Source organism: Scyliorhinus torazame, chromosome 1 (assembly GCF_047496885.1).
Source record: "Scyliorhinus torazame isolate Kashiwa2021f chromosome 1, sScyTor2.1, whole genome shotgun sequence".
Lineage (NCBI taxonomy): Eukaryota > Metazoa > Chordata > Chondrichthyes > Carcharhiniformes > Scyliorhinidae > Scyliorhinus > Scyliorhinus torazame.
This window is the reverse complement of record NC_092707.1, coordinates 281,954,519-282,242,876: the sequence shown is the minus strand read 5'-3', so window position 1 is coordinate 282,242,876 and position 288,358 is coordinate 281,954,519. Positions and strand designations below refer to the sequence as shown.

The following is a 288,358-nucleotide window of genomic DNA, read 5'->3' as shown; positions in this document are numbered from 1 at the left end:
TTTATAATTCTGAATTCACCAAATGATCAAGAGATAGTCTTTTGATGGCAGAGAGAACAGCAGTACACCTGCTTGGTCTGGCTTCAGCTCCAACACCGAAAACGAAACTAAAACACACCCTGCAGCAAACAGCCTAAAACAAAAGTAAAAAGCTGACAGACAGCCCAGCTCCACCCACTCTCTGACATCACTGCAGTAATAAACACCCATTTCTTAAAGGTACTCTCACTACAGATACTTATATACACACCCATTTATATACACCCATTTCTTAAAGGTACTCTCACATGACACTGGCCAACGGTAATCCCCAGGAATATTGAGACTGGGGAATTCAGCAATGGTAATTCCATTGAATGCCAAGCAGAAGTGGTTAGATTCTCTTGTTGCAGACAATCATTGTCTGACATTAGTGTGGTGAAAATGTGAATGTTACTTCTCAGCTCAAGCCTGGATATTGTCCAGGCCTTGTTGCATTTGGACATGGACTGCTTCAGTATCTGAGGAGTCGTGAATGGTGCTGAACATTGTGCAGTCATCAGCAAACATCTCCACTTCTGACCTTATGATTGAAGGGAGGTCATTGAAGAAGCAGTGGAAGGTGGTTGGGCCTAGGACACTACCCTGAGGATCTCCTGCAGTGATGTCCTAGATGACTGACCTCCAACAACCACAACCATCTTCCTTTGTGCAGTCTAATCATGGCGTTTGTGTGTGGGGTGGGGGGGGGGGGGTGGGGTGGGGGGGGGGGGGGAATAAGAACCCGAGAATCCCCAAACAGACACTGCAAAGAAGGAAAATCAAAAGGGGCTTGGCCTTACCAAACCTACAATACTACCACTGGGCAGCAACGGCAGAAAGAGTGAGGGGATGGGTACAAGAACCTGACACAGATTGGGTACAAATGGAGGAGGTATCCTGTAAAGGAATGACCCTCCGGGCCCTGGCTACAGCAGCACTCCCATCCCCCTCAACAAGATACACAAGAAGCCCAGTGGTAGCGGCCACGCTGAGAACATGGACCCAGCTCAGACAATACTTTGGGATAACTAAAATGGCTGAGAACATGGCCCCCATCTGCGGCAATCACAGATTCCCCCCAGCCATGCTAGATACCACCTTTAAAAGATGGAGGCGGGACGGGGGTACATTGACGGTCGGGGACTTCTCCGTAGGGCACAGACTGGCGACACTGGACGAACTGACGAGGAAGTGGAGGCTAGCAAAAGGACAGGAAATGAGACACCTCCAAATAAAACACTTCCTCCGCAAAGAGACAGTGGGTATTCTGGGGCCCCAGAAACCACACGACTAGAGGACCTGATAGGCACAAGCAACGAGAAGAGGGGGCTATGTGGGAAAATATACGGACAGCTACTGGACAGAGCCCGGACTCCACTGGACGAGATCAGACAAAAATGGGAGGACGAACTGGGGACAAAGGTAGGATGGGGACTCTGGAGCGAAGCACTGAGCAGGGTGAGCTCCACCTCCTCCTGCGCAAGGCTCAGCCTAATGCAGCTCAAAGTGGTGCACAGAGCGCACCTGACCAGAACCCGAATGAGCAGGTTCTTCCCGGAGGTGGAGGACAAATGTGAGCGTCGTCAGAGGGGCCCGGCCAACCACACCCACATGTTTTGGGCTTGCCCCAAGCTTGCTGGGTTCTGGACAGCCTTCTCCGAGACAATGTCCAAAGTTGTGGGGGTGAGGGTGAAGCCATGCCCAATTGTGGCAATCTTCGGGGTATCGGAGCAGCCAGAGCTACACATGGGGAAGGGGGCCAACGCCCTTGCTTTCGCTTTCCTAATCGCACGCCGGAAAATCCTGCTCGGCTGGCGATCGGCAGCACCACCCACAGCTGCAGACTGGCTCGCTGACCTCTCGGAATTTCTCCACCTGGAGAAGATCAAGTACGCCATCCGAGGGTCAGAGGAAGGCTTCCTGGATACTTGGGAGCAGTTTGCCGGTCTGTTCCAAAACCTGTTCGAGGCCAACAACGAGGAGTAACCTAATAAGAATTTAAATTAAAAAAAAAAAAAAAATTAAAACCCCAAGATGGATGAGTTACCAAAAGACTGCGCAACCCGGGGGGGAGGGGGAGACGGGGACGGGGACGGGGGAGACGGGGACGGGGACGGGGGAGACGGGGACGGGGACGGGGGAGACGGGGGTGGGGGGGGAGATGGGGACGGGGGGGAAGGTGGGGGGGGGAGACGGGGACGGGGGACGGGGGGGGAGACGGGGGACGGGGGACGGGGGGGGAGACGGGGGACGGGGGGGGAGACGGGGGGGGGGGAGACGGGAACGGGGGGGGAGATAGGGACGGGGGGGGCGGGGGAGACGGGGGGGGAGGTGGGGGGGGAGACGGGGACGGGGGACGGGGGGAGACAGGGGGGGAGACGGGGGGGGAGACGGGGACGGGAGGGGGGGGAGATGGGGATGGGAGGGGACGGACGGGGGGTCGGGTGGGGGGACGGGGGGGAGGAGGGGGGACGGGTGGGGGACGGGTGGGGGACGGGCGGGGGGACGGGTGGGGGACGGGCGAGGGGACGGGGGGGACGGGGGGAGGTGGGGGCGGGACGGGGGGGACGGGGACGGGGGGGGTGAGAGTTGATTCCACTCTGTCCGGAAAATAAAAGAAAAGCACAGCCGAAGCCGGGGGGGCGGGGGGGGGGGGAACCATAGACCGATCCAGAGTTAAACAAAGGACAAACTAAACCTCTGTATAATAAAGGAAATTAGCGCAGGCGAGAAACATGTGATGTGGATGTACAACTGTTTATAAAAATGAAAAATGCCAATAAAAAGATTTTTTTAAAAAAAGTATGACACCATGCAGCAGAAAGCTTCCCCCTGATTCTCACTGACTCCAATAGAATAGAATCATAGAATGGTTACAGCACAGAAAGAGGCCATTCAGATGAAGTTTCCATGCCAGCTCTTTGCAAGAGAAGCTCACCGCAAGAGAAGCTCACCTGGTTCCATTCTGCCTCCTTTTCGCTGCAGCCCTGCACATTTGGCCTCTTCAATTGCATGTCCACTTGCCTTTTGAAGCCATGAACAAATGTGTCTTTACCACTCTCAGACACTGTGTTCCAGATCCTAACCATTCACTGCATGAAGACATTTTGCCTCATATTACTGTTGGTTCTTTTGACAAATACCTTAAGTTGGTGCCCTCTGATTCTCAATACTTCTGTCAATGATCACAGTAAGAAGTTTTACAACACCAGGTTAAAGTCCAACATGTTTGTTTCGGAAGGAGCAGCGCTCCGAAAGCTAGTGACGTCGAAACAAACCTGTTGGACTTTAACCTGGTGTTGTAAGACTTCTTACTGTGCTCACCCCAGTCCAACGCCGGCATCTTCACATGTCTGTCAATGATAACAGTTTTTCTCTATCTACTCTGTCTAGTCAGCTCATGATTTTGAATACCTCTATTAAAACTCCTCTTAACCTTCTCTGCAAAATAGTCCCAGCTTCTCCAATCTGTCCAGGGACTGAGTTCCTCACCCCTGGAACCATTCTCAGTAAATGTCAGCTACTTTTCTAAAGCCTTTACCTACTTCCTGGCATGTGCTGCACAGAATTGGACACAATACTCTAGTTGCGACCAAATTATTGTTTTATAAAATTTCACCACAATTTCCTAGCTTCAGTACTCAAATTTCACCACAAATTTCTTGCTTTAGTACTCAGGTTCACCAGAGTTTTCTTGCTCTAGTACCCTTTGTCTGTATTTATAAATCCCAGGATTATGTATGCCTTTTTACCCACTCTAGCCACTTGCCCTGTCACCTTCAATGATTTGTTCACATACACCCACAAATCTCTCTGAACCTGAACTTCTTTTAGATGTGCACCCTGTATTTTATATTCCCTCTCCTTGTTCTTCCGACCAAAATGCCACACTTCACACTTCACATTTCTGCCTATTCCGCCAGCCTATTTATGTCTGCTTGAAGTTAATCATTGTTCTCCTCACAGTTCATAGTATTTCTCTGTAACCGTTTTGAAATTGTGCCACACTTTGTATCCAAGCTGCCACTGAATCTTTCATTCCATGGCCTTCAACTTTGCTGACAAGTATCAAGGCATCAAACACCTTTGAAAGTCTATGTACACAACATCAACTGCATTAATCTCATCAATCCTTCCTGCCACCTCATCAATTTCAATTTTCCTTGATGCCGTGCCCCGTCAAATTCTGCTTTGATGTCAAGGGCAGTCACTCTCACCTTAACCCTGGAATTCAACTCTTTTTTCCATGTTTGGACCAAGACTGTACTGAGGTCTGTAGTTTTCCTGACGGAACCCAATCAATGAGCAGGCAGTTGCTGTGTAAGTGCTGCTTAATAGCCCTATCAATGTCACCTTCCATCACTTTTCTGATGATCGAGAATAGGCTAATAAGATAGTAATTAGCCAGATTGGATTTGTCCTCCTTCCAGCCTCCCCGAACAGGCGCCGGAATGTGGCGACTCGGGGCTTTTCACAGTAACTTCATTGAAGCCTACTTGTGACAATAAGCGATAAAGTAAAGTAAAGTAAAGTTGTGAATAGGACATACCTGGTAATATTCCACTTTATCAGGTAAATGCTATGCTGTAACTGTCATGACATATTGGCTAGGGACACAGCTAATTCTGGAGAACAAGTCTTCAGCACTATGTTGCCAGGGTCCATAGCCTTCAACAGTAACCAGTGTCTTCAGCCATTTCTTGATATTACATGGACAGAATCGAATTGGCTGAAGACTGTGATATGTGATCCATAGAATCCCTACTATGCAGAAGGAGGCCATTTGGCCCATGTTGCACTAACATCCTACCTAGACCCACTCCCTGGCTCCATCCCCCTAACCCCACCTAACCTACACACTTCGGACACTGATGGGCAATGTAGCATGGACAATCCACCTAACCTGCACACCTTTGGATGGTGGAAGAAAACCAGAGCACCCAGAGGAAACCCATGGGGGCGCGGGGAGAATGTGCAAGCTCCACACAGACAATTACCCTAGGCCAGAATTGAACTCGGACCGCTGACACTGTGAGGCAGCAGTGCTAACCATTGTGCCACTCTTCCATCCTGGAGACATCAGGAATAGGTTGAGATGGATTATTAATTCGGCACTTCGGCTGTAGACTTGCAAATGGTTGAGCCTCATCTTTTGCACTGATGTACTGCACTCCCCAGGATGGGGATATTTGTGGAGCTTCCTCCTCCCGTTAATTGTTTAATTGTCCACAACTATTCATAATTGGATGGAGCAGGATGCAGAGTTTGGGTCAGATCTATAGCTGTGGGATCGCTTAGCTTTGTCTGTCGCGTGCAGCTTCTGCTGTTTAGCATGCAGGCATTCCTATGTTATTGCTTTGACAGGTTTGCACTTCATTTCTAGGTATTCCTGGTGCTGTTCCTGGCGTGCCCTCCTGTGCTCTTCACTGAACCAGGTTTGGTCCCTGACTTGATGATAATGGTAGAGTGAGGGATATGCTGGGTGATGAGATTACAGATTGCTGTGGAATATAATCCTGCAAAGCTACGAACGACCCACTTGTCTGAATGTGCTTCTATTGAGCCATGTAGTTTGTCCAATTTTATTCTTATTCAACTTTATCATAGAGGTTGATATGACTGAGTGACTTGTTCAGGCAATTAAGATACATTACTGGGGTCTGGAGCCAGACTAGGTATGGACGGCAGATTTCCTTGCCTGAAGGATATTAGTGAACCAGCTGAGTTTTACAACAATCTGGTAGCTTCATCCTCACTGTTACCGATTGTTACAGACAGGTAAGTGAGGCAAACTGAACGTCTTTATTCTCTCACCATCTGTCTGTAAGCAGCGGTGTTTTAGTTGTTTTAAACTAGGCAATGGCATGTTCCCCCAAACCCTCAGCTTGTGTGATCCAATTTTATAAGTAACTCCCAACAAACTCTCTTCATGATTAACTCAGAAGGAACATCTGATGGCGGCTATGCTGTGAGTTGTTGCACACAGAGCAGCTCCTACTTGAAGGTGTAGAAAAAAGCTTGTTTTACCCAAAATCAGATATAACTTTGACGGAAAAGTGTAACGAAAGGTCGGATGAGAAGATCCCCGCCGGGAGTGCTATGTCTGCTGGCTACCAAACCCAGCAGAAGAAGGTGAAAGATCTGGCCAAGGAGCTGGAAGTGACCCATGGCACAGCAGCTAGTGGAAAGATGGCGGAGGGGGAAGGATCACTGCAAGTAGCAAAGCCCCAGATGGAACAGTTGATGGCCTTCATCAAGGAAGAGTTCCGCCAGCAGAGGAAGGAGATGCAGGAGGATTGATCGAAGGCCACCGAAGGGGCTGTGGCACCCCTGAAGGGCTTGATGTAGAGGGTGAGAAATGTTTGGAGGCTCAGGGGTTGCAGATCCGAGAGATCGAGAGGGTGATGTTGGACAACAGCGAGCGGGTGGTGGCATTGGAGGCGGGGGTGGGGCTCTTAGGAGACCTTTGAAAGTCATTGAGAGCAAAGCTGGAGGAGCAGGAAAACAGGTCGAGGAGGCAGAATCTGCAAATAGTGGACCTACCTAAAGGAACTGTGAATGGGAGGGGAACAAGGTCGGATATCCCAGGTCATTAGAGCTGAACTGGCAAAACAGTTGTAGCCATCTAAGATGGCCACCTGCAAAGGACCATGGGAATTATGGCCAACCCAGGACTCAGACAGATACACAGCCTATGTGTATCTAAAACACAGGTAACCAGACCGGACCGAAACCCCCGCTCGTTTACATTTTAATGGCCCATTTTCTCAGGACAATAGAACTCCAAAGAAGCAACCGGTACAGTCACAGACTGATCAGCACCACTCCCATTACTCAGAAAGCCCAACTGCCAAGGTCAATGACCGCTAAGGACCCGCCCAGCTACCATGGCACCCACCCCTTTATTGACCAAAATCGAAGAGAGTGATCAGAGCCCTGTCGAACTATTGGATCCAAGGTTAAGGACTGCCCCAAAGAAGGCGAAATCCCAGAGGGATAAAAGGTAGCGCAGCCACCTCTTGCATCCGGCCTGTGCCACCCAACTGTAACAGGAACAGCCAGTTAAGTTCAAGACCAACGATCGCTACCTGACGGATGAGCCCAGCAGCGACAGAGCCACTTTCTTCGAACCAGCCAAGTGAAATCCAGATAAAGGCCTTTATCTATTTGCACAGTGCCAATCACCCTGAAGTTAAGTATAGGTTACTGTAGCTGATAGGTGTAGTTTAACTCATAGTAGATATTGTGTTTGTATGTTGAGATAACTCTTGTGTATGTAAATAAACCATATTTTGAACCAACTAACTGGTTGTGTGGTCATTTGATCGATATAAGGGAAAGGCTTGTGGTTCACCGAGATAAATAAATAGAGCAACATTATTAGCGACTCTGGTGGGATTCGATTAGAAGTGACTTTGTCACTCTGAGAGAACCCACAAATTTTGAAACCAATTGCGAGAAAGAGAAAGAACCACAAGTGCAAGTCCCATATTGACCAAATAACTGAATTTCGGAAGTGTGTACTAACCCGCATGCGTACCTAACAGGAAGAGTAAGGTAAACTTGGAAATTGTGTACAACTATCGAGGGATTGTGAGCTGGAAAATAGCTTAAGCCATACCCGCTGTTCAAATCGCCGCCTTATTCCCCTGCGGCAAATTAAAAGTAGAGAAAGAGATAAGAGAAGTAATGGCCACTAAAGCAATGGAAAGATTGATAAATCCACAGGAACTTGAGGTTGCAGCGACCAACAGAGCAGAGCAATGCCCCATATGGGAGGAAGAGTGAAGGAAATACTGAAAGGGGAAAGGATGGCCCCCTTTGGTCAAATTTTTGCGCTAATGATGAGTCAGGTCCAGGAAAGATAGGACAGACTTGGTAGGAGGACTTAAGCGAGGTCCACAAGAAAAATGTAGGGAACGTCAGAAAGCCGATGGCAATAGTGTCCTGTTTGGCACAGTTGCGAGACACAGAGGAGGTCGTGAAGACGCTCCGTAGGCAGTTAATTGAGAAGGAAGAAAAGAACGAGAGAAACAGTAGCGAAAGCAAGAAGATAATTGAGCAACTCCGGGAACAGTTATCAGCTAAGGATAAGGAAATGGCCGATGTAAAACGCGCACATCAATCTTGTCTAGTTCACCGTAGTAGCTTCCAGACCCAGTATGATAAAGCCTACCAAGATACACAGTGCGCAGTCCTGGTAAGAGAGGAAACAGAACAACAGGTTGCCCAGCTAACTGGCAAATGTGCAGATTTAAAAGCAGCTTTGAGAGCGCTCCACAGCTTCACTAAGGAACAGAGGCAGAGTTGACCATGCTAAATGCCGACAGAAGATAGAAAAGTTACAGTCGCTCCCATCAGTACAGAATGGCTTCAGGTACACTTTCGGGCAGGATTTAGATGAGGAAGATGCTCCCGATTGGCAAGAGTTAAACGAAAGCTCCCCAAAATACGTAGAAGACACGGGAAATCAAAATCGAACCCCCCACGCCCCAAAAAGAAAAGCACCTGCACCACCGACTGCACAGGCAGCACACACCCCCACTCATAATTCGACCCCCATGAATCTGGTTACCACAGAACGTAGGTCATTGGATCAGAAGGAGGCTGATATCGTTTACACCAACCCACTATCCATAACCCAATTAAGAGACGTTTGCACAAAAATTATTCCATGCCAGCCCACCGCAGACCCGCACAGCTTCTTTGAGGAGGTGTGCCAACAAAAGGTTATGTACGGCCTAGATGAGAGAGAGGAAGTAAAGCTAATAGTTATGAGCCATAACCAGTCCATAAGGTCAGCTTTGCTAGAACCCCAAAATGTAGCAGGAGGAACTTTACAGGAAATGAAAACAGCCATCTTAGATGCTATCGGGTATAACAAAGGAGATCCAGTCGAGGGTTTAAATCACTGCAGGCAAAAGAAGGGAGAACACCCGACCGCGTTTACTGGTCGTCTATGGATTCATTTCATGGCAGTCTACAGACAATTGAACCACACACATCTAAATGAGGAGGACACCACTAAATGGTCCCGCACCTTAGTCTCGTACGCCACAGACGCAGGTCAAAAGGCTTGTGAAAACTATGACCCCGCAGACCACACACACAATGAGGTTTAGGTATTGAAACGACTTTCCAGAGCATGGGAACAAACCCCACACTGACGGACAGAGTAGAACGAGATAGAAGCAAACATGCACCCAGTTAGGACTAGCCTGGACCCAGCATGGATAAACGAGGGTAGACACGAGGAACAGCACCCTGGAGCACAGGCACCACAAGGTTGTTACAATTGTGGCCACGTAGGACATTACGCCCGTGATTGCCGAGAAAACCTCCCGAACCATCAACGATACCAACAACCCCACCTAGGAACAATGTTAGGCCCATGCATAATGTTAGCGCCCGTTCAGACGACTTAGCGTTTAACTCCCTAGATTCAGACTCCCCAACTTGGGTCTGTGACACATGCTGGGACAAATCAGGCAGACCAGTAGTTACAGGCACAGTCCGGGGGCATACAGTCGATTTTCTTTGGGACACAGGAGGATCCCGCACCACTTTAAACTCCTCCACTATGTTTCAACAGGACAAATGGCCCACCACAGACATCATCACCCTGAGTGGATTCACAGGCCACATGCAACAAGGATATATCACAGCTCCCGTACCCATCCAGATAGGGAACATTAGCACCAAACACCCCGTTGTTTTAGTTGACTTACCCCAAACCGCAGAGCATATCTTAGGCATTGATTTTATGAACTCCCATAACCTTTCGTTTGACCCAGTAAACAAATGTGTCTGGCGAATGGTTCACAGTAGGGGATTTTGAAAACAGGATTTGCTCAGTAGGGGACTATTGGTTTAATCCGCAAACAATTAGTGCAGAGCAGATGATTAGAGAGGTCCTCATAAAACACAAAGCTTCGTTCGTACAACAGAAACATGACCGTGGGAAAATCCCAGGTACAGTGAAGATTTCAGGTCCCGAGCCAAAGCCGCAAAAGCAATATGGTTTCCCACAACAAGCCGAGGGTGAGATTTCGAAGGTTATTAACAATTTCCTAGACCAAGGAGTTATTCGACCCATAGCTTCCACAAATAATGCCCCAAATTGGCCGGTAAAGAAGTCCGATGGTTCATGGCGACTAACAATCGACTACCGAGAACTTAATAAGGTAACCCCTTTAGCAGCCCCCATTGTTGCCAAGAGTCCTGCGACCATGCTCAAACAGGAAGTACAGGCAAAGTATTTCACAGTGCTGGGCATCAGCAATGGCTTTTGGTCCATCCCGTTAGATAGGGTCTGCCAGTATAAATTCGCATTTACGTTTCAAGAGCAGCAGTACATGTGGACATGCCTCCCACAAGGATTCCATAATTCCCCCTCCATTTTCCACTGACAATTGGCCAATGGACTTTCTAAATTTTCCCGACCTGAATGTCTAATACAATATGTAGGCGATCTGCTCTTGCAAACGGACACAAAAGAGGAACACATAGAGCTCTTATCTGAATTACTAGTCCTACTGCAATCAATCAGATGTAAGGTAAACTCCAAAAAGGCCCAGATTTTAATGATAAAGGTTCTTTATTTAGGCCCCATCATCACCCATGTGAGAGAAATTGAGCAAAAACGGATCGAGTCCATCGTTAAATTGCTCCTGCCCCAAAATGTCACTGCACTCCGGTCATTCCTAGGTTTGGTAGGATATTGCAGAAATTATATAGATGGTTTTGCCACCAAAGCAGCCCCACTCTCAGAGCTCCTTAAAAAGAACGTCCCATGGGAATGGCTTCCGCAGCACACAGACGCCATTGATGATTTAAAACGCGGCCTAGGCACATCCCTGGCTTTACAAGTTCCAGACCCAGACTTGCCCTATGCCATAGAAGTAGCAACCACTGACCGAACCCTATCAGCAGTGCTCCTGCAAGAACGACATGATCACTTCGGACCCGTAGCCTATGCCTCAGGAGTATTAGACCCCGTAGAGCAAGGATTCTCAGCCTGTGAACGGCACTTTCTGGCAGTCCTTTGGGCAGTACAGTATTTTGTGTACATCACAGGCCTTAACCTAGTCACGATCTTGACCGAGCACACCCCCACTCAACTATTACGAGACCGTAGATTAAAGGACGGTTCAGTCAGCCAAATCAGAGCAGCTCGCTGGACTCTACTGTTACAAGGCAGGGACATTACAGTAAAATGCACCAAGATCCACACATTTCTGGCCGATAATCTCCAATATGCAGGGGCCCCACATGAGTGCCAGATCATAGCAGCCCAACACCACACAGGACCCTTTATCCCAAAGTCACAGCACCCATGAGCAGGCAGTAAGTCACAGGATTCCCAAACCACAGGGAATGTTTTAAAAATTTTTGTAGACAGTTCCACCACAATCAAAAATGGAGTTAGAATTATCAGTTGTCGAATTTACGTAGAAGACGCGCAGGGACGCCCACTAGAAGAGATCTCTTTAAAATTGCCCGGCCACCTAGGTTCACAAGCAGCAGAACTCGCAGCCATAGCCAATGTAGTTCAGCACCCCGACTCTTTTCCAACCCCCGCAGACATACACTCGGACAGCCTGTATGTGTGCAACAGCTGAACAGAACTCCTGCCCCTGTGGGAATCTCGAGGTTTTGTTTCAGCCGATGGAAAACCCCTAGCCTCTGCCCTGTTGTTAAAGCACATTCTCAAGACAGCCTCAGACCGCACACACGGTATCATTTAAAAAAAAAAAATTATTTATTCTCCTCCTTTTTCACATTTTCTCCCAAATTTACACCCACCAATAATAAACAATAATCAGTAACACATATGTCAATCCCCATATCAATAACAACGATCCCATCCTCCCACCAAACCCCAAACATTCGTCCGCATGTTCACATAAACAAATGACAAAAAGGAATCAGGAATCACCCATAGCCACCATTAACACACACAGCCCCCCTCCCCCAAGCCTAACCCCCCCCCACAACTAATGTTTGATGTTATCCAGTTCTTGAAAGTGCATAATGAATAATGCCCATGAATTGTAGAACCCCTCCATCCTTCCCCTCAGTTCAAACTTAACCTTCTCAAGAGTCAAAAATTCCAACAGGTTCCCCCGCCACGCCAGGGCACAGGGTGGAGAGGTTGCTCTCCAGCCCATCAGGATCCGCCTTCGGGCGATCAACGAGGCAAAGGCTACAACATCTTCCTCCACACCCGTTTCCAACACTGGCTGGTCCGACACCCCGAATATGGCCGCGCGGGTCCAGTTTCACGTGCACCACCTTGGAAATTACCCTAAAAACCTCCTTCCAGTAATCCTCTAGCTTTGGACAGGACCAAAACATATGAACGTGATTAGCGGGGTCTCCCCCGCAACGTTCACACACATCTTCTACTCCTTCAAAGAATCGGCTCATCCTCGCCTTCGTGAGGTGTGCTCTGTTTACCACCTTCAGCTGTATCAGCCCCAACCTCGTGCATGAGGTGGAGGCATTCACTCTCCGGTGCACCTCACACCAGAACCCCTCCTCCATATCCTCTCCCAACTCTTCCTCCCACTTTACTTTGATCCCTTCCAGTGGTGCCTTCTCCTCTACCAAACTAGCTCCGTAAACCGCTGACACAACCCCCTTCTCCAGTCCCCCTGTCATCAGCACCTCCTCTAGCAATGTGGAGGCCGGCTCCTCTGGGAAATTCTGCATCTCCTTTCTGGCAAAATCTCGAACCTGCATGTATCTAAACATTTCCCCCTGCTCCAGCCATACTTGGCTTCCAGTTCCTTCAATCCTGCAAACCGACCCCTAAGAAACAAATCTTTCAGTGTCTCAATCATCTTCTCCTCCCATTTCCGAAAATTTCCATCCCACCTCCCTAGCTCAAATCGGTAGTTCCCCCGAATCGGCATTTCTCTTGACCCTGCCCCCAACCTGAAGTGTTGGTGAAACTGCCTCCAAATTCTCAATGAAGCTATTATTACTGGACTCCCTGAGTACTCCACCGGGGCTATCGGGAGCGGCGCTGTTGCTAGTGCTTTCAATCCCGACCCCCTGCACAAACTCTCCTCCATTCTGACCCACTGGGAGTCAACCCCTCTGACCCAGCTCCGCACCTTCTCCACATTCGCCGCCCAGTAATAATACATCAGGTTCGGAAGACCCAAACCCCCCTACCTGCCTTCCCCTTTGTAGTAGCACCTTTCTAACTCTGGCCACCTTCCCTCTCCATATGAACGACGTAATCCTTCCCTCAATCTCTCTGAAAAAAGCCTTTGGCAGGAAAAGCGGCAGACATTGAAAAATAAACAGAAATCACGGCAACACATTCATTTTAACTGCCTGTACCCGACCCGCCAGTGACAGAGGGAGACCATCCCACCTTACACATATGGTACCATTAAAGTAAGAAGCCATCATCGCTCCTCCCCACCCGGTAATGTAAAGGCAGACGCCTTAGCTAAAGCAGGATCACGCCATGGTCACTTCTGGCAGCCAGCCGAAAGCGAACCGATACACTCAGTCCAGTTTTCCCAGACCAATATTGAGGATCTATCTCAAGCCCAAAAAGCAGACGACACCCTCAAACAGGTTTTAGACGCCACCTTCCCAGCCCCCTATCATAAATAGAAGGACGCACTGACTGTACAGGACAGAATAGTTTTAAAAAACGGAATTTATATGGTCCCCACCCAGGACAGAAACCAGCTCATTTACCAATTTCATGACGGACACGGACATCAGGGGATAGACAATGCAATTGCCCATTTAAGACCTTTGTGTTGGTGGCCCGATTTAAAAAGCGATGTAACCCATTATGTCGAGAATTGCCTTATCTGTGCTCAGAACAATCATGAACATTACTCAAAGAAAGGACAATTACATCACACCCGACCTGTGAATGGCCCTTGGACAAATTTGCAAATCGATTACATTGGCCCCCTTCCCCCTTGCAGAAACGGTTTCAAGTACGTGCTGGTTGTAATCGACACCTTTACTAAATGGGTAGAAGCATTTCCCTCACGGACAAACACAGCAAAGGCCACCGCTAAGATTTTGACCCAACAGATACTCACACGCTGGGGTCTCCCCCGCAGCATTGAGTCAGACCAAGGTTCCCACTTCACCGGCAGTGTCATGCAAAATGTTTTAACAATTTTTGGGATCAGGCAGAAATTCCATGTAGCATATCACCCCCAATCCAGTGGCATTGTCGAGAGAATGAATCGCACTTTAAAAGCGAGCATTAGGAAGATGGTGCAACAGAACAATACCATGTGGGACACAGTCCTCCCATTTGATCTCATGTTTATTCAGAACACCATTTCCAGTTCCACAGGTTTCACCCCCCACACTCTCATGACCGGACGGCCCATGAAGGGTATTGAATATTTACTACGGCACTGAACCCGCCCTACCTGATGACCCCAAATTCATCCGGTCAGTTACGCTCGGGTAGTGGAGCAACGGCACTATCCCCTACCTTACCAGAGGGTTCCACCCATTCCTCTCCCCCAGCGGCTCACACGCACCTCATGTTTCCTTTACTTCATACGCTCTGGAATAGTTCTCTGCACTCTGCATTGCCTTTGGCAGGCCTTAGTTTCACCGTCTCAACTCTCTCTTTGGTTGTGGTATAAAGAATGTATTTTGCCATGTTCCGTACATTCACCCCTTCTTTCCTTTATCTCCCGCGACCCCTTGGTCGTTCCCCACATGCTATTTCAGGGGCTTGGGAACCTGAATTGTAGCTCCAGTATACAGGAGGTTGAGAGTAGTGAGGTCATGAGTAAGGTTTCAAAGTTGCAGGAGTGTACCGGCAGGCAGGAAGGTGGTTTAAAGTGTGTCTTCTTCAATGCCAGGAGCATCCGGAATAAGGTGGGTGAACTTGCGCCATGGGTTGGTACCTGGGACTTCGATGTTGTGGCCATTTCGAAGACATGGATAGAGCAGGGACAGGAATGGTAGCTGCAGGTGCCGGGGTTTAGATATTTCAGTAAGCTCAGGGAAGGCGGTAAAAGAAGGGGAGGGGTGCCATTGTTAGTCAAGGACAGTATTACGGTGGCAGAAAGGACGTTTGATGAGGACTCGTCTACTGAGGTAGTATGGGCTGAGGTTAGAAACAGGAAAGGAGAGGTCACCCTGTTAGGGGTTTTCTATAGGCCTCCGAAAAGTTCCAGAGATGTAGAGGAAAGGATTGCAAAGATGATTCTGGATAGGAGCGAAAGCAACAGGGTAGTTGTTATGGGGGACTTTAATTTTCCAAATATTGACTGGAAATGCTATAGTTTGAGTACTTTAGATGGGTCTGTTTTTGTCCAATGTGTGCAGGAGGGTTTCCTGACACAGTATGTAGATAGGCCAACAAGAGGCGAGGCCATGTTGGATTTGGTACTAGGTAATGAACCAGGACAGGTGTTAGATTTGGAGGTAGGTGAGCACTTTGGTGATAGTGACCACAATTCGGTTATGTTTACTTTAATGATAGAAAGGAATAAGTATATACCCCAGGGCAAAAGTTATAGCTGGGGGAAAGGCAATTATGATGCGTTGAGGCAAGACTTAGGATGCATCGGATGGAGAGGAAAACTGCAGGGGATGGGCACAATGGAAATGTGGAGCTTGTTCAAGGAACAGCTACTGCGTGTCCTTGATAAGTATGTACCTGTCAGGCAGGGAGGAAGTGGTCGAGCAAGGGAACCGTGGTTTACTAAAGCAGTCAAAACACTTCTCAAGAGGAAGAAGGAGGCTTATGTAAAGATGAGACATGAAGGTTCAGTTAGGGCACTCAAGAGTTACAAGTTAGCTAGGAAGGACCTAAAGAGAGAGCTAAGAAGAGCTAGGAGGGGACATGAGAAGTCTTTGGCAGGTAGGATCAAGGATAACCCTAAAGCTTTCTATAGATATGTCAGGAATAAACAAATGACTAGGGTAAGAGTAGGGCCAGTCAAGGACAGTAGTGGGAAGTTGTGCTTGGAGTCTGAGGAGATAGGAGAGGTGCTAAATGAATATTTTTTTGTCAGTATTCACACAGCAAAAAGACAATGTTGTTGAGGAGAATACTGAAATTCAGGCTACTCGACTAGAAGGGCTTGAGGTTCATAAGGAGGAGGTATTAACAATTCTGGAAAGTGTGAAAATAGATAAATCCCCTGGGCTGGATGGGATTTATCCTAGGATTCTCTGGGAAGCTAGGCAGGAGATTGCTGAGCCTTTGCCTTTGATCTTTAAATCATCTTTGTCTACAGGAATAGTGCCAGAAGACTGGAGGATAGCAAATGTTGTCCCCTTGTTCAAGAAGGGGAGTAGAGACAACCCCGGTAACTATAGACCAGTGAGCCTTACTTCTGTTGTGGGCAAAATCTTGGAAAGGTTTATAAGAGATAGGATGTATAATCATCTGGAAAGGAATAATTTGATTAGAGATAGTCAACACGGTTTTGTGAAGGATAGGTCGTGCCTCACAAACCTTATAGAGTTCTTTGAGAAGGTGACCAAACAGGTGGATGAGGGTAAAGCAGTTGATGTGGTGTATATGGATTTCAGTAAAGCGTTTGATAAGGTTCCCCACGGTAGGCTACTGCAGAAAATATGGAAGCATGGGATTCAGGGTGATTTAGCAGTTTGGATCAGAAATTGGCTAGCTGGAAGAAGACAAAGGGTGGTGGATGATGGGAAATGTTCAGACTGGAGTCCAGTTACTAGTGGTGTACCACAAGGATCTGTTTTGGGGCCACTGCTGTTTGTCATTTTTATAAATGACCTGGAGGAGGGCGTAGAAGGATGGGTGAGTAAATTTGCAGATGACACTAAAGTCGGTGGAGTTGTGGACAGTGCGGAAGGATGTTATAAGTTACAGAGGGACATAGATAAGTTGCAGCGCTGGGCTGAGAGGTGGCAAATGGAGTTTAATGCAGAAAAGTGTGAGGTGATTCATTTTGGAAGGAATAACAGGAAGGCAGAGTACTGGGCTAATGGTAAGATTCTTGGCAGTATGGATGAGCAGAGAGATCTCGGTGTCCATGTGCATAGATCCCTGAAAGTTGCCACCCAGGTTGAGAGGGTTGTTAAGAAGGCGTACGGTGTGTTAGCTTTTATTGGTAGCGGGATTGAGTTTCGGAGCCATGAGGTCATGTTGCAGCTGTACAAAACTCTGGTGCGGCCGCATTTGGAGTATTGCGTGCAATTCTGGTCGCCGCATTATAGGAAGGATGTGGAAGCATTGGAAAGGCTGCAGAGGAGATTTACCAGAATGTTGCCTGGTATGGAAGGAAGATCTTATGAGGAAAGGCTGAGGGACTTGAGGCTGTTTTCGTTAGAGAGAAGAAGGTTAAGTGGTGACTTAATTGAGGCATACAAGATGATCAGAGGATTGGATAGGGTGGACAGTGAGAGCCTTTTTCCTCGGATGGTGATGTCTAGCACGATGGGACATAGCTTTAAATTGAGGGGAGATAGATATAAGACAGATGCCAGAGGTAGGTTCATTACTCAGAGAGTAGTAAGGGTGTGGAATGCCCTGCCTGCAACAGTAGTGGACTCGCCAACACTAAGGGCATTCAAATGGTCATTGGATAGACATATGGACGATAAGGGAAGAGTGTAGATGGGCTTTAGAGTGGTTTCACAGGTCGGTGCAACATCGAGGGCCGAAGGGCCTGTATTGCCCTGTAATGTTCTATGTTCTATTTACACATACGACACAATTGGTTGCTGATCACTGCTGCTTTCCATGCTGCTACACGCGAACTACCTCAGAGCCCTGGGACTAAAATCCACAAAACTGGCCACCCTGAAATTCGGCTGATTAAGATAAGCCACAACCACCACTGGTTGCAAATAAAGAAAAGGCTGATTGAAGAAATTGTCCACCCACTCCCCGCATCGACCACAAGCTGCGAGAGTCTCTGTACTTTAAAAATTTGCATTTCTTGTCTCTCCAAAATGATATTTAAAAAGAAAAATGAGGGAGTCACACATGGTGACAATCATAACGGGTAATTGGAGGAAGGAGAGAAAGACTAACAAAACAAGATATTAACCAAAGATAATAACAGATACTCTGTTTGCACCCCAGGATTACCCGGAAAACAGAAAACACAGGATGAAGCAAGGACTGCTGACATGCGTTTGGATCACCGCTGGACTTCTGCAACTGCGCGCGCAATGGATCTTTGTTACAAACCCCACACCCGCCCCGAACACTACCACACAACAGGCCACCACCAGCCTGGACACTACACCACACATAAAGACAGACATCGAAACCCCCACTTGGTGCGAAAACATTGCCAAATGGAACCCCCTTTCATACATAGTAGAGGCCTTTCTAGTAATTGCAATAATCTGCGGTGTCATTCAGACACTTCGACCCCGTAAATGGTGAGCAAAAGCCTCCCGCTCCCCGATATATACAGTCCGAGAACCCTTCTTTGGAATTCAACAAAATTAAACGCATGTACTAATCGCTGCTAAGAATAAACCATGTACCTCTTTAACTTTATTCGGATTAAGTAGAAATGTGATGCTGCTGTTTTAAATTTTGTACTGTATATAGGTTCTTTGATATTCTCCAGCAGCATGAGAGTAGCTTAGATCGTGCTAGCTAGAGATCAACTGTGCGGATAAATTAAATGTTATAGTGACCTAAATTATAGTGACCGTTAGAGATTAATTAATTTATGAATGTATTAATGGAATATTAGATAAATGTCCCAAACCATAAGATAGAGTAGAGTAGAATCTTGCCTTGACCAAGGGTGACCAGTCCACCAAGGATGAACAGGAATCAATAGTGTGATCCACCACGCTTCACTTTCAGGATCAAAAGGACGGAATGTAGCCATTTACAATGGCCACTTGCAAAGGACCATGGGAATTATGGCCAACCCAGGACTCAGACAGATACACAGCCTATGTGTATCTAAAACACAGGTCACCAGACCTTACCGAACCCCACGCTCGTTTACATTTTAATGGCCCATTTTCCCAGGACAATAGAACTCCAAACAAGCAACCGATACAGCCACAGACTGATCGGCGACACTCCCCTTACTCAGAAAGCCCAACTGCCAAAGTCAATGACCGCTAAGGACCTGCCCAGCTACCAAGGCACCCGCCCCTTTATTGGCCAAAATCGATGAGAGTGATCAGAGCCCTGTCGAACTATTGGGTCCAAGATTAAGGACCGCCCCAAAGAGAGCAAAATCCCAGAGGGATAAAGGAGAACACAGCCATGTGTTCTGTCTCTCTTGGATCCGGCCTGTGCCACCCAATTGCAGCAGGAACAGCCAGTTAAGTTCAAGACCAATGATCGCTACCTGACAGATGAGCCCAGCAGCGACAGAGCCGCTTTCTTCGAACCAGCCAAGTGAAATCCAGATAAAGGCCTTTATCCATTTGCACAGTACCGGTTGGCCTGAAGTTAAGTATAGATTATCGTAGCTGATAGGTGTAGTTTAACTCGTAGTAGATATTGTGTTTGCATGTTGAAAAAATTCTTGTGTATGTAAATAAACCATCTTTTGAACTAACTATCTGGTTGTGTGGTCATTAGATCGATATAAGGGAAAGGCTTGTGGTTCACCAAGATAAATAAATAGAGCAACACAGCATGCAGGGTTCAACAGAACCAAGGCGGTGTTACATCGACAGCAGATCGGGTCTGGGGTGCTCTACCCGGCGAAACAATGAGGGCCGGGAATACTATTCTGAGACCCCAGAAATGGCCAATGACTTTATCAAGGATCATAAACTGGTGGAGAACGGAAGAATTTTGGGAGATGGTGGTGCTGGCATTATGGAGTAATGGCGAATATGTGTAGAGTAGGGGTTGGAGGGAGCGGGGGGGCTTTTTTCTTTTCCTCCAATGTGGAGGGATTTTCTTCTTTTTACTGTCGAGTCAACAAAGGGTAGCAGGGTGAAAAGTTTATAAGGGGACGGCTGTCACCCCCCCCCCCCCCCCCTCCCCCTCCTGCTGCCTGGGGCTGTGTTTTTTCTGTTTGTTTTTGGGGAAGGCGACCTATGGTTCAAGGTGAGTCTTTGTTTGGGTGGGGGAAGGGGGAGGTCAGCGGGGAGCCTTCTTCACAGAACAGAGAGGTGAGGCTGGGAGGGGTGGGGGTGTCGCTAGGAGGAACCTTTGGCAGGAGTTGCCATGTTGGCAGGTATTGCTGGTGAACGGAAGTGAGGTGGGGAAGAAGGTCGACAGGGTGGGGGGGGGGGTGAGAGGGGGAAGGGAGGGAGATGCAAAGGGAGGGAGAAGCAACATGGTCAGGGGCAGAGAAAGGGGCCATCTTGGATGGGCCAGGTACAGGGTGAAATTAACGGGGGTAGAGCCGAAAGGTGAGGATGGAGGATGGTAGAGGGGAATGGAGGCATAAGCCCCCGGTAAGGCTGACAACATGGAACGTGCGAGGGCTCAATGGATTGGTGAAAAGATCTCCGGTCTTTGCGCACCTCAGGAGTGGAGGTGGTCTTTCTGGTGGTGACGCACCTCCACGTGAAGGACCAGGATATACTGAGGAAGGGGTGGGTGGGTCAGGTTTTCACTCAGGGTTTGATTCAAAGTCGCGGGGGGTGGCTATTTTAATGAGCAAGAAAACGGGGGTTGTGAGCGTGAAGGAAGTGAGGGACCCGGATGGGAGATATGTGATTGTGAGCGGGCATTAGAAGGGACGCCGGTGGTGTTGGTGAATGCGTATGCACCGAATTGGGATGATGTAGGTTTTATGAGGGGATTGCTGGCAGCAATCCCGGACTTGGCCACGCACCAGTTGATTATGGGAGATTTTGATTGTGTCCTAGCGGCGAGGGTAGATAGTTTGAGCCCGAGGTCAATGGGTAGGTTACGAATGGCAAAGGAGCTGGGTGGGTTTATGGAGAGGATCGGTATGGTGGACCCATGGCGCTTCAAGAACCCAGGGGGAAGGAAGTATTTCTTTTTCTCACATGTTGATAGGGTGTATTCAAGAATTGATTTTTTTGTGGTGAGCCGGGAGGTTTTGGTTGGTGTAGAGTACGCGGGGATAGTAATCTCGGACCATGCGCCCCACTGGCTGGAGATTCAGCGTAGTTCGGGACAGGACCAGAGGCCGGGGTGGAGTCTCTTTTCGGGTTGTTGGCAGATAGAGGGTTTTGTGATAAAGTGCGGGCTGTGAATAAAGATTATGTAGAATTGAACCAAAACGGGAAGATGTCAGCGGCTATATTTTGGGAAGCACTAAAACTGGTGGTCCGAGGGGAGATTATCTCATTCAAGGCACATGCGGATAGGGAAAGGAGGGAGGAATATGAACGGTTAATGGACAAGATAGTTCAGGTAGATAGGGAGTACTTGAGGGCACCCACCACGGAGGGATTGGCGAGGAGGAAAATGTTGCAGGGGCAATTCGATAGGTTGATGATGGGGAGGGCAGTAGGACAGATGCGTAGGGAAAGGAGAGTGCAGTATGAATACAGAGAGAAGACGCGTCGAATGTTAACACATCAGCCATGGAGGCAGGCCGTGTCCAGGAAAATATTGAAGATACGGACTGGGGCAAGGGATGTGGTGTCGAAGCCGGGGAAGAAAATGAGGCATTTAAGGATTATTATAAGGAGTTGTAGAGGGCCGACCCGGGGGCTGGAGGGGGCACATGGGACGTTGTTTAGACAAACTAGAGTTTTCACAGTTGGAATAAGAAGAGGCAGGCGCTAGAGGAGCCCTTGGGGCTGAGGGTTGTGTTGGATGGTAGAATGGGTATGAAGTTGGGGAAGGCCCTGGGGCCCGATGATTACCTGGTGGAATTCTATAAGGAGTTTGCAACAGACCTAGCCTAGCAACACATCCCTTGGGGGTGTTTAATGAGTCGCTGGGGAAGGGGGAGCTGCCAGAGATGATGATGCAGGCAACAGTCACATGGATACCAAAGAAGGGGAAGGACCATTGGAATGTGGGTCGTATAGGCCCATATCGCTGTTAAATACGTATGTGAAAGTGTTGACTAACTTGGTGGTGGGAAGGATGAAAGATTGTGTCCCGGGGGTGGTTTCAGACAATCAAACAGGTTTCGTAAGGGCTGGCAGCTTTCTAGTAATATAAGGAGGCTGTTAAACATGATCATGACCCCGTAGAGAGCTCAGGTACCTGAAGTAATGGTATCCATGGATGCGAAGAAGGTATTTGACCGGGTGGAATGGCAGTACCTGTTTGAGGTCTTGGAAAGGTTTGGGTTTGGACCGAAGTTTGTGGCATGGGTTCACCTGTTATATTTTGCACCGATGGCGAGTGTACAGACCAATGACATGGGCTCACGGAACTTTGAACTGCACAGGGGAACAAGGCAAGGGTGCCGCTGTCACTTTACGCTAGTGATAGAGCCTCTGGCAATGGCTCTTAGGGGGTCGACAGAGTGGCAAGGGATTACGAGGAGATGAAGGGAGCATCGGGTATCGCTCTATGCTGACGACCTACTATTGTATGTGTCGGACCCACTGGAGAGCATGGAGAGGATCATGGGCCTGTTGGGGAAGTTCAGGCATCCTCGGGATATAAGCTAAACGTAGGGAAAAGTGAAGTGTTCCAGCTGAACGAGTTGGGTCAGCGAGCAACCCTGGGGGGATGCCATTTAAGGTGGCCAGAGACAGGTTTAGGTACCTGGGGATTCAGGTAGCGAGGAAAGGGCGATACTACAGAAATGGAATCTGACCAAGCTGGTGGAGGAGGTTAGGGAGGATCTGAAGAGGTGGGACACGCTGCACATTGGCAGGGAGGTTCCAAGTGGTGAAGATAAACATTTTGCCGATGTTCCTGTCCATATTCCAGATACTCCCGATCTTTGTACCGAAGGCCTTCTGTCAAAAACTGGATATGATTATCTCAGACTTTGTATGGGTAGGGAAGGAGCCAAGGGTTAAGAGGACCCTGTTACAGAGGCTGGGGCAGAAGGGACAGTTGGCATTGCCGAATCTGCTGCATTATTTCAGGGCGGTGAATGTGGAGAAGATGAGGAAGTGGTGGGAAAGAGAGGGGGCAGAATGGATTAGGATTGAGGATGAATCCTATAGGGGGTCCAGCTTGAGGGTTATGGTGATGGCGGCATTGCCAATGACGCCAAGGAAATGCGTGGCGAGCCCAGTGGTGCAGTCCACAGTAAAGGTCTGGAACCAGCTGTGGAGACATTTCAGGATAGAAGGGATGTCGGTGCTGGCACCGTTGTGCGCAAACCGCACTTTTGAACCGGGGGGGGAGAGAGAGCGAGAGATAGACGGTATGTATAGGAAGTGGAGAGGAGTGGGGCTGGTTAGGGTGAGGGATCTGTACCTGGAAGAGGGGTTTGCCAATATAGAAGAACTGAAGGAGAAGGTAGAGCTCCAAAGAGGAAGTGAGTTTAGGTACTTTGCACAGAAGGTTTGGAAAGAGTTCCTCAGGTTGCCAAGGTACATCCTGTTGGGGCGATTGCTGTTTCCGGATGTGGAAGGGGAGGGCAGGATCTCGGACATATACGGGTGGCTGGGAGAGCAGGGAAGTGAGCAGGTGATGAAGATTAAGGAGAAGTGGGAAGGGGAGATGGGAGGGGAGATTGTTGCTAACTTTCTCCTTGGTTCAATTGCTCTGTTTTATTCCCTTTGCTCTCGAGTCGCCAGGTATCTTTATGATACCGCCACGAGGTTCAAGTCCGAGTAATGATCAATAACCCAATACACCGATTAGTAAGATTCAAATCAAAGCACATTTATTATACATAGTAATCGCTACTCATGCACAAATTCTATGTCTAATTCTACGGATTGGTAGCTAGGAGCGCCTATCTCGTAGCGAGCGTTGAATTAAGACTTACTTTGTTCGGTGGTCACTGCACCGGTCACGGTCAATGTTGGTTCGTGTTGCTGGGTGACCCGGGCAGGACGAAGAGGTGAAGAGAGCGATTTGAACTTGGGGCTTAACTCTTATAGTCCCCAGGTGCTTCTCGCCTTTCAGGGCAGACCCTGTACCTGGTCCCAAGTGATTGGACTTTGTCCCAATCGCTTGGTTCGATTTCTCCAAGACTGGAGCGGTTCCCTGATCGATGGGCGGTCTTGAGGTGCTCGTTCACCTCCTTTGTGTTGGCTCCTGCTGGCGCCGAGGAGTCTGGCTTTGCTTTGTGTGTCCAAAATGTTACTTATTGTTCCCGGGGATTGCTCATCAGTATGAAGATGGCTGCTACATTGTTATGGTGATGGTCGCTGGTATCGATGTTGTCTGGCCTTTTGCAGAGTTATAATACACAGAAAACCTGCACCTGCCAGTTTCTGCCTTGTTGGCTGACTTTCCCATCAGCCTTTGCCATTTTAAATCGGGAGCTGGCCAATTTAGGTGGCTACACTCCCTCCTTTTGATCCTAACACGAAGCGTAAAGGATCACATAACTACGTTGCTTTCCATTCCCTGACCTGGTGAGAACTTCTTTCATGGCCTCTACACTGACCATAACTATGCAAAAATGTTTTAACTGACAATTCTACGGGGCGCTATGTCAAACAGGGACATGCATTACAAAACAAGAAAATAGGAACCTCTAACTATCCTTAATACACTACACTCACTTAAACATGTCATCACTCTAACTTCCTTAACCATACAAACAAAATCATAGCAGTTCATACACATTTTTCCTGGCTTGGCAGTCAAGCTCAGGATCGTACAATTGCTCATGAATATTTCTCTATTTACAACAAAAACGCAAATGAATGCTCTTTATTATAGATTGCGGGGGTTGGGGGTCTGGTCATATCCAAAAATAGGGGATCTGATCCTATATACCGGGGTGCGAGCGCGGTAGGCTCTCCTTCTCCATTTTCTCAGACGCATAGTCTGCACGATGCAGCAGAGTATCGCCAATACCAACAAGGATTCTATTACGTAGGACAGGGAATACCAGGTTATAAACCTGTCACACCAAGATGGTGCGGTGTCGCTGGTGACTGGGCTCTGGGTACTGTGGGGAAGTGAATGATTAACGGCTGGGGGGGCTTGAGGTCATGGGGTTCACGTTCACGCGCAACCAAATCTCCATTAACATGATGCACAATCCGGAGTATGTCCTTATGATTTTAGAACAAGACACACTTTCAAATAATGAACCAGTGTGAGCCGTCTCGCAGACTGTGCGGTTTACCATCCAAATGTTTCAGGATGTAAATAGCATGTGGTTGGCAACCTAAGGGTTACCTGAAACAAAACAAAACTTTTTGAACTAAAATTTCCAAAATGAGGTGCGTATGGGCTGCAACGGGTAAGAGTGGGATGGAGTCCCCGGGTAGGACGGCTTCCAATGCCGTGTCTCCCCGACCTGAGCATAGTTGACCAAAGGGGGGTTCCCAGGCAGGGCGGGTCCCAAGCCGTTTCTCCACTGCCTGAGCAACCGACGAGAACGGGCAAGAAATGTAGTCATCGTGGGGGGCTGCCATATTGGTTCTACCTTCGAACCAGAATGACAGTTACAAAGGGGCGTGTGGTATCTGTCGACAGACTAGTTCCACTGAACTGGCGTCTGGGACCTTATCAAGTCTGTGCAGACAAACTAGTTCCTCTGAACTAGCGTCTGGCCAATAGCAAGTCTCTGTGGGCAAGTCCTCAGAGGTTTCTGCTGAAAAGGCATGGGGCTGTGAAAAAGGTTTTGCGGTCTGACAAACAACATTTAACAAACTTACAAACAACGTAAAACATGCTGCAGGTTCCATCAGAAAGGACACCGTTTTCTCCCAAGCGGTTCCTTTTAAAACATCATCAGGACACCTCAGTTATCGGTTGCGAACAGGGTCGCAAAGGGGTTCTCGTTTTGGGAGTCAGACTCAAGGTCGTTATCTTCTCCCGGATGCCAAACTCTTGAGTGTATCAGGGCTGAAAGGGCTGCTTGGTGTGATTTGGGGTCGCTCTCGTCGTTTCGGACGAGTCTGTATGAGTTGTCTCTGTGCCAATAGGTGGTGTCTAGTTGTGTGGGGACGGAATCGGGGTCGTCATGGTAGGTCGGTGGTCGGTGGTGGCGTTTGTTTAAGAAGGTGATCATGATGGGATCACTCGGATCGTAGTCGGATTCGCTGGGTGTAGGTCCTGTTGCATGGGGATAGTAGGGAGGCGTGCTGTGGCTATCGTCCTAGTCACAGTCGCTGTCTCTGCTGCTGCAGTCGGTGGGCGTTCCGGGGCGGAGTGTATATTTCGGGGGTGGAGCCGAGGTCGAGTCCGTGGCTGGGCTGGACGTGTTGGGGGATGGTAGGGTTACGTTGGCTGTGGGCGGGGTGTGGTGTGCTGCGTCGAGCATGATGTGGTGTGTGTGGTTAGACTGTGTTCCATATGCCTTCAGCTGGTTGATATGGAACCACGTAGTCTTTCCGTTGGGATACTTTATCTTGTATACAGAAGGGCTTACTTTGTCCGCAATGGAGTACGGACCCGAGTACTTGGTGACAGGAATGTGCTGGGGTTGTATACGGAGAGCATGACTTGCTGTCCTACACTGTACTCAGTCGCATGCGCTGTCTTGTCGAAACAAGCCTTGCTCTGTTTCTTCCTTGTGCCCAATTTCACTGCGGCTGCTAGCTGAGCCATTTTAACATTATTCACTAATTGCTCTACTGCTTTCTTGTGTGTGAGGGCCGTCACCTCGGGGCTGGTCAAGTCTAAACCAAATAAAAATTCTGTGCCTTTCATGGGGCGTCCGGTCATGAGGGTGTGTGGGGTGTAACCTGCGGAAGTTGAAATTGTATTAAGCAAAAACATCAGCGCGAAAGGGAGGACTGAGTCCCAAGTGGTGCTGTTTTGCTGGACCATTTTTCTGAGGGTGGATTTTAGTGTCCGACTCATGCGCTCCACAATACCACTCGACTGTGGGTGGTATGCTATGTGGAATTTTTGGGTGATGCCAAATATCATGAGGACGTTCTGCATGACACGTCCCGTAAAATGGGAACCTTGGTCGGATTCAATGCTACGGGGGAGTCCCCATCTTTTAAAGATGTGGTGGGTCAGAATCTTGGCTGTGGTTTTTGCAGTGTTTGTTCTGGCTGGGAATGCTTCTACCCATTTCGTAAACGTGTCTATCACCACAAATACATATTTATAACCATTCCTGCAAGGGGGCAATGGTCCTATAAAATCAATCTGGAGGTTAGTCCAGGGGCCATTAACGGGTCGGATGTGGCTAAGCTGAGCCTTTTTGGCATATCTGTCCGGATTGTTCTGGGCACAGATAAGACAATTCTCGATGTAGTGATTTACATCCTCCTTTAAATTCAGCCACCAACAAAGCTGCTTGAGGTGTGCTGTAGTGGGATCGATTCCCTGATGTCCATGACCGTCATGGAATGAACAAATCAGTTGATTCCTGTCCTGTTCAGGAACCACATAAAGGGTGTCTTTTAACACCACACCGTCATGTGTGGTCAGAGCATTTTTAAATCTCTTATAGGGTGCTGGATATTTTCCTTTTAAAACCTCCCTGAGATTGCTGTCCTGCTTCTGGGCCTCCACTAGATCCTCGATCTTTGTCTGCAAGACCTGAACTGCATTCACTGGTGCACTTTGGAGGGGGGGTTCAAAAATATCCATGCCTGGAACCTGCTTTAGCCAGTGCGTTGGCTTTCACATTTCCAGGGGGAGAGGAACGATGGTGACTACGAACATTGACTATCCCAAAAGTTCTGTTTTGTGCTCTCTCTAAAATGTGACGGAACAATGGGGCTGAGTGGAGGGGGTTTCCGTCCGCGGAAACAAATCCTCTTGCTTTCCACAGGGGCAGGAATTCCATGAGGCTGTTGCAGACATAGAGGCTGTCTGAGTATATGTCTGCTGGGCTGGGGAAGGAATCTGGGTGTTCCACTATATATGCGATGGCCACACGCTCTGCTGCCTGCGCGCCTAAGTGGCCTGGTAGTTTTATTGCTATCTCTTCTAGGGCGCGTCCCTGCGCGTCCTCGACATAAATACCGCACCCTGTTATGCGCTTCCCATCCAATACTGTGGAAGATCCATCCACATATATCCTTATGGGCTCACACGTGTCTGTGTGCTGGGGGCTCTGGGTTGAACTGCCTATCTTTCTGGGGGGTGTTTTAGCAATAAAGGGGCCTGTGTTGTGGTGTGGAGAGATAATTTCACATTCATGGGGGGTTCCGGGGTACTGTAGGTTGTCGGCTAAAAAGGTGTGCGTCTTTGTCCGTTTAACAGTGATGTCCCGTCCCTGCAAGAGAAGGGTCCATCTAGCTGCTCTAATCTGGCTTACTGTACCGTCCTTGAGTCGTCCGTCCAGTAAAAGTTGGGTGGGGGTATGTTCGGTGAGGATTGTGATGGGGTTCAGTCCGGTAATATATGAAAAATACTGAACTTCCCAAAATACTGCGAGCAGGTGCCTCTCACAGGCTGAAAATCCCTGCTCCACAGCATCTAAAATTCTGGAGGCGTAAGCCACAGGCCTTAACTGGTCGTGCCGTTCCTGGAGGAGCACGGCCGAAAGGGTGCGGTCTGTGGTTGCTACCTCTTTAGCATAAGGGGAAAGCGGGTCTGGAACTTGTAGTGCGGGGGCTGCTATGAGTGCCTGTTTTAAAGAGTCCACAGCATCCGTATGCTGCAGAAGCCATTCCTAGGGGGCTCCTTTCCTTAGGAGGTCTGAGAGGGGTGCCTTGCTGGCGAAACCGTCAATGTGGTTTTGGCAGTAGCCAACCAGTCCTAAAAACGACCGGAGGGCTGAAACGTTCTGGGGAAGGGGCAATTTAGCAATCGAGTCAATTCTTTTATGCTCGATCTCGCGTTTACCATGTGTGATAATTGTTCCCAAATGTATCACCTTATCTTCCAAAATCTGGGCCTTTTTGGGGTTGACTTTACAACCAATTGAGTGTAAGAGTTCCAGGAGTTCGGACAGAAGCTCAATGTGCTCATCCTTGGTTTCTGTCTGCAGTAGTAGGTCGTCTACGTACTGGACCAGACATTCGGGACGAGAGAATTTGGCTAAACCATTTGCCATCTGTCGGTGGAAAATGGAGGGGGAGTTGTGGAATCCTTGTGGCAGGCATGTCCACGTGTACTGCTGATTTTTAAAAGTGAAGGCAAATTTGTACTGGCACGCCTTTGCCAATGGAATGGACCAGAATCCATTACTGACATCCAAAACCGTAAAGAATCGGGAATTGAGTCCCTGCTTGAGCTTGGTCTCGGGACTTGTTGCTACTGTGGGGGCTGCTGCGGGGTGATTTTATTGAGTTCCCGGTAATCGATGGTCAGTCACCATGATCCATCGGGCTTTCTCACTGGCCAAATCGGGGCATTATTAGTGGAGGCGACTGATCTAAGTACCCCCTGCTCTAATAAGCTTTCTATTACCTTTGAGATTTCTCCCTCTGCCTCTTGGGGAAACCCATACTGCTTTTGGGGTCTAGGGTCAGGTCCTGTGATCTGTACGGAGCCAGTCATCCGGCCACAGTCGTGTTTGTGGGTCGCGAATGCTGCCCTGTTCTTTTGCAGAACTGCCCTAACCTGCTTGTCCGTGCTAAGCGTGGTCGGGTTGAACGAAAATTCGCCTACTGCGCTAATTTTGTTCGCGTATTCTCCTATCTTGTGCATTGCGGGGGCTCTTGCAGACTTTGTCATTTTCCAGACACACTAGTTGACTGGATCAAATGAAAGATTGTGGGAATTCATGAAGTTGATTCCCAGAATGTGTTCTGCTGTGTGGGGCAGGTCAACTAAAACCACGGGGTGCTTGGTGGTAATGTTGCCGATTTGAATGGGTACAGGGACTGTGATGTGTCCCTGTGAGTGGCCTGTAAAGCCGCTAAGGGTGATAGTGGCTGTAGTGGGCCACGTGTCCTTTTAAAACAGGGTGGAGGAATTTATTGTGGTGCGGGACCCTCCTGTGTCCCAGAGAAATTCGATGGGCTGTCCCCGGATTTTCGCTGCAACTACCGGTCGCCTGGACCTATCCCAAAGGGTGTCGCAGACCCAACTGGGGGAGCCCGTACACCGTCAGTCCGTTCCGGTCAGGTCCGTCTGATCTGAACGGCGCTAACACTATGAATCAGCTCTGTCTTCTTCTTACTCAGAGTGCCTGTCTGCTGGGCTCTCTGTGGCTTTCTAGGGGCATTGCACTCTCTTGCGAAGTATCCCAACTGTCCACAGTTGTAACACTCCTGTGACTTGAGTGGGGGGCTGTTCTTTCCTTCATTCACCCATGAGGGGTTCTGAAGTGTTTTTACTGCCTGTATATCTGCGCGGCCTGCTTTTCCTCGGGATTTTTGACTGCGGGTTTGCTTTGTATAGATTGCTCCCAAGCGCGGGACAATCTTTTCACTAACCACTTCTCGTTATGGGCCTTCTCCGAGGGATCATAACTCGCGCAAGCTTTCTGTCCTGTTTCTGTGGCATGGGAGATAAGGGTGCGGGTCCATTTGGCCATGTTGTCTGGGGACAAATGGGCGCGGTCTAAGTCTGCAAAGACTGCTGCAAAGTAGATCCACAGGCGTCCAGTAAACGCTGTGGGGTGCTTGGCATTCTTTTGCCTGCATTTGTTGAGGCCATCCATGGGGTCACCCCAGTTATACCCGATCGCATACAGGATCGCGGTATGCATTTCTGCAAGGGTGCCTCCTCCTACATTCTGTGGGTCGGGAAGGGCTGCTGCTACTGAAGGATCTAAACTTAAAACTGTGAGCTTTACATGCTCTCGCTCATCCAGGCCGTACATGGTCGCCTGATGTTTTACTGTGGCAAAGAAATGGTGGGGGTCTGAGGTGGGGAGGAACGGTGTGATCTTATCACTGTTAAGGGGGTGGAGTATAGAAATTCCACATCATCCGATGTGGCTGTGCGGTGGGTGGTGACTGGGTTCATTGGAGCCTGAACTATCTGCTCTGTGGGGGTTGGGGCGCTTTCCTCTTTTGTGGCTTTCCCGGCGCACATGTTCCCTGAACATATCTCTGCGCTGTTTCATTTAATTCTTCCCAATCAGGGCCGTCTTCCTGATCTAATTTTGCTCCAAAGGTTTTCTGGAAGCCTTTCTGAACTGAAAGCAGCGATTGCAACTCTGCAATCTGCTTCCGGCACTTGGCATGATCTAGCGTGCTTTGTCTTTGCTCTGTGGTGGCAGCATGGAGTGCTCTTAACACTGCCTTTAGGTCGCTGCACTGTCTCTGCAATGCTTCTACCTGCTTTTCTGTTTCTTCACGTACCAGGATTGCACGTTGTGTGTCCTGATAGGCCTTTTCATATTGAGACTGGAAGCTGCTTAAGTGCACCAGACAAGACTGGTGAGCCCTTTTGGCGTCATCCACCTCTCCATCTTTTGCTGCCAACTTCCTTCTCAATTCTAAATTCTCTCTTTCTACCTGACTTCCATCGACCTTACTCATTCGATATATGCCCTCTACTTCTTTCCGGAGTGTCCTAACGACCTCCTCTGTGCCTCGCAATTGTGCCAAGCAGGACACGATTGCCATCTGCTTGCGAGCTTTTCCTAAGCTCTTTTTGTGGATCTTGCTCAGGTTCTCCAACCAAGTATGTCCTATACTCCCGGGGCCTGATTCCTCGTTGTCACAGAATTCATTCCAAAGGGGCCATCCTTTCCCTTTGAGATATTTCCTGATCTCTTCCTCCCAAATGGGACATTGCCCCACTCTACTGCTGCAGGTCGCTGAAACCGCAAATTCCTCTGGGTTAACGAGGCGTTGCATTGCCTGCATTGCCAACTTTCCTATCCGAATGCTGCTCTTCAAATTTGGGACAGGGGTATTAAGGCGGTGCTGTAAATACGGGTACGGCTTTCGCTACTTTCCGATATACAAACTCCCGACAGTTTTGTCGCAACAAAAAATCTATCAGTTTTACCTTATCGCCCTGTTAGTTACGCATGCATAACTTCCGAATTATGAGTATTGATCGGAACTGCTTGAACGCTTGTGGTTTTCTGTTCCCAATTGGATCTCTAATTCAAATTCTTGGGTTCTCCCGGAGTGGTTATGCCACTTCTAGATCGGGTCCCGTCAGACGTCACCAAATAATGTTGCTAACTTTCTCCTTGGTTCAATTGCTCTGTTTTATTACCTTTGCTCTCGAGTCGCCAGGTATCTTTATGATACCGCCACGAGGTTCAAGTCCGAGAAATGATCAATAACCCAATACACCGATTAGTAAGATACAAATCAAAGCACATTTGTTATACACAGTAATCGCTACTCATGCACAAATTCTACGTCTAAGCTACTTCTATAACTAACAGGCCTATACTTAACTTCAGACTGGCCCACCAGGTCAGGGGAACAAATGGCCTTTCGTTCGGGTTCTGAGTCTGCGGGATTCGAAGTTGGTACGGATTGATAGCTAGGAGCGCCTATCTCGTAGCGAGCGTTGAATTAAGGCTTACTTTGTTTGGTGGTCACTGCACCGGTCACGGTCAATGTTGGTTTGTGTTGCTGGGTGACCCAGGCAGGACGAAGAGGTGAAGAGAGCGATTTGAACTTGGGGCTTAACTCTTATAGTCCCCAGGGGCTTCCCGCCTTTTGGGGCGGACCCTGTACCTGGTCCCAAGTGATTGGACTTTGTCCCAATCGCTTGGTTCGATTTCTCCAATACTGGAGCGGTTCCCTGATCGATGGGCAGTCTTGAGGTGCTCGTTCACCTCCTTTGTGTTGGCTCCTGCTGGCACCGAGGAGTCTGGCTTTGCTTTGTGTGTCCAAAATGTTACTTATTGTTCCCAGGGATTGCTCATCAGTATGCAGATGGCTGCTACATTGTTATGGTGATGGTCACTGGTATCTATGTTGTCTGGCCTTTTGCAGAGTTTTAATACACAGCAAACCTGCACCTCCCGGTTTCTATCTTGTTGGCTGACTTTCCCATCAGCCTTTGCCGTTCGCCATTTTAAATCGGGAGCTGGCCAATTTAGGTGGCTACAAGATAAACTGGGGAGTATGGAGTGAGGCACTACGAAAGGTAAATGCAACGTCCTCATGCGCAAAGATGAACTTGGGGCTTAACTCTTATAGTCCCCAGGGGCTTCCCGCCTTTTGGGGCGGACCCTGTACCTGGTCCCAAGTGATTGGACTTTGTCCCAATCGCTTGGTTCGATTTCTCCAATACTGGAGCGGTTCCCTGATCGATGGGCAGTCTTGAGGTGCTCGTTCACCTCCTTTGTGTTGGCTCCTGCTGGCACCGAGGAGTCTGGCTTTGCTTTGTGTGTCCAAAATGTTACTTATTGTTCCCAGGGATTGCTCATCAGTATGCAGATGGCTGCTACATTGTTATGGTGATGGTCACTGGTATCTATGTTGTCTGGCCTTTTGCAGAGTTTTAATACACAGCAAACCTGCACCTCCCGGTTTCTCTCTTGTTGGCTGACTTTCCCATCAGCCTTTGCCGTTCGCCATTTTAAATCGGGAGCTGGCCAATTTAGGTGGCTACAAGATAAACTGGGGAGTATGGAGTGAGGCACTACGAAAGGTAAATGCAACGTCCTCATGCGCAAAGATGAATTTGGGGCTTAACTCTTATAGTCCCCAGGGGCCTCCCGCCTTTTGGGGCGGACCCTGTACCTGGTCCCAAGTGATTGGACTTTGTCCCAATCGCTTGGTTCGATTTCTCCAATACTGGAGCGGTTCCCTGATCGATGGGCAGTCTTGAGGTGCTCGTTCACCTCCTTTGTGTTGGCTCCTGCTGGCGCCGAGGAGTCTGGCTTTGCTTTGTGTGCCCAAAATGTTACTTATTGTTCCCAGGGATTGCTCATCAGTATGCAGATGGCTGCTACATTGTTATGGTGATGGTCACTGGTATCGATGTTGTCTGGCCTTTTGCAGAGTTTTAATACACAGCAAACCTGCACCTCCCGGTTTCTGTCTTGTTGGCTGACTTTCCCATCAGCCTTTGCCGTTCGCCATTTTAAATCGGGCGCTGGCCAATTTAGGTGGCTACAAGATAAACTGGGGAGTATGGAGTGAGGCACTACGAAAGGTAAATGCAACTTCCTCATGCGCAAAGATGAGCCTGATACAGTTCAATATGGTAGACAGGGTACATATGACTTGGGCAAGAATGCGTTGGTTCTTCCAGGGGGTGGCAGATGAGTGTGAAAAGTGTGGGCGGGGACTAGCAAATCACGCACATATGTTCTGGGGCTGCGAAACATTGGAGAGATTTTGGTGGGATTGTTCACAGCGCTAACAAGGATAGTGGGGCCCTTTGAGCCGGACCCTTTGATGGCGATATTTGGGATACCGGAGAGGAACTGGAGCTGATGGAGGGGAGGAAGGCAATGTCGTGGCCTTCGCCTCTCTGATTGTGCGGCAAAGAATTTTATTGGAGCGGCAGTCAGCAACGCCACTGGGCATAGCAGCCTAGCTGAGTGACGTATATGACTTTCTTTGGCTGGAAAAGATCAAATACGAATTAAGGGGTTCAGTGGAGGGCTTTACAGAATTTACAGAATTTACAGTGCAGAAGGAGGCCATTCGGCCCATCGAGTCTGCACCGGCTCTTGGAAAGAGCACCCTACCCAAGGTCCACACCTCCACCCTATCCCCATAACCCAGTAACCCCACCCTACACTAAGGGCAATTTTTGACACTATGGGCAGTTTAGCATGGCCAATCCACCTAACCCGCACATCTTTGGACTGTGGGAGGAAACCGGAGAACCCGGAGGAAACCCACGCACACACGGGGAGGATGTGCCGACTCCGCACAGACAGTGACCCAAGCCGGAATCGAACCTGGGACCCTGGAGCTGTGAAGCATTTGTGCTAACCACTATGCTACCGTGCTGCCTTTGAGGTAAGGTGGGTGTTCATAGTCATATTTGAAGAGTTGTTCGTCATGAGGGGGCTGGCAGAGGGGGGGGGGGGAGGGGGTGAAAATGGGGACGAATTTGTACAAACTGTATAGTTGAGTGTTGGGGGGTTCGCTCCCCAAATTGTTTATGTTTTGTAACCTTTTATGTAAGTTTGGAATAAAATACATTTTAAAACAATGATTAACTCGGAAGGTTAGTTTATTCACACATTCAAACCCAGGGTGAGGTGGTGGTGGTGGTGGTGATAGGGGATATATGCACCCTCACACATATACACTTAGGGGGGTATTAATAAGAGAGAGTTTTACAACTATAGATAACAATCATAAAAGAACCACAGAAATGACTATCAATTCACATGCTTCCAGAGTCCAGAAAGTCAAAATCTAGCGGGAGGAGTTTAGTTCACATGAGGTACCTGGTTAGACACAGCAGCATGAATGTCCTTTAAAATGAACGATGAGACAGCAAGATGAGGTTTCTATATATAGACTGGTTGGTAAGTGATGATGGGATGCTTTAAAATAAAACAGGCTTTGAAGAGTTGAGAGATGGTGACCAGCTGTTTGGTGAGCTCGGAGACCTGCTGGAGTTCTTTCCAGTTAGGGTTAAATCAGCAGACTACCTGTTTCACACTTCTCAACTGAATGTAGAGATTCCAGAATGGTTACTTGAGTCATGTTATCTCCTTCCTCCACAATGATTTTTAAAGGGGTGTTTATCTGGTATCTGGGTCTCTCTTTTGTTTTATAGCTTATAATGTCCCAGACAATAGACACTGAGTGAGTCACCATCCATGTTGAGGATCTTGTTTAAGGAAACCATTGTCTGGGCAGACGCTACTGCGCCACTAGTGGGATAAGCTGATCAAGGTGAAATAATGTCCATTTTAACTTCAATGGCCACCTTTTGAAATGGACCAGGCAATCCCAGGTGTGACATGGATCTGTTAACAATTCTGCTGGAATAACAAGTTTCAATTCCCAGGAGTCCTCTGGTTTCATGATTATAATGTCCTTACAGTGGGGTGTGAGATTTCACAAGGATGGCTGGCACAGTGGTTAGCACTGCTGCCTCACAGCTCCAGGGACCCGGGTTAAATTCCCGCCTCGGGAGAATGTCACTTTCTCCTCTTGTCTGTGTGGGTTTCCTTCGGGTGCTCCAGATTCCTTCCACAGTCCAAATATGTGCAGGTTAGGTGGATTGGCCATGCTAAATTACCCCTTAGTGTCCAAGAAGGTTGGTTGGGGTTACTGGGTTCCAGGGATAGGGTGGAGGCGTTGGCTTAAGTAGGGTTCTCCTTCCAAGGGCGGGTGTACACTATGGACCGAATGACCTCCTTCTGCACTGTAAAGTCTATGATTCTATGAGAGGGGAACTCTTTTGTTCCTGTAACTCCTGTCAGACGCTTCCCAGACAAATGGTCAATCGTGTGAGTCATGTGTCCTGTTACAGCCATCTTTCAATTCACTTAAGTCCATCAAAAAAAAAGAATACTTTGATGTACACAGTTTTGATCTTTTTTATATCATATTGACATGTCACCCAAATTATTGTTTAATTTCAGATGTATTTAATTAACTCTGGGTTTTGAACTTGTGTGGCTGGAGTATTTATCCAGACCGCTGGATTACTAGTCTTGTAACAAAGCTACTGTACTATTGCACTCACTTATAAATAGTGATGCACAAAATGCCATTTCTATGGTCAGACATGTTCAGGGTGATATACATCAAAGAAATATCACTAAAACAGTCAATAGCCATCATGCAGGAAGCAGCAGTGATGCCTCGATTATGTAAAAATCAACAAATGAAGAAACATTGCAGGCCGTTTAGAAGAACAGGGCTAACCATTGAATTCATTGCTACTATCTCCAATGTGTAGCTCACTAACAGCAGTGACATGGAGCAAACCAGAATGACAGGGAGTGGGATAGCTTGATCTTGGTTTTGGACAAAGTTTGACACAACATCGAGGGCCGAAGGTCCTGTTCTGTGCTGTACTGTTCTATGTTCTATGAGTATTTGGTGCTAGTCTTGGCTCTGTGGTAGCTTGCTGATCAAGTCAGAGGGTTGTGGGTTCAGGTCCCGTGACACCATTCCAAAAAAAGCAGATCAGTTCTTCCTAGTTTCCTTCCATCAATTTAAATGTTTTCCCTCAACCAACATCTATTAATAAAACAGATTTTCTGGTCATTATCACATTAGTGTCTGTGAGGACTTGCTGTGCACAATATGATGGCCTCGTTTTCCATATTACATCAGTGATAACACTTCAAAAAAGTTCATTGATTATAAAACACTTTGGGATACGCTGAGGTAAATGAAAGGCATTATGTGTGTAAATCAAAGTTTCCTGTCTTTAAAAAAAATCTGTTTAGTGTTCCATGGCTGCACTACTGCTTCATGGCGCCGAGGTCCCAGGTTCGATCCCGGCTCTGGGTCACTGTCTGTGTGAAGTTTGCACGTTCTCCCTGTGTTTGCGTGGGTTTCACCCCCATAACCCAAAGATGTGCATGGTAGGTGAATTGGCCACACTAAATTGCCCCTTAATTGGAAAAAATGAATTGGGTACACTAAATTTACAAAACAAAAAATTGAAGAACCAGGACACACACGATGGGCACATTCTGTTCTGTATTGTACAATTGGATCTACAATTCTGAAACTGCATACAGACTGTGGATTGTTGTCTACAATACATGAAATCCCTCCCAGAAGACTCCCAAGAAATGTGAGAATTCACCGTTACACAGTTAAAGAATGAACTCATAAGTGGAAAATAAATGGAAAATATAACCGTTGCACTAGACTAACTAATCAACCATGATTAATTTCCACATGTCTTTAGTCAACACCTATAGTGAGCCATTTGGCACATTGTACAAAGAACTGGAAAACCGAGCACTCAGTGTCACCAAAGTGTCACCACATTTCAAAGTGGTATTTTCCACATGTCAATGTCTATTAGTTCCATACAAAAGAGATTGTATGGGCAGTAACTGATACTTTGCTTCTAATCAACTTGCACGTAACTGAAATTTGGAATCTGGCTATGACTTGCTGTGGTTTCACTGAACTGTGAAACCTTGCTGTTTGTCACTTCCTATGATTCCACTAATATTCATGAGTTGTAACGTCAACCATTGGTGTGACACTTCATTTTCACACATCCTTCTTCATTTGAATGTTGGTGGGAAGAAGATGGTGGAATTGTTTCCTTCTGCAGATAAAAGATAAATCCTTTCGACTTCTATCCACAGATGGACTTTCCTTAAAGACTCAATCTTTAGAGTAGATGTACGAGGCAAGTTTTTTACGCAGAGGGTAGTGGGTGCCTGGAACTCGCTACCGGAGGAGGTAGTGGAAGCAGGGACGATAGGGACATTTAAGGGGCATCTTGACAAATATATGAATAGGATGGGAATAGAAGGATACGGACCCAGGAAGTGTAGAAGATTGTAGTTTAGTTGGGCAGCATGGTCGGCACGGGCTTGGAGGGCCGAAGGGCCTGTTCCTGTGCTGTACATTTCTTTGTTCTTTGTTCTTTGTCTTTGTACATACTTTTCCCCCGAGAAGATTTTGGTTGACGCCACAGTAAATCTTTTCAGTAATTGGATTTGATTAAATATTTTGGTTTCAGATCAAAAAATAAATTCCTTCAATGCAGGAACTGTGAAACCTCTCAGTCTTGCTGCTCCTGACTTGGATTAGTTATATCTTCCAGTTCAATAAATTCAGAATTAACCCAACTCTACTAGAATGATGCCAGAGCTTAAAAGTTCAACTCAACACAAAAGATTGAACAATCTGGAGCTCTTTCCTCTGGAAAGGCGTTTTCACTAGAAAGGGTGCAGAGGTGATTCACCAGAATGTTGCATGGGCTAGAGGGTTTCAGGTATGAAGAGGGATTGGTATGGCTGGGATTGTTCTCCTGAGAACAGAGAGCGCTGAGGGAGGACCTGATCGAGGTGTAGAAAATTATGAGGGACCTAGGTAAAGTGGATATGAAGGAACCTTTCCCGTTGGAAGAGAGATCAATATCCAGGGGGGACAGATTTAAGGTAAGGTAAGGGCAGAAGATTTAGAGGGGATTTGAAGAAAATCTTTTCACTCAGAGGGTGGTGGTAATCTGGAACTCACCGTCTGAAAGGATAGTAGAGGTGGGAATCCTCACAATATTTCAGAAGCATTTAGATGAGCACTTGAAATGCAATAACATACAAGGCAATGGGTCAAGTGCTGGAAAATGGATTAGGATAGGTGCTTGATGGCTGGCGCAAACACATAATGGGCCGAAGGACCTCTTTCTGTCCAAAAAACTAAATCTAAATGCTATAATAAAATCAGAGATAGATGGTAGGTGCAATTTTCAAATCAAACAAAGAATTTCAAAATGTTCTGAAGTTGATTTTTTTGTGGTTCCTCTGGGAGCATTCAAATTGTCGACAAATCTAACCTTTTCAAGTGTGCATTCAAATTGTTGATTCTGTTATGATTCTAGCTGATATTACTACTGGACAACACAGATCCCAGGATGAAACCCAGCTTCAAATGTCCTAACTTTTATTTTTTCTTTAGAAATGTGGAGGGCAGCTACTGAACAGAGTCACAGAAATTTTCAGATTAACTTTTAACAAAAGAATAAAACATTTATTGAACAAAGAAAGATGAACTATATGAGAATACCCCTTCACCCACAACTATATCTTTACAGATATATACAGATTCATAAGGATAACATAAGTTACAAAATCTATCCAATATTCACAGAAAGTACACAGTTCATGTAAACTAACAGGCAAACTGTAGTTAGACAGACCACACTCTGGAACGAAGTGACAGATGACCCCCCCCCCCCCCCCCCCCGAAGTAGATGCTGTGGATTTCTCATCAACCTTCCCCAGATATTTGTCACACTGTAAGCTAACTGGTCTCACTGGAACTCTGACTTTCATGCAAGAGATCCCAATCATCGCTCTGAAAGTACCTGCTTTGGAACCCTATCCCAAACGATGCTTTCTCTTGGATGTCTTCAGCAAGGATCCACCCCTAGGGTTGCAACCGCACTTTCTGGTGTCCCTCTTCCTTAGATTGCCACATGCATGCAAGCTTCGCCTTTCACGCAATCGCTCAGATTCTGAGCTATACCACCAGAACACCACTGCTTCACAGGTTTGCAGTTAGAAGTTATCAACTTTTGGCTATCTCTTCAGATCATCCAGCTTTTCACAAGCTCACTTTATTCTAGGTCTTCACCCCAGAGCCCTGACTTTTAACTTAAGAGTCTCTGCCTCTGCTCCTCACTCTTAACTTAACAGGACTCTTTTCCAGATTCATGTAATTTCCCATTGACTAGGTCTTCTTTGAACCTCCTGCTGTCCTTCTCCCTGGTTATCGGACCTTCTTCTTTAGTTTGGGACTTGCTCTCTGTCGCTTTTCATTCTTGCCTGTTCCAGCAATTTTTGTGGTGTTTTCTTCTGGGTCACCTTCTTCCAATTGAACTCTAACTGTTGTTCTGTTTTTTGCTGTGTCCGTGGGCGCCCATTGCTCGGCAACAGCATAGTTTTCCGACTTCATGAGCTGTAAGACATCTTTAAAATTCAGGCATCTTTTAAAGTGAAACTAAAATTCAAGTCCTCCATTTCTTAACACACAAATAGAAAAATATAAATTAAACCTATACCTTAAAGCCATACCTTACTTCGAACAAAATGCAAATATAACTTACTTAAAACTATCTCTATATCCTAACAATTCATGTGTGTAGACATATAAAAGATCTGTATGAAGTATCATGGCTTTATTACCCTGCCCTGGGACACTGTTAGATTTGTGAATCTTTGGAATTCTCTACCCATTATGGTTGTGGCTGCTCCATTGTTAAATATATTTAAGGCTGGGTTAGACAGATTTTTGGTCTCTCAGGGAATTAAGGGACATGGGGAGTGGGCAGAAAAATTGAGTTGAAACCCAAAATCAGCTATGATCATATTAAATGGCAGAGCGGGCTCGATGGGCTGTATGGTCTACTCCTGCTCCTATTTCTTATGTTGTTATGAAGGGAAATCAAATACAGGCAATCCAGTTCATTGTAGAATATTCATTCTGCGGTCTAGTAAGTGGGAAGCCTCTGGTGAACGTGCACTGAACCTGCATTAATCCGACTTGTGCAATGCAACATTTGTGAGGGCCACGAAGAATCCAGCGGTTTCAAGGATACAAAGAAATACCATTTCTATTCACACACACACCTTTTGAACAACATACGCATTATAAAGACTCGTGTTACTGATTACTTTAAAAATAGATCCATTTGTAATTTACGACAAGGACTACATTTGAGAAAAAAATTAGTTTCAGGTATGAGTCTTAGGTATGCTGATTTAATCATTTTGTAATAGAATAAATCTTTTATTAGTCAGTGGTGTAATATGAACAAAGAACAATACAGCACAGGAACAGGCTCTTCGGTCCTCCAAGCCTGTACCGGTCATGATACCAACCTTTGCCAAAACCCTCCACTTCCTTGTGCCGTATCCCTCTACAGAAGAATTGACTTGGGAAGAATGCAACCTCATAGATGAGCCGATCTGATTTTCTAGCCAGTAACTGAATTTCATTTACAATGCCCCGCGCTTCAACACACAGTGCCAGGAAAATCTGTTCCCATATTATGAAATGAAAATCGCTTATTGTCGCAAGTAGGCTTCAAATAAAGTTACTGTGAAAAGCCCCTAGTTGCCACATTCTGGCGCCTGTTCGGGGAGGCTGGGTACGGGAATTGAAGCGTGCTGCTGGCCTGCCTTGGTCTGCTTTAAAAGCCAGCTCTTTAGCCCTGTGCTAAACCAGACGATGTGAGTAAAAATCAAGGATATCAATCCAAAATTGTAAGTTATGAATTGCTGTCACTCATTTCACAAATAACTGCAGAAATTGGACTCATGATGAAAGCCAGAGAAATAGAGTGACATGCACACTCGAATTGTTCCGTATTACAAGTGCACCCTCTATTGTTACTTTCTGACCTGATGAAAACCTGGTGTCCATTCCCACTTGGCGTTGCAGACCCTGCGACCTGCTGATGTATTGCATCAATCTGATGTGTTGTACGTTTGTTCTCATAATTGTTGCATATTTGTTGCATTATTTAAGATGCTCATTGACAGCGCATGTTGCAAATTAAAAATAAACCTAACATTTCCTTTCACTGTTTTGATGAAGGCGGCTGCCAAAATCGATGAAAGACTTAATTCAACAATATGCGTAAATGGAATAACTTAACCACCTTGTGTTTTACAAGGTTGGTCATCCAATGTGTTGACTTGACTGCCTTTTTCAGGTTTGGTTGAATCCTTGGGAAGAAACGAGGTTAATCATGGATTTTTAACTGTAAGCAACCTGGGACTATCTGTTTTGCAATTCCATGGATGCTGGTGTGTTGAATTATAGGAAGGGGAGCGTTCCTAGAATTCAACAATATCAATAACAAGGAGAACTCGGGCCTCATAACGGAAGACAAGTGAGAAAAATTTGCAAGCTGTTTCAAATATCAATAACTTTGCATCCACTTCTCATACAGAGTTATCGTGCATGAACAATGTACTTCACCCCTTGCAGCAGCTAACATCCTGGAAAATCCCACAAATTGTAACCCCCGTCTTGTCAGGTAGGCAGAGGTTTTTGTTAAAAAATTATATTCGTACATTTTAAGCATGGAAAATGCTGTTGTAGTGAAGGGCATAATCATTTGGGATTACAGAAACAGAACAAGGCCATTTAGCCTCTTGAGCATGTGATGCCATTCTATCAGAGCATAGTTCATCTGCAACCTAACTCCACATTCACACCATTGCCACATATCCCTCAACACCTTTGGTTCAGAAATATTTCTTAAACTCAGCATCCAGCATCAACTGCCATTTGCACAAGAGTTCAAAACTTCTTCCAAACTTTGTGTATAGACATGATTAATAATTTCATTCCTGAAAGGTCTGATCCTAGTTTTGTACAGCATGCACACGAGTCCTGAACTTCTCAATGGAAAGTTTGCTTTAATTTCAATAAAATCAGCCATAACCTTCTCACTTCCAGTAAATGTGACCCTAGTTTGTGTAGTCTTCCCTTTGCAAGTTACAAATTTGATAACTTACAATGTATTGCTGAAATAAAACATGTTATTGAATCTTTTCATCTTGTACTCATCAAGACTATCACAAGAATATCTATGTCAGGGGAAACAACTACTTTATACTGTATAAGGAGAGAGTGCCGATTGGTTGACAAGTGGACTATGAGTGGTAGATGCATTGCCATGGAGAATGTACCAGTTACTTGTGACTGATAGTTAATCAGGGTTCCAGTTTTCAGCTTTTTCCCCTCACTTTGTTTATTGAGTGCCACATAATGGTAATCATGGCAGATTAAAATGCAATTTAAGTTATCTGTTTTAAGAAAGCTGTAATTAAAAAATATAACTAATGTGGTTCTCTGATAGTAATGCAAATGCATAGATCTACATTTTATTTAAGTTCTTGCAAATCTGAAACTTCTTGCACGTGGCACTTTGCCCCCTTGTGGTCAAACTTGTGTACAGTGTACACTTGCCATATGGGAATATGAACAAATTACCCTATATGCTCGTGTAAAAGTTGAGTTTCAAAAACTAAATTTTTAGCCAAAACAGGGTGCCGACATTACACGAGTAATATTTGCGTGGGGTTGAAATCCACCCTCTCTCATTGTCTTGCTATCACAGAGTTGCCAGGTCAGAGACTGTTTCCGCCAACCCTGTCCCCAGAAGTAGCACAAAAAGAGCTAAAAAGTATTTTTATTACATTTTGACATGCGCAGGCATGGCCTGAACGTGCCTTCAATAGTGAACTATTCTATGATTCTGTTTAGGAGTAGGTTTCCACCAGGGTGATTTTGACTTCAGGGGCGAGCAGGTGATAAGTACAATGAGTTTGGACTTTTGTATAAAAATAGGGATTGATGAAAACACGAGATATATGAAAAATGAATTTTTTTGGCCGAAAAGTCAGGAGTTGACTTTTACACAAGATTGATCATTGCTCACATATGTACGGCATACATAAATTAGGAGGTTAGTACTTCTATTATAGGCTGAACTCTGTTAATCTGAGGATAGTATGAGGCAGTTAAATCATCAAATTGTAGCTAATTGAAAGTTGAAGACTTAAGGAGTCTTCACGCCAAATTAAGGTACAGGATGAGTTAAATTATCTTTCATCCCATTGAATATATTCCACTAGCAGGCTGGTAAACAAAGAGCGCAATTCTCCGGAAAAATTTCTAAGTGTGGTAGTGAGTAGGAATGCCACAAGCTTCCCGGCATTCTGCCCAGCGAGGCCGGCAACGCAATTCAACAGTAATTGGTCCACTTAACAAAGCCTCAGGGGCTTCTCGCTGCATATGAAAGGTAGCCAGCTGATTCGCCATGATCATTAAAAAAAAAATTTAGAGTACCCAATTCATTTTTTCCAATTAAGGGGCAATTTAGCATGTTCAATTCACCTACCTTGCACATCTTTGGGTTGTGGGGGCGAAACCCACGCAAACATGGGGAGAATGTGCAAACTCCACACGGACAGTAACCCAGAGCCGGGATCGAACCTGGGACCTCGGCGCCGTGAGGCTGCAGTACTACCACTGCGCCACCATGCTGCCCCGATTCGCCGTGATCATGCTTGTCAGCCCCCCACAAAGAAGGTCGAACAGCACTTAAGCTGCACTTGCTCAATCAACCACAGCCAGCTCACAACAATGGTGCCGAGGAGGCCAGCCCCAGGATTCGGGGATGCTGACCTGGGGAGGCTGCCAGGAGGAATCTCCTGTCCCCGCAAGGGTCCCGGAGAGTCAGCTACAAGGCAGCCAGTGCAGCCTACCATGAGATGGCGGCAGCTGACAGCTCGGGGAGTTTGACCATTAGGACTGGTCTCCAGAACTGGAGGTTCAATGACCTACACTGGGTAGCACGAGTGAGTAGGCACGCACGTCCCCCAAACCCCCCAGGGAAGCATCCGCTCCCCAACTCTCCATGCAATCCCCAACCTTTCCTCCACCCCTTCCCCCTTCAACCCTCCAATGCTCCCTTTACCACCCCCCCCCTCCCCCCCACCACTGTGAAACATGCCTGTGCCTGACGATGCCCTTTCTGTGTCTCCTGAGGAAAAGCTCTCCCATAATCATCGGGAGAGGGCCCAGACTTGCGGAGGGGTGCCGGACTTAAGAATGCTCACCTCCTTCAGAGAGCATGCCCTGGAGGTGACCGAGGACAGTTTGGTCATCCACATGGAGGCTGGTGGACGCCGCAGAGGTGTGGAACCACTGGGCTCCACCGGGAGGACCTGTCAAATGTGAGTAGTGATTGCCTTACTGACTGACCCGTCGCTCCCATTGACCACATGTCCATTCTCCCCCAGGCCCTGCAGCCGATGGCCCATCACGGGCGGCCCCCACTCCTACCTCCGAGCAGAACACCTCAGAGTTCTCAGAGGATGCAACCGTTATAGTCGCAGCACAGCTGTCATCCCCACCCTCCACCAGCGCAGATACACACAACTCGGCGGAACAATGAAGTGGGCAGTCTTCGGGGGCACAATCTGGTGAGCACCAGACTGATGATGCACATCTGGTGAGGCAGGAACCTCCAAGCGATAAGCAGCCGGAGACCTGCTGAAAGCCAGGACCCAGCTGGATACCAGCCTGATGCTGAGCCTGTGGTACAGAGGTACTTGGAGCTGATCGAGATGATAGGGTGCAGCCGGGACATTTGGGGGGGAGGGATGTCAGTGTCACTCCAGCAGATCCAAAGCCAATTGGAGGAGTCCCAGAGACTACAGGCGCAGGAGATGGCGCCTGCAATGTGTGGCACCGAGGTCAACACTGCTCCCACAAATCCCGAAAGACGTGCTTGTTAGGTGAATTGGACATTCTGAATTCTCCCTCAGTGTACCCGAACAGGCGCCGGAGTGTGGCAACTAGGGGATTTTCACAGTAACTTCATTGCAGTGTTAATGTCAACATACTTGTGATACTAATAAAGATAGGGTAGCGGCCGCAGTGGAGAGCCTGGTGCACATCGTCGCCACCATGAGTGAAGGTGTCCAAGGCGTCGTCGCGTAGTCGGTGACGACCATGGCTGAAGATCTCGACAGAATGTCCAACTCGCTGGGGGATGGCACCCAGTACCAAGCTGACCTTGATGAGGTTCTGCGGGACATGTCCCGCTCTCAGATGGGCCTGGCCGAGGCACTGCGGAGCTTGTCCCAGTCGCAAGTGGGCATTGATGAGGTGCTGTAGAGCATGTCGCAATCATTGTGGAGACTCGCTGAGGGCATCGACACAGGTGCGGACTGCGGGGAGCCGCCAGGGCTGGCAGAGCCAGATGATGCAGGGGCAGCCGGGGCTCGAACCAGCTGCCCTTTCGTCCCAAGGTGAACCCCAGGGCCCTATGTGCACCGACCGGGATGAGGGGGTGCTGAGTGCCAACCCGCACCCGTCCCATGGAGTGGCGACAGTGGCTACCATCTCCCCTGAGTTACACCCCTCTGATGAGGTTTTATCTCAAGATCAGCACGCGGGACAAGGGTTGACCGGAACGGGTACACACAATCCAAGGGTTAGCATGGTGGTGCCGCGAGCGGTTGCCTACCCAGTGCCTCCACCTCCACCCTCCCATGGCGGCCCACCCCTGCAGAGGGTCCCCCACCCCCAGCCAAGAGTCCCTCACCCCCCCACTGAGTACTGGGGTGGCAATCCCAGCGTCTCTGGGCTCTTTGCCAGCGGGCAAAGATGGCTACTCACCTCCTTGATTCTCCACAGAAGCCCTTCCGCCAGGTTCACATTTTTCAAAAGGAGTACCAATTGGCTCCAATGTGAGCACTTGCTGGGGAGGCTGCTGAATGACAGGAGGCCGTTGGATATGGGGTGTCTCCCGTTAACGTTAATGAAATTGGGCTTTGGTGGTGATAATTGGTTTCTCACCAAGCTCTGGCGAGATCCTGGTTTCGTCTACGGGAGCGGGCAGGTTACATCACAATCTGTTTGCCGCCTGGTTCCCGTTTTTGGCCTCTCCCGTTATTCACCGGCTTGGTTTCACTTGAACGAGAGCGTAACGAGGCCGGAGAATCGCACCCAAAGTTAAATACAATCAAAAGCAAATTTTCCAGTTTCTGTTTGAGTTTAATGTTTGATCTGTAGTACCTACTTTACACCAAGGCGATAATGGGACATTGCAATTAGCCTCAGTATCCTGAGTGTGGAATGATAAAAAAGTAGTTGTTATGCTGTTGGTCTGAGGCCAGGACTAATAATTCAGAAAAAAGTTCAAATCCTACCATGGCAGCTGAGAAATTTAAATTCAGTTGATAAATAAATCTGGATGTTAAAGCTAAGATGAGTGGTAAAGCAAAAAGGGCAGAGGATACCGGAAGTCTGCAGAAGGATTTGGATAGGTTAGGTGAATGGGCTAGGGTCTGGCAGATGGAATTCAATTTTGCCAAGTGTGAGGCTATCCATTTTGGGAGGAATAACAGCAGAATGGATTATTATTTAAACGGTAAGATGTTAAAACATCCTGCTGTGCAGAGGGACCTGGGTGCACTGGTGCACGAGTCGCAAAAAGTTGGGTGTGCAGGTGCAACAGGTGATTAAGAAGACTAATCGAGTTTTGTCTTTCATTGCTAGAGGGATGGAGTTCAAGACTAGTGAAGTTATGCTGCAATTGTATAGGGTGTTGGTGAGGCCGCATCTGGAGTATTGTGTTCAGTTTTGGTCTCCTTACCTGAGAAAGGACATATTGGCCTTGGAGGGAGTGCAGATGAGATTCACTAGGTTGATCCCAGAGTTGAGGGGATTAGATTATGACGATTTGAGTAGACTGGGACTCTACTCATTGGAGTTTAGAAGGATGCGGGGGGATCTTATTGAGACATATAAAATTATGAAGGGAATAGATAGGATAGATGTGGGCAGGTTGTTTCCATTGGTCGGGGAAAGCAGAACTAGGGGGCATAGCCTCAAAATAAGGGAGGTAGATTTAGGACGGAGTGTAGGAGGAACTTCTCCACCCAAAGGGTTTGAATCTCTGGAATTCCTTGCCCAGTGAAGCAGTTGAGGCTCCTTCTTTAAACGTTTTAAAGAAAAAGATAGATGCCTTTCTAAAGAATAAAGGGATTCGGGGATATGGTGTACGGGCCGGAGAGTGGAGCTGAGTCCACAAAGATCAGCCATGATCTCATTAAATGGCGGAGCAGGCTTGAGGGGCCAGATGGCCTACTCCTGTTCCTAGTTCTTATGGTCTAGCATCAGTGGTGGTGATGATGAAATTATCACACTGTGGTAAAACCCTTCTGGTTCATTAATGTCCTTTAGGGAAGGAAATCTGATGCCCTACCAGCACTGGGCTGACTGCAGCTCTAGACTCTCAGCAATCTCGTCAATTCTTAACTACCCTGTGAAGTAGCCTAGCAATCCACTCACTTGTCAAGGTGACTTACCTTCTCCAGAGCAATCAGGGCATCCCCATGAATGACTTATCCAGGTTCTTGCATTTAATTTCAAAGGAGGACACAAAGATCAATTGCGGTTTCAGCTGAGTTTGCTAACTTAGCCCAGACCAGCAGTGGACCTGGGACCTTCCTAATTTCTATTCCTCAGTTTTGGAATTGACCAACCAAGTCGTTAGAGAACCATAATCATAGTATTTCAGTAAAAATAAACCCCTCAAATTTAACAGAAAACCAAAACATAATAATTTATCATTACTAAGAATTGAAAAAGTTAATGATCATACTCACTCTTGTGACACAACTTTACGTTAATCAAATGTTTTTCTAGTTTTGCTACCATTAAATGCACATGAAAAATGACTTTTGGTATTCAGGTCCATAAACTATTGACACATTCTTCATGTTGTGCACTGAACTACAGAATTGTCTGCAGGCTGATGAGGCAAAGCAGCTAATCCAAGGTTTATTTCCGGCTGTACAGTACAAATAGAAAGGAACAAAAAAGACAGCACTATTGCCACATCTCCATGATTGATTCTTTTCTAAAGAAATACCAAAAGTGCTTAAAACAGTGAAACATATTTTTAAAAAAAAGAGCTATAATTTAAAATTTTTCAATAATATTTCAATAAATCTTTATATTTTATAATTAACCATCCAATGAAAAATTATAAATGCAATAAAAATTCTTATTTACTATTTTAAGCATAAACTATTTGACAAATAAAACAAATGTTTTTATTATAGTGCTTATATCTTTCTTTTTAAGTGCATGATGCTGCAACAAAACATTCCAAATCAACACACTATCTTTCTAGCTCAGTCTCCAGTATCTCTCCCCAAGTATCTGCATCCATTTCACACATGCTATTCTGCAGAAGCTCAGTTGCAGAATGAATATAGCTGTATCGACCATCTAACCAAGCTTGTTTTATGTTGCTTTTCTTGTAGTTCCTCATGAGCGTAACCTACAAGTTAATAAAACATAATTCTTGAGAGATTTGATATTCCTTTTATCATCAACCGAATAAATGCAGAATTAAGTTTATTTTCATGAAAATACAATGCAATAAATATGGATTTATGATTTCATTTCTTAATAGTTCAGGGAAGAGGTTGAGCAGATTTCTTATATTGCAAACTCAATGCTACTTTAAAGCATTTCATGATTTCATACTATTAACGTTATTATTTATTGTTTACTATTAATCTCTGTACTGTTGATTACTCCGTTTCCTATGGCCTTACCCACCACCTCCCGAACTTGCTGATCAATATTGGCTCCTGGATAAGCATCTCGATTTAAAAACTGCTGAAGGGCCATTTCTGCTGAAGCTTGTAATCTTGCACTCATCAGGACATTGGCAAGATAACACTAAGGAAATCAACAAATTTATACTGGCGTTGCCATGGAGAATACACCAGTTGGTGGTGGGTGAGTCAACATCAGAGTGTCTCTCAAGTTTCTTATTTCCCATTGTAAATTCTCCTGTCTCTGCCATAGTGGATCCACAGTTGTCTTTTCTAATCTTTTCCTTTTTACTTAACGATGGAGCTTTTAAAGTCCGTTGTTGTGCTTCTCGCTAATTTACTTTCATATTCTGTTTTCTCTTTCTTTATTAGTTTCTTGGTCCTCCTTTGCTGAATTCTAAAATGCTCCAAAACCTCAGGTTACATTTTTGGCAACTATATAAATCTCATCCTTTGATCTCATGCAATTCTCAATCATAGAACCATAGAATTTACAGTGCAGAAGGAGGCCATTTGGCCCATTGAATCTGCACCGGCTCTTGGAAAGAGCACCCCACTTAAGCCCACACCTCCACCCTATCCCCGTACCCCAGTAACCCCACCTAACCTAAGGGCAATTTAGCATGGCCAATCCACCTAACCTGCACACCTTTGGAATGTGGGAGTGATGCACGATCAATTAAACTCAAAGACGAGGTTGTATCATAACTGAAGGCTTTAATAGATTAGATCTGTTCCCCAGCAGCTTCAGTACAGAATGAGGGCTGCTGGGACGGCATCTGTTCTTATACCCCGCCTGTCAGGGCGGAGCCACATACCAACCATCCAATGGCAAGCTGCTAGGCTTACCCAATGGTCTACAGCCTCTCGGGTACCGCAATACCTGATACTACCACATTCACCCCCTGTTAAAAAGAATCCGGCGGGGGTGGTGGCCAGTGGTTGCAATTGCATTTAACATGGTATGATCAGATATGGAGGTACCGTGAGTATTTACAAGTGTGGCAGATATATATAGTCAGTGCTCATGTACAGTTCCAGTGTAGCAATCAGTCGGTCGGGTGGTCTGGTCGTCCTCCTGGATCGTCTGAGCCTCTGTGGTGGTTCTGGTGGGGGTCCGGGCGTCTGCGACTCTGGGAGCGTGGCTTCGTTGTCCATGGCAGCTTCGTCACCCTTACGCGGCGCTGGTGGGGCAAATGGTTGACCCGAGAGGAGGGCGCCTCTAGGGGGCGCCGGTGGGTGGGATGGCCTAGGTAGGAGCGGCGGGAGGACCGACCCCCCAGTGAGGTGCTGTGGGGGGGGGGGGGGGAAGAGTTAATGGATCGGGTGCGCGTGGGGTACCGGCGGGCGCCAGGTCCCGGAGGGAGACTGTATCTTGCCGGGCGTCAGGGAACGCCACGTAGGCGCACTGTGGGGTTAGCGTGCAGCAGGTGGACCCTCTCGACCAACGGGTCCGACTTGTGCGCCCGCACGTGCTTCCGAAGCAGGATGGGTCCGGGTGTCGCTAGCCAGGTTGGGAGCGATGTCCCGGAGGAGGACTTCCTGGGGAAGACAAGGAGACGTTCATGAGGTGTCTGATTCGTGGTTGTACAGAGCAGCGACCGAATGGCGTGGAGGGCCTCCGGGAGGACTTCCTGCCAGCAGGAGACTGGGAGATTCCTGGACCGCAGGGCCAGTAGAACGGTCTTCCAGACCGTCCCATTCTCCCTCTCGACCTGCCCGTTTCCCCGGGGGTTGTAACTGGTCGTCCTACTTGAGGCGATGCCCTTGCTGAGCAGGAATTGACGCAGTTCGTCGCTCATAAAGGAGGACCCCCTCTCACTGTGTATGTACGCAGGGAACCCGGACAGTGTAAAGATACCCTGGAGGGCCTTGATGACAGTGGTTATGGTCATGTCGGGGCATGGGATGGCGAACGGGAACCGGGAGTACTCGTCAATCACGTTCAGGAAATACGTGTTGCGGTTGGTGGAGGGGAGGGGGCCTTTGAAGTCCATACTGAGGCGCTCGAAGAGACGGGAAGTCTTTATCAGGTGCGCCCTCTCTGGCCGGTAGAAGTGCGGTTTGTACTCCGCGCAGATTTGGCAGTCCCTGGTGACTGTCCTGACCTCCGCGATGGAGTTGGGCAGGTTGCGGGCCTTAATGAAGTGTAAAAAGCGAGTGACCCCTGGGTGGCAGAGGTCCTCGTGGAGGGCTCGGAGGCGGTCCACTTGTGCGGTGGCACACGTGCCGCGGGACAAGGCATCGGGAGGCTCGTTTAGCTTCCCAGGACGGTACAAGATCTCGTAGTTGTAGGTGGAGAGTTCTATCCTCCACCGCAAGATCTTGTCGTTATTTATCTTAACCCGCTGTGCATTATCAAACATGAACGCTACCGACCGTTGGTCAGTGAGGAGAGTGAATCTCCTGCCGGCCAAGTAATGCCTCCAGTGTCGCACAGCTTCAACTATGGCTTGTGCCTCCTTTTCGACCGAGGAATGGCGAATTTCTGAAGCATGGAGGGTATGGGAGAAGAAGGCCACGGGTCTGCCTGCTTGGTTGAGGGTGGCGGCCAGAGCTACGTCGGACGCATCGCTCTTGACCTGGAAAGGGAGGGACTCGTCGATGGCGCGCATCGTGGCCTTTGCAATGTCTGCTTTGATGCGGCAGAAGGCCTGGCGGGCCTCCATCGACAGGGGGATGGTTGTGGACTGGATCAGGGGTCTGGCTTTGTCTGCGTAGTTGAGGACCCACTGGGCGTAATAGCTGAAAAACCCGTGGCAGCGCTTCAGGGCCTTGGGGCAGTGAGGGAGGGGGAAATCCATAAGGGGGCGCATGCGTTCAGGGTCGGGGCCTATAACTCCATTTCGCACTACGTAGCCGAGAATGGCTAGGCGGTCGATGCTAAAGACGCATTTATCCTTATTGTACGTTAAATTAAGGATTTTCGCGGTCTGGAGACATTTTCGGAGGTTGGTGTTGTGGTCCTGCTGGTCATGGCTGCAGATGGTGACGTCATCAAGATACGGGAACGTTGCGCGTAAGCCGTACCGGTCAACCATTTGGTCCATCTCGTGTTGGAAGACCGAGACCCCATTAGTGACACCAAAGGGAACCCTTAAAAATTGGTAGAGCTGCCCATCTGCTTTGAAGGCAGTGTACTTGCGGTCACTAGTGCGGAGGGGTAGCTGATGGTAGGCGGACTTGAGATCCACCGTGGAGAAGACCTTGTATAGTGCGATTCACCAGGTCGGATATGCGGGGGAGAGGGTACGCATCCAGTTGCGTAAACCTGTTGATGGTCTGACTGTAGTCAATGACCATCCTATGCTTCTCCCCGGTCTTTACCACCACTACTTGAGCTCTCCAGGGACTGTTGCTAGGTTCAATGACCCCTTCCCTCAGTAGCCTTTGGACCTCTGACCTGATGAAGGTCTGGTCCTGGGCACTGTACCATCTGCTCCTGGTGGCGGCGGGTTTGCAATCCGGGGTGAGGTTCGCAAACAGGGAAGGCGGGTCGACCTTAAGGGTAGCGAGGCCGCAGACAGTAAGGGGGGCTATAGGGCCGCCAAATTTAAAAGTGAGGCTTTGCAAGTTATATTGGAAGTCCAACCCCAGGCGTGTAGCCGCACAGAGGTGCGGCAGGACATAAAGGCGGAAATTGTTGAATTTCCTGCCTTGGACAGTGAGGTTTGCGAGGCAAAACCCCTTTATCTCCACCGAGTGTGACCCGGAGGCCAGGGAGATTCTTTGGTTTATAGGGTGGGTAACAAGTGAACAGCACCTTACCGTGTCGGGGTGTATAAAGCTCTCCGTGCTCCCAGAGTCGATCAGGCAAGACGTCTCGTGGCCGTTGATGAAGATCGTCATCGTTGCTGTTGCGAGTGTCCGAGGGCGATTTTGGTCCAGCGTCACCGAGGCCAGATGGAGCAGTTGTGGGTTGTGATCGGGCAGCATGTAGTCGGCTGTGCTGGAGGCCTGGGGCCCCATCCAAGATGGCGTCTCCCATGGATTGCACATGGTGGTCGGCGATGTACAAAATGGCGGTGAGGATGGACAAAATGGCGGCGCCCATCCGTCCAGCGTGGTGTCCGAGGGGCAAGATGGCCACGCCCGTGGGTCGGGCGTGGTCCTCGGATAGGGGGGTGGTGGTGAGTGCTGGCCGCCTGGGGCCTGAAGGGAAGGTTGCCGCGGCGGTCCGGAGTCGTTGGGAGACCGCGGCCACGGCTTGTGCTTGGCAGACCCGCACGAAATGTCCCTTCTTGCCACACCCTTTGCAGGTGGAGGTGCAGGCTGGGGAGCGCGGCGGGGGTGTTTCGCCTACCTGCAGAATAAGCAATGGGGCCCAACGGAGCTAGCGGGCCGTCTTACAGCGCAGGCCTGCAGGGACACGGGGAAGGTCAGTGGGGCCGCTGCTGTGGGATGCCACGCAGCCCAGGGGGCCGCCGCGCGGTCGGGCTCATAAGACTGCGCGTTTTTGGAGGCAACATCCATGGACCCTGCCAGGGCCCGTGCCTCTCTCAGTCCCAGGGTATCCTTTTCTAAAAGTCTTTGTCGGATCTCTGAAGAGCTCATACCTGCTACGAAGGCATCCCGGATTAGAAGTTTTGTGTGCTCGCTGCCCGAAACTTGCGGGCAGCCACAGTTTCTGCCTAGCACTAGTAGCGCACGGTAGAAGTCCTCCAGCGATTCCCCTGGGCTTTGCCGTCTAGTTGCAAGCAGGTGACGTGCGTAGACCTGGTTCACAGGGTGTATATAATGTCCCTTTAACAGTTCGATCGCATCATCATTGTCCTCCGCCTCCCCGATGAGGGAGAAGATTCCAGGGCTTACTCTCGAGTGCAGAAGATGCAGTTTCTGTTCTCCTGAGGGGCTGCCTCCGGCCGTATCGAGGTAGCCTTTAAAGCACGCCAGCCAGTGCTTAAAAATCGCAGCCGAGTTCTCCGTGTGGGGGCTGAGTTGTAGACACTCCGGCTTGATTCAGAGATCCATTCTTTCAGCTCAAGAGTAGTCTATTAAATTGATGCACGATCAATTAAACTCAAAGACGAGGTTGTATCATAACTGAAGGCTTTAATAGACTAGATCTGTTCCCAGCAGCTTCGGTATAGAATGAGGGCTGCTGGGACGGCATCTGTTCTTATACCCCGCCTGTCAGGGCGGAGCCACATACCAACCATCCAATGGCAAGCTGCTAGGCTTACCCGATGGTATACAGCCTCTCGGGTACCGCAATACCTGATACTACCACAGGGAGGAAACCGGAGCACCCCGAGGAAACCCATGCAGACACGGGGAGAATGTGCAGACTCCGCACAGACAGTGACCCAAGCCGGGAATCGAACCTGGGACCCTGGAGCTGTGAAGCAACTGTGTTAACCACTATGCTGCCGTGCTGCCCATAATAAGATTATAACTCTCAGCACAGTGGAAGTTTACATAACTGCTACAAAGAAGATATGGGTTGTTGAGGTATCCTCCAGTTCCAACAGTTAAGATGAATATATATAATTCTGGAAGGATACAAAACTGGATTAAAAACTGCCAAACTTCCTGCTCAATCAGGAAAGAAAATACATTTTCATTGTATCAGTCTGAGATGGACTGAAGTCAGGTCCCAAAGGTGAAAAACAACACACTAAACTCCTGATTAAGATAACTTTAAGATTCATTATTGTTTTTCATTTTTTAAATATTTAGCAGAGATGTGCAAAATGCGGTGGACACAGGTGAAGGTCCTGTCAACCCCAATTGGTGTGGGGGGGGGGGGGGGGGGGTGCTGAAAGGAGTTGTGTGGAATCCTTGATTAAGGAAAAAGGAAGATATCTCAGAAATGCAACTGTGAAAGTTTGCACCATTGGAACAGATGCAACAGGCACATCGAACCTGGGAGAATGGAATGGTGTCCTTACGGGGTGTACAGTATGAAATATATTTGAGGATATGTGTGGTAGTCAGTGTGCTTAAAATGAATATTATTTGATAGCCTATCACCATAAATGGAGCCAGAGCAGTCAAGGAAGGGAAGAGTTGGAAGTGGACCATCTTTAGCTAAGAGAAGGGTAGAAATTGGAAGCAAATTTGAAGCTTTCTAATTCAGGGTGAGAGTTTTTTAAAAAAGAGTACTAATTGACGCCAACATGACCACCTTGCTGGGAGGCCGAGGAATGGCAGGAGGCCGTTGGATCTGGGTTGGCTCCTGTTAATTGTATGGAAATGGGGCTTAAGTGGTGATAATTGGTTTCTCGCCTCGCGACGGTGAGATCCTGATTTCACCTGCGGAGGGGGCCGATGGATCGCAAACTATTTGGTGCCTGGCACCGTTCCCGTTTTTAGCCTCTCCTGCTATTCACTGCCCTCATTTTGCTTGAGCGAGAGCATAACGACGCCGGAGAATCGCGCCCATTGTGTTTTGCGACTAATTCTTTATATCATAAGTTTACATCATCCACTCTGCTGGGTGAAGTGAATATTAGCCTTAAAGAGTTTCCATTCCTATAACATTTAATTTACTGTATGTGTCACGAATGCAGGATTTTAGATATACTGGATTATAAACATTTGGCAATTTAAGGGTTAAAAGCCTGGGGTTAGAGTGTATTTGACTGCATTAGTCATGTTTTAAAAACATTATCTCGTTTTGCAAGACCAGAAAGCTTTTAGGAGCAAGAGGTGAAATTGACCATCGTAAAAGCCTGGTTTAATGCACTGTTGTTTCACTAGGGGGAGTCCCTGAGGAGTTAATGGGGGCGATTCTCCGAGCCCCGCGCTGGGTCGGAGAATCGGAGCAACCGCGCCATGATGCCGGCGCGCGATTCTCTGAGGTGCGGCGAATCGGCGCCATTTGCGCCGGGCCGCTGGACTCAGCGGGGCCGCCGATTCTCCTGCCCGGATGGGCTGAGCGTCCGCTCCGACACGACAGAGTCCCGCTGGCGCCGTTCGCCCCTGGTCGCTGCCGGCGGCAACTCTGCGGGATCACTCGGGGGGGGGGGGCCTGTGGGGGGCTGCTCCCTCGCCGGGGGGGGGGGGGGGGGGGGGCTCCGGTGCTGTCTGGCCCGCGATCGGGGGGGGGGGGGGGGGGAGGGGGGCCACCAATCGGGTGCCCTCCTTTCCTCTGCCGGCAATGTTATATCCCTGCGCCATTTGTGTGCGGGGCGGCCTGGGGGAGGACAGCCACTGCGCATGCGCTAGTTGGCGCATGCGTGGGACCCAAGGCGCCCCGTCGTTTACACGCCGCCGGGTCTCTGACGCGGCGCCAAGGCCCCGCCCCCACTAATCACGCCACGCCCCTGCCAGCCCCGGAATGGGGTCTGGGAAAGGGCGCCGACGCCGGAGTAAAACACTCCGGTTTTTACTCCGGCATCGGCACTTAGACCGCCGCTGGAAGAATCCCGCCCAATGTGTTTTCAGCTTTGGGAGATGATGTCATTGCTGGGTGGAGCTAAGGCATTCAGACGTTTTGAGAAAGCTTTTGAATTGAGTTCTGATCTGGTTAACACTGAGTCCACAAGGTATTTTGCTCTCACAGTAATTTTAATGTAATAATCGTTATTGTCACAAGTAGGCTTACATTAATATTGTAATGAAGTTACTGTGAAAAGCCCCTAATCGCCACACTCCGGTGCCTGTTCAAGCACACAGAGTGAGAATTCAGAATATCCAAATTACCTAACAGCACGTCTTTCCTTAGCAGCACGTCTTTACGGACTTGTGGGAGGAAACCGGAGCACCCGGAGGAAACCCACGCAGACTCGGGGAGAATTTGCAGACTCCACAGTGACCCAAGCCGGGAATTGAACCTAGGGTCGTGGCGCTGTGAAGCAACAGTGCTAATCACTGTGCTACCGTGCCACCCTTAGAATAGTAGAATAGTATTTAAAGCATTAAGACTAACTGAGGATAAGGGGGAAGCAGAAACAAGCCAGTTGAAACAGCTTTTTGAAGACATCCAACCAGAGTCTGCAGGGGTTCTAACAGAAACCAAATCTGTTCTGTGTCATTGGGATGTAGAAAGGGCCGACAGCTGTATTTTTTCCTTTCTTGCTGTTTAATTGAGAGCAGTGCTAGTAATTAAAGTATTGTATTAACTGTATTGAGTAGTATTGTTTAAGGGGCAATTGTAAGCTAGTTTCCTGTGAGGTTAAAGATTTTAATACTGTGCCAGTAATAAAGTTTTGTTTACAAATACCAAATCTCTATTTCTTTATGCAATCACTCCTGGAGCAAAGTATTCTTTCTGCACAGTCTACGAAATAAACTAAAATATTGGGGTTTTGGTCCAGCATTCTAGCCAATGTTGGGGTCTGGTCTGGGATGGTAATATTATTTATTTATTTTTAAAATTTAGAGTACCCAAGTATTATTTTTTGATTAAGGGGCAATTTGTGTGGCCTATCCACCTAGCCTTCACATGTTTTGGATTGTGGGGTGAAATCCATTCAAAAACAGGGAGAATGTGCATACTCCACACCAAAAGTGACCCAGGCCCGGCATCGAACCCAGGTCCTCAGCGCCGCAAGGCAGCAGTGCTAACCACTGCGCGACCGTGCCATCCTGGGATTGTAATATATGCCAGAATGTTTCTCTTGTTTTCAACAGAGGGGACACTGAAACATGCTTACATGCACATGGACGAAGTAGGTTATATATTTAAAATGTTCAACTTTTCATGCAATCCAAATCATTGCAAACTGCACTAACCTTCCATGAATGTCCACTTGCTCGATCACATTGTAGCTCCCTTTTACAGACAGCCAATACTGTCAAGCAGTGATTGTACCACAGGCTGTCAGTGTTTTCAATCAGATCATTCCATGTTTTACATGCCATTGCAGCATTAGACAGGCTTTGAATGTCCAGTTCACTGAAAATTTTCAAAGTTAGCTCTTGAGGCAAAAACTGGGCAAAGTCACAATTTTGCAGTTTTTTTTGTTCAGTAGAGCTCAGAGTTATCTTTTTAGCAATATAAACCTGCTTATTTCTTTTGCAAGAACTTTGCATAGTTTATTTTTTTTCCAGAGTTTCAGAGGTATTTTCAAACAAACAAAATCAGGTTTTATTCATCTTATTGGTTAATCTTATGTAGTTTGCCATACAGATGTAAGTCTCTATTGCCAAACTGCTTCTGTATTTTTATTCGTCATCCACCCTTTCTTTTCTGTGGTTCTCATACATTGTGTCATTGCCTTGGTGTGTCACCTTTCTTTGGTCTTCCTTTTGGCAGTCTTTCCGTTCTTCTGTCTCCCCTTTTCAGTCAGCAATCCACTCTGAAAAACATTGTTTACAGATTTATTTTATTTTTAGCTTTTTCAAAGTCCAAGACACAGTAAATTATAAGCAGAAAGGGATTGGTACAGCAGATTGAACTCTTAGTTTGTTGTGTTCAAATCCAGAATATGTAACTAGCCTTGGTTTGTAAACTGTCAGTTTATAACATGTTATTCTGAGTCCGATCAATTGTATATCTTGAGTCAGTACCTGAGCCCACTGAGTTTGTCTGTCGATTCCCACTTCCACAAGCTGCAAAGCACCACACTCAGCCAAGATTATCCTTGCATCATCCACGTTACTTCTGAATCGGTAAAGTTTAGCGCTGAATCTGTCAGTTTAATAATTTAATGTGAGATTAAACTGCCTTTTTAACACTTTTATATTTCTCAGCTTTATCCCTTATGCCTATCAAATTCATCTCAAATAAAGGATTTTTTTTCATGGAAATGTTTTCCTGTGTTCACCACATGGCCCATGACTCATTTATCCTGATCCATAGCTTATGTTTCTTGTTCCACGTCATGTTTCTCTGCTCTATGTCAGGTTTTGCTCAGTTCCATGGATGCCAACATTAGCATTTAAAGCCAGCTTCTGCTCATTTACAGTGGAACCGCCTTCTCCCTTTAAACCCATACTCTCCATTAACCCCACTCTCTCTTCCAACCCTTCCCTCTTCCCATGAACCGCACTCTCCCCCATTAATCCTCACTCTCCCCCATTAACTCTCACTCCCCCCATTAACCCCACTCTCTCCCATTAACCCCCTCCCCATTAACCCTCACTCCCCCATTAACCCTCACTCCCCCATTAACCCCTCTCCCCATTAACCCTCACTCACCCATTAACCCCACTTGCGCCTATTAACCCTCACTCCCCCATCAACCCCACTCTCCCCCATTAACCCTCACTCCCCCATTAACCCCACTCTCCCCATTAACCCTCACTCCATTAACCCTCACTCCATTAACCCCTCTCCCCATTAACCCCACTCTCCCCATTAACCCTCACTCCATTAACCCTCACTCCATTAACCCCTCTCCCCATTAACCCCACTCTCCCCATTAACCCTCACACCCCCATTAACCCCACTCACTCCCATTAACCACACTCACTCCCATTAACCACACTCCCCCATTAACTTTCACTCCCCATCATCCCCACTCTGCTCCATTAACCCTCACTCCCCCATTAACCCCTCTCCCCCATTAACCCCGCTCTCCCTTATTAACCCCTCACTCCCCTATTAACCCCTCACTCCCTTAACTCTCCCCAACATCGTTTTATTTCACTTTCTCACTGTTCCGATTCTTTTCCTTTGGGCGGCCTGACGGTTGTTTACATTAAACGTCAGCTCGCGCACCCATCGCGGCCACTTCCGTGTGATACGCAGGGGCGGGGTCCGGCAGCCGTGAGACAGAGAGTACGCAGGCGCAACAGCCGGACGCCTTGAGGTGGAGAGAGTACGCAGGCGCAGCAGACGGCCGCCCCGAGGCGGAGGGAGTACGCAGGCGGAGGAGGCTGGGAGTTGTAGTTCGGGGAGTTTGTGTTCCCCTGGCCTGAGTGTTTGAGACGGGCCCAGGGGGTCACTGCAACCCGGGAGCGGGGGAATGTGAGCTCTCGGTACCGCAGGGGAACAATGGAGCTGGAGCCAGAGGACGGAAGCGGGACCATCGCATTAGAGAGCGGCCTCAGCGCCATCGGCCGCGGCCCTCTGCTCCGGGTGAGTGACACCATGAGCCCAAAGTAGCCCCCCGCCCGCCCGCTGGCGCGACCCACACCCGGACGGCGACCCACTGACACTGCCCCCCCCCCTCCCCCAAACCCTCCACCCCCTCCCCCAAACCCTCCACCCCCCCCCCCAAACCCTCCACCCCCCCCAAACCCTCCACCCCCCCCCCCAAACCCTCCACCCCCCCCCAAACCCTCCACCCCCCCCCAAACCCTCCACCCCCCCCCAAACCCTCCACCCCCCCCCCAACACTCCACCCCCCCCCAAACACTCCACCCCCCCCCAAACACTCCACCCCCCCCAAACACTCCACCCCCCCCCCAAACACTCCACCACCCCCCCAAAAACTCCACCCCCCCCCCAAAAACTCCACCCCCCCCCAACACTCCACCCCCCCCCAAACACTCCACCCCCCCCCAAACACTCCACCCCCCCCAAACACTCCACCCCCCCCCCAAACACTCCCCCCCCCCCCCAAACACTCCCCCCCCCCCCCCAAACACTCCCCCCCCCCCCCCAAACACTCCACCCCCCCCCCCCCAAACACTCCACCCCCCCCAAACACTCCACCCCCCCCAAACACTCCACCCCCCCCCAAACACTCCACCCCCCCCAAACACTCCACCCCCCCCAAACACTCCACCCCCCCCCCAAACACTCCACCCCCCCCCCAAACACTCCACCCCCCCCAAACACTCCACCCCCCCCAAACACTCCACCCCCCCCCCAAACACTCCTCCCCCCAAACACTCCTCCCCCCCAAACACTCCTCCCCCCCCAAACACTCCTCCCCCCAAACACTCCACCCCCCCAAACACTCCACCCCCCCAAACACTCCACCCCCCCAAACACTCCACCCCCCCAAACACTCCACCCCCCCAAACACTCCACCCCCCCAAACACTCCACCCCCCCCAAACACTCCACCCCCCCAAACACTCCACCCCCCCCAAACACTCCACCCCCCCAAACACTCCACCCCCCCAAACACTCCACCCCCCCAAACACTCCACCCCCCCAAACACTCCACCCCCCCAAACACTCCACCCCCCCCAAACACTCCACCCCCCCAAACACTCCACCCCCCCAAACACTCCACCCCCCCAAACACTCCACCCCCCCAAACACTCCACCCCCCCAAACACTCCACCCCCCCCAAACACTCCACCCCCCCAAACACTCCACCCCCCCAAACACTCCACCCCCCCAAACACTCCACCCCCCCAAACACTCCACCCCCCCAAACACTCCACCCCCCCAAACACTCCACCCCCCCAAACACTCCACCCCCCCAAACACTCCACCCCCCCAAACACTCCACCCCCCCAAACACTCCACCCCCCCAAACACTCCACCCCCCCAAACACTCCACCCCCCCAAACACTCCACCCCCCCAAACACTCCACCCCCCCAAACACTCCACCCCCCCAAACACCCCACCCCCCCAAACACTCCACCCCCCCAAACACTCCACCCCCCCAAACACTCCACCCCCCCAAACACTCCACCCCCCCAAACACTCCACCCCCCCAAACACTCCACCCCCCCCAAACACTCCACCCCCCCAAACACTCCACCCCCCCAAACACTCCACCCCCCCAAACACTCCACCCCCCCCCAAAAACACTCCACCCCCCCCAAAAACCCTCCACCCCCCCCAAAAACCTTCCACCCCCCCCAAAACCTTCCACCCCCCCCAAAACCTTCCACCCCCCCCAAAACCTTCCACCCCCCCCAAAACCTTCCACCCCCCCCAAAACCTTCCACCCCCCCCAAAACCTTCCACCCCCCCCAAAACCTTCCACCCCCCCCAAAACCTTCCACCCCCCCCAAAACCTTCCACCTCCCCCAAAACCTTCCACCCCCCCCAAAACCTTCCACCCCCCCCAAAACCTTCCACCCCCCCCAAAACCTTCCACCCCCCCCAAAACCTTCCACCCCCCCCAAAATCTTCCACCCCCCCCAAAACCTTCCACCCCCCCCAAAACCTTCCACCCCCCCCAAAACCTTCCACCCCCCCCCAAAACCTTCCACCCCCCCCCAAAACCTTCCACCCCCCCCAAAACCTTCCACCCCCCCCAAAACCTTCCACCCCCCCCAAAACCTTCCACCCCCCCCAAAACCTTCCACCCCCCCCAAAACCTTCCACCCCCCCCCCCTCCTCCGCCCCTCCCCCCGACCCTCCTCCGCCCCCTGCCCCCGACCCTCCTCCGCCCCCTCCCCCCGACCCTCCTCCGCCCCCTCCCCCCGACCCTCCTCCGCCCCCTCCCCCCGACCCTCCTCCGCCCCCTCCCCCCGACCCTCCTCCGCCCCCTCCCCCCGACCCCCCTCCGCCCCCTCCCCCCGACCCTCCTCCGCCCCCTCCCCCCGACCCTCCTCCGCCCCCTCCCCCCGACCCTCCTCCGCCCCCTCCCCCCGACCCTCCTCCGCCCCCTCCCCCCGACCCTCCTCCGCCCCCTCCCCCCGACCCTCCTCCGCCCCCTCCCCCCGACCCTCCTCCGCCCCCTCCCCCCGACCCTCCTCCGCCCCCTCCCCCCGACCCTCCTCCGCCCCCTCCCCCCGACCCTCCTCCGCCCCCTCCCCCCGACCCTCCTCCGCCCCCTCCCCCCGACCCTCCTCCGCCCCCTCCCCCCGACCCTCCTCCGCCCCCTCCCCCCGACCCTCCTCCGCCCCCTCCCCCCGACCCTCCTCCGCCCCCTCCCCCCGACCCTCCTCCGCCCCCTCCCCCCGACCCTCCCCCACCCTTACCTCCCCTCCCCCCCACCCTTACCTCCCCTCCCCCCCACCCTTACCTCCCCTCCCCCCCCACCCTTACCTCCCCTCCCCCCCCCACCCTTACCTCCCCTCCCCCCCCACCCTTACCTCCCCTCCCCCCCCCACCCTTACCTCCCCTCCCCCCCCACCCTTACCTCCCCTCCCCCCCCACCCTTACCTCCCCTCCCCCCCCACCCTTACCTCCCCTCCCCCCCACCCTTACCTCCCCTCCCCCCCACCCTTACCTCCCCTCCCCCCCACCCTTACCTCCCCTCCCCCCCCACCCTTACCTCCCCTCCCCCCCACCCTTACCTCCCCTCCCCCCCACCCTTACCTCCCCCCCCCCCACCCTTACCTCCCCTCCCCCCCACCCTTACCTCCCCTCCCCCCCACCCTTACCTCCCCTCCCCCCCACCCTTACCTCCCCTCCCCCCCACCCTTACCTCCTCTCCCCCCCACCCTTACCTCCCCTCCCCCCCACCCTTACCTCCCCTCCCCCCCACCCTTACCTCCCCTCCCCCACCCTTACCTCCCCTCCCCCCCACCCTTACCTCCCCTCCCCCCCCACCCATACCTCCCCTCCCCCCCACCCTTACCTCCCCTCACCCCCCACCCTTACCTCCCCTCCCCCCCACCCTTACCTCCCCTCCCCCCACCCTTACCTCCCCTCCCCCCACCCTTACCTCCCCTCCCCCCACCCTTACCTCCCCTCCCCCCCACCCACCCTTACCTCCCCCCACCCTTACCTCCCCCCCCACCCTTACCTCCCCTCCCCCCACCCTTACCTCCCCTCCCCCACCCTTACCTCCCCTCCCCCCACCCTTACCTCCCCTCCCCCCCACCCTTACCTCCCCTCCCCCCCCACCCTTACCTCCCCTCCCCCCCACCCTTACCTCCCCTCCCCCCCACCCTTACCTCCCCTCCCCCCACCCTTACCTCCCCTCCCCCCCACCCTTACCTCCCCTCCCCCCACCCTTACCTCCCCTCCCCCCACCCTTACCTCCCCTCCCCCCACCCTTACCTCCCCTCCCCCCCACCCTTACCTCCCCTCCCCCCACCCTTACCTCCCCTCCCCCCACACCCTTACCTCCCCTCCCCCCACACCCTTACCTCCCCTCCCCCACCCTTACCTCCCCTCTCCCCCACCCTTACCTCCCCTCTCCCCCACCCTTACCTCCCCTCCCCCCCCACCCTTACCTCCCCTCCCCCCCACCCTTACCTCCCCTCCCCCCCACCCTTACCTCCCCTCCCCCCACCCTTACCTCCCCTCCCCCCCCCACCCTTACCTCCCCTCCCCCCCCACCCTTGCCTCCCCTCCCCCCCCACCCTTGCCTCCCCTCCCCCCCACCCTTGCCTCCCCTCCCCCCACCCTTACCTCCCCTTCCCCCCACCCTTACCTCCCCTCCCTCCCCCCACCCTTACCTCCCCTCCCCCCCACCCTTACCTCCCCTCCCCCCCACCCTTACCTCCCCTCCCCCCCACCCTTACCTCCCCCCCCCCCACCCTTACCTCCCCTCCCCCCCCCCCACCCTTACCTCCCCTCCCCCACCCAAACCCTTACCCCCCATCCCTTACCTCTCCTCTCCCCCCCCCATCCCTTACCTCCCCCCCCCCCCACCTCCCCTCCCCCCCCCCCCATCCCTTACCTCCCCTCCCCCCCCCACCTCTCCCCCCCCCCCCCCCACCTCTCCTCCGCCATCCCTTACCTCCCCTCCCCCATCCCTTACCCCCCCCCCCCCTCCCAACTCAAGCACCCTGTCCCTATTCCACCCTACAGGATACTGAGAAGCCTGGATTGAGTGGACGTGGAGAGGATGTTTCCACTTGTAGGAAAAACTAGAACTGGAGGAATATCTTCAGCCAAAGGGTAGTGAATCTGTGGAACTCATTTGCTGCCGAAGGTTGTGGAGGCCAAATCACTGAGTGCCTTTTAGACAGAGATTGATAGGTTTATGCTTTAATGTGGGGATCAGGGGTTATGAGCCGAAGGCAGGAGAAAGGAGATGAGAAAAATATCAGCCATGATCAGATGGCAGTGCAGACTTGATGGGCCGAGTGGCCTAATTCTGCTCCGATGCTTTATGGTCTTAAATAGCCTCCATGCTCACACAAATCTCCTCTATCTCTTGTCATGACATTTCTGTCATCTCGTCAATGAGACCAATTTTTTACCCCGTTGACTATGTTGCCCGTATCAGTGCATTTGAAGTGGTGATCTTGAGTCTGCTTTCAAATAGCAAAATCCTTTGTTATGTTAAGTAACTTTTTTCTGGTCGGATGTCTTTCACTTCTAGGTTTCTGATAAACGAGTGTCCAGAAACCATGGTCTCCTGGAGGTGATTGATGGGATGTTGCGCATCAAGCCAGTAAGTAGGTTTCTGCCTAAACAGTGTAATTAGGCAACTTCTATTCTAATTGGAGGGCTGTGACCAGTGGTGTTCCTCAGGGATCAGTGCTGGGACCTTTGCTCTTTGTAGTATATATAAATGATTTGGAGGAAAATGTAACTGGTCTGATTAGTAAGTTTGCAGACGACACAAAGGTTGGTGGAATTGCGGATAGCGATGAGGACTGTCTGAGGATACAGCAGGATTTAGATTGTCTGGAGACTTGGGCGGAGAGATGGCAGATGGAGTTTAACCTGGACAAATGTGAGGTAATGCATTTTGGAAGGGCTAATGCAGGTAGGGAATATACAGTGAATGGTAGAACCCTCAAGAGTATTGAAAGTCAAAGAGATCTAGGAGTACAGGTCCACAGATCACTGAAAGGGGCTACACAGGTGGAGAAGGTAGTCAAGAAGGCATACGGCATGCTTGCCTTCATTGGCCGGGGCATTGAGTATAAGAATTGGCAAGTCATGTTGCAGCTGTATAGAACCTTAGTTAGGCCACACTTGGAGTATAGTGTTCAATTCTGGTCGCCACACTACCAGAAGGATGTGGAGGCTTTAGAGAGGGTGCAGAAGAGATTTACCAGAATGTTGCCTGGTATGGAGGGCATAAGCTATGAGGAGCGATTGAATAAACTCGGTTTGTTCTCACTGGAACGAAGGAGGTTGAGGGGCGACCTGATAGAGGTATACAAAATTATGAGGGGCATAGACAGAGTGGATAGTCAGAGGCTTTTCCCCAGGGTAGAGGGGTCAATTACTAGGGGGCATAGGTTTAAGGTGAGAGGGGCAAAGTTTAGAGTAGATGTACGAGGCAAGTTTTTTACGCAGAGGGTAGTGGGTGCCTGGAACTCACTACCGGAGGAGGTAGTGGAGGCAGGGACGATAGGGACATTTAAGGGGCATCTTGACAAATATATGAATAGGATGGGAATAGAAGGATACGGACCCAGGAAGTGTAGAAGATTGTAGTTTAGTCGGGCAGTATGGTCGGCACGGGCTTGGAGGGCCGAAGGGCCTGTTCCTGTGCTGTACATTTCTTTGTTCTTTGTTTGTACAGTTACATTCAGTCGTTCATACCTGCTGTCAGGCCCCTCAGAAAACATATAGTCTCGTCTAATCTCAGAGGCGAAGTAGAGTTAGGCCTGGTTAGTACTGGGATGACATTCTGCATAGGAATACTAGGTGTAGTCTGGTTTATGTGATGGCTGGGCATTGCAGTACATACATGTTTAGTTGATCTGGTTAATTTCATGACTTAACTTCAGTATTGGTTTCTGAGTTTGATTGGACCCATGTTCAGAGTGGGGAGGGACCTGTGGGTTTGTTCCTCTGGTCTGTGATATTGAGGAAACTTGGTTTCTTACCCTTAGTGGCCATTTTTAATAAAATACACCGTTCGTATTTGAGTATCATGGAAATTCTGACTCGGCTGAGTTTCCAATTCAGCTCCTGGTGTCCACCGAATCAAAAGTCAGTGGATACTCCCTTCCTAATTCCATTAACTATCTACACCACACGGACCGCAGCGGTTCAAGGTATTGTCTCACCACCACCTTCTCGAGGGCAATTAGGGATGGGCAATAAATGTTGGCCTAGCCAGCAATGCCCACATCCCATGAATGAATAGTAAAAAGAAATTTCCACCAATTTGAACTAAGGTGTGTCTTTTAATTTTCAAATGCAGGTCTTGTGCTGAAGTAAGGGATAGCAATATGAAAATCTCACCACATTGACATGTATTATACATCTACAAGTGTGGGTGTGTGTGTATATGTTAAGAGTAAAGTCGCCATAGTCCGAGATGACCCTGGACTGCTTTCCCCTGAGGATCTCCACAGCTCGGGCGAGGGGCAAGGTTGGGCTACATGGTGGCACAGTGGTTAGCACTGCTACCTCACAGCTCCAGGGACATGGGTGCAATTTCGGCTTAGGGTGACTATGTGTGGGGTTTGCACTCTCTCCCCTTGTCTGCGTGGGTTTCCTCCGGGTGCTCCAGTTTCCTCCCATAGTCCAAAGATTTGCAGGTTAGATAGATTGGCCATGCTAAATTGCCCCTTAGTGTCCCAAAGGTTAGGTGGGATTGCGGGGATAAAGTGGATGCGTGGGCTGAAGTAGGGTGCTCTTTCTAATGGCCGGTGCAAACTCGATGGGCCAAATGACCTCCTTCTGCACTGTAGGGATTCTGTAATTCTTGAGAAGGCAGGTGTGTGTACATATATATATATATATATATATTCTTTAATCAATATTTTGACTTTTTCATTTTATAAACCTTAAAACTCATGAAAGTTAATTTAATAAATCATGATGTCAGTAATTAGTGGGCTATAATATAGAACAAAATCATCTGCCAACTTTGGGCAGAGGGGGGGAGAGAGAGATAATGGCATTGTGGCAATGTCACTGGATTAGTAATAGAAGCATAGATGTATACCATTTGGCCCTTTGAGCCTGCTCTGCCATTCATTATCAAACAGGTGGTAGAAAACACTGAAGCATGGCACAGTCCACATTATAAAGTCTGCCCCAAGTACCTCGCTAAGTTGACATTACCAAAAATAAAATAAGTTGCATAATATAAGCATTTAGTTAAAACATCACTTATTGGGGTGGCACTGTGGTGAGCACTGCTGCCTTACAGCTCAAGGGACTCTAGTTCGATTCCGACCTTGGGTGACTACCTGTGTGGAGTTTGCACATTTTCACCATGTCTACGTGGGTTTCCCCCGGGTGCTCTGGTTTCCTCCCACAGTCCAAAGATGTTCACGTTTGGTGGCTAGGCCATGCTAAATTGCTCCTTGGTGTTCAAAGGTTAGGTGGGGTTTCGGGGACAGAGTGGGGGGTTGGATCTGGGTAGGGTACTCTTTTTTGCAGGGACAGTGCTGACTCGATGGGGTGAATGGCCTCCATTTGCACAGTCGGGATTCAATGATTCTATCATGGCCAATCATCCAACTCAGTAACCTATTACTTCTTCTCTCTTTTGTGCCCCCCCCTCAATATCCCTTGATATCTTTAGCCCCAAGAGTTATATTTAACATTTGGCATCAACTGCTTTCTGTGGTAGGGAATTCCATAGGCTCACCACTCCCTGGGCGAAGAAATTTCTCATCTCTGTCCTAAATGGTCTACCCCGTATCCTTAGACACTGATCTCTGGTTCTGGACACCTCCGCCTATGTAAACATCCTTCCTGAATCTACCCTGTCTAGTCCTGTTGGAGTTTCTAGGAGATTCAGTTAATAAAATCAGGAACTGAAAGCCCGTTTCAGTAATGGTGACCTTAACAACTATCATTAATTGTCATAAAAGTCCATCTGGTTTGCTAATTTTCTTTTAGGGAAGGAAATTTGCCACCCTTACCTGGTGGGGCTTACATGTGACTCCAGACTTGCAGCGATGTGGTTGACTCTTAACTGCCCTCTGAAATGTCTTCACAAGCAATGGCAATTAGGGAGGGACAAAATGTTGGCCTTGCCAATGATGCCCACATCTCATGAAAGAATAAAGAAAGAAAATATAAAGGGAGCTTCTGTACTTAATCAAATGTAGTGGTAAACACAGTCACATAACTTGATGCCTTGCCGTCTTGCTAATGCCAACTCTTACAGAAAGATGTGGAGATGCCGGCGTTGGACTGGGGTGAGCACAGTACGAAGTCTTACAACACCAGGTTAAAGTCCAACAGGTTTGTTTCGATGTCACTAGCTTTCGGAGCGCTGCTCCTTCCTCAGGTGAAGGAGGAAGGAGCAGCCCTCCTGAGGAAGGAGCAGCGCTCCGAAAGCTAGTGACATCGAAACAAACCTGTTGGACTTTAACCTGGTGTTGTAAGACTTCGTACTGTGCTTACAGAAAGAGAGCGACAAAACAGACTTAGAAAGGCTGCTGGACATGTAGCAGATGAAATTCAATGCAGTAAAGCGTGAGATGGTGCATCTGAGTCGGAAGAATGAGGAGAGATAGGAGAAACTAAATGGTACAATTTTAATAAAGCTGCAAGGACAGAGACCTGGGGGTGTTTTTGCACTGTTGCAATCCCAGTTGATGTTGCAACCGGACGGGAAGATCCCAGAATGGAACCCTGGATCAAAAGACCGTAACTTTTATCTTGTAATAAAACGAGTAACAGAGTTACAGGACCTCTAATTAGTTTTAACAACATTTTTTTTATTAATTGAGAAACATTTGGATTATGGTACAATATGCCTCTTAGTTTACAATTGCACTCACGTTTAAAGATTAACATGGATTACAAAGTACATCTTAAGCTATAATGGTCTCATTAACACAAAACATTTCTTTTAAGCACACAAGATGACTGGGGGAAAATATAATCTCTGCTCTGCACCCCAAGTGAATGTTGGTGGGTGTCTCCTCAGATCCCCCCCCCCCCCCCCCCCCCCAGATGATGACCACATGAAAGTTTCCAAACTCCACTCCCAAAAACATACTTTAAAATCTTCCCCCATAATAAAGATTTCCTTTTGTGGTTTGCACTTTTAAACCAAGCCTCCGCTCCACTTTTAACAATGAATCCAGTGCAGGATTTTACATCGCCCCCTTTTTAGGTTTCATTTGTATTGACTGATTTGACACAAACTCTGATAGAATCATAGATTCCCTAAAGTGCAGAAGGAGGCCATTTGCCCCATCAAATCTGCACCGACCCTTTTAAAGAGCACTCTACTTAAGCCCACGCCACCACCCAATTGCCGTAACCTAATAACCCCACCTAACCTTTTGGATACTAAGGTATAATGTAGCATGGTCAATCCACCTAACCTGCACATCTTTGGACCGTTGGAGGAAACCCACACAGACATGGGGAGAATTTGCAAACTCCACACACAGTCACCCGAGGCTGGAATTGAACCCGGGCCCCTGGATCTGTGAGGAAGCAGTGCTAACCACTGTGCCACCATGCTGCCCTTATAGCCTCCAATTTCCATAGTTATTTCAATTAGTGTTCCACAGGCTGTAGTAAAATCTCACCAACCTGGAAATCACTTCAGATGTATTCCTGGCATCTCATCCTTCTTCTTAGCTCTGTCTGTCTTTTTACTGAGCATCCGACTTCATGGAAACCTTCTCATTTCTCTAGTTTCCTTAACTAGCTGCTTTTCAGATCTCTGCACCTGTTTTCTTAACCATCACTCCATGGAATGGCTTTTCTTCATGCAAAGTTGAGAGACACGTTCCCTCTCTACCCTTCTAAACCAACTGCCTCTAGCAGAGCTGTGAGAGCTGCCTTCACTCTCACTACCTATCTTCAACTGCAATCAAATTAGCAAAACTAAAACTTAAAAAGCTCCCGGGGTTGCTAAGCAACCACAGCTGGCATTCATTCTTAACGTGACAGCCCTCTCTAAGCACAATAGAAACACAGTTGGAACTTAACCAACCCTGATGCATTCAAATACCTTTGTCCAGCATGAGTCTAACTACAGGTTTCATTCTTCCAGGCACAGAAACATTACATTGATCTTACTTACAACTGTACCTTATTTCTAATGTTTGCCAATACAAATAGAAATCCCTCAAATCTATCTTTGTTTTCCTAACAGCACAAATCAATTGAAAGTGTTAGTAAAGTAGTGAATAAAGGAAATTAGATTCTGGCTCTGGGCTTTATAGATAGAGGCATAAAGTACCAAAGCCAGGAAGTTGTACGAAACCTCAGTAAAACATTAATTCAGCCTCAGTCGAATTGCATCCAATTCTGGACACCGCACTTTAGGAAGGGTTTTGGGGAAGATACAAATGAGATCACTGGAGTGGTTCCAGGAATTTGGGTTTATAGTCACATGGATATACTGGAGAACATGGGGTTGTTCTCCTTACAGCAGAGAAGGCTAAGAGGAGATTTGGTGCAGGTGTTCAAAATCTTCAAGGGTTTGGATAGAGTCAATAAAGGGTGGGTGGGATTTGGCAAGAGGTCCAGAAATCGGTTTTACTCCAACATGAATTTATAGTGGGATGGCGGACCGGGAAACCTATGGAGGTCAGCGTGAGACTAATTTGCATCCTGCTAGTGGATGCAGATGAAGGTTTGACCATGATGCCTCATTCTCCGTGGTACCAGTGGGAAAACACGGCAGTGTGAAACACGTCTGGAACAATGTGGCATGCTGATGTCTTGACTCACCAGAACAATGCTTGGGGGGCTGCTTCAGGAGTTTGGGTTGGAGGCCGCCAGCATCCCTGGATCCTAGAACACCACAGTAGTAGATGCAGGGAGCATCTACAAGTGGACCATCCAGATTCAGTGTCCTGGAGGGGGACTATCTTACAGCCTCAATGTTTCTGGAGTTCCATCTTCTTTCTCAGGAGATCCATCTTCCGGCCTTGGGAGCGCTCCCAGAAATGCATCTTCATTTTCAGAAGGTCCCCCTTTCTTCAGTAGTGAGCCAGTGATATTTGTTGCAAGACTAACTTTGCACCACCAGACCTGCCCTGCCACGGAATGTGGCGCAATCCACCCGTCTGCATAATTGAGTTTGGGGCCGGGGGATTTGGCGTGTTTTCCTGCGAGGCGACATAGCGGGAAATACTCCCATGTTTCCACCCCACCACATGACATAGTCCCCAGATGGGAGAATTCTTCCCTGTGCCTTTTATTTAATGCTGTCATCATGTTTGTCATTGGTCTTAAAAGGCAGGAGATACTGTCTGTGAATCAGGGCCTTGATTACCAAGTTCTAGCCATGAGTAGATGGATCGCTGTGAGATGGGCAGATCAAGCCTATTGGTCAGCTTTGAATGCCGAGATTTAACGTTGCTTTGAGTTATTCTTTGAATAATTACTGTACTATGAAGGTGAAAGATGTTAAACATTTTGTCACTTTTGTTTCAGGTTTTTGCTTATTCGTGTAATGCTAATTTATATGGGGAGGCAGTGGTGTAGTGGTATTGTCGCTGGACTAATAATCCAGAGACCCAAAGTCATGCTCTGGGGACCTGGGTTTGAATTCCACCATGGCAGATGGTGAAAATTTGAATTCAATAAAGAAATCTGGTATTGAAAGTCTAAAGATGACCATGAAACCATTGTTGCTTGTCATAAAAACCCATCTGGTTCACTAATGTCCTTTAGGGAAGGAACTCTTCATCTGGTCTGGCCTACATGTGACTCCAATCCACAGCAGTGTAGTTGACTCTTAAATGCCCTCGGGGATGGGCAATAAAGACTGGCCCAGCCAGTGCCGCCCACAACCCATGAACTAATAATAAAAATATATATTTTAAATCTTCTGGCTGGATCAGCAAGTAATTTAAGCCACCCCCCCCTCAAAAGAAAAAACCGAGGTTTGAAGAAAATGTAACTCTTTCTATGCATGTGTCTGGCCACACATACTGTGTGTGCTTGCGTCTTATCTGCCAGACATTTAAATTTTGAAACTTGTTTACTTTAAAGAAGAATGCTCATCATGACCAAACAATATCTTTGCCCAGACAGATTGTATGTGTGAGGACTATTACGTAGAAGGCATTTAAAAAAAAAAAACTACTTGTATTCTAGCCACATTTGCTACTCCACGAGCAGGGAAGGAGATTTTACCTAGCAGAAACTTGGGGTTTGATTTTGGGAATATATTATCTTGAAGTGTGACACCCATTGTACACTGTGCAGAACCTGTCAAATTTGAACATTAACAGATGCTTTTGTATCTATTCAAAGTCATTCTTGATTTATATTTTTCAAAAATATTGTGACTTATTAATAAAGCTGATTTATTTAAAATATTGGTGTTACTTGGAAAAAGGAAGAATGCTTTGCTGAAATGCAGAACCAAATTTTTGTTTGCAGTATTTTGCACCAGTAGAGGGTACCTGGTTCCTATTCATTCTGTCATTAAGAATCACTATTGAGGCTGGCCAAATTTTTAATTAGTTGGAAATAATGTTGAATCCTCGTTGGGGAATAAAATTTTACTTTGGTACAACAAGAACTTTCCTTTTTTGCCACATAGTGTGTGTATAGGGAGTATAGTCAGGTCCGAAGTACACAGCCTGGCAGGACTATCATGGAGGAGGTGTTGTTTATCCTTTCTGGTTGTGGTTTATGGGTCAGGAAGTTGAGGATCCAGTTGCAGAAGGAGGAGCCAAGTCTTAATAGTCATGGGTGGCATGAAGGGCGGGACAGTAGTACAGTGGTTAATTAACACTGTTGCTTCACAGCATCAAGGACCCGGGTTCAATTCCTGACTTGAGTCACTGTGCGGAGTCTGCACGCTTTCCCCGTGTTTGCGTGGGTTTCCTCCGGGCGCTCTGGTTTCCTCGTACTAGTCCCGAAAGACGTGCTTGGGTGAATTGGACATTCTGAATTCTCCCTCAGTATACCCGAACAGGCGCCATAGTGTGTCGACTACGGAATTTTCATAGTAACTTCATTGCAGTGTTAATGTAAGCCTACTTGTGACACTAATAAAGATTATTATTATTATTTAAGTGTCAGTCTGCTTGACTTTGGCAATATTGACAAATATAGTAGATGACAATGCTTGCCTCTATGTTGAGATACTCTGCAGGAATCTACTGTCTCTAGAATATTTTTGATGAGAGCCAGGTGGTGTCTGCTTCCATGTAGCTTGATACATTCCAAATGCCTGAAGGGGGTGTCCACATTGTTAAAGTGACTTGTCATGGTTGCAGTTGCAGAATGAATTTTCCAAAGCATTAATAAAAAACAAAGTCACAGATGCCAATGTAGTGCAAAACAGAACTTGGCTTACTCAGCAACTGGAAACCAATACACAATTCAAGAAGGATGGAATTATGCCAATGGAATTATGGCATCTGACTCCAAAATACTAACAACAATGGCCTTTAGCATTTGGCTTTTATTTTATTTGTCCATGGGATGTGAGCATCTCTGGCATGGCCAGCATTTGTTGCCCATCCCTAACTGCCCTTGAGAATATGGTGGTGAGCCATTGCCTTAAATCACTGCATCCATGTGGTGGAGGTACAGCCGCAGTGCTGTTGGGAAGTTTCAGTATTTTGATCAGCAACAGTGAAGGAATGTCAATGTGGTTCCAGACCTGCAGAGAAACTTGCAGGTGGTGGTGTTCCCATGCATCTGCTGCCCTTGTCCTTCTCGGTGGTAGAGGTTATGGGTTTGTAAGGCAAATGCTTTCACAAAGAAGGAGCCTTGATGAGTTGCTGCAGTGCGTCTTGCAAATGGTAAACACTGCTGCCACTGTGCGGTGTTGGTGGAGGGGGCGAATGTCTAAGGTGATGAATGGGATGCTGATCAAGGAAGCTGCTTTGTCCTGGATGGTGTCAAGCTCCTTGAATGTTGGGAACCATATTCATCCAGACGAGGGGAGAGTATTCCATCACACTCCTGATTTGGGCTTTGTAGGCGCTGGATAGGCTTTTGGGAGTCAGGAGGTGAGTTACTCTGCAAGATTCCTAGCCTTCGACCTGCTCTTATAGCCATGGTATTTATATGACTAGTCCAGTTCTATTTCTGGTCAATGGTAACCCCCAGGATCTTTATAGTGGGGGATTCAATTTTGGTAATACCATTGAGTATCAGGGGAAGATGGTTAAATTCTCTTTTGTTGCTGTAAGTCATTACCTTGAGTTAGACCTATTGTTTTGCTATTACTACAAGTTTTGCTATATTGTTGAGATGTTGTTGATGCGGTATTACACTTTAAATTAAAGAATTCTTAGAAATTGAATGTCACCCAATTGGTTTTAATAATTCCACTCCTTCACATTCTAAAAAGCAACTTACTCCAATTTTAATCTCTTTACCAAAAAAACACCAATGGCTATTCATAGAATCATAGAATTCCTACAGTGCAGAAGAAGGCCATTTGGCCCATTGAGACTGCACCGGCCCTCCAAAAGAGCACCCTACCCAGGGTACACCCGTAACCCATAACCCCACCTAACCACATCTTTGAACACCTAAGGTACAATTTAGCATGGCCAGTCCACCTGCACATCTTTGGACTGTGGGAGGAACTGGAGCACCTGGAGGAAACCCACGCAGACACGGGGAGAATGTGCAAATTCTGCACAGTCACCCAAGGCTGGAATTGAACCCGGGTCCCTGGCGCTATGAGGCAGCAGTGCCACCCCATGGTGCCACCGTGCTGCCCTTATTGTCAAGGCAAATGGTTCCTTTTCTCATGGAAAATTGTTGAATATCAGAATGCATTTCTCGAAATGAAACATAAACCCCAGGAACTGGTGTGAAATAAAAAGCAAAAATGCATGAAATACTCTGCAAGTCGGGCAGCATCAGTGAAGAGAGAAACTGTTTCAGGCTGGTGACCTTTCATCAGAACTGAAAAAAAGTTAGAGATTTAACATTAAAAAGCAACAACGTGTACTTGTATAGCACCGTTTGCATCAGATGTTGGTCATCTCTCTTTTTCTTTGTTCCAGTTACACATTAATCCATGCTTCTATCGATCCTCAAGTGGAGACCAGCTTCTGCCCCTGGAGAAAGATAAATGGCATTGGCTGATTCCAGGAGACTCTTTTTCTTTGCTGCCAGACAAATATATATATAAGGTCATCTCCCCCAGTTTTGACCAGACATTAAGGTGACTTATCTGTTTAACTCCCAAAGAAACAAACATTAATCACATCTATGTGGTGTGGACACATTCAACATTAGTAGGGTGATGTTTTCATAAAGATGTAACCTTTCTAATGTTTGACTTCACATTCCAACATCATAAAATTTAGAAAGTAAATTTTGATGAACATATAACTATCATTATCTAAATCTTGTAACTCATGTTGATTGGTTTGAATCTTAAGCTACTTTTGTATGATAATTGATTAATTATCAATTATCTTTGCAATTGCCAATTTTACACATGGATCTTAGTGGTAAATCAATGGATAATTCTGCTGTAAACCTCCATTTTCCATGTGAATGCAAAATATGCAACTGTGAAAATTTATTGGGAAAATTTAGTCAGTTATTTCATTCTATAATTCTGCTTGTGTTCCTGTGTGTCAACATAAGATGTTCCATCTCGGGTGGGGGATAAGCAATGCAGTAAGGTTACAGTTTGTTCTCTCAGCAAAGTATGATTCTTAACACTTCTTTTCAAGCCCAGAAATTTTCCTTCCCTTAAACCTCTTTGCACCCTTCAGCTTTTTCCTTATCCTGCATCTACTGTTCCTAAGAGTTTGTGAAATTTATATTTTAAGTAAAATTTGTGGAATATTGGGTTACTGCAAAACCACACTAATTTGAAGAAGTTATACATAAAGTAACACATTCAAAGGAATTTTTTCAAAAATACATTTAAGGAAATTAACAGATATTTGTAGACTTATAATTGGACATCATATTTATTATACTCCTTAAACAAAATTATTTGTAAATATATAAAAATTATTTTCACATGGGCTTCATCACTCCGTAGTACTTTGCCATCAGGATTTGTTTTGTTGGAGCATTTAAATGGTTGTGCCAATTTGAACAGAACCATGCAAGGGAAGTTAATTTCATATGAAATTAGCTATATAAAACAGGAATTTTATTAATGGGTAGAAGATTTTTTGTTAATATTTAGTCGAGATAATGAAAGTGTATTTATATCACCTTTATAATTAACGCCTTGCAGAAACAGTGATCTGTCAAGTTTTGAGGACATCACCGATGCGCAGTCTAATTCTCAAGGAAATTTGCATGTGGGCAAAGGGGATGTCAACAAAGGTCCTGATATATCTCAAGGTTACACAGAAAAGCCCACTACATCAACTGGGGCTTTGACAACAGATGACAATTCCCACCAGCAACCCAGCGCACAGAATAACATTTTGGAGAAAATGGTAAGGATTTGCATAATTCGCCAACTCTCTGTCTGAAGTTTTAAACCAATTCAAACCTTTTAACCCCAGTCTAACACTCTGCCTGTTGAGTAAGGGCCTGTTCGACAACCTGGAATCTTCTGGGATTCAGACTAAGGCTTTTGGAGTTGGGACTGCTGCGGGTTTTGACTTGACCTGCAGGATAATTTGTTGTAAAATTATGACCAAAGACATATTAATGTTAGCCAAAAGGAGTTGATGTAGACTTATCTATCTTATTTGGCCCTGTCACAATTGGCCATAGCTCCCAGACCAGGGAGAAGATGGATTGAGTTCAGAAATCTTCATCCTGATTGCTATCTATTGATTTTCTGCTGAAATGGGTATTTGTGGATGGGATTGACTGAAAGCGAGATTGGCTCCATGTTTGAATTACTGATGCTGGGCTTGCACAAAAGAAACAGCTGCAGGTGAAATGCATCAATTTGTTTTACAAGTTCTCACTAAATGGTTGTTTGTATTTTATTGAATTGTTAGTGAATCTAACTCTAATAACTTGGTTACTGGAGAGCTTTGTTCAAAGTGACTGTCACTTTGCTTTAGTCCTATAACATTCTCTTATACTCCTAAATTATGAATATTGTTAGTCTCAGATATTTCTTGACCAAAAAAACATATTCGCCTGTTGTCCAGGATATTTATTCCCCATAGTTTCTCGGTTAGTTTTGGAATGCTGTAACAAAGAGCACAAATACTGTACCTCTTCAGTAAACCTTGGGGGTTATGGTTGTTTTGTAAGAATATTTGGAAATTAGATTTATTTCAATGCAGAGATCACCATAAGACATAGGAGCAGAATTAGGCCACTTGGCCCATCGAGTCTGCTCTGCCATTCAATTATGGCTGATATTTTCTCATCCCCATTCTCCTGTCTTCTCTCCATAACCCGATTTCTCCTTATTAATCAAGAACCTATCTGTCTCTGTCTTAAAGACACTCGGTGAATTGGCCTTCTGCGGCAAAACGTTCCACAGATTAACCGCCCTCTGGCCGAAGAAATTCCCCCTCATCTGTGTTTTAAAGGGTCGTCCCTTTAGTCTGAGATGGTGTCCTCTGGTTCTAGTTTTTCCTACAAGTGGAAACATCCTCTCCACATCCACACTATCCAGGCCTTGCAGTATCTTGTAAGTTTCAATAAGATCCCCCCTCATCCTTCTAAACTCCAACGAGTACAGACCCAGAGTCCTCAAACGTTCCTCATACGACAAGTTTTCACTCCAGGTATCATTCTTGTGAACCTCCTCTGGACCCTTTCCAAGGCCAGCACATCCTTCCTTGGATATGGGGCCCAAAACTGCTCACAATATTCCAAATGGGGTCTGACCAGAGCCTTCTACAGCCTCAGAAGTACATCCCTAGTCTTGTATTCTAGCCCTCTTGACATGAATGCTAACATTGTATTTGCCTTCTTAACTGCCGACTGAACCTGCACGTTAACCTTAAGAGAATCGTGAACAAGGACTTCCAAGTCCTTTTGTGCTTCTGCTTTCCGAAGCATTTCCTCATTTAGAAAATAGTCTATGCCTAAATTCCTCCTTCCAAAGTCCTTAACCTCACACTTTTCCACATTGTATTTCATTTGCCACTTCATTGCCCACTCTCCTAGCTTGTCCAAGTCCTTCTGCAGCCCCTTTGCTTCCTCAATACTACCTGTCCCTCTACAGATCTTTGTATCATCTGCAAACTTAGCAACAGTGCCTTCAGTACCTTCTTCCAGATCATTAATGTATATTGTAAAAAGTTGTGGTCCCAGCACAGACCCCTGAGGCACACCATAGTCACCAGCTGCCATCCTGAAAAAGACCCCTTTATCCCCACTCTCTGCCAGTCAGCCAATCCTCTGTCCATGCCAGGGTCTTACCCTGAACACCATGAGCTCTTAATTTATTTAACAGTCTCCTACATGGCACCATGTCAAAGGCCTTCTGGAAATCTCAATAAATCAAGTCTACTGGTTCTCCTTTGTCTAACTTGCTTGTTACCTCAAAGAATTCTAACAGATTTGTCAGACACGACCTCCCTTTGACAAAGCTGTGCTGACTCAGTCCTATTTTACCATGCACTTCCAACTGCTTCGCGATCTCATCTTTAATAACAGACTCTCAAATCTTACCAATGACCAAAGTCAGGCTAACCGGCCTATAATTTCTCGTCTTCTGCCTCCCTCCCTTCTTAAACAGTGGTGTTACATTAGCCACCTTCCAGTCCTCTGGGACCCTTCCTGCCTCCAGTGATTCCTGAAAGATCATCACTAATGCCTCCACAATTTCCTCAGCTATCTCTTTTAGGACCCTGGGATGTAGTCCATCCGGTCCAGGTGACTTATCCACCTTCAGACCTTTCAGTTTCCCCAGATCCTTCTCCTTAGTAATGGTCACTGCACTCACCTCTGCCCTCTGGTTCTCCTGAAACTCTGGCATCCCACTGGTGTCTTCCACCGTGAAGATTGATGCAAAGTAACTATTCAGTTCGTCTGCTATTTCTTTGTTTCCTATTATTACTTCTCCAGCCACATTTTCTAGTGGTCCAATGTCTATTTTTGACTCTTATCTTTTATATATTGAAAAAATCTCTTCCTATCTTCCTTTATATTACTAGCGAGCTTGCACTCATACTTCATCTTCTCCCCCCCTTATTGCTTTTTTAGTTGTCCTCTGCTCGCTTTTAAAGGCTTCCCAATCCCCTGGTTTCCCACTAATTCGCGCCACTTTGTATACTTTTTCTTTAGCCTTTATGCTGTCCTTGACATCCCTCGCCAGCTATGGATGCCTTGTCCTCCACTTATAAGACCATAAGACATAGGAGTGGAAGTAAGGCCATTCGGCCCATCGAGTCCACTCCACCATTCAATCATGGCTGATTTCAACTCCATTTACCCGCTCTCTCTCCATAGCCCTTAATTCCTTGAGAAATCAAGAATTTATCAACTTCTGTCTTAAAGACACTCAACGTCCTGGCCTCCACCGCCCCCTGTGGCAATGAATTCCACAGACCCACCACTCTGGCTGAAGAAATTTCTCCTCATATCTGTTCTAAAGTGACTCCCTATTATTCTAAGGCTGTGCCCCCGGGTCCTAGTCTCTCCTGCTAATGGAAACAACTTCCCTACATCCACCCTATCTAAGCCATTCATTATCTTGTAAGTTTCTATTAGATCTTCCCTCAACCTCCTAAACTCCAATGAATATAATCCCAGGATCCTCAGACATTCATCGTATGTTAGGCCTACCATTCCTGGGATCATCCGTGTGAATCTCCGCTGGACCCACTCCAGTGCCAGTATGTCCTTCCTGAGGTGTGGGGCCCAAAATTGCTCTCAGTATTCTAAATGGGGCCTAACTAATGCTTTATAAAGCTTCAGAAGTACATCCCTGCTTTTATATTCCAAGCCTCTTTTGAGATGAATGACAACATTGCATTTGCTTTCTTAATTACGGACTCAACCTGCAAGTTTACCTTTAGAGAATCCTGGTCTAGGGCTCCCAAGTCCCTTTGCACTTCAGCATTATGAATTTTGTCACTGTTTAGAAAATACTCCATGCCTCTATTCTTTTTTCCAAAGTGCAAGACCTCGCACTTGCCCACGTTGAATTTCATCAGCCATTTCTTGGACCACTCTCCTAAACTGTCTAAATCTTTCTGCAGCCTCCCCACCTCCTCCATACTACCTGCCCCATCACCTATCTTTGTATCATCGGCAAACTTAGCCAGAATGCCCCCAGTCCCGTCATCTAGATCGTTAATATATAAAGAGAACAGCTGTGGCTCCAACACTGAACCCTGCGGGACACCACTCGTCACCGGTTGCCATTCCGAAAAAGAACCTTTTATCCCAACTTTCTGCCTGACAGCCAATCATCAATCCATGTTAGTACCTTGCCTCGAATACCATGGGCCCTTATTTTACTCAGCAGTCTCCCGTGAGGCACCTTATCAAAGGCCTTTTGGAAGTCAAGATAGATAACATCCATTGGCTCTCCTTGGTCTAACCTATTTGTTATCTCTTCAAAGAACTCTAACAGGTTTGTCAGGCACGACCTCCCCTTACTAAATCCATGCTGACTTGTCCTAATCCGACCCAGCACTTCCAAGAATTTAGAAATCTCATCCTTAACAATGGATTCTAGAATCTTGCCAACAACCGAGGTTAGGCTAATTGGCCTATAATTTTCCATCTTTTTCCTTGTTCCCTTCTTGAACAGGGGGGTTACAACAGTGATTTTCCAATCCTCTGGGACTTTCCCTGACTCCAGTGACTTTTGAAAGATCATAACTAATGCTTCCACTATTTCTTCAGCTATCTCCTTTAGAACTCTAGGATGTAGCCCATCTGGGCCCGGAGATTTATACATTTTTAGACCTCTTAGTTTCTCTAGCACTTTCTCCTTTGTGATGGCTACCATATTCAACTCTGCCCCCTGACTCTCCGGAATTGTTGGGATATTACTCATGTCTTATACTGTGAAGACTGACGCAAAGTACTTATTTAGTTCCTCAGCTATTTCCTTGTCTCTCATCACTAGATTACTAGCGTCATTTTGGAGCGGCCCAATGTCAACTTTTGCCTCCCGTTTTTTTTAAATGTATTTAAAGAAACTTTTACTATCATTTCTAATGTTACAGGCTAGCCTACCTTCATATTTGATCCTCTCTTTCCTTATTTCTCTCTTTGTTATCCTCTGTTTGTTTTTGTAGCCTTCCCAATCTTCTGACTTCCCACTACTCTTTGCCACATTATAGGCTTTCTCTTTTGCTTTGATGCATTCCCTAACTTCCTTTGTCAGCCATGGCTGCCTAATCCCCCCTCTGATAACCTTTCTTTTCTTTGGGATGAACCTCTGTACTGTGTCCTCAATTACTCCCAGAAACTCCTGCCATTGCTGTTCTACTGTCTTTCCCACTAGGCTCTGCTCCCAGTCGATTTTCGTCAGTTCCTCCCTCATGCCCCTGTAGTTACCTTTATTTAACTGTAACACCTTTACATCTGATTCTACCTTCTTTCTTTCAAATTGGAGATTGAATTCTACCATATTATGATCACTGCCTCCTAAGTGCTCCCTTACTTTAAGATCTTTAATCAAGTCTGGCTCATTACATAACACTAAGTCCAGAATGGCCTGTTCCCTCGTGGGCTCCATCACCAGCTGTTCCAAAAAGCCCTCCTGTAAACATTCAATGAATTCCCTTTCCTTGGGTCCACTGGCAGCATTATTTACCCAGTCCACCTGCAGATTGAAGTCCCCCATGATCACTGTGACCTTGCCTTTCTGACATGCACTTTCTATTTCGTGGTGCATTTTGTGCCCCCGGTCCTGACCACTGTTAGGAGGCCTGTACATAACTCCCATTATGCTTTTTTTGCCTTTGTGGTTCCTCAACTCTACCCACACAGACTCCACATCATCTGACCCTATGTCGTTTAGTGCTATTGATTTAATTTCATTCCTAATTAACAAGGCAACCCCGACCCCTCTGCCCACCTCCCTGTCTTTTCGATAGGTTGTGAATCCCTGGATGTTTAAATGCCAGTCCTGAACCTCCTGCAACCACGTCTCTGTGATGCCTACCACATCATACCTGCCAGTCACAATCTGGGCCACAAGCTCATCTACCTTGTTCCGTACACTGCGCGCATTTAAATATAGCACCTTTAATTCTCTATTGACCGTCCCTTTTTGTTTTCTTAGTGTGGTGGACCTTGGTTTACTGAGACTTTCCATACACTGTGTCATATTTTGTGGGATGGGGACTATCGTAACCTCTCCTGTGTTTTGTCTTTTTGTGCTTTTTTGTATTCCTAACCAGCTACGCTTCCCACTGATTACTTCACCTCTTGGTTCCCTGACTTTCCCTTCCCCTCCCAATCTTTAGTTTAAAGTCCTATTGACCACCCTATTTACTCTTTTCGCCAGAACACTGGTCCCAGCTCGGTTCAGGTGGAGACCATCCCAACGGTATAGGTCCCCCTGTCCCAAAACTGATGCCAGTGTCCCATGAAAAGGAACCCCTCTTTCCCACACCACTCTTTCAGCCACGTGTTAACTTCCCTTATTCTTGCCTCCCTATGCCAATTTGCACGTGGCTTGGGCAGTAATCCGGAGATTATGACCCTTGAGGACCTGTTTTTTTAATTTGAATCCTAGCTCTTTATAATCTCTAAACAGGTCCTCTTTCCTAGACTTGCCTATGTTGTTGGTACCGACATGGACCACAACAACTGGATCCTCCCCCTCCCTCTCCAGTATCCTTTCAAGCTGGTCAGAGATGTCCCGCACCCTAGCACCGGGCAGGCAACATACCATGCGGGACTCTTTATCCTGCTCACAAAGGATACTATCTATCCCCCTGATAATAGAATCCCCTACAACTACAACTTGCCTATTTACTCCCTCCCCTTGAATGGCCTGCTGAACCATGGTGCCTTGGTCAGCTGATTCATCCTTCCTGCAGCCCTGTTCGCCATCCACACAGGGAGCAAGTGCCTCATACCTGTTGGACAGGGTCAAGGGCTGAGGCTCCTGAGTTCCTGACTGCTGGTTCCCTTTACCTGCCTGACTTGCAGTCACACCCTGCTGTCCCTGGCCATTGGCAGGATTTAAACTACTTACTCTGACAGGTGTGACTGCCTCCTGAAACACAGTGTCCAGGTAAGTCTCCCCCTCCCGGATGTGCCTCAGTGTTTGAAGCTCAGAATGCAGCTCATCAACTCTGAGCCGGAGCTCTTCGAGCAGCCAACATGTACTGCAGATGTGGTCGCTGCAGCTTGTAATGGAATCTGCCAGCTCCCACATCAAGCAGCTCAAGCACATCACCTGACCAGCCATCACTAATTAATTAATTAGTATAATTTAAGTTTACGAGTTTAGCTGGGTTTTTTAAAATTTGGGGCAGATTTGCTATCAATCAATCAGATCACAGCTTCCCTCTGATGTCACTTTTGGAAAAAAAACTGGAAAACAGGAAGTTACCGTTAGGTTTTTATACTCACAGAGACTGCTCCTCCTCCTCCGAACAGCTCCCGAAATTAGGCCCGAAGAAAGAGAGAGAACAAAACAGTCGGGAAAAAGCACCTTCTCCCACTCTTCACCGAATTACCTCACCACCAAATTACCAAATTCTCACTCTCCTCCTCATTGGGATGAATTTCTGTTTTGCCTCCCTAATAACCCTGAAAAACCCCTGCCATTGCTGTTCCACTGTCTTCCCTGCTAGGCTACTTTTCCAATCAACTCTGGCCAGCTCCTCCTTCATGTCTTTGTAGTTACCCTTATTTAATTGTAATACCGTTACATCTGATTGCAGCTTCTCCCTCAAACTGCAGGGTAAATTCTATCATATAGTGGTCACTGCTCCCTAAGGGTTCCTTCAGCTTAAGTTCCCTAATCAAGTCTGCCTCATTACACATCACCAAATCCAGAATTGCCTGTTCCCTAGTAGGCTCTGTCACAAGTTGCTCCAAAAAAACATCTCTTAGATATTCCACAAATTCCCTTTCTTGGGATCCATTATCAACCTGATTTTCCCAGTCCACCTGCATATTGAAGTCACCCATGATTATTGTAATATTACCTTTTTTACATGCCTTTTCTATCTCCTGATTTATTTTCTGTCCCACATCCTGACGCCTGCTTGGGGGCCTGTACATAACTCCCATCAAGGCCTTTTTACCTTTGCGATTCCTCAACTCTACCCACAGAGATTCTATGCCTTCTGATTCTAAATTGCTTCTTGCTATTGATTTAACTTCATTCCTCACTAACAATGCAACTCCGCCCCCTTTGCCCATCTGCCTGTCCTTTCGATAGGACATATATCCTTTAATGTTTAGATCCCAGCCCTGATCCCCTTGCAGCCACGTCTCTGTGATGCCCACAACATCGCACCGGCCAATTTCAATGTGCGCAACAAGCTCATTTACCTTGTTCCATATACTGCACGCATTTAGATACAACACCCTCCACATTAGTTTAAACCCTCCCCAACAGCACTAGCAAACAACCCCCCCCCCCCCCCCCCACCCCAATCATATCACCTGCTTGAATGAATTTTAATTTTCTAACGGTTGGCACAAGCAAGAGCATTGTCACTTCAATTTAGTTATATCTAATTCAAACTTTCAGGGTTAGCAAAATACTTAACCAATTTTGCAAACACCTCCAATCCTCACATTGAACTGCTATAGCAACTTGTATTTGTATAGCACCCAAATTGTTCCATGAAACATCAGAGGCACTGACGGACAAAAATAGGCTTTGAGCCAAAGAAGGCGATATCAGGCAGGTGATCAAAAGCTTAATTAGCGAGTGTGTTTTAAAAATAGTCTTGAAAGGAAGAGAGGGGTATTGGGGATTACAGAATGCAGCGGAAAGCTGCTTAAACTCCTCTTTAGGGTTTAACTTAATTGTGTGTTGCTCCCTTAGGCTGCTTAGGTCATTGAGGTATTCAGGGAGGGAGGGCAAGTTAGGGAGACTGCAAGGTTGGAGGAGGCTGCAGGAATAGAAAGGGGTAAAAGCCATGAAGGATCTTGAGCACAAGGATCAAAATTTAAAATTCAAGATTTGAAGAGATTGGGTGCTAATGTAGCTCAGTGAAGCCAGAAGTAATTAGTAAATTGAATTTGGGCGCAGGATTTAATCGGGGCAACAAAGTTGAGGGTGAGTTGAAATTTACGGAAAAAGGAGAATGGGAGGCATCCAGAAGAGATTGGAATGATCAAGTCTTGAAGAGGCTGAGGCATAAACATGTATTACGCAGTGAGAGTAGACAAACTGATGGCGAGTTTTAGATTTGAATGATTCTGGAGATTCAAGTGGCTTCTCGGATTCACTGATAGGAGCTGCAGGGCAAGTAATGTCTGGTGTAAATCCCTGGCATTGTTGTTTCATAAGCATTATATTGTGTAGCAATTGATTTTAAACCAGCAGAGTACCATCAAAACTCAGTAAATATCATCAAGCCACACTCTGGTGTTCTGTTAATAGGTTACCATGTCTTCCAACACTTCACATAAAATGATGATCTAAAACTCTGATCAGCATTTTTGTGTGGTGTGATGCAAGTTATGATTGAAAGGTTGGTTATAAGGTGTGCTGCAGCAGATCACTGGACATAATTGCACTGAAGCACTTGTTTCAAAATCTAATCAGTAAATCATACCCTGTATTAGGTTTAATTTTTAAAACCAACAAGTTACTCTTATTATTCAATCTTTTGACAAATGTTTAGCGTCCTGGGCTATATATGAACTATCAGAATAAAAACAGAAAATGCTGGAAATGCACAGGCAGTTGATTGGAAGCGAGTAATGAATGTAATTCCAATAATTAGCTTTCTGTATTAGAACTGGCAGATGGAAATGGCTTGGTAAATCTAAATGATAGTTGTTAAAGAGTTATTATTATGCATCTTATTTAAATCCATTGCTGATGTCACGTCGGTTGTTGATACCTGTGTATATTCATACTTAACTGCCCTTAGTTCTAATTCTATTGCAGTTTCAACTGCCTTTTTTGTTGTCAAATTGCCACAATATTTCACTCACGGCAAAATAGGTATCAAGGTATTTGTGCAGTGCTGATAATGTTTATTGCCTCAGCAGCGGGTTAGGCACTTTTTACAGCATCTGAAGTGTATTAGCCTTGATTTAGTTGGTAGCACTCTTGCTTCAGCCAAAAGGTCGTGGATTCAAGTCCCATTTCAGATCTTTAGCACGATAATCAAGGCTGACACTTGAATGCTGTACTGAGGTAGTGCTGCACAGAGATGCTTAACCAAGGTTCGATTTGCCCTCGCGTGTACGCAGAAGGGCCCATGGCACTATTTTGAAAATGAGTAGGAGAGTTCTCCTGACCAATACTTATCTCTCAATTAATATCACAATAAATGACTATCTGGTTACCAGATTACCCAAATTTTGCATTGCAGGTTGTGGGAGCTTGCTGTGCTTAAATTGGCTGTCGCGTTTCTTGCATTCCAACAGTGACTACAGTTTAAAAGTATTAATTGATTGTAAAGTGCTTTGTGAAATCCAGTGATAGTGAAAGGCATGTATTTTTGTTAGGGTCATAGAGGTCCACAGAACAGAAAAGGCCCTTCAGCCCATTGTGTCTGCACCAATTAAAAAAAACAACCACCTAACTATTCTAATCCCCTTTTCCAGCACTTGATATCGCAAGTGCACACCTCAATATTTCTTCAATGTTATGAGGGTCTCTGCCTCCACCACCCTTTCAGGCAGTGAGTTCCAGACTCCCACCACCCTCTAGGTAAAAATGTTTTCCCTCACTTCCCCTCTAAAGCTCCTGCCCCTTAGCTTAAATCTATGCTCCCTGGTCATTGATGCCTCCACCAAGGGGAAATGTTTCTCCCTGTCTCCTCTATCTATGCCCCTCATAATTTTATCCATCTCAATTATGTCCCCCCTCAGGCTCTTCTGCTCCAAGGATAGCAATGCAATTCTATCCAATTTCTCTTCATAACTAACATTCTCTGGCCTAGGCCACATCTTGGTAAATCTCTTGTGCACTCTTTCAGTGCTATCACATTCCTCCTATAATGTTGATTCCAGAACTACACACAATACTTTAGTTGTGGCCTAACCAAAGTTTTATACAGTTCCAACATAACCTCCCTGCTCTTGAACTCTAAGCCTCGTCTGATAAAGGGAAGTATACCATATGCCTTCTTAACCACTTTATCCACTTATCTTTAAGGGACCGGAGTACATGCACACTAAGTCCTACATGAAAACAGTCCAGGTCTATTCAGCCTCTCCACATAGCTAACACTCTCAAGACCAGGCAACATCCTGGGAAACCTTCTCTGCCCCCTGATCCTCGGTGCTTCCCAACGTTCTGCCATTTATCATGTATTCCCTTGCCTTGTTTGTCCTGCCCAAGTGCATCACCTCACTTATCTGGATTGAATTCTATTTGCCACTGATCAGCCCATCTACATTCTTCTGTAATCTAAGGCTATCCTGCGCACTATTTACCACCACACCAATTTTTGTATAATTCGCAAACTTACGATCAACCCTCCCACATTCATGTCTAAATCATTTGTATAAACCACAAACAGCAAAGGTCCCAACACTGATCTCTGTGGGACCCCACGGGACACCGGTTTCCAGTCAGGAAAATACACCTTGACCATCAACCCCTGCCTGCATCCTGCCACTCGGCCAATTCTGGATCCAATTTGTCAAATTTCCTTGGATCCCATAGGCTCTTAGCTTCGCTATCAGTCTCCCATGTGGGACCTTATCAAAAGTTTTGCTGAAGTCCAAGTAGACTACGTCAAATGCATTGCCCTCATCTATATGTCTGATCCCTTACTTGAAAAATTTAGTTTTGTTGATCAGACATGATCTCCCCTTAACAAAACCATGCTGGCTGTTCTTGATTAACCCCTGCCTTTCCAAATGCAGATTAATTCTGTCTCTCTGAATATCTTGTAGTAGTTTCCCCACCACTGCGGTTAGACTGACTGGTCTCTAGTTTCCTGGTTTATCCCTTCTTCCGTTCTTGAATAATGGGACCATAGTGGCTACCTTCCAGTCCTCCAGCACCTCTCCAGTATCCAGAGAGGAATTTTATTGCCAGTACCCAAGCTATTTCTGCCCTTGCCTCACTCAGCAGCCTGGGAAACATTTCATCCGGCCCTGGGGATTTATCAAGACTGTGGAGAACAACAATATCATTTACACTTTTGGTTTTGGCAGACATTCTGTGGTCTAGTTGCCCCTCCCTACTTTGGAACAGCAGATGTTTCCCACACATGTAGTTAGGATCTTTGTGTTGACCCGATGCCATTCTGAATTTCCTTCCTGATTTTTCAATATGAATATTTTCAATGATGTGATGAATGTATAAAATTCAGATATATAATATGATATGTAGTTTTTGCAGTAAGGGTTAAAAGCCTGGGATAGTTTGTGACTGCTGCAGTCATGTTGTTAAAAATCCTGGGTTGAAAGACGGCTGGCTTTTTGGAGACACAGGTACAGTTAAATCATCATATAAGTTGGGCTAATGGAATTTTGTTTATATAAATGAGGTTCGCTGGGGAGCAGATAATTAGAGAAATTTTTGGTTTTAGTAAGATAATGCAGTTAATGGCAGAAACCGAGGCTGAAGCAGTCAGATGTTGAGTTTTCAGTTTTGAAATTCAATTTTAGATTGGGATCTGGACAAACATGTAGCTTCCCTGAAAACAGTGAGTTTTGATCTGTCTGTGACAGGAGCAGTTTCTCTCAAAACAGTGGGTCAAAGATTTGTCTGGACAGGAGCAGTTTCTCAAAGGCTGGCAGGTTGAAAAGTAGCTTGAAGCAGGCAAGCTGGTTCCTGAAGGATATTAATGGGGTAGGCAGTCAGGGTGTCTTGCGTTGCCCAACCCGTTATATTACTACTGGGTGGCGAGCATTAAAAAGATGCGGGGGTAGTATGGAAGGACCGAGTCGATGTGGGGGCAGATGGAGAGGGATTACTGTAAAGGCACCAATTTGAGAGCATTGGTCGTGGCTTCTTTTCTGTTTTCCCCAATGAAATGGACTGCCAATCTGGTGATGGTGGCTACCTTGAAAATATGGGGACTTTCTCAAAGCAGTTTATCCAAGACATCTGTAATTAAGCAGGTGCTCCTGGGTCTGTTAACTGTATTTAAAAGTGGATTTTGACCTGAGAGGGTGTTGTTTGTGTGTAGATAATGATAGCAAAGAACAATGAGAACAACAAACAATACAGCACAGGAACAGGCCCTTCGGCCCTCCAAGACTGTACCTTTGCCAAAACCCTCAGCACTTCCTTGTGCCGTATCCCTCTATACCCATCTTATCCATGTGTTTGTCAAGAAGCCTTTTGAATGCCGTTAATGTATCTGCTTTCACAACCTCCCCAGGCAATGCATTCCAGGCACTCCCCACCTTCTGCTTAAAAAGAACTGCCTCGTACATCTCTAAGCCCCACGGACCTTGAACCTATGCCCCCTGATGACTGACTCTTCCGCCCTGGGAAAGAGTGCCTGCTCATCCACTCTATCTCTATCCATGCCCCTCATAATCTTGTAGACCTCTATCAGGCCACCCCTCAACCTCTCTGTCTTTCTAATGAAAACCGTCCGAGACTATTCAGCCTCTCCACATAGCTAACACCCTCCAGACCAGGCAACATCCTGGTAAACTTCCTCTGCACCCTCTCCAAAGCCTCCACATCCTTCTGGTAGTGTGGCAACCAGAATTGTGCGCAGTATTCCAATTGCGGCCGTACCAATGTTCTATACAACTGTAGCATGACTTGCCAGTATTTATACTCTATGCCCCATCCAATGAAGGCAAGTATTCCGTATGCTTTCTTGACTACCTTGTCCGCTTGCGTTGCCACCTTCAAAGATCTGAGGACATGCATGCCCAGATCTCTCTGACTTTCTATATTCTTAAAAGCTTTGCCATTTATGGTACATTTCCCCTCTGTTAGACCTACCAAAATGCATTACCTCACATTTGTCCGGATTAAACTCTATTTGCCATTTCTCTGCCCAAGTCTCCAACCTATCTTAGTCCTGCTGTATCTTCTGACAATCCACAACACTATCTGCCACTCCACCAACCTTGGTCTCATCCTCAAACTTACTAATCAGACCGGCTACATTTTCCTCCAAATCATTTACGAACACTACAAACAACAGAGGCTCCAGCACAGATCCCTGTGGTCCACTATTCACAACCTTTCATTCAGCAAAACGCCCTTCAACTGCTACCCTTTGCCTTCTGTGACCGAGCCAGTTCTGTATCCATCTTGTCACTTCACCTCTGATCCCGTGTGACCCCACCTTTCGTACCAGTCTGCCATGAGGCACCTTGTCAAAAGCTTTACTGAAGTCCATGTAAACAAAATCCACCGCCCTCATCAATCATCTTTGTCACCTCCTCAAAAACCTCAATTAAGTTAGTGAGGCATGATCTCCCCTTCACAAAACCATGCTGTCTATTGCTTATGAGTCCATTTGTTTCCAAATGGGTATAAATCCTGTCCCTGAGAATTCTCTCCATTAATTTACCTGCTACCGATCTGAGGCTCACCGGTCTCTAGTTTTCAGGATTATCCCTGTTACCTTTCTTAAACAGTGGTACCACATTAGCTATTCTCCACTCCTCTGGGATCTCACCTGTAGCCAATGAGGATACAAAGATGTCAGTCAAGGCCCCAGCAATTTCCTCCCTTGCTCCCTCAGCATTCTGGGGTAAATCCCATCTGGCCCAGGGGACTTATCTACCTTAATATCTTTAAAAGACCCAAGTATCCTTTCCTCACAGTCTTGCAAATTAAATAAAATATTGGGGTATCTTGGGCAACTGTCAGTGTCTGGTCCGGGATCATAATAGCAATAACTAAAGTATGTTGCAAAAGTTGGATTGAACACATCATTCATAAATGTACTGTTTGTTTTTAAATTTTTGTGAAACAACCAAAAGTATTCATCAGATATTGATTTAAGGTTCTTGGAATTGAAAGAAGTGATTGATAGCCCTCTAGTTGTGTTGCAAAAATGCATTTTATTACTGCATTTACTTCTAGGCTTTACATCTTAATAATTGTCAAGTTTTTGATATATTTTATTCTTAAATAATCAAAGAGTCTTTTCTAATGAGTTTTGAAAATAAAACATTCTGGGCACTCTGTGTATCAGACACGTCATCAAGTGAGCTGCTGCACCATACATGCTGACCAACTCATCTCGTTAGAGAGAAGAAGGTTAAGAGGTGACTTAATTGAGGCATACAAGATGATCAGAGGATAGGATAGGGTGGACAGTGAGAGCCTTTTTTCTCAGATGGTGATGTCTAGCACGAGGGGACATACCTTTAAATTGAGGGGAGATAGACATAAGACAGATGTCAGAGGTAGGTTCTTTACTCCGAGAGTAGTAAGGGCGTGGAATGCCCTGCCTGCAACAGTAGTGGACTCGCCAACACTAAGGACATTCAAATAGTCATTGGATAGACATATGGACAATAAGGGAATAGTGTAGATGGGCTTTAGAGTGGTTTCACAGGTCGGCGCAACATCGAGGGCCGAAGGGCCTGTACTGCGCTGTAATGTTCTATATTCTACTCCATTAGTATCAGTGCTTTCAGGGCAATTGATAGGTCTTATGTCCTGACTGTTATGCAATAACTTTGTAAATATCAAATGAGGATGGATTGAGTACTGTTGTGATCCCCTCATCTTGTACTTCCACTTGAGGTAAAATGTTAAAATGGATTGTGATGCTGTCTAACATGTCCTCTGCTAACCAAGCCGATTTCATGTTCTTTTAGTCAAAGAATCAGCTACTGAAGAGCAGTCATGCGCCACTGAACTCTGTGCAGAGGAAAAGAACCTTGCCAGCTTGGATGCTGCAAGTTATGACCGAAATGCAAAGTCCTTCACCTACAGTCAGTAAGAAAGGTAGGACTGCAGACTACTGAAGATACTCCTTGCATTAACAGCAAATAATCTTGATTCCATTCCCTTTTAATGTGAGACTTTTTCTTCATACTTTTCTGCCTAGTTGTACAGGATAGCTGTGCGATTGTGCACCTTCTTTGTGCCCTGCAGATCTGAACTTGGTTTGTACCACATTTTTATGTTGTCATGTTGATAATGTTATTGTCAATGCTGTTTCTCCAAGAAAAGAAACACCATTGTGCAAACTTGCCGTAGGTTCTGTAATAACATTTTTTTTAAAAACTGATTCGGAAAGCTTTATTAGGTTCACTGTTTCAAAACTTAAAATTTGCTAGAAGCGTCAACTGTCATCCTCCTCCATCACTTGGATGTAATATTAGAATGAGGCCTCCTTTGTCTTCTCAGAGGTTCCGTGACACTATTGAAAGAAAAGCAGGGACCTACTCCCATTTTGTAAGCTAAAGGTTACCCCTAAATTCGCACTGACAGCTTATCCATTTCCTGCTTGAGGAACTTGTGGAAAAATGAGCAGTTGGGTTTCCTCACTTTATGATGGTAATTACATTTCAAAGTGCTTCATTAGTTTTTAAAAAATCAATTTAGAGTACCCAATTCATTTTTTCCAATTAAGGGGCAATTCAGCGTGGCTAATCCACCTACCCTGCACATCTTTGGGTTGTGGAGGCAAAACCCACGCAAACATGGGGAGAATGTGCAAACTCCACACGGACAGTGACACAGAGCTGGGATCGAACCTGGGACCATGGTGCCGTGAGGCAGCAGTGCTAACCACTGTGCCACAGTGCTGCCCGAAGTGCTTCATTAGTTGATTAAAACATTTTTCAGGCAATGCTGCTTTTATCTACTCATTTATTGAAGCCACGCGATGACTTTCTGAATGGGTGAAGTTGTAATTGCCCATTGATGCCAGATAAAGTCTGGAATTGCCTGCTTGTTATAGGCCATGTATACAACTTGCACTACAGTCCCATGTTTTGCATGCTGTATTTATTCTTGTGATGCGAGTGGCTTTATGTTTATGGCCTATCCTTCTTCGCTCCCCTGTGCAGTTGGTGATTTTGTAGGTTGGCTCCTTGAACTGTGGTGTTTTTTAATAGGTAACTTAATGAGACCGCTGCAACAGGAATAATTTACATTTATATCGTGTCGTTAACATAACTAAGCTCCCTAAAGTGCTTCACTGGAGTGTTTTAAACCAAAATTTGACAGCGATATTAAGGCAGGTGTTTGTTAACGGAGGAGAGATAGAAAGTAGGATAGGTTTACTGAGGAAATTCCAGATCTCTGGGCCTAGGTAAAGGCATGGCTGCCAATAATGGAACAATTAAAATTGGGGTGCTCAAGAGGCCGGAGGTAGAGGAGCACTGATATCTTGGAGAGTTATGGAGCTAGAAGAGGCGGTGGTGCAGTGGTAATGTCATTGGACCAGCAATCTAGTGACCTAGTCTCATACTCTGGGAATGTCGGTTCAAATCTCACGATGGCAACTGGTGCAATTTATATATGGGTGGCACAGTGGTTAAGCACTGCTGACTCACAGCACCAGGGACCTGGGTTCGGTCGAGCCTTGTGTGACTGTGTAGCGTTAGCACATTCACCTCGCATTTGCGTGGGTTTCCTCCCACGGGAGTCCAAAGATGTGCAGGTTAGGTGGGTTACAGGGATCGGGTGGGGGAGTGGGCCTAGGTAAGGTGCTCTTTCAGACCCGATGGGGCCGGCAAGACTGTGGGTCACACACCAAGGGAAACACCACTACTTTGAAACGGCAGAAGAGGCGTGGACATTTATTGTCTAGAAAAAGAACGTTTGGGACAAAGTGGTGGGGTGAAGGGGGGGGGGAAAAGGGGGAAGGGATGATTTCTCAAGTTGTTAATCTTGCGACCCTGTAACTTTTCTCTCCCCCATGTCTTGGGGGAGCGGGGGAGGGAGGATGAGGAGCTGTGGGCGCCGACCATTGGGGGCGGGGCCAAATGGGAAACGCGGGCTTTGTTCCCGCGCTATGGTAATCATGGCGGGAACAGGGAAGCAGGAAGGAGGGGGCCTCGCACAGTGGGGGCCGAGGTCACGGGGGAAGCCGAGGTCGGCCAGAGTTTGCTGACTTCTGGGAGCAACATGGGGGATGCAATTACGCTAGAAAGGGATCTAGCGGGGGCGGGGGGGGATGGTTTAACTGGGTTGCTGCTGCTGGGGAGAAGCGGGAGCTGGTACGGGGTGGGGTGGACGAGGCGGGAGGGCGCCGTTGGGGGGAGATATGGCTACGTGGGAACCGGGTCAGGAGCTGGATTAAAAAAGGAGATGGCTAGTCGACAAGGGGGGGGGGGAAGGTAAAGAGCCCCCCAACCCGGCTGATCACGTGGAATGTGAGAGGGCTGAACGGGCCGATTAAGAGGGCACGGGTACTCGCACACCTAAAGAAACTTAAGGCAGATGTGGTCATGCTGCAGGAGACGCATCTGAAACTGATAGACCAGGTCAGACTACGCAAAGGATGGGTGGGGCAGGTGTTTCATTCGGGCTTAGATGCAAAAAACAGGGGGGTGGCTATATTAGTGGGGAAGCGGGTAATGTTTGAGGCAAAGACCATAGTGGCGGATAGTGGGGGTAGATACGTGATGGTGAGTGACAGATTGCAAGGGGAGGCGTTGGTTTTAGTGAACGTATATGCCCCAAACTGGGATGATGCCAATTTTATGAGGCGTATGTTGGGACGTATCCCGGACCTAGAGGCGGGAAAGTTGGTAATGGGTGGAGATTTCAATACGGTGCTGGACCCAGGGCTGGACAGATCGAGGTCCAGGACCGGAAGGATGCCGGCTGCAGCTAGGGTGCTCAAGGACTTTATGGAGCAGATGGGAGGAGTAGACCCCTGGAGATTTAGTAGGCCTAGGAGTAAGGAGTTTTCGTTTGTCTCCTATGTCCACAAAGTTTATTCACGGATAGACTTTTTTGTTTTGGGAAGGGCACTGATCCCGATGGTGACAGGGACGGAGTACACTGCTACAGCTATATCGGACCACGCTCCACATTGGGTGGACCTGGAGATAGGGGAGGAAAAAGAACAGCACCCACCCTGGAGAATGGACATGGGATTATTGGCAGATGAGGGGGTATGTTTAAGGGTGAGGGGGTGTATTGAAAGGTACTTGGAGCTCAATGACAATGGGGAGGTTCAGGTGGGAGTGGTCTGGGAGGCGTTGAAGGCAGTGGTTAGAGGGGAGCTGATATCTATCAGGGCACATAAAGGAAAGCAGGAGGGTAGGGAAAGGGAGCGGTTGTTGAAAGAACTGCTGAGGGTGGACAGACAATATGCGGAGGAACCGGAGGAGGGACTGTACAGGGAAAGGCAAAGGCTACACGTAGAATTTGATTTGTTGACTACGGGTAATGCAGAGGCACAATGGAGGAAGGCACAGGGTGTACAGTACGAATATGGGGAGAAGGCGAGCAGGTTGCTGGCCCACCAACTGAGGAAAAGGGGAGCAGCGAGGGAGATAGGGAGGGTGAGAGATGAGGAGGGAGAGATGGAGCGGGGAGCGGAGAGAGTGAATGGAGTGTTCAAGGCATTTTATGAAAGATTATATGAAGCTCAGCCCCCGGAAGGGAAGGAGAGAATGATGTGCTTTCTGGATCAGCTGGAATTTCCTAAGGTGGAGGAACAGGAGAGGGCGGGACTGGGAGCGCAGATTGAGACGGAGGAAGTAGTGAAAGGGATTGGGAGCATGCAGGCGGGGAAGGCCCCGGGACCAGACGGATTCCCAGTGGAATTTTATAGGAAGTATATGGACTTGCTGGCCCCGCTACTGACGAGAACCTTTAATGAGGCTAGGGAAAGGGGGCAGCTGCCCCCGACTATGTCAGAGGCAACGATATCGCTCCTCCTAAAGAAGGAAAAAGACCCGCTGCAATGCGGGTCCTATAGGCCCATTTCCCTCCTAAATGTGGATGCTAAGATTCTGGCCAAGGTAATGGCAACGAGGATAGAGGACTGTGTCCCGGGGGTGGTCCATGAGGACCAAACCGGGTTCGTGAAGGGGAGACAGCTGAACACGAATATACGGAGGCTGCTAGGGGTAATGATGATGCCCCCGCCAGAGGGGGAAGCGGAGATAGTGGTGGCAATGGATGCCGAGAAAGCATTTGATAGAGTGGAGTGGGATTATTTGTGGGAGGTGCTGAGGAGATTTGGCTTTGGAGATGGGTATATAGGATGGGTACAGTTGCTGTATAGGGCCCCGATGGCGAGCGTGGTCACGAATGGACGGGGGTCTGATTATTTTCGGCTCTATAGAGGGACGAGGCAGGGGTGTCCTCTGTCCCCGTTATTGTTTGCACTGGCGATTGAGCCCCTGGCCATAGCACTGAGGGGTTCCAGGAAGTGGAGGGGAGTACTCGGGAGGAGAGGAACACCGGGTATCTCTGTACGCGGATGATTTGTTGTTGTATGTGGCGGACCCGGCGGAGGGGATGCCAGAGATAATGCGGATACCTGGGGAGTTTGGGGATTTTTCAGGGTATAAATTAAACATGAGGAAAAGTGAGTTGTTTGTGGTGCATCCGGGGGAGCAGAGCAGGGAAATAGAGGATTTACCGTTGAGGAAGGTAACAAGGGACTTCCAGTACTTGGGGATCCAGATAGCCAAGAATTGGGGTACATTACACAGGCTTAATTTAACGCGGTTGGTGGATCAGATGGAGGAGGACTTAAGAGATGGGACATGGTGTCCCTGTCACTGGCAGGTAGGGTGCAGGCGGTTAAAATGGTGGTCCTCCCGAGATTCCTTTTTGTGTTTCAGTGCCTCCTGGTAATGGTCACGAAGGCTTTTTTCAAGAGAATCGAGAAGAGTATTATGAGTTTTGTGTGGGCCGGGAAGACCCCGAGAGTGAGGAGGGGATTCTTGCAGCGTAGTAGGGACGGGGGTGCTGGCACTACCGAGCCTAAACGACTATTACTGGGCCGCCAATATTTCAATGTTGTGTAAGTGGATGAGAGAAGGGGAGGGAGCGGCGTGGAAGAGATTGGAGAGGGCGTCCTGCAGGGGGACTAGCCTACAAGCAATGGTGACGGCACCGTTGCCGTTCTCACCGAAGAAATACACCACAAGCCAGGTGGTGGTGGCTACATTAAAAATTTGGGGGCAGTGGAGACGGCATAGGGGAAGGACTGGAGCCTCGGTGCGGGCCCCGATAAGAAATAACCATAGGTTTGTTCCGGGGAGAATGGATGGGGGATTTGGAGCATGGCAAAGAGCTGGGGTAGTACAATTGAGAGATCTGTTCGTAGATGGGACGTTTGCTAGTCTGGGAGCATTGACGGAAAAATATGGGTTGCCCCAAGGGAATGCATTTCGGTATATGCAACTGAGGGCTTTTGCGAGGCAACAGGTGAGGGAATTCCCGCAGCTCCCGACGCAGGAGGTGCAGGATAGAGTGATCTCCGAGACATGGGTGGGGGATGGTAGGGTGTCGGGCATATATAGGGAAATGAGGGACGAGGGGGCGATCATGGTAGATGAGCTGAAAGGGAAATGGGAAGAAGAGCTGGGGGAGGAGATTGAGGAGGGGCTGTGGGCTGATGCCCTACGTAGGGTAAACTCATCGTCCTCGTGTGCCAGGCTAAGCCTGATACAATTTAAGGTGTTACACAGGGCGCATATGACTGGAGCACGGCTCAGTAAATTTTTCGGGGTAGAGGATAGGTGTGGGAGATGCTCGAGAAGCCCAGCGAATCACACCCACATGTTCTGGTCATGTCCGGCACTACAGGGGTTCTGGGTGGGGGTGGCAAAGGTGCTTTCGAAGGTAGTGGGGGTCCAGGTCGAACCAAGCTGGGGGTTGGCTATATTCGGGGCTGCAGAAGAGCCGGAAGTGCAGGAGGAGAGAGAGGCTGATGTTTTGGCCTTTGCGTCCCTAGTAGCCCGGTGCAGGATATTGCTAATGTGGAAGGAAGCCAAACCCCCGGGTGTGGCGACCTGGATAAACGACATGGCAGGGTTTATAAAGTTAGAACGGATCAAGTTTGTATTAAGGGGTTCGGCTCAGGGGTTCACCAGGCGGTGGCAACCGTTCATCGACTACCTCACAGAAAGATAGAGGGAATGGAAAAGAAGAAGACAACAGCAGCAACCCAGGGGGGAGGGGGGGGGGGGCGGAGGAACCGGGCGGACTCTCAGGGATGTCATTGTATATGTATAGATACTTGTTCTAGGTATTGTATATTGGATTGTATCTTTGGAGAGTAACTATTTTTGACAAGGCAGTTGCCACTCAGTTTTGTTTTTGTTTCTGTTTATATATTATTTATTTATTTGTCTAAAACTGGCCACGGTTATTTATATTGCTTTATTGTTGTTCAAAAGAAAAACTACATACTGTTATGTTTGGCCACAAAATTTTGAATAAAATATATTTAAAAAAAAAAGAAATGTTGCTGATGCATTTTACATTATTTTATTCTTTATTTTTGTTGTTTGTAAAATTAAATAATCTGTTGAATCTTCTACAGCTTGTTTAGATACTTGCAATAAATGGAGCCAATGAAAATAAAATATTGAGCAACTAAAAATCCTCGAAAGGAATTTTGTTACTATTATGTTTGGAATTTATCATAAGTTGTATTTCTTAAGCCAGAAACTCCCTACTTACATTTGGAGCATGATCATCTGCGGCTACACTTCCTGAGTGTGGATCTATCCAGAAAGTAGGTTGGGAAGTTCCAAGGATGAAATCTCACGTCCTGTCACTTCCCTGTGGCCTTCACTCGCAGACACTGTTATCACTTCAAACTCCGTCTCCTGTGCAGAACAATTTAAATCATCCTAAAAATACTTAATAAGCTAGAGTTACTGGAGTATATACATCTGGTGAGCTGTGGCTTGCCCATTGAAACCACAGCACAATTTTGGTGCATCTTTTAGGAATCTAGAACTGCAATTTTAATCTTGCATTCAGATTATGATTTAAAAAAAAAAAATCAAGATTGCAACCCTTTTTAAAAATCATGAATTCAGATCTTTTCCTTCATCCATACTGGTGGGGTGGCTGGGGTGCAGGCATCACAATTCTTACTGACGTACAGCCTTTTGGCAGTACAGAACGTGACTTATTGCTGAAAAAAGAGACATGGGGCTGGATTCTCTGTTGCTGAGGCTAAGTGCCAGCACCAACGGAGGATCCGTAGTGTTTCACGGCAGGAAAATCGGCACAAAACCCTAACCGATTCCGCTACCGGTGAGGGGCTAGCACCGACGCCGCATGAATCACCCGCAGAACGTGCGGAAAACGGTTGGGGAATCGCCGGGTCCATGCTGCACGTGCAAGGCTGACAACCTGCAGCAGCGTGTACGCCTACACCCCCCACGCACACACACTGATCGCGCCGGAAAAGTTGGCGCCGGCTGTGCAGGATCATGTACCGTCCACCCCGACCTCACAGCCCACCTCCTGGCAGAGGAACGGATCTCGGCCAAGTGTGGCGGCGCTGGACACTGTCCACACCTCTCTCTCTGCAGCAGCAGCCACGCCAGGTTCACGACCTCTTAGACCTCGCGTAGTCCGCGCCGTCGGGGACGCGGCCCATCGGAGGCGGAGCATTGCGGGTGGGTCTGCTTATGACATTCCAACGGGTTTGCGACTTGTGTGTGCCGCATGTCTCGGTGATGCCGATTTGGAAGGGGCGGAGCATCGCGACACTGCATCAAACTTGCGCCTGCTGCAATTTTGACATCAGGAGCCATTCTCCGCCCGATCGGTGTTCCCGATTTCGGTGTCGGGCAACGGAGAATCCCGCCCATGCTTTTTGTCCAATTTCAGGGGGTGAGTTCGAGATTCCCAACAGACTCTGGGGAGAAAAAGTTATTGCTCAAGTCTCTTCTAAATCTCTTGCCCTTTAACTTTAACCTATGTCCCCCAGTTATTTGATCCCTCAGCCAAGGGGCAATGTTTCTTCTCATCAACCCTTTTTATGTCCTTCATAACTTTATATACCTCAATCAGGTTCCCCCCTCAGCCTTCTATGCTCTTTTAAAAATATATTTCTAATTAAGGGGTAATTTAGCGTGGCTAATCCACCTAACCTGCACGTCTTTGGGTGTGGGGGTGAGACCCGTGCAAACGGGGGGGAGAATGTGCAAACTCCACACGGACAGTGACCCAGGGCCAGGATCAATACCGAGTCCTCAGCCCCATGAGGCAGCAGTGCTAACCACTGTGTCACCATGCTGCCCCTTGCCTTCTCTGCTCGAAGGAGAACAATCCCAGCCTCTCTTCATAGCTGAAATCAACAGCCAGGCAACATTTTGGTGAATCTCCTCTGCAACCTCTCGAGTGCAATCATATCCTTAACTACCCAGCTTTGTTCAAATTCAAATCGGGCAGATCACATTCCCTGGTTCACTTCCCAGGACAACAGTGTCAAATGCTGCACAAATTAATAAAACAGCTAGTAAATTGAGTGGTTATCTATATCCATTTGCTTTAGAGTTTAGGAATATAGAATCCATACTAGTTATGTTAGGGTTGATTTGGAAAGACTTCCTCTTAAGATTACAATTGAGGCTGCTACCTGGGGCAATTTACATGGTTTTGCTAATATTTTCAACAGCCCGGGTTGAAAGTCCTTGAACTGTAGTGCTCAATGCTATTCTGCACATTCAGAATTCTTCTGAGACCAATCAAGAATCTCTGCTTTACTTTGGTATAGTTCCAATTATGAAAGTTAATCAAAGTGGAAAAATGTAGAATTAGTTCCATATGACTGGTCTTCAGTCTTTGAAAGAAGTTCACATTCTACATACAAGCAGCTACTTCCAACTCTCCTTGGTATTTGCAGCTGCTTTAGTTTTATTGTTTGACTCTTGGGTCCCAGTGCTTCTTCTCAAAGAAATAACAATGTAATTCAAAATAAACCCTTGGATAGAATGAATAGAAGGGGAAAGATTGGTAAATAAAATGGCAGTATAATGTGAATTTCTTTCAAGAAAGTGCCATTAGTTGATCCTCACAAATAGGTGGCAGTGGTTTATAATTGATGTATTATATCGAATCGGCAAGGAAAAGCTACAACAGATCATTTTCCCCATTTCATACCGACATCTCATTTTCAAATAGTGGCATTAGGCAGCTTTCCGGTAGATTCACCTGTTAGAACACCCTGCTACCAAGACTCCAGTATCTCCCCAGATACCATGGGCGGGATTCTCCGACCCCCAGCCAGGTCAGAGAATCGCCGGGGGTCAGCGTGAATCCCGTCCCCGCCGGCCTCCGAATTCTCTCTCTCTCTCTCCCCCCCCCCCCCCCCCCCCCCCCCCCCCCCCCCCAAAAATGGCGTGGCGTAATTCACGCCGCCCACCTTGGAGAATGGCGGGGTCCGGCGCAACTCAATGGGCCCCGGGGCCGCCCGAATTCTCCGGCCAGCGATGGGCTGAAGTCCCGCCCGCCTGTAGCCGGTCCCGCCGGTGTAAAATGGAGTTGGTCCCTTACCGGCGGGACCTGGCGGCGCGGGCAGCCTCTGGGGTTATTGGGGGATCTGGCCCCTGGAGGTGCCCCCATGTTGGCCTGGCCCGCGGTCAGGGCCCACCGATCCGCGGGCGGGCCGGTGCAGACGCTGACGCTCCCGCGCATGCGTGGACCCGCGCCGGCCGGCGGAATCCCTTCGTTCCCGGTTGGCATGGCGCAAGAGAAGGAAATGGAGGTGAAAAGACATTTTCAGAGAAAATTCCAAAGTTTAGGGGTTGGACAGCTGAAGGCTTGGCTACTATTTGTGGGTTAAAGGCAAATGGTAATACACAAGAGGACACCGTTGGAGGAACATATAATTCTTGGGGGATTGTAAGGCTTGAGAAGATTACAAATGATGGGAGGAGATGAGTTGTTGAGTGCCTGAGAACCAATGCAGTTCAGCAAGCACAGGTGAAAGGTGAGTGGGATGAGGAGTATGGTAGAAAACATGTAACAGACTTGTACAAGAGTTGAAGTTTGCCACGGTTGAAATTTGGGAGGACAGGAGAGCATTGGGGCTGGTTTAGCACAGGGCTAAATCGCTGGCTTTGAAAGCAGACCAAGGCAGGCCAGCAGCACGGTTCAATTCACGTACCAGTCTCCTCGAACAGGTGCCGGAATGTGGCGACTAGGGGCTTTTCACAGTAACTTCATTTGAAGCCTACTTGTGACAATAAGCGATTTTCCATTTTCATTGGAATGGCTGAGTCTTGTGACCATGCATGGACAATTGTTACTGGAACAGATGTGCTGAGGCAGGGTGGGAGATGGTCAATATTTGCAATGGATGCAAGAAGTCCTTTTGGTGGAGAAGAAAGGACACCGAGTAGTCTGGTTCTACATGAGAGTAGCTGAGGAGAAAATGGAATCGGAAGTGAGAGTTGTAAAAGTCTGCATGTTTAGTTGGGGGGGGGGGGGGGGGGGGGGGAGAGAGAGATTTGTTTGTGTAGCATTGCTTTGCCTGTCCCTGAGGAATCCACGCAAGTCTGCGAGTTCAAGCAAATTTTCCCCCAGTGGCTTCAGTATTCTCTGGTCTTTAATTGGAGGAATTGCATCTTATCCAGGATTGGATGACATAAGCAGATAGATAACGGAGGCAGTGGAAGGGTTGAAACAGCTGAATAAATAGAGCTTGGGCTAGGACTTCGAAAGACTCGAGCTCCAGCATTCTAATCTTAACCAAACAAAAAGTAAAATCAGTGAAGACATGGAGTACCAACTGTTGCAGTTAAACCTTCTGCTTTTTCTGAAGCGTACCCAAGTTTATCCTCGTGCTTAATGAAGTTAAGCCAGATAAAATACACGGGGAAAGATATGCAGACACTTTTTGCATGAGGAAGTAATGGCAACTTTTTTCAGTTGACTAAGGGCTTCATTATATTTTCCTAGGTTACATTGTGCTTCCTTTTTCTTCCTGGCTGCATTGTGTCTCCAGTAATATTGCTGTAATCAGCTGTGTTTTGTAGTGTTCGCAACTGTTCAAGGTTTTATGTACTGCTAGGTCTTATAGATCAAGAAATCATCCTTTTGTAGCAGTTGCTTGCATATCCTTTTACAGTGTTTGTGCCGTTGAGAGTCTTTGGCCACATAAGGGAAAATTTATCTTGCGTGGGATGGAGCAGTAGCTGGGACCAGGTATCGAACATGTGGGGAAAGGGAGGGAGTATGGTTTGACCAGAACAGTGGATCATTGTGGGTTTTTCCCACTTCAGTTCCAAAAGTACTGAAGATTTCTATTTGTTCTTTGGAGGTAAACAATCCAAAATAAAATGCAAGTAGAGAGAGGAATTTTTATGGCAGATAGTGGAAACTGATTTATTGTACACATTGCCTGGTAACACTGCTTTATCTTACTGGCAGTGCTCACAACTAATAAACAGTGCAAAGATGGCATTTTATCCTCGTAAGATTTTCGATTTCATATGCATGCTGAGATTGAGTAAGCGACCCATTGACTATGCAAGTAGAAATTCTGAATTTGCTTTCAGTCCTTAACCGTGTAGCTCCCTCAGTCTCATAGCACCAGAAGTGTTGTAAGTATAGTGAAAGATCGACCAAATAACCTTTAAAAAAAATAAATGTCTAATTTGTCCCCTTCTCTCCTGAAGGCACTGACCCATGCTGCAGTATGGGTGGCATGGGCACCCATTTCTCTCCGTCTTGTCACTCATATGGACACTCGTAATCTGTGAGACTAAACATGTCATGTAGCCAAATGTAATCAATCATGCATAACATCACTGTGAAACCCAATACTGTCATCACCCTTGTGTTAGTGTGCACTTTGAGCCAGAGGATCAGAAGTAGATCTAACATTTAATGGCGGCTTCCAGATAACCAGCATTCTTCTTTGTTTTTTTATTAATACAACAGTATATTCTGTCATTGAATCTTAAAGATGGTGTTTTCTTTGGTCATAGCACTCTATGTACAATTGTTGTTTCCAAATGTATGCTTTATTCATAAAACATCTAAAAGTTCACTCCACAACATTTGAAGTTGGACATTACAGAAGGTACAATAATTTACTTTATTCCCTAGAGCATGTTGCACTTTTAACTGCCTCAATACAATCTACTTTGCACATTGAATGATGAGAATGCAGCCCGAGGGGTTCTACACTGTTACCAACCCCTCTGTACAGTATGGTGGGTAGGCTTTAGACAGTGGCCTTTTCCATGGCTGCGCTAAATTGAATTGAATTAATTATGATTATTTTTATGTAAAGTTGTCCACTAGTTAGAATTGTTATTTTAATTGTTGAGATAATTTAATTAGCATTTTCCTTAAATAGTGATAATCATTCAAAGTATTCTATTTCAATTCATTAAATCAATCTTTGACACATGAAAAAAGGCCAATGGCCCATTGAGCCTCTTGCTTTCAATAGGGCAGTTTACCTTTACAGAGTTTGCTTAACTTTGTTAACCTCCCGGGAAAGGTGAATACCACAGGTGAAACTTGCAGAGAATCAATTTGTGTCCGATATCTACCTAACTCTGAGGATGTTGAATAGAAACCCCAGGGCATCAGGCTAACATTATAGATTTTGTTATTTATGTGGCCAGTCACACCTGCAGAATACCAGTAGCATAGGAATTACAGTAAATCCAGTGTATGATTAGAACAAGTCAGTATGGTTTTACGAAAGGGAAATTCGGTTTGATAAATTTATTTAAAGTTTTTTGAATTTAGGAACATAGAATTAGGAGCAAGAGTAGGCCATTTAGCCCCTTGAGCCTGCTCCGCCATTCAATTAGATCATGAAGGATTGATCGGATGGAAGCTGAGATTGTTTCCACTGCTTGGGGAATCTAAAACACGGGAGTGTCAGGATAAGGGGCCGATCATTAGGACTGAAACGAAGAGCAATTACTTCACTCAAAGGGTTGTGAATTTTTGGAATTCTCGACCCCAAAGGGTTGTGGATGTTCCGTCGGTGAATACATTTAAGGCTAGGCCAGACAGACTTTTGGTGTCTCAGATAATTAAGGGATATGGGGAGCGGTTAGAAAATGGAGTTGAAACCAAGGGTCAGCCATGATCATATTGAATAATGGGGCAGGCTTGGACATATGGGGCGAAATTCTCCACCAACGGCGCGCTGTCCGCCGACTGGCGCCAAAAATGGCGCCAATCAGACTGGCATCGCGCCGGCCCAAAGGTGCGGAATGCTCCGCATCTTTGGCGGCCTAGCCCCAACATTGAGGGGCTAGGCCGACGCCGGAGGGATTTCCGCCCCGCCAGCTGGCGGAAATGGCGTTTGTTGCCCCGCCAGCTGGCGCGGAAATGCGGCGCATGCGCGGGAGCGTCAGCGGGCGCCGACAGTTTCCCGCGCATGCGCAGTGGGGAGAGTCTCTTCCGCCTCCGCCATGGTGGAGGCCGTGGCGGAGGCGGAAGGGAAAGAGTGCCCCCACGGCACAGGCCCGCCCGCGGATCGGTGGGCCCCGATCGCGGGCCAGGCCACCGTGGGGACACCCCCCGGGGTCAGATCGCCCCGCCGCCCCCCCCCCAGGACCCCGGAGCCCGCCCAGCCGCCTGGTCCCGCCGGTAAATACCAGGTTTGATTTACTCCGGCGGAACAGGCAATTTCTGGGCAGGACTTCGGCCCATCCGGGCCGGAGAATTGAGCGGGGGGGTCCTGCCAACCGGCGCGGCCCGATTCCCGCCCCCGCCCAATCTCCAGTACCGGAGACTTCGGCGGGGGCGGGATTCACGGCGGCCAACGGCCATTCTCCGACCCGGCGGGGGGTCGGAGAATGACTCCCATGATCTCCTATTTTTAGTGTTTCTTGTGGGAGTTGCCTCTATCTATCTGATCCTCAAAATCTGCAGGCTATTATTAAATAAAATATTCATCCAGCTCTTTATGAAAAGATTATATGTCTATCTAATATTCATAATCTTCCTCCTTTTAGGTAATGAGATATTGATTTGACTCTTTATCAAAGAAGCCAATGAATTATGTTTCTGTGCAAACATAGTTAATGCTGTATGCTATTCCAAAAACATGCTGCCTGGGAGAGAATTTTCATTACCCCTCGAGGATCCCCAGTGTTTGTATTTATTTTCTAGTTTCTCAATTACAGTTTAAGGCCAATAACCTTTGTCTACATTGGCTTAATGTTTCAGCTTTTAAAAAGTAAACTGGCCCTTGTTCTTAATGAGTAGATTCTATGTTTGTACAGGCTTGCTCAGCAGCGCAGTCATGAAGTACAACAGTAGGTCAGATTGTGGTTCTATATGGATTAGCATTGCTAGGTACATCGGGAAATATGTGAACGTGTAGGTTTTCAAAATCTGTTTGCATGTAAATGGAAACACTTAATTAGTGTTGAGTGAAATGATACCTTGATGCAAAGGTTGTACTCCATCTTGTTTAATACTGATGGGTTAAATGAAGGATTATATTAAGAAAAAATCATGGTACATTCATTGTACTTTAAAGACTTGCACATACATGGATTGAAATCCCTCACAAGACGCTGCGTGTTCCCTAAAGAGCAAACTGTTTTGTTGAATAAGAGTGCTTTCTCTCGAGGAAAGTTAACCAATTGTGACAATTGCAGTCAGTGAATCCAATCATTTATAATCAATACTATGTTCATTTTTAAAGTTCCCTTTCATCTGTAAAACCAAATACAGAGCTATCTTTTTACCAGATTAAATTTAGGGATGACATAATATTATTCTACTTGGACTAAATATTGTACTTTCCAACAGATTTTATTATAATCAAAATGTTTTTAATGGCTTTTCCATTTCTAAGGGCCTTTTATTGGTGTGGCAGTCAAATACGAAAACTTGTTATTGTACTACTTATGCCTATTTTTCTGTTCATTGGTTCAAGGAAACTAATGAAACACGTGTTAACTTTTAACAAAAGTAATTGTGAAACTATGGGCTGGGATTTAATGCAGCCTGCTGCAGTGGGAAATATGGCTGTTACGCCTACTTAATTGTAGGAGCGGTACTGTTACAATCCCCCAGCAGCAGCAGAATTCTCTCTTTCCCCCCCCCCCACCCCACACATACACACACACACGCACACGCACACGCACACACATGCACACAATTAAATCGGAGGGTGGAAGGGGTTCCTAGTCGTCACTGGCGGGATGTCAATTAGACTCATTAAAGAGCCAATTCACAGTTATTATCCTTGAGCCCTCAGGGGTTAAATGGGAGCTGTGCTGCTTTCCCAAGCCCTTGAAAGGTCGCCCAGCAAATACTCTTGCATTTGCCACCAGCTTCTGGGACGGGTATTGGGGGGGTAGAAAGGGGTGGTCTCCCTTGTCACGCAATCAGGCCGGTGGTTGATGGAAGTGCCACTGAAAGCCACCCACTGCCTCCTAAACACCTTCTCCTGAGGATCCCACTCTGCTTTCACTCACCTTTGGTCTGAGGTCCCAGAATGATGATCTGGTGGATGCTGTGCCACCAGCAGTCACCTGTCTCCCTGCTGTCATGAGGAGCACCTAACCTCTGATTGGCCAGCAACTCTCAACAGGTGGGAGATCTGTCACTGGGGACCTCGATCACTGGAATTGCCCAACGTTGGACACTTAAGTCCCTCAAGGCACTTGATTCTGTTGAACTTCCCCCAAGGAACTTGTGGTGGTTCCCCGTTAGTTCTCTATTCAGTGGGTGAGAACCCCATCGACCCATCAAAATCCCGGCTGATGTTTACCTTGTGTCTCTGTGAAAAATACAGAAACGTGAGTTGTTGTAGACAATCAAAGGTTTTGTTAAGAGATGGTCTGGTGGCCTAATGATATTGTAACACTCCTCCTCCTAACCTCGGTTCCTTCCCCCCACAACTTTCCACCCCGGCTAGACCACTCGGACCCTGTTCTGCCAGGCTCCGATGGCCGTAGCCCCTCCCCCCACTTCACTCCCGTTCACTGGCCGGCTTAAACCGGCCAGCATGGACGCCCGGGTCCCTTTCCCACTTGCCCGGCCCTAGGAAAGCCCAAAGATCCCCTTTTAGCACACAAACCCCGCATATCCACCTACACCCCAAAGAGCTCTCATTACGAGTGAAAGTCCCGTCCCTTCCCTTGTCCACATATATACCACATTGGCCCCTTTAATCTCTACACCCGTGCGCAGTGATACAAAAAAGAAGAAAATACAGTCATGAGGTTACATCGGCACATGGCCATTCCTCAATTTGTCAGTTCTGCCACAGTCCTTCTGTTTTCGCAAACTCCTCCGCTGAGAGAGAGCGGGTAAATGGAGTTGAAATCAGCCATGATTGAATGGTGGAGTGGACTCGATGGGCCGAATGGCCTTACTTCCACTCCTATGTCTTATGGTCTTATGGTCTTATTTCAAATGTTTACCAATACAATCAAATTCCTTAAAACAACTTTTGTTTTCCTAACAATATACCAAGATCTTACTGGATGTTCCCACAATATCTTTAATCATTGGGATTAGCAATATTTAGCTGATGCATTATTAATAAATTTATTATGACTTCCGGGTGCGGCGATGACCAGCTGAGTCGCACTTTTCGGCAGCTCCCTGTGAAACGGACTTTTGGGCTCTTGATAGGAGCCCCAACGGCAATTTTAACGGCTGAAAACACCGTGTGGTAAACCAGAAGGGTGTTCCCCCTGGACACGGATGGAAAAAGGAGAGGAAAGTGGCCGGATTGCAGCGGATCCTTTGGAACAACGGCAAGGAAGGCAAGCAGAAACCAAGATGGCGTCGGAAGGTGGCAGTTTCATATGGGGCCCTGAACAACAAGAGTTCTTGAAACGCTGCGTGGAGGAGATAAAAAAGGAAATGAAGAAAGAGTTGTTGGCCCCGATATTACAGGCGATTGAAGGGCTGAAAGAGGAACAAAAGACCCAGGAGCAGGAGCTTCGGGTCGTGAAGGCGAAAGCAGCAGAAAATGAAAACGACATACAGGGCCTGGTGGTGAAGTCTGAGATACAGGAGGCACACCAGAAACGATCTGTGGAGAGGTTGGAGGCACTGGAAAATAACGCAAGGAGGAACAACTTGAGGATTCTTGGCCTTCCTGAAGGTGTGGAGGGGGCGGACGTTGGGGCATATGTGAGCACGATGCTGCACTCGTTAATGGGAGTGGAGGCCCCGACGGGTCCGTTGGAGGTGGAGGGAGCATACCGAGTTATGGTGCGAGGATCGAGAGCAGGAGAAGCTCCCAGAGCCATAGTGGTGAGATTTCTCCGTTTTAAGGATAGAGAAATGGTCCTTAGATGGGCGAAGAAAACTCGGTGTAGTAAATGGGAGAACGCGGTGATCCGCGTCTATCAAGATTGGAGTGCGGAGGTGGCGAGAAGGAGGGCGAGCTTTAATCGGGCCAAAGCGGTACTTCATAAAAAAAAGATAAAGTTTGGAATGCTGCAACCGGCAAGACTGTGGGTCACATATCAAGGGAGGCACCACTACTTTGAGACGGCGGGTGAAGCGTGGACTTTTATTGTAGAAGAAAAATTGGAATGATTGGACTACGAAAACGAACGTTTGGACAAAGTGGCGGGACGAGTGGGGGGGGGCGAAGAGGGATTGTATGATTAATCCTGCGGTATGGTAACTTTTCTTTCTCCCACAGGTGGTGATGGGGGGAGGTGGGGAGGGAGAGGAGATGGGGCGTTGGCCATGGGAGGCGGGGCCGAGGGAGAGGCGCGGGCTTGGTTCCCGCGCTATGATAATTATGGCGGGAATAGAGAAGCAGGAAGGAGGGGGCGCCGCACGGGGCGAGCCGTGATCACGGGGGGAAGCCGAGGTCAGCCAGAGTTTGCTGACTTCTGGGAGCAACATGGGGGGAGTAATTACGCTAGTGGGGGGGATGGGGGGAATTACTGGGTTGCTGCTGCTGGGGAAAGGGGGGAGTGGGTACGGGAAAGGATGGGCGGGGGGGCACCGTCTGGGAGAAATACAGCCGCGTGGGAACTGGGCGAGAAGCTGGAAAAAGATGATGGCTAACCGGCAAGGGGGGGGGGTGGGTAGCCCCCCAACTCGGCTGATCACGTGGAACGTGAGGGGGCTTAACGGGCCGATAAAGAGGGCACGAGTACTCGCACACCTTAAGAAACTTAAAGCAGATGTGGTCATGTTACAGGAAACGCACCTGAAACTGATAGATCAGGTTAGGTTGCGCAAAGGATGGGTAGGGCAGGTGTTCCATTCGGGGCTGGATGCGAAAAACAGGGGGGTGGCTATATTAGTGGGGAAGCGGGTAATGTTCGAGGCAAAGACTATAGTGGCGGATAACGGGGGCAGATACGTGATGGTGAGTGGCAAATTACAGGGAGAGATGGTGGTGTTGGTAAACGTGTATGCCCCGAATTGGGACGATGCCAATTTTATGAGGCGAATGCTAGGACGCATCCCAGACCTAGAGACCGGAAAGCTGATAATGGGGGGAGACTTTAACACGGTGTTGGAACCAAGGCTGGATAGGTCGAAGTCCAGGACTGGTAGGAGGCCGGCAGCAGCCAAGGTGCTTAAGGATTTTATGGAGCAGATGGGAGGGGTGGACCCGTGGAGATTCAGTAGACCTAGGAGTAAGGAGTTCTCGTTTTTCTCCTATGTCCATAAAGTCTATTCACGCATAGACTTTTTTGTGTTGGGTAGGGCATTGATCCCGAGGGTGAGGGGAACGGAATATACGGCTATAGCCATTTCGGATCATGCCCCACACTGGGTAGACTTGGAGATAGGGGAGGAAACAAGAGGGCGTCCACCCTGGAGAATGGACATGGGACTAATGGCGGATGAGGGGGTGTGCTTAAGGGTGAGGGGATGCATTGAAGAGTACTTGGAACTCAATGACAATGGGGAGGTTCAGGTGGGAGTGGTCTGGGAGGCGTTGAAGGCGGTGGTTAGGGGGGAGCTGATATCAATAAGGACACATAAAGGGAAGCAGGAGAGTAAGGAACGGGAGCGGTTGTTGCAAGAACTTTTGAGGGTGGACAGACAGTATGCGGAAGCACCGGAGGAGGGACTGTATAGGGAAAGGCAAAGGCTGCATGTGGAATTTGACTTGCTGACCACAGGCACTGCAGAGGCACAATGGAGGAAGGCGCAGGGTGTACAGTATGAATATGGAGAGAAGGCGAGCAGATTGCTGGCACACCAATTGAGGAAAAGGGGAGCAGCGAGGGAAATAGGGGGGGTGAGAGACGAAGATGGAGAGACGGAACGGGGAGCGGAGAGAGTGAATGAAGTGTTTAAGACATTTTATAAAAAATTGTATGAAGCTCAACCCCCGGATGGGAGGGAGAGAATGATGGAGTTTTTGGATCGGCTGGAAATTCCCAAGGTGGAAGAGCAGGAAAGGATGGGATTGGGAGCACAGATCACGGTAGAAGAAGTGGTGAAAGGAATTAGGAACATGCAGACGGGAAAGGCCCCGGGACCGGACGGATTCCCAGTTGAATTTTACAGAAAATATTTGGACTTGCTCGCCCCGCTACTGACGAGGACCTTCAACGAGGCAAAGGAAAGGGGACAACTGCCCCCGACTATGTCAGAAGCAACGATATCGCTTCTTTTAAAGAAGGAAAAGGATCCGCTACAATGCGGGTCCTACAGACCTATCTCCCTCCTCAATGTAGATGCCAAGGTCGTGGCCAAGGTAATGGCAATGAGAATAGAGGAATGTGTCCCGGGGGTGGTTCATGAGGACCAAACTGGGTTTGTGAAGGGGAGACAGCTGAACACGAACATACGGAGGTTGTTAGGGGTAATGATGATGGCCCCACCAGAGGGTGAAACGGAGATAGTAGTGGCGATGGATGCCGAGAAAGCATTTGATAGAGTGGAGTGGGATTATCTGTGGGAGGTGTTGAGGAGATTTGGGTTCGGAGAGGGGTATGTTAGATGGGTGCAGCTGTTGTATAGGGCCCCAGTGGCGAGTGTGGTCACGAATGGACGGGGATCGGCATATTTTCGGCTTCATAGAGGGACAAGGCAGGGATGTCCTCTGTCCCCATTACTGTTTGCACTGGCGATTGAGCCCCTGGCGATAGCGCTGAGAGGTTCCAAGGGATGGAGGGGAATACTTAGGGGAGGAGAAGAACACCGAGTATCTTTATATGCGGATGATCTGCTACTATATGTGGCGGATCCAGCGGAGGGGATGCCAGAAATAATGCGGATACTTGGGGAGTTTGGGGATTTTTCAGGGTATAAATTGAACATGGGGAAGAGTGAGCTGTTTGTGGTGCATCCAGGGGAGCAGAGTAGAGAAATAGAAGACCTACCGTTGAGGAAGGTAACAAGAGACTTTCGTTACCTGGGGATCCAGATAGCTAAGAATTGGGGCACATTGCACAGGCTAAATTTGACGCGGTTGGTGGAACAGATGGAGGAAGATTTCAAGAGATGGGATATGGTAGCATTGTCAATGGCAGGGAGGGTGCAGGCGGTTAAGATGGTGGTCCTCCCGAGATTCCTTTTTGTGTTTCAGTGTCTCCCGGTGGTGATCACGAAGGCTTTTTTCAAAAGGATAGAAAAGAGTATCATGGGTTTTGTTTGGGCCGGGAAGACTCCGAGAGTGAGGAAGGGATTCTTACAGCGTAGTAGGGATAGGGGGGGGCTGGCGCTACCGAGCCTAAGTGAGTATTATTGGGCCGCTAATATTTCAATGGTGAGTAAGTGGATGGGAGAGGAGGAAGGAGCGGCGTGGAAGAGATTAGAAAGGGCGTCCTGTAGGGGGACCAGCCTGCAGGCTATGGTGACAGCCCCATTGCCGTTCTCACCAAGGAACTATACCACGAGTCCGGTGGTGGTAGCTACACTGAAGATTTGGGGACAGTGGAGACGACATAGGGGAAAGACCGGAGCACTGGGGGAGTCCCCGATAAGAAACAACCATAGGTTTGCCCCGGGGGGAATGGATGGGGGATATGGAATGTGGCAAAGAGCAGGTATAACGCAATTGAAAGATGTATTTGTGGATGGGAAGTTTGCGAGTCTGGGAGCGCTGACCGAGAAATATGGGTTGCCCCAAGGGAATGCATTCAGGTACATGCAATTGAGGGCTTTTGCGAGGCAACAGGTGAGGGAATTCCCGCAGCTCCCGACACAAGAGGTGCAGGACAGAGTCATCTCAAAGAAATGGGTGGGGGACGGTAAGGTGTCGGATATATATAGGGAAATGAGAGACGAAGGGGAGACTATGATGGACGAACTAAAAGGGAAATGGGAAGAAGAGCTAGGGGAGGAGATTGAGGAGGGGATGTGGGCAGATGCCCTAAACAGGGTAAACTCGTCGTCCTCGTGCGCCAGGCTAAGCCTGATTCAGTTTAAGGTATTACACAGGGCACATATGACTGGAACACGGCTCAGTAAATTTTTTGGGGTGGAGGATAGGTGTGCGAGGTGCTCGAGAAGCCCAGCGAATCATACCCATATGTTTTGGTCATGCCCGGCACTACAGGGGTTTTGGATGGGGGTGACAAAGGTGCTTTCGAAAGTAGTAGGAGTCCGGGTCGAACCAAGCTGGGGGTTGGCTATATTTGGGGTTGCACAAGAGCCGGGAGTGCAGGAGGCGAAAGAGGCCGATGTTTTGGCCTTTGCGTCCCTAGTAGCCCGGCGCAGAATATTGCTAATGTGGAAAGAAGCCAAGCCCCCGGGGGTGGAGACCTGGATAAATGATATGGCGGGGTTCATAAAGTTAGAGCGGATTAAGTTCGTCCTAAGGGGGTCGGCTCAAGGGTTTACTAGGCGGTGGCAACCGTTCGTCGAATATCTTGCGGAAAGATAGATAGGGGAGAACAAAGAAGGCAGCAGCAGCGGCCCAGGACTTGGGGGGGGAGGGATGGGGGGGGGGGGTGGCCTGAGACAAGACAGTTGCCAATTAGGGCTAGTTTTTATTTTTTTGTTATTTAATATTTATTTATTTGTTGTTGTTTTTGTTTAAATTTAAAAAGGTCATTATTATCTGTGTTGTTACAGTGTTGTGTGAGGGATGCACAATGTACTGTGTTGGTTGACCAAAAATTTTCAATAAAATATTATTTAAAAAAAAAAAAAAAAAATTTATTATGCAATCATATGCCAGAATTAATGAATTATGACTATCAGATACCAATGCAGTGTATAACTTATTTTTATTCCTTTATGGTATGTGGGTGTTCCTGGCTGGGCCAGCATTCATTCCCCATCCCTAATTGCCCATGAGAAAGTGGTGGTAAGCTGCTTTCTTAAACCGCTGCAGTCCCAGTGGTACAGGTGCATCCATAGTGCAGTTAGGGACAGAGTTCCAGGATTTTGACTCAACGACGGTGAAGGAATGACGATTATATTTCCAAGTGTTGAGTGACTTTGAGGGGATTGCCCAGATGGTGGTGTTCCCATGTGTCTGCTGCCCTGCCCTGTCCTTCGAGATGGTAGTGGTCATCGGTTTCGGAGGTGCTGCTTGTGGAGCCTTGGTGAGTTCTTGCAGTGCATCTGGTAGATGGTACACATGGCTGCCACTGTTTGCCGGTGTTTGGGGGGAGCGGTGGGGGGAGTGAATGTTCATAGAAGGGTTGCAAACCAAACGGACTACTTTGTCCTGGATGCTGTTGAACCTCTGGTGTTGTTGGAGCTGCACTGGTAATGCCATTGAATGACGAGGAGCAATGTTTAGACTCCCTCTTATTGGAGATGGTTATTGCCTGGCACTTGTGTGGCGTGAATGTTTCTTGCCACTTGTCAGACCAAACCTGGATATTACCCAGGCCTTGTTGCATTTCGACATGGACTGCTTCATTATCTGAGGAGTTACATGTGGTGCTGGACATTGTGCAGTCATCAGCGACCATCTCCACTTCTGATCATGTAATGGAAGGAAAGTCATTGATGAGGCAGCTGAAGATGGTTGACTCTAGGACACTACCCTGAGGAAGTCCTGCGATGATGTCCTGGAACCGAGATAATGGACTTCCAACCACCTTTTAGTTTATTTTTTGAAGGTATGACTCCAGTGGAGTGTTTTCCCCGATTCCCATTGACTCCAGTTTTGCTAGGGCTCCTTGATGTTCTGTTCTGTCAAATACTGCCTTGGTGTCTAGGGCAGTCACTCTCACCTCACCTCTGGAATTTAGCTCTTTTGTCCATGTTTGAACCAAAGCTGTAATGAAGTCAGGAGCTGAGTGGCCCTGGCGGAACCTAAACAGTGAGCAGCTTATTGCTAAGCAAGTGTAGCTTGATCATGCTTCTGCTAACCCCTTTCCGTCACGATACTGATGAACGAGATTAGACTGACGGGGCAGTCATTGGATTTGTCCTGTTTTTTTGTGGACAGGGCATACCTGGGCAATTTTCCACATTGCCGGATAGATGCCAGTGCTGTGGCTTTAGCAAGGGGCACGACACGTTCTGGAGCACAAGCTTTCAGTGCTATTACCACAATATTGTCAGGGCCCATAGTCTTTGCAGCATCCAGTGCCTTCAGCCGTTTCTTGTATGACATGACATGGCATGAATCAAATTGGCTGAAGCCTAGCTTTGGTGATGCTGCAGACCTCCAGAGGAGGCTGAGATGGATCGTCCACTCTGTTCATATTATGGAAACTATATGGTGATCAAGATGTCTTCTCTGCAAGCCATTTCCTTCCAGTTTTAGGCATTTGTCATATTTAGAATCGTCTTGTGCGCCTATTGTGGAAATAGTGATAGAAGCTGTTGGGAACCACTTCCTGCTAAGAGACGATATGCCCTGTTCATTTGAGTGCACTTCCAATTATTTATCAAGTTTTCTTAATAATTAATTTTTCTTTTTTGTAAATTTAGAGTACCCAGTTTATTTTTCCAATTAAGGGGCAATTTAGCGTGGCCAATCCACCTACCCTGCACATCTTTGGGTTGTGGGGGCGAAACCCATGCAAACACGATCAAGTTCATAACTTGTACATCTTTATTTTATTTCAGGTAATAAAATGGGAAGTAGAAGTGATGCAGAGCAGACCAAAATTCAAGTTGCCCAACCAGGAAGAAAGAGACATGAAAACTTTGAGAATGCCAGAGAAAATGAAGCAATGGATCCACCACAGGAGAAAAAGGGTAGGAGGAAATCAGAACCAAATGAAGAACAAAGCAAGGTAAGAAAACTAAAATTCCGGTATGGGATTCAAAAATGGATATGGTTAACTTGTCTTCACCCTTAACTTCCAATATTAAGGGTCTGAATGAGCTACATCTCTGACCTTGACTGGCTTCAACTGATTTCAGGTCCATTTTCAGGACTGCTGCTGGAAAATTCTATTTATCAATCCTAATCTTATGACTGTATTCCATTTCCCACTAATCGTAGATTTTTCTATTTCATTCTTGATGCCCATTTTTTAGCATTTCATTCTTTGAATTTGCCACTTGGGAAAAATATTGAGCTTTAAAATGGTAAGGAAATTATAGAGGGAGTGCTTTCAGTACTGTTTTTTGATCATCGGAGAAAATAAACAAACTTTGTAAATTTGAGTGTTTTTAAGATATCTGTTTTCATACTTGAAAGAGGAAAACTGCAAGGTGGAAGTAAAAGCTTAACATGCTGGAAATGTAGAGCAGGCCAATCAGCATCTGTAAACGCAAAAGGTTTCCGGTGTGTACTGTGCATCAGCAAGCAGTGCTTTAATATGTTCATATTAGATTTTTCTTGACTGGTTGCCATGACACCAACTTAACAGCAGTGAACTATGATGGCAAAAGATGATAAATGCCTGAAATGCAATGATAGGTTGGCATTTTAGTTGTAGCCAGTCTTTGTCTTTCAAAATCTGGTCTGATGTGTGGTTCATCTTTTTCACCCCTTTCCCTGCCTCTGTAGTTGCTTCAAACCTGTTACATCTCTAATTTTAACAGTTCTTATGAAAGGTCAGCAGCCTGAAACATTACCTCTTTTACTCTTCATTAAGGCTACTTGACCTACTGAATATTTTGGCCCTTTTAGATTTTCAACATCAGTAGTATAGTGCTTCTGTATAAATAGTTTGTCATTGCAATATTGTTTAATTCTGTGCAAAGTGAATAAACAGCTTCAATGAAATGTAGTTATACTTCTGTGTCCTAGAACAATACAAGAAGGAGTATTCCTGGTACAAGTTCCAGTAATGCGAAAGGAAAAGAGGAAATGAAGAACAATCTCGATGCAGCTTCCGAGGCTAATGAGAACTGGAGGCTCTATGATGATGGCGAAGACAAAAAACTATACCCCCAGCAGTCACGTGAAGTAAGCAACTGGGTAACGAGTGATAAAGAGGAAGTGGAGGATGAGGAATTGGAAATGACGAGCAGGACGGGTGAACAGGAGAGTGTGCAGCAATTGGAAACATCACACACAGACAGGCAAGGCACTCTCAAAGGCAGAAGCCCAGTACCTGATGAACCAGAACCAGTAGAAGAAGCAAGTACTTTTCAAACCATAGAACAGAAGATGCCTCGCAGAGCCTCTTGCATGTATGGAAGTAACTGTTACAGGTATCTGAAATATATATTTATCTAAATTATGTGCATTTCCTGTGGTTGTATCCATTATCTCTTCCAAATACCAAAGTTTTATGTTTTGCTTGTGATTGACACAGATTGCAATTGAAGATTTTGAAAATTGCCAATCAAACTTTTTTTTAAAGGGGCTTTGCAAACTTCAGTAGCAAATGCTGAGGACATGTAAAAGGAAGATCCAAAATATGAGTAGTCAGCAAAATTTGCCATGAAAGGAATTGAGAAACAAATCTATTTATAAAAAAAAAAAAGAAAATCCTTTTTGGCTTTTTCAATGTGCTGAGTCTTTACTGCTGGAAATACAGTTTGTAACAAGACAGAGACACCGTTCCACAATTCACAAGAAAATGATTAAGCTCCCTCCTAAGAAGGGAGACTGAACCCAAGTAAAACCAGAGCTACAAATCCAAGACTGTTCCCAGACCCTACGGTGTTAGCATGCGAGACTCTGGCTGCTGGATGATAACTCCAGAATATGTGCATATGACTGTTGGACTGTTGTGTCTTAAGATTCCATGGGAGTTAAGGTGGGTCAAATAGCAGGAATCAACATTGACAGAGGAAGGTGCAAATTTATGTGGTTAGCAATAAAGAGTTTCCTTTTGAGCTGCTGTGACCATGGGATGAGCATGTAGAGGGCTGAATAAAGTAGCCAGGAGGAGCTGTCATGGAGGAGAACTGGGTACAATAGTGGGAGGGAAAAGTGCAAATGAATACTGTAAAGAATTAGTGAAAGGGAAGGGTGAACCAATACGGAATAAAAAATATGGAATAAAAAGGAATGAGAAAACAAGGTGGGTGACTCTTAATTGTCTGTTGAAATGGCAAAGGGATTTGCAATAAATACCAGCTTTGCCCATAGTTTCCCCATAAGAATCAATTAGTAAAAAAGAATAGCTGATACAATTCAAAATCAAAGGCCCAGGAATAGGATGCTTTTGTTTTTTTTTGTTTTCAAGGTGTTTTTTAAAACAACTGCTTAACTTGTTGCCTTCATAATGTAAAACTTCAGCTCTCTAACCCATTCACCTATCGATGTGCATTTTATTCATTGATGTCTCCTATTGCAGTGCATCACATAAACTTTATCTAGACTCCTAAGACACCCCTAATGTTTTGCAGTTCCAGTGTTGAATTATGTTATGTCCCAATATTTAATATCTGTCTCGTTTGTAATTGGGGGATATGTATTTGGATGTCATTAAAGAATGAAAAATTCTGTTTGCATGCCCACATACTGCTGGTCATTTAACAGACCTTGAAGCTTCAAATATCTGCAGGCACTCACCCAGCTGTCCAATTTACTGCAAAGATCCCTGGAGTTGCACCTGCTAAAAATGCACAATATATTGGTCTCTCCACAAGAGGGCACTGTCTTAAAGCAATGTTTTCTGACTCTGCTTGATTTAATAAAAATATATCTTTAATTATTAGATGAAGGTGACACTCTAGAATTATGCATAAGAGGGAAATTGGGACAATGAAATTTAGTGAATCCACACAAGACAATTGAGAAAAATATGGAACAGATCATGGGTTAGGTCATGGGTGGGAACATTTTCTAAAGACAATATAAATGACACCGAAAGTAACTAATAAACATAGCTTTTGGAAACGGGCAATACAATTACTTCAGTAAGTAGCACAGGGACTGAAGGAAAGATCATTCAGAAAGATTCAATACAGCTTTGGAACCCATTATAGAATAACATGGATGGGTGTTGAAAAAAAACAAGTGCAGTGAACAAAAGTGATGAAAATGGACTTTCGGTTGCGGCTATGCGCAGCTAAGTCGCACATTCGGCGGCTCCCGCAAAAACGGACTTTTGGGATCTTTTCAGGGCCCCCAACGGCACTTTTTCGACGTTTCCCGGTGTGAGAAGGAGTCTACAACAGCTCCCCGTCCGTATATGGCTTCAACTAGGAGCGGGGCGACAAAAAAGGTGGTGGTGGACCTGAAGAAGGTGCGAGGGAAGAAGGACAAAATGGCGGCGGGCGGAGACCAGGCAGCGTGGATGCAGTGGGCGGAAGAGCAGCAGGAGGGTATCCAGCGCTGCTTCAGAGAGATTAAAACTGACTTGCTAGAGCCGATGAAGGCGTCTATTGATAAGCTGCTGGAGACTAAGACGGCCCAGGGAGTGACGATCCGCGAGGCTCGACAAAAGGTCTCTGACAATGAGGACGAGATCTTGGGCCTGGCGGCAAAGGTGGAGGCGCACGAGGCGCTCCACAAGAAATGGCAGGAGCGGTTCGAGGAAATGGAGAATCGGTCGAGGCGGAAGAATCTGCGGATTCCGGGCCTCCTGGAGGGGCCGGACGTGGGGGCCTACGTCGTCACCATGTTGAACTCGCTGATGGGAGCGGGGTCCTTCCAGGGGCCCCTGGAGCTGGAAGGGGCCCATAGAGGGCTGGCGAGGAGGCCCAAGGCTAACTAGCCTCCACGGGCGGTGCTGGTGAGGTTCCATCGGTTCGTCGATCGGGAGTGTGTGCTCAGGTGGGCGAAGAAGGAGAGGAGCAGCAGGTGGGAGAACGCGGAGGTTCGGATATATCAGGACTGGAGTGGGGAGGTGGCGAAGAGGAGGGCCGGGTACAATCGAGCGAAGGTGGTGCTTCACAGGTAGGGGGTGAAGTTTGGCATGTTGGAGCCGGCGCGACTGTGGGTTACCTACAAGGACCAGCACCATTACTTTGAGTCTCCGGAGGAGGCGTGGGCCTTTGTTCAGGCCGAGAAGTTGGACCCAGATTGAGGGTCGGGATGGGCGATTGGGGACTGCGGTTGATATGCTATGTTAATTTTTGTTTCGAGGGGGGGGCCTTTGTATTGCTCCGGGTTTCTTTTTCTTTGTGTTTCTTCTCTTTTGGGTTGGTGAGGGTGGCAGGGGTGGATTGGGCACTGTTTTGGTTGGGTTGGTCGGGGGGGGGGGCTCTTGGAAGTGAGATGGGGCCCCGCGGCGGAGGGGGAGGCCCAAGCCAGGGGTGAGGGGACCAGGCCTGTAAAAAAGGGAGCTGCGTCAGAGGTGGCGGGGCCTGGTAGGTGGAAAGCGCGGGCTTTTTCCCGCGCTGAAGACTGGAGGGGGCGGGGCTGGGGCAGGGAAGCGAGGGTCGTTTCCCACACTTAGAACGGAAGGGGGAGTGGGAGAGCCTATGGATGAGGAGGGTGTGCCACACAATGGGAGGAGTCGAAGGAGAGGCGGGAGTGGCCGGGGTCAGCCGGAGTCTGCTGACTTGCGGAAGTGCAATGGGGGGAGTAAATCACCTAGGATGGTTTCTAGCCGGGGGTGGGGGGGGGGGGGTGGAATCGAGTTGCTGCTGCTATGGTCAAGTAGGAGCTGGAGCTGGAGCGAATCGGGGGGGGCGGGTCAAGACTGGGGTATGCCGCTGTGGGGAACGGGCCGGGTGTGGGGTGCGGGCACGTGGCTGGCTGAGGAGGGGTCATGGCTAGTCGGCGGGGGAGGGGGGCGGGTAGCCCCCTGATCCGGCTGATAACCTGGAATGTAAGGGGACTGAATGGGCCGGTTAAGCGGGCCTGCGTGTTCGCGCACCTGAAGGGGCTCAAGGCCTATGCTTCAGGAGACACACCTGAAGGTGGTAAGATTGAGGAAAGGGTGGGTAGGTCAGGTGTTTCACTCGGGGCTGGATGCCAAAAATCGAGGGGTGGCGATCTTGGTGGGAAAGAAAGTGTTGTTTGAGGCGTCGAGCATTGTGGCAGATAATGGCGGCAGGTACATAATGGTAAGTGGTAAGTTGCAGGGAGAGAGTGTGGTACTGGTCAATGTGTATGCCCCGAACTGGGACGATGCGGGTTTTATGCGGCGTATGTTGGTTCGGATCCCAGACTTGAAAGTGGGAGGCCTAATAATGGGGGAAGACTTTAACACGGTGCTGGATCTGGCACTGGATCACTCCAGGTCTAGGACGGGTAGGAAGCCGGTGCCGGCTAGAGTGCTGAGGGGTTTTATGGACCAGATGGGAGGAGTGGACCCTTGGAGATTTGCAAGGCCGGGGACTAGGGAATTTTCATTCTTTTCACATGTCCATTAGGCTTATTCCTGAATCAACTTTTTCATCTTGAGTAGGGCGCTGATAGCAAGAGTAGAGGATACTGCGTATTCGGCAATAGCCATTTCGGACCACGCCCCGCATTGGGTGGACTTGGAGATGGGGGAGGAGAGGGACCAGCGGCCGCTGTGGCGCTTGGAGGTGGGACTGTTGGTGACGAGGAGGTGAGCGAGAGGGTCCGAGGAAGTATAGAGAGGTACCTGGAGACCAATGACAACGGGGAGGTCTGAGTGGGGATGGTATGGGTGGCACTGAATGCGGTGGTGAGGGGAGAGCTGATCTCCATTAGGGCCTACAAGGAGCGGGGGGAGAGGGAGAGGCTGGTGGGGGAGATGGTGAGAGTAGACAGGAGTCCAAAGACGTGCAGGTTAGGTGGATTGGCCATGCTAAATTACCCGTCGTGTCCATAAGGGTTGGGAGGGGTTATTGGGTTGCGGGGATAAGGTGGAAGTGAGGGATTAATGTGGGTCGGTGCAGACTCGATGGGCCGAATGGCCTCCTTCTGCACTGTATGTTCTATGTAATCTATGTATGTGGAGGAGCCCAAGGAAGGATTGTTGAGGCAGAGGCGTAGCCTCCAGGCTGAATTCGACCTGGTGACCACCAGGAAGGCGGAGGTGCAGTGGAGGAAGGCCCAGCGGGCGGTCTAAGAGTATGGGGGAAAAGGCAAGCCGGATGCTGGCGCATCAGCTTCGGAAGCGGGACGCAGCTAGAGAGATCGGGGGACCCTGTTAAGGACAGGGGAGGGAGCGTGGTGCAGAGTGGGGTTGACATCAATGGGGTCTTCAGGGACTTCTACGAGGAATTGTACCAATCCGAGCCCCCACGGGAGGAGGGAGCGATGGGCCACTTCCTGGACCAATTGAGGTTTCCAAAGTGGAAGAGGGACTGGTGGCAGGATTGGTGGCCCCGATTGGGCTGGAGCAGCTGATCAAAGGAATAGGAAGCATGCAGGAAGGGAAGGCACCGGGGCCGGATGGTTTCCCGGTCGAGTTCTATAAAAAATATACGGATCTGTTGGGCCCGCTGTTAGTTAGGACCTTCAATGAGGCAAGGGAGGGGGGGGCTTTGCCCCCGCCGATGTCCCGGGCACTGATCTCCTTGACCCTGAAGCGGGACAAGGATCCCCTGCAGTGTGGGTCTTACAGGCCAATTTCGTTGCTAAACATAGATGCCAAGGTGCTGGTGAAGGTCTTAGCCTTGAGGATTGTGAGCCGCAGATCATCCACGAAAACCTGACGGGGTTTGTGAAAGGGAGGCAGTTGAACGCGAATGTGCGGAGGCTTTTGAATGTTATCATGATGCCGGCGAGGGAGGGGGAGGCAGAGATAGTGGTGGTGATGGCCGCTGAGAAAGCCTTCGATAGGGTAGAGTGGGGGTACCTGTGGGAGGTGCTGAAGAGGTTCGGGTTTGGAGAGAGGTTGGTCAGGCGAGTTAGGCTGTTGTATGAGGTCCCGATGGCGAGTGTGGCCACAAACAGGAGGAGGTCCGAGTACTTTCGGTTGCACCGAGGGACGAGACAGGGGTGTCCCTTATCCCCCCCTGCTCTTCGCAATGGCGATTGAACCCCTGGCTATGGCACAGATAGTCAAGGAACTGGAGGGGGTTGGTGCGTGGTGGGGAGGAGCACAGGGTGTCATTTTATGCGGACGACCTGCTGCTGTATGTGGTGGACCCGGTGGGAGGAATACCGGAGGTAATGAGGATTCTTAGGGAATTCGGGGACTTTTCGAGGTACAAGCTCAACATGGGGAAGAGCGAGCTGTTCGTAGTTCATCCAGGGGACCAGGAGAGGGGGGATTGGTGAGCTCCCACTAAAAAAGGCGGAGAGGAGCTTCAGGTATCTGGGAGTCCAGGTGGCCAGGAGCTGGGGGGCCCTGCATAGGCTTAACTTTACAAGGCTGGTGGAGCAAATGGAGGAGGAGTTCAAGAGGTGGGACGCGTTGCCGCTCTCCTTGGTGGGTAGGGTGCAGTCAATCAAAATGATGGTGCTCCCAAGGTTTTTGTTCCTGTTCCAGTGCCTCCCCGTGTTTATCCCGAAGGCTTTTTTCAGGCGGGTTAACAGGAGTATAATGGGGTTTGTGTGGGCGCGAGGGACTCCGAGGGTGAGAAGGGTGTTCCTGGAGCGGAGTAGAGATCCGGGGGGACTGGCGCTGCCCAACCTCAATGGATACTACTGGGCCGCCAATGCGACGATGATGCGCAAGTGGGCGATTGGGGGGGGGGGGGGGGGGGGGGCACTGCATGGAAGAGGCTGGAGACGGCGTCTTGTGTGGATACGAGTCTGGGGGCGCTGGCAACGGCGCCGCTGCCGCTCCCTCCAAGGAGGTATACCACGAGCCCGGTGGTGGTGGCTGCCCTCAAAATTTGGGGGCAGTGGAGGCGGCACGGGGGAAGTGGGGGCCTCGGCGGGGACCCCATTACGGGGGAAACACCGGTTCGCCCCAGGAAGAACAGGTGGAGGGTTTGCGGGGTGGCACAGGGCAGGGATATGAAAGTTGGGGGACCTGTTTGTGTACGGGAAGTTCGCGAGGGGGGGGGGGGGGGAAAGATCTCGGAAACTTACCAGGTGATGCAGGAGGAGGAGGAGGCCTCGGTGGTGGAGGTAAAAGGTAAATGGGAGGAGGAGTTCGGAGAGGAAATTGAGGAAGGGACGTGGGCAGATGCCCTGGGGAGGGTGAAATTCGCCTTGAGGGTCGGTACAAGGGTTCTTAAGGCAGTGGCAACCGTTCTTAGACTTCCTGGCAGAGCGGTAGACATTGGTCAATGGCAGCAGCAACCCGGGGGGGGGGGGTCACTTTATTATTTTAAGTCGGGGTGTTAATGTTAATTTATTATTTATGTACGTGGGGGGTGGTATGGAGGGTTGTTTTTCTGGACTGTGTTTTGTACTTAACCCTGTTGGGTTCCTTTTTCATTTTGTTGTTGATATTTTATGAAAACCTTTAATAAAAATTAAAATTAAAAAGACCCCCAAAAAAACCCAAATGTGATGAAAATGAGACCGAAATTAGGATACGAAATGCTACAATCCATGGGGAGGAAATGGGAAGAAATTAAAGTTGGCATGGTATTTAATACAGAGTTTCAGAAATGCATCCTAGGTCTGTTGAGAGGTCGTTGTACTTAGCCATTTAAGAGTTTGAAATGCGTGCTGAAAGTTGGAATGAGTTTGAGATTTTGTACACATGCCAGTTTTATTCTGTGTCCAAGTGTGTATTTATCCATTTCAATTTACTGCAAACAGCCTTTCAAAACTCCTTACTGCACTGAAAGGCCTAAAATATTGATGACCATTTATAGCATGGGGCTTGATTGTCAAATCACCATCACTCCATGCTCCATATATTCTGGTGCGCAGGAGGGAAGAGGGAGAAGAGGGATGAGGAGAGATCTGGAGGTGGATTCTCTGTTGCCTGTCGCTAGTAGCATTTTTCCCAATTTGACAGAGAATTTAGCGTCAACCAGGTAACGGTGCCAATCCCGTTCCGATGCTCCGGTTCCCTGGCGGCAGCAGAAGTGATCGACATGCCCTGCGCAGGTGATATACCAACAAAAGCACGATTTGCATGGATTTAATCTGATTAGCGGGCTGGAAGCCCCATGCTCCACCCCTCCATGATGCTCCAGCCCTCTCAGCCGGGAGTGACGCGGGTGTGAATTGCTGCAAGTATTTACGTGCAGGACCCAGACGCCATGACCATTGAGGGGGGAGCAAGGGAGTTTAAAAGAAAAAACTGTTCAAACTTCTGAGGTTTGCAGGAGGGTGTATGCCTGGACCTTGGAATAGTGGGGAATGACTTGGTGGCAAGTGAGTGGACTTGGGGTGTCCCCCTCGGGAGGAAGAACATCAGGTGAGGAGGATGATGATTGTGTCCAGGAGGATCTGGGTGCGGAGCCTGAGCCGGCCCGGCAGGCCACCCAACCTCATCATCTCCCGCTTTACGAACAAGAAGGCCAGACCACCAGCAGCTCTGCCGCCCTGTCCCACCTATTTCCCCCCTGCCCCTACTTAAGCATCTGCCCCCTTCCCACCCAACATAGATTCCACCTTCCCTAAGTCCTTCCACCCCTTCCCTCTCCCTTTGTCCTTCCACCTACTACTCCTTCCCACTACCAGAGCTCCCACACCCCCCTCCGAGGGCCGGACCTGCATCAACACGGTGTTGGCCCTGGGTTCGCAGTGTCAGCGGGTGTTGTCCATGGGACGGATGAGGGTGACGATGACTCTGTTAGATGAGCTCTGCTGACCTGATGATAACTTACCACTGTCCACCCAGATGACCCCTGCTTGTGCGCTGGCAGGGCTGTTGGTGAACGTTAGGGCTTACTCACTGAGGATGATATACAAGGTGGGCTTGCACTGCTGCCCATGCCCTGCCACTTTTCGGGAAGGTGGAATCGTGTGACAAGTGGTGGGCGCCCTGCCCCAAACAACCCCCCTCCCCCTCATTCTTCACACCTGTGAGACACAGATGAGAGGCAGATTCGACTGGTAGTGCAAAAATGATTAATGGTGAGTATTTACAATAAGTGTACCCTTCCCCCTTACTATCTACTCTCTACTACCGCCATGCCAAGCCAAGTGTCATCTATTTTTCTACTCTTTCATGGCCTTCCATTTCTTCTGGGTGTTTCCCCAGACAGCACATCAGAAGTGGTGGTGGCCTGCTAGTCTCGCCCCCTGCCTCTGTGAAGCCCTTGGTGGTCATCCTCTGGATGGCATGGGACTGGATGGGCCCGGCCGACTTTCTGGTATCACCACTGACGACCTGTCAGCCTGTTCTGCCCACTGCCCATGAGATGCGTCAGTATCAGATGGGGAGAGATTATTCAGAAGGGCCGAGGTGTTTCAGAGCCTCATCTGCGGGAGATGCTGGCATGGACTCATCACATACTCCTCCTTCAGGGTGCTTGCAAGCCTCTAGGCTACTCCATGAGATGGAGAGGAGGCCGAATGAGCTCCGCAGGCACCACAGTCACCTGGCACTGCCAGTCCTGGAGGCCTGCCCTCATCTGAGCCATGATCTCGATGCCTGCAGCCATGGCACACTGAGACTTGGTCATGTCCCTTAGAGAGTGAGTCATGTCCCTCTGTGACTGTGACATGTCCATCTGTGGCCAAGGTCAGTCAGCGCCCGGCCAATATTCTCAATGCCCTCAGTCATGACCCTTTGTGAATGGACCAAGCTCTGGAGTGTCCATCAGAGCCTGGAACATATCCACCTGTGACTGGGCTCTCCTGGCCTGTACCTCAGCTTTGGGCAGCATATAGTATGTCCCAAACCTTGGACATCCTGAACATGGCTCTAATGTCCTGCCCCAGGTCTTTCCCCACCCTTTCAGTATTGGCCTGGGTGCCATGCATTGTCAGCATCATCTCCTGCACCTGAAGGTGGCTGGACTCCTCCAATTGTACTTGCAGGCGCTGGAAAGTTGCTGTCACCCCCTCCTGTAGATTCTGCCCATGCTTCTGCATCTGCACCAGTGATGGGGCCATCTTTTCCAAAAGTGCAACATCTGTCTGGGTGTCAGCTGTTGTCTGGGATCGGGCAACCTCTAACTGTCTGCTCCCTGGGGAGACCTTGCCTCCAGAGTGGTGCTCACCAGAGGGTGACCCAGAAGCCTGATTGCTAATATTACCCACCAAGTTGATAGTCTCTACGATGGTGGATGGTGCAGGTGAAAGCTGGAATGACAATTGGTGGTGAGTGGAACGCTTAAAAGCTGCTCTGGCTTGTCAGGCTTTTAACACGATTCCTGACCCCGGCGAATCAGACACCAGCAGCGCTGGGAATCAAGCGGGCTGCACACGAGCTGTGTGCTGGCCTGGCATCTCCTGAAGTTTTGGGGGCTGGTGCTCCTTGCGGAGTGTGCAGTTCCCACGATTCTACACTGGAAGCAGCACTTAGTCTCCAAAAAGGAGAATCTAGCCCCCGATATTAGGTATGAATAGTTTGGAAGATTTCAGTCAACAAAATCTACATCTTGTAAATGTAGTTTGCTAGATAGCCCTAAATGTAGGGCTATCTTATTTTCTTAATCCAGAGTTGACATTATCCAGTTTCTGTCTTATTTGTCTTATTAGACTTCCTTCCATACCAAATAAGCCTCTTGTGTAAAGTCAGTTAATGGAAAATGTTGTTACTGTTTTGCTTTTTGTTGGCTGAGATGTTTCCTGATTGAATGGTGATTGGATGATGGATGCATTCTAGTCGAGAGTGTGAGTTCACCACATCTTTGAGCTATTTGGTAATGTTTTCTCCTGCTGCCAATGCCACCTTGATTTTGTTGCATTGACCAAGAATTTATAACAAACCAGAAATGTGCACACACTCGCTATCCAATTGAATGCCTAATGATGAAATATCAAGTGAATTAGCAAATTAATTCTCCATGTGGTAAATGCATTACATTTAGAAATATTCTCTCCAGCATAACCTGTAGGTTATAGTTATCTCGCGACATCAGAAATATTTCTGACCATTTTGACATTTTCACATTATAATGTTACACTCTGCATAAAGGCCAATAACTTTTAAAAAGAGATTCAAATTTCCAGTTATTAACTGAAAGAATGACCCAACATTCTTCAACTTTTATTAAAGCAAATGACTAACTTGACGAGACACTATTTCCTTTTTTTGTAGATAATTTGTACTTTAACTACAGAGAGTGACATTTCCCTTGTATTCTTATCACCCATTGCACTCTCCACAAAATTACAGTCTCTATAGAAAACAGTTAACCCCAGCTTCGTACAGCTTTCCATATACTATTTCATCGAGTAGTTTTGCCAATCAGGGGTTTTCCTCGGTTTTTGCAAAGTTTCTTAAATCCGCCACTAGTAGTCAATAATGTTCTGCTGATTCTTTTGCCCCTTGACCATGCCAGGACTAATCTCCCTGAAACTTTAAATGGCCCCATGATGCATCTGTTCAACCAGACCATTTCTCTCTCTCTCTCTCTCTCTCTCTCTCTCTCTCTCTCTCTCTCTCTCTGACTATGGCAGCTTGCAGATTCAAGCAACCTTTTCTCTCTGCTAACCTCACAGAACTTCTGTCTGAGATAGTCAATGATTTGTCGGGAAGCCTGTAACCTGATGTCAAAAAATGGTTTCCTCTGCCCTCCCTTCTCATGACAACGTGAAACTCAACCTTGCATTCAGGTAAAATGCTGATTAGTTATTCTTGATCCCAGTTCTCTTTCATCTTAGAAGCAAATGGACAGTTCACAGCATAATTGTTTACAACCTGATACACATAACACCTTGCTAGGACTTTGAGACGTTCAGAGTCTACTCATGATACACTCAGAGACTGCTGTTATTGTCTCCAAGCATAAATACTTTGCACCTTTTCTCTGCAAAACAATCTGAGATTTCCTTTGATCTCAAACTCAAACCACCAAAGACTCATTGTCTGGAACAAGTCACATGATCTCTTCATTGATCCTAAATTTATAAACCTCATAATTGTAACAACAAAAATGGCAGAGGTTTTGTTAAAAGGAGTATAAATCCACTTTTTCTCATACAGGAAAAATCCACGACATTTTCAAGAGCTGATTCACCCTGGTGATGCTGATTATGAAGACTCAACGGGTGAGGAGAAGGATGACGACAAACCAGTGTGTCCTTTTGGTACAGCTTGCTATAGGTGAGCAAATTATGCTTCAATGATTAGCATTAAAAATGTCCATGTATTCTTTTACCAGCTTTTATTTAAAGCTCTCTTTGTTTTTATAGATCCGTTTTATCATAGAACATAGAACATTACAGCGCAGTACAGGCCCTTCGGCCCTCAACCACTCTAAAGCCCACCTACACTATTCCCTTATCGTCCATATGTCTATCCAATGACCATTTGAATACCCTTAGTGTTGGCGAGTCCACTACTGTTGCAGACAGGGCATTCCACACCCTTACTACTCTCTGAGTAAAGAACCTACCTCTGACATCTGTCTTATACCTATCTCCCCTCAATTTAAAGCTATGTCCCATCGTGCTAGACATCACCATCCGAGGAAAAAGGCTCTCACTGTCCACCCTATCCAATCCTCTGATCATCTTGTATGCCTCAATTAAGTCACCTCTTAACCTTCTCTCTAACGAAAACAGCCTCAAGTCCCTCAGCCTTTCCTCATAAGATCTTCCCTCCATACCAGGCAACATTCTGGTAAATCTCCTCTGCACCCTTTCCAATGCTTCCACATCCTTCCTATAATGCGGCAACCAGAATTGCACGCAATACTCCAAATGCGGCCGCACCAGAGTTTTGTACAGCTGCAACATGACCTCATGGCTCCGAAACGCAATCCCTCTACCAATAAAAGCTAACACACCGTACGCCTTCTTAACAACCCTCTCAACCTGAGTGGCAACTTTCAGGGACTATGTACATGGACACCGAGATCTCTCTGCTCATCCACACTGCCAAGAATCTTACCATTAGCCCAGTACTCTGTCTTCCTGTTGTTCTTTCCAAAATGAATCACCTCACACTTTTCTGCATTAAACTCCATTTGCCACCTCTCAGCCCAGCGCTGCAGCTTATCTATGTCCCTCTGTAACTTGTAACATCCTTCCGCACTGTCCACAACTCCACCGACTTTAGTGTCATCTGCAAATTTACTCACCCATCCTTCTACACCGTCCTCCAGACCATTTATAAAAATGACAAACAGCAGTGGCCCCAAAACAGATCCTTGTGGTACACCACTAGTAACTGGACTCCAGTCTGAACATTTCCCATCAACCACCACCCTTTGTCTTCTCCCAGCTAGCCAATTTCTGATCCAAACTGCTAAATCTCCCTGAATCCCATGCTTCCGTATTTTCTGCAGTAGCCTACCGTGGGGAACCTTATCAAACGCTTTACTGAAATCCATATACACCACATCAACTGCTTTACCCTCATCCACCTGTTTGGTCACCTTCTCAAAGAACTCAATAAGGTTTGTGAGGCACGACCTACCCTTCACAAAACCGTGTTGACTATGTCTAATCAAATTATTCCTTTCCAGATGATTATACACCCTATCTCTTATAAACCTTTCCAAGATTTTGCCCACAACAGAAGTAAGGCTCACTGGTCTATAGTTACCGGGGTTGTCCCTACTCCCCTTCTTGAACAAGGGGACAACATTTGCTATCCTCCAGTCTTCTGGCACTATTCCTGTTGACAAAGATGACTTAAAGATCAAAGCCAAAGGCTCAGCAATCTCCTCCCGAGCTTCCCAGAGAATCCTAGGATAAATCCCATCCGGCCCAGGGGACTTATCTATTTTCACACTTTCCAGAATTGTTAACACCTCCTCCTTATGAACCTCAAGCCCTTCTAGTCGAGTAGCCTGAATTTCAGTATTCTCCTCGACAACATTGTCTTTTTCCTGTGTGAATACTGACAAAAAATATTAATTTAGCACCTTTCCTATCTCCTCGGACTCCAAGCACAACTTCCCACTACTGTCCTTGACTGGCCCTACTCTTACCCTAGTCATTCTTTTATTCCTGACATATCTATAGAAAGCTTGAGGGTTATCCTTGATCCTACCTGCCAAAGACTTCTCATGTCCCCTCCTGGCTCTTCCTAGCTCTCTCTTTAGGTCCTTCCTAGCTAACTTGTAACTCTTGAGTGCCCTAACTGAACCTTCATGTCTCATCTTTACATAAGCCTCCTTCTTCCTCTTGACAAGTGTTTCGACTGCCTTAGTAAACCACGGTTCCCTTGCTCGACCACTTCCTCCCTGCCTGACAGGTACATACTTATCAAGGACACGCAGTAGCTGTTCCTTGAACAAGCTCCACATTTCCATTGTGCCCATCCCCTGCAGTTTTCCTCTCCATCTGACGCATCCTAAGTCTTGCCTCATCGCATCATAATTGCCTTTCCCCCAGATGTAACTCTTGCCCTGCGGTATATACCTATCCCTTTCCATCACTAAAGTAAACGTAATCAAATTGTGGTCACTATCACCAAAGTGCTCACCTACCTCCAAATCTAACACCTGTCCTGGTTCATTACCCAGTACCAAATCCAGTACGGCCTCGCCTCTTGTTGGCCTATCTACATACTGTGTCAGGAAACCCTCCTGCACACATTGGACAAAAACGGACCCATCTAAAGTACTCTAACTATAGCATTTCCAGTCAATATTTGGAAAGTTAAAGTCCCCCATAACTACCCTGTTACTTTCGCTCCTATCCAGAATCATCTTTGCAATCCTTTCCTCTACATCTCTGGAAATCTTCGGAGGCCTATAGAAAACCCCTAACAGGGTGACCTCTCCTTTCCTGTTTCTAACTTCAGCCCATACTACCTCAATCGACGAGTCCTCATCAAACGTCCTTTCCGCCACTGTAATACTGTCCTTGACTAACAATGCCACCCTTCCCCCTCTTTTACCACCTTCCCTGAGCTTACTGAAATATCTAAACCCCGGCACCTGCAACAACCATTCCTGTCCCTGCTCTATCCATGTCTCCGAAATGGCCACAACATCGAAGTTCCAGGTACCAACCCATGCCGCAAGTTCACCCACCTTATTCCGGATGCTCCTGGCATTGAAGAAGACACACTTTAAACCACCTTCCTGCCTGCCGGTACACTCCTGCAGCTTTAAAACCTTACTCAAGACCTCACTACTCTCAACCTCCTGTATACTGGAGCTACAATTCAGGTTCCCAAGCCCCTGCTGAACTAGTTTAAACCCTCCCGAAGAGCATTATCAAATTTTCCCCCCAGGATATTGGTACCCCTCTGGTCCAGGTGTAGACCATCACGTTTGTAGACGTCCCACCGCCCCCAGAATGAGCCCCAATTATCCAGAAATCTGAAACCCTCCTGCACCATCCCTGTAGCCACGCGTTCAACTCCTCTCTTTCTCTATTCCTCGTCTCGCCATCACGTGGCACGGGTAACAAGCCAGAGATAATAACTCTGTTTGTCCTAGATCTAAGTTTCCACCCCAGCTCCCTGAATTCCTGCCTTACATCCCTTTTCCTACCTATGTCGTTGGTACCTATGTGGACCACGACTTGGGGCTGCTCCCCCTCCCCCTTAAGGATCCCGAAAACATGATCCGAGACATCGCGCACCCTGGCACCTGGGAGGCAACACACCAACCGCGAGTCTCTCTCGTTCCCACAGAATCTCCTATCTATCCCCCTAACTATGGAGTCTCCAATGACTAATGCTCTACTCCTCTTTCCCCCCCCCTTCCCTTCTGAGCAACAGGGACAGACACTGTGTCAGAGACCTGCACCCCATGGCTTACCCCTGGTAAGTCCCCCCCCCCCCCAAACAGTATACTTGTACTAAGGGGGAACGACCACAGAGGATCCCTGTACTGACTGCTTCCTCCCAGCCCCCCTCACCGTCACCCATCTATCTTTATTCTTCGGAGTAACTACACCCCTGAAGCTTCTATCTATGACCACCTCTGCCTCCCGAATGATCCGAAGTTCATCCAGCTCCAGTTCCCTAACGCGGTTTCTGAGGAGCTGGAAATGGGTGCACTTCCCACAGATGAAATCAGCAGGGACACTGTCGGCGTCCCTCACCTCAAACATTCTGCAGGAGGAACATTGCACTACCTTCCCTGCCACGCCCTCTAGATAAAAAAAGAAAGAGCTTACCTGTTATTCACTCCCCTTCTCAGCAAGCACTCACTCAGTAACCTCTGCGCCCTGCACGATAACACCTGATGGAAAATAAAATAAAAAGTACTTACCTGCAGGCTGTGGTGTCACGGTTCAACTTCTTTCTACTTCTACCTGACCTCGAGCCTTCCTCTTGATCTTTACAGTGGTTGGTTTTTTTTTTTTTGGTTACAGGAGGGGGTAGGGAGGGAAACACTGAAGAAGTGTTTCGGGTTTAAGTGTCACTTGACAACAGCTCCTCCACAAACCACCTTCAAGTTAGGGTGACCACAACGGAGGTATGCAAATTTCCCTTGCAACAGCCAATCAGCATCTCTGCTCTACTGCCCTCGGCTGGATGCTTGTCTTCACTCGAACAGGTAGGGCCTCTAGCTCAGGTACACCTTCAAGTTAGGGTGGCCACAATGGAGGTATGCAAATTTCCCTTGCAACAGCCAATCAGCAGCTCCGATCTACTGCCCTCTGCAGACTGGTGCAGACTCCACACGTTTTATCACATCAAATGTAGGGAATTCTGAGATGTGTACTTCCAAGGTTACCTCACTGAACCGACATATCAACCAAGCAATTCTATGGGACGCAAGAGAAAAAAAGACTAAAGTTATACTTTGCTAATTGTTGACTTAGGGGATCATAGCTCATAGAATTTACAGTGCAGAAGGAGGCCATTCAGCCATCGAGTCTGCACTGGCCCTTGGAAAGAGCACCCTACTTATGCCCGCATCTCCACCGTATCTCCGTAATCCCACCTAACATTTTTGGACACTTGAAGGCAATTTAGCATCTCCAATCCACCTAACCTGCACATCTTTGAACCGGAGCACCTGGAGGAAACGCACGCCGACACTTGGAGAACGTGCAGACTCCACACAGACAGTGACCCAAGCCGGGAATCGAACCTGGGGCTCTGGAGCTGTGAAGCAACTGTGCTACCATGCTGCCCTGAAGGCAGCTTGCCATATAGTAGTATTGTCGCTGGACTAGTAATCCAGAGACCCAGAGTCATGATCTGGGGATCTGGATCGAATCACGCCATGGCAGATGGTGAAATTTGAATTCAATAAAAAATCTGGAATTAAAAGTCTAAAGGTGACCATGAAACCATTGTTGATTGTCGGTTAAAAACCCTTCGAGTTCACTAATGTCCTTTTGAGAAGGGAATCTGTCGTCGTTGCCTGGCCTGGCGTACATGTGATTCCAAACCCACAGTGATGTGGTTGTCTCTTAATGCCCTCTGGAATGGGCAATAAATGCTGACCCAGCCAGCGATGCCCACATCCTGTGTACGAATAAATGTTTTTTTAAGTTACTTTAAAAGCTCCCCCTTCCACTGCTTAGAATCTTCTCCTGTTTAGATGCAGGTGGCCATTTGCTGTAAGCTTCCACCCTTGCCCTTTTTGCACTCAACGATTAAATGCCACTTTGTTGTTCCTACCATTTTAGTGACCTGATAGATGGGTTTCATTTGAAAAGTGACCATGTATATCTGTTATAGTCCGCAAATCATTATGGTGTAATCACAAAGGGAGTAGTTACTGCTGTGAAATAACTGTTTTTGTAGAAATGGTTATCTGAAGACTTCCATTTTCCACCTGTGTGGCTGTCTATTGCTCATTAATGATTTGTAGGTTATAATGGACATGTGGAACCACTTTTGGAACCCATCTACCCATACAGTGTAAAATTAAAATCAGTCCTTACAAACTAAATTATTACAACAATTAAATTCTTGTTGATTAATCACTGCTTCAAAATTGGCTCATTAGCCTTTCATGCAGAATTTCTGTATTTTCCGATATTAAAGTAGCTGCAAGGAATTGTGAACTATCAATGTCACAAGTTATTTATGTAGCATACCTCTGAAATGCATTGTTGTAATATTCACAGCAGGATACGTAAAAAATGCTTATACAAAGCAGTCTATCCAGCCCATCCAACACAATTGTGAGATATTGGGCCACAGTATATGCAATCTCCCTCTCCGCCACAAACCCTGTGTTCTGGGAAAAGCGACAAGGAAACATAAAAGCCCTGGGGAACCCAGGAAGGCATGGCGTTGGAGAGTTTTGTGTAACTCATCTGGGAAATCAAAACTAGTCCAGGAGATCAGGGAATTATCTATGTTTTGTAAGAGGTGCTATGCATCCCAACTAGAGATGGATTCAGCCCTTGCTTGCCATTATTTTGCATGCTAGTTATTCTTCCAGGTGGCATCCGCAAAAATAGTGCCTTGGTCTTGGTCATGAGTCCTCCATCATCATGTAGACTATCTAAACCCTCCGTATCGCCCCAACAGAAATAAAATGCCTTCATGATAGAGTGAAAAGAAAATTGGCAAACAAAATAAATATTATAAAGTAAAATTAGAATAATGTCATCAGGGAACACTTGTAACCACTCTATTTTTCTGACTAATAATTCTACTGCCATTCTGAACAAGTTATTAGAGTGAAGCATACTGCTATTTTACCACATGTACTGTATTTAATTAATGGTAGATTAAAATGTGTTTAACAACTTTGTAGGAAAAACCCACAACACAAGAAGGAATACAACCACACGCAGCCTCCAGGTAATATTGATTTCTGTATTCTGAGAATGTAATTCATATCTTGATTTTTTACAAAATTTTCCTTTAAATTGCAGTAGTCAGTATGTTTATTGTGAGCTGTGATGATCTGAGACACGAGTTGGCTATGATGGACTGGGAAACATTATTGAAGGAAGGACAGTGGACAGACAATGGCAGGCATTCAGGGAATGAATGGATGTACTCCAAAAGTTGTTTAATCTGTGGAATTCACTACCACAAAAGTAGTTGAAGCCAAAATGTGTAATTTCAAGAAGGAATTAGATATAGCTCTTGGGGCTAAACAAATTAAGGGATACGGGGGTAAGGCAGGATCAGGGTATTAACTTTATGATCAGCCATGTTCATAATGAATGGCGGACCAGGCTCAAAGGGCCGAATGGCCTCTTCCTATTTTCTATGTTTTTTCCTATTTGGCGCAAGAGTAGAAAGGGAACAGTGACCAAATCATTGCTGCCAAGGGAAATTAGAGATAGTATTAGAGTCAAAGATGTGGCATACAAGCTAGCAAGAAAAAAAAAAAACAGACCAGAGCATTGGAAACAGTTTAAAATTCTGCAAAGACAGACCAAAGGATTGATTAAGAGGGGGAAAATACAATATGCAAGTAAGTTAGCGGGGAAACATAAAAACTGACTGTAAAAGTTTCTTTAGGTTTGTAAAGAGAAAAAGATTGCTAAAAATGAATGTAGGCCCCTTACAGTCAGAAGTGGGGAATTCATAACTAGGAACAAAGAAATCGATGTGGCCATAAATTAGTACTTTGCGCCTGTCTTCACAAAGGAAGACATAAATAATGTACGGTAAGCTCTGAGAAACACAAGTTTTAGTGAGGAGCTGAAGGAAATTAGTATTAGTAGAGAAATAGTTTTAGGGAAATTAATGAGATTGAAGGTGGATAAATCTCCAGGGCTTGATAATCTTCATCCCAGAATTCTTAAGGAAGTAGCCCTAGATGTAGTAGATCCATTAACAGTTATTTTCCAAAATTCTTTGGACTCTGGAATGGGTCCTTCAGTTTAAAGGGTAGCTAATAGGCTACATTTAGGGCAGCATGCTTCACAGAGCCAGGGACTTGGGTTCGATTCCCGGCCTGGGTCACTGTCTGTGCGGAGTCTGCACATTCTCCCTGTGTCTGCAGGGGTTTCCTCCGGGTGCTCCGGTTCCCTCCCACAAGTCCCAAAAGACGTGCTTGTTAGGTGAATTGGGCATTCTGAATTCTCCTTCCGTGTACCCGAACAGGCGCTGGAGTATGACGCGAGGGAATTTTCACAGTAGCTTCTTTGTAGCATTTATGAAAACCTACTTGTGACACTAAGAAAGATTATTATTATTAATATAACCCCGCTATTCATTAAGGGAGGTAGAGCGAAAACAGGGAACTATAGACCAGTGAGCCTAACGTTGGTAGTATGGAAATTGCTCGAGTCCATTATCGAGAATTTCATAGCACAGCATTTGGGAAGCAGTGGTATAATCAGGCAAAGTCAGCATGGATTTATGAAAGGGAAATCACGCTCGACAAATCTACTGGAATTCTTCGAAGATCATAGAATTTACAGTGCTGAAGGAGGCCATTCAGCCCATCGTGTCTGCACCGGCACTTGGAAAGACCACCCGACCCAAGCCCACACCTCCACCCTATCCCAGTAACCCCACCTAACCTTTTTGGACACTTAAGGGCAATTTAGCATGGCCAATCCACCTAACGTGCACATCTTTGGACTGTGGAAACCCACGCAGACACTGGGAGAACGTGCAGACTGCACAGACAAGTGACCCAAGCCGTGAATCGAACCTGGGTGTGTCTTAGATGGATAAAAAGCTGGTTAGCAGACAGGAAGCAAAAAGGTGGAATAAATGGGTCTTTTTCCGATTGGCAGACAGGGACTAGTGGGGTACCGCAGGGGTCTGTGCTAGAACCCCAACTGTTCACGTTATATATTAATGATTTGGACGACAGAACTAAATTATTATCTCCAAATTTGCAGACGATACAAAGTTGGCTGAGAGGATGAACTGTGATGAGGATGCAGAAATGCTTCAGCAAGATTTGGACAGGCTGAGTGCGTGGGCATATGCATGGCAGATGCAGTATATTGAGTATAGCGTGGGTAAATGTGAGGTGAGGTTATCCACTTTGGTAGTAAAAATAGGAAGGCAGATTATTATTTGAACAGGCGTAAATTGAGAGAGGTGGATATACAGAGAGACCTTGATCTCCTTGTGCATCAGTCGCTGAAAGTAAGTACGCAGGTACAGTAGGCAGTAAAGAAGCAAATGGTATGTTGGCCTTTATAGCGAGAGGATTTGAGTATAGGAATAGGAATGTTTACTACAATTGTATAGGGCACTGGTGAGGCCACACCTGGAGTATTGTGTGCAGTTTTGGTGTCCTTATCTGAGGAAGGATGTTCTTGCTATGGAGGGAGGACAGCAAAGGTTTACCAGGCTGATTCCTGGGATGGTGGGACTGTCTTATGAGGAGAGACCAAGTCTGTTCGGATTATATCTATTGGAGTTTAGAAGAGTGAGAGGGGCTCTCATTGAAATTTATAAAGTTCTAACAGGATTAGACCGGGTAGATTCAGAAAGAATGTTCCCTCGTGCTAGACACCACCATCCGAGGAAAAAGGCTCTCACTGTCCACCCTATCCAATCCTCTGATCATCTTGTATGCCTCAATTAAGTCACCTCTTAACCTTCTTCTCTCTAACGAAAACAGCCTCAAGTCCCTCAGCCTTTCCTCATAAGATCTTCCCTCCATACCAGGCAACATTCTGGTAAATCTCCTCTGCACCCTTTCCAATGCTTCCACATCCTTCCTATAATGCGGTGACCAGAATTGCACGCAATTGTCTAGCATGAGGGGACATAGCTTTAAATTGAGGGGAGATAGATACAAGACAGATGTCAGAGGTAGGTTCTTTACTCAGAGTAGTAAGGGCGTGGAATGCCCTGCCTGCAACAGTAGTGGACTCGCCAACACTAAGGGCATTCAAATGGTCATTGGATAGACATATGGACGATGAGGGAATAGTGTAGATGGGCTTTAGAGTGGTTTCACAGGTCGGCGCAACATCGAGGGCCGAAGGGCCTGTACTGCGCTGTAATGTTCTATATGGGGGAAGGCGGGATCAGGATATCAAACTTGATGATCAGCCATGATCATAATGACTGGTGGAACAGGTTTGAAGGACCTTTTATTTTCTATGTATGTTTCTATGCATGTTCATTATTTGTGGAAAATGCAAAGCCATGCTGTAAAGATGAGTAACAATAGGCTTAACCCCAGCAGGTCTAGCAGCATCTGTACGGAGAGAAAAGAGCTAACCTTTCAAGTCCAGGTGACCCTTTGTCAAAGCTAAAAGGCATAGAAAGTGGGAGATATTTATACTGAAGGGTGAGGGAATGAAAGATGAATCATAGCTACATAAACCAAGGGAAAAGAGTGCAAATGGCAGTCCCCAGTGAGAATAAAAGGTGTGAAAGGCCAAACAGCAGAGGAAACTAAAATCAGAGGGTAAGCTGTGACAGATGTAGATGTGGTGGGAGGGGGGATATGGGTGGGAGACATCGGTGAGAGAGAGGTAAAATGAGAAAGAAGGGGGAAGCAAAGGGGAGAAAATGTTCCAGTGAAGCTCAACGCAAACTGGAGGGACAGCATCTCATCTTCGGGTTAGGCACGCTAGAGCCTTCCGGTCTCAACATCAAATTCAACGACTTCAGATGATTAACTCTAACCGACCTCAACCCCTTTGTTTTCATTCCATTTCATTTTAACTGTCTTTTACCTTTTATTTCTTTCTTGTCTTTCTTTATATATATTTTTCCCCCTATCTTATCCCCCCCTTCCTTATCTTTTCTCTCCTTGCTTCCCCCTTCTCCACTTTTCTCATTTTCATAGATAGATTATCATAGAATTTACAGTGCAGAAGGAGACCATTCTGCCCATCGAGTCTGCACCGCTCTTGGAAAGAGCACCCTACCCAAGGTCAACACCTCCACCCTATCCCCATAACCCAGCAACCCCACCCAACACTAAGGACAAGTTTGGACACTAAGGTCAATTTATCAAGGCCAATCCACCTAACCTGCACATCTTTGGACTGTGGGAGGAAACCGGAGCACCCGGAGGACACCCACGCACACATGGGGAGGATGTGCAGACTCCGCACAAACAGTGACCCAAGCCGGAATCGAACCTGGGACCCTGGAGCTGTGAAGCAATTGTGCTATCCACAATGCTACCGTGTTGCCCACACCCATGCCCACATCCTCCCTCGCACCCATGTCCCCCCTCCCCCCACGTCTACATTCGCCACAGTTTACCCTCTGATTTTAGTTCTCTTCTGTTTGGCCTTTCACACCTTTAATTCTCTCTGGGGACTGCTATTAGCACTCTTTTCACTTGATTTCTCTGGCTATGACTCATCTTTCATTCCCTCACCCTACAGTATAAATATCTCCCACTTTCTATCTTTGACAAAGGGTCACCTGGACTCAACTTTAGCTCTTTTCTCTTTATAGGTGCTGCCAGACCTGCGATTTTCCAGCATTTTCTCTTTTGGTTTCAGATTCCAGCATCTGCAATAATTTGCTTTTATTTAAAAGGCTTAACTCCTTGTGCTGCAGGGTCTTGCAAGTGATACAATTATATGTTGTAGTCCATCATAAATGCAAATGATTTTCCATCAACTGGTGACATAACCTCATCACCTGTATAATACTTATCCACTTTACGGACATTGAATTTATGTTGACGCTTAGATTACTGTAATTTCTGTCCATATTCATTTTACATAGGTTGCCTTATGTTGTAACATTTTAATTTTAGAAAGTGAGTTAAGAAGACCAAAAAGAAAAGTTGCTCAAAAAGGTAAGCAGTTATTTTGTTTTTTTTATCACTCTGATCAGATTGATTTTGTGTTTATTTTTCAATAGTGCCGAGAAAGATTATCTGGTCATTTACCTCCGTTACTGTTTGTGGGACCTCGGTCTGTGAAAATAAGCTACTACTTTTGGCTACACATAACTTATTAATTTGTTATGAAACACTTGGGGACATTATTTGAACTAGTCTTTGTATTTCTTTAAATTTCTCTCGCATGCTGTTGAGAAAATCATCTGTTTAAATTACTAAAGTTTACAAACGATTGGCCAAGTCTGAGGGAGATTAAATGCAAGAGAAACTTATACAGTCTTTGCTTTTTTTTAAAAAGCAAAGCTTCCTTCTGCAAAGTTAAATTTAGGAAGACCGCGTCATTTTATTTTAATGCAGTAAATTTATATTCTTGGTCAAGACCTGGCAAATATTTTAATTCATATAAAACCTGCAGTGACAAATATTAAAATACTAAGTCGATACACTTTTAATTGCACCAAATTCCAGGAGGAATGTCTCTGTTTATTGTGAGGTTATTTGAAGTGAATAAGAAACTGATTAGAAATAGGAAACAAAGCACTCATGAGAAGTGTAACATATCTTGGAAAAAATTGTTGACTTCTTGACCCTTATTGTTTCTAATCTGCGCAAGTGACCAACCGTGGGATGTTCCCAATTTGCTGTGGGCGCAAAAATTCAAAGAGCAATGGCAATTGAAAATGGAGCAAAGGATTTTCCAAATTATTCGTACAATTGGGCTAACGCCATGGTAATGAAGAAAATATTTGCAATTGGTTGGGAGGTCTGCGATAGAGAGTCGAGATTAAAATAACATATTCTCATTGGTGGAATGTGACAAATGGTGCTCTCCTGGTATGCGTAATAGTCTCTGATTTTCACCCTAAATATCAATTACTTAGATGAAGGGTTTGAGAGTTGTATACCCAAATTTGTGCAAAACACTAAGTTAGGAGGAGTTATAAGTTGTGAAAATGGGACAAAAATTATTTGATTGATGGATTTCAGTATGGGGAAGTGTGGGATCATTCAGTTTGTATCCAAGATATTTTCTTAATGGTAAATGGCCAGACTGGAGGAGCAAAGGGATGTATGTGGGTGCCCAAATGCACAAACCACTAAAAGCTGATGCACAGGTGCAAAGGGAAAATGGCATTGTCTGTCTCAGAAGATGATAGACTGTTTCCAGGATGTATGCCACTTCTGGATTGAACATTGCCTGTTGTGGCTGTCGAGGCCGTTCATGGGTGGCAAACCCTTCCGCAGTTACAAAAAGTAATTTCATAGAATTTACAATGTAGAAGGAGGCCATTCGGCCCATCGAGCCTGCACTGGCTCTTGGAAAGAGCACCCTACCCAAGCCCACACCTCCAGCCTATCCCCATAACCCAGTAACCCCACCCAACACTGAGGGCAATTTTGGACACTAAGGGTAATTTAGCATGGCCAATCCACCTAACCTGCACATCTTTGGACTGTGCGAGGAAACCGGAGCACCCGGAGGAAACCCACGCGCACACGGGGAGAACGTGCAGACTCCGCACAGACAGTGACCCAAGCCGGGAATCGAACCTGGGACCCTGGAGCTGTGAAGCGATTGTGCTAACCACCATGCTACCGTGCTGCCCTAAATAGTAATGGCAAAGCCTAACAGAATGCTGGTTTTCATCTTAACTGGTTTGGAATACAAAGGGAAAGAGGTGGTACCTTGTTTGAAAAGAATCTTCATCAAACCCCACCTGGAAGCACTGTCTTTGTTTACCTACTCACCGCACAGGACCTTCAACCGATGTTATACACCAGATACATCGATGACATTGTTTTCCTTTGGACCCACGGCGAAGAATCACTGAAACGACTACACGATGACATTAATAAGTTCCATCCAACCATCAGACTCACCATGGACTACTCTCAAAAATCAGTTGCATTCTTGGACACACTCGTCTCCATCAAGAACGGTCACCTCAGCACTTCGCTTTACCGCAAACCCACGGATAACCTCATGATGCTCCACTTCTCCAGCTTCCACCCTAAACACATTAAAGAAGCCACCCCCTATGGACAAGCGCTCCGTATACACAGGATCTGCTCAGACGAGGAGGAGCGTAACAGACATCTACAGACGTTGAAAGATGCCCTCGTACGAACGGGATATGGCACTCGACTCATCGATCGACAGTTCCAACGCGCCACAGCGAAAAACCGGACCGACCTCCTCAGAAGACAAACATGGGACACAACCGACAGAATACCCTTCGTCGTCCAGTACTTCCCCGGAGCGGAGAAACTACGTCATCTTCTTCACAGCCTTCAACACGTCATTGATGACGATGAACACCTTGCCAAGGTCATCCCCACACCCCCACTACTTGCCTTCAAACAACCGCGCAACCTCAAACGAACCATTGTGTGCAGCAAATTACCCAGTCTTCAGAACAGTGACCACGACACCACACAACCCTGTCATGGCAATCTCTGCAAGACGTGCCAGATCATCGACATGGATACCACTATTACACGTGAGAACACCACCCACCAGGTACGCGGTACATACTCGTGCGACTCGGCCAACGTTGTCTACCTCATACGCTGCAGGAAAGGATGTCCCGAAGCGTGGTACATTGGCGAGACCATGCAGACGCTGCGACAACGAATGAACGGACATCGCGCAACAATTACCAGGCAGGAATGTTCCCTTCCAGTCGGGGAACACTTCAGCAGTCAAGGGCATTCAGCCTCTGATCTCCGGGTAAGCGTTCTCCAAGGCGGCCTTCAGGACCCGCGACAACGCAGAATCGCTGAGCAGAAACTTATAGCCAAGTTCCGCACACATGAGTGCGGCCTCAACCAGTACCTGGGATTCATGTCACATTACATTCATCCCCCACCATCTGGCCTGCGAAATCCTACCAACTGTCCTGGCTTGAGACAATTCACACCTCTTTAACCTGGGGTTACCCCATCTCTGGATCTGTAAAGATTTAATCACCTGCTAATGCTCGCATTCCTAGCATTGTTTGGCATCTTTGAATTTGTCTATATATGTGTTTCTGGAACAGACCTCTTCATTCACCTGAGGAAGGAGCAGCGCTCCGAAAGCTAGTGACATCGAAACAAACCTGTTGGACTTTAACCTGGTGTTGTAAGACTTCGTACTTTGTTTTCAGGCACTGCACCAGGATTATGCTGTTGCTTAAAGAGTTAAATTATGGGGACAGGTTGCAGAAGCAAGTTGTATTTACATGTATCATTAGTTGAGGGATGATGTTACTGAGGTGTTTCGATTAATTAAATGAAGAGAAGCTATTTCCTCCAGTGGGGGAATCCAGAAGAAGGAGGCACAATCTTTAAATTATCACCAGGCCAATCAGGAAACACCAGGCCAATCAGGAAACACACTTTCACACCAGGTTTGCTGAAAATGTAGAATTTCTTTCAACCTATAAGGCTGCGGACAATCAATAAATTTAAAATTTCAAGGCAAGTGACTTGAGAGTAGTTGTGGGACACATTGATTTCAGTGTCAAGGCAAAGTGATTAAAAGAAAACAATACCTAAGAAATTTCATGTGAACCATCGCTGACAACTCTACAAAAGTTATGCTGAGTGTTTACAATGTTCTGGTCAGGTCACATTTGGAATACCATGTTCAGTTTTTGTTACAGAAAATAGATGTTCTTGGATTAGAAAGGATACAGAACATTTGATTCTTTGGGGCAGCCTTATCAATATTAAATAGTCTAGTGAAGGTAAGCCCAGCTTCTTAGTTTGAGATTTGGTATGAGAGTAGGACCCAGAAACAAATTGAAGTGAGTGAAAAGTAAACTTGGAAGATATCAGAAATAATGAGATTCTTTGAATGTTGAAAAGGAATTCAACCACGGCAAAAATATTGGGGTTGCTTAATATGCAGTTAGCTCGTATGATGGGAGCGGTAATGTACTAGAAGGAAAAGGTTTGATATGGCAAATACACTTTCCACATTCTTGATTTTTCTTAAATTTATCCATAATCTGCTTCGGTTTTTAATCATTGTCTCAGACATGCTTTGTGTGGATAAGTACATTTTTTGATAAGACACTTTACAACCTTCTGGACTCAACATTGAGTTCAACAGTATCACATCCTAACCTTGCCCACCTCCATCCTTTTTTTGTTTTTCTTGTTTTTGGCAGGTGTTGGTGATGATTCTGCTTTGTCATTTAACATCTCTTTCTTTACTCTTGTGGGCAGCACAGTAGCACAATGGGTAGCAATGTTGCTTCACAGCTCCAGGGAACCAGGTTCGATTCCCAGCTTGGGTCACTGTCTGTGTGGAGTCTGCACGTTCTCCCTGTGTCTGTGCGAGTTTCTTCCGGGCGCTCTGGTTTCCTCCCACAGTCCCGAAAGATGTGCTGTTAGGTAATTTGGACATTCTGAATTCTCCGTCTGTGTCCCCGAACAGGCACCAGAATGTGGCGACTAGGGGCTTTTCACAATACCTTCATTGCAGTGTTAATGTAAGCCTACTAGTGACAATAAAGATTACTTTTCTTTCATTTCTTCACTTATCCTGTTTTCATTTCCTTTGGCCTGGCACATCATCCCTTTTGTCCTTTAATCTCACTTGGACTTCGGGTTGCGGCGATGCTGAGCTGCGCGATTCGGCAGCTCCCGCGAAAATGGACTTTCGGGCCTGATAACGGAGCCCCAACGGCATTTTTTAAAAAATCAACCCGTGGGGAAGGAAGAAGAAAGGTCCCCTACCAACCTGCATGGATTGGACCCGCAGCGAAACGGCAAAAAAAGCGGCCCTGGAGCAGGGAGAGAAGAAGGAAAAACAAAACAAAATGGCGGCGCCAACAGACAAAGAGATGCAGGAGTTCATCAAGCGCTGCTTTGAGGAGATGCGCAAGGAGATGGTGGCGCCTATGCTGGCGATAATTGAAGGGCTTGGAGCAACCCAGAAAGCCCAAGAGGTGAAGATCCAGGAGATCCAGGAAAAAGTGAACGCGAACGACGATGAGCTCGTGGGCCTGGCGGAGAGAGTGGAGCGGCACGAGGCGCTGCACAAGACGTGGGCGGGGAGATTCGAAGACCTGGAGAATAGGTCGAGGAGAAACAACTTGAGGATCCTGGGACTCCCAGAAGGAGTGGAGGGGGCCGATGCCGCGGCATATGCGGGCACAATGATCGGGACGCTGATGGGTGTGGAGGCCCCCCCCGGGATTGCTGGAGCTAGATGGGGCGCACCGAGTGCTTGCGAGGAAGCCCAAGGCAAATGAGCCGCCAAGGGCGATGGTGGTGAGATTTCTCCGGCTGGGGGACTGGAGAGTGAGGGAGGCGCGGACAAGGGACTGGCCCAGAAAAGGAGATGGCTAGTCGGCAGGGGGGGGGAAGAGGACGCAAAAAAATAGAGGGGTGGCAATTCTGGTGGGAAAGCATGTGCCATTTGAGGCCAAGACTATCGTAGTGGATAATGGAGGGAGATATGTGATGGTGAGTGGTAGGCTGCAAGGGACGTGGGTGGTGTTGGTAAATGTATACGCCCCGAACTGGGATAATGCTGGATTTATGAAGCGCATGTTGGGGCGCATTCCGGACCTGGAGGCAGGAGGACTGATAATGGGAGGGGACTTTAATACAGTGCTGGACCCAGCACTGGACCGCTCCAGATCAAGGACGGGCAGGAGGCCGGCGGCGGCCAAGGTGCTCAGGGGTTTTATGGATCAGATGGGGGGAGTGGACCCATGGAGGTTTGCAAGACCGCAGGCCAGGGAATTTTCTTTTTTCTCCCACGTACATAAGGTTTACTCCCGGATAGATTTCTTTGTTCTGGGTAGGGTGCTTATTCCGAGAGTGGAGGGGACGGAGTATTCGGCCATAGCCGTTTCGGACCATGCCCCGCACTGGGTGGGAATGGGGCTGGGAGAGGAGAGGAGAGGGACCAACGCCCGCTGTGGCGGTTGGACGTGGGACTGCTGGCTGATGAGGTGGTGTGTGGGAAGGTGAGGGGGTGCATTGAAAGGTACTTGGAGGCCAACGACAACGGGGAGGTGCGAGTGGGGGTGGTATGGGAGGCGTTGAAGGCGGTGGTCAGGCGAGAACTGATCTCCATTAGGGATCATAGGGAGAAGACAGAGGGCATGGAAAGGGAGAGGTTAGTGGGCGAGATCTTGCAAGTGGACAGGAGATACGCAGAGGCCCCGGAGGATAGAGTACTTAGGGAACGGCGACGGCTCCAGACGGAGTTTGACCTACTGACCACGGGCAAGGCGGAGGCACAATGGAGGAAGGCGCAAGGGGCGACCTATGAGTACGGGGAAAAGGCTAGCCGGATGCTGGTGCACCAGCTCCGTAAGAGGGCGGCAGTGAGGGAAATAGGGGGAATCAAAGATGGAAGGGGAGCCACGGTTCGAAGTGCCACGAAAATAAATAAGGTATTCAAGGCCTTCTATGAAGAGCTGTACAGGTCCCAGCCCCATGGGGGGAAGGTGGGATGAGGCGATTTCTGGACCAGCTGGGGTTTCTGACGGTGGAGGAGCAGGAGGCGGTTGGTTTGTGAGCACCAATTGGGTTGGAGGAGTTGAGCAAGGGTTTGGGGAGCATGCAGGCAGGGAAGGCCCCAGGGCCGGACGGGTTCCCGGTGGAGTTCTATAGAAAATATGTGGACCTGCTGGCCCCGCTGCTAGTGAGGACCTTTCACGAGGCAAGAGAGGAGGGAACTCTGCCCCAGACAATGTCGGAGGCGACAATCTCCTTGATTCTTAAGCGAGACAAGGATCCACTGCAATGTGGATCATACAGGCCGATATCGCTCCTCAATATGGACGCTAAGTTATTGGCAAAAGTGCTGGCCACGAGGATTGAGGACTGTGTCCTGGGGGTGATTCATGAGGACCAGACGGGATTTGTAAAGGGCAGGCAGTTAAATACCAATGTGCGGCGGCTCTTGAACGTGATAATGATGACATCGGAGGAGGGAGAGGCGGAGATAGTGGCAGCTATGGACGCGGAAAAAGCCTTTGACCGAGTACAGTGGGAGTACCTCTGGGAGTTTTTGCGCAGGTTTGGGTTCGGGGGAGGGTTTATTAGATGGGCTAAGCTCCTTTATAGCGCCCCGGTGGCGAGTGTAGTGACGAATCGGCGGAGGTCGGAGTACTTTCGGTTTTACCGAGGGACGAGGCAGGGGTGCCCCCTGTCCCCCCTGTTGTTTGCACTGGCAATCGAACCCTTGGCCATATCACTTAGGGAGTCCAAGAAATGGAGGGGGATAGTCCGTGGGGGAGAGGAGCATCGGGTATCGCTATACGCGGATGACCTGCTGCTATACGTGGCGGACCCAATAGAGGGGATGGTGGAGGTCATGCAGACTCTGAAGGAGTTTGGGGAGTTCTCGGGCTACAAGCTTAATGTAGGGAAGAGTGAGCTTTTTGTGTTACAGGCAGGGGACCAAGAAAGAGGGATAGGGGACCTACCGCTGAGGAGGGCGGAGAGGAGTTTTCGGTATCTGGGGATACAGGTGGCCAGAAGTTGGGGGGCCCTACATAAATTGAATTTGACGAGGTTGGTGGAACAAATGGAGGAGGATTTTAAAAGATGGGACATGCTCCCGCTCTCGCTGGCGGGTAGGGTGCAGTCGGTCAAAATGGTGGTCCTCCCGAGGTTTTGTTCGTGTTTCAGTGCCTCCCCATCGTGATCACCAAGGGCTTTTTCAAGAAAGTAGGTAGGAGTATTATGGGGTATGTGTGGGCAATTAAGACACCGAGGGTTAGAAGAGGGTTCTTGGAACGCAACAGGGACCGAGGAGGGAACCTAGAGAGTTGCTACTGGGCAGCAAACGTGGCGATGATCCACAAGTGGGTCATGGAGGGAGAGGGGGCGGCATGGAAGAGGATGGAGATGGTGTCCTGTAAAGGAACGAGCCTGGGGGGCGTTGGTAACGGCACCGCTGCCGCTCTCGCCGACAAAACACACCACAAGCCCGGTGGTGGCGGCAACGCTAAGGATCTGGGGCCAGTGGAGAAGGCACAGGGGTGCAATGGGAGCATCGGTGTGGTCCCCGATTAGGGGTAACCACCGGTTTGTCCCGGTGAAGATGGACGGGGGGTTCCAAGGCTTGCATCGGGCGGGGATTAGAAGAATGGGGGACCTGTTCATTGACGGGACATTTACGAGCCTAGGGGCACTGGAGGAGAAACTTGAGTTACCCCCGGGAAACGCATTGAGATATATGCAGGTGAGGGCTTTTGTGAGGCAACAGGGGGGGTGGGGGGGGGGGCGAGAGAGTGGGGGGGGGCGAGAGAGTGGGGGGGGGGCGAGAGAGTGGGGGGGGGGGCGAGAGAGTGGGGGGGGGCGAGAGAGTGGGGGGGGGCGAGAGGGAGGGGAGGCAAGAGGGGGGAGGGAGGGCGAGGAAGGGGGGGGGAGAGAGAGAGGGCGAGGAGAGAGGGGGGGGAGAGAGAGAGAGGGGGGGGAGAGAGAGAGAGAGGGGGGGGGAGAGAGAGAGAGGGGGGGGAGAGAGAGAGAGAGGGGGGGGAGAGAGAGAGAGGGGGGGGGGAGAGAGAGAGAGAGGGGGTGGGAGAGAGAGAGAGAGAGGGGGGGAGAGAGAGAGAGAGAGGGGGGGAGAGAGAGAGAGAGAGGGGGGGGAGAGAGAGAGGGGGGGAGAGAGAGGGGGGGGGATTGTTTGTAAGGGGAAAAAATTGTGTTGTTAAAAAAATAATCTCACTTGCCTTCCACTCTATCACTGGCCTTCCCTTTTGTCCTTTTTCCACTTTCCTGGCTCTGAACTTGCCTAACACCTGTTTATCGCTAAAGTTTTCCATTTCTGACAAAAGATCCCAGACCTGAAACTTAATTCTGTTCGTCAAACCTGCTAATTCCATCAGTTTGTGTTTATTTCAGATTTTCAGCATCTGCAGTATTTTGCTTCTGTATAATATATATGCCTATTTTCAAGACCAAAGTTAATAGGTTTTTTGTAGGTACAACGGCATTGAGATGCACAAGGGTTACAGATCAAATGTGGATGATAAAATTGAAGTACAGTTCAGTCGTGGCCTATCGAATGGTGGAACAAACTTGAACAGCTGAATAGCTTATTTCTCAGTAGATATGCACTGTTGCCCACTAAGTGCGTACGCAAATGCATTCATACAACTCTATTAAAATCAGTTGCCAAGCAACATGTCATAACTACACCTTAAGTTAATATCTTATTGTATGACTTTGCAACTCTCTCTCTCCTCTCTCTCTCTCTCTCTCTTCTTTCCCCCCCCCCCCCCCCCAAAAGGTAAAAGCCGTCTGGATGATGAGAGTGATACTGATGGTGAACCCAACCAGTATGACCTGAATTACAGTTTTATTGATGATGAAGAGGATGATTTGGACCCAACTGATGAAGATTCTGATTGGGAGCCAAGTTCAGAGAGCAATGAAGATATTGATACACTTAGAAAAGAAGCCAATAGATTTGTAAAGAATAAAAAATGAGCCTGGTCCTTGCATCTTTTTATCTTTTTAACTTTTGAGAACCAATTGATTCCATTTTTCTTGTTGCAATGTAAAGGGCACTTGTTGCCTGGAGTTTCTTTTACAGTTAAGTATCACACTGTGTCTTCTTAATTTGATCCTAGATATGAATACAAATAATCTCCTTTCAATTTGAAATAATTGTTAGTTCACTGAATGAGACCTGGAAATATATTTGCGCATGTTTCACGTCATCTGAAGGCTTCTGTGGGCAGGAAGAGTATGACGTTTTCAACACTTGCTTTTTGCTAGTAAAACATGAACATTTCAGTATATTATTTTCCCTCATGCTAGAGAAAACAAAGGGCATATTTCTGAGCCAGCTACTTTGCGGTTTTCTCAGTAGCAGGTTAGGTGTTGCAGTACAAGAGTCCTCGGGTTTTGGAAATTTGTTAGTGCAAAGTTTGACTTTTGTGTTAAATTTAAAGAGGACCACAATATCACAGTAAGAAAAGAGCAAAAAGAAAATAGCACTGGAGTTTTACTGTGCAGTTAATGTCTTCATTTCTGTTGACTGATTCAGGCATGCCCACCAGATTTAAACTAAACTGTGTGCAGTCATTTTTTAAACATCTCTGTTTTGGAATGGAGAAGGAAGGGAGCTCTACAGCACTAATGGTGCTTTTGAATGCCGGATGGCTACCACTGTTCTGACAGATATTTCCTCCTTCCAGACATAAGCAAAAGAAAATCTTACAAGATAAAATATCTGTGTCAACTGATTAAAAATGCCAAATTTCTGATTTGCAGATGATGAACATCTGAATTAGGAGCAGTGATAGGCCACTTGGTCCCACAAGCCTGTTGTGATGGTGCTGGAATCCTGGGAATTTGAAAGTGATGCAGCCTAATTTGGAAGAATTGCTTCAAGTAGAAACCATGCCCTAATAAGCTGAAGGGTCTGATGTAAATTCTGATCTTGGCAGCCATCCTTTCTCGATGGCTGGTCTGGGTCTGAGCCATCCAACCACCAAGGGAACTCCACAACGAACCTATATGGGCTCTCTACCCATCTGCAATTAGGAACAAAAGGTCCTTGGCCCACCCCCAACAACCAAGTTCATATATGTCGCCAGCAGACCATACTCCTATATCAGAAGTACTACTGAAGTCCATCGGGCTGTTGCTGGTGATAATGCTATAGATTAATAGGGCCATAAAACTTATTGAAAGGTAAATGAAATACTTAATGTCAGTTGGAATTGGCTGCCAGATAGTTGCTATTAATACTGAGTTTCACATGGCAGTGGATGTAAGCATGTAACATGTTCCTGAATTAAACCTCATTTCTATGGATAGTGAATACGCCAGTAAAATATTACTTCAGTAGTCCATTTCTGCCGTTCCTCAGTAATTTGCCCCTTCCTGTCACCTGATGCAACCATCCACTTTGTCCACATGGCAAATGTCCGTGGTTATGACAGCAGTGGTAACAGGAAACTTGCCCTGGTGGTGTACCCCACCACTTAATGGCACTCCATCATTCAGATATCCGGTGCAATATGCAGTCTCAAAAATGTCGATTTTAAGTGGGATCCTCTGTACTATGCACTGCTTGTAGATATACCAAAAAAGGATTAAAATATTTTTACCTTGTAGATTGAATGTATATTTGAAATAATTCTTCACTTTTATAATGCAGAAGCTTGTTTATATAAAATAGCTTGGAAAATAATTGGTGTACAGATCTGGCAATATTATACACAGATTGTCTTGTTGATTTTAGTTGTAATGGTTTACTTTATATATTAAATTGGTATATGGCACTTTGTGTTTCATTAGAAACTAATTATAAGTATCTGTTATGTAGCGAAAAGAGATATGTTGTCAAAGCTTTTTGTCTTGTACTCGTTAGGATATTGTCTACTGCAAGTCCACTTTCAAAGGTCCATATACGCATTGGGATTTCTACAGTTCCAAGTGCTACAAAATCGGCCTTATCGGTTACCTTGTAAATGGGGCCTGAGTGATTTGCGCATCATGCAAGCTTGATGCTCAATTAAGGCATAATCAAAGCTATCCTGCGGGCTAATGGCTACGCTGATTGTATAATTACTCTGTATATTGTGCAAACTAGCGAGTGGCCTAAGGCTGCCACTTTTGGTCCTGAAAAGTGTCCAGTCTATCTCAGATTTTCCCTGGAGGGCAAGGTGTTTCAAAAATTTGAGTAACAGGTGAAGCTAGCCATTTCATGCTGCCACTATGTAGCAGCAATATGTATGGTATTTTCCACTAATAGGACAGCTATCAAGCAGCAAAGACATTCTGCCTGTCACACAAATGAGTAATGTGGCATATGAATTTCAATGTTGTTGCGATACCAGGTATAGGCCACAGCATCCCTTTGCCTGTTCGCAACAGGCAAAGTACTGATGTACCCAACCAGCCCATGCTTGCAAAGCGCTTAGTGCCAAACATCAGATGTAATTCCACGATTGGACAACACTTGTTAAACAACCTGATTGTGCTATGAATTACACTGACTGCCAATTTAAGATTATCAGGCAGGCTTGCAGTGTTGCTCACTTACCTTGAAGAAAGAAAGAGCGCACTGAGCCTTTTTCAACTAAACAGAAACTTGGGGGACAGCCATTTTCAGAATTGACCAGCCTGGTTTGAATTTAAACAAACGTTTGGCCAATAACTTCACCATGGCATTACCTCTACCAATCAGAGTCCACTTGCTAACAGATCAGCACACTCCTCTCATGCAGTATAAATTGTTGCTCCCTTTGAAATTTGGTATTCTTAAGAGTCAGTCCTGATTAGTGCAGACCAAAAAAGCTTCAACAGCCAAGTCTTTTTTTTTTCAGCAATACTCCAGTTCTGCTCTACCAAGTGACTGTACCTATTATGCCCGTAGTTTTTTGTTTTATGATAAAGGTTGCTGTTTTGTGTGACATGGAAGCCACTGGAACCATCCGATCCCTACAAGTCATTCAAAATGTGTTCTGAATTTCTTTTTGTTCACTATTTTTCTTAACTGAAATGAATCCAAAAATAAGAGTGAAAATATTTTGTTAAAACTGCAGTTGCATTCAGGACTGTAACAACGCAATTATTTTAATCAATTTTTGTGTCTTTTAAAGATTGTAGTTGAAAGCCTCAAGCTGAAAGTCTCTTGCTGAAGTCGGAATTTGGAATTAATCTTTTTGCCCAGAGCATAATTTTAGCATGTGAAATTTCCCATCTTATATCAGTTCTTTACATTCAACTATGCTGCCTATTCTCCCTCAGTTTTATCGCACTTTCTATTTAGAAACTTTTCCAAATATTAAAAAATTTACAAATTATGAAAAATGAATTGAAGTAGAATTTGTAATGTTTTGTTTTAAGAGAAAACCGATAGCATATGTTTGTGTTGTTGCTCTTTTTAACCTTAGTCTATTTGCTCTGATTACGTCACCTTTGCTCATGAGTCGCCAGGTATCTTTATGATACCGCCATATGGTTCAAGTTCAGGTTATGATTAATAATACAGCACACCGCTTAGTAAGGATTAAAACTGGTCATTTATTATATACAACAAGCAATATTAATACCCTAATACTACTATTTATATAATAAACCTATCACTACTGGCCAATACTTAAACTTAGGAAGAGCCCACCAGGTCAGGGAAACAAATGGCTTGTCCAATCAGATCTGGCCCGCGGTATTCAAAAGGCTGCTACAGGTCGGTGGCTAGGTGTCTACCGGATAGCGATCGCTGAATTCAAACTTACTGTTGCCGGTTGCTGTTCTTGCGAAGGTCTCGAGCAGGCGAAGAGGAGAGAGAGAGAGAGATCTGAACTTGGACCTTCACTTTTATAGGGCCCAGGGGCTTCCCGCCTACCGGGGCGGCCCTTGACCCTGAGTCCCAAGTGATTGGATCTGTCCCCAATCTCTGGGGTCGATATGTCCAATGGTGAGGCGATTCCTCGATCGGGGGGTGGTCGCTCGCCTGTCTTTGTTTTGGCCACTGCAGGCGCCGACAGGTCTGGCCCGGTATTCAATTGCTAATATGTTGCAATTGTTCCCAGGGATAGCCGATTTAACTGTGGATGTCTGAATAGATGGGCTGCAAACAGTCCTGAATGCAACTGCAAATACCTGGGTTGATGGGCTGTTGATAGCCCTGAGTATCGATCTGGGCTAACTTCCCAGAGCCAAATATGCAATACTGTCTGCAGCTGCCTGCTTGTGTCTTCTTAGCTGTTTTTCCCAGCAGTCTTTCGGGTTAGCCATTTTAAACTGGGTTTTGGCCAGATTAATCGGAACGCAGCCATTTTACGTGGCTACAGTGTGAAGCAATGACTTTTGATCATCCCTTTTTTGAGTTACACTCACTTGACATTCAAAACTATTAAACCACGGGGACCATGAGACAGGTGTTAGAACATTAAAAAAATAGGAATAGGTCATGGAGCCCCTTGAGCCTGGTCTGTCATTCAGTAAGATAATGACTGATCTTCTACATCCACTGATTTTGTGTGGATTTAAAGGGCAATTTTGATGAAATATGCAAATTAGAGACCAATTCAGTGACATTTCGGTAAACTGCAAGTCCCAAGAGGGAAGATCAGACATGACAAACACAATGAGCCTGAAGGATGAAATCACTAACTGAACCTAGCATTACAATCTTCAGCCAATTCGATTCACTCCACATGGTAGCAAAAAGCATCTGAAGGCACTGGATATTGCAATGGCTGCTTGCCCTGACAATATTCCAGCAATGTTACTGTACGTCTGTACTTCAAAATTAGACATGTCCCCATCCAAGATGTTCCAGTGCAGATACAGCATTAACATCTACCTGATAATGTGTAAAATTGCTCAGGGATGCCCTGTCCACAAAAAGTAGGAGCAATCCAACCCCACAATTACCATTCCATCAGTCTACTTCCGAACATCAACAAAAGTAATGGAAGAAGTTATTGACAGTGCTATCAAGCAGCATTAACTCAACAATAATCTGCTCACTGGTGCACAGTTTGGCCACTTGGCTCCTGACCATATTGCGAACTTGGTTCAAACATAGAAGAGCAAAATTCAAGAGTTGAAGTGAGAGTGACTGCCCTTGACATTAAGGCAACATTTGAGTGAGTGTGACATCAAGGAGCTGTAGCAAATCTGAAGTCAATGGGAATTGGGAAGAAAATTGTCCATTTTTTGGAGTCATACCTAGCACAAAGGAAGATGTGTAGTTAGTAGTGGTCAATCATTTCAGTTCCTGGACATTACTTCAGGAGTTCCGAAAGGCAGCATCCTTGGCCCAACCATCTTCAGCTGCTTGATCAATAACTTTCCCTTCATCATAAGGTCAGAAGTGTGGATGCTGGGGCAGCACGGTGGCGCAGTGGGTTAGCCCTGCAGCCACATGGCACCGAGGTCCCAGGTTCGACCCTGGCTCTGGGTGTTGCTCTTATTAGCCTTAGTTTTATTAGCTCTAATTCTGTCACCTTTGCTCACGAGTCACCAGGTATCTTTCTGATACCGCCACGTGGTTCAAGCTCCAGTAATGATTAATAATGCAGCACACCGCTTAGTAAGAGTTAAATCAACGATCATTTATTATATACAGCAATAAATACTTATACAATAATCCTACTTCTAGACTACTACCTACTACTAAAGGCCAATACTTAACTTAGGAAATGGTCCACCAGGTCAGGGAAACGAATGGTCTATCGAATTGGGTCTGGCCTGCGGGAATCAAAAGGCTGGTACGAGTCGATAGTCTGGAGCACCTATCTGGTGGTGATCGCTGGAGTAAAACTTACTTGTTTTCCTTGTCGAAGGGTCTTGAAGGTTGCGAGCAGGAAGAGAAGGGTCGATCTGAACTTGGCCCCTATCTTTATAGTTCCCAGGGGCTTCCCGCCTCTCGGGGTGGGCCTTGACCCTGGTTCCAAGTGATTGGACTTGGTCCAATAATGGGGCGATTCCTTGATCGGGGGGTGGTCGTCCACCTTTCTTTGTCTCAGCCACTGCTGGCGCCGAAAAGTCTGGATCGGCTTTATGTTGCTAATGTGTAGCAATTGTTCCCGGGGATGGCTGCTTAGTATGCAGATGGCTGGGTTGTTGTGCTGTTAATGGCTGCAGGTATCGGTCTGGGCCTATTTCCCCAGAGGCAAATGTACTGTTTTACCTGCAGCTGTCCGTTTGAGTCCTGTTGGCTGATTTTCCCATCAGCCTCTTTCGTTCGCCATTTTAGATCGGGGTTTGACCATTTTAATCGGGAATCAGCCATTTTAGATGGCTACATGGGTCACTGGCTGTGTGGAGTTTGCACATTCTCCCAGTGTTTGTGTGGGTTTCGCCCCCACAACACAAAGATGTGCAGGCTAGGTGGATTGGCCACACTAAATTGCCCAAATTGGAAAAAATGAATTGGGTACACTAAATTTAAAAAAAAGAAGTGGGGATGGTTGCAGATAATTGTACAGCATTGAGCATGATTTGTGATTCCACAGATACTGAAAGCAGTTTGTGCCCATAAACAGCAAGATTTGGACAACATTTACACTTATGCCGATAAGTGGAAAGTAACATTTGCACTACACAAGTGCCAGGCAATGACCAACTCCAACAAGGAATATGAGAGCCAATGACATTACCATCACGGAATCCCCACTGTTAACATCCTGACTAGAAACTGAACTGAATCAGACATAAATATTGTGGCTTGTTATGCGCCAGGGTTTATAGAACCCCAAAGTGTATCATGGAGTTCACCTGACCCACAACGTTTAATAGATTGTGGTATGGGGAGCACACGGCCCACTCTACAGGTGTGGCACAGCAGAAATCGAAAAATATTTTTTAAAGCAAAACAATGTTTATTTTATGAACTCAAGTTAACCTTTTTAAAACATACAGTGAACAACTTAGCAACCATCAATTCAAATAAAAGCCCCAAAGAATACAACACTAAGTAATCCTTAATAATTCCCAAACAACATCCAGAAGAAACACCTTTCAATAGAAGCACATGAGGTTTACATTCACTACTGAGAACATTTATAATTCTGAATTCACCAAATGATCATGAGATAGTCTTTTCATGGCAGAGAGATCAACAGTACACCTGCTCTGCCTGGCTTCAGCTCCAACACTGAAAACAAAACTAAAACACACCCTGCAGCAAACAGCCTAAAACAAAAGTTAAAAGCTCACAGACAGCCCAGCTTCACCCACACTCTGACTTCACTGATAAACACCCATTTCTTAAAGGCACATTTCTTAAACACCCATTTCTTAAAGATACTCTCACATGACACCTCCCCCCAAGAAAAAAAATAAACCATCAATTTCAAGATGGTTTCATTTTTCATCTTTTCACTATCCTTTAAGAAATGCACACAGTACATATTCTTTTTCGTTTCATAAAACAACACACTCAAACAGGTATAATAATATAGTCCATTTTTTTTTGTTGGTCTTCCAACTGAAATCCTTCTCAATTGACAGTCTCTGTGAACAAGAAGGTCTCTGCACGATCTGTCCATTTCTCTATGCCTCGGCAGGTCTCTAAAGTCAGATACTGTATTTCAATCTGATCACAGAGTCCCTTGTAATTCTCCAACACAGGAGCATTGGTTCTCACAGCTTTCAGGCTGTCAAATGCCTGTTGAAACTCCGCTGTCCATTGAAATTTTCAACATTCTTCAGCAAGTCAATCAGTGGAGCAATCACGCTACAAAACTTTTGCACAAATGTTCAATCAAATCCACTCATGCCAAGAAATCATATTATTTCCCTTTGTCTTGAGGGTATTGGAAACTCCTCAATAACTGTTGGTTTCACATCCCGTGTGACCATTCAACCCTGTCCGATTGAATGACCAAGGAAAGTGACTTGGGCTTTTCCAAATTCACTTTTGGCTCGGTTTATCACCAAACCCGCCTCCTGAAGACGATTGAATAACTCCATCAGATGCTTTAAATGTTCTTTCCATGTCTGGCTGAAAATTACCAGATCGTCGGTGTATACCGCACAATTGGGTAATCCTGAAATAACTTTGTTAGTTAACCGTTGAACTGTGGCTGGGGCGTTTTTCATGCCAAATGACATAACTTTGAATTGGTATATACCACCTGGAGTCACAAAAGCTGAAATCTCCTACACCCTTTCGGATAAAGGTACCTGCCAGTAACCTTTAAGTAAATCCAGTTTGGAAATAAAAGCTGATTGTCCCACTTTCTCATTGCAGTCCTGCAAACGTGGGACAGGATAATAGTCCGTTCTTGTAACAGCAGTAACCTTTCTATAGTCCACACACAACCGTTGGGTACCATCTGGTTTTGGTACCATCACTATGGGTGAGCTCCATTGGCTGCAACACACTTCAATTATGCCATTTTTAAACATACTCTCAATCTCTTTCTTAACCTGTGCCAATTTTAAAGGGTTAAATCTATATGGATGTCGTTTGACTGGAACAGCATTTCCCACATTTACATCATGTATAGCCATTTCAGTACTTCCCAATTTATCTCCACAAATATGCCCATGTGATGTCAATAACTCTTTCAGGTCAGTCCGTCTTTCCTCTGGAAGGTAACTCAACAATTTATCCCAATTTTTAAGAACATCCTCATTTTCCAATTTAATTTGAGGTATGTGAAATTCACAGTCGTCTGAATTTGGTTCGTCACTTTGAGTTAGAATCATTAAAACCTCCTTTTTCTCTCCTTTCCTTTCAAAGTACCTTTTAAGCATATTCACATGACTCACTCGGTGAGTTTTCCTTCTATCTGGTGTTTTTACCACCTAATTCACCTCAATTTCCTTTCAATCTGATAAGGTCCACAAAACCTAGCTCTTAAAGGTTCACCTACAACTGGTAACAACACTAAAACTTTATCTCCGCTGGCAAAACTACGAACTTTGGATTTCTTGTCCGCTATCCGTTTCATCACATTTTGTACAACTTTTAAATGTTGGCTAGCCAATTCATCTGCTCTATTTAATCGTTCCTAACATTTGACACGTAATCCAATAATGTAATTTCCGATTTCTCACTCACCAATCTTTCCTTAATCAATTTAAGTGTTACTCTTACCTCATGATCAAAAATTAGTTCAAAAGGAATAAATTTGGTTGATTCATTATGTGAATCCCTAATTGCAAACAGTACGAATGGAATTCGTTTATCCCAATCCTCTGGATAATCTTGACAATAAGCCCTCAACATCGTCTTTAATGTCTGATGCCACCTTTCGAATGCTCCCTGCGATTCTGGATGGTACGCAGTTGATTTAAATTGTTTTATTCCGAAACTTCTTTGAATAACCTTGAGGTAAAATTTGAGACTTGATCCGATTGTATTTCTCTGGGTAGTCCATATCAAGTAAAGAATTGAAATAATCCCTCCAAAATCGTTTTAGCTGTAATATTATACTGGAATGGCCTCTGGAAACCTAGTAGTCACATCCATTATAGTCAAAAGATATTGATTCCCACTTTTCGTTTTAGGAAGCGGTCCTACGCAATCAATTAGGACTTTGCAAAAGATTCCTCGAATACTGGAATGGGTATTAAGGGCACTGGTTTTATCACTGCTTGAGGTTTCCCTATCACTTGACATGTGTGACATGATTGACAAAATTTAACTTCATCTTTATGTAGTCCAGGTCAATAAAAATGTTTCTGGATTTTAGCTTGACTTTTCCTTATTCCCAAATGACCTCCAACTGGTACCTCATGTGCAACTCGCAACACATCCTTTCTATACCCTACCGACAATACTACTTGATGAACTTCTGCCCACTATTCATCCGCTTGCATAGATAAAGGTCTCCATTTTCTCATCAGGACATCCTGGCCTTGTTCTTTTTCAACCATCTGATCAAAAATCATTTCTGATAATTGCACTTCAACTTCATCTTCACTCTTGATTTCTCCTCTTGTCTTAACCTGTGACTTTGCTACCTTGTTACTTAACAATCCGGAAAAGTCCCAGGATATTCGTCCTTCAACACTTCAGTTGTCTGATTTTCCACTGGCTTATCAACCACAGTCGGCATCATTCCCACTTGTGATCCAGCTATATCATTACCCAAGATAAACTGTATTCCTCGACAAGATAGTTTTACTCCTACTACCACTTCACCACTCTTCACTGGACTTTCCAACCTTACCTTACATAATGGAACACTACTCCTCTCACCCTGAATTCCACATATTACTACGTTTTCTGGTAACGTTCTTCCCAAACTACATAACTCCCCATCTCTTACCATTAAAAATTGACTAGCTCCCATATCTCTTAAAATTGTGACTTCTTTACCTGCTCCTCCTGATACACATGAGTAAACTTTACCCACACAAGTAAATTCTTTAAAGAGATCTGGCACCTTCTTATCAATCACCTCTTGATCAAGCTGTACAATCTTTTGCACCTCCTTCACTTCACTTTACCACATTAACAAACCCAATTGTCTTATCCTGTTTTACCACATCAGCCTTCCCAGTGCTTTTCTTCAACCACCAACACTGTGACTTTACATTGTTATGGGCGAGGTGTTTTCAGAAGCCCAAAATGTATCATGGAGTTCAACCAACCTCTCCCTTTAATGGATTGTTGCTTTTGAAGCACGCAGCTTGTTTTCCAGGTGTGATATTACAATTATGGACACGTGGGTTTTTAAACACAAAACAATGTTTATTCCATGAACTCCACTTAACCTCTTCAATAAACATTGGGATCTCTTAACGCACCTTACTTCAAAGATAACCCCAAAAATATTACAACACTAAATAATCCATCAGTTATCCCTTTCAACATCCATGAGTCTTAACACCTTTAAACAGAAACATATCAGGTTAAAGGCTTTACTATTATGAGTTTAAATCACCGAAATGATCCAGAGATAGTCTTTCATGGCAGAGATCACAGCAGATCCAGCTCACTGCAAAACCCAGACACACCCAGCTGTTTTCCTCAAAACTGAAACTTCAAAATGGCTGAACTGAGCTCAGCTCCACTCACTCATCTGACATCACTGTTTTCTTAAATGTACATTGCTTAAACATCCACTTCTTAAAGGTACTCTCACATGACACCTCCCCCCAAGAAAAAAAAACCCACCAACTTCAAGATGGTTTCATTTTTCTCCTTTGCACCATCAATTAAGAAATGCACACAGTAAAAACACTTTACCGGTACAAAAAAAACCAACACACGCAAACAGGTATAATAATAAAGTCAATTTTTCCCATTCTTTTTCCTCGAACCGAAATCCTTCCATTCATCACATTCTTGACAAAGCATCGGCTATCACATTTTCCCGTCCTGCCACATGTACTATTTTTAAATGAAATGACTGTAACAATAAACTCCAACGAAACAGCCTTGCATTGTTATTCCGGAATCGCTCCAAAAACGTCAAAGGATTATGATCAGTATATATAATGGTGTCAGACGGATTGCTGGTCACATAAATGTGAAAATGTTGCAAAGCCAGCACCAAACTCAAAGTCTCCTTCTCAATTGTTGAATACTTTTTCTGGTGAGAATTCAATTTCTTTGAAAAATACCCAACAGGCCGCTCTAGCCCTTCATCATCGCCTTGTAGAAGCACCACACCTACGCCCACATCACTCGCATCAACAGCCACTTTGAATAGTTTGGTATAATTTGGAATGACTAACACAGGAGCAGTGGTTAACACAGCCTTCAGGCCGTCAAATGCCTGTTGACACTCCGCTGTCCACTGGAATTTGTTACGCTTCTTGAGCAAGTCCGTCAGTGGAGCGACCACACTGCTAAAATTTGGTACAAATTTCCGGTAAAATCCACTCATAGCAAGAAATCGCATTATTTCCCGTCATGTCGAGGGTATCGGAAACTCCCCAATAACTTTCGTTTTCACATCCCGTGGGACCAATCGACCCTGTCCGATTGTATGGCGAAGGAAAGTTACTTGGGCTTTTCCAAATTCACTTTTGGCTAGGTTTATCACCAAACCCGCCTCCTGAAGTCGATCGAATAACTCCCTCAGATGTTTTAAATGTTCTTTCCATGCCTGGCTGAAAACTACCAGATCGTCGATGTATACCGCACAATTGGGTAATCCTGAAACAACTGTATTAGTTAACCGTTGAAATGATGCTGGAGCCTATTTCATGCCAAATGGTATAACTTTGAACTGGTATATACCATCTGGAGTTACAAAAGCTGAAATTTCCTTCGCCCTTTCAGATAAAGGTACGTGCCAGTAACCTTTCAGTAAATCCAATTTGGAAATAAAAGCGGATTGTCCCACTTTCTCAATGCAATCCTTCAAACGTGGGATAGGATAAGAGTCCGTTCTTGTAACTGCATTCACCTTTCGATAGTCCACACACAACCGTTGGGTACCATCTAGTTTAGGTACCATCACTATGGGTGAGCTCCATTGGCTGCAATCCACTTCAATTATGCCATTTGTAAGCATACTCTCAATCTCTCTGTTAACCTTTGCCAATTTTAAAGGGTTAAGTCTATATGGATGTTGTTTGATCGGAACAGCATTTCCCACATCTACATCATGTATAGCCATTTTAGTACTTCCCAATTTATCTCTACAAACTTGCCCATGTGATATCAATAACTCTTTCAGATCAGTTTGTTTTTCCTCTGGAAGGTAACTTAACAATTCATTCCAATTTTTAAGAACATCCTCATTTTCCAATTTAATTTGAGGTATGTGAAATTCACTGTCATCTGGATTTGGTTTGTCACTTTGAGTGAGAATCATTAAAACCTCCTTTTTCTCTCCTTTCCTTTCAAAGTACCTTTTAAGCATATTCACATGACACACTCGGGGAGTTTTCCTTCTATCTGGTGTTTTTACCACATAATTCACTTTCAATCTGATAAGGTCCACAAAACCTAGCTTTTAAAGGCTCACCTACCACTGGTAACAACACTAAAACTTTACCCCACTGGCAAAACTACGAACTTTGGATTTCTTGTCCGCTACCCGTTTCATCACATTTTGTGCAACTTTCAAATGTCTAGCCAATTCACCTGCTCTATTTAATCGTTCCCTAAAATTTGACACGTAATCCAATAGTGTAATTTCCGATTTCTCACCCACCAATTTTTCCTTAATCAATTTAAGTGGTCCTCTTACTTCATGACCAAAAATTAGTTCAAAAGGACTAAATTTGGTGCATCCCTAAGTGCAAACACTACGAATGGAATTCCTTTATCCCAATCCTCTGGATAATCTTGACAATAAGCCCTCAGCATTGTCTTTAATGTCTGATGCCACCTTTTTAACGCTCCCTGCGATTCTAGATGGTACGCAGTTGATTTAAATTGTTTTATTCCTAAACTATCCATAACTTTTTTGAATACCTTTGAAGTAAAATTTGATCCTTGATCTGATTGAATTTCTGTGGATAGTCCATATCCAGTAAAGAATTTAAGTAACTCCTCCACAATCGTTTTAGCTGTAATATTACGTACTGGAATGGCCTCTGGAAACCTAGTAGACGCATCCATTATAGTCAAAAGATATTGATTCCCACTTTTTGTTTTAGGAAGCGGTCCTACACAATCAATTAGGACCCTCGCAAAAGGTTCCTCAAATGCTGGAATGGGTATTAAGGGCACTGGTTTTATCACTGCTTGAGGTTTTCCTGTCACTTGACATGTGTGACATGATTGACAAAATTTAACTACATCTTTATGTAGTCCAGGCCAATAAAAATGTTTCTGGATTTTAGCTTGACTTTTCCTTATTCTCAAATGACCTCCCACTGGTACCTCATGTGCAACTCGCAACATCTCCTTTCTATACCCTACCGGCAATACTACTTGATGAACTTCTGACCACTTTTCATCCGCCTGCATATGTACAGGTCTCCATTTTCTCATCAAGACATCACTTTTACGGTAATAACACTCTGGTATACTCTCAGATTCCTCTTCTGTATATGCTTTCTGATATATCCGTTTTATGTCTACATCTTTCTGTTGTAACTCCACCAATATTCCTGAACTAAAAATATCTGCCTCATCCGATGCAGATCGGGGGAAAAGAAAATGAGAGAGAAGAAAGAAACAAAGAAAGAATAGACCCAGCATAACAAAAAAAAGGAGATAGAGAGGAAAGGGAAAAAGAGAGAGAGTTTGAACTTCAGATAATGGCTGTGAAACATAACAGTCAGTTAAAATTGGCAGACGTAAACAGAAAGGTACAGTTGGGTGACAGTGATGAGGATAGTGAGAAAGAGCGTCATAGTCGAAGGCTTAGTGTGGATCAATTTAAATATGTCCAAGCATTACCAAGGTTTGATGAGAAGGATGTAGAAGCCTTTTTCATTTCATTTGAGAAGGCAGCTAAACAAATGAAATGGCCAAAGGACATGTGGGTATTACTGATTCAAACAAAGCTGATAGGTAGGGCTAGTGAAGTGTTTGCATCACTACCGGAGGAGGTATGTGGGACGTATGAGGAGGTGAAAAAATCCATCTTAGGTGCATATGAACTAGTGCCTGAAGCCTACAGACAAAGGTTTAGAAATTCAAGGAAAGAACCTGGTCAAACATACATGGAGTTTGAAAGGATCAAACAGAATAATTTTGATAGGTGGATAAGGGCTTTGAAAATAGACCAAACGTATGAAGCTCTCAGAGAAATTATACTTGTGGAGGAGTTTAAAAATTCAATTCCTGATATAGTGAGAACCCATGTGGAAGAACAGAGGGTTAAAACTGCGAGATTAGCAGCATAAATGGCAGATGATTATGAATTAGGTCATAAATCAAAGTTTGGTTTCCAACATCAGTTCCAGCCTGTGAGGGATAGAAACTGGGGACATGAGAAATACTCAAGTGGTAGAGGCAAAGGTGATCTGATGGGAGATAATAAGGAGCGTGTACCTCAGATTAAAAAATAAATCCATGAGAGTAGAAGAGACATGAAAAGTTTCAAATGTTTCCTCTGTAATAAACTAGGCCATGTTGTCATGTGAGAGTACCTTTAAGAAATGGATGTTTAAGCAATGTACCTTTAAGAAAACAGTGATGTCAGAGAGTGGGTGGAGCTGATCTCAGTTCAGCCATTTTGAAGTTTCAGTTTTGAGGATAAGAGCTGGGTGTGAGTCTGTGTTTTACAGTGAGATGGATCTGCTGTGATCTCTGCCATGAAAGACTATCTCTGGATCATTTGGGTGATTTAAACTCATAACAGTAAAGCCTTTAACCTGATGTGTTTCTGTTTAAAGGTATTAAGTCTCATGGATGTTGAAAGGGATAACTGAAGGATTATTTAGTGTTGTAATATTTTCGGGGTTATCTTTGAAGTAAGGGGTGTTAAGAGATCCAATGTTTATTTAAGAGGTTAAGTTGAGTTCATGGAATAAACATTGTTTAGTGTTTAAAAACCCATGTGTCCATAATTGTAATATCACACCTGGAGAACAAGCCGCGTGCTTCAAAAGCAACAATCCATTGAAGGGAGAGGTTGGTTGAACTCCATGATACATTTTGGGGTTCTGAAAATGCCTCGTCCATAACAATTGGGGGCTCGAGGGGGATAAAAGTCTATCTATTAGATTGGCTTTTGTGAACTTAAAGACAGTGAAAGTTTGTTGCTTTTCTGGTGTGGTATTTTAGTTTAAGTGGGGAGAGTGTTGTGAACAATGGCTCTTTCGGAGGCTCAGAGGTTTTTGGGGTTGGACGCGGTAACATGTGATACCTTATGGACAGAGAGTAAAACAGACTGTTAGGTTTGGCGAAAGCATTGCAGTTAACACTGCCTAGCAAAATACGAAAAGATGAGGTACTTAACGCGGTATCTGCGCATTTACGTTTGCCTGTGATACATTCTGACTCATTAGATATGGCAAAGCTCCAGTTGCAGATTAAGCAATTTGAACATGAAAAAGAATTAAAGCAACTTGAACATGAAAAAGAATTAAAGCGGCTTGAATATGCAATGAGAGAAAAAAAAAAAGAGATAGAGATAGAGAGGAAAAAGAAAAGGAGAGAGAAGAAAGAAACAAAGAAAGAGATAGAGAGGAAAGGGAAAAAGAGAGAGAGTTTGAACTTCGGAAAATGACTCTGAAACTTGAAAATTAGTTACAATTGGCAGACGCAAAGGGACACGTACAGTTGGAGGAGATGGATGAGGATAATGAGACAGAGCATCATAGTCGAAGAAGTGGTGACGATCTATTTAAGTATGTCCAAGCATTGCCAAGGTTTGACGAGAAGGAGGTAGAAGCCTTTTTCATTTCATTTGAGAAGGTAGCTAAACAATTGCAATGGCCACAGGACATGTGGGTATTAATGATTCAAACAAAGCTTGTAGGTAGGGCTAGTGAAGTGTTTGCATCACTACCGGAGGAGGTATCTGGAACGTATGAGGAGGTGAAGAAATCCATCTTAAGTGCATATGAGCTAGTGCCTGAAGCTTACAGACAAAGGTTTAGAAATTTAAGGAAAGAATTTGGTCAAACATACATGGAGTTTGAAAGGCTCAAACAGAGTAATTTTGATAGGTGGATAAGAGCTTTGAAAATAGACCAAACGTATGAAGCTCTCAGAGAAATTATACTTTTGGAGGAGTTTAAAAATTCAATTCCTGATGTAGTGAGAACTCATGTGGAAGAACAGAGTGTTAAAACTGCGAGATTAGCAGCAGAAATGGCAGATGATTATAGATCAGTTCATCAATCAAAGATTGGTTTCCGACATCAGTTTCAGCCTGTGAGGGATAGAAACTGGGGACATGAGAAATACTCAAGTGGTAAAGGTAAAGATGATCTGATGGGAGATAATAAAGAGATTAAAAAAGAAATCCAGGAGGGTAGAAAAGAAATGAAAAGCTTCAAATGATTTTACTGTAATAAACTAGGCCGTGTAAAGTCACAGTGTTGGTGGTTGAAGAAAAGCACTGGGAAGGCTGATGTGGTAAAACAGGATAAGACAGTGGGATTTGTTAGAGTGGTAAAGGAAAGCCCAAGGGAAGCGAAGGAGGTGCAAACGATTGTACAGCCTGTTCAAGAAGTAATTGTTAAGAAGGTGCCGGATGTCTTTAAAGAATTTACTTGTGTGGGTAAAGTTTACTCATGTGTATCAGGAGGAGCAGGTAAATAAATCACAATTGTAAGAGATATAGGGGCTGGTCAATCTTTAATGGTAAGAGATGAGGAATTATGTAGTTTGGGAAGAATGTTGCCAGAAAAGGTGGTGATATGTGGAATTCAGGGTGAGAGAAGTAGCGTTCCATTATATAAGGTAAGGTTGGAAAGTCCAGTGAAGAGTGGTGAAGTGGTAGTAGGAGTAATAGAGAAACTACCTTGTCCAGGAATACAGTTTATCTTGGGTAATGATATAGCTGAATCGCAGGTGGGAGTGATGCCTACTGGTGTTGATAAGCCAGTGGAAAATCAGACAACTGAAGTGTTGAAGGACAAATATCCTGGGATTTTCCGGATTGTGTAAACAAGGTCGCAAAGTCACAGGTTAAGACAAGAGGAGAAATCAAAGAGTGAAGATGAAGTTGAAGTGCAATTATCAGAAACGATTTTTGATCAGATGGTTGAAAAAGAACAAGATCCCCCGATCTGCATCTCCCTTTCTCTTTCTTTTTCTCTCATTGCATATTCAAGCTGCTTTCATTCTTTTTCATGTTCAAGTTGCTTCACCTGCAACTGGATCTTTGCCTTTTCTAATGAGTCAGACTGTATCTCAGGCAACTTTAAATGCTTAGCCTCCGCCATAATTACCTCATCTTTTCGCATTTTGTCAGGTAATGTTACCTACAATGTTTTTTCCCAAATCTAACAGTCTGCTTTTAGTCTCTGTCCATAAGGCACTGCGTGTGACCGTCTCCACCCCCGAAAACTTCAGAGCCTCTGAAAGAGCCATTGTCCATAACACACTCCCCACTTAAACCAGAATACCACACCTGAAAAGCAACCACAATATGCTCACCCCTCACTGTCTTTAAGTTCACTAAGCCAATCCAATAGATAAACTTTTATCTCCCTTGAGCCCCCAATTTGTTATGGGCCAGGGTTTAGAGAACCCCGAAGTGTATCATGGAGTTTACCTGACCCACAACTTTTAATAGATTGTGGTATGGGGAGCACACGGCCCACTCTACAGGTGTGGTACAGCAGAAATGGAAAAAGTATTTTTTTAAGCAAAACAATGTTTATTCTATGAACTCAAGTTAACCTTTTTAAAACATACAGTGAACATCTTAGCAACCATCAATTCGAACACAACCCCCAAAGAATTCAACACTAAGTAATCCTTAATAACTTCCCAAACAACACCCAGAAGACAGAAGAAACACCTTTCAATAGAAGCACATGAGGTTTACATTCACTACTGAGAACATTTATAATTCTGAATTCACCAAATGATCAAGAGATAGTCTTTTCATGGCAGGGAGATCAACAGTACACCTGCTCTGTCTGGCTTCAGCTCCGACAGCGAAAACAGCGCGGGAGCAGAGAGAGCTGGGACAGCGAAAACAGCGCCAGAGGAGAGAGCCGGGAGATTTAAAAAGCGTGGGAGGAGAGAGCCGGGACAGTGAAAACAGCGCAGGAGCAGAGAGAGCCGGGACAGCGAAAACAGCGCCGGAGGAGAGAGCCGGGAGATTTAAAAAGCGCGAGAGGAGAGAGCCGGGAGTGCTGGGAGAGGTGAGTGCACTAAAGGTGTGGCAGGAGTGCCTTTAGTCACGGAGTGCTGATTGGAACAGAGTGCATCTGAGTTTAGGTGAGTGACTGAGTTTGGGTGAGTGGCCAGAGAGGGCTGTGTTTTTGTTGGTGTTCGGGTTTATCCTTGAGGTTATATTAAAAAAAATTTAAAAACATTTTTTTAAAAAATTAATTAACTAGTTGAATATGGCTGGACAGGTGATGTGCTGTTGCTGTATGATGATGGAACTGGTGGATCCCATTGAGACCATCAGTGACCACATCTGCAGCAAGTGTTGGCTGCTCGAGGAATTTCGGCTCAGAATTGATGAGCTGGAGACCGAGCTGCACACACTGCGGCACATCAGCAAGGGGGGACATTACCTGGACGCTTTGTTTCAGGAGGCAGTCACACCCGGTAGAATAAGTTCTGTTAATTCGGACAGTGGTCAGGGACAGAGTGGTGTGACTGCAAGAGAGGCAGGTAGGGGGATCTTGAGTTTAGGAGTTGAGCCTCAGCCCTTGACCTTGTCCAACAGGTATGAGGTACTTGCTCCCTGTGTGGATGAGGAAGAGGGCTGTAGGGAGGATGCGTTGACTGACCACTGCACTGTGGTACAGGAAGCCATTCAAGAGGGGGGAGCAAAAAGACAAGTGGTAGTTGTAGGGGATTCTATAATTAGGGGGATTGATGGCATCCTTTGTAAGCCAGATCGAGAGTCTTGCATGGTATGTTGCCTGCCCGGTGCCAGGGTGAGGGACATCTCTGATCGGCTTGAAAGGATTTTGGAGAGGGAGGGGAAGGATCCAGTTGTTGTGGTCCACGTTGGGACTAACAACATAGGTAAGACTAGGAAAGAGGACCTGTTTGGGGATTATCATACACTAGGGACAAAATTAAAGAGCAGGTCCTCCAGGGTTATAATCTCTGGATTACTACCCGAGCCACGTGCCAATTGGCATAGGGTTGAGAAAACTAGAGAAGTTAACACGTGGCTAAAGGAGTGGTGCGGGAAAGAGGGATTCCATTTCATAGGGCATTGGCATCAGTACTGGGGCAGGAGGGACCTGTACCGTTGGGACGGTCTTCACCTGAACCATTCTGGGACCAGTGTTCTAGCGAATAGGATAAATAGGTTGGTCACAAGGACTTTAAACTAGCAAGTTGGGGGGAAGGGAAGTGTAAAGCTATGGACAGTATAATGGTTACTGGAGATCAAGGCAGCAGGTTACGTGACAGGTTATTATGTAGAGATATAGGTTCAAAGACAAGGAAAATTAGGAGAAAGGGTAAGAGGAAAAATAAATTGCGAAAAGTTACTGATCAAGGTGTTAGAATTCATAACAAAGACATAAAAAACAGCATAAGTGTACTTTACCTGAATGCTCATAGTATACGAAATAAGGTAAATGAGTTGATGGCGCAAATCATCGTGAATGACTATGATTTAGTGGCCATTACTGAAACATGGTTAAAAGATGGTCACGACTGGGAGTTAAATATCCAAGGTTATCAGACTATACGAAAGGATAGAATGGATGGTAAGGGCGGTGGTGTAGCTTTGTTGTTTAAGGATGGCATCCGGGCAATAGTAAGGGATGATATTGGTGCTATGGAGGACAAGGTTGAATCAATTTGGGTGGAAATCAGGAATAGTAAGGCGAAAAGGTCACTGATAGGAGTAGTCTATAGGCCACCAAATAGTAACAGGATGGTAGGGCAGGCAATAAGCAAAGAAATAACGGATGCATGTAGAAATGATACAGCGGTTATCATGGGAGATTTTAATCTGCATATCGATTGGTTTAACCAGGTTGGTAAAGGCAGCCTTGAGGAGGAGTTTATAGAATGTGCCCGGTATAATTTCCTGGAACAGTATGTAATGGAACCCACAAGGGAACAAGCGGTCCTAGATCTGGTCCTGTGTAATGAGGCAGGATTGATTAATGATCTCATAGTTCGGGATCCTCTTGGAAGGAGCGACCATAATATGGTGGAATTTAAAATACAGTTGGAGGATGACAAGGTAAAATCAAACACTAGTGTTTTGTGCTTAAACAAAGGCGATTACAATGGGATGAGAGAAAAACTAGTTAAGGTAGACTGGGAGCAAAGACTTCATGGTGAAGCAGTTGAGGAACAGTGGAGAACCTTCCGAGCGACCTTTCACAGTGTTCAGAAAAGGTTCATACCGACAAAAAAGAAAGACGGTAGAAAGGGGAAAAATCGACCGTGGATATCTAAGGAGGTGAGGGAGAGTATCAAATTGAAGGAAAAAACATTCGAAGTGGCAAAACTTAGTGGGAGACTAGAGGACTAGGAAGTCTTTAGGGGACAACAGAAAGCTACTAAAAAAGCCATAAAGAAGAGTAAGGTAGACTATGAAAGTAAATTGGCTCAGAACATAAAAGCAGATAGTAAAAGCTTCTACAAATATATAAGACAAAAAAGAGTGGCTAAGGTAAATATTGGTCCTTTGGAAGATGAGAAGGGAGATTTAATAATAGGAGATGGGGAAATGGCTGAGGAGCTGAACAGGTTTTTTGGGTCAGTCTTCACAGTGGAGGACACAAATAACATGCCAGTGACTGATAGAAAGAAAGATATGATAGGTGAGGACCTTGAGATGATTGTAATCACTAAGGAGGCAGTATTGGGCAAGCTAATGGGGCTAAAGGTAGACAAGTCCCCTGGCCCTGATGTGATGCATCCCAGAGTGTTAAAAGAGATGGCTAGGGAAATTGTAAACGCACTAGTGATAATTTATCAAAATTCATAGACTCTGGGGTGGTCCCAGAGGATTGGAAAGTAGCAAACGTGACACCACTGTTTAAAAAAGGAGGTCGGCAGAAAGCGGGTAATTATAGGCCGGTAAGCTTAACTTCGGTTGTAGGGAAAATGCTGGAACCTATCATTAAGGAGGAAATAGCGGGGCACCTGGAGGGAAATTGTCCCATTGGGCAGACGCAGCATGGGTTCACAAACGGTAGGTCGTATCTGACTAATTTGGTAGAATTTTTTGAGGACGTTACCAGATAACGGGAGCCAATGGATGTGCTATATCTGGATTTCCAGAAAGCTTTTGACAAGGTGCCACACAAAAGGTTGCTGCATAAACTACAGATGCATGGCATTGAGGGTAAAGTGGTAGCATGGGTAGAGGATTGGTTAACTAACAGAAAGCAGAGAGTGGGGATAAATTGATGTTTCTCTGGTTGGCAACCTGTAACTAGTGGGGTCCCTCAAGGATCAGTGTTGGGCCCGCAGCTGTTCACAATTTACATAGACGATTTAGCGTTGGGGACCAAGTGCAATGTGTCAAAGTTTGCAGACGACACTAAGATGAGTGGTAAAGCAAAAAGGGCAGAGGATACCGGAAGTCTGCAGAAGGATTTGGATAGGTTAGGTGAATGGGCTAGGGTCTGGCAGATGGAATTCAATGTTGCCAAGTGTGAGGCTATCCATTATAGGAGGAATAACAGCAGAATGGATTATTATTTAAACGGTAAGATGTTAAAACATGCTGCTGTGCAGAGGGACCTGGGTGTGCTGGTGCACGAGTTGCAAAAAGTTGGTGTGCAGGTGCAACAGGTAATTAAGAAGGCTAATCAAGTTTTGTCTTTCATTGGTAGAGGGATGGAGTTCAAGACTAGTGAGGTTATGCTGCAATTGTATAGGGTGTTGGTGAGGCCGCATCTGGAGTATTGTGTTCAGTTTTGGTCTCCTTACCTGAGAAAGGACATATTGGCACTGGAGGGAGTGCAGAGGAGATTCACTAGGTTGATCCCAGAGTTGAGGGGATTAGATTATGACGAGAGGTTGAGTAGACTGGGACTGTACTCATTGGAATTTAGAAGGATGCGGGGGGATCTTATTGAGACATATAAAATTATGTAGGGAATAGATAGGATAGATGCGGGCAGGTTGTTTCCACTGGTCGGGGAAAGCAGAACTAGGGGGCATAGCCTCAAAATAAGGGGAGGTAGATTAAGGACGGAGTGTAGGAGGAACCTCTTCACCCAGAGGGTTGTGAATCTCTGGAATTCCTTGCCCAGTGAAGCAGTTGAGTCTCCTTCTTCAAACGTTTTTAAGAAAAAGATAGATGCCTTTCTAAAGAATAAAGGGATTCGGGGATATGGTGTATGGGCCGGAGAGTGGAGCTGAGTCCACAAAGATCAGCCATGATCTCATTAAATGGCGGAGCAGGCTCGAGGGGCCAGATGGCCTACTCCTGTTCCTAGTTCTTATGTTCTTATGAAAACAAAACTAAAACACACCGTGCAGCAAACAGCCTAAAACAAAAGTAAAAAGCTCACAGACAGCCCAGCTCCACCCACCCTCTGATATCACTGATAAACACCCATTTCTTAAAGGTACATTTCTTTAACACCCATTTCTTAAAGGTACTCTCGCATGAAAGGCTACAAGAGCAGGTTAGAGGCTGAGAATTCTGTGACTGAAAATCCAGCTCCTGAATCCCCAAAGCCTGTCCACAATCTACAATGAACAAGTCAGCAGAGATGGAACTCTCCACTTGCCTAGAAGGATGCAGCTCCAACAACACTCTTAATCTCAACACCACCCAAGACAAAACAACCTGCTTGATTGAGACCCCATCCAGCACCTTGAATATTCTTTTCCTCAGTACCAACAGTGTGTACCACCTACAAGATGCACTGCAGCAACTCATCTAGACTCCTTTGACAACACCTTCCAAACCCGCAATCTCTACTGTCTAGAAGGACAAGGGCAGCAGATACATGGGAACACCGCCATTTGCAAGTGCTCCTCCAACTTACACACCATCCTGACATGGAACTATAATCGCCATGCCTTCACTGTCGCTTGGACAAAATCCTGGAACACACTTCCAAACAGAACTGTGGGTGTACCTACACCACATGGACACCAAATCTTGCAGATGGACTACAGTGGTTCAACAAGGCAGCTCACCACCACCTTCCCAAGGACATTTAGGGACAAACAATACATGTTGGCTGAGTCAGTGCATTAAATAAACAAAAACTGGAGATTTGGGTGATCCTGCCTCTTCAAGCACTTTGAAAGGACTATCCAATTTGTCCCTGTCCTTTGTACAAGGCCCTGCAAATTTTCCTTTTCAAATATGTATCTAATTCCTTTTGCCAATTATTTTAAATCTGTGACCTCTGGTTTCAGAAAATTCTTGCTAACTTTCTGGTATAATAACAGAAAATATCTGGCCGATTTTCAGCCCCACATAAATATTACATCACTGTTAAGAGATAAAAGAATTTTTTTTTTCATTAAATGACATTCAAAGCTTAATAAAAGAACCCAATACTTTTTTTTAAAAAGGGTCAAAGTGCTTCTGATCCTTTTGGATATGCAGGAGTCTCATTTTAGCCAGAGTGTGAAAAGATTCAGTGGAATTGCAGCCTCCAGGAAAGGTGAGGTGCTACATTTCAGTGTATTGCAATTTTAAATGCATCTCTCGCTTTGTTTCAGGGAGGCAATTTAGGTCAATCCAAGAGATCTGTTGGAAAATCATGCTCAGCACTAAAGTGGTGTGGACCTGGCTTTATAGATCTGAGTCACATTTTCTGGTTTCCCACTGTCTCTTAATCTCCTGCTCCACCAGTCTTTGAGGCCAAATAAGACGGCCATCTATTTTCATGCCATGTTTAGGGATTCGGAAAAGAATTTTGACACATTTCTCAATTTCAAATTTGATGCAGACTTTGTGAGCAGTATCACTTTCAAAATGAAAGTCCAGATGTTTACAGACTAGAGAGCAAGTGTTGTTAAATGGGAAAATAGTTGCTGTACCCCAGTAATAATAAAATGGATCTCCCACAGTGCAATGCTATACTCTCTCTAAAATGGAACATTTGCTCTTTTGAAAATTAATTGGGTAAAATTAATAGCTGTGTTTTTATATTTGCAACTCTAGATTATTGCAATGTTTTCCTTGGACTTCGGTGTAGAGCTGCTAATCTTTAGGCTTGGAACTGACAGTAATAAGCTTCCAGACTACCAGAACCAATCAGACTGAAGGATTCAAGCCATATCTACACATTTGCCTCTTAACACTTGTTGATAGTTACCAACATAAAAAAATAATTGGTCGACAACATGGAACAATTTCCTCCCAGGACATTTTGTTCTGGAGACATTAACTATATTTTTTCTGATAGTCATCTGACATTATTTCAACTGTTTGCTGTTAGACCTTGTTGACTTTGCGATATTTGTGAGCAGAGAGGCAGTAGAAACCCAGAAGGAAATCAACTTGAAGTGAATAAATCATTCCAGGTTTCCATTTTGCTTTGGAGCTCACTTCTAATAGATTAAGCCAACATATTGATCTAGGTAATTTCAGCCATTGTTTCAATTCTTTATCTGTCTCTTTCCATGGTCTACCTCTAAAATTTCTCTTCCCTTACTGAACCTCTTTCTCTACTTTCCCTTTCAATGGTTTATCCCATTTCCCCCTTTGCAGCCCACCCCTATCCAATCTAATAACTGAAGATTCACCTTTCTTTTAATCTCCATCCTACTGGATGTACATCCAGCAGATCACCATACACAATTTTTTTTCAAATTAAACACCATTCATCGGAAATGAATGCATCTTTTGACAAAAGTTTGACTTGTAAGGTATAGTGACTTGTCTCATGCATTAGAACTAGGAGCGTAAGAAATGGGAGTTGAAGTCGGTCCTTTGCACCTGCTTTGCCATTCAATAAGATCGCGTTCTCCTAGCTCAACTCCACTATCACCATATCTCAATTCACTTAGCATCCAAAAATCTATCAACCTCTTTGAATATATTCCAACGACCTAACAACCACAACTCTTGGGGTAGGGAATTCCATATATCCACAATCATTTGAGTGAAGCGATTTCTCCCCATTTCAATTCTAAATGGTTGACCTCTTTCTGAGACAGTGACCCTAAATTCCCCAGAAAGGAAAACATTCCCATAGCTCACCACTAAACTCTAGGGAATGTAGACCTCTAATCTACTCAAGCTCTCATCCGTGTACAATGGGGAGATGCTGGCGTAGAGGTAATGTATAGTTATCCAGAGGCCCAGGACATGGATTCAATCCCATCACAGCAGCTGTTGGAATTTATGATGTGGAGATGTCGGCGTTGGACTAGGGTGAGCACAGTAAGAAGTCTTACAACACCAGGTTAAAGTCCAACAGGTTTGTTTCAAACACTAGCTTTCGGAGCACTGCTCCTTCCTCAGGTGAATGAAGAGGTATGTTCCAGAAACATATATATAGACAAATTCAAAGATAAAAGACAATGCTTAGAATGCGAGCATTTGCAGTTAATTAAGTGTTTACAGATCCAGAGATAGGGGTAACCCCAGGTTAAAGAGTGGAGAAACTACAACATCTTCTTCGCAGCCTTCAACACGTCATCGATGAAGATGAACATCTTGCCAAGGTCATCCCCACACCCCCACGACTTGCCTTCAAACAACCGCGCAACCTCAAACAAACCATTGTTTGCAGCAAACTACCCAGCCTTCAGAACAGCGACCACGACACCACACAACCCTGCCATGGCAATCTCTGCAAGACGTGCCAGATCATCGACATGGATACCACCATTACACGTGAGAACACCACCCACCAGGTACGCGGTACATACTCCAGCCTTGGAGAATGCCCACCCGGAGATCAGACTGCTGAAGTGTTCCCCGACTGGAAGGGAACATTCCTGCCTGGTGATTGTCGCGCGATGTCCGTTCATTCGTTGTCGCAGCGTCTACATGCTCTCGCCAATGTACCACGCTTTGGGACATCCTTTCCTGCAGCGTATGAGGTAGACAACGTTGGCCGAGTGGCACGAGTATGTACCGCGTACCTGGTGTTGTAAGACTTCTTGCTGTTGATATTTAAGTTCAATTGATAAATTGCAAAATAAAACTAGCCTCAGTAGTGATCATCTACAACTACAATAACAATTATGAAAACCTATCTGTCCTTTAGGGAAGAAAATCTGTTCTTACCAGTCTGGCCTACATGTGACTCTAGATTCACAGCAATGAGGTTGACTCTTAACTGCCCTCTGAAATGGCCCAGCAAGCCACTCAGTTCTAGTCAATTAGGGATGGGTCACAAATGCTGGCCTTGCCAGCAACATGTACATCCCATGAAAGAATAAAGAAAAAAATCCCTCTGAACCAGTCACACCCTCTAAGGTAGGTTGCACCATGGTGCTCTGTATCTTAACTTGAACTATCTTAGCATTACATTCTAACACCTTTTTAAGTTTTTTGTACATTTTTATTGCATTGGGCATGAACTTGTATACTATAACATTTTGGTCTTTTTCACCATCAGTACCATTTAGTTAAAAACTATGCCTGTGTACATTTTCCTGATGTTCCCCCTACCCACATGTATAACATTGTATTTGTGCACATTAAATGGCATCTGCCAGTCTTGGGCGCACTCTAGACATGATAATTCTTCTTAATTTCTCATCTAGGGTACCAACAAGTAGACAAATCGTTGTATAATTGATGAACATCAGCACTGCTTCCCCAGCACTCTCATCCTACTTTATTCTACTTTGATGATATTACTGGGTCCAGATTCCACTTTTTCTGTCCTATTCATACGTCTAACACCAATGTTCACATCAGAAGGTGATTTCCACATATCTGCACCAAAGGGAATTTACCAAACTTATATAGGTTTATAGAACGGCACGGTGGCACAGTGGTTAGCACTGGTGCCTCATAGCACAAGTGACTCGGATTCAATTCTGGCTTTGGGTGACTCTCCATCTATTGCTAACTATGAAACTTGAGTCTATAATCCACTTCCTGTGAGTTTGGTGGCACCATGGTTAGCACTGCTGCCTCACAGCGGCAGAGACCCAGGTTCAATTCCAGTCTTGGTTAACTGGAGTTTGCACCTTCTCCCTGTGGATGTGTGGGTTTCCTACAGGTGCTCCACTTTCCTCCCACAGTCCAAATGGGGCTGGTTTAGCACAGTGGGCTAAACAGCTGTCTTGTAATGCAGAACAAGACCAGCAGCGCAGGTTCAATTCCCATACCGGCCTCCCTGAACAGGCGCCAGAATGTGGCGACTAGGGGCTTTTCACAGTAACTTCATTGAAGCCTACTTGTGACACTAAGTGATTATTATTATTATTAATAAGATGTGCAGATTAGGTGGATTGGCCAAGCTAAATTGGTGTCTGAAGGTTAGGTGGGGTGCTCTTTCAGAGGGCCAGTGCAGGCTTGATGGGCAAGATGGCCTCCTGTACTGTACGGATTCTATAATAATAGCGAACGAGACCAGAAGGAGATGAGGAAACTTTTTTTATTCAGTAAGCTATTATGATCTGGAAGATACAGCCTGAAAGGGCAGTGGAAGCAGATTCAACATAATCTTTCAAAAGGGAATTCCATAAACTATTGATAAGGGGGGGAAGATTGCAGGGCTGTGGGGAAAGAGCTGGGGAACAGGACTAATTGGGTGATTGATGGGACCACAACTATTCACAATATACATTAATGATCTGGGATAAGGAACTGAGGGCATTGTTGCTCAGTTTGCAGATATTACAAAGATATGTAGGGAGACAGGTCACGTTGAGGAAGCAGAGAGGCTGCAGAACGACCTGGACAGGCTAGGAGAGTGGGCAAAGAAGTGGCAGATGGAATACAATGTAAAAAAGTGTGTGGTTGTGCACTATGGTAGATAGAATAGAGGCATATAGTCTATTTTCTAAATGGGAAAAGGCTTCGGAAATCAGAAGCACAAAGGGACTTAGGAGCCCTAGTTCAGGATTCTCTTAAGGTTAACATACAGGTTCAGTTAATAATAATAATCGCTTATTGTCACAAGCAGGCTTCAATGAAGTTACTGTGAAAAGCCCCTAGTCGCCACATTCCGGCGCCTGTTCGGCGAGGCCGGTACGGGAATTGAACCCACGCTGCTGCCATTGTTCTGCATTGCATGCCAGCTATTTAGCCCACTGTGCTAAACCAGCCCCAAACAGTTGGCAGTTAGGAAGTAAATGCAATGTTAGCATTTATGTGGAGAGGGCTAGAATACAAGACCAGGGATGTACTTCTGAGGCTGTATAAAGCTCTGCTCAGGCCCCATTTGGAATATTGTGAGTAGTTTTGGGCCCCCTACCTAAGGAAGGAAGTGCTGGCCTTGGAGAGAGTCCAGAGGAGGTTCACAAGAATGATTCCTGGAATGCAGGACTTTCCATATAAGGAGCAGTTGAGGACACTGGGTCTGTACTCGATGGAGTTTAGCAGGATGAGGGGGGGTGGGATCTCATTGAAACTTGCAGAATACTGAGAAGCCTAGATATAGTGAACATGAAGGGGATGTTTCCACCAGTAGGAGAAACTAGAACCGAGGGCACAGCCTCAGACTAAAGGGACAATCCTAAAACAGATATGAGGAGGAATTTCTTCAGCCAAAGGGTGGTGAATCTATGGAACTCTTTGCCGCAGAAGGCTGTGGAGGCCAAATCACTGAGTGTCCTTAAGACAGAGATGGATAGGTTCTTGATTAATAAGAGGATCAGGGGTTATGGGGAGAAGGCAGGAGAATAAGTGACCCCTAGAAAGGGTAGGCAGGCAATGCAAGAATCCCCTGTGGCTGTCTCCCTCTCTAACAGGTATACCATCTTGGATAGTGCCGGGGGGAATAGTCTATCAGGGGAAAACAACAGCAGCCTGAACAGTGGCAGCACAACTGGCTCTGTTGTTCAGCAGGGGAGGGCAAAGTGCAGGAGAGCGATAGTTATAGGGGACTCTATAGTAAGGGGCACAGATAGGTGCTCCTGTGGACGTGAAGGAGATTCCAGGATGGTGTGTTGCCTCCCTGGTGCCAGGGTCAAGGATGCCTCGGAACGAACACAGGACATCCTGAAGGGGGAGGGTCAACAGCCAGAGGTCGTAGTACACATAGATTCTAACGACATAGGCAGGAAGAGTGATGAGGTCCTGCAGAAGGAGTTCAGGGAGTTACGCAATAAGCTAAAAAGCAGGACCTCTAGGGTTGTAATCTCAGGATTACTCCCTGTGCTATGTGCCAGTGAGGCTAGAAATAGGAATATTGAGCAGCTGAAAACGTGACTAAACTGGTGTTGCAGCAGGGAGGGTTTCAGATTTCTGGACCACTGGGATCACTTCCGGGGCAGGTGTGACCTGTACAAGAAGGATTGGTTGCATGTAAACTGGAGTGGCACCAATATCCTGGCTGGGAGGTTTGCTAGAGTCATTCGGGAGGATTTAAACTAGTATGGCAGGGGGTTGGGAACCACAGCATAGCTTAGAAGGTGTAAAGATCGAACAGGAAATAGAGAACAAAAATAAGAGAACAACATCACCCTGTCTGCTTAAACACAGTGGTTTGATGTGTATTTGTTTCAACGCCAGACGGATAGCGGGTAAGGCAGATGAACTTAGTGCACTTATTAGTACTTGGAATTACGATGTTGTGGCTATCACAGAAACATGGTTAAAGGAAGGGCAGGATTGGCAGCTGAACATTGGAGGATTATAGGGATGTAAAAGGGGTGGGGGAGTAGCATTATTGGTTAAGGAGGATATTATAGCTGTACTGCGGGAGGACACCTTGGAGAGCTCATACAATGAGTCAATCTGGGTAGAGCTCAGGAACAAGAAGGGGCAATCACAATGTTGGGTGTTTATTACAGGACCCCCAACTGCCAGCCAGAGATAGAGGAGCAGATAGGTAGAGAGATTTGGGATAGGTGCAAATCCCCTACTGTGGTAGGGGATTTTAATTTCCCCTATATTGACTGGGACTCACTTCGTGCTAGAGGTTTGGATGGGGCAGAGTTTGTAAGGTGTATCCAGGAAGCCTTCTTGATGCAATATGTAGATAGTCCAACTAGGGAAGGGAGAGTACTGGATCTGGTGTTGGGGAATGAGTCCGGACAGGTGGTTGAGGTTTCAGTCGGGACCATTTTGGGAGTATAGGGAACATTTTGGGAGTAGTGACCGCAATTCTGTAAGTTTTAGGGTACTTTTGGACAGGGATGAGGGTAACCCTCACGTTAAGGTGCTAAACTGGGGGAAAGGCAAATTACGATAACATTAGACAGGAATTGAAGAATTTGGATTGGGTGCGGCTGTTGGATAGCAAATCAACATCGGACATGTGGGAGTCTTTCAAGCGACAGGTGATTAGGATTCAGAAAGTCACGTTCCTGAGACAGCGAAGGATAAGTGTGGGGCGTTTATGGAGCCTTGCATAATGAGGGATATTGTGAACCTCGTCAAAAAGAAAAAGGAGACTTTTGTATGGCCAAGAAGGGTGGGAACAGTCAAAACCCTTGAGTATAAAGAAAGTAGGAAGGTACTTATGCGGGAAATTAGGAGGGCCAGAAGGGGTCATGAAAAGTTCATGGCAAGTAGGATTAAGGTGAATCCCAAAGCTTTTTATTCATATGTAAAAAGCAAGAGGGTGGCCAGGGAAATGATTGGACCACTTAAGGACAGTGGGGGGAATCTATGTGTTGAGCCAGAGGAAATGGGTGAGGTACTAAATAAATACTTTGCATCAGTGTTCACTAAAGAAAGGGACTTTGTGGAAGATGATTCTTGGGTAGGGTGTGTGGACAGTCTGAATCATGTTAACATCGAAAAGGAAGAGGTATTGGGTCTTTTAAAAGATATTAAGGTAAATAAGTCTCCTGGACCAGATGGGATTTATCCCAGAATACTGAGGGAAGCAAGGGAGGAAATTGCTGGGGCCTTGATTGACATTTTTGTATCCTCATTGGCTACAGGTAAGATCCCAGAGGACTGGAGAATAGCTAATGTGGCACCGCTATTTTAAGAAATACTTAAGAAAGGTAGCAAGGATAATCCTGGAAACTATAGGCCGGTGAGCCTCACGTCGGTAGTGGGTAAATTATTGGAGAACATTCTCAGGGACAGGATTTATACCCATTTGGAAACAAATAGACTCATAAGCAATAGACAGCATGGTTTTGTGAAGGGGAGGTCGTGCCTCACTAACTTGATCGAGTTTTGTGAGGAGATAACAAAGATGATTGATGAGGGGAGGGTGGTGGATGTTGTTTACATGGTTTCCGTAAAGCCTTTGACAAGGTGCCTCATGGCAGACTGGTACAAAAGGTGAACTCACACTGGATCAGTGGTGAGGTGGTAAGATGGATACAGAACTGGCTCGGTCACAAAACGCAAAGGATAGCAGTAGAAGGGTGTTTTTCTGAATGGAAGGTTGTGGTTAGTGGTGTTCCACAGGGATCTGTGCTTGGTCCTCTGTTGTTTATGGTGTACATAAACTATTAGGAGGAAAATGTAGCCAGTCTGATTAGTAAGTTCGTGGATGATACCAAGGTTGGTGGAGTGGCAGATAGTATTGAGGATTGTCGGAAGATACAGCAGGACTAAGATAGGTTGGAGACTTGGGCAGAGAAATGGCAAATAGAGTTTAATCCGGACAAATGTGAAGTAATGCATTTTGGTAGGTCTAACACAGAGGGGAAATATAAGGTAAATGGTAAAACTCTTAGGAATATAGCAAGTCAGAGAGATCTGGGCGTGCAGGTCCACAGATCTTTGAAGGTGGCAACACAAGTGGACAAGGTAGTCAAGTCATGCTCCAGTTGTATAGAACCTTGGTAAGGCCGCACTTGGAATATTGCACACAATTCTAGTCACCACGCTACCAGAAGGATGTGGAGGCTTTCGAGAGGGTGCAGAGGAGGTTTACCAGGATGTTGCCTGGTCTGGAGGGTGTTAGCTATGTGGAGAGGCTGAACAGACTCAGACTGTTTTCATTAGAAAGACGGAGGTTGGTGGGTGACCTGATAGAGGTCTACAAGATTATGAGGGGCATGGATAGAGTGGATGGGCAGGCACTCTTTCTCAAGGTGGAGCGGCCAGTCACCAGGAGGCATAGCTTTAAGATCCGTAGGGCAAAGATTAGAGGAGATGTGCGAGGCAGGTTTTTTACATAGAAGATGGTGAATGCCTGGAACGCGTTGCCTGGAAGCAGATACATTAATGACGTTCAAAAGGCATCTTGACAAACACATGGATAGGATGGGTATAGAGGGCCATGGCACAAGGAAGTGCTGAGGGTTTTGGCAAAGGTGGTATCATGACCGGTACAGGCTTGGAGGGCCGAAGGGCCTGTTCCTGTGCTGTATTGTTCTTTGTTGTTTGTAATGGGGATGAAAAACATATCAGTCATGGCGGAGCAGACTCAATGGGCCAAATGGCCTAATTTTGTTCCTATGTCTTATGGCAGGCATTGTCAAACTCGGGGGCACGACCCACGGGTGGGTCGTGGGCAGGTGTTGGGAGAGTTGCGGAGCCGTCTGTCGCGGCGCTCCCGATCGTGCAAATCTGCTTGCAACAGCCGCAGCAGTCGACTGTTAATAACGGCGGCTGCAAGTGGCCTTCAAAATGGCCACAAACATGTGAAAAAAATGCGGCCGCACTGTGCATGCGTGCCAGATCATCGGCGCACATGCGCAAAACTATGCGCATGTGCGCCGATGATCGGGCACGTATGCGCAGTGTGGCTGTTGGTTTTTTAAACGGTCGCAGCTTTTAGTTTTACAAGTTCGGGGCTTTTATTCATTTTATACATTTATTTTATTCATTTAATTTTTATTTTTTTCATTTATTTTATTCATTTTTTTTTACAAGTTCGGGGGGGGGGGGTTTTATTTGATAAAACTTTGCAGAAAAAAATGCAGAACTTTGGACAGATGGAGACTCCATACTTTCCGACACCGGAAGGCTTCACCTTCATCCAACAGGTTCCATTGGAGGAGCATGTACGAGGGCCAAAGGGATCCAAAACCATTTCCTCCATTTTTGTCAGCAGCAAACAAGGGAAGAGAAAATGGTGGGTCGCGCAGGTCGGCCGGCATGGGTCCTGAAAGTCAACCAGCGTGGGTTGCGAAGGACGGCCGGGTTGGGTCCCGAAGGTTGGCCGGTTGGTAAAAATGGGTATCCGGAAAAGAAGTTTGAAGAACACTATCTAATGATCTTATGATAGTTCTTTCAAAGAACTAGCACAGGCATGATTGCCCTGTGCTGTTTCATTCCGTAATTCGATGATTAGTGCTTTATGTATCTGCTTACTCTTTTTTCAAACTGTAGTAGTCCTATCTGAATGTTACATAAAACAGCATCATGGGCTTTAATTTAGCATTTATTTATAATTTATGTTTCATTAGCTTGACTGCAGTTTGAATTATGCATCTCACAGAAACAAAAGATTATCTAACTTTGTCAGCCATCGGTCTTCCAGCTGTGTCATTGAACTGACAGTGCCACAACTTCACCACAGGAAAGAATCACATCTTTCAGGCCATTTAATCAAATTACCCACACATATGCTCACAGAATCCGAATGGCGCAATATAGCGCAAATTAGAAATTGATTCGTTTTCAATATTTAGCAATAATTCTTGGTTTCTAATATAGCAGTTGCTTCCTGGAATCAACTGGAACAAAATTTAAATCCCCCAATCCCAAGGATTAAATATATAATCCCCGGATTCCAGTGAAAGCTTCAAATTCAGAGCAGCTTTGGAGTAATGCAATTGTATTTTAAAAATTGTTTGGAGTAATGCAATTGTATTTAAAAAATGGAGTGTGGATGTCGCTGGCTAGGCCAACATTTATTGCCCATCCCTAATTTCCCTGAGAAGGTGGTGGTAAACTGCCTTCTTGTACACCCACTGTGCTGTTAGGGAGGGAATTCCAGGATTTTGACCCAGCAACAGTGAAGGAACGACAAGATATTTCCAAGTAAGGATGCGAAGTGACTTGAAAGAGAGCTTCCAGGTGATGGTGTTCCCATGTATCTGCTGCCCTTGTCCTTCTGGATCAGTGGTACCCAACCTTTTCAGTAACACGGCACACTTCAATGAGACAAACAATTCCACGGCCCATCCACTTTTTTCCACTGATGATTGTAGATAAACATCCCACAATGTAGCCAACCAACAGCAGCCAATCACGTAAAGTGAGGCAGGGCCATCTGTTGACCTGCCTCCATGAAATGAAATGAAAATCGCTTATTGTCACGAGTAGGCTTCAATTAAGTTACTGTGAAAAGCCCCTAGTCGCCACATTCCGGCACCTGTTCGGGGAGGCTGGTACGGGAATTGAACCGTGCTGCTGGCCTGCCTTGGTCTGCTTTAAAAGCCAGTGATTTAAGATGGGATGTTGGCGGGTTGCACAAGGGTGGAGGCAGAGTCCGTGTGGAGGGAGGGAACGCGTGTGGAGGGAGAGAGCACATGTGGAGGGAGAGCACGTGTGAAAAGAGAGCACGTGTGGAGGGAGAGCGCTTGTGGAGTGAAAGAGCACTGTGAAGAGAGAGCGCGTGTGGAGGGAGAGCACGTGTGGAAAGAGAGCACGTGTGGAGGGAGAGCGCTTGTGGAGTGAAAGAGCACTGTGAAGAGAGAGCGGGTGTGGAGGGAGAGCATGTGTGGAAAGAGAGCACGTGTGGAGGGAGAGCGCTTGTGGAGTGAAAGAGCACTGTGAAGAGAGAGCGCGTGTGGAGGGAGAGCACGTGTGGAAAGAGAGCACGTGTGGAGGGAGAGCGCTTGTGGAGTGAAAGAGCACTGTGAAGAGAGAGCGCGTGTGGAGGGAGAGCATGTGTGGAAAGAGAGCACGTGTGGAGGGAGAGCGCTTGTGGAGTGAAAGAGCACTGTGAAGAGAGAGTGCGTGTGGAGGGACAGAGCATGTGTGGAGTGAGAGCATGTGGGCGGAGAGTGAATATGGAGGGGGAGTGCATGTGGAGGGGGAGGGCGTATGGAGAGAGAGTGTGTGGAGGGGGAGTGCTTATGGAGGGAGAGATCGGTGTGGAGGGAGAGCATGTGCAGACAGAAAGCGCGTGTAGTGGGAGAGAGCACATGCGGAGGGACAGACTGCGTGTGGAGTGAGAGACCATATGGAGGGAGAGCGTGTTGAGGGAGAGAGTGCGTGGAGGAAGAGAGCCACCTGGGATGGGCTAGGTATAGGGTGGAATTAAGGGAGCTGGAGTTAAGTGGGGAAGGTGACGGACGGTAGAGGGGATTGGAGGCGTACGGCCTCCGGTAAGGCTGGTAACGTAGAACGTCCGGGAACTGATTGGGCCGGTTAAAAGGATGCGGGTGTTCGCGCACCTCAGCAGCTTGAAAGCTGGGATTGCCTTTCTGCAGGAGATGCACTTCCGTGTGAAGGACCAGGTTAGGTTAAGGAAGGGGTGGGTCGGGCAGGTTTTTCACTTGGGATTTGATTCAAAGCAAGGGGGTGGCGATTTTAATGAGCAAAACAATGGGATTTGTGAGTACGAAGGAGGTGAGGGATCCGGGTGGGAGATATGTGATAGTGAGTGGGGTATTAGAAGGGGAGCCGGTGGTGTTGGTAAATGTGTATGCCCCAAATTGGGATGATGTGGGTTTTATGAGGGGGTCGTTGGCAGCGGTCCCGGATTTGGCCAGTTCTTCATGGGAGGAAATTTTAACTGTGTCCTAGAGCTGAGGGTGGACAGGTTGAGCCCCAGGTTGATGGGTAGGGACGAATGGCAAGGGAGCTGTGTGGGTTTATGGAGAGGATGGGTATGGTGGATCCATGGTGTTTTCAGAACCCGGGTGGAAGGGAGTATTCCTTTTCACACGTTTATAAGGTGTATTCGAGTATTGATTTCTTTGTAGTGAGCCAGGAGATTTTGGTTGAGGTGGAGGGGCAGAATATGAGGGGTAGTTATCTCGAACCATGCGCCCCACTGGTTGGAGATTCGGTTTAGATTCGGGGTTGTTGGCGGATGGAGGTTTTCTGATAAGGTGCGAGTGGTGATTAAGGAATATGTGGAGTTGAATCAGAATGGGGAGGTGTCGGCGGCCATTTTTTGGGAAGCACTGCACGCAGTGGTCCGGAGGGACATTATTTAATTTAAGGCTCTTGCGGATATGGAAAGGAGGGAGGAACATGACCGCCTAGTGAGCGAGATAGTGGAGGTGGACAGGGAATATTTGAGGGTGCCCACTACGGGGGGATTGGTGAGGAGGAAAAAGTTTCAGGAGCAGTTTGACAGGTTGACAACGGGGAGGGCGGTAGGGCAACTGCGTAGGGCCAGAGGGTGCAATATGAGTATGGGGAGAAGGCGAACCGCATGCTGGCGCACCAGCTGCGGAGGCAGGCTGCGTCCAGGGAAATATTCAAGATACGGACTGGGGCTGGGGATGTGATGTCGGAGCTGGGGAAGATAAACAAGGTGTTTAGGGAATACTACCAGGGACAGTACGAGGCAGACCCGGAGAGAGCAGAGGGGGACACGGGCCAGTTTCTGGACGAGCTAGAATTTCCCCAGGTGGAGGAAGCAAAGAGGCAGGCATTGGAGCAGCCCCTGGGAATGATGGAGGTGCTGAATTGTATGAGGGGTATGAAGTCGGGGAAGGCCCCAGGGCCGGATGGTTACCCGGTGGAACTTTATAAGGAATTTGCGACGGACCTGGCAGCACATCTGTTGGGAGCATTTAATAAAGCGCTGGAGAAGGGGAGCTGCCGGAGATGATGACGCAGGCAGTAATCACACTAATCCCCAAAAAGGGGAAGGACCTGGTGGAATGCGGGTCGTATAGGCCCATATCATTATTGAACATGGATGTGAAAGTATTGGCTAAGTTGTTGGCGGGGAGGGTGGAGGATTGTGTCCGGGAGTGGTTGCAGAAGATCAAACAGGCTTCGTGAAGGGCAGGCAGCTCGCGAGTAGTATAAGACGGCTGTTGAATGTAGTGATGAATCTGTTCAGGACTCTGGTACAGGAGGTAGTGGTGCCCATGGACGTGGAGAAGGCATTTGATCGGGTGGAGTGCTGGTACTTGTTCAAGGTCTTGGGAAGGGCTGGGTTTGGGCCGAGATTTGTGGCATGGGTGCGGTTGCCTAATGTGGCACCAAGGGCGAGTGTGAGGATGAATAATATGAGTTTGCGAAGCTTTGACTTACTCAGGGGTATAAGGCAGGGGTGCCCACTGTTGCCGTTGCTGTTCACGCTGGCCATAGAGCCGTTGGCGATGGCTCGTAGGTGGTCGGTGGAGCAGCGGGGGATTGTGAGGGGACAGAGTGAGCATCGGGTGTCGCTCTATGCCGATGACCTGTTGCTGTATGTTTCGGTTCCACTGGAGAAGATGAGAAGGATTATGGGCCTGCTGGGGAGGTTTGGAAGGTTCTCGTGTTCAGACTGAATGTAAGGAAAAGCAAGGTGTTTCCGGTAAATGAGCTGCAACAGAGCAAGTTAATTTAGTGGGGACGCCATTTACGGTAGTGAGGGAACTTAATGTAGCTGGTGTAGGAAGCCAGGGGGGATCTCAGGAGGTGGAATACACTGCAGTTTGATTTGATTTGATTTATTATTGTCACATGTATTAGTATACAGTGAAAAGTATTGTTTCTTGCCTGCTATGCACATAATGCATACTGTACATAGGGAAGGAAGGAAACACTGCAGAATATAAGGTTACAGTCATAGCTAGGGTGTAGAGAAATGATCAACTTAATACGAGGTAGGTCCATTCAAAAGTCTGATGGCAGTAGGGAAGAAACTGTTCTTGAGTCGGTTGGTAAGTGATCTCAACCTTTTGTATCTTTTTCCTGATGGAAGAAGGTGGAAGATGTGGTGATAGGCATCACTGTAAGTACACAAGGGGTTAATGTAAATACACTTAGACTAGATAAACACTAGAGGGAGCACCAGAGACATCATGACACACAGACATTCAACCAATAGGCCAGTAAGATAGGACACGACCAATAGGCAGTCACGATACACACAGAGGTGACACTACCACAGGGAGGCATTACACCAACCCATATATAAGGACACAGCACACATGATCTTCCTCTTTCCAGTGGAGACACTTAGTGAGTACAGACAGGGTTGATTTGAAACACATCACACCCACCACGTGGATTGTAGCAGACTGGTTAGTTAGTCTGAGTAGCTATAGCAGGATTAACAGGATAGTCGAATCCAAGAAGGAGAATTATTAACAGTTTAATAAACGTGTTAAAGCTATCTCCAGGTCTGAACCTTCCTTTGTCAGAGTGCACATCAAAGAAGCAGCTTATGCTACGTCAAGGGCATAACAAAACATGATACCAGAGAGTGACTGTTTAAATCACTATAGCTCAACTCAACAAAACAGTGACAACCAGCAACAACACCCAGGCAAGATGATCGAGATTCTGGTTCCACAGCGGCTCAGGTGCCAGGGCAATCTCAGTGCAAACTGGCGTGCATTCAAGCAATGGTTTGAGATCTTCCTGGTAGCAGCCGACCTACAAGACGTGGCCGATGCTGAAAAGACAGAGCTTCTGCTCACCATCGCGGGTGCAAGAGCAGAAGATATCTTCAAAACATTCAAGTTCTCCAAAGGGCAAGACAAGAGTGAATTCCAGACAGTCCTGAACAAGTTCGAATAATACTGCGAGGAAAAGACAAAGAAACCAACAGAAAACGGAAAAGAGGCGCCAATACTAACCACGAGGTCGGGGTGGGCGAGCAGCGAACGACAATTTTGATTGGTGGCCATCTTGGAAAAGGTGCCGCACATGCGCAGTTGAGAGAAATGCGCAAAGTAAAGGAACAGCGATCTGTGCATGCGCAATCGCGTCCTACGGCCTATGTCACATGCGTCATGATGTCAGAGGCCTCGGACCACACCCACTTAAAGGGAAAATGTCCCAAAACAAGAAACAAAAATTTTAAAGCCTCAAAACAAGATTCTTTCACCTGGAACGACAGCACAATGCCTGAATTTCGACCAGTAGCTGAAAGTAACCTCTGCAGAACCCTGCAACAAGCAGTTAGCACCGCCCAAAGAGATGATACATTCCTTGCATGAACGAGAAGTGACTCGAGTGACACAAGCCTCCACAGCGAGCTCGTGGACAGCCTCCACAATAGAAGCAACGCAAGACTCCAGAGCGCAGTCCTTGCATGAACAAGCAGTGATGACAGTCTCCACAGTGCGACCAATGCACGATTCCACACAAGGAACGCCGCAAGACTCCACAGAGGGAGTGACACAAGCCTCCACAGCAAGCTCATGGACAGACCCCACGATGGAAGGAACGCAAGACTCCAGAGCGCAGTCCTTGCATGAAACAGACCATGAAGGTCTAGCAAACTCTTCTGCGCAACCAGCAGCAGACGATGCAGGTCTGCCACGCTCAAGTGAACAACAGAAAGACTATGACAGTCTGCCACACTCAAGTGCACAGCAAGAAGACTATGACAGAGTACCATGCGCCAGTGAACAGCAAGAAGATTATGACAGTCTACCACGCTCACGTGAACAGCAAAGCGACTATGACAGTCCACCCAGATTGTATGAACCACCAGAAGAAGAAACCTTTTGTATCTTTTTCCTGATGGAAGAAGGTGGAAGAGAGTATGTCCGGGGTGCGTGGGATCCTTAATTATGCTGGCTGCCTTTCTGAGGCAGCAGGAATTGTAGACAGAGTCAATGGATGGGAAGCTGGTTTGCGTGATGGATTGGGCTACATTCACGACCTTTTGTAGTTTCTTGCGGTCTTGGGCAGAGCAGGATCCACACCAAGCTGTGATACAACCAGAAAGAATGCTTTCTAGTCACGTTGGTGAGAGTTGTAGCTGACATACCAAATTTCCTTAATCTCCTGAGAAAGTAGAGTCGTTGGTGGGATTTCTTAACTATAGTGTCGACATGGGGGGACAAGGGTAGGTTGTTGGTGATCTGGACACCCAAAAACCTGAAGCTCTCGACCCTTTCTAATTTAAATTGGGGCTGGTCAAGGTGAGGGATCTGTATTTGGTGGAAGGGTTTGCCAGTCTGGAGGAGCTAAGGGAGAGGGTAGAGCTGTTAAGGCAGAGTGAATTCAGATATTTGCAGGTTAGGGACTTTGCGCAAAAGGTCTGGAAGGGGTTCCCTAGATTGCCGGGATACATCCTGCTGGAGCGACTGCTGCTTCTGAATGTGGATGGGGAGGGAAGAATTGGGGATATATACAAGTGGCTGGGGGAGCAGGGAGGGGAGCGTGTGGTGAAGATCAGGGAGAAATGGGAAGCGGAGTTGGGATGGGAGATCAATTGGGGAGTATGGTGTGAGGCACTGGGTAGGGTAAACGGGACCTCCTCTTGTGCAAAGATGAGCCTGATACAGTTTAAGGTGGTGCACAGGGTGCATATGACTCGGGTAAGAATTAGTGGGTTCTCCAGGGGTTCGCAGATGAGTGTGAGAGGTGTGGGCGGGGGCCAGCGAATCACGCGTACATGTTTTTGGGTTGTGAAAAATTGGGAAGATTCTGGGTAGGAGTGTTCACGGTCTTAGCCAGGATAGTGGAGGAGGGAGTGGACCCGGACCCTTTGGTGGCGATATTTGGTGTTTCAGAGAAGCCGGAGCTCATAGAGAGGAGGAAGGCCGATGTCGTGGCCGTCCCCTCTCTGATTGCACGGCGACAAAGTTTGCTGGAATGGCGGTCAGCATCGCTTGGTTGGGTGACCTGTATGACTTCCTGTGATTGGAGACGATAAAGTCTGATTTAAGGGGCTCAGCAGATGGGTTTAAGAAAAGGTGGGGGATGTCTGTGACCGTGTTTGAGGAGCTGTTTGTAATGATATGAAGACATGTAACCAATGGGTAATCAGAACCAGACATGTAACCAATGGGTAATCAGAATACCCAGCTGTGGTATCACCACTAGAGGGCAATACACGGCCGTTATAAAACACAACACACACAGGCTCTCAGCCTCACTCCCTGGCAGAGACCGAGAGAACAGAACGAGTGTAGCAAGTATCACAGTTAGGCACCACCTGTGGTTTAGAGTCAGTTCATATAGCTAGTCAAATTCATTGTATTACTAGAGTTAGGTGAGCAGAGTGTCGAGCTCATTTACTAGCTTTGTTAATTGCTCAATGTAGTACCCTCAATAACGGCACGAGTGTGTGGAATGGTAAATGAAGGCTTGAATAAGCAGAGAACTAGCCAGCTACAGAGATATGTGCTTACTGAGTGCCGCCTACAGGGCGTCACCTTATATACGGCTCACTGGTGGGCGGAGTCCCCCAGGCTTCCAAACCTGGTCTTAAAGGGGCATCACCTACATGGTGTTAAGGGTATAGTAACCATTCATCGCATTCACCCCCTGTTTAAAAAAACGCAAAGTCCGTCAGGGGTGAAGTGGAATTACATGTCTATTCTTTTCGGCGGCCTGATCTTTCTCGTCGACCTTCTCAGCTCGGGCGGTGGTGCGGCGGACATGTACGTCTTTGGTGAGGGTACGTCCGGGAGCACGGTGGTCGGAGCTTTCGTCCGGGTCGGGGTAGGGGGTCAGGGGGCACGGGGGATAGCTGGGGGAATAGCTGGGGCTCGGGGTAGCGGTGTTGGCGCCAGTGGGGAGTGTGGAGGGGGGGGCGCTGGGGGGGGGGCGCGGTCGATGTCTACCTTTGGAGTGGGGGTCTAGGCGGGGGCATCAGTGGGGGAACCAGTGGGTGCCAGGTCCCGTAGGGAAACCGCGAGGGGGGTGGCGTCAGTGGGGGAACCAGCGGGCGCCAGATCCCGGAGGGAAACCGTGTCTTGCCTGCCATCGGTGTGCACGACGTAGGCATATCGGGGGTTCGCATATTGCAGTTGGACACTCTCGACCAGGGGGTCCGTTTTATGGCTCCTCACGTGCCTCCGGAGAAGAACAGATCCCGGAGTCGTCAGCCAAGGTGGAAGCGAGACCCCAGAGGTCGAATTCCTGGGGAAGACAAACAAGCGGTTGTGAGGGGTCTCATTCGTGGCCGTGCAGAGGAGCGACCTAATGGAGTGTAGGGCATCGGGTAGGACCTCCTGCCAGCGGGTGGTTGGGAGACTTCTTGACCGTAGGGCCAGAAGGACAGCCTTCCAAACTGTCGCGTTTTCCCTCTCCACCTGCCCGTTTCCCCGCGGGTCATAACTGATCGTTCTGCTCGAGGCGATGCACTTGCTGAGCAGATACTGTCGCAGCTCATCGCTCATGAACGATGTACCCCGGTCGCTGTGGAAAAAGCGGGGAAACCAAACAGGGTGAAGATGCTGTGCAGTGCCTTTATCACGGTGGCCGAGGTCATGTCAGGACAGGGAACGGCGAATGGGAAGCAGGAGTTCTCGCGATGACGGTTAGGAAGTAGATATTGCGGTTGGTGGACGGGAGGGGACCTTTGAAGTCCACGCTTAGTCGCTCAAAGGGCCCCGAGGCCTTTACAAGGCGAGCCTTGTCTGGCCGGTAGAAGTGCTCGGTAGGGCAGCACGGTAGCATTGTGGATAGCACAATTGCTTCACAGCTCCAGGGTCCCAGGTTCGATTCCGGCTTGGGTCACTGTCTGTGCGGAGTCTGCACATCCTCCCCGTGTGTGCGTGGGTTTCCTCCGGGTACTCCGGTTTCCTCCCACAGTCCAAAGATGTGCAGGTTAGGTGGATTGGCCATTCTAAATTGCCCTTAGTGTCCAAAATTGCCCTTAGTGTTGGGTGGGGTTGCTGGGTTATGGGGATAGGGTGGAAGTGTTGACCTTGGGTAGGGTGCTCTTTCCGGTGCAGACTCGACGGGCCGAATGGCACTGTAAATTCTATGATAATCTATGAAGTGCGGTTTGCACTCCGCGCAGATCTGGCAAGCCCTGTGATGCACGATCAATTGCACAAAGACGAGAGTGAGAGTTGAATACAACTGAGGCTTTATTGCTCTAAGATGTGTGGCCTCCCACAGCAGCTGGCGAAATGGCTGCAGCATGGAGGACACACTTATTTATACTCTGCCCAGGCATGGACTACCATACATCACCTAATAGAGGCGCAACAGTGGTTTACCACACCCTGGTCTTGGCCTTGACCTCCTTGGTGGAGTAAGGTAGGTTGTGGGACTTGATAAAGTGGGCGATCTGGGTAACCCCCGGGTGACAGAGGTCGTTGTGGATGGCCTGCAGCCGATCCTCCTGCGTGTTGGCACATGTGCCGCGGGACAGGGCATCTGGGGGCTCGTTGAGCTCCCCTGGACGATACTTAATATCGTACGCGTAGGTGGAGAGTTCGATCCTCCACCTCAAGATTTTATCATTTTAAATTTTGCCCCGTTGCGTGTTATCAAACATGAAGGCTACCGACCATTGGTCGGTAACGAGGGTGAAGCTCCTACCAGCTAGGTAGTGCATCCAGTGCCGCACAGCCTCCACAATGGCTTCTATCTCCTTTTCGACTGCAAAGTGCCGAATCTCGGAAGTGGTGAGGGTCCGGGAGAAGAATGCTACTGGCCTGCCTGCCTGGTTGAGAGTAGCAGCCAGGGCGATGTCTGACGCATCACTCTCTACCTGGAAAGGGATGGCTTCGTCCACCGCGTGCAGAGTGGCCTTGATGATGTCGGCCTTGAAGCGACTGAAGGCCGATCGGGCCTCAGCCGTCAGGGGAAATGTCGTGATCTTTATGAGTGGGCGGGCTTTGTCCGCATATCTGGGGACCCACTGGGCATAATAGGAGAAAAGCCCCAAGCACCATTTGAGGCCCTTGAGGCTAATGGGGAGGGGGAGTTCCTTAAGGGGGTGCATGCGGTCGGGGTCGGGACATAGGACCCGGTTTTCCACGACGTAGCCGAGGATGGCTAGTCGGGTTGTGTGGAAAATGCATGTTTCCTTGTTGTAGGTCAGGTTGAGGGCCCAGGCAGTCTGGAGGAACCTTTCAAGGTTCGCGTCATGGTCCTGCTGATCATGGCCGCAGATGGTGACATTGTCCAAGTACGGGTAAGTAGCCCGCAGGTCGTACTGGTCCACCATTTGGTCCATCACCTTCTGGAAGACGGAGACCCCATTTGTGACGCCGAAGAGGATCCTGAGGAAGTGGAAAAGACGGCCGGCTGCTTCGAAAGCAGTATAGAGGCGGTCTTTCGGTCGGATAGGGAGCTGGTGGTAGGCGGATTTTAGGTCGACAGTGGAGAATACACGATATTGAGCGATCCGATTGACCGTCTCTGCTATGCGAAGAAGGGGGTACGCATCGAGCTGCGTGAAGCGGTTTATGGTCTGGCTGTAGTCCACGACCATCCATTTCTTTTCCCCGGATCGTACTACCACCATTTGTGCTCTACAGGGCTGTTGCTAGCCTCGATGACCCTCTCTTTCAGTAAACGCTGGACCTCTGACTTGATAAAAGTCATATCTTGGGTACTGTACCGCCGGCTCCTTTTGGCGACAGGCTTACAGTCGGGGGTGAAGTTCGCGAATAGTGAGGGGGGTGCACCTTTCAGTATTGCAAGGCTGCATACCATGAGGGGGGCAAGGGTCCACCGAACTTCAGGGTCAGGCTTCGGTGGCTGCATTGGAAATCCAGACCGAGCAGCAGAGGGGCTCAGAGGTGAGGGATGATATAGAGCTTGAAACGAGCGTATTCGGCGCCCTGGATTGCGAGATTCGCAATACAATGCCCCTTGATTTGTACCGAGTGGGACCCGGAGACGAGGGCTATGGTTTGGGAAGCGGGATAGGTGCGCAAGGAGCAGCGCCTTACTGTTTCTGGGTGGATAAAGCTCTCCGTGCTCCCGGAGTCGAAGAGACAGGGAGTGTCGCGCCCGTTGATCTGGACCTACATCATGGAGTTCCGCAGGTGCTTTGGCCGCGGTTGGTCGAGGGTGATCGCTCCCAGTAGCGGGTAGTCCAAGTCCTCAGCCGAGTCGGATTCACAAAATGGCCGCCGCCAAGATGGCCGGCCCGAGGCTGATGACGCGTCAGAAGGGGGCGTATCCGGCCGGTGCGCAGCCGCGTTGTGGGGCCTGCAGGCCTGTGAGCTCGATCTTCGGGCCTGGTGAGCTTTTTGTTTCTGGGCCTTGGGCCTGGCCAGGCAGACCCTCATGAAATGCCCCTTCTTTCCGCAGTCGCTGCAGCTGGAGGAGCGGGCTGGGCAGCGTTGACGTGGATGCTGGACCTGCCTACAGAAATAGCACGGTGTGCCCCCGGTCTGGGCGCAGCACAGGCCCATAGCGTGGCCGAGTCTGGGGAAGTCCAAGGGGGGCTCGTAGGGTCCACGGGGTACATGCCTAGGTTGTGGCGTACCACTCCCAGTGAGGTGGCGAGCGTTACCGTGTCCTGAAGGTCTTTAGCTCCATTTTCGAGGATGCGTTGCCTGACATAGGTCGTATGAATGCCAGACACGAAGGCGTCTCGGATGTGCAGGTTCATGTGGACTTCCCCGTCACATCCTGAATGTTGCAGTTCCTGGCGAGCGCGGTGAGCTTTTCCACGTACTCGTCCAGCGTTTCCCCTGAGCGCTGCCGGCAGGTAGAGTGCAAGTGCCATGCATGTACCTCATTTATGGGTTTGACGAAGCGCTTTCGCAGGATCTCGATATCCACGTCGTAGGTGGTCGCCTTCTCGATCATGGCGGAGATTCTATGGCTCACCCGGGTGTGGAGTAGGCGCAGCTTGCGGGGCCTTAGGATGGGAGCTCCCGAGGATGCCAGTTAGGCCTCGAAGCAGCGGAGCCAGTACTTAAAAATGTCTTTGGCCTCCGGTGTCCGTGCTTCCAGGTTGAGCTTTTCTGGCTCGAGACCGGCGTCCATCCTAACGCACTCCGCTTATTAAATTGTAGTACCCTCAATAACGACACGAGAGTGTGGAATGGTAAATGAAGGCTTTAATAAGCGGAGAACTAGCCAGCTACAGAGATGTGTGTTTACTGAGTGCCGCCTACAGGGCGTCACCTTATCTACGTCTCCCTGGTGGGCGTAAATATTTTCAACTTACCTCGAAGACTGGAGTATTCTTCAACATCATCTTCAGCAAGTAACGACTTATGTTATTCAAGTAACATAACAATACACTGTTCGTCGCAGAGGGATGTGGAGGGGGGGGGTAGGGTAAAAAAGGGGGGAAAAGCACAGACTGTACAGTTGATTGCTGGGAAGTATGTTTCCCGGGGTGTTTATTTGTTGTAACCTGTTTTGATATATGTTTGTAATAAAATACATTTAAAAAAAGAGCGTGTGGAGGGAGAGAGCGTGTGGAGGGAGAGAGAATTCAGGGACAGAAAGTGAAGGAGACGTTGGAGGGAGAGTGTGTGGAGTGTGGGTTGAGAAAGAGAGTGCATTGAGGTAGAGAAAGCGGAAGGAGAGGATGGAGTGAGAGAGTGTGGCGGGAGAGGCTGGAGGGAGAGTGGGTGGAGGAAGAGTACGTGTGTCATTAGAGAGTGGAGGGAAAGGGTGGAGGGAGAGTGGAGATGGAGTGCATTTGGAGAGAGTGCTTGTGGAGGGAGTGTGCATGCAGACGGAGAGAGCGCTTGGAGAGGGAGAGCGTGTGGACGATGAATGTGCATGTGGAGCGAGAGCACGTGTGGAGGGGAAGTGCGTGGAGGTAGAGGGAGCATCTGGATGAGGGAGAGCATAAAGGGACAGGGCATGTGAAGGGAGAGAGTGTGTGGAAGGAGTGTGCGTGTGGAGGGAGAGCGTAGAGGGAGAGACAGCTTGTGGAGGGAGAGAGAACGCATGCAGGGAGAGTGCGTGTGGAGAGAGAAAGGGTATGTGGGGGAAGAGAGAATGCGTGTGCAGGGAGTGCATGTGGAGGGAGGGAGAGCGCATGGATGGAGAGAGTGTATGGAGGGAGAGTGCGGGTGGAGGAAGAGAGCCTGTGGAGGGAGGGTGAACATGGAGGGAGAGAGAGCGTGTGGAGAATGAAAGTGCGTGGAGTGGGAGCGTAGAGGGAGAGAGAGCATGTGGAGGGAGAGAGAGCCTGATAGGAGAGAGAGGGTGTGGAGGGAGACTCTGTGTGGAGGTAGTGTGCATGTGCAGGGAGAGCAGGTGGAGGGAGAGTGGGTGGAGTGAGAGTGTGTGTGGAGGGAGAGAGCGCTTGTGGAGAGAGCACGTGTGGAGAGAAAGTGTGTGGAGAGAGAGTGTGTGGAGGGAGAGTGTGTGGAGGGAGAGTGTGTGGAGGGAGAATGTGTGGAGGGAGAGTGTGTGGAGGGAGAGTACGTGTGGAGAGAGAGTACGTGTGGAGAGAGAGTACACGTGGAGGGAGAGAGCGCATGGTGGGAGAGTGGGTGGAGGGAGAGTTCTTGTGGAGGGTGTTGTGTTATGCTACTTCGGATAACATAGGCTGTTTCTTGATGCAGTCTTAACTAAAGGATGCTCCAGACTGAAATGAGTTCAACGTGTTTATTGAACTATTAACACAGTTCTCAAATGAGTTTGACTCTCTGCTAATCTAACTGTAGTAACTCAGTCTAACTGTACCAGCTTGCTCTAAGCCACGTGCTGGGGTGTGATGCTGCTGATCAACCCTGTCTAACTCTCCAGATGTCTGTGGAAAGAGGCAGGGTGTGAGTGCCTCATCCCTTTTATAGTGTTTATGTCATGCCCCCTTGTGGTGATGCCACCTCTGAGTGTCCTGACTGCCCATTGGTTGTGTCCTATTCTGAGTGTTCATTGGTTGCATGTTTGCCTATCATGACATCTCCCTTTTTTTTTTAGATGTACATACATGTGAATGTGTCTGTCTAATGTAACTGACTGAGGAATGCAGAACAGAACAAACAAAATAAATGCCCATAAGTCCAGTCTCTGAGGCTTGCGTCTTATCCTCGGCGACCGCCGGAGAGGTGGTGGAGAGGATGACGGTGTCTTGACAAACGAGTGGGAGGCACGACTGGTGGCCTCGTGGTTTGAGATGTCTGGAGGTGGCAATTTGACACATGGAAACGGAGGGGAAAGTGGTTGTGGGCAAGCAACTTTTCGCAGTTCCCTTCGATTCCTTCGCACAATGGAGCCGTCAGCCATACGTATGACATAGGATCTGGGCGCGGCCTGTCGAACAACGACAGCCGGAGCAGACCACCCACCATCCGGACGGGGATAGCACGTCCAGATTGGTGGCATGTGTGTCATAGCCCTGCTTCTGCACTTTTCTACGCCAGGTGTCCCTCACGAATCTGCCGCAGCACCATGCTCTGGAGATGTAGCGGGATGACTATCCTGTCCAGCTTGAGCAGGATGCCGTCGATCAGCGTCAGGTCATCCTTGACGTTGCAGAATTGAGGGCATTGCCCTTTCTGCCAGCCATTGCTGAGGTCGTGGATGACTCACTGCAACAGGGGGTCTTTGGCCGTCTCTTCTCGGATGAGAACGATCTTCTCATCTGTTGCCGGGAGAGTGCTTGCACACAGTTGTACCTGCAATTTAATATGCTGGATGATCTCCAGTGGTTCACTGGGTGAGTTGACGGAGCGGGACAATGCATCGGCGATGATGAGCTCCTTGCCAGGTGTGTACACCAAATTGAAATCATACCTCTGGAGTTTGAGCAGAATTCTCTGCAAACGAGGTGTCATGTCAAAGAACAAAGAACAAAGAAATGTACAGCACAGGAACAGGCCCTTTGGCCCTCCAAGCCCACGCCGACCATGCTGCCCGACTAAACTACAATCTTCTACACTTCCTGGGTCTGTATCCCTCTATTCCCATCCTATTCATGTCGTTCAGGTCCTTTTGGATGATGTGGACCAGAGGCCTATGATCCGTCTCAACAGTAAATGTTGGCAAGCCGTAGACATAATCATGAAATTTGAGTATGCCGATGAGAAGACCTAAACAAGCCTTCTCAATCTGCGCATATCTGGTCTCAGTAGGTGTCATTGCCCGTGACGCGTATGCTACTGGTACCCAGGATGACGTGTCGTCGCTTTGAAGCAACACCGCCCCAATGCCATCCTGACTCGCACCTGCGGATATCTTGGTCTCTCGGTCTGGGTCAGAGAATGCAAGGACGGGTGCAGTGGTGAGCTTGGCTTTCAGCTCTGGCCACTCTGTTCAGTGCTCCGCCTTCCACTCAAAGGCAGTTGATTTTTTCACCAGGTTGCGTAGGGCCGTGGTGTGTGTGGCCAAATTCGGGATGAACTTGCCAAGGAAATTGACCATTCCCAGGAAGCGCAGTACAGCTTTCTTGTCCTCGGGGACTTTCATTGTCTCGATGGCTTTAATTTTGTCTGTGTCCGGGCGCACACCGTGTTGCGAAATCTGATCGCCAGGAACTTCAGCGTGGATGTCCCAAATCAGCACTTGCACCTGTGTAGCTTGAGGCCATGTTCGTGTGTGCATCGGAATACTTTCTTGAGTCGCGACACATGTTCCTCTGGGGTTGTGGACCAGATTATGATATCGTCAACGTAGACACGAACCCCTTCTATTCCCTCCATCATCTGTTCCATGATGCGATGGAAAATCTCTGATACCTAGATGATGCCAAATGGCATTCGGTTGTAGCAGAACCTGCCAAAAGGCATGTTGACGGTGCAGAGCCTTCTGCTGGATTCTTCAAGTTGGATTTGCCAAAATCCTTGGGATGCGTCCAATTTTGTGAAGAAGCGTGAATGTGCCATCGCAGTCGTGATTTCTTCCCTCTTCGGGATGGGGTAATGTTCCCGCATAATGTTTTTGTTCAGATCCTTGGGGTCAATGCAGATGCGTAGGTCCCTCGAAGGCTTCTTTACGCACACCATCGAGCTGACCCAGTCGGTTGGTTCAGTCACCTTGGAAATTATGCCTTTTTGTTGTAGACTCGCGAGCTCTGCCTTCAGGCGCTCTCTCAGTGGAGCAGGGACACGTTGTGGTGCGTGGACCACTGGCTTGGCATCAGGCCACAGTAGAATCTTTACTCGTACAGCAGCGTGCCCATCTCGCTAAATACATCTGGGTACTGGGTTTGGATGTCGTCGATGCTGGCCTGAAGATCCGAATGGGACGGCGTTGTGGTGTAGACCCTTTGAATGAGGTTCAGTTGCTTGCAGGTGTGTGCACCTAGCAGGGACGCCCTTCTGGTTTAACAATCTCGAAGCGTAAGCTTGCTTGTGTGTGTCAGTGGGACACCTGCAGATGGCAGGACCCCAGTGCCTTGATTGCCTTTCCATTGTAGTCCAGGAGTTTGCAGGCAGCTGGAAGGATTGTGGGAGGCTTCTTGATTCTCTTGAAGGCCACCTGCGAAATCAGGTTGGCGGAGGCACCTGTGTCCAGTTTGAACTAGATGGGGCAGTGGTTGACCTTCATCACTGCATGCCATTCGTCCTCGGAATCCACGGCCAGGATTGATTGGACTCGCGATGTGTCCAGTGTGGCGTATTCGCACTTCGTAATAATGCCCACTCGGTAAGTGTTGTCCAGGTATTCATCATCTGGATCCGTTGTACTGCCTGGATCAGAGTCATGCATTCGGTGTTGCACACTTCTGATGCGCCGCTGATGGAACTGGGAGCGCTGGCTCCTGACTGGTGGTGCAGACCTGCACAGGGCTGCATAGTGGTTTGGTTTCCCACAGTTTAAACAGCATTTGCCTCTTGCAGGGCAGTTTTTTAAAAAATGGGCGGTGCCGCAGTTCGCATACGTCATGACGTCATGGCGCTCAGAGCGTCGTTGCACATGGGTGGTGCGGTTCTCAGACGTCTGCTCCTGCGCAGTGTGGTTTTCGGCCGCTTCGTGTTCCCGATCGCATTGCACGTGCATCGGGCCCCGGGTAGAGCGGGCGAAATGGCCACTTTCGTCAATGTGGAGTCGCTGCATCTGGTAGATGGCCTGAACACTCTCCACCTCGTGGGAGGCTTGTTTTTCACTTTCTGCCGTTTTGTACTGTGAGTAGCGATTTTTAGAGTGCTCATGCACAGTACACGTTTCAATCGCGACTGGCAGGGTCATGTGCTTGATTTTCAACAATTGCTCCTGCAGAAGATCTGAGTGGACTCCAAAAACGATTTGGTCTCTGATCATGGAGTCAGTGATATCACCGAAGTTGCAGGATTGCGCTAGCAGTCTAAGGTTAGTTAGATAGGTGTTGAAGAATTCGTCTTTATCTTGCATCTTCTGCTTGAAGATGTAGTGCTCGAAGATTTTGTTGGTGTCCACCTCGCAGTGGCTGTCGAATTTATCCAGGATGGTTTGGTACTTCGTTTTGTCCTGCCCTTCGGAAAAGTGAAAGGAGTTGAAGATCTCTGTCGCATGGTCACCCGCAGTGGTGAGTAGAAGAGTTATCTTCCGCGCACTGGTCGTGCCATTGAGGTCAAATGCTTCCACGTATCGTTGAAATTTCTGCTTGAATGATTGCCAGTTGGCACTAAGATTGCCGGTGGTCCTGAGCTGATGAGGAGCCTGAATCTTGTCCATTGTGCCTGTATTCAGTAGCTGGTTGTCACGGATCTTGCTGAGTTGAACTAGATAGATTGAACAGTCACTCCTGGTATAATGTTGTGTTATGCTGCTTCAGATAACACAGGCTGCTACTTGATGCAGTCTTAACTAAAGGATGCTCCAGACTCTGAAATGAGTTCAATGTGTTTATTGAACTATTAACACAGTTCTCAAATGAATTCGACTCTCTGCTAATCTAACTGTAGTAACTCAGTCTAACTGTACCAGCCTGCTCTAAGCCACATGCTGGGCTGTGATGCTGCTGATCAACCCTGTCTAACTCTCGCGATGTCTGTCTGTGGAAAGAGGCAGGGTGTGAGTGCCTCATCCCTTTTATAGTGTTTATGTCATGCCCCCTTGTGGTGATGCCACCTCTGAGTGTCCTGACTGCCCATTGGAGGTGTTCTATTCTGAGTGTTCATTGGTTGCATGTTTGCATATCATGACAGAGGGAGAGTGCATGTGGAGAAAGTGTATGTGGAGGGAGAGAGTGTGTATGGTGGGAGAGAATGCATGCGGAGGAAGAGAAAGTGTGTGGAGGGAGAGAGCGTGTGGAGGGAGAGAGAGGAGGTGGAGAGAAAGCGTGTGGAGGGAGAGAGTGTGCGTGGAGGAAGAGAGACGTGCAGAGGGACAGAATGCATGTGGAGGGAGAGAGGGGGTGGAGAGAGAGAGGTAAAGAGGAGTGCTGGATCAGATGATTTCAGTGTGTGAGGAATTATGGGGGCTGTTGAAGAGAGTTTGAGCATAAGTCTGGACATCAAACATTCATATCCAAATTCACACATTCACACAGCCCTCGCTCTACATCACAAACCAGCTAGCCGGCCAACTGAGTTAAACCGGCCGGTACAGGTTATTGTAGGAATAATGTTTAGGAGACACTGGCTGATTTGAAGGAAATACTCCCCAATGTTGAGCATGAACAGTATTGAACAGCATCAAACCTAAAAAGCCACCCAAGGTTCTAATTCTCCACCCTCATATTATACTATTTTTGCTGCTCTCTCTTTCCTCTGACATCCAGGGATACAGACTTGGCAGCATGTCCTTAGAAATACCGGAGGCATCCCTTACATCAGAAGGCAGCAGCATTTCTGCACCAAATCTTTGTTAAATTACTCGGAAGGTGTCTTTCTGGGCATGGGATGTGGGGTGGGGGGGCTTGGTGGGGGTTGGATTATATTTGTGGATAATGATCCCAAAGGGATATCCTTCATCTATAGCTGATTTTCTAGCTAAAGACTGAGTTTAGAGTCTTTCCAAAAGGATAGAGTTCCCGAGCGAGCGCGTTTAGCCATGTGTTTTCCGGCACTCGCAGTGCTGAGAAACACATGGCTATTCAACGCGACACGCTTTGAATAAGGAGCCTAAACAGGGAACGTGCAGCTAAGACCACACATAGCCCTGTTTTGTACAGTGGGGTGCTCCGCTCGCCGGAACTCCCCGTTGTTGCGAGTGATAATGGGCTGGATTCTCCGATCCTTACGGCCAGAAAGTCACGCCACCCCCTCACCGATCCTCCGCCCAGTGGGGGGCTAGCAGCCACGCCACATAAAGCCCCCAGCTTTACCTGCGGATACAGCCGGAGAATGGTCGGCTTCCTGACCACGCAAGCGCAAGGCGGCGGCCTTCGGCAGCTACGCCGTGCAACACGTGCGTGTGGACCCGGCCTGACAAAAACGGTCCCCCCGTAACCCCCTTCACCACCCGCGCACCACCCCCCACCAGTCCCCTCAGCCCCCGATGTAGGCCTCCTTGCCAGCGGAACGGCTCCCCCACCGACTGTGGCGGCGCTGGACTCAGTCCGCAGCCGCCGCGTGAGGTCCCCAAAAACTGTGAGCACACGTGTCCCACGCCAACGGGGACTCGCCCTATCGGCGGCAGAGCACGGGGAGGGCCTCAGGAGATGTCCAGCATGCAGCGTGCTCCCCGAGTACGCCGATTTTGAAGGGGCGGAGCATTGCAAAACCTGGATGGCCCCCGATTCCAGCATAAAAGTGGATTCTCCGGCCAATCGCCGAACGCAAATTCTGAGTCAGCGATCAGAGAATCCAGCCTAATGTATTTAAAAATAGTGTCCCCATCTCCAAGGCCCACAAAAAAAATCCCCGATCATCCCCTAGCCCGAATGCAACATGGAAGGGTCCCCCAATGGGCAACCCTGGCCCAATTGCATGCAGGCAAAGAATGCCAGTCTGGCACTGGCATCATGCCCAGGTGGCACTAGCAGTGCCAGGGCATCACCCTGCCCAAAGAACCTGGAGCTGGGGGCCTCTGATGCCCTTGGAGACCCCCATAAGTTCTGTTCCATCTGGACCCTGTGGCGAAAGGATTGAATCCCAAAGCCTCAGGCAACTCGGGAATCTACACATTAGAGTAAGGCTTACTGCCTCGCTCTAATATGCAGATTTGCCAAAAACTGATCCCGCCCATTGTGGGTGAGATTCTCCTTGTAATGTCTCACGAGATTGCATTAAATGTCGTGAGGCGTTGCAAGCCGGGTAGATCCCGGGAGAGAGATCTCCCGGCTTTCACCGGCCACGCCGTGGTGAGATGCCTTTCGGCGCAGCGTGGCTGGAAGATCACGCCCAGTGTATTGAAATGCTACTGTGCGTTGGTGGTGGAGCATGCTAACATCTCTGGCTCATTTCCATGATCAGCGTGATAGGTTTCACTCTGGGATCTTATCCAGTTGTTCTTTATTGCAGGCTGGAATTCCAGAAATCCACCATTTCCTTCTTCATTGCAGCATAATCCCGGGTGTAAGCCTCGATTTTTGTACCGTGTCCCCGAAGTAGGATGTGAACTCACAACCCTCTGAATGAGAGGCAGGAATATTACCCATGAGGTAGAGCTGGCATGCCACTGAAACAGCTAACCTTGGCTACTCATGACTCCATTCCATGACATTACATTAGCATCCAGGCCAAAGGGGGCTGGAATTGACCGCACCCTAGCCCAAGGTGTTGTAACACGTGACATTGCATTAGCACGTCAAATGTGGCTCAGTTGGTAGCATGCTCATCTCAGGATCACAAACCCACTGCAGGACATGAGCACAAATATCAAAGCTGTCACTCCAGTGCAGTACTGAGGGAGAGCTGTACTGTCAGCAGTGCCATCTTTTGGACGAGATGTTAAACGGAGGTCCCCTCTGCCTGCTTGGGTTGATGTAAATGATTCGGTGACTTTATTTCAAAGAAGCGCTAAACATTATCCAACTAATTGAAGCAAACAATTGTTTAGTAAAACACTGATATGATTAATTAAAAATACAGTTGAAATATAACGAGGTGACATGCTCCACTGGATGTCACGTCAGGTAAGACTCACCCAAGCTGAAGCTAATAAGGCAGTGGATCAAATCCTGTCTCTCTGCTTTGTCGACAGCCTGGTGGATCAAACCAGAGGCGTTTTTGGATCAAAGTGGTTTCTCGTGAAGGAGAAAGGACATCGGTTACAAACAGACAAGAGGGACACAGAAGAACACCAGTAACAAGCATGTTTATTTCATCTTTTGATGCTTCTAGCTCCTTATGAAGCAATTGAAAATGTAACGACCTCATTATTTGTTTTAAGATTCTACCATATGTAAATAAAAGTTCTTTGGCGGTGGATTGATAGATATTGAAAGGGTCAATAGAAATATTTTGCCTTTTTTCTGCCTAGTATTCAAATACTGCATTTAACTGCATTTATGTTTGCATCCCAGTTTAATATAACTCATTTCAACTCTGATTAGCTTCAGACCAATTAACCAGCAGAGCATTTCATCTGCCAAGATATTTCCAGGGTAGATTTCTATAAATCGGCCAAAACTAACTGATGAAAGAGACATCCAGACCCTCATAACCTACCTCAGAATGGTGGCAGATCTATGATGGTCAATATGGTGCTACCACAGTGGTTAGCACTGTTGCTTCACAGTACCAGGGTCCCAGGTTTGATTCCTGGCTAGGGTCACTGTCTGTGCGGAGTCTGCACGTTCTCCCTGGGCCTGCGTGGGTTTTCTCCGGGTGCTCCGGTTTCCTCCCACAAGTTCCGATTGACGTGCTGAAAGGTAATTTGGACATTCTGAATTCTCCCTTGGTGTACCCGAACAGGCACCGGAATGTGGCGACTAGGGGATTTTCACAGTAACTTCATTGCAGTGTTAATATAAGCCTACTTGTGACAATAAAGATTATTATTATTCTTATATCGGATGATTTCCACTGCGGAATTTGCAAGGACATTTTCAATTCTCCAAAGTTTAAAAACAATATTTTTATTCTCCTTTTTCACATTTTCTCCCAAAGTTACACCCACCAACAGTAAAAAAATAAGCAGTAACGAATATAATGTCAATCCCCATATCAACAACACCAATCCCATCCTCCCAGCAAACCTCAAACAACTGCCCACATGTTAACATAAACAAATAACAAAAAGGAATCAGGAATCACCCATAGTCACCATTAACACACACAGTCTCCCTCCCCCCAACCCTTCCAACCCCCCCCCCCCCACTAATGTTCGATGTTATCCAATTCTTGAAAGTGCATAATGAATAATGCCCATGAATTGTAGAACCCCTCCATCCTTCCCCTCAGTTCAAACTTAACCTTCTCAAGAGTCAAGAATTCCAGCAGGTCCTCCCGCCACGCCAGGGCACAGGGTCGAGAAGTTGATCTCCACCCTAACAAGATCCGCCTTTGGGCGAAGGCTACAGCATCTGCCTCCGCACCCGTTTCCAATCCCGGCTGGTCCGACACCCCGAATATGGCCTCCTGAGGGCTCGGGTCCAGTTTCACGTGCACCACTTTAGAAATTACCCTAAAAACCTCCTTCCAGTAATCCTCCAGCTTTGGGCAGGCCCAAAACATATGAACTTGATTGCCCCCCCCCCCCCCCCCCACCCACCCGCAACGTTCGCACATATCTTCTACTCCCTCCCGGCTCATCCTCGCATTGTGAGGTGTGCTCTACATACCATCTTCAGCTGTATCAGCCCCAACCTTGCGCACGAGGTGGAGGCATTCACCCTCCGGAGCACCTTACACCAGAACCACTCCTCCATATCCTCTCGCAACTCTTCCTCCCACTTTGCTTTGATCCCTTCTAGTGGTGCCTTCTCCTCTTCCAAAATAGCCCCGAGAAAGACCCAAACACTCGAAGCAGCTCCAATATTCTCCCTAACGACACACTCGGTTCCGACACGTATGACAACAAGTCATCGGCATACAAGGACACCCTATGCTCTATCCCCACCCTCCACACTATCCTGTTCCATACCCCAAACCTTCTTAATGCGATGGCCAATGGCTCAATTGCGAGTTGTCGTGGAAATCATAATAATGACAAATTCCACGAGATTCGATTTAAGGAAATTTATTTACACAAATATATTTGCGGAGAGAGAGTGTTCTAGCTGCAAAAGCTAGTGCACTGTACTCTGAGATTCGATTGAAGACAGCATGTTTTTATAATCTGAAGTAAACAGGCATGGTTATATTAAAGAGACCTTGGAAAGAACGTACGATGAAATACGTAGTACGTATGTTCTTGCCCTTGGCTTTGTTATCTTTCGGAGGACAATGTGTTTTCATAATAAGGCCGAAACCAGAATATTTCAGCAGTATTTCATTTATGGTAATTTCCCTTCCACAATTCCCTCCTTGTTGATCTTTTGATCAACACCTTTTCGTAAATTATCATGTCCTCCGTAGAGAAGGGTGGTTTATAATGTATGGAGAACGGACGTATGACAGTTCCCTGCATGTTATGAGCCTGTTAGCAAGAAGGCAAGGTGGCTTGGGCTGTTCTCCCCTGTCAGTACAATAAAAATATCTTGCGCAGTATTAAAACAGTAACCATGCGACAATCAAGATTACAATGGCGATTATAATCCAGAACACAATCCTGGTTAACAGCTTCTGCAGTGTCATTAGCTACCTGCTCAAGGATGTCTCGTAGTTCGTATGCATTAGTGGCTATTCCTAATGGTGGTATCATTATTCCCAGTATTTGTGCCCATGTCATAATACTTTGTGTCGTTATGTGATGGGGATGGTCCTGCAATTGCTGAATGGGATGCACATAAGGGACTATCTATCCCAAATAGCAGGAGCCTTCCCAATTTTCTGGTATGGCCACAGATAAAATACGTGCCGTTATATGCGGTCAGGTTTCCTTTACTATCAGTCATCATTCGTCTAATCGGATCCCCTTCCCAGGAGCCTCCACTAGTTCGATTTTCAACTCCTGACGAATCAAAGATGAATAATCCTTTAGCTGTAAGGTGGAACATAGGGGGTTGCCAATTCAAGGTTTGGTCGCACTGACTCGTGCCGACTGAGTGGGTCCCATATGTTTTATGATTCTTAAAGCATATACTTCCTTTTGGGACTCTATAATTGGGAAGGATCAACCAGGGCGGTTACATTAAACCTAGGCCCCCACCATTCCTCAAACCTATTCATATCGTATCCAGCTAATCTCCAATCTAACATTTTCTGTGTATCTTCACCACGTCCTGTACGATTTTGTCTTAGAGCCCATTCTGCTATTTATTTACTGGTGAATGGGATGGGTCGCACAGGGATGCCCTCCCTCAAGCACCTGGGAATTTATGTACAAACCCAACAACTGGATTTATTGACCCTCTCTGCATATGAGTGAGACATGTATATCAAGGTGTTAATATGCAGTTTACCCTCGACATGATGTTGGATTAATATGATAATATAAAAACATCAACGCCGTCATTCTCTTCAGGTTAACGTTTCGCTAGTACTCTCAATGTTCCGTATGATGTAGTTTACATGAGTTGTGTGGATCCCATCTGGCTTTTCTTTTACTTTAATGGCTGTTCGGGTTGTCAGCAGCACTTGGTAGGGTCCATTCCACCTAGGAGAAAAATAATCTTTGTTTAGTGCTTTCACATATACTTGATCTCCAGGTTTAAAGGGTGTGTATTTCCCTCTTTTGGATGCATCTGAGCATGTCGCATCTTTTCATGTTATTTTTTATTTTTTCAGCGGTTTCACACATGGCCTGGGCATATTTTAGTGATGCCTCATCTGCCCATATTAAGGCTACTGCCACTGGAGTCATTGGGGGTTTAGTTCCAGTTGTCATGGGACGTCCCATTAATATCTCATACGGGGTTAAACCCGTATTACGATTTCTCTGATTTTGCAGAGCATACATTACTGTGGGTATGGCATCTGGCCTTAGCAGCCCATTTTGTTGACACACTTTTGTAACTGCCATTTTAATTATTCCTGCCACCCTTTCCACCATTCCTGAGGATTGTGGCTGATATGGTATATGCAATTTCCAATCAAATCCCAGGTCTTCTGTTAGGGCTTTGGTCAAGTTGCTAGTGAAATGAGTTCCCCTGTCACTGTTAATACCCATTGGTATCCCAATCCCAGGATATCTGACCTTCAACACTTCAGTTGTCTGATTTTCCACTGGCTTATCAACCACAGTAGGCATCACTCCCACCTGCGATCCAGCTATATCATTATTCAAGATAAACTGTATTCCTGGACAAGATAATTTCTCTATTACTCCTACTACCACTTCACCACTCTTCACTGGACTTTCCAACCTTACCTTATATAATGGAACACTTCTCTCTCACCCTGAATTACACATATTACCACCTTTTCTGGCAACATTCTTCCCAGACTACATAACTCCTCATCTCTTACCATCAAAGATTGACTAGCTCCCGTAACTCTTACAATTGTGACTTCTTTACCTGCTCCTCCTGATACACATGAGTAAACTTTACCCACACAAGTAAATTCTTTAAAAAGATCTGGCACCTTCTTATCAATCACTTCTTGATCAGGCTGTACAATCTTTTGTACCTCTTTCGCTTCACTTGGGTTTTCCTTTACCACTTTAACAAACCCTACTGTCTTATCCTGTTTTACCACATCAGCCTTCCCAGTGCTTTTCTTCAACCACCAACACTGTGACTTTACATGGCCTCATTTATTACAGTGAAAACATTTGAAACTTTTCATTTCTTTTCCACCCTCCTGGATTTAAAAAAAATCTGAGGTACACTCTCCTTATTATCTCCTATCAGATCACCTTTACCTTTAACACTTGAGTATTTCTCATGTCCTTAGTTCTATCCCTCACAGGCTGAAACTGATGTCCAAAACCAAACTTTGATTTATAAACTAATTCATAATCATCTGCCATTTCTGCTGCTAATCTCACAGTTTTAACCCTCTGTTCTTCCACATGAATTCTCACTACATCAGGAATTGAATTTCTAAACTCCTCCAAAAGTATAATTTCTCTGAGAGCTTCATACGTTTGGTCTATTTTCAAAGCCCTTATCCACTTATCAAAATTGTCTGGATAGCAACCTGTTTTTAGCCAAGAGCGATGCTCCTGTAGGGAGGCTTGCTCCTGTGCCTGTTTGAACTTTGGTTCTGTTATGGTGGATGGAAGTTCAATTGCAGCCGCTTGCAGTTGTGGCTGTTGTTTGAGAGCCAATTCCTTTGCTATTTTATCAGCAAATCTATTGTCGCATGAGACTTAATCGTCTGCGGTAGTATGCGCTTCACACTTTAAAATGGCTATCTTGCTGGGCAGCTGAACAGCATCTCGTAAATTTAAAACCAATTTAGCACGTTTAATAGGTTGGCCGGAGGAAGTTATGAATCCCCTGTTTTTCCTTAATTGGCCAAATTCATGTACTACCCCAAAAGCGAATCGGGAATCATATAAATATTAACTGTTTTATTTTTAGCTAGAATACATGCTTTAGTAAGGGCAAACTATTCGCCTGCCCGAAGGCAGAGCAAAAGCTTCCACTATCTCGAATGGAGTTACTATTGCATAGCCGGCCAGGAGGGTCATATCATTTGGTCGGTTTGCTGACCCATTGGTGAAAAAGATGATATCTGGATTTTCTAGTAGGTGACTCAATAAATCAGGTAAAGGTGGTTTCAACCAATTGTAAACAGTCATGACCATACATATGTTCTGCTTCCGAGGGCGTGGGCAAGAGTGTTGCAAGGTTGACAGCTGGCGCTCGCTTGTAGGTAAAGTTGGTTTTAGAGAGGATTACTTCGTACCCAATGTGTCGAGCCGCAGTAAAATGCTACGTTGCGGATGAATTAAGCAGCAGCAAAACTGATTTTTTTCTACTATGGCCGCTGTTACTGTTACTGCTCTTAAGCAATTTGGCATACCCTTTACCACAGCACATAGGGCCACCGAGTAATAGGCAAGGGGTCTTTTCCCTCCTCAATGCTCTTGCACAAGGACCCCTGTTGCAAACCCCCCTGCTTCATTCACATAAAGAGTAAAGGGCTTGCTGAAATTAGGAAGTCCCAAGGCAGGGGCGCTAATCATGGATTGTTTTCAATTACAAAATGCTTGCTCCCTCCCTGAGATCCAGGTAACAACTGAAGGGGCATCCTGTAGGGTAGCCTTGCGCAGTACTGCGACCATCTCTCCATAGTCCGGTATCCACTGCCCGCAATAGCCCACTATTCTGAGAAAGGTAAAGATTTCCTTTTTCATGCGTGGAGTTGGTACCCTTGCTACAGCCTGTATGCTTTCAGACCCAAGCCTCCGCTGTCCTTGCTGCAGCTGAAATCTCAAATACTGAAATGTCTCCTGACAGAATTGCAGTTCGTCCATTGCGATCCTATGCCCTCTTTCTGCCAGATGTGATAATAACAAAAGGGTATTCTGTTGACAAACTAACCCTCCTGCTGAGGCTATCCATAAATTGTCATCATTTTGAGGGAATGTTGAGCATGCAGACAACTGGCACTCGTCTAAATCTCTTTTAATACTGTTAATTCCGATATGTAAAGGCAAATAGATATAAAGGCAAATAAATATGCAATGGTATGGAGAAAAAGGCTGAGAAAGTATCCGTTGTTGGTGTTATAGAAGACAAAATGACATTTGTGTCCGGCACCAATGGAGCAATAGTGATAACAATTTTATTGATGGCTCTAAGATCTTGCACAAATCACCACTCGTTGGGTCTTCCTACCTTTGGCATGGGGAGTATAGGTGTGTTACAGGGGCTTTGTGTTCTCTTCAGCACCCCTTGCTGTAATAGTGCATTGATCACTCCCTCTATCCCTTTTTCTGCTTCCGGTGCCAACCTGTATAGTTTTAAGCAGGGCAGGGCAACGTTCTTCTGTAACTGCACCCTATGCGCTGGGGCAGAATGTACTTTTCCAACATGATTTTTATGTTGGGCCCATAGATGTGCCAGTACCTGGGCCAGGATTGAAGGGAGTAAATGATGGCTCTTTTGGGGTGGTTGTTGTCTTTCAAATGTAGCGGGCCATTGTTCCTCTTTCCAGGTCACTTTGCCCTCCTGTTTGCCATAAAATTCAATCAGGCAATTTCGTCCGTCCATTTCAATATAAATCTCATGTATTACTTTTTTCCTTTGGCCTCTTTGACCACTTCTCCTATTTGCTTTGCCTTAGCGGGATGTCTTACGGCCAATGTTAACTAGGGTTCTGAAGTTAAACCCATCCTAAAAAGGTCCCTCTGACTATGGCTCAACTGTACTAACATTCCTAATCCCACAACACCAAAAAATAAAAAGGAGTGACCATGCAATAATGTCTGTTGTCCTAAGTGACTTTGCGTTTGTAAATTGTAGGCGTGCTCATCCTCATGAGCATACCAAGCCGTGCAATAGGTCACTATTGTCTCTTGTCTGGACTCTGTCAGGTGTTTTAATAGCTGTGCCCAAGGGTCATTAATCTTTTACAAGACTTCCTGCAGTTTAAAATTTTTTTTATTTAACAGTGGTACTGTAAGGGTTAACGTTCAGCTGCCAGCATACAACATATACACAGAGCGATTGGGCGCAGGCTCAAAAGTTATTAAACTTTGCAGCTGGTGAGCTCGTATTTGAGACAGTTCTATAAACATTCCATTATCAATGCGATGTATTACCGCTCCTAATTTGCAGAGTGTCTGTCTGCCTAATAGGGTCAGGTGTCGCTAGTAGTGGTACATCCTTCCTGGGGGTTAAATGCTTCTTGACCCCTTGCATGATAGCCTCTTTCCCTCTATTTGCTAACCAGTGTTCGAGGGACTCATTTCCTTCATTCAAATGATTATCATTATTGGGAACCCAGCCTCCATTGATGCTGGGTGGGACTGCAATTCCAAAGCTTCAAAACTGACCAAGATGCACCATAAGAATATTTTAGAAGCAACAAAACATCCCCTGGGAGGGGGCTATAAATAGCACACATTTAAGTCAATTTCCAATGATTGATTTTATAGGCATTAGCTATTCTTAGAGACGTATATCTTTTCTTTGTCAATTCTGAAAAGATTAACTGTCTGCTGAAATGGTTAATGTTTCCTGCAGAATCTAAGGGGCGGAGAACTTGGCATGATGCCATTTACGTATTTTCACGTAATCTAAAAACTTATTCATAGTCAATTACCTTTATTTGTAAAGGCACTTTCTTTCTTTTAAACTGATCGTAATTTCCAATGTTTTCGTTCATTAGAGAAATCGCAACAAAAATCACTTAAGTTATAATCTCTGACTCGATGACAGACGATAAAAAATACAACCCACTTCATGCTTTGACTAAAATTAATTGGTTAAACAAAACACAGGTTCTCACAGCTCACAAATATCACAGTTAACCGTTAGCCTTATCTCACATACAAATCTGAATTCCTTTTTCTACAGGAACCCATCTGTTACGCTTTTACCTTAATCTTCTATTTACTTTTACTCCCCTGTTTTTTGTTTCGAGAGGGGCTCAGCTTCATTAGATTCCTATGCGGGACTATGAGGGAGTTTTCCTATCTCATTCCGTTGCTTTACGATTGTTTTTTTTCATTTTCTTACTCATTTTGACTCCCTTATCTGTCCTTTTTAAGGAGTTCACTTTCTTTCTCGCTCCGGATGTCTTTACCAAGGTTTTGGGACGACCTGTGAGGGGGCGTCGAGTTTATTGCTCATCGTTCCTTCTGCAAAATACTTTGGAACATATACATAACAATAACAACGACCGCGGAAATTATTTACAAATACTACAGCGAGCGCACACCGGTGTCTATCCTTTCACGAACCTTGAAGTTTAAAATTTTTTTTTCTGGGGTGGCGTTATGGCTCTCTCCCTTTCAGCTGAGAGAGTCCTGTTTAGAGATTCGTTTCGGGGTTCACTCCCGTTAAATTAGGGAAACTGCAATGACTACGCCAATTTGTCGTGGAAATCATAATAAAGTCAAATTCCTCGAGGTTCGATTTAAGGAAATTTATTTACACAAATATATTTGCGGAGAGAGAGTGTTCCAGCTGCAAAAGCTAGTGCACCACACTCTGAGATTCGATTGAAGACAGCATGTTTTTATAATCTGAAGTAAACAGGCATGTTTATATTAAATAGACCTTGGAAAGTACGTACGATGAAATATGTAGTACATATGTTCTTACCCTTGGCTTTGTTATCTTTCGGAGGACAATGTGTTTTCATAATAAGGCCGAAACCAGAATATTTCAGCAGCATTTCATTTATGTTAATTTCCCTTCCACACGAGTGCAAACAACAGGGCGGACACATGACATCCCTGCTTAGTCCCACAGTGGAGAGAAAAGAATCTCGAGCTGATGTTATTTGTGCGGACACTCGCCCTCATCTCCTTACATAGTAGCTTTACCCAGACCATAAAACTTGATCAAATCCCAAACCACTCTAGAACTGCCATGAAGTACCCCATTCTACCCGGTCAAACGCTTTCTCGGCATCCAATGCCACAACCACCTCTGTTTCCTTCTCCTCTGCCGGTGTCATAACGAAATTCAATACCCTTCTAACGTTTGAAAAGAGCTGCCTCCCTCTCACGAACCCTGTCTGATCTTCACCTATCACCTTCGGGAGGCACTCCTCCAACCTACCTGCCAGTACCTTTGCCAATACTTTTGCGTCCACGTTTAAAAGTGATATGGGCCTACACGACCCACACTCCATCGGATTCTTATCTTTTTTAAGCAACAGGGAAATAGATATGTTATAACCTGCCTGCTTACCACTGGTTGGGGTCTAATGGCAATCCCACAATCCTTAGTGAGTATGAGCTTCCCCAATGAGGGGGTGGAGAAATCATTAGCAGATTCCCTACATAAATAAAGTTGGCCAGTTTGGAACTGGCTAGAGGAGAGTGAGCAGCAAGGGAGTTGCTGCTGCTGTTGTATATATATGTTATTGTAAATAAATGTTATTTCTTTCTATCCTTAAACCCGTGCTGGATTCTTCGTGGCCTTCACAAAACTGGCAACGAGGGTTAAAGTGGATAGCTGTCTACGCTGCTAAAGCCACCACCCTGGATTTTTGTTGGATACAGGTTGGAAGTTTTTTTCTGTTACACCATGCCTCTGTACGGAGGTTCGGATGTTTTTGATGCTGCGCTGGAAAGTTGGAACCAGTACGCACAACGGATGCGTTACTATTTCCGGGCAAACAACATCACCAAAAACGAGCGGCAGGTGGTCATTTTGCTTGCCGCCTACGGCCCGCATATGTTTGGGGTGATTAGGAGCATTACGTACCCAGCTGCGTCGGACACCAAGCCATTTGATGAACTTGTGAACTTAGTAGGGCAACATTTTAACCCAACCCCGTCCATGATAGTCCAGCGTTACCGGTTTAATACCGCTGAGAGGAGCCCTGGAGAATCCCTTGCCGGTTTTCTATCCAGGCTATGCAGGATTGCGGAATACTGTGACTATGGTGAGACCTTGTCAGAAATGTTACGCGACCGTTTGGTTTGTGGTATTAACAATGCGGCCACACAGAGACAGTTGTTAGCTGAGCAAACATTGACTTTTCAACAGGCCATTCAAATAGTATTGTCCCGATAGGGCGCAGAACGGGGAGTGCAGGAGGTACAGGGAATGGAGGTGCACGCGTTGGGGTGCAACCCCTTCCGTCCAAAAGCGTCTCCCCACACCCCTGCGGTACCTTGGGCGGGGCGGCGTCCGGATTGACGGCGGTGGCCGCCGGACGTTCCTCCCCGAAGGGAGCCCTCTTCAGAACCAATGGATGAGGAGCCATGTCCGTGTCAGACTTGTGGGTGCTGACCCCATCGCGGACGTCGGTCCTGGGGCGCCAGAGGTGCCGTCGTTCCGACAGAAACTGGGACCAGCCCAGGGGCCATACCTTCTATTTGGATGAACCTGCGGCGACTATTCCCGAGGACGTGAAGACAGAAGACGACTGCCTGCAGCTGCATTGTGTGGCAGCTCCCCGCGTGGCCTCCATTAAGGTGACAGTCTGGGTGTGGTAGTATGTATTGGGGGTCATGTGGGACTGGAAGCCCTAATGTCATTGGCTGACAGATCCCGGGTCCTGGTTGGCCGTTGACCTCAAGCTCCGCCCTGAAGGCGGAGTATAAGAAGCCGGAGTCTTCCCCCGCAGGCCAGTTTACTATCGAGCTGCGGGGGAACAGACATGCTTAATAAAGCCTCATCGACTTCACTCTATTCGTCTCATGGAGTCTTTGTGCGCTACAATTTATTAAGCGTGCCTAAAAAAAAAAGGACTATGGAGCTCAGGATCATTCCGGAATGCCTGAGGATCAGCCCCCACGCAGTGAATGCGGCAGCAGCCTTCAAGCACTGGCAGACTTGCTTTGAGGCCTACCTCAGAACGACCACCGGCCGAGTCTCAGAAGACCAAAAACTGCAGGTCCTGCACTCGAGGGTGAGCACGGAGATTTTCTCCCTCATCGAAGACTCGGACGATTTCCAGACGGCGTTCGCAGCACTGAAAAGTCTCTACGTTCGCCCAGTTAACCAAATCTACGCTCGCTACCAGCTCGCGACGAGACGGCAAGCTCCCGGAGAATCTATGGACGAGTTCTACGCCGCGCTGCTGATTTTGGGACGAGCCTGCAGCTGCCCGTCGGTGAACGCAAACGAACACACGGGCATGTTAATGCGCGATGCTTTTGTGGCAGGTATGCAATCCTCCCAAATCCGCCAAAGACTTCTAGAAAAAGAGTCGCCAGGACTCTCAGAGGCACGGGCCCTAGCAGCCTCCCTAGACGTGGCCGCGCATAATACCCGCGCCTATGGCCCCGACCGCGCGGCAACCCATTGGGCCCCGTACGTACCCGTCGCGGCAAACCCCCTACCCCCCCCCCCACAGGCTTGCGCGGTCCAAACGCCGAGTCGCACCGGGGGCGCCCGCTGTTATTTCTGCGGCCAGGCGAAACACCCCCGGCAGCGCTGCCCGGCCCGCGCAGCTATCTGCAAAAGCTGCGGGAAAAAGGGCCATTATGCGGTTGTGTGCCGGTCCCGCGAGGTCGCCGCCGTCCCGGGAGCACAGGGAGCCCTGCAAGCAGTTTACGCGCCCCAACCCCCCCAGCACGCCATGAACGACCCGCGGGCGCAGCCGCTCTGGGTCCCGACCACCGCGGTCCCGGGAGAACTGGGAGCTCTGCACGCCGCCTACGCTCCCCAACCCACCTCCCCGCAGCCCATGTATGACCTGCCGCCAGCGCTACCGCTTTGGGTCCCGGCCAACACTCTCCACGGAGAGGAGGGAGTTTTCCGCGTCCCTAACGCCACCCTAACCCCCACCCCGCGCCCCACGCCTGACCCGCCGGCACCACCTACTTGGGCCCCGACCACCGCTGTCCCCGGTGAGGGAGCTCCGCGCGGTCCTAGCGCTCGCGGCCCCACGCCTGACCCGCCGGCGCCGCCGACTTGGGCCCCGACCACCACTGTCCCCGGTGAGGGAGCTCCGCGCGGCCCTATCGCTCGCGGCCCCACGCCTGACCCGCCGGCGCCGCCGACTTGGGCCCCGACCACCGCTGTCCCCGGTGAGGGAGCTCCGCGCGGTCCTAGCGCACGCGGCCCTATCGCTCGCGGTGAGGGAGCTCCGCGCGGTCCTAGCGCTCGCGGTCCGAGCGCTCGCGGTCCTAGCGCTCCCCAGCCCCCCCAGCACACCATGTGCGACCCGCAGACGCCGCCATTTTGGGTCCCGGCCACCACGAGGGGAGGAGGGGCGCCGCCATCTTGGACCACCCCAGACCTGTACGACGCGTGGGGGCGGCCATTTTGTCCACCCCCGCCGCCATCTTGTGACCCCCAGCCACGTGCGATGTATGGGGGCGGCCATTTTGTTCATCCCCGACGCTATCTTGGACGGCAACAACGGACCCCACTCCACTACTACAACCACGGCTCGCTTGATTACGCCCGATCAAGCTCGGCCCCGGACACTCCAGACGACGACGACAACGGTACTAATAAACGGCCACGAGACGCCATGCCTAGTTGACTCCGGGAGCACGGAAAGCTTTATACACCCCGACACGGTAAGACGCTGTTCCTTAACCACCTATCCCAGCGCACAAAAGATTTGCCTAGCTGCAGGATCCCACTCCGTACAGATCCAGGGATTCTGCATAGTTACCCTAACGGTGCAGGGGAGGGAGTTCAAAAACTACAAACTAAACGTCCTTCCCCAACTCTGTGCCCCCACCTTGCTGGGATTAGATTTCCAATGTAATCTACAGAGCCTTACGTTCAAATTCGGCGGCCCCATACCCCCACTCACTATCTGCGGCCTCGCTACCCTCAAGGTGCAACCCCCGTCCTTGTTTGCGAACCTCACCCCGGATTGCAAACCCGTCGCCACTAGGAGCAGACGGTACAGCGCCCAGGACCGGACCTTCATTCGGTCCGAAGTCCAGCGGCTACTAAAGGAGGGCATAATCCAGGCCAGCAATAGTCCCTGGAGAGCGCAGGTGGTAGTAGTGAAGACAGGGGAGAAACAAAGGATGGTCATTGACTATAGCCAGACCATCAACAGGTACACACAACTAGACGCGTACCCTCTCCCCCGCATATCCGACATGGTCAATCAGATTGCCCAATATAAAGTCTTCTCCACCGTGGACCTCATGTCCGCCTACCATCAGCTCCCCATCCGCCCAAGTTACCGCAAGTACACAGCCTTCGAGGCAGACGGGCGATTATACCATTTCCTACGGGTCCCTTTTGGCGTCACAAACGGGGTCTCGGTCTTCCAACGGGAGATGGACCGAATGGTTGATCAACATGGGTTGTGGGCCACGTTCCCATATCTCGACAATGTAACCATCTGCGGCCACGATCAGCAGGACCACGACGCCAACCTCCAAAAATTCCTCCAGACCGCCAAAGCCTTGAACCTCACGTACAACGAGGACAAGTGCGTTTTTAGCACCGACCGGCTAGCCATTCTGGGCTACATAGTGCGCAATGGGATAATAGGTCCCGACCCCGAACGTATGCGCGCACTCATGGAATTTCCCCTCCCGCACTGCCCAAAAGCCCTGAAACGCTGCTTGGGGTTCTTTTCGTACTACGCCCAGTGGGTCCCCCAGTACGCAGACAAGGCCCACCCCCTAATACAGACCACGACCTTCCCTCTGTCGACAGAGGCTTGCCAGGCCTTCAGCTGCATCAAAGCGGATATCGCAAAGGCCACGATGCGCGCCATCGACGAGTCCCTCCCCTTCCAGGTCGAGAGCGACGCCTCCGACGTAGCTCTAGCGGCCACCCTTAACCAAGCGGGCAGACCCGTGGCCTTTTTCTCCCGACCCTCCACGCCTCAGAAATCCGCCACTCTTCAGTAGGAAAGGAAGCCCAAGCCATAGTGGAAGCTGTGCGACATTGGAGGCATTACCTGGCCGGCAGGAGATTCACTCTCCTCACGGACCAACGGTCGGTAGCCTTCATGTTCGATAATGCACAGCGGGGCAAAATCAAAAACGACAAAATCTTAAGGTGGAGGATCGAGCTCTCCACCTTCAACTATGAGATTTTGTATCGTCCCGGAAAGCTGAACGAGCCGTCCGATGCCCTATCCCGCGGCACATGTGCCAACGCACAAATTAACCGCCTCCAAACCCTCCACGAGGACCTCTGCCACCCGGGGGTCACTCGGTTTTACCACTTCATCAAGTCCTGCAATCTCCCATACTCTTTAGAGGAGGTCCGTACAGTCACAAGGGACTGCCACATCTGCGCGGAATGCAAGCCGCATTTTTTCAGGCCAGATGGAACGCACCTGATTAAGGCTTCCCGCCCCTTTGAACGCCTCAGTCTCGATTTCAAAGGGCCCCTCCCCTCCACCGACCGCAACGCATATTTTCTTAATGTAGTGGACGAATACTCCCGCTTCCCTTTTGCCATTCCCTGTTCTGACATGACTGCGGCCACAGTCATTAAAGCCCTGAACAGCATCTTCACACTGTTCGGTTACCCCGCAAACGTCCACAGCGACAGGGGGTCCTCTTTCATGAGTGACGAGCTGCGCCAGTTCCTGCTCAGCAAGGGCATAGCCTCAAGCAGGACGACCAGCTACAACCCCCGGTGGAACGGGCAAGTAGAAAGGGAGAACGGCACAGTCTGGAAGGCCGTCCTACTGGCCCTACGGTCCAGGGACCTCCCAGTTTCACGGTGGCAGGAGGTCCTCCCGGACGCTCTCCATTCCATCCGGTCGTTATTATGTACGAGCACTAATCAAACGCCACATGAGCGTCTCCTTGTCTTCCCTAGGAGGTCCTCCTCTGGAACGTCGCTGCCGACCTGGCTGGCGGCCCCAGGACCCATCCTGCTCCGAAAGCATGTGCGGGCACATAAGGCGGACCCGTTGGTCGAAAGGGTTCACCTCCTCCACGCGAACCCCCAGTACGCCTACGTGGAGTACCCCGACGGCCGACAGGACACGGTCTCCCTGCGGGATCTGGCGCCCGCCGGCAACACGCACACCCCCCCCGACACCATCAACCCAACCCCCCCCCTTCCTGCCACCGCCGCACCCCGCGACCGCCCCCTTCCCAGGAGGATCAGTTCCCCTCCCCTCAGCTCCGACCAAGAAGCAAGCCCAAGCTGAAACCGTACGGCTCCTGGAGGCGACAACACTGGTACAAGCACCACCACCACCGCCGGGGCCGAGGCGATCGACACGGACGACCAGACCGCCCGACCGACTCGTGGCGTCAATGTAAAACAAATATGGACTGTTCACAAGAACATTTTGCTTTTCTTCCTATACCCTCTGTAAATAGTTACAACAGGACAAAATTGTCCAATACTGTATTGCCATGTGAATGTTTTGTCCTCCCAGGACCAGCCCTGTAAACCCTTACCACCATACGAAGCATCACCCCGCCGGGTTCATTTTTGACAAGGGGTGAATGTGGTAGTATGTATTGGGGGTCATGTGGGACTGGAAGCCCTAATGTCATTGGCTGACAGATCCCGGGTCCTGGTTGGCTGTTGACCTCAAGCTCCGCCCTGAAGGCGGAGTATAAGAAGCCGGAGTCTTCCCCCGCAGGCCAGTTTACTATCGAGTTGCGGGGGAACAGACACGCTTAATAAAGCCTCATCGACTTCACTCTATTCGTCTCATGGAGTCTTTGTGCGCTACACTGGGTCAATGGCCACCCGTTTGAGATGGAGTTGGACACTGGTGCAGCGGTCTCCGTGATCGCCCAGAGGACATTCGACCGCATCAGGCAGGGTATACAGACCCTTTCATTAGCCGACACACAAGCCAGGTTGGCCACCTTCACGGGGGAATCACTGGCCATTGCAGGAACTACGATGACCCCTGTTGTTTATGGATATCAGGAGGGGCGTTTCCCATTTATCGTGGTGCGCGGCCACGGGCCCAGCCTGTTGGTTCGGGACTGGTTGCGCCAATTGCGGCTGCAGTGGCAGCACATCCTCCAAACAAGTTCTGGAGGGTTGACTGAGGTACTAGGATGGTACCCAGATGTATTCCAGTCCAGGTTGGGGAAAATAAAAGGGCCTGTAGTCCGTATCGAAGTCGAACCAGGAGCCACACCGCGCTATTTCCGGGCGCGCCCTGTGCCTTACGCCTTGCTCGAGAAGGTAGAAGGGAGCTCACTCATTTGGAGTCCTTGAGTATTACCAGGCCCGTCCGTTTCGCTGACTGGGCAGCACCAATTGTACCTCTAATGAAGCCAAATGCCACAGTTCGCTTGTGCGGTGACTATAAACTTACAGTGAATACGGCTTCCCGGCTCGAACGATATCCAATGCCTCGCATAGAGGATCTCTACGCGAAGCTTGCAGGCGGACTCTCATTAACAAAATTAGATATGAGTCATGCCGCCCTACAGTTGGAGATGGACCCTGCCTCCCGGCCACATGTAACTATTTTAAAAAATATATATATTTTATTGAAAATCTTTTCTAAACAACATTTTTCCCTCTTACAAAGCAAACAAAACAATAACAAAGTAGGAATTTTTAACAATACACAGGTAACAAAACCCCATTATCCATTGACCTAAACTAAACTAAACCCCCCCCCCCCCTCCCCCCTTCCCCCCCCCCCCTTCCCCCTGGGCTGCTGCTGCTGGTCATCTATCTCCCCTCTAACGTTCCCCTAGGTAGTCGAGAAATGGCTGCCACCGCCTGGTGAACCCTTGAGCCGATCCTCTCAGGGCAAACTTTATCTGCTCCAGTTTAATAAACCCCGCCATATCATTTACCCAGGCCTCCAGTCCGGGGGGTTTCGCCTCCTTCCACATGAGTAGGATCCTGCGCCGGGCTACTAGGGACGCAAAGGCCACAACATCCTTTTTCGCCTCTTTCGCCTCCTGCACTCCCGGCTCTTCCGCAACTCCAAATAGAGCTAACCCCCAGCCTGGTTTGACCCGGGCCTTCACCACTTGCGAAATCACTCCCGTCACTCCCTTCCAATACCCTTCCAGTGCCGGGCACGCCCAAAACATATGTGCGTGGTTTGCCGGGCTCCCGCCACACCTCCTGCATTTGTCCTCCACTCCAAAGAACCTGCTCAATCTTGCCCCCGTTATGTGTGCTCTATGTAGCACCTTAAATTGAATCAGGCTAAGCCTGGCGCATGAGGAAGAGGAATTTACCCTGCTTAGGGCATCCGCCCACATACCCTCCTCTATCTCCTCCCCTAAGTCTTCTTCCCACTTTCCCTTTAGTTCACCCACCGACTCCTCCCCCTCTTCCCTCATCTCTTTGTAAATCTCTGACACCTTGCCCTCTCCGACCCACACCCCTGAAAGCACCCTGTCCTGTATCCCCTGTGTCGGGAGCAACGGAAATTCCCTCACCTGTTGTCTAGTAAACGCCCTCACCTGCATATATCTCAAAACATTTCCCCGGGGCAACTTATACTTTTCCTCCAATGCTCCCAAACTCGCAAAAGTCCCATCTATAAATAAATCTCCCACCTTCCTAATTCCCGACTGGTACCAGCTCTGAAATCCTCCATCCATTCTTCCTGGGGCGAACCTATGGTTGTTCCTGATAGGGGACCCCACCAGGGCTCCCCGCACCCCTCTCTGTCGCCTCCACTGTCCCCATATGTTCAGTGTTGTCGCCACCACCGGGTTCGTGGTATACTTTTTAGGTGAGAACGGTAGCAGCGCCGTCACCAGCGCCTCTAAACTCGTCCCTTTACAAGACTTTCTCTCCAGTCTTTTCCACGCCGCTCCCTCACCCTCCATCATCCATCTACGTATCATTGCCACATTGGCGGCCCAATAGTAATCACCCAAGTTCGGTAGTGCCAGTCCTCCTCTGTCCCTACTACGCTGAAGGAACCCCCTCCTTACTCTCGGAACTTTCCCTGCCCACACGAAGCTCGTGATGCTCCTATCTATTTTATTAAAAAAGGTCCTGGTGATTAATATAGGGAGACATTGAAATACAAATAAGAACCTCGGGAGGACCATCATCTTAATTGCCTGCACCCTGCCCGCCAGCGACAGAGGCTGTATGTCCCACCTCTTGAAGTCCTCCTCCATTTGTTCTACCAGCCGTGTCAGATTAAGTCTGTGCAAAGTTCCCCAGCTCCTAGCGATCTGAATCCCCAGGTATCGGAAGTTTCTTTCCACTTTCCTTAGCGGTAAGCCTTCTATCTCTCTACTCTGGTCCCCTGGATGTATCACAAATAATTGACTCTTCCCCATGTTTAGCCTATACCCCGAGAATTCCCCGAACCTCCTCAAAATTCTCATAACCTCTATCATCCCCCCCGCTGGGTCTGACACGTATAACAATAGGTCATCTGCGTATAACGAGACTCGGTGTTCTTCTCCCCCTCTAATCACTCCTCTCCATTTCCTGGAGTCTCTCAGCGCCATGGCCAGAGGTTCAATTGCCAACACAAACAACAATGGAGACAGCGGGCATCCCTGCCTTGTTCCCCTATATAATCGGAAATACTCCGATCTATGTCGACCTGTAACTACGCTTGCCGTTGGTGCCCCATAAAGAAGTCTAACCCAGCTAATAAACCCGTTCCCAGACCCAAACCTCCTTAACACTTCCCATAAATACTCCCACTCCACCCTATCAAATGCCTTCTCTGCGTCCATTGCCGCCACTATCTCTGCCTCCCCCTCCACTGGGGGCATCATTATCACCCCTAATAGTCGTCGCACCTTAACATTCAGTTGTCTCCCTTTTACGAACCCTGTCTGGTCTTCGTGCACCACCCCCGGGACACAGTCCTCTATCCTCGATGCCAGTACCTTTGCCAGCAATTTGGCGTCCACGTTCAATAGTGAAATAGGTCTATAGGACCCGCACTGCAATGGATCTTTGTCCCTCTTCAAAATTAGCGATATCGTCGCCTCCGACATCGTCGGGGGTAGAGTCCCCCCTTCCCTGGCCTCATTGAACGTCCTCGCCATTAACGGGGCCAACAAGTCCACATATTTTCTGTAATATTCCACCGGGAACCCGCCCATATGTAACTATTAATACACACCGGGGACTGTATGAATATATACGGTTCCCCTTTGGGGTATTCTTTGCCTGCGCTATTTTTCAACGCGTCGTGCAGGGCATCTTGAGAGGTTTACTGCGTGTCGCTGTCTACTTAGATGACGTTTTGATGACAGGGACGTCGGAGCAGGAACATTTGGAAAATTTAGAGGCTGTCCTTAGACGCTTTTCAGAGGCTGGTGTCCGTTTACGTCGCACAAAGTGCATTTTTCAGGCGAAGGAATTAGTCTACCTGGGTTATTGGGTGGACCGCGAAGGTTTGCACCCCGTCGCAGAGAAGGTGCGCGCAATTCAACAGGCCCCCGCCCCGACTGACACTTCGCATCTTTGTTCTTTTCTCTGCCTCGTAAACTATTACGGGAAGTTCCTCCCCAATCTGGCAACTACGCTGGCCCCGTTGCACCTTCTGCTAAAGAAGAATCACACCTGGGTTTGGGGTCAGCCGCAAGAAACCGCTTTCCGGCGGGTAAAACAACAATTGTCGTCGTCTGGGTTACTAACACACTATGATCCTGGAAAGCCTTTGCTCGCCACATGTGATGCATCCCCATATGGTATTGGGGCCGTCCTGTCCCACAAGATGGAGAACGGGGCCGAGCGGCCGATAGCTTTCGCCTCCCTCACATTGACTGCAGCGGAAAAGAAGTACGCGCAGATTGAGAAGGAGGGCCTGGCGGTGATCTTTGCGGTGAAATGCTTCCACCAGTACGTGTATGGCCGCCACTTCACTATCGTGACTGATCATAAGCCTCTGCTGGGACTTTTCAGCCAATACCGCCCATTGCTTCCGCACGGATCCAGCACTGGGCTTTGTTGCTCGCTGCCTATGAGTATTCTCTGGAGCACAAACCAGATAGGCAGATAGCAAATGCCGACGCACTGAGCCAATTGCCTTTATCGACCGGCCCCATGTCGACCCCCATGACCGTTGAGGTGGTTGCAACCCTAAATTTTATGGACTCCTTGCCTGTCACGGCATCACATATCCGTGAGTGGACCCAGACGGAGCCAGCCCTGTCAAAGGTTCGGCACATAGTCCTGTATGGTGGACAGCTCCCAGGCGAGTTGCGGGCATTTTCCTCCAAGCTGTCAGAATTTAGCGTGGAAGACGGTATCCTCTCGTGTGGGACGGAATCCTCTCGTGTGATTGTCCCGGAAAAAGGACAGGAGCTGATACTAAGGGACTTGCACAATGGACATCCGGGTGTGACCAAAATGAAAATGTTGGCCCAGAGTTATGTAGGGTGGCCAGGCCTCGACACCGACATTGAGAAGGTGGCCCAAAACTGCTCCATTTGCCAGGAGCATCAGAAGCTTCCGCCGGCCGCGCCCCTACATCACTGGGAATGGCCAGGGCAGCCTTGGGCGCGCTTGCATGTGGATTTCGCCAGCCCTTTTCAAGGATCCATGTTCCTTCTTTTAATCAATGCCCAGTCTAAATAATTAGAGGTGCATAAGATGGTAGGCACAACGTCCTCCGCAACAATCGAGAAGATGCGTTTGTCTTTCAGTACGCATGGCCTCCCTGAGGTACTGGTCACGGATAACTGCACTCCGTTCACAAGAGAGGAGTTTGCGAGGTTCATGAAGATGAACGGCATACACCATATCTGCACCGCTCCATACCACCCGGCTTCCAATGTTGGTGGAGCGCGCAGTGCAGACATTCAAACGGGGCCTAAAGAAGCAGTCTTACGGGTCTCTGGACACGAGACTGGCTCGTATTTTGTTTTCATACAGGACCACTCCACATGTGGTGACTGGGGTAGCTCCCGCGGAACTCCTAATGGGCCAGAGAGTTTGCACCCGCCTTACCATGGTTTTTCCGGACATTGGCGCAAAAGTACACTGCACTCAAGAACGGCAGGGATATGATTTTTCATGGCATCGGCCGATTCGGCAGTTTGCGCTCTGTGACCCAGTGTTCATTTGAAATTTTGCTGGAGGTGCCCAGTGGTTCCTTGGCATTACCTTTCAATGAACGGGCCCGATCTCTTACCAGGTGCAAGCCCAGGGTCGTCTCAAGCGCAACCACGTAGATCACGTTCGATCCAGAAGATCATTTTTTCCAAAGGTTTCCCGTCCCCGGAGCTCATTTCTACAGCCACAGAGACCAGACACAGTGGAGATTATTCCCCACAATCTTCTTCTGGTGCCGCACTCAAAGCCTGCGCAGGTCATTGCAGAACCATATGGAGATAGAGACGCCGAGGTGACGGAGGCAGTGGACTCCGACTCCGAGATGGAGACACAGGATACCTCAGAGGCTGAGTCCTCGGGCTCACGGGCCGTGGATGTACAACTGTCATGTGAGAGTATCTTTAAGAAATGGGTGTTTATAAATGGGTGTATATATAAATATATGTAGTGAGAGTACCTGTAATAAATGGGTGTTTACCACTAAAGTGATGTCAGAGAGTGGGTGGAGCTGGGCTGTCTGTCAGCTTTTTTACTTTCGTTTTAGGCTGTTTGCTGCAGGATGTGTTTTAGTTTTGGTTTCAGTGTTGGGGCTGAAGCCAGACAGAGCAGGTGTACTGTTGATCTCTCTGCCATGAAAAGACTATCTCTTGATCATTTGGTGAATTCAGAATTATAAATGTTCTCAGTAGTGAATGTAAACCTCATGTGCTTCTATTGAAAGGTGTTTCTTCTGGATGTTGTTTGGGAATTATTAAGGATTACTTAGTGTTGTATTCTTTGGGGCTTTTATTTGAATTGACGGTTGCTAAGATGTTCACTGTATGTTTTAAAAAGATTAACTTGAGGTCATAGAATAAACATTGTTTTGCTTCAAAGAATATTTTTCCATTTCTGCTGTACCACACCTGTAGAGTGGGCTGTGTGCTCCCCATACCACAATCTATTAAAAGTTGTGGGTCAGGTGAACTCCTTGATACACTTTGGGGTTCTCTAAACCTTGGCCCATAACACAACCGTTACGCCATTCATCACGGAAGCGCTGTTCCCAATCTCGTTACACGCCGCCCGATCAAGCGCCTCGTGCAAATGGTGTCTGGCCTGCGGCAAGACGAGTCTGACGCCCTCCTTCGCCAGGGTCTTCGGTGGATTCCTTGGACTTTGGGAGGAGGGATGTTATAACCTGCCTGCTTACCACTGGCTGGGGACTAATGGCAATCCCATAAACCTTAGGGAGTATGAGCTTCCCCAATGAATGCATTAGCGATTCCCTGCATAATTAGAGCTGGAACCAGCTAGAGAGGAGTAAGCAGCAAGGGAGTTGCTGCTGCTGTTGTATATATATGTTATTGTAAATAAATGTTAGTTCTTTCTATCCTTCATCTCGTGCTGGATTCTTCATGGCCCTCACAAAACGATACCTGTCCCAAGGTTTGTGTTAACACCCCCTTCCCTATCGCCTCCTCAAACATCCCCACCATCAGGGGTGCCAGCTTATCCTTGAAGATTTTATAATATTCCACCGGAAACCCATCCGGCCCTGCCACCTTCCCCGACTGCATCCTCCCAATAGCATCTTTTATCTCCTACTCCACTATCGCCCCCTCTAATGTAGCCCTGTCCCCCTCCCCTAACTTCAGGTACTCCAGCCCATCTAGAAATTCCTGCATCTCCCGATCTCCCCCAGGTGGTTCTGATCTGTACAACCGCTCATAGAATTCCTCGTTAATCAGATCCGGAGCCACCACCATCTTCCCTGCCCTATTCCGCACCTGAACAATTTCACTTGCCGCCACCTCCCTTGAAGTTGACCCGCTAACATACGCCTTCTCTCCATGCTTGTAAACTGCAACCCTCGCTCGCCTCTTGGCGCACCACCTTTCTGGTAGATAGTCGGTCAAAGCTCGCCTGTAGTTCCTTCCTCTTTTCCAAGTTCGCTGGGTCCCCATCTTCTGCATAACTCCTATCTACCTCCAGCATCTCATCTATTACCCTCTGCCGCTCCAACCTCTCCTCTTTGTTCACCCTGGCCTTAAACAAGATCACCTCACCCCTCACCACCGCCTTTAGAGCCTCCCAGACAACTGCCTTCGACACCTCACCCATACAGTTGAAACCTACATATTCCTCAATTACTTTTTCAAGTTTGTCACAGAACCCTTTGTCCTCCAAAAGTCCCACATCTAATTTCCACCCCGGCCTCTGAGCTACCCATTTCTCCAGTGCCATGTCCACCCAATGCTGAGCATGATCTGACACTGCAATTGCCGAGTACTCCGACCTCTTAACCCCAGCCAGCAAAGCCTTCCCCACCATGAAAAACAATTACTCCCGCTCCCTCGGGTGCAGAAACCTCCAACGGTCCACCCCTCCCATTCCCACCATTAGTCCAGCCAATGGGACCAGCGAGCGCGGCCGTGACCTGTCCAATCTTGGCTCCTGCACTAAGTTCCAGTCCCCCCCCAACTATCAGTTCGTGTGTGTCCAAGTCGGGGATGTCCCCCAACACCTTCTTCGCGAATCCCACATCATCCCAATTGGGACCTTATACACTTACTATCGGCACCAACCTCCCCTGCAGCGCCCCTGTCATAATCACATATCTACCCCCCTGATCTGCCACCACATTCTCCACCTGGAACCGTGCTCTTTTGCTGACCATTACCGCTATCCCTCAAGCCCTTCAGTCAAATCCAGAGTGAAACACTTGGCTGACCCAGCCCTTTTTAAGTCTCACCTGGTCCTTCACCCTCAAGTGAGTCTCCTGCAGCATTGCTACATCGGCTTTCAAACTATTAAGATGCGCAAGCACCCTTGACCTCTTGACTGGACTTCCTAAACCCCTCACGTTCCATGTGACTATCCTAACTGGGGGTCTCTCACGCCCCCCCCCCTTCTTATCCACCATCATCATACCACCGGGCCCTGCCCCATGAGCCTGACCCGCCCCTATCCATTATTAACATCCCCCCCTCCCAAAATACCCCCTGCACTTCCTCTCGAAAAAAAGTCTCCCAGTATCGATCCCTTCCCCTCCCCCTCGCTCGCCTCATAGGCCCATCGAAACCTGCTAACCAGGCTCCAATGTCCGCAGCCCTCCTAGCATTACTTTAGTCAGCTAGCGTGGGTGCCCCCCTGAAGGCCTATCGTCCCCTCCCATATAGTCCCAGAAGAAAAAAAAACACCCCAAAAAGAACCCAACAATCCAACCCATACAATTCACTAAAATAACTTATAACCGTCGCAACAAAGAATGCCAATCAACCCAAACAAAACCTTGAACTCTGTAACAATGTGAAGTCAAATAAGTTACAATACAAGTCAATGAAAGTTGTAGCAGTTATACATTTTCCAGCTCCCCAATCACAGTCCGCAGTCCCTCTTCCAGCTCCGCTCCTCACATCTGTCCCAAGCCTTCTGCCTTCGCGAGTGCCTCAGCCGCTTCCACGTTTTTGAAATAAAAATCTTTGGCGTTATACATCACCCTCAACTCCTCGCTACCAAATCGCACCTCTTTGTTGTACAGTGCCGCATTCACTCAGCCGAACACCGCTCGTCTCTTTGCCAACTCCACCGTCAAGTCCTGGTAAATCCGAACTCCAGCACCATCCCACTGCACCTCGCGCTTCTGCTTCACCCAGTTTAACACCTTCTCCATCATGTGGTATTTATGGAACAGATAATTACTGCTCTTGGCGGTTCATTTACTTTAGGCTTCGGCCTTAACGACCGATGAGCTCGGTTCAGTTCATACCGGGAGGGGTCTTCACCCTCCCCCATCAACTCCGCCAGCATCTTCGCGAAGTACTCTGTTGGCCTTGGGTGCTCTGCCCCTTCGGGCAAGCCCACAATTCTCAGATTGTGCTGCATCGAGCGGTTCCCCAAGTCCTCAAGCTTTGCTCGGAGTCCTCTATTGACCCCCTCCACTCTCTGAAGCTCGTCCCCCATTGAGGTGAACTGGTCGCTGTGCTGCGACACGGCCTCCTCCAATTCCTTCATCTTCGCGCCCTGCTCTCTCACCTCGGCCGATGTCTTTGCCACAGCTACCCTCACCGGGGCGATTGCCTCCCCGACCAATGACTTCAGTGCGACCGCCATCTCCTTCCTCAAAGCCTCCATGTGCCTTGCAAACTGCTATTCCAGCTCCACAGCCATCACCTCGGTCATCTTTTCCACCGCAAGCAGTGCGGCCCCAGCCACGCGGTCCGGCATCTGCCATCTTGTCAGCACTTTTGCTGGTCCTCTCAGTCGATGGCGAATCCGTGTTTCCTCCTTTCTTCACAGCTGATTTTCGCATCCTTTAACAACTTATTATTTTTCTTTTTCTTTCTTCAATCTTTAAAAAAAAAAAAAATTTCCCCAAAAATTTTCGAAAACAAAATGTTTTTTTCAAAAACATTTTTAAAAAAAACTTCCCCCAGGACCGGACTTCAGACGTCTTAAAAACACATTTGAAATGGGAGCCACCCGATATTCACTGGTTCTCAAAATGGCCTGGCTTGACACCCAGGATGGCCCCAAAGGCCGGCAAAGATGGGGGGGGGGAGAGCAAAAAAACGGGGAAATCCCCGAAAGTGCCGTAAATACCGTCTACCGGCGGGAGCTCCTCTTGATGCGGTCGACCCTCTCACGAACGCCACCGGATGTCCTCAATTCTTCAAAGTTAATCTCAAATTTTTTTCTTCAAAGATTTTTGTTTCGTCCCAAGTATGATTTACATTTGTGGCATTTACTGAGTTGACAGATCATCATTTAGATTGATTGCAGATATCAAGGGCGCAATCTTCCAGCCTCGTTACACTCACGCTCAAGCGTAACAAGGCCGGTGAATAGCGGGAGAGGCCAAAAACGGGAACTGCACCAGGCGCCAAATAGTTTGCGATGTAAGCGGCCTGCTCCCATAGACGAATTTGGGATAAACCAATTATCACCTCTTACACCCCATTTCCATACAATTAACATGAGCCACCTGTCATCCAACAGCCTCCCGTCATTCAGCGGTCTCCCCAGTAAGTGGTCACGCTGGCGCCAATTAGTACTCCTTTAAAAAATGTGAACCTTCCGGAAGGGCTTCTGTGGGGATCCGAGGAGGTGAGTAGCTATCTTTGCTCAGAGGCAAAGAAACCGGGGGCGCTGGCCTTGCCACCCCAGTGCTCGGTGGGGGGTGGGGAACCCTCTGCCGCCATGGGAGAGTGGGCGGGGAGGCGTTGGGGAGGGCAACTGGGAGGACAATCGCATGCGGCGGCACCGTGCCAACTCTTGGATCCAAATCCCGTTCCGGCGGCAACCCCTGTCCCTCTCCGTCTGCCCCACCAATCACCCATAACCCCCACCGCATGCTGAGGCCTCTGACTGCGTGGCTGAAGGCTATTGCTGTCGTGGTTAAATGAGCACTTGACACATGCCAAGTGGGTTCCCGTGGGTAGGCGGGCCAGATAGCATATGGGAGTCATTGCCTAGCATTCCAATCACACCTTGATGCCTTGACACTGGGGTGGGGGGTGAGTTAGGTAGGGGGTGAGGAGGGGGTGGGGAGGGAGAGGGGTTGGGGACCGGGGGGGGGGGGGGGGGGCTGGTTGGAGGGCGGCATTCTTGGAAATGGGGGATCAGCACCACACACGCAGCAGCCAACATCTGAACACCCAGGGGATTAGACACAGCTCCCGGGACACGACCACGGCCGGAGGGTGGTCCCACGGGGAGGAGGGGATGCCTGTAGAGACAGGCAAAAGGTCCGGGGATCAGCTCGCATTGCGGAAGAAAGTGACAGAGGCATCATAATGGTTGTGCAAAAAGTTGCTTCATATGCTGTACCACCCTGTCCCCGTTTCTGAGAGTGACGCCCCCAACCCACTGGCCCCCAACCTCACCCCCTCCACACCCCCGACCTAACTCCAGTGCCCTTAGTGATACTCAACGTGCTTGGCCCTGCTAGCTCTACCACCATGTCTTGGTGTTTCCCCAGGCTGCACATCAGAGGTGGAGTCAGCCAGCTGCTTACAACATCCCGTGGCCCTCGATGACCCTGGCGGGTGACCTCCGGGGGCTCTGGGGTTGGAGGGCCCCGGCTCACTTGTCGACGGCACTTGCACAGCCATGCCACCCTGTCCAGTGTTCTGACCCCGAGTCGCAGCCTCATCAGAGGGGTGGAACTCGGGAGTGCTGATGGCCACCGCTGCCGTCCCATGGGACGGGTCCAGGTTGGCACTCAGCGCCCCCTCCTCCCAGTCGGTGCCCAGAGGGCCCTGGGGTTCACCTTGGGATGGAGGGGCAGCTGTTTTGGGGGCCGGCTGCCCCTGTACCAATTGGCTCTGCCAGCCCTGGCGTTTCTTGTTGTTATAACCTGCCTACTTACCATTGGCTGGGGACTAATGACAATCCCACAATCCTGTGGGAGTATGAGCTTCCCCAATGAGGGGGGCGGAGAAACCATTAGTAAACTCCTAGTATAAATAAGCTGGTCAGGTCAGGAACCAGCAGGAAGGAGTATGTAGCAAGAGAAGTTACTGCTACTGTTATGTATATATGTTATAGTAAATAAATGTTATTACTTTGTATCCTTAAAACTCGTGCTGGATTCTTCCTGGCCCTTACAAAACTGGCGACGAAGGTTAAAGTGAATAGCCGTCTACACTGCTGAAGCCACCTCCCTGGATTTTTGTTGGATACAGGTTGGAAGTTGTTTTCTATTATACCATGCCTCTGTACGGACGTTTGGATGTTTTTGATACTGCTCTGGAAAGCTGGAACCAGTACACACAACGGATGCGTTACTATTTCCGGGCAAACAATATCACCGAAAACGAGCGTCAGGTGGTCATATTGCTCACCGCCTGCGGCCCGCATACGTTTGGGGTGATTAGGAGCCTTATGTACCCAGCTGCGCCGGACACCAAAACATTTGATGAACTTGTGAATATAGTGGGGCAACATTTTAACTCAACCCCATCCACGATAGTCCAGTGTTACCGGTTTAATACCGCTGAGAGGACCCCTGGAGAATCCCTTGTCGATTTTCTATCCAGGCTACGCAGGATTGCGGAGTACTGTGACTATGGTGAGACCTTGTCAGAAATGTTACGCGACCGTTTGGTTTGCGGTATTAACAATGCAGCCACCCAGAGAAAGTTGTTAGCGGAGCCAACATTGACTTTTCAACAGGCCATTCAAATAGTCTTGTCCCGAGAGAGCGCAGAGCGAGGAGTACAGGAGCTACAGGGAATGGAAGTGCATGCCTTGGGGCGCAACCCCTTCCGTCCGAAAACGTCCCCCCGCACTCCTGCGGTACTTTGGGCGAGGCAACGTCCGGACCAACGCCAGTGGCCGTCGGACATTCCTCCCCGAAGGGAGCCTTCTCCAGAGCCAATGGATGAGGAGCCATGTCCGTGTCAGACATGTAGACGCCGACCCCATCGCGGACGGCGGTCCTGGGGGCGCCAGAGGCGCCGTCGTTCCGACCGAATCTGGGACCAGCCCAGAGGCCATACCTTCCATGTGGATGAACCTGCGGCGACTACTCCTGAGGACGTGGAGACGGAGGATGACTGCCTGCAGCTGCATTGTGTGGCACCTCCCCGTGTGGCCCCCATTAAGGTGACAGTACGGGTCAATGGCCACCCGCTTGAGATGGAGTTGGATACTGGCGCAGCGGTCTCCGTGATCGCCCAGAGGACATTCGACCGCATCAAGCAGGGTATACAGACCCTTACATTAACCGACTCACAGGCCAGGTTGGCCACCTACACGGGGGAACCACTGGACATTGCAGGAACTACAATGACCCCTGTTGTCTATGGGCACCAGGAGGGGCGTTTCCCACTTATCGTGGTGCGCGGCCATGGGCCCAGACTGTTGGGTCGGGACTGGTTGCGCCATTTGCGGTTGCAATGGCAGCACATCCTCCAAACAGTTTCTGAAGGGTTGACTGAGGTGCTAGGACGATACCCAGATGTATTCCTGCCTGGTTTGGGGAAAATAAAAGGGGCTGTAGCCCGTATCCAAGTTGAACCAGGAGCCCGGTGCCTTACGCCTTACTCGAGAAGGTAGAAGGGGAGCTCACTCGTTTGGAGAGTTTGGGTATTATCAGGCCCATCCGTTTTGCTGACTGGGCAGCACCAATTGTACCTGTAATGAAGCCAGATGCCACAGTTCGCTTGTGTGGCGACTATAAACTTACAGTGAATACGGTTTCCCGACTCGACCGATATCCAATGCCTCGCATAGAGGATCTCTACGCGAAACTTGCAGGTGGACTCTCGTTCACAAAATTAGATATGAGTCATGCCTACCTGCAGTTGGAGCTGGACCCTGCCTCCCGACCATATGTAACGATTAATACACACCGGGGCCTGTATGAATATACACGGTTGCCCTTTGGAGTATCCTCTGCCTGCGCAATTTTTCAACGTGTTATGGAGGGCATTTTGAGATTTTACCACGTGTGGCTGTCTACCTAGATGACGTTTTGATTACAGGGACGTCAGAGCAGGAACATTTGGAAAATCTGGTGGCTGTCCTTGGACGCCTTTCGGAGGCTGGAGTCCGTTTACGTTGCACAAAGTGCGTGTTTCAGGCAAAGGAAGTAGTCTACCTAGGTTATCGGGTGGACCGCGAAGGTCTGCACCCCGTCGCAGAGAAGGTGCGTGCAATTCAACATGCCCCCACCCCGACTGACACTTCGCATCTTCGTTCTTTTCTCGGTCTCATAAACTATTACGGGAAGTTCCTCCCCAATCTGGCAACTACGCTGGCCCCCTTGCACCTTCTGCTAAAGAAAAATCACACCTGGGTTTGGGGTCAGCCGCAAGAAACCGCTTTCCGGCGGGTAAAGCAACAATTGTCGTTGTCTGGATTACTAACCCACTATGATCCTGGAAAGCCTTTGCTCGTCACATGTGATGCATCCCCGTATGGTATTGGGGCCGTCCTGTCCCACAAGATCGCGAACGCGGCCGAACGACCGATAGGTTTCGCTTCCCGCACATTGACTGCAGCGGAGAAAAAGTACGCGCAGATTGAGAAGGAGGGCCTGGCAGTGGTTTTCGCGGTGAAACGCTTCCACCAGTACGTGTACGGCCGCCATTTCACTATCGTGACTGATCATAAGCCCCTGCTGGGACTTTTCAGAAAGGATAAGCCAATACCGCCCATTGCTTCCGCACGGATCCAGCGCTGGGCTTTGTTGCTTGCTGCATACGAGTATTCTCTGGAGCACAAACCAGGTACGCAGATAGCAAATGCCGACGCACTGAGCCGATTGCCTTTATCGACCGGCCCCATGTCGACCCCCACGACCAGTGAGGTGGTTGCAACCCTAAATTTTATGGACACCTTGCCTGTCATGGCATCACAGATCCGTGAGTGGACCCAGACGGAGCCAGTCCTGTCAAAGGTTCAGCACATAGTCCTGTATGGTGGGCAGCATAGACAGCTCCCAGGCGAGTTGCGGGCATTTTCCTCCAAGCTGTCAGAATTCAGCGTGGAAGACGGCATCCTCTTGTGGGGGACGCATGTGATTGTCCCGGAAAAAGGCCAGGAGCTGATACTAACAGACTTGCACAATGTGCATCCAGGCGTGACCAAAATGAAAATGTTGGCCCGGAGTTATGTCTGGTGGCCAGGCCTCGACACCGACATTGAGAAGGTGGCCCAAAACGGCTCCATTTGCTCGGAGCATCAGAAGCTTCCGCCGGCCGCGCCCCTACATCACTGGGAATGGCCAGGGCGGCCTTGGGCACGCTTGCATGCAGATTTTGCAGGCCCTTTTCAAGGATCCATGTTCCTTCTACTAATTGACGCCCAGTCCAAATGGCTAGAGGTGCATAAGATGCAGGGGACAACGTCCTGCGCAACAATTGAAAAGATGCGTTTATCGTTTAGTACGCATGGCCTCCCCGAGGTGCTGGTCACGGATAACGGCACTCCATTCACGAGTGAGGAGTTTGCGAGGTTCACGAAGATGAACGGCATCCGCCATATACGCACTGCCCCTTACCACCCGGCTTCAAATGGGTTGGCAGAGCGTGCAGTGCAGACATTCAAAAGAGGCCTAAAGAAGCAGTCTTCCGGATCAATGGACACGAGACTGGCTCGCTTTTTGTTTACGTACAGGACCACCCCCCATGCAGTGACTGGGGTAGCTCCCGCAGAACTCCTAATGGGCCGGAGACTTCGCACCCGCCTTAGTATGGTTTTCCCGGACATTGGCGCAAAAGTATGCTGCACACAAGAACGGCAGGGACAGGGATTTTCTCGGCATCGGCCGATTCGACAGTTTGCGCCCGGTGACCCAGTGTTCGTTCAGAATTTTGCTGGTGGTGCCCAATGGGTTCCTGGCGTAATCTTTCGCCAAACGGGCCCTATATCTTACCAAGTGCAAGCCCAGGGTCGTCTCCAGCGAAAACATGTAGACCACGTTCGGTCCAGAAGACCATCCCCTCAAAAGATTCCCCGCCCCCTGAGCTCATTTCAACAGCCGCAGAGACCAGAGACAAGGGAAGGTAGTCCTCACAATCTTCCACTGGTGCATCACTCGAAGCCTGCGCAGGTCGTTACGGGACCGAATGGAGATAGAGACGCTGACATGACGGAGGCAACAGACTCTGACTCCGAGATGGAGACACAGGATGCATCAGAGGGGGAATCCTTGGGTCCACGGGCCGTGGATGTACAACTGCGCCGTTCATCACGGAAGCGCCGGTCTCCGTCTCGTTACACGCCGCCTGATCCAGCGCCGCGTGCAAATGGTGTCTGGCCTGCGGCCAAACGAGTCCGACGCCCTCCTTCGCCAGGGTCTTCAGTGGATTCCTTGGACTTTGGGGGGGAGGGATGTTATAGCCTGCCTACTTACCATTGGCTGGGGACTAATGACTATCCCACAATCCTGTGGGAGTATGAGCTTCCCCAATGAGGGGGGGGCGGAGAAACCACTAGTAAACCCCTAGTATAAATAAGCTGGCCAGTTCAGGAACCAGCAGGGAGGAGTATGTAGCAAGGGAAGTTACTGCTACTGTTATGTATATATGTTATAGTAAATAAATGTTATTACTTTGTATCCTTAAAACTCGTGCTGGATTCTTCGTGGCCCTTACAAAACTTGTGGTCCGCACCATCATGTCGATGACCTCAGCGATTCTCCCCAGTGACTGGGACATGCTCTGCAATGCCACGCCATTCCCATCTGGGAGCAGGACATGTCCCACAGAACCCCATCAAGGTCGGCCTGGTACTGGGTGAAACCCCCCTGTGAGGCAGACATTCTGCCGAGACCCTCAGTCATGGCCATTACCGACTGCGCGATGCCTTGGACATCTTCACTCACTGTGCTGACATTGTGCATCAGGCTCTCCACTGCGGTCGCCACCCTGGCAGTGTTGGTCTCGGTGCCACTCATCTCCTGCGCCCTAGCCTCTGGGCATCGTCTAATCGGCTATGGATCTGCTGGAGTGTCGTTGACATCTCCCTCTGAATGTCCCAGCTGCTCCCTATCATCTCCATCAGCTCTGGGTAACCCTGTTCCAGAGGCTCAGCATCAGGCTGGGACCCAGCTGTGTCCAGGGATCCAGCAGACCTCCGACTGCTGTCTCGCCTGGGGGTTCCTGCCTCCAACAGATGTACATCAGCAGCAGTGTGGTGCTCACTAGATTGGGCCCCAGAAGCCTGACCATTAACATTTCCCACTGAGGTGTGTGTATCTGCGCTGGTGGATGGTGGGGATGACAGCTGCGCTGCAACTATAACAGTTGCATCCTCGGAGCTCTCCTCTGAGGTGGGTTCTTCCCGGAGTCAGGAGAGAGGGCGCCCGGGATGGGCTGTCGCTGTCGGCTGTTGAATCTGTGGGAGAATGGACATGTGGTCAGTGGGAGGCATGGGTCAGTCAGTCAGTAAGGCAATAACAACTCATGTTTGACAGATCCTCCAGATGGAACCTGGTAGTCCCTCACCTCTGCGCATCCGCCAGCCTCCATGTGGGTGACCGTTCTGTCCTCGAAGGAGGTGAGGATTCTCAGGTCCAGCACCCCACCTCCAGTCTGGGCCCTCTCCCGTCGATTATGGGAGAGCTTTTCCTGAGGGGACACAGGGAGGGCATCGTTAGCCACATGCGTGGTTCACAGTTGTGTGGGGAGAGCAGTGACCACTCCATCTGGTCACTGCTCTGTACAACCACGAATCAGACACCTCACGAACATCTCCTTGTTTTCCCCAGGAAGTCCTCCTCCGGGACCTCGCTCCCAACCTGGCTAGTGACACCCGGACCCATCCTGCTTCGGAAACATGTGAGGGCGCACAAGTTGGACCTGTTGGTCGAGAGGGTCCACCTGCTGCACGCCAACCCCCAGTATGCCTACGTAGCATTCCCTGACAGCCGCCAAGACATGGCCTCCCTTCGGGACCTGGCGCCCGCCGGAACCCCACGCGCACCCGCACCATTGGCCCCACCCCCACTCTCCCCACAGCACCTAACTGGAGGGTCAGTACTCCCACCGCTCCTGCCTAGGCCCGAACACACACCGACGCCCCCTACAGGCGCCTTCCCCCCCCTGTCCACCTTTTGCTCCAACAGCGCCGCCTAGGGGTGACGAAGCTGCCTGGGAGGACGACATCACGCTCCCGGAGTCGCAACCGCCGGGACCCCCATCAGAATCACTGCCGAAGTTCAGATGCTCCAGAAGGACGACCAGGCCACCCGATCGACTGATTGCTGCACTATGAACACTTTGTTATTACCCTCGACATCACGGTACCTCCATACCTAGTCATACCATGCGAAAGGCGACTATTAACGCTGGCCATCACCCCGCCGGGCTCTTTTTTAACAGGGGGTGAATGTGATAGTACCAGGTATTGCGGTACCTGAGAGGTGGATGACCATTGGTTAGACCCAGGAGTCTACCATTGGCTGATGTACATAGCTCCGCCCTGAGAGGCGGAGTATAAGAACCGGTGCCTTCACTTTCTGCATCGAAGCTGCTGGGGAAGAGTTCTAGCAGATTAAAGCCTTCAGTTATGAATCACTTTGTCTTGAGAGTAATTGATTGCGCATCACTAGCCACACCACCCGAGCTGACTGCTGGCGCCACTTCGTCCCAGGCAGCACTGGCTGCCTTGAGCCTCACCCTCCGGGACCCTTGGGGGAACAGGACATCCCTTCTGGCCTCCATTGCGTCCTGGAGCCTCCCCTAGATCCTGGAAATGGTCTCCTCAGCGTCATTGTTGCGAGCTGGCTGGGGCTGGCTGACCAAGTGCAGCCTAAGTATTGCTCGGCGTTGTTAGCGGGGGGCTGGCGAGCGCGGTCCCAGCGAATTAGCTGGCGAACCGACATTCGGGGCGGGAGGCCCGTTAGGCCTCATCAAGTGGACCAATTAACGTTGAATAGAGTTGCCGGCCTTGCCGGGCCGAGTGCCGTGAAAAACAAGGCAATTCCCGCTTGCTACAGCACTTGGAAATCTTTCCATTGCGCCCATATTTCTTTATATCCTTAACTGTGTATTAATATGAGTGAGGAGCAAAAAACGAGAAAGTGGGGAAGCAAGTCAGCGTGGTGTCGTTGTGGGGAGCATTGCATTGTCTGGACTAATCTCTGTCCTGCTGAGTTAGCTACTAGCACAATTCTGTCTATCATGTGAAAAGGAAATAGGTCAGACAAATATTTGGAAATGTTGTGTTGGCCTGTCAAAATAAACCAAGCCTGCAGAAAAAGTTTATATAAAATTGACCAGTCTATTTGTATAAGACTGGCTCCTTACAAAATTATCCTACTGTTTTACTGGTAAACTGTTATGTCCAAATTTATTGCTGACTACATTATTCCTTCATGTTGCACAGCTATGACAACGCCCATGAAAATCAAAACCCAGCGCAGACTTTAGCCAATGTATGGTTCACTGACAGGAGTAATTGGACTGAAATACACACCAATAATTCAACCCCCATTTTAAGGTCATAAATTTGCTTTTCGTATTTGCATCATTAATTCATATTTATAATATTCCCGTTTGACGTTGCCGGTTCATGCATGTTTCCTGTGTAGGTAGCATGCTAACACTTCAGTATCACTGCATGTCGTCAAGGCAATTTGAAACTCTCATTATTCCTGCTTGGAAAATGCAGTGCACTGTGAATTGGAATTACAGGGCTGTGTGCCCAACTTTGCTCTCTTCTAATAAGTCTCCACATTACCAATTAAACCAATTGTCTAGAAATATAGCTGTGCAGCATCTCCCTCTCAACGCTGCTGCAGAATATTTATGTGCCCAAGAATGCATCTAGCTGAAGAACAGATATAGCTACTCAGATAGAGGAATGGAATGACTGCCTTGGGCATTTTTTTGCAAATGGCAATTGAATGCACAGTTGGCACTCACACCTTGCACTTTCAGCTACGTTTTTTTATCCTTTCACAGGATGTGGCTTGCTGGCCCACTATTTATTGCCCAGGCTTGGAATCCTGCCTCTGCCAATATTGGAGCCAGCATGGCTGTATGTCTTAGAATTATTCCTTCACTGTCGCTGATCAAAATCCTGGGACTCTCCCGAACAGCACTGTGGGTGTACCTACACCACAGGATGGATAATGGATAATGGCCTAGCCAGCAAGGCACACATCTCATGACTGAATTTCAAAATGTATGATTAGCATTCAAGTCGTTTTTCGGATCTGTACTTGTCTGTCAGGTTTTTGTTCAGGCTAGCAACCCCATCCCAACATCTTTTCTCAGGTCCCTCTCCAGAATTCGACAATATGTTGTACTTTAGGGAGAGAATGATTGCCTATGCTCCCTCAAATAGCCAGCTACTGATTTCAATTTTACTCTTGTGGGAAGTTGCCAGGTGGAGGCCGGCCATTGCTTGTCGGAAAAGAAGGGAAACTGAAAGAAATACTAAAGTCAAGTGGTTCTATAAAACACATTCCCTTTAATAAGACCTTTTCACATGCTGTCATTAAAATGAGATAACCTTGTATTCTAATAGTATTGTCTTACAGGAGAAAATAAATGGCACTGAATCATAGCTTTACAAAACCTCCACAAACTTTGGATCACAGAATTGTTACAGTGCAGAAGGAGGCCATTCAGCCCATTGAGTCTGCACTGACCGCATCTCCCAGTGAACAATTTACTTACTGCCATTCCCACCTTCTCCCTGTAACTCTACGTATTTTTCTTTTTCCGATCACAGTCCTTTTGAACGGGTGGCATGGTGGCACAGTGGTTAGCACTGCATTAGAGCGCCAGGGATCTGGGTTCAATTCCAACCTTGGATGACTGTCTGTATGGAGTTTGCATTTCCTCCTCGTGTCTGCATAGGTTTCCTCCTTTGGACTGTGAGAGGAAACCAGAGGACCCAGAGGAAACCCAGAGGAAATGTGCAGGTTACGTGGATTGGTTATGCTAAATTGCCCCTTGGTGTCCAAAGGTGTGCAGTGGGGACTGCGGTTGCAGTGATGGGGCTGGGGAGTGGGCCTGGGTAGGGTGCTCAGAGGGTTAGTGCAGGCTCGATGGGCCAAACGGCTTCCTTCGGCACTGTAGGGATTCTGTGGTCCTATGAATGCTTCAATTGAATACAATTGAATACAATTGGTAGAGACTTGGAGGGCTGAAGGGCCTGTTCCTGTGCTGTATTGTTCTTTGTTCTTTGAACCTGCCCCCACCTCGCTCTCAAGCAGTGCATTCCAGATCTTAACTACCCACTGTGTGAAAAAATATTGCTTTTGCTTCTTTCGCCAATAACTTTTAACCCGTGCCCTCTTGTTTTTGATCCTTTCATGAGTGGGAGCAGTTTCTCTCTTATCTACTCTATCTAACTGGAAGACCTCAAATCCAGACCATGTGGCTGATCAGTTAAGGCTAAAAATGGCCTGAGGGCCTCCGTCTAATTGATACTCTTTCATGGATGGCATTTACTTCACCATCCTTTCTATCTGTGGAACCGTTTAGCACTGGTTGCTTCAAGCACTGTTGCCTACTAATAATACTCCTGATATTTTAATAGTTGCATTGCCTCATCAAATGTTGCAGAGTTAATTAGCATGAACTTCTGAAGCAAAGGGGAATGTAAACTATGTTGAAACCTTCTTTGGTTGTCTTAATCTCTAATGTGCACAATCGGAATGACCAACACGCTCTCATTTAAAAGCTCCTTAAAAATGAATACGGCTGTAATAATTTTCAGCAGCAAAGCTGCTAAACTGACCATTGAGTTTGGGTGAAAGGTCATTGGCCTGAAACGTTAACTTTCTTTTCTCACCACAGACGCTGCCAGACCTACTAAGCTTTTCCAGCATTTTCTGTTTTTATTCCCGTTTCCCAGCATCTGCAGTATTTGCTGTAGAAAACGTTCTGTAGCTCTGTAGAGTCATATGGACTGAAAATGTTTTCTCTGTTTCTCTCTTCACAGACCGGCTGAGTTTATCCAACGTTTTCTGATTTTATTTCAGATTGACTCCTCAAGCTGATTTCTAAACAGGAAGGATACGTTTAGATTTGAATTTATTGCACAGATTTTATGTTGGTAATAATATTGCTCACGTTAAATGGCTGACATGCATATGACATTAATTAGAATTGGTTGAGCAGCCTGTATTGACAGGAAATGGCTGGCATAATGTACTGCGTGTCCTTGAAGTATTGATTGCTTTGGTCCCTAAGATAATTCTTAGAAGAGAAATTAATTTTGGTATGAGTGAATTCCAGCAGAGTTATTAAATTGATGTAAATTAAGATAAGATAGTTCAGTGCAAGACTCTTCACTAAAACCACAAGGTATATTCTATAGGGTGATTACACAGACACCAAACTCTCAGAGACAACCATGCTTAAAGTGAACGCAGATCAAAATCATGGGCAACAATTTCTGATTCTCCATCTCATTTAGCACCTTAAACATCCACTCCCCCCATCACCAACACACAGTGACAGCAGTGTTTATCATCTACAAGATGCACTGCAGCAACTCACCAAGACTCCTTCAACATGTAACTTCCAAACCCACAACCTCTACCAACTCGACAAGGACAGCAAATCTATGGGAGTACCATCCAAGTTACATATCATCCTGATTTAGGGACCTATATCACAGTTCCTTCACTATCGCTGGGTTAAAATCTAGAGCTCCTTCCCTAATGGCATGGTGGGTGCTTGAAATCGAAAGCAACATCGACAGAGCTAAGCAACCCCATAACCACAGATCAGATCAAAGCTCTGCAATCCTGCCAAATCCAGGCATGATTGATTGCCAACAATTAAAAGGGAGGAGGAGGCTCCAAAAACACCAATATCTTCAATGACGGTGGCGTCCAGCGAATCAGGACAAAATACAAAGCTGTAGCATTTGCAACTATCTTCACTCAGAATTACCAAGTGGATGCTGCATGTCCACCTCCTCCTGCAGACCCCAGCATCACAGATGCCAGATTTGCTGCATGTGACGTCAAGAAACGGTTCTACTCACTGGATCACTGGGTGACACAGTGGTTAGCACTGCTACCTCACAGCGCCAGGGACCTGGGTTCAATTCAGGTCTTGGGTGACTGTCTGTGTGGAGTTTGCACTTTCTCCCCGTGTCTGCGTGGATTTCCTCCGGGTGCTCTGGTTTCCTCCCACAGTCCAAAGATGTGCAGGTTAGGTGGATTGGCCATGCTAAATTGCTCCTTAGCATCCAAAATGTTAGGTGGGGTTACTGGGTTGGGGTGGAGGCGTGGGTTTAAGTAGGGTGCTCTTTCCAAGGGCCGGAGAAGGCTCGATGGGCCGAATGGCCTCCTTCTGCACTGTAGGGATCCTATTCTGAATTCTATTGAACCAAGCTGTTCCAGTACAGTTACAACACTGCCATCTACCTAACAATGTGGAAAGGTGACCAGGTATGGCCTGTTCACAAAAGGCAGGACAAGTTATAGTATGTAATTTTGTTCGGGGGAAAGTCAACCCAGCTCCCGCATCACATGAATCATCTTGAACAGATCCCAATGCATACGTGACAGGAGAGAGTGCAATGCACAGATAAATGCAAGCTTAAGCCGACCGGATCTGGTGCTGGTGAAGGTTTCATGATCGACAGCTATGTAAAAAAAATGTTAAGTCCAGCAGCAACAGGAGTGGAAAAGAATGATTCAGATCTGTGGCATAAAAGTTGTTGTTTCTGCAACTGAGCTGAACAAGCAGCTGGGAACAATTCTTATTTTGGAAGCTGCTAGAAAACCAAGGGATATTGGCCTGAAATTCAGTGGCTCGTCAGGTGGACCCACTGCCTTCCATTCTGTTTAAAATAAACAACAATGACAGCTCATTGCAGTCTTGCACACACCAAGGCATTGACTGTTAATTAAACCATGTTAACACTAAAGAGTCCAGTTGGGTGTTGTTATATTACTTTACATAATATATATATTACTCTTTGAACCAGCCGAGTTGATGAAATAAACAATAGTCTTCTTTTAAAGATGAACTAATTTAATGAGTAATATAAATAATATTCTGAATACTTTGTACTTAATATTCAACTAGTAAAAGAAATAAAATACAGTAAAAATAACTCACTATACAATGTAATAATGAAATAACTTATAACTTCTCTCTCTCTCTCGAGCTAATCTATGTCTTGTCTGTTCACTCTCATGAAGGACACTCTCTCAGAAAGAGCGGGAAAGTCTTTCTTATACCATCTGATAGTGAGACATCTAGTGTTGAATTGACTGTACTACATTTACATACATTGATCATGTATATTCATATACAGAGATCACTACATCCCCTTTTTTCTAACATTTTCTTGGAAATATTAAAAGAAAATATAGTCACATATGAAATGCAGTGTATACAATGTACAGTAATCATTAAAATGAAACGTTCTCAAATTCAGACGATTGTCTTCTTCTCCTTGTCGATCTTCTTCATGTCAAAGGTGATGAAGAAGCTTTAATGTCTTTATTGATCGTCAAATTTGAATGCATTTGCTGTTCAATTTGTTTTGAGATTGTCTGGTTCAAATCAAGATTAGGAAAAGTCTGTGACTTGAAGTAGATCTCTTCTATATATTCTCCGAATGTTTCCATCTGAAGTTCTTATCAGATAAGATCTTGGAGACAATTGTCTGATTCTGTGAGCAATGTCAGACCAACCTCCTTCAGGAAGTTGTAATCTAACACTATCATCCTCAGATAGGATAGACAATTCTTTTGAATGTTGATCAAAGTATCTTTTCTGCTTCATTTTCTGTTGTTGGATCTTCTTCACAATGCAATGATGTTCAGGATCAGGAAAATGTAACTGAGATAGAGCCGTCCTCAAAATTCTGTTGTGTAACAGTTGAGATGGAAATAATCCTGTTGATAAAGGTGATGGCCTGTAATTGAATAAAGCTAGATAAAAATCAGATTGATAATCTTTGGATTTAGTAAGTAGCTGTTTCATAATGTGAACACCTTTCTCTGCTTTTCCATTAGACTGTGGAAAATTAGGACTTGAAGTTGCATGTTCAAAATTGTACTTCAATGAGCATTCTTGCCAATCATGACTTGAGAAAAATGGGCCATTGTCAGACATGACGATGCGAGGAATACCATGCCTGGCAAATATTTCCTTGCTTGCCTTTATGACAGTACTGGATGTGATGTTGTTCAATTTCACTAGTTCAGGATAATTGGAAAAATAGTCAATCACTACGAGATAGTCCTTACCAAATAAGTGCAAAGGTCAGCACCAATCTTGATCCATAGTGATGTTACAAGATCACATGGTTGCAGTGGTTCTTTGCATTGATGCTTTTGATGTGACTGGCACGTTGAACACGACGATATCCTGTCCGAGATATCATTGTTGATAACTGGCCAATAGATCGACTGTCTGGCATGACGTTTACATTTTTCAATGCCTAGATGACCCTCATGAAGTCTCGAAAGCATTTCAGACCTCATGCCTTGTGGAATCATAGTGCGATCTTGTCTCAGCAGTATAACTCTCCAATAGTCAGTTCTGACTGAATGCTTTGGTATTGTGAACAATTACCTTTCGGCCATCCTTGTTGAAGATGATGTATGACTTTCATCAAAGTAACATCTTTCAGTGCTTCAATTCAAATTTGTTGAAATTTGACATCAGAGACAAGAAACAGCTCTCTGAATAATTGCAGATGAAAATCAACATCATTTATCGATTCTTCTGGAATAATGTCAGTGTTGACTGATCAAGATAAGGGGGATGGAATTCTCCGACCCCCCGCCGGGTCGGAGAATCGCCGGGGGCTGGCGTGAATCCCGCCCCCGCCGGTTGCCGAATTCTCCGGCACCAGAGATTCGGCAGGGGCGAGAATCGCGCTGCACCGGATGGCGGGCCCCCTCCCGGCGATTCTCCAGCGTGGATGGGCCGAAGTCCCGCTGCTGGAATGCCTGTCCCGCCAGCGTGAATTAAACCACCTCTCTTACCGGCGGGACAAGGCGGCGTGGGCGGGCTCCGGGGTCCTGGGTGGGGGGGGGGGGGGCGCGGGGCGATCTGGCCCCGGAGGGTGCCCCCACGGTGGCCTGGCCCGTGATCGGGGCACACCGATCCACGGGTGGGCCTGTGCCGCAGGGGCACTCTTTTCCTTCTGCCTTCACCATGGTCTCCACCATGGCGGAGGCGGACGAGACCCCCTCCACTGCGCAAGCGCGGGGATGCCATGAGCCACCGCTAACGCTCCCGCACATGCGCCGCCCGGCAATGTAATTTCCGCGCCAGCTGGCGGGGCACCAAAGGCCTTTCCCGCCAGTTGGCGGGGCGGAAATCAGTCCGACGTGGGCCTCAAGGTTAGGGCTTGGCCCCTCAAGATGCGAAGGATTCCGCACCTTTGGGGCGGCACGATGCCGGACTGATTTGCACCGTTTTTGGCGCCGGTGGGCGGACATCGCGCCGATTACGGAGAATTTCGCCCAAGGTGTCAGCAATTACTAGCTCTTTACCTGGTGTGTATTTCAATGTGAAATCATGGGTAAAATTCTCCCCCAATGGCGCGCTGTCTGCCGACTGGCGCCAAAAACGGCGCCAATCAGACGGGCATCGCGCCGGCCCAAAGGTGCGGAATGCTCTGCATCTTTGGGGGCCGAGCCCCAACATTGAGGGGCTAGGCCGGCGCCGGAGGGATTTCCGCCCCGCCAGCTGGCGGAAATGGCGTTTGTTGCCCCGCCAGCTGGCGGAAATGGCGTTTGGTGCCCCGCCAGCTGGCGCGGAAATGCGGCGCATGCACGGGAGCGTCAGCGGCCGCCAACAGTTTCCCGCGCATGCACAGTGGGGAGAGTCTCTTCCGCCTCCGCCATGGTGGAGGCCGTGGCGGAGGCGGAAGGGAAAGAGTGCCCCCACGGCACAGGCCCGCCCGCGGATCGGTGGGCCCTGATCGCGGGCCAGGCCACTGTGGGGGCACCCCCCGGGGTCAGATCGCCCCGCGCCCCCCCCAGGACCCCGGAGCCCGCCCACGCCGCCTGGTCCCGCCGGTAAATACCAGCTTTGATTTACGCCGGCGGGACAGGCAATTTCTGGGCGGGACTTTGGCCCATCCGGGCCGGAGAATTGAGCGGGGGTCCCGCCAACCGGCGCGGCCCGATTCCCGCCCCCGCCCAATCTCCGGTACCGGAGACTTTGGCGGGGGCGGGATTCACTGCGGCCAACGGCCATTCTCCGACCCGGCGGGGGGTCGGAGAATGACGCCCCATATCTTCTTAATTTTATCATCAGACATTGAAGTCTGGGAGTCGTGTCATTCAGGTTTTGCGCAATGATATGAACAAGTGGGCGATGGTCAGTTTCTACTGTGAACTTGGGTAGACCATAAACATAGTCATGGAATTTGGAAATCCCAGTAACTAGCCCAATACACTCCTTTTCAGTTTGGGCGTTCCTACACTCAGTCTCAGTCATGGATCTTGAAGCATAGGTAATAGGAACCCAATTATTTAAATGGTCTTGTTGATGTAAAACAGCGCCTGTGCCATTTTTACTAGCATCTGTTGAGATTTTAGTAGGTCTTGTAGGATCAAAAAATGATAAGCACGGAGCTTGTATCAATTGATGTTTTAAATCTTTTCATTCTTCAGTATGTTTGTCAGTCCAGATGAAATCTGTATTCTTTCTAATCAGCTGACGTAGTACAGTTGTTCTGTTAGCTAGATTTGAAATAAACTTTCCAAGAAAACTGACAAATCCAAGAAAGTGTAAGACTGCCTTCTTGTCTTTAGGAATTTGCATTGCATTCATAGCTTGCACTTTAACTTGATCTGGCTTTATTCCTTCAGCTGTGATGTTGTCACCTAAGAATTTTAAAGAGGAGGCGGCAAACATGTATTTGCCTTTGTTCAGTTTCAAACCATATTCATGAATCCTTTTGAATACTTCCCGCAGCCGTTTCATATGCTCTTCGGGTGTTGTTGACCAGACGATGATGTCGTCAATATAAACCCGACCACCTTCTATGTTCTCGGTCATTTCTTCCATCGTTCTGTGAAAAATTTCTGAAGCTGAGATAATTCCAAAGGGCATCCTGTTAAAACAGTACCTTGCGAAAGGTGTATTAAAAGTACTGAGAAGTTTCCTGGAGTCTCCTAGTTGCATCTGCCAAAAACGTTGAGACGCATCAAATTTGGTAAAAATTCTGGCATTGGCCATCTCTGCAGTAATGTCTTCCTTCTTGGGACTGGATAATGCTCCCTTTTTATGTTGCGATTGAGATCGTTCGGATTCATACAGATTCTTATCTCACCTGTAGGTTTTTTCACGCAGACCAGGGAGCTAACCCAGTCAGTAGGTTGAGTAATCTTTGATATGATACCTTGAACTTGTAATCTTGAAAGTTCAGCCTTTAGTCTGTCTTTAAGAGGAGCAGGTGCATGTCTAGGTGGATGGATCACCGATTTGGCATCCTACTTCAGTTGAATTTTGTACTGAAAAGGTAACGTACCCATACCTTGAAATACATCAGGGTAGTCCTGCAAGAGTTGTTGAATGTCATCTTTGAGCGTAGTCGACTGACAGCTATTCAAAAAAAATTGTTGAATGAGCTTCAAATCTTTGCACGCTTGAGCTCCAAGTAACGATGAACGAGTATCATTTTCCATCTCAAATCTTACTTGTTTTTGAATGTCCCTGTTTGTGACGCTCAGGTAACATGAACCATGTGAGAAAATGGGATTGCCATTATAATCTCTTCATGAGCATTCTGGAGATATCATCTCATAATGACTTTTTATCTTGGACAAGTCCATGGAATTCAAAAGATTCGCCAAGGCGCCTGTGTCCAGTTTGAAAGTAATTGGAATTGTGTTAATGTACATGCGTTAATGTAGTCATCCATTCGTTGCTAAGACATTCTCACAGAGATTGAAACAAGATGAAGGAGGGTTAGAGAGCGTCAAACAAGATGAAGGAGGGTTCAAGAGAGTGAAACAAGGTGAAGGAGGGTTAAAGAGAGCCAAACAAGATGAAGGAGGGTTAAAGGGAGTCAAACAAGACGAAGGAGGGCTAAAGAGAGTAAAACAAGGTGAAGGAGGGTGAAAGAGAATCAAACAAGATGAAGGAGTGTTAAAGAGAGTCAAACAAGATGAAGGAGGGTTAAAGAGAGTGAAACACGATTAAGGAGGGTTAAACAGAGTGAACGAAGATGAAGGAGGGTTAAAGAGAGTGAAAGAAGATGAAGGAGGGTTAAAGAGAATGAAACAAGTTGAAGGGGGGTGAAAGAGAGTCAAACAAGATGAAGGACGGTTAAAGAGAGTCGAACAAGATGAAGGAGGGATAAAGGGAGTCAAACAAGATGAAGGAGGGTTAAAGGGAGTCAAGCAAGACGAAGGAGGGTTAAAGAGAGTGTAACAAAATGAAGGAGGGCTCAAGAGAGGGAACCAACATGAAGGATGGTTAAAGAGAGTCAAATAATATGAAGGAGGGTTAAAGAGAGTGAAACAAGATGAAGGAGGGTTAAAGCGAGTGAAACAAGATGAAGGAGGATTAAACAGAGTGAAACAAGATGAAGGAGTGTTAAAGAGAGTCAAACAAGGTGAAGGAGGATTAAAGAGAGTGAAACAAGATGAAGGAGGGTTAAAGAGAGTTAAACAAGATGAAGGAGGGTTAAACAGAGTGAAACAAGTTGAAGGAGGGTTAAAGAGAGTGAAACAAGATGAAGGAGGTTAAAGAGAGTCAAACAAGATGAAGGAGGGTTAAAGAGAGTCAAACAAGATGAAGGAGGGTTAATGAGAGTGAAACAAGATGAAGGAGGATTAAAGAGAGTGAAACAAGGTGAACGAGGTTTAAAGAGAGTGTAACAAAATGAAGGAGGGCACAAGAGAGTGAATCAACATGAAGGAGGATTAAAGAGAGTGAAACAAGGTGAAGGAGGATTAAAGAGAGTGAAACAAGATGAAGGAGGGTTAAAGAGAGTGAAAGAAGATGAAGGAGGGTTAAAGGGAGTCAAACAAGATGAAGGGGGGTTAAAGTGAGTCAAACAAGATGAAGGCGGGTTAAAGTGAGTGAAAGAAGATGAAGGAGGATTAAAAAGGATGAAGAAGAGTTAGATTGAGTGAAAGAAGATGAAGGAGGGTTAAAGAGAATGAAACAAGTTGAAGGGGGGTGAAAGAGAGTCAAACAAGATGAAGGACGGTTAAAGAGAGTCGAACAAGATGAAGGAGGGATAAAGGGAGTCAAACAAGATGAAGGAGGGTTAAAGGGAGTCAAGCAAGACGAAGGAGGGTTAAAGAGAGTATAACAAAATGAAGGAGGCTTCAAGAGAGGGAACCAACATGAAGGATGGTTAAAGAGAGTCAAATAATATGAAGGAGGGTTAAAGAGAGTGAAACAAGATGAAGGAGGGTTAAAGCGAGTGAAACAAGATGAAGGAGGATTAAACAGAGTGAAACAAGATGAAGGAGTGTTAAAGAGAGTCAAACAAGGTGAAGGAGGATTAAAGAGAGTGAAACAAGATGAAGGAGGGTTAAAGAGAGTTAAACAAGAAGAAGGAGGGTTAAAGAGAGTCAAACAAGGTGAAGGAGGGTTAAACAGAGTGAAACAAGTTGAAGGAGGGTTAAAGAGAGTGAAACAAGATGAAGGAGGTTAAAGAGAGTCAAACAAGATGAAGGAGGGTTAAAGAGAGTCAAACAAGATGAAGGAGGGTTAATGAGAGTGAAACAAGATGAAGGAGGATTAAAGAGAGTGAAACAAGGTGAACGAGGTTTAAAGAGAGTGTAACAAAATGAAGGAGGGCACAAGAGAGTGAATCAACATGAAGGAGGATTAAAGAGAGTGAAACAAGGTGAAGGAGGATTAAAGAGAGTGAAACAAGATGAAGGAGGGTTAAAGAGAGTGAAAGAAGATGAAGGTGGGTTAAAGGGAGTCAAACAAGGTGAAGGGGGGTTAAAGTGAGTCAAACAAGATGAAGGCGGGTTAAAGTGAGTGAAAGAAGATGAAGGAGGATTAAAAAGGATGAAGAAGAGATAGATTGAGTGAAACAAGATGAAGGAGGGTTAAAGAGAGTCAAACAAGATGAAGGAGGGTTAAAGAGAGTCAAACAAGATGAAGGAGGGTTATAGAGAGTGAAACAAGATGACGGAGGGTGAAAGAGAGTCAAACAAGATGAAGGACGCTTAACGAGAGTGAATCAAGATGAAGGAGGGTTAAAGAGAGTCAAACAGGATGAATGAGGGTTAAAGGGAGTCAATTAAGACGAAGTAGGGTTAAAGAGAGTGAAACAAGATGAAGGAGGGTTAAAGGGAGTCAAACAAGATGAAGGAGGGTTAAAGGAGTCGAACAAGATGAAGGAGGGTGAAAGGGAGTCAAACAAGAAGAAGGAGGGTTAAAGAGAGTGTAACAAAATGAAGGAGGGCTCAAGAGAGTGAACCAACATGAAGGATGGTTAAAGAGAGTCAAACAAGGTGAAGGAGGATTATAGAGAGTGAAACAAGATGAAGGAGGGTTAAAGAGAGTGAAAGAAGATGAAGGAGGGTTAAAGAGAGTCAAACAAGATGAAGGGGGGATAAAGTGAGTCAAACAAGATGAAGGAGGGTAAAAGAGAGTGAAAGAAGATTAAGGAGGATTAAAAAGAGTGATAAAGGATGAAGAAGGGTTAAATTGAGTGAAACAAAATGAAGGAGGGTTAAAGAGAGTCAAACAAGATGAAGGAGGGTTAAAGAGAGTCAAACAAGATGAAGGAGGGTTATAGAGAGCGAAACAAGATGAAGGAGGGTTAAAGAGAGTCAAACAAGATGAAGGAGGGTTAAAGAGAATCAAACAACATGAAGGAGGATTAAACAGAGTGAAACAAGATGAAGGAGGGTTAAAGAGAGTGAAACAAGATGAAGGAGTGTTCAAGAGAGTGAAACAATGTGAAGGTGGGTTAAAGAGAGTCAAACAGGATGAATGAGGGTTAAAGGGAGTCAATTAAGACGAAGGAGGGTTAAAGAGAGTGAAACAAGATGAAGGAGGGTGAAAGAGAGTCAAACAAGATGAAGGAGGGTTAATGAGAGTGAAACAAGATGAAGGAGGATTAAAGAGAGTGAAACAAGGTGAACGAGGTTTAAAGAGAGTGTAACAAAATGAAGGAGGGCACAAGAGAGTGAATCAACATGAAGGAGGATTAAAGAGAGTGAAACAAGGTGAAGGAGGATTAAAGAGAGTGAAACAAGATGAAGGAGGGTTAAAGAGAGTGAAAGAAGATGAAGGAGGGTTAAAGGGAGTCAAACAAGATGAAGGGGGGTTAAAGTGAGTCAAACAAGATGAAGACGGGTTAAAGTGAGTGAAAGAAGATGAAGGAGGATTAAAAAGGATGAAGAAGAGTTAGATTGAGTGAAAGAAGATGAAGGAGGGTTAAAGAGAATGAAACAAGTTGAAGGGGGGTGAAAGAGAGTCAAACAAGATGAAGGACGGTTAAAGAGAGTCGAACAAGATGAAGGAGGGATAAAGGGAGTCAAACAAGATGAAGGAGGGTTAAAGGGAGTCAAGCAAGACGAAGGAGGGTTAAAGAGAGTATAACAAAATGAAGGAGGGCTCAAGAGAGGGAACCAACATGAAGGATGGTTAAAGAGAGTCAAATAATATGAAGGAGGGTTAAAGAGAGTGAAACAAGATGAAGGAGGGTTAAAGCGAGTGAAACAAGATGAAGGAGGATTAAACAGAGTGAAACAAGATGAAGGAGTGTTAAAGAGAGTCAAACAAGGTGAAGGAGGATTAAAGAGAGTGAAACAAGATGAAGGAGGGTTAAAGAGAGTTAAACAAGAAGAAGGAGGGTTAAAGAGAGTCAAACAAGGTGAAGGAGGGTTAAACAGAGTGAAACAAGTTGAAGGAGGGTTAAATAGAGTGAAACAAGATGAAGGAGGTTAAAGAGAGTCAAACAAGATGAAGGAGGGTTAATGAGAGTGAAACAAGATGAAGGAGGATTAAAGAGAGTGAAACAAGGTGAACGAGGTTTAAAGAGAGTGTAACAAAATGAAGGAGGGCACAAGAGAGTGAATCAACATGAAGGAGGATTAAAGAGAGTGAAACAAGGTGAAGGAGGATTAAAGAGAGTGAAACAAGATGAAGGAGGGTTAAAGAGAGTGAAAGAAGATGAAGGTGGGTTAAAGGGAGTGAAACAAGATGAAGGGGGGTTAAAGTGAGTCAAACAAGATGAAGGCGGGTTAAAGTGAGTGAAAGAAGATGAAGGAGGATTAAAAAGGATGAAGAAGAGATAGATTGAGTGAAACAAGATGAAGGAGGGTTAAAGAGAGTCAAACAAGATGAAGGAGGGTTAAAGAGAGTCAAACAAGATGAAGGAGGGTTATAGAGAGTGAAACAAGATGACGGAGGGTTAAAGAGAGTCAAACAAGATGAAGGACGCTTAACGAGAGTGAATCAAGATGAAGGAGGGTTAAAGAGAGTCAAACAGGATGAATGAGGGTTAAAGGGAGTCAATTAAGACGAAGTAGGGTTAAAGAGAGTGAAACAAGATGAAGGAGGGTTAAAGGGAGTCAAACAAGATGAAGGAGGGTTAAAGGAAGTCGAACAAGATGAAGGAGGGTGAAAGGGAGTCAAACAAGAAGAAGGAGGGTTAAAGAGAGTGTAACAAAATGAAGGAGGGCTCAAGAGAGTGAACCAACATGAAGGATGGTTAAAGAGAGTCAAACAAGGTGAAGGAGGATTATAGAGAGTGAAACAAGATGAAGGAGGGTTAAAGAGAGTGAAAGAAGATGAAGGAGGGTTAAAGAGAGTCAAACAAGATGAAGGGGGGATAAAGTGAGTCAAACAAGATGAAGGAGGGTAAAAGAGAGTGAAAGAAGATTAAGGAGGATTAAAAAGAGTGATAAAGGATGAAGAAGGGTTAAATTGAGTGAAACAAAATGAAGGAGGGTTAAAGAGAGTCAAACAAGATGAAGGAGGGTTAAAGAGAGTCAAACAAGATGAAGGAGGGTTATAGAGAGCGAAACAAGATGAAGGAGGGTTAAAGAGAGTCAAACAAGATGAAGGAGGGTTAAAGAGAATCAAACAACATGAAGGAGGATTAAACAGAGTGATACAAGATGAAGGAGGGTTAAAGAGAGTGAAACAAGATGAAGGAGTGTTCAAGAGAGTGAAACAATGTGAAGGTGGGTTAAAGAGAGTCAAACAGGATGAATGAGGGTTAAAGGGAGTCAATTAAGACGAAGGAGGGTTAAAGAGAGTGAAACAAGATGAAGGAGGGTGAAAGAGAGTCAAACAAGATGAAGGAGGGTTCAAGAGAGTGAACCAACATGAGGAGGTTAAAAGAGAATAAAACAAGATGAAGTAGGGTTAAAGTGAGAGAAACAAGACGAAGGAGGGTTAATAAGAGTGAAACACGATGAAGGAGGATTAAAGAGAGTCAAACAAGATGAAGGAGGGTTAAAGGGTGCCAAACAAGACGAAGGAGGGTTAAAGAGAGTGAAACAAGGTGAACGAGGTTTAAAGAGAGTCAAAAAAGATGAAGGAGGGTTAAAGAGAGTGAAACAAGATGAAGGAGGGTTAAAGAGTGTGAAGCAAGGGTTAAAGAGAGTGAAACAGGATGAAGGAGTGTTAAAGAGTGTGAAACAAGGTGAAGGAGGATTAAAGAGAGTCAAACAAGATGAAGGAGGGTTAAAGAGAGTCAAACAAGATGAAGGAGGGTTATAGAGAGTGAAACAAGATGACGGAGAGTTAAAGAGAGTCAAACAAGATGAAGGACGGTTAACGAGAGTGAATCAAGATGAAGGAGGGTTAAAGAGAGTGAAACAATGTGAAGGAGGGTTAAAGAGAGTCAAACAAGTTGAATGAGGGTTAAAGGGAGTCAATTAAGACGAAGGAGGGTTATAGAGAGCGAAACAAGATGAAGGAGGGTTAAAGAGAGTCAAACAAGATGAAGGAGGGTTAAAGAGAATCAAACAAGATGAAGGAGGATTAAACAGAGTGAAACAAGATGAAGGAGGGTTAAAGAGAGTGAAACAAGATGAAGGAGTGTTCAAGAGAGTCAAACAAGTTGAATGAGGGTTAAAGGGAGTCAATTAAGACGAAGGAGGGTTATAGAGAGCGAAACAAGATGAAGGAGGGTTAAAGAGAGTCAAACAAGATGAAGGAGGGTTAAAGAGAGTCAAACAAGATGAAGGAGGGTTAAAGAGAATCAAACAACATGAAGGAGGATTAAACAGAGTGAAACAAGATGAAGGAGGGTTAAAGAGTCAAACAAGATGAAGGAGGGTTAAAGGGAGCCAAACAAGACGAAGGAGGGTTAAAGAGAGTGAAACAAGGTGAACGAGGTTTAAAGAGAGTCAAAAAAGATGAAGGAGGGTTAAAGAGAGTGAAACAAGATGAAGGAGGGTTAAAGAGAGTCAAACAAGATGAAGGAGGGTTCAAGAGAGTGAACCAACATGAGGAGGATAAAAGAGAATAAAACAAGATGAAGGAGGGTTAAAGTGAGAGAAACAAGACGAAGGAGGGTTAATAAGACTGAAACACGATGAAGGAGGATTAAAGAGAGTCAAACAAGATGAAGGAGGGTTAAAGGGAGCCAAACAAGACGAAGGCGGGTTAAAGAGAGTGAAACAAGGTGAACGAGGTTTAAAGAGAGTCAAAAAAGATGAAGGAGGGTTAAAGAGAGTGAAACAAGATGAAGGAGGGTTAAAGAGTGTGAAGCAAGGGTTAAAGAGAGTGAAACAGGATGAAGGAGGATTAAAGAGAGTCAAACAAGATGAATGAGGGTTAAAGGGAGTCAATTAAGACGAAGGAGGTTTAAAGAGGGTCAAACAAGATGAAGGAGGATTAAAGAGAGTGAAACAAGATGAAGGAGGGTTAAAGAGAGTGAAACAAGGTGAACGAGGTTTAAAGAGAGTCAAACAAGATGAAGGAGGGTTAAAGAGAGTCAAACAAGATGAATGAGGGTTAAAGAGAGTGAAACAGGATGAAGGAGTGTTAAAGAGTGTGAAACAAGGTGAAGGAGGGTTAAAGAGAGTCAAACAAGACGAAGGACGGTTAACGAGAGTGAATCAAGATGAAGGAGGGTTAAAGAGAGTGAAACAAGATGAAGGAGGGTTAAAGAGAGTCAAAGAAGATGAAGGAGTGTTCAAGAGATTGAAACAATGTGAAGGAGGGTTAAAGAGAGTCAAACAAGATGAAGGAGGGTTAAAGAGAATCAAACAAGATGAAGGAGGATTAAAGAGAGTGAAACAAGATGAAGGAGGGTTAAAGAGAGTGAAACAAGATGAAGGAGGTTTAAAGAGTGTGAAACAAGATGAAGGAGGGTTAAAGAGAGTCAAAGAAGATGAAGGAGTGTTCAAGAGAGTGAAACAATGTGAAGGAGGGTTAACGAGAGTCAAACAAGATGAATGAGGGTTAAAGGGAGTCAATTAAGATGAAGGAGGGTTAAAGAGAGTGATACAAGATGAAGGAGGGTTAAAGGGAGTCAAACAAGATGAAGGAGGGTTAAAGGGAGTCAAGCAAGATGAAGGAGGGTTAAAGAGTGTGTAACAAAATGAAGGAGGGCTCAAGAGAGTGAACGAACATGAAGGATGGTTAAAGAGAGTCAAATAATATGAAGGAGTGGTAAAGAGAGTGAAACAAGATTAAGGAGGGTTAAAGCAAGTGAAACAAGATGAAGGAGGATTAAAGAGAGTGAAACAAGATGAAGGAGTGTTAAAGAGAGTGAAACAAGGTGAAGGAGGATTAAAGAGAGTGAAACAAGATGAAGGAGTGTTAAAGAGAATGAAAGAAGATGAAGGAGGGTTAAAGCAAGTGAAACAAGATGAAGGAAGATTCAACAGAGTGAAACAAGATAAAGGAGTGTTAAAGAGAGTCAAACAAAGTGAAGGAGGATTAAAGAGAGTGAAACAAGATGAAGGAGGGTTAAAGAGAGTGAAAGAAGATGAAGGAGGGTTAAAGAGAGTCAAACAAGATGAAGGGGTTTAAAGTGAGTGAAAGAAGATGAAGGAGGGTTAAAGAGAGTGAAAGAAGATGAAGGAGGATTAAAAAGAGTGAAAGAAGATGGAGGGTAGAAGAGAGTGAAAGAAGATGAAGGAGGGTTAAAGAGTGTAAAAGAAGATGAAGGAGGGTTAAAGAGAATGGAAAAGGATGAAGAAGGGTTAAATTGAGTGAAACAAGATGAAGGAGGGTTAAAGAGAGTCAAACAAGATGAAGGAGGGTGAAAGAGAGTCAAACAAGATGAAGGAGGGTTATAGAGAGTGAAACAAGATGACGGAGGGTTAAAGAGAGTCAAACAAGATAAAGGACGGTTAAAGAGAGTGAATCAAGATGAAGGAGGGTTAAAGAGAGTGAAACAAGATGAAGGAGGGTTAAAGAGAGTCAAACAAGATGAAGGAGTGTTCAAGAGAGTGAAACAATGTGAAGGAGGGTTAAAGAGAGTGAAACAAGATGAATGAGGGTTAAAGAGAGTCAATTAAGACGAAGGAGGGTTAAAGAGAATAAAACAAGATGAAGGAGGGTTAAAGAGAGTGAAACAAGGTGAACGAGGTTGAAAGAGAGTCAAACAAGATGAAGGAGGGTTAAAGAGAGTCAAACAAGATGAAGGAGGGTTAAAGAGAGTGAAACAGGATGAAGGAGTGTTAAAGAGTGTGAAACAAGGTGAAGGAGGATTAAAGAGAGTCAAACAAGATGAAGGACGGTTAACGAGAGTGAATCAAGATGAAGGAGGGTTAAAGAGAATGAAACAAGATGAAGGAGGGTTAAAGAGAATCAAACAAGATGAAGGAGGATTAAAGAGAGTGAAACAAGATGAAGGAGGGTTAAAGAGAGTGAAACAAGGTGAAGGAGGGTTAAAGAGAGTCAAACAAGATGAAGGAGGGTTAAAGAGAGGCAAACAAGATGAAGGAGGGTTAAAGAGAGTGAAACAGGATGAAGGAGTGTTAAAGAGTGTGAAACTAGGTGAAGGAGGTTTAAAGAGTCAAACAAGATTAAGGAGGGTTAAAGGGAGCCAAGCAAGACGAAGGCGGTTTAAAGAGAGTGAAACAAGGTGAACGAGGGTTAGAGACAGTCAACCAAGATGAAGGAGGGTTAAAGAGAGTGAAACAAGGTGAAGGAGGTTTAATGAGAGTCAAACAAGATGAAGGAGGGCGAAAGAGAGTCAAACAAGATGAAGGAGGGTTAAAGAGAGTGAAACAGGATGAAGGAGGGTTAAAGGGAGTCAATCAAGATGAAGGAGGGTTAAACAGAGTGAAGCAAGATGACGGAGGGTTAAAGAGAGTCAAACAAGATGACGGAGGGTTAAAGAGAGCCAAACAAGATGAAGGAGGGTTAAAGGGAGTCAAACAAGACGAAGGAGCGTTAAAGAGAGTAAAACAAGGTGAAGGAGGGTGAAAGAGAATCAAACAAGATGAAGGAGTGTTAAAGAGAGTCAAACAAGATGAAGGAGTGTTAAAGAGAGTGAAACACGATGAAGGAGGGTTAAATTGAGTGAAACAAGATGAAGGAGGTTTAAAGGGAGTGAAGCAAGACGAAAGAAGGTTAAAGGGAGTGAATCAAGGTGAAGGAGGGTTAAAGACAGTCAAACAAGATGAAGGAGGGTCACAGAGAGTCAAAAAAGATGAAGAAGGGTTAAAGAGTGTGAAAGAAGATGAAGGAGGGTTAAAGAGAATGAAACAAGATGAAGGAGGGTTAAATTGAGTGAAACAAAATGAAGGAAGGTTAAAGAGTGTGAAACAAGGTGAAGGAAGGTTAAAGAGAGTCAAACAAGATGAAGGAGTGTTAAAGGCAGCCAATCAAGATGAAGGAGGGTTAAAGACAGTGAAACAAGGTGAAGGAGGGTTAAAGAGAGTCAAACAAGATGCAGGAGGGTTAAAGAGTGTCAAACCAGATGAAGGAGGGTTAAACAGAGTAAAAGAAGATGATGGAGGGTTAAATTGAGTGTCAGAAGGTGAAGGAGGGTTCAAGAGAGTGAACCAACATGAGGAGGTTTAAAGAGAATGAAACAAGATGAAGGAGGGTTAAATTGAGAGAAACAAGACGAAGGAGGGTTAATAAGAGTGAAACACGATGAAGGAGGGTTAAAGAGAGTCAAACAAGATGAAGGTGGGTTAAAGGGAGCCAAACAAGACGAAGGAGGGTTAAAGAGAGTGAAACAAGGTGAGCGAGGGTTAAAAAGAGTCAAACAAGATGAAGGAGGGTTAAAGAGAGTGAAACAAGATGAAGGAGGGTTAAAGAGAGTCAAACAAGTTGAAGGAGGGTTAAAGAGAATCAAACAAGTTGAAGGAGGGTTAAAGAGAGTGAAACAAGGTGAAGGCGGTTTAATGAGAGTCAAACAAGATGAAGGAGGGTTAAAGAGAGTCAAACAAGATGAAGGAGGGTTAAAGAGAGTCAAACAAGTTGAAGGAGGGTTAAAGAGAGTGAAACAGGATGAACAAGTGTGAAAGAGTGTGAAACAAGGTGAAGGAGGGTTAAAGAGAGTCAAACAAGATGAAGGAGGGTTAAAGGGAGTCAAACAAGATGAAGGGGGGTTAAAGTGAGTCAAACAAGATGAAGGCGGGTTAAAGTGAGTGAAAGAAGATGAAGGAGGATTAAAAAGGATGAAGAAGAGTTAGATTGAGTGAAAGAAGATGAAGGAGGGTTAAAGAGAATGAAACAAGTTGAAGGGGGGTGAAAGAGAGTCAAACAAGATGAAGGACGGTTAAAGAGAGTCGAACAAGATGAAGGAGGGATAAAGGGAGTCAAACAAGATGAAGGAGGGTTAAAGGGAGTCAAGCAAGACGAAGGAGGGTTAAAGAGAGTATAACAAAATGAAGGAGGGCTCAAGAGAGGGAACCAACATGAAGGATGGTTAAAGAGAGTCAAATAATATGAAGGAGGGTTAAAGAGAGTGAAACAAGATGAAGGAGGGTTAAAGCGAGTGAAACAAGATGAAGGAGGATTAAACAGAGTGAAACAAGATGAAGGAGTGTTAAAGAGAGTCAAACAAGGTGAAGGAGGATTAAAGAGAGTGAAACAAGATGAAGGAGGGTTAAAGAGAGTTAAACAAGAAGAAGGAGGGTTAAAGAGTCAAACAAGGTGAAGGAGGGTTAAACAGAGTGAAACAAGTTGAAGGAGGGTTAAAGAGAGTGAAACAAGATGAAGGAGGTTAAAGAGAGTCAAACAAGATGAAGGAGGGTTAATGAGAGTGAAACAAGATGAAGGAGGATTAAAGAGAGTGAAACAAGGTGAAGGAGGATTAAAGAGAGTGAAACAAGATGAAGGAGGGTTAAAGAGAGTGAAGGAAGATGAAGGTGGGTTAAAGGGAGTCAAACAAGATGAAGGGGGGTTAAAGTGAGTCAAACAAGATGAAGGCGGGTTAAAGTGAGTGAAAGAAGATGAAGGAGGATTAAAAAGGATGAAGAAGAGATAGATTGAGTGAAACAAGATGAAGGAGGGTTAAAGAGAGTCAAACAAGATGAAGGAGGGTTAAAGAGAGTCAAACAAGATGAAGGAGGGTTATAGAGAGTGAAACAAGATGACGGAGGGTTAAAGAGAGTCAAACAAGATGAAGGACGCTTAACGAGAGTGAATCAAGATGAAGGAGGGTTAAAGAGAGTCAAACAGGATGAATGAGGGTTAAAGGGAGTCAATTAAGACGAAGTAGGGTTAAAGAGAGTGAAACAAGATGAAGGAGGGTTAAAGGGAGTCAAACAAGATGAAGGAGGGTTAAAGGAAGTCGAACAAGATGAAGGAGGGTGAAAGGGAGTCAAACAAGAAGAAGGAGGGTTAAAGAGAGTGTAACAAAATGAAGGAGGGCTCAAGAGAGTGAACCAACATGAAGGATGGTTAAAGAGAGTCAAACAAGGTGAAGGAGGATTATAGAGAGTGAAACAAGATGAAGGAGGGTTAAAGAGAGTGAAAGAAGATGAAGGAGGGTTAAAGAGAGTCAAACAAGATGAAGGGGGGATAAAGTGAGTCAAACAAGATGAAGGAGGGTAAAAGAGAGTGAAAGAAGATTAAGGAGGATTAAAAAGAGTGATAAAGGATGAAGAAGGGTTAAATTGAGTGAAACAAAATGAAGGAGGGTTAAAGAGAGTCAAACAAGATGAAGGAGGGTTAAAGAGAGTCAAACAAGATGAAGGAGGGTTATAGAGAGCGAAACAAGATGAAGGAGGGTTAAAGAGAGTCAAACAAGATGAAGGAGGGTTAAAGAGAATCAAACAACATGAAGGAGGATTAAACAGAGTGAAACAAGATGAAGGAGGGTTAAAGAGAGTGAAACAAGATGAAGGAGTGTTCAAGAGAGTGAAACAATGTGAAGGTGGGTTAAAGAGAGTCAAACAGGATGAATGAGGGTTAAAGGGAGTCAATTAAGACGAAGGAGGGTTAAAGAGAGTGAAACAAGATGAAGGAGGGTGAAAGAGAGTCAAACAAGATGAAGGAGGGTTCAAGAGAGTGAACCAACATGAGGAGGTTAAAAGAGAATAAAACAAGATGAAGTAGGGTTAAAGTGAGAGAAACAAGACGAAGGAGGGTTAATAAGAGTGAAACACGATGAAGGAGGATTAAAGAGAGTCAAACAAGATGAAGGAGGGTTAAAGGGTGCCAAACAAGACGAAGGAGGGTTAAAGAGAGTGAAACAAGGTGAACGAGGTTTAAAGAGAGTCAAAAAAGATGAAGGAGGGTTAAAGAGAGTGAAACAAGATGAAGGAGGGTTAAAGAGTGTGAAGCAAGGGTTAAAGAGAGTGAAACAGGATGAAGGAGTGTTAAAGAGTGTGAAACAAGGTGAAGGAGGATTAAAGAGAGTCAAACAAGATGAAGGAGGGTTAAAGAGAGTCAAACAAGATGAAGGAGGGTTATAGAGAGTGAAACAAGATGACGGAGGGTTAAAGAGAGTCAAACAAGATGAAGGACGGTTAACGAGAGTGAATCAAGATGAAGGAGGGTTAAAGAGAGTGAAACAATGTGAAGGAGGGTTAAAGAGAGTCAAACAAGTTGAATGAGGGTTAAAGGGAGTCAATTAAGACGAAGGAGGGTTATAGAGAGCGAAACAAGATGAAGGAGGGTTAAAGAGAGTCAAACAAGATGAAGGAGGGTTAAAGAGAATCAAACAAGATGAAGGAGGATTAAACAGAGTGAAACAAGATGAAGGAGGGTTAAAGAGAGTGAAACAAGATGAAGGAGTGTTCAAGAGAGTCAAACAAGTTGAATGAGGGTTAAAGGGAGTCAATTAAGACGAAGGAGGGTTATAGAGAGCGAAACAAGATGAAGGAGGGTTAAAGAGAGTCAAACAAGATGAAGGAGGGTTAAAGAGAGTCAAACAAGATGAAGGAGGGTTAAAGAGAATCAAACAACATGAAGGAGGATTAAACAGAGTGAAACAAGATGAAGGAGGGTTAAAGAGTCAAACAAGATGAAGGAGGGTTAAAGGGAGCCAAACAAGACGAAGGAGGGTTAAAGAGAGTGAAACAAGGTGAACGAGGTTTAAAGAGAGTCAAAAAAGATGAAGGAGGGTTAAAGAGAGTGAAACAAGATGAAGGAGGGTTAAAGAGAGTCAAACAAGATGAAGGAGGGTTCAAGAGAGTGAACCAACATGAGGAGGATAAAAGAGAATAAAACAAGATGAAGGAGGGTTAAAGTGAGAGAAACAAGACGAAGGAGGGTTAATAAGACTGAAACACGATGAAGGAGGATTAAAGAGAGTCAAACAAGATGAAGGAGGGTTAAAGGGAGCCAAACAAGACGAAGGCGGGTTAAAGAGAGTGAAACAAGGTGAACGAGGTTTAAAGAGAGTCAAAAAAGATGAAGGAGGGTTAAAGAGAGTGAAACAAGATGAAGGAGTGTTAAAGAGTGTGAAGCAAGGGTTAAAGAGAGTGAAACAGGATGAAGGAGGATTAAAGAGAGTCAAACAAGATGAATGAGGGTTAAAGGGAGTCAATTAAGACGAAGGAGGTTTAAAGAGGGTCAAACAAGATGAAGGAGGATTAAAGAGAGTGAAACAAGATGAAGGAGGGTTAAAGAGAGTGAAACAAGGTGAACGAGGTTTAAAGAGAGTCAAACAAGATGAAGGAGGGTTAAAGAGAGTCAAACAAGATGAATGAGGGTTAAAGAGAGTGAAACAGGATGAAGGAGTGTTAAAGAGTGTGAAACAAGGTGAAGGAGGGTTAAAGAGAGTCAAACAAGACGAAGGACGGTTAACGAGAGTGAATCAAGATGAAGGAGGGTTAAAGAGAGTGAAACAAGATGAAGGAGGGTTAAAGAGAGTCAAAGAAGATGAAGGAGTGTTCAAGAGATTGAAACAATGTGAAGGAGGGTTAAAGAGAATCAAACAAGATGAAGGAGGATTAAAGAGAGTGAAACAAGATGAAGGAGGGTTAAAGAGAGTGAAACAAGATGAAGGAGGTTTAAAGAGTGTGAAACAAGATGAAGGAGGGTTAAAGAGAGTCAAAGAAGATGAAGGAGTGTTCAAGAGAGTGAAACAATGTGAAGGAGGGTTAACGAGAGTCAAACAAGATGAATGAGGGTTAAAGGGAGTCAATTAAGATGAAGGAGGGTTAAAGAGAGTGAAACAAGATGAAGGAGGGTTAAAGGGAGTCAAACAAGATGAAGGAGGGTTAAAGAGAGTGAAACAAGATGAAGGAGGGTTAAAGAGAGTCAAACAAGATGAAGGAGGGTTCAAGAGAGTGAACCAACATGAGGAGGATAAAAGAGAATAAAACAAGATGAAGGAGGGTTAAAGTGAGAGAAACAAGATGAAGGAGGGTTAATAAGACTGAAACACGATGAAGGAGGATTAAAGAGAGTCAAACAAGATGAAGGAGGGTTAAAGGGAGCCAAACAAGACGAAGGCGGGTTAAAGAGAGTGAAACAAGGTGAACGAGGTTTAAAGAGAGTCAAAAAAGATGAAGGAGGGTTAAAGAGAGTGAAACAAGATGAAGGAGGGTTAAAGAGTGTGAAGCAAGGGTTAAAGAGAGTGAAACAGGATGAAGGAGGATTAAAGAGAGTCAAACAAGATGAATGAGGGTTAAAGGGAGTCAATTAAGACGAAGGAGGTTTAAAGAGGGTCAAACAAGATGAAGGAGGATTAAAGAGAGTGAAACAAGATGAAGGAGGGTTAAAGAGAGTGAAACAAGGTGAACGAGGTTTAAAGAGAGTCAAACAAGATGAAGGAGGGTTAAAGAGAGTCAAACAAGATGAATGAGGGTTAAAGAGAGTGAAACAGGATGAAGGAGTGTTAAAGAGTGTGAAACAAGGTGAAGGAGGGTTAAAGAGAGTCAAACAAGACGAAGGACGGTTAACGAGAGTGAATCAAGATGAAGGAGGGTTAAAGAGAGTGAAACAAGATGAAGGAGGGTTAAAGAGAGTCAAAGAAGATGAAGGAGTGTTCAAGAGATTGAAACAATGTGAAGGAGGGTTAAAGAGAATCAAACAAGATGAAGGAGGATTAAAGAGAGTGAAACAAGATGAAGGAGGGTTAAAGAGAGTGAAACAAGATGAAGGAGGTTTAAAGAGTGTGAAACAAGATGAAGGAGGGTTAAAGAGAGTCAAAGAAGATGAAGGAGTGTTCAAGAGAGTGAAACAATGTGAAGGAGGGTTAACGAGAGTCAAACAAGATGAATGAGGGTTAAAGGGAGTCAATTAAGATGAAGGAGGGTTAAAGAGAGTGAAACAAGATGAAGGAGGGTTAAAGGGAGTCAAACAAGATGAAGGAGGGTTAAAGGGAGTCAAGCAAGATGAAGGAGGGTTAAAGAGTGTGTAACAAAATGAAGGAGGGCTCAAGAGAGTGAACGAACATGAAGGATGGTTAAAGAGAGTCAAATAATATGAAGGAGTGGTAAAGAGAGTGAAACAAGATTAAGGAGGGTTAAAGCAAGTGAAACAAGATGAAGGAGGATTAAAGAGAGTGAAACAAGATGAAGGAGTGTTAAAGAGAGTCAAACAAGGTGAAGGAGGATTAAAGAGAGTGAAACAAGATGAAGGAGTGTTAAAGAGAGTGAAAGAAGATGAAGGAGGGTTAAAGCAAGTGAAACAAGATGAAGGAAGATTCAACAGAGTGAAACAAGATAAAGGAGTGTTAAAGAGAGTCAAACAAAGTGAAGGAGGATTAAAGAGAGTGAAACAAGATGAAGGAGGGTTAAAGAGAGTGAAAGAAGATGAAGGAGGGTTAAAGAGAGTCAAACAAGATGAAGGGGATTAAAGTGAGTGAAAGAAGATGAAGGAGGGTTAAAGAGAGTGAAAGAAGATGAAGGAGGATTAAAAAGAGTGAAAGAAGATGGAGGGTAGAAGAGAGTGAAAGAAGATGAAGGAGGGTTAAAGAGTGTGAAAGAAGATGAAGGAAGGTTAAAGAGAATGGAAAAGGATGAAGAAGGGTTAAATTGAGTGAAACAAGATGAAGGAGGGTTAAAGAGAGTCAAACAAGATGAAGGAGGGTGAAAGAGAGTCAAACAAGATGAAGGAGGGTTATAGAGAGTGAAACAAGATGACGGAGGGTTAAAGAGAGTCAAACAAGATAAAGGACGGTTAAAGAGAGTGAATCAAGATGAAGGAGGGTTAAAGAGAGTGAAACAAGATGAAGGAGTGTTAAAGAGAGTCAAACAAGATGAAGGAGTGTTCAAGAGAGTGAAACAATGTGAAGGAGGGTTAAAGAGAGTGAAACAAGATGAATGAGGGTTAAAGAGAGTCAATTAAGACGAAGGAGGGTTAAAGAGAATAAAACAAGATGAAGGAGGGTTAAAGAGAGTGAAACAAGGTGAACGAGGTTGAAAGAGAGTCAAACAAGATGAAGGAGGGTTAAAGAGAGTCAAACAAGATGAAGGAGGGTTAAAGAGAGTGAAACAGGATGAAGGAGTGTTAAAGAGTGTGAAACAAGGTGAAGGAGGATTAAAGAGAGTCAAACAAGATGAAGGACGGTTAACGAGAGTGAATCAAGATGAAGGAGGGTTAAAGAGAATGAAACAAGATGAAGGAGGGTTAAAGAGAATCAAACAAGATGAAGGAGGATTAAAGAGAGTGAAACAAGATGAAGGAGGGTTAAAGAGAGTGAAACAAGGTGAAGGAGGGTTAAAGAGAGTCAAACAAGATGAAGGAGGGTTAAAGAGAGGCAAACAAGATGAAGGAGGGTTAAAGAGAGTGAAACAGGATGAAGGAGTGTTAAAGAGTGTGAAACTAGGTGAAGGAGGTTTAAAGAGTCAAACAAGATTAAGGAGGGTTAAAGGGAGCCAAGCAAGACGAAGGCGGTTTAAAGAGAGTGAAACAAGGTGAACGAGGGTTAGAGACAGTCAACCAAGATGAAGGAGGGTTAAAGAGAGTGAAACAAGGTGAAGGAGGTTTAATGAGAGTCAAACAAGATGAAGGAGGGCGAAAGAGAGTCAAACAAGATGAAGGAGGGTTAAAGAGAGTGAAACAGGATGAAGGAGGGTTAAAGGGAGTCAATCAAGATGAAGGAGGGTTAAACAGAGTGAAGCAAGATGACGGAGGGTTAAAGAGAGTCAAACAAGATGACGGAGGGTTAAAGAGAGCCAAACAAGATGAAGGAGGGTTAAAGGGAGTCAAACAAGACGAAGGAGCGTTAAAGAGAGTAAAACAAGGTGAAGGAGGGTGAAAGAGAATCAAACAAGATGAAGGAGTGTTAAAGAGAGTCAAACAAGATGAAGGAGTGTTAAAGAGAGTGAAACACGATGAAGGAGGGTTAAATTGAGTGAAACAAGATGAAGGAGGTTTAAAGGGAGTCAAGCAAGACGAAAGAAGGTTAAAGGGAGTGAATCAAGGTGAAGGAGGGTTAAAGACAGTCAAACAAGATGAAGGAGGGTCACAGAGAGTCAAAAAAGATGAAGAAGGGTTAAAGAGTGTGAAAGAAGATGAAGGAGGGTTAAAGAGAATGAAACAAGATGAAGGAGGGTTAAATTGAGTGAAACAAAATGAAGGAAGGTTAAAGAGTGTGAAACAAGGTGAAGGAAGGTTAAAGAGAGTCAAACAAGATGAAGGAGTGTTAAAGGCAGCCAATCAAGATGAAGGAGGGTTAAAGACAGTGAAACAAGGTGAAGGAGGGTTAAAGAGAGTCAAACAAGATGCAGGAGGGTTAAAGAGTGTCAAACCAGATGAAGGAGGGTTAAACAGAGTAAAAGAAGATGATGGAGGGTTAAAATCGAATGAAACAAGATGAAGGAGGGTTAAATTGAGTGAAACAAGATGAAGGAGGGTTAAAGAGAGTCAAACAAGATGAAGGAGATTTAAAGGCAGTCAAGGAAGACAAAAGAAGGTTAAAGAGAGTCAAACAAGATGAAGGAGGGTTAAATTGAGTGTCAGAAGGTGAAGGAGGGTTCAAGAGAGTGAACCAACATGAGGAGGTTTAAAGAGAATGAAACAAGATGAAGGAGGGTTAAATTGAGAGAAACAAGACGAAGGAGGGTTAATAAGAGTGAAACACGATGAAGGAGGGTTAAAGAGAGTCAAACAAGATGAAGGTGGGTTAAAGGGAGCCAAACAAGACGAAGGAGGGTTAAAGAGAGTGAAACAAGGTGAGCGAGGGTTAAAAAGAGTCAAACAAGATGAAGGAGGGTTAAAGAGAGTGAAACAAGATGAAGGAGGGTTAAAGAGAGTCAAACAAGTTGAAGGAGGGTTAAAGAGAATCAAACAAGTTGAAGGAGGGTTAAAGAGAGTGAAACAAGGTGAAGGCGGTTTAATGAGAGTCAAACAAGATGAAGGAGGGTTAAAGAGAGTCAAACAAGATGAAGGAGGGTTAAAGAGAGTCAAACAAGTTGAAGGAGGGTTAAAGAGAGTGAAACAGGATGAACAAGTGTGAAAGAGTGTGAAACAAGGTGAAGGAGGGTTAAAGAGAGTCAAACAAGATGAAGGAGGGTTAAAGGGAGTCAAACAAGATGAAGGGGGGTTAAAGTGAGTCAAACAAGATGAAGGCGGGTTAAAGTGAGTGAAAGAAGATGAAGGAGGATTAAAAAGGATGAAGAAGAGTTAGATTGAGTGAAAGAAGATGAAGGAGGGTTAAAGAGAATGAAACAAGTTGAAGGGGGGTGAAAGAGAGTCAAACAAGATGAAGGACGGTTAAAGAGAGTCGAACAAGATGAAGGAGGGATAAAGGGAGTCAAACAAGATGAAGGAGGGTTAAAGGGAGTCAAGCAAGACGAAGGAGGGTTAAAGAGAGTATAACAAAATGAAGGAGGGCTCAAGAGAGGGAACCAACATGAAGGATGGTTAAAGAGAGTCAAATAATATGAAGGAGGGTTAAAGAGAGTGAAACAAGATGAAGGAGGGTTAAAGCGAGTGAAACAAGATGAAGGAGGATTAAACAGAGTGAAACAAGATGAAGGAGTGTTAAAGAGAGTCAAACAAGGTGAAGGAGGATTAAAGAGAGTGAAACAAGATGAAGGAGGGTTAAAGAGAGTTAAACAAGAAGAAGGAGGGTTAAAGAGAGTCAAACAAGGTGAAGGAGGGTTAAACAGAGTGAAACAAGTTGAAGGAGGGTTAAAGAGAGTGAAACAAGATGAAGGAGGTTAAAGAGAGTCAAACAAGATGAAGGAGGGTTAATGAGAGTGAAACAAGATGAAGGAGGATTAAAGAGAGTGAAACAAGGTGAACGAGGTTTAAAGAGAGTGTAACAAAATGAAGGAAGGCACAAGAGAGTGAATCAACATGAAGGAGGATTAAAGAGAGTGAAACAAGGTGAAGGAGGATTAAAGAGAGTGAAACAAGATGAAGGAGGGTTAAAGAGAGTGAAAGAAGATGAAGGTGGGTTAAAGGGAGTCAAACAAGATGAAGGGGGGTTAAAGTGAGTCAAACAAGATGAAGGCGGGTTAAAGTGAGTGAAAGAAGATGAAGGAGGATTAAAAAGGATGAAGAAGAGATAGATTGAGTGAAACAAGATGAAGGAGGGTTAAAGAGAGTCAAACAAGATGAAGGAGGGTTAAAGAGAGTCAAACAAGGTGAAGGAGGGTTAAACAGAGTGAAACAAGTTGAAGGAGGGTTAAAGAGAGTGAAACAAGATGAAGGAGGTTAAAGAGAGTCAAACAAGATGAAGGAGGGTTAATGAGAGTGAAACAAGATGAAGGAGGATTAAAGAGAGTGAAACAAGGTGAACGAGGTTTAAAGAGAGTGTAACAAAATGAAGGAGGGCACAAGAGAGTGAATCAACATGAAGGAGGATTAAAGAGAGTGAAACAAGGTGAAGGAGGATTAAAGAGAGTGAAACAAGATGAAGGAGGGTTAAAGAGAGTGAAAGAAGATGAAGGTGGGTTAAAGGGAGTCAAACAAGATGAAGGGGGGTTAAAGTGAGTCAAACAAGATGAAGGCGGGTTAAAGTGAGTGAAAGAAGATGAAGGAGGATTAAAAAGGATGAAGAAGAGATAGATTGAGTGAAACAAGATGAAGGAGGGTTAAAGAGAGTCAAACAAGATGAAGGAGGGTTAAAGAGAGTCAAACAAGATGAAGGAGGGTTATAGAGAGTGAAACAAGATGACGGAGGGTTAAAGAGAGTCAAACAAGATGAAGGACGCTTAACGAGAGTGAATCAAGATGAAGGAGGGTTAAAGAGAGTCAAACAGGATGAATGAGGGTTAAAGGGAGTCAATTAAGACGAAGTAGGGTTAAAGAGAGTGAAACAAGATGAAGGAGGGTTAAAGGGAGTCAAACAAGATGAAGGAGGGTTAAAGGAAGTCGAACAAGATGAAGGAGGGTGAAAGGGAGTCAAACAAGAAGAAGGAGGGTTAAAGAGAGTGTAACAAAATGAAGGAGGGCTCAAGAGAGTGAACCAACATGAAGGATGGTTAAAGAGAGTCAAACAAGGTGAAGGAGGATTATAGAGAGTGAAACAAGATGAAGGAGGGTTAAAGAGAGTGAAAGAAGATGAAGGAGGGTTAAAGAGAGTCAAACAAGATGAAGGGGGGATAAAGTGAGTCAAACAAGATGAAGGAGGGTAAAAGAGAGTGAAAGAAGATTAAGGAGGATTAAAAAGAGTGATAAAGGATGAAGAAGGGTTAAATTGAGTGAAACAAAATGAAGGAGGGTTAAAGAGAGTCAAACAAGATGAAGGAGGGTTAAAGAGAGTCAAACAAGATGAAGGAGGGTTATAGAGAGCGAAACAAGATGAAGGAGGGTTAAAGAGAGTCAAACAAGATGAAGGAGGGTTAAAGAGAATCAAACAACATGAAGGAGGATTAAACAGAGTGAAACAAGATGAAGGAGGGTTAAAGAGAGTGAAACAAGATGAAGGAGTGTTCAAGAGAGTGAAACAATGTGAAGGTGGGTTAAAGAGAGTCAAACAGGATGAATGAGGGTTAAAGGGAGTCAATTAAGACGAAGGAGGGTTAAAGAGAGTGAAACAAGATGAAGGAGGGTGAAAGAGAGTCAAACAAGATGAAGGAGGGTTCAAGAGAGTGAACCAACATGAGGAGGTTAAAAGAGAATAAAACAAGATGAAGTAGGGTTAAAGTGAGAGAAACAAGACGAAGGAGGGTTAATAAGAGTGAAACACGATGAAGGAGGATTAAAGAGAGTCAAACAAGATGAAGGAGGGTTAAAGGGTGCCAAACAAGACGAAGGAGGGTTAAAGAGAGTGAAACAATGTGAAGGAGGGTTAAAGAGAGTCAAACAAGTTGAATGAGGGTTAAAGGGAGTCAATTAAGACGAAGGAGGGTTATAGAGAGTGAAACAAGATGACGGAGGGTTAAAGAGAGTCAAACAAGATGAAGGACGGTTAACGAGAGTGAATCAAGATGAAGGAGGGTTAAAGAGAGTGAAACAATGTGAAGGAGGGTTAAAGAGAGTCAAACAAGTTGAATGAGGGTTAAAGGGAGTCAATTAAGACGAAGGAGGGTTATAGAGAGCGAAACAAGATGAAGGAGGGTTAAAGAGAGTCAAACAAGATGAAGGAGGGTTAAAGAGTGTGAAGCAAGGGTTAAAGAGAGTGAAACAGGATGAAGGAGTGTTAAAGAGTGTGAAACAAGGTGAAGGAGGATTAAAGAGAGTCAAACAAGATGAAGGAGGGTTAAAGAGAGTCAAACAAATGAAGGAGGGTTATAGAGAGTGAAACAAGATGACGGAGGGTTAAAGAGAGTCAAACAAGATGAAGGACGGTTAACGAGAGTGAATCAAGATGAAGGAGGGTTAAAGAGAGTGAAACAATGTGAAGGAGGGTTAAAGAGAGTCAAACAAGTTGAATGAGGGTTAAAGGGAGTCAATTAAGACGAAGGAGGGTTATAGAGAGCGAAACAAGATGAAGGAGGGTTAAAGAGAGTCAAACAAGATGAAGGAGGGTTAAAGAGAATCAAACAAGATGAAGGAGGATTAAACAGAGTGAAACAAGGTGAAGGAGGGTTAAAGAGAGTGAAACAAGATGAAGGAGTGTTCAAGAGAGTCAAACAAGTTGAATGAGGGTTAAAGGGAGTCAATTAAGACGAAGGAGGGTTATAGAGAGCGAAACAAGATGAAGGAGGGTTAAAGAGAGTCAAACAAGATGAAGGAGGGTTAAAGAGAGTCAAACAAGATGAAGGAGGGTTAAAGAGAATCAAACAACATGAAGGAGGATTAAACAGAGTGAAACAAGATGAAGGAGGGTTAAAGAGTCAAACAAGATGAAGGAGGGTTAAAGGGAGCCAAACAAGACGAAGGAGGGTTAAAGAGAGTGAAACAAGGTGAACGAGGTTTAAAGAGAGTCAAAAAAGATGAAGGAGGGTTAAAGAGAGTGAAACAAGGTGAAGGAGGATTAAAGAGAGTGAAACAAGATGAAGGAGGGTTAAAGAGAGTGAAAGAAGATGAAGGTGGGTTAAAGGGAGTCAAACAAGATGAAGGGGGGTTAAAGTGAGTCAAACAAGATGAAGGCGGGTTAAAGTGAGTGAAAGAAGATGAAGGAGGATTAAAAAGGATGAAGAAGAGATAGATTGAGTGAAACAAGATGAAGGAGGGTTAAAGAGAGTCAAACAAGATGAAGGAGGGTTAAAGAGAGTCAAACAAGATGAAGGAGGGTTATAGAGAGTGAAACAAGATGACGGAGGGTTAAAGAGAGTCAAACAAGATGAAGGACGCTTAACGAGAGTGAATCAAGATGAAGGAGGGTTAAAGAGAGTCAAACAGGATGAATGAGGGTTAAAGGGAGTCAATTAAGACGAAGTAGGGTTAAAGAGAGTGAAACAAGATGAAGGAGGGTTAAAGGGAGTCAAACAAGATGAAGGAGGGTTAAAGGAAGTCGAACAAGATGAAGGAGGGTGAAAGGGAGTCAAACAAGAAGAAGGAGGGTTAAAGAGAGTGTAACAAAATGAAGGAGGGCTCAAGAGAGTGAACCAACATGAAGGATGGTTAAAGAGAGTCAAACAAGGTGAAGGAGGATTATAGAGAGTGAAACAAGATGAAGGAGGGTTAAAGAGAGTGAAAGAAGATGAAGGAGGGTTAAAGAGAGTCAAACAAGATGAAGGGGGGATAAAGTGAGTCAAACAAGATGAAGGAGGGTAAAAGAGAGTGAAAGAAGATTAAGGAGGATTAAAAAGAGTGATAAAGGATGAAGAAGGGTTAAATTGAGTGAAACAAAATGAAGGAGGGTTAAAGAGAGTCAAACAAGATGAAGGAGGGTTAAAGAGAGTCAAACAAGATGAAGGAGGGTTATAGAGAGCGAAACAAGATGAAGGAGGGTTAAAGAGAGTCAAACAAGATGAAGGAGGGTTAAAGAGAATCAAACAACATGAAGGAGGATTAAACAGAGTGAAACAAGATGAAGGAGGGTTAAAGAGAGTGAAACAAGATGAAGGAGTGTTCAAGAGAGTGAAACAATGTGAAGGTGGGTTAAAGAGAGTCAAACAGGATGAATGAGGGTTAAAGGGAGTCAATTAAGACGAAGGAGGGTTAAAGAGAGTGAAACAAGATGAAGGAGGGTGAAAGAGAGTCAAACAAGATGAAGGAGGGTTCAAGAGAGTGAACCAACATGAGGAGGTTAAAAGAGAATAAAACAAGATGAAGTAGGGTTAAAGTGAGAGAAACAAGACGAAGGAGGGTTAATAAGAGTGAAACACGATGAAGGAGGATTAAAGAGAGTCAAACAAGATGAAGGAGGGTTAAAGGGTGCCAAACAAGACGAAGGAGGGTTAAAGAGAGTGAAACAATGTGAAGGAGGGTTAAAGAGAGTCAAACAAGTTGAATGAGGGTTAAAGGGAGTCAATTAAGACGAAGGAGGGTTATAGAGAGTGAAACAAGATGACGGAGGGTTAAAGAGAGTCAAACAAGATGAAGGACGGTTAACGAGAGTGAATCAAGATGAAGGAGGGTTAAAGAGAGTGAAACAATGTGAAGGAGGGTTAAAGAGAGTCAAACAAGTTGAATGAGGGTTAAAGGGAGTCAATTAAGACGAAGGAGGGTTATAGAGAGCGAAACAAGATGAAGGAGGGTTAAAGAGAGTCAAACAAGATGAAGGAGGGTTAAAGAGTGTGAAGCAAGGGTTAAAGAGAGTGAAACAGGATGAAGGAGTGTTAAAGAGTGTGAAACAAGGTGAAGGAGGATTAAAGAGAGTCAAACAAGATGAAGGAGGGTTAAAGAGAGTCAAACAAATGAAGGAGGGTTATAGAGAGTGAAACAAGATGACGGAGGGTTAAAGAGAGTCAAACAAGATGAAGGACGGTTAACGAGAGTGAATCAAGATGAAGGAGGGTTAAAGAGAGTGAAACAATGTGAAGGAGGGTTAAAGAGAGTCAAACAAGTTGAATGAGGGTTAAAGGGAGTCAATTAAGACGAAGGAGGGTTATAGAGAGCGAAACAAGATGAAGGAGGGTTAAAGAGAGTCAAACAAGATGAAGGAGGGTTAAAGAGAATCAAACAAGATGAAGGAGGATTAAACAGAGTGAAACAAGGTGAAGGAGGGTTAAAGAGAGTGAAACAAGATGAAGGAGTGTTCAAGAGAGTCAAACAAGTTGAATGAGGGTTAAAGGGAGTCAATTAAGACGAAGGAGGGTTATAGAGAGCGAAACAAGATGAAGGAGGGTTAAAGAGAGTCAAACAAGATGAAGGAGGGTTAAAGAGAGTCAAACAAGATGAAGGAGGGTTAAAGAGAATCAAACAACATGAAGGAGGATTAAACAGAGTGAAACAAGATGAAGGAGGGTTAAAGAGTCAAACAAGATGAAGGAGGGTTAAAGGGAGCCAAACAAGACGAAGGAGGGTTAAAGAGAGTGAAACAAGGTGAACGAGGTTTAAAGAGAGTCAAAAAAGATGAAGGAGGGTTAAAGAGAGTGAAACAAGATGAAGGAGGGTTAAAGAGAGTCAAACAAGATGAAGGAGGGTTCAAGAGAGTGAACCAACATGAGGAGGATAAAAGAGAATAAAACAAGATGAAGGAGGGTTAAAGTGAGAGAAACAAGACGAAGGAGGGTTAATAAGACTGAAACACGATGAAGGAGGATTAAAGAGAGTCAAACAAGATGAAGGAGGGTTAAAGGGAGCCAAACAAGACGAAGGCGGGTTAAAGAGAGTGAAACAAGGTGAACGAGGTTTAAAGAGAGTCAAAAAAGATGAAGGAGGGTTAAAGAGAGTGAAACAAGATGAAGGAGGGTTAAAGAGTGTGAAGCAAGGGTTAAAGAGAGTGAAACAGGATGAAGGAGGATTAAAGAGAGTCAAACAAGATGAATGAGGGTTAAAGGGAGTCAATTAAGACGAAGGAGGTTTAAAGAGGGTCAAACAAGATGAAGGAGGATTAAAGAGAGTGAAACAAGATGAAGGAGGGTTAAAGAGAGTGAAACAAGGTGAACGAGGTTTAAAGAGAGTCAAACAAGATGAAGGAGGGTTAAAGAGAGTCAAACAAGATGAATGAGGGTTAAAGAGAGTGAAACAGGATGAAGGAGTGTTAAAGAGTGTGAAACAAGGTGAAGGAGGGTTAAAGAGAGTCAAACAAGACGAAGGACGGTTAACGAGAGTGAATCAAGATGAAGGAGGGTTAAAGAGAGTGAAACAAGATGAAGGAGGGTTAAAGAGAGTCAAAGAAGATGAAGGAGTGTTCAAGAGATTGAAACAATGTGAAGGAGGGTTAAAGAGAGTCAAACAAGATGAAGGAGGGTTAAAGAGAATCAAACAAGATGAAGGAGGATTAAAGAGAGTGAAACAAGATGAAGGAGGGTTAAAGAGAGTGAAACAAGATGAAGGAGGTTTAAAGAGTGTGAAACAAGATGAAGGAGGGTTAAAGAGAGTCAAAGAAGATGAAGGAGTGTTCAAGAGAGTGAAACAATGTGAAGGAGGGTTAACGAGAGTCAAACAAGATGAATGAGGGTTAAAGGGAGTCAATTAAGATGAAGGAGGGTTAAAGAGAGTGAAACAAGATGAAGGAGGGTTAAAGGGAGTCAAACAAGATGAAGGAGGGTAAAAGGGAGTCAAGCAAGATGAAGGAGGGTTAAAGAGTGTGTAACAAAATGAAGGAGGGCTCAAGAGAGTGAACGAACATGAAGGATGGTTAAAGAGAGTCAAATAATATGAAGGAGTGGTAAAGAGAGTGAAACAAGATTAAGGAGGGTTAAAGCAAGTGAAACAAGATGAAGGAGGATTAAAGAGAGTGAAACAAGATGAAGGAGTGTTAAAGAGAGTCAAACAAGGTGAAGGAGGATTAAAGAGAGTGAAACAAGATGAAGGAGTGTTAAAGAGAGTGAAAGAAGATGAAGGAGGGTTAAAGCAAGTGAAACAAGATGAAGGAAGATTCAACAGAGTGAAACAAGATAAAGGAGTGTTAAAGAGAGTCAAACAAAGTGAAGGAGGATTAAAGAGAGTGAAACAAGATGAAGGAGGGTTAAAGAGAGTGAAAGAAGATGAAGGAGGGTTAAAGAGAGTCAAACAAGATGAAGGGGTTTAAAGTGAGTGAAAGAAGATGAAGGAGGGTTAAAGAGAGTGAAAGAAGATGAAGGAGGATTAAAAAGAGTGAAAGAAGATGGAGGGTAGAAGAGAGTGAAAGAAGATGAAGGAGGGTTAAAGAGTGTGAAAGAAGATGAAGGAGGGTTAAAGAGAATGGAAAAGGATGAAGAAGGGTTAAATTGAGTGAAACAAGATGAAGGAGGGTTAAAGAGAGTCAAACAAGATGAAGGAGGGTGAAAGAGAGTCAAACAAGATGAAGGAGGGTTATAGAGAGTGAAACAAGATGACGGAGGGTTAAAGAGAGTCAAACAAGATAAAGGACGGTTAAAGAGAGTGAATCAAGATGAAGGAGGGTTAAAGAGAGTGAAACAAGATGAAGGAGGGTTAAAGAGAGTCAAACAAGATGAAGGAGTGTTCAAGAGAGTGAAACAATGTGAAGGAGGGTTAAAGAGAGTGAAACAAGATGAATGAGGGTTAAAGAGAGTTAATTAAGACGAAGGAGGGTTAAAGAGAATAAAACAAGATGAAGGAGGGTTAAAGAGAGTGAAACAAGGTGAACGAGGTTGAAAGAGAGTCAAGCAAGATGAAGGAGGGTTAAAGAGAGTCAAACAAGATGAAGGAGGGTTAAAGAGAGTGAAACAGGATGAAGGAGTGTTAAAGAGTGTGAAACAAGGTGAAGGAGGATTAAAGAGAGTCAAACAAGATGAAGGACGGTTAACGAGAGTGAATCAAGATGAAGGAGGGTTAAAGAGAATGAAACAAGATGAAGGAGGGTTAAAGAGAATCAAACAAGATGAAGGAGGATTAAAGAGAGTGAAACAAGATGAAGGAGGGTTAAAGAGAGTGAAACAAGGTGAAGGAGGGTTAAAGAGAGTCAAACAAGATGAAGGAGGGTTAAAGAGAGGCAAACAAGATGAAGGAGGGTTAAAGAGAGTGAAACAGGATGAAGGAGTGTTAAAGAGTGTGAAACTAGGTGAAGGAGGTTTAAAGAGTCAAACAAGATTAAGGAGGGTTAAAGGGAGCCAAGCAAGACGAAGGCGGTTTAAAGAGAGTGAAACAAGGTGAACGAGGGTTAGAGACAGTCAACCAAGATGAAGGAGGGTTAAAGAGAGTGAAACAAGGTGAAGGAGGTTTAATGAGAGTCAAACAAGATGAAGGAGGGCGAAAGAGAGTCAAACAAGATGAAGGAGGGTTAAAGAGAGTGAAACAGGATGAAGGAGGGTTAAAGGGAGTCAATCAAGATGAAGGAGGGTTAAACAGAGTGAAGCAAGATGACGGAGGGTTAAAGAGAGCCAAACAAGATGAAGGAGGGTTAAAGGGAGTCAAACAAGACGAAGGAGCGTTAAAGAGAGTAAAACAAGGTGAAGGAGGGTGAAAGAGAATCAAACAAGATGAAGGAGTGTTAAAGAGAGTCAAACAAGATGAAGGAGTGTTAAAGAGAGTGAAACACGATGAAGGAGGGTTAAATTGAGTGAAACAAGATGAAGGAGGTTTAAAGGGAGTCAAGCAAGACGAAAGAAGGTTAAAGGGAGTGAATCAAGGTGAAGGAGGGTTAAAGACAGTCAAAAAAGATGAAGAAGGGTTAAAGAGTGTGAAAGAAGATGAAGGAGGGTTAAAGAGAATGAAACAAGATGAAGGAGGGTTAAATTGAGTGAAACAAAATGAAGGAAGGTTAAAGAGTGTGAAACAAGGTGAAGGAAGGTTAAAGAGAGTCAAACAAGATGAAGGAGTGTTAAAGGCAGCCAATCAAGATGAAGGAGGGTTAAAGACAGTGAAACAAGGTGAAGGAGGGTTAAAGAGAGTCAAACAAGATGCAGGAGGGTTAAAGAGTGTCAAACCAGATGAAGGAGGGTTAAACAGAGTAAAAGAAGATGATGGAGGGTTAAAATCGAATGAAACAAGATGAAGGAGGGTTAAATTGAGTGAAACAAGATGAAGGAGGGTTAAAGAGAGTCAAACAAGATGAAGGAGATTTAAAGGCAGTCAAGGAAGACAAAAGAAGGTTAAAGAGAGTCAAACAAGATGAAGGAGGGTTAAATTGAGTGTCAGAAGGTGAAGGAGGGTTCAAGAGAGTGAACCAACATGAGGAGGTTTAAAGAGAATGAAACAAGATGAAGGAGGGTTAAATTGAGAGAAACAAGACGAAGGAGGGTTAATAAGAGTGAAACACGATGAAGGAGGGTTAAAGAGAGTCAAACAAGATGAAGGTGGGTTAAAGGGAGCCAAACAAGACGAAGGAGGGTTAAAGAGAGTGAAACAAGGTGAGCGAGGGTTAAAAAGAGTCAAACAAGATGAAGGAGGGTTAAAGAGAGTGAAACAAGATGAAGGAGGGTTAAAGAGAGTCAAACAAGTTGAAGGAGGGTTAAAGAGAATCAAACAAGTTGAAGGAGGGTTAAAGAGAGTGAAACAAGGTGAAGGCGGTTTAATGAGAGTCAAACAAGATGAAGGAGGGTTAAAGAGAGTCAAACAAGATGAAGGAGGGTTAAAGAGAGTCAAACAAGTTGAAGGAGGGTTAAAGAGAGTGAAACAGGATGAACAAGTGTGAAAGAGTGTGAAACAAGGTGAAGGAGGGTTAAAGAGAGTCAAACAAGATGAAGGAGGGTTAAAGGGAGCCAAACAAGATGAAGGAGGTTTAAAGAGAGTGAAACAAGGTGAAGGAGGGTTAAAGAGAGTCAAACAAGATGAAGGAGGGTTAAAGAGAGTGAAACAGGATGAAGGAGTGTGAAAGAGTGTGAAACAAGGTGAAGGAGGGTTAAACAGAGTGAAACAAGATGAAGGAGTGTTAAAGAGAGTCAAACAAAGTGAAGGAGGGTTAAAGAGAGTGAAACAAGATGAAGGAGGGTTAAAGAGAGTGAAAGAAGATGAAGGAGGATTAAAAAGAGTGAAAGAAGATGAAGGAGGGTAGAAGAGAGTGAAAGAAGATGAAGGAGGGTTAAAGAGAATGAAAAAGGATGTAGAAGGGTTAAATTGAGTGAAACAAGAAGAAGGAGGGTTAAAGAGAATGAAACAAGATGAAGGAGGGTTAAATTGAGTGAAACAAAATGAAGGAAGGTTAAAGAGTGTGAAACAAGGTGAAGGAAGGTTAAAGAGAGTCAAACAAGATGAAGGAGTGTTAAAGGCAGCCAATCAAGATGAAGGAGGGTTAAAGACAGTGATACAAGGAGAAGGAGGGTTAAAGAGAGTCAAACAAGATGCAGGAGGGTTAAAGAGAGTCAAACCAGATGAAGGAGGGTTAAACAGAGTAAAAGAAGATGATGGAGGGTTAAAATCGAATGAAACAAGATGAAGGAGGGTTAAATTGAGTGAAACAAGATGAAGGAGGGTTAAAGAGAGTCAAACAAGATGAAGGAGGTTTAAAGAGTGTCAAACAAGATGAAGGAGGGTTAAAGAGAGTCAAACAAGATGATGGAGGGTGAAAGAGAGTGAAACAAGATGAAGGAGGGTTAAAGAGAGTCAAACAAAATGAAGGATGGTTAAAGAGAGTGAAACAAGATGAAGGAGGGTTAAATTGAGTGTCAGAAGGTGAAGGAGGGTTCAAGAGAGTGAACCAACATGAGGAGGTTTAAAGAGAATGAAACAAGATGAAGGAGGGTTAAATTGAGAGAAACAAGACGAAGGAGGGTTAATAAGAGTGAAACACGATGAAGGAGGGTTAAAGAGAGTCAAACAAGATGAAGGTGGGTTAAAGGGAGCCAAACAAGACGAAGGAGGGTTAAAGAGAGTGAAACAAGGTGAGCGAGGGTTAAAAAGAGTCAAACAAGATGAAGGAGGGTTAAAGAGAGTGAAACAAGATGAAGGAGGGTTAAAGAGAGTCAAACAAGTTGAAGGAGGGTTAAAGAGAATCAAACAAGTTGAAGGAGGGTTAAAGAGAGTGAAACAAGGTGAAGGCGGTTTAATGAGAGTCAAACAAGGTGAAGGAGGGTTAAAGAGAGTCAAACAAGATGAAGGAGGGTTAAAGAGAGTCAAACAAGTTGAAGGAGGGTTAAAGAGAGTGAAACAGGATGAAGAAGTGTGAAAGAGTGTGAAACAAGGTGAAGGAGGGTTAAAGAGAGTCAAACAAGATGAAGGAGGGTTAAAGGGAGCCAAACAAGATGAAGGAGGTTTAAAGAGAGTGAAACAAGGTGAAGGAGGGTTAAAGAGAGTCAAACAAGATGAAGGAGGGTTAAAGAGAGTGAAACAGGATGAAGGAGTGTGAAAGAGTGTGAAACAAGGTGAAGGAGGGTTAAACAGAGTGAAACAAGATGAAGGAGTGTTAAAGAGAGTCAAACAAAGTGAAGGAGGGTTAAAGAGAGTGAAACAAGATGAAGGAGGGTTAAAGAGAGTGAAAGAAGATGAAGGAGGATTAAAAAGAGTGAAAGAAGATGAAGGAGGGTAGAAGAGAGTAAAAGAAGATGAAGGAGGGTTAAAGAGAATGAAAAAGGATGAAGAAGGGTTAAATTGAGTGAAACAAGATGAAGGAGCGTTATAGAGAGTGAAACAAGATGACGGAGGGTTAAAGAGAGTCAAACAAGATAAAGGACGGTTAAAGAGAGTGAATCAAGATGAAGGAGGGTTAAAGAGAGTGAAACAAGATGAAGGAGGGTTAAAGAGAGTCAAACAAGATGAAGGAGTGTTCAAGAGAGTGAAACAATGTGAAGGAGGGTTAAAGAGATTCAATTAAGATGAAGGAGGGTTAAAGAGAGTCAAACAAGATGAAGGAGGATTAAAGAGAGTGAAACAAGATGAAGGAGGGTTAAAGCAAGTGAAACAAGATGAAGGAGGATTAAACAGAGTGAAACAAGATGAAGGAGTGTTAAAGAGAGTCAAACAAAATGAAGGAGGATTAAAGAGAGTGAAACAAGATGAAGGAGGGTTAAAGAGAGTGAAACAAGATGAAGGAGGGTTAAAGAGAGTCAAACAAGATGAAGGGGTTTAAAGTGTGTCAAACAAGATGAAGGAGGGTTGAAGAGAGTGAAAGAAGATGAAGGAGGGTTAAAGAGAATGAAAGAAGATGAAGGAGGGTTAAAGAGAGTCAAACAAGATGAAGGAGGGTTAAAGAGAGTCAAACAAGATGAAGGAGGGTTATAGAGAGTGAAACAAGATGACGGAGGGTTAATGAGAGTCAAACAAGATGAAGGACGGTTAACGAGAGTGAATCAAGATGAAGGAGCGTTAAAGAGAGTGAAACAAGATGAAGGAGGGTTAAAGAGAGTCAAACAAGATGAAGGAGTGTTCAAGAGAGTGAAACAATGTGAAGGAGGGTTAAAGAGAGTCAAACAAGATGAATGAGGGTTAATGAAAGTCAATTAAGACTAAGGAGGATTAAAGAGAATCAAACAAGATGAAGGAGGATTAAAGAGAGTGAAACAAGATGAAGGAGTGTTAATGAGTGTGAAACAAGGTGAAGGAGGGTTAAAGAGAGTCAAAGAAGATGAAGGAGTGTTCAAGAGATTGAAACAATGTGAAGGAGGGTTAAAGAGAGTCAAACAAGATGAATGAGGGTTAAAGGGAGTCAATTAAGACGAAGGAGGCTTAAAGAGAGTGAAACACGATGAAGGAGGGTTAAAGAGAGTCAAACAAGATGAAGGAGGGTTAAAGAGAATCAAACAAGATGAAGGAGGATTAAAGAGAGTGAAACAAGATGAAGGAGGGTTAAAGAGAGTGAAACAAGGTGAAGGAGGTTGAAAGAGAGTCAAACAAGATGAAGGAGGGTTAAAGAGAGTCAAACAAGATGAAGGAGGGTTAAAGAGAGCAAACCAAGGTGAAGGAGGGTGAAAGAGAATCAAACAAGATGAAGGAGTGTTAAAGAGAGTCAAACAAGATGAAGGAGTGTTAAAGAGAGTGAAACACGATGAAGGAGGGTTAAACAGAGTGAACGAAGATGAAGGAGGGTTAAAGCGAATGAAAGAAGATGAAGGAGGGTTAAAGAGAATGAAACAAGATGAAGGAGGTTTAACGGGAGTCAAGCAAGACGAAAGAAGGTTAAAGAGAGTGAAACAAGGTGAAGGAGGGTTAAAGACAGTCAAACAAGATGGGTTCTTGATTCACTCTCTTTACCACTCCTTCATCTTGTTTCACTCTCTTTAACCCTTCTTCAGCTTGTTTCAGTCTCTTTAACCCTCCTTCATCCTGTTTCACTCTCTTTAACCGTCCTTCATCTTGTTTCACTCTCTTTAACCCTCCTTCATCTTGTTTCACTCTCTTTAACCCTCCTTCATCTACTTTCACTCTCTTTAACCTTTATTCATCTTGTTTCGCTCTCTTTAACCCTCATTCATCTTGTTTCACTCTCTTTAACCCTCATTCACCTCGTTTCACTCTCGTAAACCCTCATCAGGGGCTGTTTAGCAAAGGGCTAAATTGCTGGCTTTGAAAGCAGGCCAAGGCAAGCCAGCAGCACGGTTCAATTCCCATATCAGGCTCCCCGAACAGGCGCCAGAATGTGGCGACTCGGGCCTTTTCACAGTAACTTCATTTGAAGCCTACTTGTGACAATAAGCGATTTTCATTCAATTCAATTCATTTCATTCACCTGGTTTTGTTGCTCTTTTTAACCTTAGTCTATTGGCTCTGATTACGTCACCGTTGCTCATGAGACGCCAGGTATCTTTATGATACTGCCACGTGGTTCAAGTTCAGGTTATGATTAATAACACAGTACACCGCTTAGTAAGGATTAAAACAACGGTCATTTATTATATACAACAAGCAATATTAATACCCTAATACTACTTTCTATATAATAAACCTGTCACTACTGGCCAATACTTAACTTGGGAAGAGCCCACCAGGTCAGGGAAACGAATGGCTTGTCCAATCAAATCTGGCCCGCGGGACTCAAAAGGCTGCTACAGGTCGGTGGCTAGGTGTCTCTACCGGATAGCGATCGTTGGATTCAAACTTACAGTGGCCGGTGGCTGGTCTTGCGAAGGTCTCGAGCAGGCGAAGATGAGAGAGAGAGATCTGAACTTGGACCTTCACTTTTATAGGGCCCAGGGGCTTCCCGCCTCCCGGGGCGGCCCTTGACCCTGAGTCCCAAGTGATTGGATTCTTTCCCCAATCTCTGGGGTCGATGTGTCCAATGGTGAGGCGAATCCTCGATCGGGGGGTGGTCGCTCACCTGTCTTTGTTTTGGCCACTGCAGGCGCCAACAGGTCTGGCCCGGTATTCAATTGCTAATATGTTGCAATTGTTCCCAGGGATAGCCGATTTAACTGTGGATGTCTGAATAGATTAGCTGCAAACAGTCCTGAATGCAACTGCGGCTACCTGGGTTGATGGGCTGTTGATAGCCCTGAGCATCGATGGGCTACGTTCCCAGAGCCGAATATGCAAAACTGTCTGCAGCTGCCTGCTTGTGGCTTCTTGGCTGCTTTTCCCAGCAGTCTTTCGGGTTAGCCGTTTTAAACTGGGTTTTGGCCAGGTTAATCGGAACGCAGCCATTTTACATGGCTACATACACGCCTTGTGATCCTAACGCGAAGCGTGAAGGATCACATAAATTTTGTCCTCTTTGTTTCCCGACTGGGGGGGGCACCTCCCACATGGCCACTACTCTGACCCTAGCTATGCACAAAAATTTACCTAAACAATTCTTGAGGGCGCTATGTCAGGCAGGGGCATGTGTCTGGAAAATAATAAACTGGGAACCTCGAATTTTACCTAAACAATTTTTCAAGTATTATACAATCTTATCTCCCTATACAATAACAATTACAACATTTAATATATTCTTTCCTGGCTTGGCAGTCAAGCTCAGGATCATACATTTCCACACATTCTCTTTTTATTTACAGGAAAAACCGCCAGTGCATGTTTTATTATTCATATGTCGCTGGGGTCTGGTCATAGCCGAATATCGGGGATCGGAGCCGATAGGCCGGGGTTCGAGCGCGGTACGCTCTCCTTTTCCACTTGCGGAGACGCATGGTCTGTACTGCACAACTGAGTATAGCCAATGCCAACAGTGCCTCAATGATGTACGATAAGGAGTACCAAGTTATGAATTGGCACACCAGGATACTGCAGCGTGGTTGGTGACTGGGCCCTCGGTACTACTGGGCCATGAAGTGTTAACAGTAAAGGGGTTTGGAGTGATGGGGTCCGCGTTCCCGCGCAACCAAAGGTGCATAACAAACATGTTGAGCACGAAGAAGGGAGTCCTCATGGCTGTCTTCTTTCTTTTCCTTTTTCTGTTTACTGGTTTTCTCCGGACTTGGAGCTTCTGGAGTTCTGTAAGACAAGCGTAGTGTGTGTAAATACTTTGGTTTAATATCTGGTGTGTTGGTGTGTCTGTCCTTCTTGGGGCCAATTAAACCCTTATAATTGGTCACAGCATGTGACTCTCCCCCCCATTTTTTTTTCAAAACAAATGTTTGGACACGGCACACTTCCCAATGGTGGACCAGTGCTAACTTTATCATCCAAATGCTCGAGGATGTAACTAGCATGTGGCTGCAACCCAAAGGTTGCCGAAATAAAATAAAACTGTTTTTGAAAGAAAAGTTCGAATGAGGTGCGTGTGGACCGCGACGGGTACGATTTGGGTGGAGTCCCCGGGTAGGACGGCTACCAATATCGTATCTTCCCTACCCGAGCGTTTTTGACCAACGGGGGGGTCCCCAGGCAGGGCGGGTCTCACGCCATTTCTCCACTGCCTGAGCGACCAAAGAACGGGCAAAAATGTAGTCATCACGGTGGGGTTACTGTTCTGATTCTACCATCAAATCAGAAGAGTAGCTACGATCGGGTGTCTGAGGCAAGTCCTCAGAGGTATCAGCCGACTGGGCGTGTGGCGGTGGTGGGTGTCTGAGGCAAGTCCTCAGAGGTATCGGCAGAATGGGCGTGTGGCCGCGGTGGGTGTCAGTGGGAAAAGTTAAAAAGTTCAGGTGAATGGGTGTGGGGCGGTGAGAACATTCTCCTGTAGGACGAACAACATTTAACAAACGGACAGACAACGTAAAACATTCTGCAGGTTCTATCAGAAAGGACAACACTTTTCACCAAGTGTCTCCTTTAAATCATCATGTGGACACCTCAGTTCTCGGTCGCTACGGGCTCTGCCTTTTTCTTATCGAGAGTGCCTGTCGGTTGGGCACTCTGTGGTTTCTTAGGGCCATTGCATTCTCTAGCAAAGTGTCCCAATTGGCCGCAATTGTAGCACTCTTGCGGTTTGGCTGGGGGGCTGTTCTTTCCCTCGTTTATCCAGGTGGGGTTGTGAAGAGTGGTTCTTACTGCCTGCACATCTGTGGCGGCTTGGTTTTCCTCGGGTGTTCGAGTGGCTGATTTACCGTGAGCCGCTTGTTCCCAAACGCGGGACAATCTCTTGACCACCCACTTCTCATTATGAGCCTCCTCCGAGGGGTCATAATTGCTACAGGCATTCTGTCCTGCTTCCGTGGCATGGGAGATAAGGGTGCGGGTCCACTTGGCCATATTGTCTGGGGACAAATGGGCACGATCTACGTTGCCGAAAACGGCTTCAAAATGAATCCACAAGCGTCCTGCGAACGCTGTGGGGTGTTCAGACTTTTTCTGTCTGCATTTATTCAGACCGTCTACGGGCCGCCCCGGTTGTACCCGATCGCATCCAGGATCGCGGTATGCATTTCTGCAAGGGTGCCTCCTCCTACATTCTGTGGGTCGGGAAGGGCTGCTGCGACCGATGGGTCTAAGCTGAGGACCGCGCGCTTTACCTGCTCTTTCTCATCCAGGCCGTACATGGTCGCCTGGTGTTTGACGGTGGCAAAGAAATGGTGTGGGTCTGAAGCGGGGAGGAACGGTGTAATTTTGGCACACGCATCCCGTAATTGGGTCACTGTGAGGGGGGTGGAATATAAGACCTCCGCCTCGTCTGCTGTGGCGGTGCGGTGGGTTGTTACAGGGTTCATGGGAGCCTGTATTATCTGTTGTGTGGGGGGTGGGGGTGCTTTCCTCCTTTGGGGTTTTCCTTGCGCCCATGCTCCCTGAACATATCGCTGCGCTGTCTCTTGCAATTCTTCCCAATCAGGGCCGTCTTCCTGTTCTAAACTTTCCCCAAAGGTTTCTGGAAATCCCTTTTGGACAGAAAGCAGTGCTTTCAAGTCTGCAACCTGCTTTCGGCACTTTGCATGGTCTAAAGTACTCTGCCTTTGTTCCGTTGTTGTGGCATGGAGCGTTCTCAAGACTGCCTTGAGATCACTGCATTATTTCTGGAGCTTCTCTAACTGGTTTTCTGTTTCTTTCTTTACCAGGACTGCACGCTGCAGGTCCTAATAAGCCTTCTCATATTGTGACTGGAAACTACTCAAGTGCGCCAGGCAAGATCGGTGACCCCGTTTGGCGTCAGCCACCTCTTCGTCTTTTGCTGCTAATTTCCCTTTCAATTCCAGGTTCTCTTTCTCAATTTCGCATATAACGGTTTTACTTATCCAATGTATGC

At 46.8% G+C, this 288,358-nt stretch overlaps 2 protein-coding genes across 4 annotated transcripts; one reads left to right on the top strand and one right to left on the bottom strand.

Annotated features, from left to right (window-relative positions):
• Positions 1 to 48,785: 48,785 nt before the first annotated feature.
• fbxo48 (F-box protein 48) lies at positions 48,786 to 60,274 on the bottom strand. Of its 2 annotated transcripts, XM_072506784.1 has the most exons (4): positions 60,148 to 60,274; positions 59,058 to 59,178; positions 58,281 to 58,846; positions 48,786 to 49,318 (listed from the first exon to the last, which is right to left on the bottom strand). In XM_072506784.1, the coding sequence occupies exons 3-4, from the start codon at positions 58,578 to 58,580 to the stop codon at positions 49,157 to 49,159; spliced, it is 462 nt and encodes a 153-aa protein (XP_072362885.1). In that variant the 5' UTR covers positions 58,581 to 58,846; positions 59,058 to 59,178; positions 60,148 to 60,274; the 3' UTR covers positions 48,786 to 49,156. The 2 variants fall into 2 exon arrangements, with proteins under 2 accessions (XP_072362885.1, XP_072362896.1); XM_072506795.1 differs by lacking the exon at positions 59,058 to 59,178 and having other exon boundaries at positions 60,148 to 60,268.
• A 47-nt stretch (positions 60,275 to 60,321) lies between these two features.
• aplf (aprataxin and PNKP like factor) lies at positions 60,322 to 206,673 on the top strand. Of its 2 annotated transcripts, none has more exons than XM_072506774.1 (11): positions 60,322 to 60,570; positions 65,627 to 65,698; positions 76,131 to 76,291; positions 77,330 to 77,537; positions 92,893 to 93,022; positions 116,936 to 117,105; positions 118,071 to 118,477; positions 130,099 to 130,218; positions 136,748 to 136,794; positions 141,650 to 141,691; positions 206,437 to 206,673. In XM_072506774.1, exons 1-11 carry the CDS (start codon positions 60,487 to 60,489, stop codon positions 206,484 to 206,486), a joined length of 1,491 nt encoding a protein of 496 aa, XP_072362875.1. In that variant the 5' UTR covers positions 60,322 to 60,486; the 3' UTR covers positions 206,487 to 206,673. The 2 variants fall into 2 exon arrangements, with proteins under 2 accessions (XP_072362875.1, XP_072362866.1); XM_072506765.1 differs by lacking the exon at positions 206,437 to 206,673 and adding an exon at positions 150,987 to 152,991 and having other exon boundaries at positions 60,323 to 60,570.
• The last annotated feature ends 81,685 nt before the right edge of the window (positions 206,674 to 288,358 follow it).

What these genes read in the sequence shown, in the direction of transcription:
- fbxo48 (XM_072506784.1), bottom strand. Translation starts at nt 58,580, where the DNA reads ATGCAAAGTTCTTGCAAAAGAAATAAGCAGGTTTATATTGCTAAAAAG. An exon ending in CAAGTGGACATTCATGGAAG is followed by an intron (nt 49,319 to 58,280) that starts GTTAGTGCAGTT and finishes ATTAACTTGTAG; the next exon opens with GTTACGCTCATGAGGAACTA.
- aplf (XM_072506765.1), top strand. Translation starts at nt 60,487, where the DNA reads ATGGAGCTGGAGCCAGAGGACGGAAGCGGGACCATCGCATTAGAGAGC. An exon ending in ATAACATTTTGGAGAAAATG is followed by an intron (nt 77,538 to 92,892) that starts GTAAGGATTTGC and finishes ATGTTCTTTTAG; the next exon opens with TCAAAGAATCAGCTACTGAA. An exon ending in AAGAAAAGTTGCTCAAAAAG is followed by an intron (nt 141,692 to 150,986) that starts GTAAGCAGTTAT and finishes CCCCCCCAAAAG; the next exon opens with GTAAAAGCCGTCTGGATGAT.